General features: G+C 38.3%; 1 protein-coding gene, 1 non-coding gene and 1 pseudogene across 18 annotated transcripts; 2 read left to right on the forward strand and 1 right to left on the reverse strand.

The window, feature by feature from the left end:
• The first annotated feature begins 1606 nt into the window (after positions 1-1606).
• On the forward strand, positions 1607-212362 carry KLHL13 (kelch like family member 13). 17 transcript variants are annotated; one of them, XM_072818187.1, is made up of 11 exons: positions 1608-1898; positions 11138-11208; positions 12235-12348; positions 90082-90155; positions 131808-131873; positions 169155-169296; positions 189254-189386; positions 189932-190128; positions 201301-202096; positions 209395-209508; positions 210787-212362. In XM_072818187.1, the coding sequence occupies exons 4-11, from the start codon at positions 90106-90108 to the stop codon at positions 211272-211274; spliced, it is 1986 nt and encodes a 661-aa protein (XP_072674288.1). In that variant the 5' UTR covers positions 1608-1898; positions 11138-11208; positions 12235-12348; positions 90082-90105; the 3' UTR covers positions 211275-212362. The 17 variants fall into 17 exon arrangements, with proteins under 17 accessions (XP_072674303.1, XP_072674288.1, XP_072674298.1 ...); XM_072818186.1 differs by lacking the exon at positions 1608-1898 and adding an exon at positions 1964-1979; XM_072818197.1 differs by lacking the exon at positions 131808-131873 and having other exon boundaries at positions 1608-1979.
• LOC140628966 (U4 spliceosomal RNA) lies at positions 32071-32207 on the forward strand. The gene has a single exon (XR_012026873.1). It is a non-coding gene; the product is annotated as a U4 spliceosomal RNA (small nuclear RNA).
• On the reverse strand, positions 35024-35429 carry LOC140627923 (large ribosomal subunit protein eL27-like; annotated as a pseudogene).
• Positions 212363-229625: the final 17263 nt, after the last annotated feature.

A 229625-nucleotide genomic window follows, 5' to 3' on the forward strand; every position in this document is an offset into this window, starting at 1 on the left:
TGGCAGGGGTGACACAATGACTTGGATGTGTATCAACTCAGTTTTTATTTATTTTCAGCCTACGTGCCAGGTTTTTAATATATGCTGAAATCGATTGCTTTAAACATATCTCCTCAATGAGACCGTAAACTTTTGTAACAGGTGCTTTCTGCATAATAAGCATTTTGTGTGTTATGTAGGGATACAGTAATTAATGAATAAGCTTGGTGGAGAAGTCAATGAATGCATTGTGGTTTACAAAGATGAATTGCGTTGAAAATACTGACAGGTAAAAGATAATAATGCAAATTCCATGTGCATCTGGAGTTTCTTCTTTTTGCCAGTTTGATAAAGCGTAACATCCTGGTCATATCTTTAGTTCTAGAAAGTCTTTGAGTGGCTGATTATTTTCAAAGTCACCTAAAACCTGCTGCTAGAATTTCAGTGTATGGAATCTGAAATAGTAAGTCAGCAATGCTGACAGCTCAGATCCCTATTTACTGGCAGGCAAAGGGAGAAATATTAGGAAATATAACGAACTACAGTTCCCACACTCACCCAGTCACTTCCTTAAGGAAAACACAAAACAGAACAGTGAGCAAACTGGCTGTTAATAGCAAGCTCCCATTATTTTTCCTAGGAGGAGTCTGGAATTACCAGTAGACGAGTCTAAGGGAGAGGTATAGGAAGGTGGCCTCAGGCTGTAGCCTTCTAGAAGGCAAGGAATGGTAGAAGACCTGAAAGGGGAAAAACAGGGTTGACTTGGAGTTTTTGTTGGGGGCTAGGCTGACTGAACTGGGAGGAGAGTCAAGATTCTGACTTAGAGCAGCAGCAGCCCTACCGGTTTGGAAGCTTGGGCGCTGGGACCGCACTGCTTGGGATCCTGGGTCCTGCTCTATCCCTTACTAATTGTGTCACCTTCGCAACTTGCTTGACCTTTACGCCTCAGGGTTGTCACTTGCAAAATGGAGATGAGAATAATGTGGACCTCGTGGAGTAGCTGAGAGAGTTAAGCGAATTAACAGTTCAGCGCGTGGTTTGTAGTAAACGCTCAGTAAAATGTTAAACTGCTGTAGCTGTGGTTGTGCTTCCTCTTTCTTCATGCTCTGCACTCCCGTAGGGAGGGGGACACACGGGGCGCTCGGCGCACGGGAAGGCTTATTTGGAGGTGCGCGCCCCTCCGAGGAGAGAAGCGGCTCCGTTCCGGGGCGCACCCCGGCGCCCTGGGCGCGTATGAGGGGCCGAGAGCAAGGCCGGCCTCCTCCCTGGAGCCGCTGACCCGGGGCGCTGGCGCCCCGGATACTTGACAGTTTTCACCTCTCCTGCCTCCTGGGCACTAGAGGCCATGTGTGCTCAACCGCGAGCGTCCCGGCTCCGGAGGTGTGAGGGCCACTGGGCGACCCCCCCAACCCCCGCCGCCCCGGGCCACCCCGGCCCCGCGCTGCTTGTGGGGGAGGAGTTCTGCTCGGACCCCACGCACGGTCCTAGCCCCAGCTTTCCCCTCCGCCTCCCGCGCAGGCGCCGCCGGGGCCACCCCCGCCGCCATGTTGCCCCCGCCCGCGCGCTCCCTCCCCCGCCCCCCTCCCCTCCTTAACTGGGCTCCCGCCCCCTCCCTCTCCCCCCACCCCCCGGTGAGGTCAGGCGGAGGCTCTGCCGCTGCGGCCGCGGCAGCTGAGCTCCCATTCCGGGGAAGCCTGGAACGGGGACTTTCGAAAATAAGTGCAGCGGCTTTCGGGTTGGGGTCCGCGCTCTCCGCCTGCTTGAGGGCGAAGTGACCAGGGCGAGCGGGGGGTGCGGAGGTGCGGGGGCTGGTGTCTCGCAGCAGGAGGGAGCCCGGCTGCGCCGCGCGACTGGCTCTTTGGCCCTCGGAGCGCAGCGGCGGGCTGACGGGCGGCGGGACGCGGGACGCGGCGAACAAGGTGAGGCAGGGTCCTGAAGTCGCAGGGGCTTCAGCAGCCGCCTCCTCGCCTCCGGGACCCGGCGCGGCGAGGCGGTGCGCGGTAAGGAGTTGTGCTCTGCACCAGGGCAGAGGGACACGGAGCCAGATGGGCTCTTTGCACGCCCCCCCTCTTTCTCCCTCGCGGGCGGGTGTGCGCTCATCCCTGCACCTTCTCATCCCCACCTCCCAGAGCCCGAGGCTCCGCCTGACGCCTCGGTTCTTTCAGGACCCCCGAACCCAGTTTTCCTTTGCTTCTTTGTTATCCCTCCAAGATCTTCTTGGCCGGGCTTCGCTGTCGCTGCCCCGATGGTCTGGGGTCCCTCCGCCCGCCTCAGCCCCACTGTCTCTTGCCTTCTAACAGTTTCTGCTTTGTGTCTTCCAACTCATCCCTCCCTCACGATCTTCCAACTTGGGAGGCTTTTGCGCTTGCCTTCCCACTCAGAAACACACTCCTCTTCCTCGAAGCTTTTAACTCCTCTCTAAACGGCTTCATCTCTGACTGTCTTGGCTTCTTTGGTTTAATCACAGTTGACTAATGATTTTCTTGGAAGCTTACTGTCTAGCCTACGGCTTACTGAAATTGATGGGAATGATCTTCCAGTATATATTAGCTAAGAAACTCAGAAGTTTCTTTCCAGGTTTCAATAACTTACTCCGAGAACCACAACCACTTGAAATGTATGTTATGTATGTTTGTGTGTATGTTTGTATGCAATCCTAGCACATGGCCCGAAATCTGATTCTTCCTCCATTGCTGAGCAGGCCTGAGGGAGAGGAGGACTTAGGATGCCTGCTTCCATTTCTTCCATCTGAAAACTGGGATGTTCATCTTTTATTGTACTCAGAATTCTAGTAGTTTGGGATACTCACTCAAGTTAGTGTAGGCTGTTTACTAAGCACACTGCATGGGAACTGAGAAAATCCGGGGTTAATTTAAAACTGCCTCTGTTGGGATGGCACCTGCCTTGAATTTTTTTTTTTAAAGAAGCCAGAGTTTCTTGTGTACACCTCCTATTTGTATAAACCCTCAAGAAGCAGCATTTACAAATCACATACTTACAAAACACACTGCTTTGCTGTGGACAGGAGATTATTTTGCTTAAGTCAATTTCACACAGTACCACTTACTTTCTCAGGGATGTCACCTTCTCCACATGCAGTTGCTCCAGTCTCTCCCATACTGAGGCTCATATACTCACTTCCATGCTGAAATTAGTGAGTGAAGAAAATTGAATGGAGAGGCTGAAAGAGGAGGCAGGTACAGTGAATTACCACATGCTGATGTTTGTGGCTGTGTTTTTTTGGGAGATGGGCTGTATTTAATGCTCAGATTTGAAAGTAGAAAAGTAAAATGATCGACCAAGCAGTTATGACATCATTTTACACTTAAAGATTGTAGCTCCTTGAATGGCGACTTTGTATCAATATCCTTAAAATTATAGCATTGTCTGCTTGATATGGGATCAGGTGTTGCGATGGACACAATGTGCATTCACAGGCAGTAATCTCGGAAGAAACTGAGTTGGGAATGAAGGTAAGGGCCAAATTTCACTGTCCTTCTAGTACTTGCTTTGGCAGTGAGACAAGGAATGTAAGTTTCTGCTTCAACATCCAATAATGTATTTAGAAAATAGATGAATAAGAGCCTCAATTTCCCCTGGTTTTGAAATCTACACTTTCATAAGCACACTTTGAAAATCATGGTGTGACTATATGGAGTTTGAAGTCAAGGTTCTAAGGAAAGCAGTTTTTACGAGCAGTAAAGGCTATTGATTATCAGATTAGTTAGATAGATTGCAGATGATTTGTAGTTTCCCTCATTTGGTAAATTCCTGACTTGAGTTTTATTTCAAAAATGGAATAGAGTAGGGAAAGAGGGTTTATATTTATTGGGCCAACCTAAATCTCTGACTTTCTTGGCAACCCATCCTGGAAAGACATACTAACTTGCAAATTGTTTCAAGGAAAACAGTTTGTATCATTCTGTTAGTTTTTTTCCCCCTTTGTGATGATTACTGATACTAAATCTAAGCTAAGATTGCCACCAAATTGATCTATTTCAGTTTGCCAGAAAACAAAAGTTGGTTATGACTTCATCCTAAGCATTTTGCTCTGAATCTTTTCAACATGTCTCAATATGTATTTGATAAACCCACCTGGTATACCTAGAGGTTATCAGACCGGATGTTTCTGATGTCACTAAATATAACTGCAGTTTGCTAATGAATTGTCTTTTTAATTTTCTTTACATTTTATATTACTTTTCTTCATGTAACTTGACTTGCAGTAGTGAAATGAGACCAACCACTTTTCAAATTGATTTTGATGTTTAATAAACTACTACAACCTCCTGAAAGTATTTTTTTCTTAAATACAGTACTTGAAATGGATCTACTTTTACTGCTGTGAAACAATTTGCCAGGCATCATCAGATTTCAGAAAATGTAGAAAGATTATGGAAGAATGAACAGCCCTAGAGAAGGCATTTCAAAATTAGAGGAAAAAAAGTTTTTTTTCCAGTTACTGACATTCATATCAATCAGCTTTTAAATATATTGTTCATTCATTTATTAATTTACTTGACAAAATCTCTTGAGCAACTTCCATATGCGAAAGGCCTCTATTAGGCATGAGGCCCTGTGTCTTCTCACAGAGGCTATAGTCCACCAAAGGATAGAGACAACAAATAGACTAATGAAGAAGATTCTCACAGATTGTAGGAAAAACAGTGAAGGTAATAAATAACAAAATGTGATATGGAGACCTGGGAAGGGCTTATTTGGCAAAGGTGGTCAGGAAAGGCCTCTTAGCAGCAAAGATGACCTTTGAACAGAGACCTGAAAGAGAAGAAGGAATAAACCTACCTTGCGAAGATCAGAGAGCCAAGTAAGAGCCAAGGCCTTGGGGCAGGAAAACAGACACAGGGTGTTTGAGGAACAGAAAGCAAGCCAGGATGGTTAGCCCCAATGAGGTGGGTAGATGGGAATAAAGGTATTTCAGAGCCCAAAAGGGAGTTGGATAATAATAGAGGGCCTGGAAATTCTGAGAAAGAATTTGGATTTGATTCTCAGAACAAGAGGAAGCCATGGAAGAGTCTTTATTAACTACTTTCCTGTGGAAGGTCACCACTGGCTGGAAAAAAAAATTACTCGGTGGAAATAAATAAAAATGTGTTTTGCAGAGGTTGTCTAGCTGCTCAGTTGTTTACATTAAAACCTGAGGATGAAAAGCTTTGTTTGATATGTATGCTAAATAAGTAATTTGGTTCTTCCACTCTGTGTGGAAAAGGGGATAGGAGACTGGGAGCTCTGAGATGAATATGTCGAAAAGCAGTTTACTTTCCAGAGTTATCTTGTCACCTGTGCCCTGAGGTAAGTTGACATCAGCTTTATTAAAAAACAGACCATTGATCAGCCTAAGAATTTGTTTCTCAAAGAATGATGTTTTATTTTTTTCATAGAAATATGTTTCCTTTGGAAGGTTGGAGGTTTTATTTGAATATGAAAGAATACTTAGGTTTTAGAAATGGCATGTGAGATTTTAATGGGAGCTTGCCATTTTCTTTTACCTTTGCCTTCTCCAGAGGTTTTTTTTTTAAGATTTTAAAGAAGTTTTTATTTATTTAAGTAATCCTTACACCCAACATGGGGCTTGATCTCATGACCCCAAGATCAAGAGTCGCATGCTCTTGTGAGTGAGCCAGCCAGGCACCCCTCTCCAGAGTTTTCAAATTGCCATTCTTTGAGAGATTAGAGTTACTCTATTCCTTGAGGCATAAATGAATTTAGATTTGATATTTATTTTGTGTCCTGAGCTCCTGCTCAGAAGCAATCCAGCTTTGAGGTCTGATTGGCCCCAAAGTAGGAATTCAGATAGTCATCAACATTTCACAGGGGTAAAATTTTTAAAAGATTTTATTTATTTATTCATGAGAGACTAGAGAGAGGGGGAAGAGACATAGGGAGAGGGAGAAGCAGGCTACCTGTGGGGAGCCTGATGTGGGACTTGGTCCCAGGACCCTGAGATCATGACTTGAGCCAAAGGCAGACGTTCAACCACTGAGCCACCCAGATGGGGTAAATCGTAATATTTATTATGGGGCAATAACCTGCAAAATAATCTTCAGCAACTCTTGCAGAGTATACCTCCTACTCCTTAACTTAGCACTCAAGGAATCTTCATGGTTTGACCCAAGCCTACTGTCTTACATGTCTTTATTACTCTTTTACACAAATCCTCTGTTGGTTTAAACTGATTTTCTCCAGTTTGGAACTTTTCTGCTTAGCTTTATTCTTGGTATAGAGTAGATACACAATAACTGCTTGTTGAATGGATGCCATGCCATCATCTATTTGAGAAGCCCTCCCCTTTCTTTTCTGTCATTGCAAATCCCAATATTAGTCAAGGAACAGTTCAAATCCATTGTCCTATTTTACACCAAAGCCAATGACCCAATCTCTTCCTCTGATAATCACACACTTCCCTTGAGTAACATGATTACGTTTATTTGATACCTGGCTATCTCCCCACTGGTCTCTGACTTCATGAAGGCAACCTGGACCTTGTCTGGTTCGCTCCTCATTGTATCCTGAGCACCGGGCATTTGCTATGCCCTCTATAAATAGTTGAATAAGGAATAGATACTGTCTTGTGATGTTTCTCCTATTATTGTTTTAGATACTTAAATCGTTGAATGCTGTTTTACTTTTCACATATTTGTCAAGTGTTCTCAAGGTGTTTCTCAGAGGACCTGGAGTATAGTTGTTAAGAGCATAAGCTCTGTCTGAGGTTAGGCTGTGTTCCAGTTTTGGCTAGGAGGCTTACTAGCCGTGGGACACTGGGCAAATTGGTTAACCTCTCCATACCTCATATTTCTCATCTGTAAGTAAGATAAGGATGAGAGAATTTGCCTCTTAGGGTACTTATAAGGATTAAATGAGTCACCTAAGTCTACAACTTGTTGTTTGCAGTTGTTGAAATTCAAAAGCTCTGATAGCCGATAAAAATTTTTGTTTGGTAAGTGCCATACTCAGGTGGTGGCAAAATCTGACTTGAACTGATATGAGGATATTTATGGTCTTTATTCTATTTAATGTTAATTGTCATTTGGTTTTGCTGGCAAATTAGTATATTTATGGAGTAGTGCCTCAGACCCTACTGTGGTATTATGTAATATATAGTATATACAGGTTATTGCCTCTCCAAAAGCCTGGACATTTCTGAATTTGGAAACACATCTGGCACCAAGTTTTGCAGATAAGGGATTGTATACCTTACAGTAAAGTGCTTAAATCAGCACCTTGCACATAAGAAGTTGTTGCTTTTGGTGGTGGAGATTAGAAAGGTAAACATACAGCTGCCTCCTTCCCAGTACCTTTCTTATACTGGTTACCATGTAAACACGTGCTGATTTATTCATGCAACAACTCTGAATAGAGGGCTGGCTGTACGAGGCTCATTTTATCATAGGAAAACAGATATGGGTCATGTGATTGAAATGAGCCAAGGACTACGTCTTTCAATACTCTCTCATCTAGTACCATTAGGAATATTTATTTTTTGTTTTTCTTTTGTTATTTTAACCAAAGCATGCTTCTTTAGAGTGAGTCTTTTAGTGGGGAGAGAAGGGAGGATTGAGTTAAGAATTTATTTAATATGATTAAACACTTCTACTTTGCAGTTGCTAAATATTTATTGAACTCTTCATGTGTATGGAAATCAGTATTAAAAGCAGGAGAAAGGTAAAAACAAATGAGGCATAGTTCCTGGCTTTTAGTAGTTCCAGAACCATGCATGGTTACATGGGAACATGGTTGTCCATTATAATTCTTTGTTTTTCTCCATAAGTTTGAGATCATTAATATTAAAAATGTACAAAGGAAAACACAACAGACAATTGAAAACTCGTCTTTGTGTGCAATATATGGAATTGGTTTTTTAATAACTTTACCACTCCCTGCCCTCCCTCCCCAGTAATAGGAAATAATATCCCTATATGACATCCTGGCAATCTTTCATTTCTAACTAAATTAAGTAAAATATGATTTTTATTGTTCTTCCTTATCAATATTTGTAAATCATAATTGATACATTCTCTTTGTCCTTTTGCCTTTGTGGGTTTGGGAGTAATTATATGTCTCAAATGAGTTTTCAGGAATGTTCTCTACAGTGGAAAACTAGTTCTTGAAACCATTCTGCCAATTCATTCAACAGATATGTATTAAGTACCTATTATATTCTAGGCATTGCACTAGTTTAAGCAAATAGAATCTCTGTTCAGTGCTCATTTTCTCAAACTGGAGTACACTGGGTATACTGGATGAGCAGGATGGTGATGTGATAATGTGCCCCCAGGAGCTACAAAATAAAACAGCTTGTGTATTCTTTTTTTTTTATGATAGTCACACAGAGAGAAAGAGAGAGGCAGAGACATAGGCAGAGGGAGAAGCAGGCTCCATGCACTGGGAGCCTGACGTGGGATTCGATCCCGGGTCTCCAGGATCGCACCCTGGGCCAAAGGCAGGCGCTAAACCGCTGCGCCACCCAGGGATCCCCAGCTTGTGTATTCTTGAGGAATCTGTTTTACACAAAGATTTAGGAGAACATTCACTGGTAGCTTATTAAAAATGTTTAATAATATTTAAATAGATTCATATACATTGTGCTTTAAAATGCAATATTCATATGAAAATTTGAGGTAAAACCTGGTACTTCAAAGAAAGTCTTGCACAAGGTCAGCTGTGGGAACCCTGGGGTGACCCTTTGAAAAGCACTAAGTAGGCCATAATATGCTGAGTCGTCTGTTCCTTTAGTCAAATGCCCAGACATTTTCATAGCCTTAAATTTTCATGGTGACCCTCAGGAATGGTAATAGACATTAGATTTTTCCGCCATGTTGTCTAATTTCTTTTAGTTCAAGAGAACACTCTGGTTGTTTGATAATGATCTAAATCTTAAAATGTGTTGAGTCCTAACAGAGTTTCTAATATTGGTGAGAAATAGCATAGATTGATAGTAAAGGGCCTGCCAAGGGACTGATCTTCAGAAGACAGGCTGTTAGAACACAATGACCATGAACTTAAAGCAGCACAATTGATGGGGTCAAAGCTTTGTCTCATCATATGAGTGCTTGCCTATGTCACTGATTGAAGTTAACTTCTGCTAACTTTAAAGCTGCTTTCATTTATAACACATACAGTATAGAGATTGCTTTGTTAATTGCTGGCTACTGAAATGTTTAATGTCAAGGTTCATGTGCTTTGAGGGTAACAAAAGGTTTCTAGAGTTTTAGATGGTTTTGAAAAGGGGTGAGCAGTCCATTGGAGGAATGCCTGTTACCAAGCAAATGATTTGATTTGCTCTAAACAGGAAAGATGAAGAAGAGAAAGGCAAGTGAAGAAAAGCAGTGAAAGTACGGGAGTAAGTCAAACACTAAATCTTTCAACTGATTTTGATTATTGCTGTCCCACTTTCATTGTTGTCGCCCCACTCCACAGTTCACAGGGCCTGCCATTGTTGTATTGTTGTGTTACTGCCCAGAGCTCATCAGGACATGGGTATAGAGGGGTGATTAAGGGATGGTCATTGTAGTCTTTGTGTCAAGTGCTTTTACATTTTACAGTTTTTCAGTAAAAGGGGATAATAGAGTTGTAGAGTTTTGCTTCCTGGTTCTATTTTATAAAAATGACCATAATTTTCTAAAGAACTTCGTGTCAACAATGTTCTCTGTTCTACTGCTGAATATTTCTCAGTGGGAAGGCAGTAGAAATCAGTGGCTAAAATCTTGAGCCCTGGAATCATAGGCCTGGGTTCCAATCCCGACTCTGCCTCTTGTTGCCAATGTGATTTTGGGCAACTCCCTTCACCTCTCCGAGCTTTGTTTGCCTCCTCTGTAAATAGTCTCATTTGGTGGTTTTAAGGAATTAAGTGAACTAATGCATATCGAGTCCTAAGCATAATTCAGGCTTCCTAGTAGATGTTCATATTATTGACTCTTTGTAGATTTAATGGCTTCGCTAGTTAAAACTTGTGGCATACTATAGGAGCTTTGCCACTTATATATGAACCAGAAATGTAAGGGAAAATTGTTTCTTTCCTTTATATTGCCTTAATCCCATGGGAATGTTATTTTTTGAACATGTGTCTGTTACACAGTGAACTGACTGCTTAGAAGTAACACTAGTTTTCTGGCAGATAAGAAAGTTTATGGTAACTGCTTGGTTTATTACTTATTCAAAGATGGTATCACATTGAATGCAAGGAAAATGTCAATTTTTTAATATGATTGGCTATATATGTAATTTAAATATATATAATTTAAATATAGTATTTAGCTTAATAGGATGTAAAAGTTTAACCTTCATTTTGAAGGGAAAGGGAGGTGCAGAAAAATGTGTGCAATAAACAATGTTGTCTTTTAAACCTGGAGATTTTTGGTGTTGTGATACTCAGAGAGGTCATATATTTTCTTGATTTATCTTTATTCCAGATTTCAGGTCCTCATAGAAGAAAATAGTGAGATATTTATGACAGTTAAACTACTGGGAGGAGGGGTAATTCTGTTTGAATAATGTCTTCTATAGATTTTGAGTTGTTATGATTCCCTTCAGTTTTTATTATAGTTACTCTAGCAACAAATCAAGTCATACTTTAGAGATGATAAAAGTTCAGTAGCAGTTTTGATAAGCGAATGGGTAAGTCTAAGTAGGTTATTGAGAGTGGTTTCCAGTGTTGGAGGGCTAGTATAACCTTTTGGGTTGGAAGTGCACGAAAGTAGTGTTCCTGCATTCCCCTGTTCTGGTGTTCTTTATTTCTGATGTCAGACAAATGATGAGACAGTTGATCCTTGGGTAGCTGACCTGGTTATGGAATGCCATAGGCATGTAGAAGGGAATGAACCAAGAGACGCATTGCTCAAGTAACTGTATATTCACTGTATATTTTGTCATGATTATTACAATAATGTACATTCAAGTACTTCAAAAGCCAGCTCCCCATACTAATGAGATACATCATGTATTAAGCAGTGTTACATGCATTTATAGTCACCATGATCATCATCATATTTGAACATGAAAATACAATGTTCAAAAGTATTTTTAGAAAATTAGACTTATTGTGTCCTCAGGTAATAAGCTCAAATGTTAAGGATAATGCCATTTATTTATAGAGCAACTTTCTTTTGAAGCATGGTTAATTATTCTTATTTTATTATTTCAGTGGAGTATGCACAATGAGGTTGAATGACTTGCAGAAGGTCACATCGCCTGAGATGGAGCTAGGAGCCGAATGTAGGTCCCTTGGTTTTTAACAAAGTGCTTTTTCAATAATAATAATGTAGAAGACTTGTTTCCCAAAGGATTCTCCTCCCTCCCTCTTCCTTCCTTCCTTCCTTCCTTCCTTCCTTTCTTTTTTCTTTTCTTTTCTCTTTCTCTTTCTTTTCTTTTCTTTTCTTTTCTTTTCTTTTCTTTTCTTTTCTTTTCTTTTCTTTTCTTTTCTTTTCTTTTCTTTCTTGATTTACTTATTTATTTTGAGAGAGAGAGTGTGCGTGAGCGCAGGCCCGGAGGGGCAGAGGCAGTCTCACAAGCCGAGTCTCCCTGCACTGAGCGGGGAGCCTGACGTGGGGCTCCATCTCAGGTCCCTAAGATCAAGACCTGAGCTGAAACCAAGAGTCAGAGGCCCAACCACCTGTGCCACCCAGGCACCCTGGATTCTTTCATGTTTCTCATCTCTAATTTGAAGGGGTGAAACCAGAATTTCAGTAGTGGAGAGTCCAACCATAATTTGGTACTTGTATAACCTCTTTTACAATTGTGGCATTTAGCAAAGTGAGTTTTGGGTTTATTAAAAAATTTTGTAAGCACTTTTGGCATCATATAGATGTTTTATTTAAACATTCATGGGCAAGCATTTGTTAAGTAATTATATGTAAAGCATTCTACTAGAAGGAAGAACACAAATCTGCCGTGAAATATCCTACAATCTAGCAGGGGCAAGAGAGAACATGGAGCAACTTGATAGCAGCCAATACTAATATCAATCTGTAGTTACTAAATTATAATAGCACCCACTATGAGTATGGCACCTTGTAAGTGCTTTATATGCATGAACGCATGGAAACCACGTAACAATGCTATGAGGTAGTGACTGTTATTATCCCCATTTTACAGATGAGAAAACTGAGGCAAGAGAAGTTAGGTAACTTCCCAAGGTTGCACACCTAATAAGTACAAGAGTTAGCATTCAAATCTATGCAACAGGTTTTAGAATCTGTGTTTTTTAACTGCAAGTTTTCCTTTTTATTCTATCTCTGACAGGGGACATTGTATAAGAGCATGGTAGCTAAACAAGGTATGCTAGAAAATTTTCCGGATGAATACAGAGGAAGGATCAGAGTAGGCTGTTAAAGTTGACAAGGTATTTTGAATAAGGTACGTTTAAAGCAGATCTTACCGAAAAGCAAATATATCTTCTGAACCTTTTAATGCCCAAAGCTATGTACATGTATGTTGCATCTGTATGCACAGGTGTGTGTGTGTGTGTGTGTGTGTGTGTGTGTGTGTGTGTTCATTTTGAACTGGAAAACAATTGCAAGGATAAATTGAGAAGACTTTATATGTTTTTAAAAATAAATATGTAACAACTTTATAGAGCCATAATTCAACTACCCTACAACTGACCCATTTAATGTGTACAATTCAGCGGTTTTTAGTATCTTCACAGAGTTGGGTAACCATCACCACGATCAATTTTAGAACACTTTCATCACCCCAAAAAGAGAAATAGGTGTTTTGAAATAAATGTAGCCACGAAGGGAATGGAAGTACTGTGCCTGTTGGTTCTACTGTTTTTCTGGCAAAATGTTCAGAGATCCCTGCTCTGTGTAGCTCAGATCTTATGCTGTTTTTTGCAGTGTAGCTCTAACTTGCTGCAGAAAGCCTTCATTTAATTTCATTTTAGTCATTGACTAGTCTTTTAAAGGATTATGTATTTATCTGATTTTGAATTCTAAATCCATATTGATTGTATAGATTTGCTCATTATGTACTTATCACAAGCATACCACTATTAGTACTGCATTACTAAGCCAGACTTGTATTTAAAAACAAAAGTGCTAAAAAAAATAAAAAGTAAAACAAAACTGCTAAACTCACGGTATGCATGGCTCTCTCCTTGTCTACACCTGTTTCTATAGTGTGCCAGAACCAGAGATACCTGAGGAATTTTATGTGTACATATTGGCATTTTAAAATATATTTTTTTTAAACTTTTATTTTATTTTATTTATGATAGTCATACAGAGAGAGAGAGAGAGAGAGGCAGAGACACAGGCAGAGGGAGAAGCAGGCTCCATGCACCGGGAGCCTGACATGGGATTCGATCCTGGGTCTCCAGGATCGCGCCCTGGGCCAAAGGCAGGCGCCAAACCGCTGCGCCACCCAGGGATCCCGGCATTTTAAAATATTTTTAAAGATTATGCCTGACATAGGTTAGTAATGGTTAGATGGTGGAGGTAAAAATAATACTTCTTTTTTGGCCACGATGTAGTATTGGGATGGTGTGTTTTGGAAAATGTTCCATAAAATCTATTCCATGATGTTGTTACAGGTATTGTGAAGTAATTGGAACTTTAAAAAATTTTTCAGCTACTCACACCTCACTAAAATATAGTCTGTTGTTATAGTAAAGGACATTTCTGTCTAGTGGGAGTTACCAAACCAGATATCTGTGTGGTGCAGGAGGGGCAGGCTATTCCCAGTTCTCCATTAGAGTGATAAGTTATAGTCAGTGTTATCTTTCCAACTAAAAAGAGGCTATTTATTGTTTATTATTAAAAATAATCTTTGGGGGACACCTGGGTGGTACAGTCATTTAAGCATCCAACTCTTGGTTTTGGCTCAGATCATGATCTCAGGGTTGTGAGATCAAGCCCTGTGTCGGCTCTGCACTGAGCATGGAGTTTGCTTGAGATACTGTCTCCCTCTTCCTCCTCCCCTCCTGCTCGTTCTGTCTCTCTCAAATAAATAAATCTTTACAAAATAAAAATACAATTAATTTTTAGACATAATTAGATGTCTTGAAGAATGTAGATATCTTTTTTAAATGAGTTAACCTTGGATTGGTCTCTTCCTACTTCTGATTTCACCTGCTTTTCCTTTCAGAATGATTTTGTAATGTTATTTTATGCTTCTTCAGTATTTTTAAAAAATGCTTATTATATACTTGAGTTTCTTTTCAGGAGCCTAAGTAGTTTCATTTGAAATTAAAGTGACTTGATTCACTCAAAATGATTTGCTATGTTAAGTATGTGTGTGTGTGTGTGTGTGTGTGTGTGTGTATGTGTATATAAGTAAGTCAGTCGGAGAAGGACAAACATTATATGTTCTCATTCATTTGGGGAATATAAATAATAGTGAAAGGGAATATAAGGGAAGGGAGAAGAAATGGGTGGGAAATATCAGAAAGGGAGACAGAACGTAAAGACTGCTAACTCTGGGAAACGAACTAGGGGTGGTAGAAGGGGAGGAGGGCGGGGGGTGGGAGTGACTGGGTGACGGGCACTGGGGGTTATTCTGTATGTTGGTAAATTGAACACCAATAAAAAAAATACAACTGAAAAAAAAATATATTTTAAACTGAACTATAGTTGGCATACAATATAATATTAGTTTCAGATATACAGCGTATTATATAATGATTATATACAATAATAAATGCTCCAAGATAAGTGTAGGTATCATTTGTCACCATATAGAGTTATTACAATATCATTGATTATATCCCCTATGCTATACTTTTCCTCGCTGTGGTTTATTGATAAATGGAAGTTTGTACCTTTTAATTCCCTTCACCTATTTTGCCCACCGCTCCCCAAACCCTCTATTTTGGCAACAACCAGATCGTTCTCTGTTTGTTAGTCTGTTCTGTTCTGTTTGTTTGCTTTGTTTGTTTGTTTGTTTTTTTTTTAGATTCCACATATAAGTGAAGTCATATGGTATTTGTCTTTCTCTGACTTATTTCACTTAACACTCTCTAGGTCCATCCATGTTGTAACAAATGGCAAGATTATCATTCACTTTATGCCTGAGTAATATTCCAGCACGCACGCGCGCGTGCGCACACACACACACGTTCCACATCATCCTTACCCATTCATCTATCAGTGCATATTGAGGTTGCTTCCATATCTTGTTATTGTAAGCGATAGTACAATAAACATAGATATGCATATATCTTTTTGAATTAGTGTTTTATTTTTGGGGGGGTCAATACCCTCAGTTGGAATTACTGGATTGTATGGTATCTCTATTTTTAATTTTTGGGGAAGATCCCTGCTGTTTTCCAGAGTGACTGTACCAGTTTGCATTCCCACTCACAGTACACAAGTGTTCCCTTTTCTCCACATCCTCACCAACACTTCTTTCTTGTCTTTTTGATGCCAGTCTTTCTGACTGATGTGAGATACTATCTTACCTTGATTTGCATTTCCCGGATGATTAGTGATGTTGAGCATCTTTTCATGTGTCTGTTAGTTATCTGTATATCTTTGGAAAAAAGTCGATTCAAGTTCTCTGCCCATTTTTAATCAGATTACATATCTTTTCGATGTTGGGTTATATGAGTTCTTTATGTATTTTGGATATTAACCTCTTATTGGATATGCCACTTACAAATATCTTTACCCATTTGGCACATCTCCTATTTGTTTTGTTGATGGTTTCCTTCACTGTTCAAAAGCTTTTTAGTTTGATGTAGTTCCAGTAGCGTATTTACCTTTTGTTTTCCTTTCCTGAAGAGACTGATCGGGGAAAACAGTGCTAAAACGAACGTCTGTGAGTTTGCTACTGGGGGCACCTGAGTGGCTCAGTCAGTTAAGGATCTGTCTTCAGCTCAGGTCATGATCTCAGGGTCCAGGGATCAAGCCCAGTATCAGCTCTATGCTCAACAGGGTGTCTGCTTGTTTCTCTTTGCCCCTCCCCCCACCCATTCTCTTTTTCTCTCTCAAATAAATAAATCTTTTTTTTAAAAAAGTGTTTGCTACCTATTTTTCTTTTAGGAGATTTATGGTTTCAGGTCTTATATTTAGGTCTTTAGTCCATTTTGAATTTGTTGTACTATGGCATAGTCTCATTCTTTTGCATGTTCAATTTTCCCAGCACCATTTATTAAAGAGACTGTCTTTCTTTGATTATATATGCTTGCCTCCTTTGTCTTAATTGACCTTATAAGTATGGGTTATTTCTGGGCTCTTTATTCTGTTACATCAGTCCTGTGTCTTTCTTTGCTTGTGTACCAGTACCATTCTGTTTTAATTACTATAGCTTTGTAGAACTGTTTGAAATCTGGGATTGTGATTCCTCCAGCTTTGTTTGTTTGTTTTTTTTTAGTTTTAATTTAAATTCCAGTTAGTTAACATGCAGTGTAATATTAGTTTTAGGTGTGCAATGCAGTGATTCAACACTTCCATACAATACCTGGTGCTCATCACAAGTGCACTCCTTAATCATCATCATCTATTTCACCCATCCCTCCCCAACTCTCCCAGGTAACCCTCACTTTGTTCTCTATAGTTAAGAGTCTGTTTCTGTTTGCTACTCTCTTTTTTTCCCTTTGCTCATCTGTTTCATTTTGTAAATACCACATATGAGTGAGATCATATGGTATTTGTTTTTCTCTGACTTATTTGACTTAGCATAATACACTCTAGTTCCATCCACATTATTGCAAATGGAAAGATTTCATTCTTTTTATGGCTGTGTAATATTCCAGTGTGTGTGTGTGTGTGTGTGTGTGTGTGTGTGTATGTGCATGTATAGACACCACATCTTGATCCATTCATTAGTCAGTGGACACTTAGGCTATTTCCATAATTTGGCTTTTGTAGATATTGCTGCTATAAACATCAGGGTGCATGTATTGCTTTGAATTAGTACTCCTGTATTTGGGTAAATACCTAGTAGTGCAATTACTGCATTGTATGGTAGATCTATTTTTAACTTTTTGAGGAACCTCCATACTGGTATGAGGTGATAGCTCATTGTAGTTTTGATTTTCATTTCCTTGATAAGTGATGTTGAACATCTTTTAATGTGTCTATTGGCCATCTGTATATCTTCTTTGGAACAATGTCTATTCATATCTTCTGCCCATTATTAATTGGATTATTCAGTTTTTGGATGCTTAGTTTTATTTATATATTTTGGATACTCATCCTTTGTCAGATAGGTCATTTGCAAATACCTTCTCCCATTCTGTAGGTTGGCTTTTAGTTTTGTTGATTCTTTCCTTTGCAGATTTTTATTTTGATACCTCCAACTTTGTCCTTTTTTTCTTTTTATTTTGTTTTTAAAGATTTTATTCAGTTATTCATGAGAGACACAGAGAGGCAGAGACATAGGCAGAGAGAGAAGCAGGCTCCATACAGGGAGCCTGACGTGGGACTTCATCCCGGGCCTCTAGGGTCATGCCCTGGGCCGAAGGCGGCGCTAAACCACTGAGCCACCCAGGTTGCCCTGTTCTTTTTTTCTTAAAATTGCTTTGGCTATTCAAAATCTTTTGTGGTTCCATTCAAAGTTTAGGATTATTTGAGTTCTGTGAAAATTACTATTGGTCTTTTGATAGGGACTGCATTGAATCTGTAGATTGCTTTGCTTAGTATGAGTATTTTAAAAAATTTTTTTATTGGAGTTCAATTTGCCAACATTTAGCATAACACCCAGTGCTCATCCCGCCAAGTGCCCCCCTCAGTGCCCATCACCCAGTCACCGCAACCCCCCCACCCACTTCCCTTTCCACTACCCCTGGTTTGTTTCCCAGAGTTAGGTGTCTTTCATGTTTTGTCACCCTCACTGATATTTTCACTCATTTTCTCTCCTTTCCCTTTATTCCCTTTCACTAATTTTTATATTCCCCAAATGAATGAGACCATATAATGTTTGTCCTTTTCTGATTGACTTATTTCACTCAGCATAATACCGTCCAGTTCCATCCACGTTGAAGCAAATGGTGGGTATTTGTCATTTCTAATGGCTGAGTAATATTCCATTGTATACATATACCAAATATTCTTTATCCATAGTATGAATATTTTAACAGTATTCTTCCAATCCATGATCATGGTGTATCTTTCCATTCATTTGCGTAGTCTTCAGTTTCTTTCATCCTGGTCTTATAGTTTTTAGAGTATATGCCTGTCATTTCCTTGGTTACATTTATTCTTAGGCATTATTTTTTTGATACAATTGTAAATGAGATTGTTTTCTTAATTTTTCTTTCTACTAGTTCATTATTAGTATATGAAAATGCAGCAGATTTCTGTATATTAATTTTGTATCCCGCAACTTTACTGAGTTCATTTATTAGGTCTAATAGATTTTGGTCTGATCTTTATGGTTTTCTATATATAGTATCATGTCATCTGCAAATAGTAACAATTTTACTTCTTTCTTACCACTTTGGTTACTTTTTTTCTTGCCTGATTGCTGCAGCTAGGGCTTCCAGTACTATATATAATAAAAATGGCAAGAATGAAATTCCCTGTTTATTCCTGATCTCAGAAGAAGAGACTTGAGCTTTTTACTATTGAGTATGATCTTATCTCCTGGTTTGTCATATATGGCCTTTTTAATGTTGAGATATGTTCACTCTGAACACATGCTGTTGAGTTTTTATCTTGAACAAATGTTGAAATTTTCATATGCTTTTTCTGCATCCATTGAGATGATCATGTGATTTGTACCTTTCATTTTATTAATGTGGTATATCACATTGGTTGATTTGTAGATATTGAACAATCCTTGTATCTCTGAAACAAATTCCATTTGTTGTGGTGAACGATCCCTTTAATGTATTGTTTAATCTCATTGGTTAAAATTTGTTGAAGATTTTTAAATCTGTGTTCATCAGGGACATTATTCTATAATTTTATTTTTTTGTAGTTTCTTTGTCTAGTTTTGTTATCAGGGTAATGCTGGCCTCATAGAATGAATTTAGAAGCATTCCTTGCTCTTCTGTTTTCTGGAATTGTTTGAGAAGGATAGCTTTTAACTAGCTTTAAATGTTAGAGAGAATTCATGTATGAAGCTGTCTGGTCTTGGATTTTTATTTGTTGGGAGCTTTATTTTATTATTCTTTCGATTTATTAGTAATTGGTCCATTCAGATTTTCTGTTTCTTCCTGATTCAGTCTTGGACAATTGTGTGTTTCTAGGACTTTATCCATCTCTTCTAGTTTCTCCAGTTTGTTGGTGTATAATTTTTTTTTTTTTATGATAGGCACACAGTGAGAGAGAGAGAGAGGCAGAGACACAGGCAGAGGGAGAAGCAGGCTCCATGCACTGGGAGCCTGACGTGGGATTCGATCCTGGGTCTCCAGGATCGCGCCCTGGGCCAAAGGCAGGCACCAAACCGCTGCGCCACCCAGGGATCCCTGTTGGTGTATAATTTTTTGTAGCAGTCTCATAATCCTTGGTGTTTCTGTGGTTCCAGTTGTAACTTCTCTTTCATTTCTGATTTTATTTACTTGAGCCCTCTCCTATTTTTCTTGATGAGTCTGGCTATGGATTTATCGATTTTGCTTATCTTTTCAAGGTTCAAGCTCTTGGCTCTATTGATCTTTTATGTTGTGTTTTTAGTCCGTATTCATTTCTGTTCTTATCTTTGTTATTTACTTCTTTTTCCCTTTGGGCCTTGTTTCTTCTCCATTTTCTAGTTCCTTTAGGTATAACGTTAGACAGTTTATCTGAGATTTTGTTTCTTGAGACAGGCCTGTATCATAATAAACTTTCTCTGAACTTTTTTCCTTGTGTCTCAAAGATTTTGAACCGTTGTACTTCCATTTTCGTTTGTCTCCAGGTATTTTCTGATTTCCTCTTTGATTTTTTTGTTGACCATTGGTTGTTTAATAGCATGTAGCCTCCACATCTTTGTGTTTTTTTTTGAGGTTTTTTTTTTCTTATAATTTATATTTACTTTCATACCATTGTTTTCAGAAAGAATGCTGGATATGATTTTAATCTTTTAAAATTTATTAAGGCTTGTTTTGTTGGCTAACATGTTATCTATCTTGGAGAGTGTTCCATGTCCATTTGAAAATATTGTGTATTTTACTATCTTTAGATGGAATGTTCTGTATGTATCTGTCCATCTGGTCTAATGTGTCACTCACTGCCACTCTTCCCTTATTGATTTTCTGTCTGGATTATCATCCATGGATGTAAGTGGACTGTTAAGTCCCCTACTATTATAGTATTAGGTATAGTATTATGTATAGTATTCACTTCTTATGTCTGTTAATATGTGCTTTATATATATCAATGCTCTTATGTTGGGTGAATATATATTTACAGCTGTTATATCTTCTTGTTGGATTGACCCTTTTATCATTATGTAATTCCCTCCTTTGTGTCTTGTTACAGTCTATGTTTTAAAGTGTATTTTGTCTAAGTATTATTACCTCAGCTTGTTTTTTGTTCCATTTGCATGGAATATATTTCTTCATCCCTTTCACTTTCAGTCTGTATGTGTTTTTATGTCTCATCCAGGCAGTATATAGGTGGGTATTGTTTTTTTTTATCCATTCAGTCACCCTATGTCTTTTGATTATAGCATTTATCCGATTTACATTTAAAGTAATTATTGGGAGCCCCTGGCTGGCTCATTTGGTGTAGTGTGCAAATCTTGATCTCAGGGTTGTAAGTTCAAGACTCATGTTGGGTGTAGAGATTACATAAAAATAAAATCTTTTAAAAAATTAAAATAAAGTTATTATTATTATTCTTAGAGCACATGTGAGGGGGGAATGGGAGGGGCAGAGAGAGAGAGGGGGAGAGAGAAACCCAAGAAGCTACACACCCAGGGCAGAGCCTGATACGGGGCATGATCCCACAATCATGATCTGAGCAAAAGTCAAGAGTCATGCTTAACTGACTGAACCACCCACACACCCCATAAAGTGTTTATTAATATGTATGTACTAATTGCCATTTTGTTATTTGTTTTTTGGTTGTTTTTGTAGTTCTTCTCCATTGTTTTTTTCTCTTGCTGTCTTCCCTTGTGATTTGATGATTTTCTCTGGGTTACATTTGGGGTTTTTTTTTTGTGTGTGTATCTCTTATAGATTTTAGCTTTTACCATGAGGTTCCCATATAACATCCTGTGTATATAACAGTCAATATTAAGTTGACAGTTTCTTAACTGCAAACACATTCTAAAAATACTATATTTTTATCCCTCCCAACCACATTTTATGTGTATGACCTCATATTTTATATCTTTTCATTTTTGTATATCACTTTACTAATTTTTATAGGTATAATTTTACTATCTTTGACTACTCCTTATTTCTCCTGATGGTTGTGGGCTGCTGCTGTGGCTGCTATGGGCTTGCTGATGGGCAGAGCTGGTCCCCTCCTTTCTAGAAAAAGTGTTGCTTTGGAGGTGTGCTGGTTCGGGCCGGGACTAAGTGCGCTGGGTGTGGTGGAGCAGTTGTCACTTTGAGGGGGATTGGCAGTCTTAACTGGGTCTGCCTGACAGATGTGGTGGGTTAGGGAGTGCTCTGTACTTGTATCTTCCAGAATGAATGGGTTGAGTGGGTTGGGCCTGGGATGCATGCTGGGACCAGGTGAGTGGTGGTATTAAGGCAAATGGTGAGTGTCAGAACTGGCTCCTGCCAGCATCTGGCCAACTAGGCTGAAGGAGGCCAAGAAAAATAGCATCCAACAGCACTTCCATTCCTGGAGAAAACTACAGGTCCCTGTCCCCTCACCACATTCCCTAAAACCAGTCAATTATTAGGGAGTAACTCTGAGTTGGAATGATCTATTATAGTGACCCTTGGAGAAAGGAGTATCATTTCCAGATAGCCCCTGACTTCCTCAGAGTTAAACCCCACTAGTTTGCAAAGCTAGACATATTTTTGGGAATTGTTTTTCCTTTTTTTTTTTTTTTTTTTTTTTTTTTTTTTAAGTGTCATATTCTTTTTTTTTTTTTATTGGTGTTCAATTTACTAACATACAGAATAACACCTAGTGCCCGTCACCCATTCACTCCCACCCCCCGCCCTCCTCCCCTTCTACCACCCCTAGTTCGTTTCCCAGAGTTAGCAGTCTTTACGTTCTGTCTCCCTTTCTGATATTTCCCACACATTTCTTCTCCCTTCCCTTATTTTCCCTTTCACTATTATTTATATTCCCCAAATGAATGAGAACATATAATGTTTGTCCTTCTCCGACTGACTTACTTCACTCAGCATAATACCCTCCAGTTCCATCCACGTTGAAGCAAATGGTGGGTATTTGTCATTTCTAATAGCTGAGTAATATTCCAATGCAGGTCCTCAGGGTGGGGTGCCCAGTGTGGGGCCTGGTCCCTCTTTTCCTCAGGCAGGACCTGTAATCCTGTGGCATCCCTTCCACTTCTGGGTCAAAGTGCCAGGTGTTTGTTTACAGAGCACATCTCTGCCCTTCCTGCTCTTTTTTCCACAGCTGTTTACTCTAGCTGTGGAAGAGCTGTTCTTATAGTCCTTAGGTCATTTTCAGAGTATGTTGCATTTTATGTAGTTGAAGCCTCAGTGTGTCTGTGGGAAGAGGTGAGCTCAGGATCCTCCTACTCTTCCCTGAATATATTTTTTATTTCCTTAAATGGATTCTGTGTTCATCATGTGTGGTGATGTTGTCATGATCTTGCAGCTAGTGGGTAGGATAGAATTAGACAAGGTGCACTGCTGTCACCAGAAGAGGAAAACTATACCTTTATGATTAATTAGGTGGAAGTGCATCTTTATCATAGAGATTAATAGTTCACATCACCTAGAGTCACCTAGGATATGAGATACTGTGAAGTTAAAAAAAAAAGGATGCTTGATTTAGGAGTTTCGATGTCTATTTTGATGCTGCCTGTTTTCATTGCTAATTTTGTTTATTAGGCCATTATGATAGTGGGCTATATGGAAAGGGGTCAGAAATCTGCTGATTTAAGACAAGCCAAACTTGTCTGGCTTAAGAGGGCCATTGTGACAATGAGAAAGTATCACTCATTTAGAAGAGAAGATTGAGAGTGATGGAAATAACCAGTTTTCTATGACTTGAGATATCATTCACTGATATTAAAAAATGAACCCATTACATTATTCTCATAAACGTCACAGTAGTTTGATTTTCTGCTTAATTTAGTGCCCAAAATGATGTAGACTCCGTAAGAGTTGAGAATGGCTCTAAGTGACTGTGTGTGGGTTAGATCTGTTTACCTGTGTTAAGGATGAATCTGCTTTCCCTGCATATAAAGGACTTTCGCTGGCTTTAATTAGCCTTACTATACAGGGCAACACTCTCTGATGAGAGGAAATGAGTTATTTCATGTAAATTCATTCAAGAAAAATTAGCGAGCACCTTCTGACCCATGTCCTGAGGCTGTAGAGGTGAACAAGGCAAAAACCTACTCTTACTCCCAGAGACAGTCACAGGATCCCATTCATTTTCTTTGTTCTTCTCAAATTCTGCAGAAAGGCCTTAGAAGGTCTAGCACATCTTCCTTGGCTCTTGGTGTATGGAGTCATAACTATAAGGAGGAAAAGGAAAGCTGGTCTCTAGCTCCATCAAGCTGAAGTGCTGCCCTTAGTTAGAAACCCTTGTTTAATCCTTGTGTGCCCCCAAGTACCTTCTTGATTGTTATCTATATCCCTTTCCAGTAACTTAATGGAGACTGTAAGATCATGGTTGTGACCATCGTCATTTAATTTCCAACTGCAGAAATAGTGGAAATACAAGCTGCCAAAGGATTTGTATAAGAATAGGTAATTTCCATGACATAGTATGACGTGACAGGCACCTAATGGTCCTGCCTGTTTGAAAAATGTTACTTCCGGGATCCCTGGGTGGCGCAGCGGTTTGGCGCCTGCCTTTGGCCCAGGGCGTGATCCTGGAGACCTGGGATCGAATCCCATGTCGGGCTTCCGGTGCATGGAGCCTGCTTCTCCCTCTGCCTGTGTCTCTGCCTCTCTCTCTCTCTCTCTCTCTCTCTGTTACTATCATACGTAAATAAAAATTAAAAAAAAAAAGAAAAATGTTACTTCCATAGGTACTGAAGTCTTAACCATTTGTCTGACATTTCCATGATTTGGTTAGACCTGTGCCTCTGAAGATTTTTGTTGGTTAGTTTGGGTTTTGGGTTTTAGTTAACAGAATCACTTTAAAAAAAATTAGAGAGGGAGGGGGAAGAGGTAGAGGGAGAAGGAAAGAAAGAATCTTGAGCAGACTCTGTGCCCAGCAAGGAGCCTGATGTGGGGGCTCCATCTCACGACCCTGAGCTGAAATCAAGAGTTAGATTCTTAACTGAGGTGCCCCAGCAGAACCACTTTTTATTCCTTTTTACAGATTTTTTTTACTGATTTATTAGAGAGAGATAGAGAGAATGAGAGAGGAAGGGGCAGAGGGAGAAGAAGCACACTCCCCACTGAGCAGGGGGCCTGATGTGGGGCTCGATCCCAGGACCCCTGGCATCATGACCCAAGCCAAAGGCAGACACATAACCAACTGTGCCTCCCCCAACAGAACTACTTTTTTAAAACCATGAATTAACATGAGCCCATTGCTGTACTGTCCTGACCACATTATATAGGTCTGTAATTCATGCTGACAACCCATTTTTTGCCTTCTCTTCATGTTTACTCTACTTAGCATTGTTTTAACATAATGACATTCTGATAACCTGTACATGCTCACTAAAACTTGAAAGATGGGAATTCTAGAACTCCTTATCTGTCTATTCATTTATTTTTAGAACTACTTTTTTATTGTTTGGTGTTATTGGTAAGTATGAGCATTTCTGGAGTCCTTCAGATCCAGTTTTAAATTCCACTGCATAGTCATGTAGATAGAAGTTATCTGCTGTAACAAAGGCCCCCAAATGCAGTGCCTTAAACAAGCTTGTTCTTTCCCACATCAGGGTTGGATGGCAGCTCCTCAGTTATTAGGCTCTTTCTGTCTTGTCCTGCTATCCTCAAAGAGCATCTTCCATGTTGTGATTAGAGCTGGCTGCTTTAACTCAATATCACATTCTTATTCTAACCAAAGGGATGGCAGAAGGGGCAGGAGATAAGACACTCCTTCCACTTAAGGATATAGCTTAACAGTTTGTGTATATCCATTTCTCATATATCCCACTGGCCAGACCTTAGTCCTGTGGTGACACCTAGCTATAAGGGAGTCTGGAAAATGTGGTCCTTAACTATGTGGCCATGTGCCCAGTTAATATTATTTTATTAGAAGGAAAGAAAAGGTATTGGGGGGCAACTCACAGTCTCTGCTGTACACTCTCACATCAAATTTTGTGATTTCTCTGGGAATATTATTTTCATAAATATTGGGTACCCAGTTGCTTTAGAATTAGAATCCAAACTTGTCAGCATGACAGATTTTGGCTCCTGACTCTCCCTCTAGCTCCTCTCTCAGCCCTCCTAATGTTGCATTCTAAATTGCACTTCTGCCAACTATTGCCCTCATACTTTTGTAATTGCAACTTTTCCTGAAATGATGTCTACTTTTTGTTCTTCAGGAGTTTAGTTGTCACCCGTCCTGGGAACATTTCCTTGAGCCTCTTCTATTTCACAGCTGCTGCTCATTGTCTCTTTCATATATTTTTATAGTATCATATGTGTCTTTCTTTTGTGATCTTTATTACAAGGAGTGCTTTTACTTCCCTGTGTCTCCCACTGAGGGACAAGGGCCAGGTCAGTCACCTCTATGTTGTCTGCTATGATACCTGATCCTGATGTTTAACTACTGTTTGTTGAGTGAGAAAATGAGTGAATGGCTATTTAGCTTACTAATTGTGGCTGATTAAGCTGGGAGCTCTTTTGTCATTTGGAAATTGCCGTACTTAGAATATTACTCAGTAGCCAGGACTGGGTCAGTTTATAATAGGCATTGGTAAAATAAAATAGACAGCTTGAAATATTTATCAGATGACTAAAACATATATACATTATAGGAGATGCAAAAAATAGATGTGTAGAATTTCAGAGCAAGAGGGAGCCCTAGGTATCATCTATTCCAACCCTACTGCTTTTAGAAAGGTATATAATATATTGGAGAGGAAAAAGTTAAATCACTTGCTCAAGGGCCTCTGTGTTCAAGGAGCTTGCAGTGTCATTGGGTAGATGATATGTACAGACGTGAAAAATGTGATTGACAAAAAGTGCCCAAAGAGTAGAGAAGGCTGGACTGGTCAAGGTAGGTTCAACCATAGCCTTAGGTTTAGAGGTGAGTATTGATGGCTGGGAAGGATTTTGATATGAGAGGATATTTTAGATGTAGGCAATGTGTGAATAAAAGTACACATATAAGGGATGCCTGGGGTGGCTCAGTCAGTTAAGCCTCTGACTCTTGATTTTGGCTCAGGTTATGATCTCAGGGTCATGAGATCGAGTTCTGTGTAAGACTCCTTGCTGGGCATGGAGCCTGCTTAAGGTTCTCTCCTTCTGGGGCTCCTGGGTGGCTCAGTGTTTGAGCATCTGCCTTTGGCTCAGGTCGTAATCCTGGGGTCATAGGATTGAGTCCCATATCAGGCTCCCCATAGGGAGCCTGCTTCTCCCTTTGCCTATTATCTCTGCCTCTCTCTCTCTCTCTCTCTCTCTCTGTCTCATGAATAAATAAATAAAATCTTTAAAAAAAAAGGTTCTTTCATTCCCTCTCACTTTACCTCTCCCCCCTTAAAAAAGTGCACATATAAGAATTTATAGGTGACTGTTGGGATCTGTTCCATTGAATGGTATTTACTAACAAGAGAGAGGAGAAAAATAGAGTCAGAAAATGGAGGGACTTGAATACCATACTGCAGAAGGAAACCACTGGCACTTTTTGAGTTGGTGACTGATATAATGAAAATGATTTTTGCATGTTTTATTTGACTGGTAGGTGGACTGAGTTGAAGGCTAAATGGGTCGTGAAACTGGCACATTGTCTAACATGCTGACTAAAAAACATTAACTTAGTGGATTCCAAAGTTTTTGCTCGATGGCAAAAATATGAAACAGCAGGAGTTCCTGTGATAATTAACATGTCTGCTTTTTTCTTAATGGAAAAAGTAAGCCCAAGCAGCAAGTTTGTAATATTATAACGTGCATATATTAGTCATGACGTGACATACTGTAGATAATTGCATAAACTCTCACGTCACACTATTAAGCTGTACAAATTCCGGAAGTAACTGAGAATGTGGTAGCAGCTGCAGCACCAGGCCTTGCTCTTTTGCCAGTCCAGCCAATTAACATGAAGTGGCATGAACCTCTCAATGCATTTGGAAACTATTTTTGTTTAAAAATGTTTTCTTAGGAAACTAGAATGGAATATTGTACTTTGGTGCAAAACAGAAGCAAAGAGAGAACAATAGAGATATATACTAACTTTATCTAAAAATGGAAAATATTTATATGGTTAGGGATGAGTGTACTTCTTTAAGGGCAATATATGTGTGTCTGTGAAGGGATCTGTAGATGGGCTTAATGTAGGCTTTCAAAAAAGTCTAAGTTTATAGCTTCAGAAACATATATTGAATACTTAATCATTTTTTAAGGTCCTCTATGAGAAGAGTTTGATATTTATCTTTCTCCTAAGAATTACAGGGAAAAATCCAGTTAAATGAAGGTTCATTTAAGCTGTGTTTATTTGAGCCTAGCATATTTATGAAACATTTTAGGAAGCTTACCCAAAAAATGTTTGTTTCAGATGTTGTACAATTAAAAGTGTCAATACATATTCTATAGTAGTTTTGTACTTCAGCATGATTTAAAGTTAACTGTATGTTGGCTTTCGAAAATTAAAAGCATTTTCACAAATAAAAGAGTATATTTTTCCTCTGACCCCTCACCCCCTACTGTGTTAGAAAATTTGGTAAACTTTAGCCCATTATAAGCTTCTTATGCCTTTATAAAAACATGAAAATCCATTAACAGCTAGTTTCAGCATCATATACTATTATAAGACTTGTTATTGTAGGAAAGTCATGCTATTGAATATGCCTTTAAGACATAAAATCAGTTCTCATGATCTCCTAGCTATAATGTATTTTTAAAAATTCATTTGTTCTAGTTCCCAATGTGATTGAAATACTAATTGGAATACTTAAAATAATTTGCAGTATATTATTTAATAGGAATCTTTCAATAAACATCAGCACACAGGCTGCCTATGTATTACATAAAATCGTACTTAATCATTGTAGTCTTAAGAATTATAGTAGCAGTTAAGTGTATTAGCTCTAAGCCTGACTTAAAATTAGACTTCCACTTGCTACTTGCGTGTTAATAAGCAAGTTACTTAATTTCATTGGGTTATGGTTGCCTTGTCTCAAATGGAAAAAACAAAGAATTTTATAGGAATCAAATAAGGATGCCTGGGTGGCTAAGTGGGTTAGCCATCTGAGTCTTGATTTCGGCTCTGGTCATGTTCTTGGAGTCTTGAGGTAAGCCCTGCATCAGGTTCTCCACTCAGCAGGGTGTCTGCTGAAGATTGTCTCTCTCCCTCTTCTTGTGCCCCTTCCCCTGCCCCCTCTCTCTCAAAAATAAGCAAATAAATCTGTGAAAAGAATAAAATAATGCATGCAAGTGTTTAGCACAGTACCTACAAAATTTTAAGGTCCACTGAATGCTAGCTATTATTATTTTATATAAATAGTATAATTTGATTTTCAAAAGAATCTTGGCTGTTAGTTTAAATTTTTTCCAGCTATTTTATTTAAAGCAAACATCTATAGAAGAAAAAACATCAAAAGAATGAGGTAGGTGACAACATCAGCAACTTAATAGCTATCAAAGAATAGGGGACATTTTTGTCAGGTAAATTACTTGTTATTGTTGTCAAGTACTTGGACAAATAACTAAAGAAAATGACAAAAATTAACCACCAGGCTTTGAATGATTTTGCCTTACCTCTTATTGATAGGATTTGTTTTGAATTGCCTCAGTATTAATTAGGAAATACCTTGATTTTAATTAGACTTTTAAAAAACTTTATTTTGTTTTTTTTTTAAACTTTATTTTGAAATAATTAGTGATTCACAGGCACTTGAAAAGACAGAACAGAAAGAAATCATGTGTCCTTCTCCTTGTTTTCCCCAATGTAACTGTAGTACTTTATCAAAGCCTAAAAAATTGACATTGGTACAAAGTGTTTATAATTCTATACTGTTTTGTCTCATTGTATATGCATGTAACCACCTCCACATCAAGATATAGAACTATCCTATCTTCATAAACACAATTTAGACAACTCAATAAGGAAGGAAAGAAATCTATTGTATTTACCCATATTTTTCTTACCATGTTCTTTCTTTCTTCCTGATATTGCAAGATTTCTTGTTTTATCATTTCCTTTCAGTTTAGACATCCTCCTTTAGCCTTTCTTTTAGAGTTGGTCTGCTGGTAACAAATTCAGAGTTTTCCATATCTGGGAATACATTGATTTCTCCTTCATTTCTGAAGGATATTTTTGCTGGATATCGGATTCTGGGTTGCCAGTTCCTTTCTTTCCATACTCGAAAAATCTTGTGTGCCCCTTCCTTATGGCCTCCATGGCTTACTGATGAAAAATCTGTCATGTGAATTATTCTATCCTGTAGGTCAGGTGGCATTTCTCTGTCTCTGATTTCAAGATATTTTTATTTGTCAAAAGTATGACTGTGGTGTATATTAGATTAGATTTCTTCAGATTTACCCAATTTGGGGTTCACACAGCCTCTTGAATTTGTAGGCTTATTTCTTTTGCCAAATTTGGTAAGTTTCCAACCATTATTCCTTTGAGAACTCTTTCAGCTGAACCCTATTTTTCTCTCCCTCTCGGACTCTGATGGCATGAATGTTAAATCTTGCATTACAGTCCCCCAAATCCTGATGTTCTCTTTGTTTTTTCTCTCCCTTTTGTTTAGGTTGGCTAATTAGTATTATTCTGTCTTTGAGTTCACTGATTATTCTCTTCTCCTTTCATTCTTCTGTTGAATCTATCTGCTGAGTATTTTATTTCAGTTATTGTATTTTCTAGTTTTAAAAGTTCCATTACATGCATCTTTATATTTTCTATTTCTTTACTGTGACTTCTATTTCTGTTCACTGAGATCATTTTTTCGTTTGTTTCGGGCATGTTCATAATTGCTTGTTCAAGGATTTTTATGATGGCTGTTTGAAAATCTTTGTCACATAATGTTAACATCTCTGTCATCTTGATGTTGACATTTATTTATTTTGTCATTCGGCTTGAGATCCTTTTGATTATTGGTATGAGTGATTTTTTTTTGGATATAGACTTGGACATCTTAAGCATGTCACAAGATTTGGAATTGCATTTAAGCCTTCTGCTTTACCCAGCTTCTCCTGGCACCACTCTGTCAGGGTTGAGGACAATGGTGCCTCATTATTGCCAGGTGGGTCTAGACATTCACATTCCCCAGTTGACCTCTGTTGATGCTTGAGGGGTCAGTTCTTCATTACTGATGGGTGAAGGTGGGAGTACTGGTTCCTTATAAGGCCTCCAGTGATACATCCCTGACTGAAAAGGGTAGGAGTGCATTGTTACTGCTCTGTGCATGGTCTCCACTGGTGCAATGGCAGGAGATAGCCACATTACCACTGGACGATGTGCAAATTCTGACTCTCCAGCCGGCCTCCTCTCACACCACCCCATCAGGGGCTAATGTGCCTCATTACAGCCTTGTGAGGGTGGAAGTTTAGGCTCCCTGCCAAGCCTTTAGTGATGTGGGGATAGTTAGATTTTTTCTGTGGTGTTTGGCTGGAGTAGAACAGTTCTTGTCTAAAAGTGTTCTGTCCTGCTAAGCTGCCCCTTTCCTGATGATTTGGTTAGGTGAACATACCTTTCTTAGGGTTTTTCCCCCCCTTCATGCTCATTGTCATTTCTGGGTTTTCAGCTTCAGCTTCACACCGGGAATATATGAGGTTAGTAGAAAACTCACCACTATGTTGTTCCTTGCTCCTGAGTTCCCTAGCCAGTCTGCCTCTCCTCTCCACCTTTCAGAGCATTCTTGTATTTGTTTTGTATATAACACCCATGGCTTTTGGCTGGACTTTGTAGGAGGAATAGGAAGAAAGACATCTACTTCATCTTTTCAAAAGGAGAAGTTTGACTGACTTATTTTCGGTGTTTCTGAAATCTTACTAATTATTAAGGTTTAATTACATCTCAGAATTTGAACCTGGAGACTTATCCTGACTGAGACATTTTGGAGTAGCTTTGTATGCCATCATTTTACTTTAGTAGTAATCTTGTTTAAAGGTATCTTTATATAGGCAACATTTCTTTAGAAGGCAAAGTGCTAATTCAAGAGGCATCACACACACCCCCATTCAAGAGTCTGTTACACCTTTAAAATTTTGCATATATTAAACAGATACGCCTTGAGATAAGGGCAATAAAAGAGGACGGATGTATAGATGACAGATTTCACAGAGAATAAAATCTTAGAGTAAGAGTGCAAGACTAGTGTCATACTGAATTTAGTAATGTAATTATAATGCTTAAGTAATGATTAAACTTGCATGTTATTGCAGCATTAGTTAACTAGCAAACACATAATTCTTCTTAAAATCCTTTAGAGACATATTGTATTGGCACACATTATTGTTTTACATGTCCTGAAACAGTAAATATAGATTGGACTGATTGAAAGACTTGCTGCTTTAGCAATGAATTTCCTTGGTACCTTAGTATCTCACTGTGATTTTACTTTGTCTTTTCTGTTGTTTTCCTCTTAAAGGAGTTAGAGAACATGGCTTCAAAATAATTGCAGTGGCAAAGCCTTTCTTTTGCTCCTAGAGTTGAGGTATACTGCTAGAAGGGGCCATTGATGGCCCCAGAGATAAAATTTATCTTAGGATAATGAAATATTCAGAGCCGAATGTGAACATACATATCACTCCACTCAGTTGAGAGGTGAAGAATCTGAAGCCCAGAGATTGTTGTCAGACTTGGGTGAGTTAACTACTTAGAAAGAAGTGGCACTTGAATTCAGATTCCCTGATCTTGAGGCCATTGTGTTTTCCATTAGCTGGTACAGTGAGGGGAGACTGTGTCCTAGAGCCTGCTCCAAAATTATGGTGGGGGGATGGCAAGGACAAAAGTAACTATAGAATGTGGTAGAAAGTTACTGCTCAACTTTGCGCAGTGGCAGTATCGTAGCCAATGAGGTTTATCCGAGGCGCGATTATTGCTAATAGAAAGTTACTGCTCTAATAAAAGAGGGTCAGATAAAGTTCTGTGAAATGTAATTATTTAGTCATTTAAAAATATACTTCCATTCAAAAATGTACTTCAGTTCTGTCCTATGAATACATAGGGAAAAGGAAAGAAGTCAGAAAACTAACTTCCAAACCCTTTAAGTGAGTAAGATCCTTGAGTTTGTGGATTTTTAGTTTGAAAAGTCATGCTCCTAGTGTAAAAATGTAGACAGTAGTGCTTGGTTTAGACTTTTTCATAATTTATTTAACCCAAGGTAAATTTTTATATATAGGCACACCTCATTTTATTGTACTTTGCTTTTATTGCACTTCACAGATATTGTGTTTTTATAAATTGAAGGTTTGTGACAGCCCTGCATTGAGTCTGTCAGTGCCATTTTTACAAAGCATTTGTATGTCTCTGTTTCACATTTTGACAATTCTTGAACTATTTCAAACTTTTTCATGATTATTATATTTGTTATGGTGATCTGTGATCTTTGATGTTCCTATTCTGACTGTTTTAGAGCATCATGAAATGCATGCATATAAGATGGTGAACTTAATTTATAAATTTTGTGTGTGTTCTGACTGCTCCATTGACCACACGTTCTCCAGTCTCCTTCTTCTGGGGCCTCCCTATTTCCTAAGACACAACAATATTGAAATTATTTAAATTAACAACCCTACAATGGCCTGTAAGTGTTCAAATGAAAGGGGCCATGTGTCTCTCATTTGAAATCACTAGATAGAAATGGTGAAGCTTAGTGAAGAAGGCTTGTCATAAGCTGAGACAGGCTGAAAGCCAGGCATCTTGCACCAAACAGTTAGCCTCCTTGTGAATGCAAAGAGAAAGTTCTCGAAGGAAATTAAAAGTGCTACTCCAGTGACTACATGAATGATACATAAGCAAAACAGCCTACTGCTGATACAGAGAAAGTTTGAGTGGTCTGGACAGAAGATCAAACCAGCCGCAGCATTCCCTTAAGCCAAAACCTAATCCGGAGCAAGACCTTAACACTCTTCTATTCTATGAAGGCTGCAAGAGAGGAAGAAGCTGCAGGAGAAAAGTTCGAAGCCAGGAGAGGTTGGTTCATGAGGTTTAAGGGAAAAGCCATCTGTATAATGTGACAGTGCAAGGGGAAGCAGCAAGTGCTGATGTGGAAGTTGCAGCAAGCCATCCAGAAGGTCTAGCTAGGATGGGTAATGAAGAGGCTGCTACGACACACCAGGTTTTGATGTGTAGATGAGACAGCCTTCTATTAGAAGAAGATGCTATCCAGGACTTTTGTAGCAAGAGAGGAAGAGTCCACGCCTGGCTTCAAAGCTGCAAAGGACAGGCCGATGCATTAAGTTTTCAAGGCAACTATAGCCCGTGACTTTAAGTTGAAGCCAACATCATGGATGGTTCCGGAAATCCCAGGGCCTTAAGAATTGTGCTAAGTCTACTCTGCCTGTGCTAACAGGAATGACAAAGGCTGGATGACAGCACCTCTGTTTATAGCATGGTTTGCTGAATGTTTTATGCCCACTGTTGAGACCTAGTGCTCAGAAAAAAAAAGATTCCTTTCAAAATGTTACTGCTAGCTGACAACTCACCTGGTCACCCAAAAGCTCTGGTGGAGACGAGGGTACTACAAGATTCATGTTTTTGCTCCGGCTAGCACAACGTCCATTCTGTAGCCGTGGATCAGGGAGTCATTTTGAGTTTAAAGTCTTATTATGTAAGCAACACATTTCGTAAGGTTCTATCTGCCATGGATCGTGAGTCCTCTGATGGATCTGGGCAAAGTCAGTTGAAAACCTTCTGGAAAGGATCCCCCATTCTAGATGACATTAAGAACATTTGTGATTCGTGAGAAGAAGTCAAAATGTCAATGTAAAAGGAGTTTGGAAGAAGTTGATTCCAACTGTCATGGATGACTTTGAGGGAGGCAGTAAGTGCAGATGGGGATGGGGTAGAAATAGGCAGAGAACTAGAAGCAGAAGTAGAGCCTGAAGATGGGACTGAATTTCTGCACACTGAGGATCCAACTTGAACAGACGAGGAGTTGCTTCCTATGGATGAGCAAAGAAAGCAAAGAGAGTGGTTTCTTGAGATGAAATCTACTCCTGGCAAAGATGCTGCAGAGATGGTTGAAATGACAACAAAGGATTTAGAATATTCCCATATATTTAATTGGTAAAGTGAGTGCAGAGTTTGAGAGAATGGACTCCAATTTTGAAGGAAGTTCTAGTGTAGGTAAAATGCTATCAAACAGGATCTCTTGCGATGGAGAAATTGTGAAAGGAAGATTGTATCGATGTGGCAGACTTCATTGTTATCTTATTTTAAGAAATCGCAATGGCCACTGACCCTTCAGCAACCACCATCCTGATCAGTCAGCAGCCATGCAACTTTGAGGTGAGAGTCTCCACCAGCAAAAAGATTACAACTTGTTGAAAGTTTAGATACTGGTTAACATTTTTTTTAGCAATGAAACATTTAAAAATCAAGATGTGTAAATTTTTTAGACATAATGCTGTTGCACACTTACTAGACTCCAGTATAGTATAAGCAACTTTTTTTAAACAAAAATTTTATGTGCACTGGGAAATAAAAAAAATCATTTAGGTCACTTTATTGTGATACTCTATTGCAGTGGTCTGGAACTGCACCTGCTATATCTCTGAAATACGCCTCTAAATAGATGACAAATAAGTAAATGTACATATATATAAGATATATATATATATATATATAGGTATGTGTATATTTATATAAACATGATTAGATTCAATAAGAGGTTCAAAGAGCTGGACATCTCACTATAAGGGCAATTTTCTTTTAGTATCTTTGTTTTGTTTTTGTTTGTTTTGCTATTTTTTGATAACTGCAACAAAACTGATCTAAAATTGCAGCTTCTGGAAGGACCATTTGTTCTAGCTCATTTTGTACCTCCCCTTGAACTTGACCCTGGTGTCTCATGGGGCCTTGTGTTGAAGAGCAGGGTCTCTGAAGACATCCTTGTTGACCATAGTTTTTTGTCCTAGAGGATATCCACACAATACCTTGTGGATATGAGGTGATTGTAGTTATAAACCTTCACAAAATACTTGATCTTTGACAATTTGGCAATTTCTTCTTGCCCATGGGAGCTGTAACTTTGCAGGGAGAGCAGTCCATTCCAGCCACCAGAGCATGACTGTAGGGACAGTCTGATGTGCCATCATCAATGTTCTTCACGATGACCACTTTGTGTCCAGAATAGCATCCAGCCAGGACCAGCATCACCCTCCCAAGTTTCATGAACTTGCCTATCTCAACACCAGCCACTCAGGCTTCCAACAGAAAGAAGGGAGATTTTTTTCTCTCTTTTACAGATTTTATTTATTTATTCATGAGAGACACACAGAGAGAGGCAGATACATAGGCAGAGGGAGAAGCAGGCTCTATGCAGGGAGCTTGATGTGGGACTTGATCCTGGGACTCTGGGAATACGCCCTGAGCTGAAGGCAGGCGCTCAACCACTGAGCCACCCAGTTGTCCCAAGAAGGGAGATTTTTCTAATAAAGCTTTGAACAGTGGAATGAGTCATCTCAGGATACAGGGACTTCTGTCCCTGGAAGTGATGAAGGAAAGGCTCATTGACCTTTGACAGGAACAATAGTTTAGATGAGAATTAAGCATTGTATCGGTGGTGGGATCTAAATGATCTATGAAGCTCCCTTTGGACTCAAGATTTTTTTTGTTTTTGGACTCTTAAGATTTTATTATTTAAATTGTTTCAATTGCTGCCTAAACTTTGGGGACACAAGCATAATTTAAATATTTTAATTTCCTCACTTGACACAGGAGAAATCCTTTATTTCTTGATTTTTAGAGATTGAAAGTGTCATATCTAACATTTAAAAAATCTGTCATTGAGTAGCATTCTCATTATTGGAATTATATTTTATATTAGGCATCACCAAAACTGTGTTTCGTTAGAAGTGTATGTAGGACCAACATTTTAGTGCATCCCTCATGGGTGGAGGAATTGAAGCAAGATACCAGATTTAGCTTATGTGCTGGAGATTTCCCACTATAACAAAATATGAATGTGTTTTAATTTCTAGTAGTGGTCAGTACAATATTGTGCAATGTTTCTTTTTTAAAATTTTTTTTAAAATTTTTATTTATTTATGATAGTCACAGAGACAGAGAGAGAGAGGCAGAGACACAGGCAGAGGGAGAAGCAAGCTCCATGCACCGGGAGCCCAACGTGGGATTCGATCCCGGGTCTCCAGGATCGCGCCCTGGGCCAAAGGCAGGCGCCAAACCGCTGCGCCACCCAGGGAACCCTGTTTCTTATCAATATAGATATTTCAGGTCCTTTCTAGTCTTTATTATAGCATAATTCATATACGTAGCAAAACACTTAAAACACTCAAAAACTATCCATGAAAAATAAGTCTTCTCTCTCTAGGGGCAGACATTGTTAGTTTTTATTTTTGTCTTTATGTGTACAGATGTTTTCTCTGCAAATAAAAGTAGGTGCATATATCCTCTTTTAAATACAAATGAGAGGGCAGCCCTGGTGGCTCAGCGGTTTAGTGCCACCTTTGGTCCGGGGTGTGATCCTGGAGACCTGGGATCGAGTCCCATGTCAGGCTCCCTGCATGGAGCCTGCTTCTCCCTCTGCCTGTGTCTCTGTCTCTGTCTCTCTGTCTCTCTCTCTGTCTGTCATGAATAAATAAATAAAATATTAAAAAAATAAATAAATACAAATGAGAATGAATAATAGAAACTGCTCTTTGCGTGCTTAAAAAAAGATTTAATATATGTTATAGATCTTTCCATGTCAGGACAAAAATACCTACTTTATATAATTTTTAACAACTGATATATAATTCATATACAATAAAATTCACCCTTTTGAAGGGTAGAGTTCAGTCGGGCTTTTTTTTTTTTTTCAGTTCACAAAATTGTGCAACTGTTACCAGTAATTACAGAACATTTTCATCAAAAGAAACCCTGTATCCATTAGCAGACACTTCACATCTCCCCTCTTCCCCCTATTCTTGGCAATCACTAATTTGTTGCTCTGTGGATTTGCTTATTCTTAACATTTCATATAAGTAGAATCATACAACATATGGCATATTTTATCTAGCTTCTTTCACTTAGGACAATGATTTCAAGGTTCCTTTATGTTCTCTAACATGTATCAGTAGTTAATAAAATGTTATTCAGTCATAGAAGTTATTGTATAGCTATTCCAAAATTTTTTGTATATGCGTCCACTGATGGATATTTGGCTTGTTTCCACTTTTTGGCTATTATGAAGAATGCTGCTATGAACATGCATGTACACTTTTTTATGTGGCATGTTACCTTACTATTTTTAATAACTTCATAGTAACCCATTATGTGGATGTTCTATAGTTTATCTAAATCATCTCCTACTTAGGGCATTTGGATTAGGTGTAGACTCTGTAATTCAACTTATTTCAAGACTGTCTTGTCTTACACATCCATTTCTGTGTGGCTTTGTGAGACAATATTCTAAGCAGTGGAATTACTACATCAAATGATATGTGTAATTTTTTATTTTGATTAATATATTGTCTCATTGCCTCCCAGAGAAGTTTCATTGATTTATGCTTCTACATATCTGTTTCCCCACAATTTTTTCTGTTATCTTTTTAATCTCTCCAGCATTTGTAATGTTCACCCTTTTTCCTAATATTTCATGCTAACTCTCTTTTTGCCAGAAGTTTGTCACTGTTATTTGGCTAACTGCCCCGTCCCCTAACACCCCAACTCTTGGTTTTCTTGATTTATATTTTTGTTTTCTATTTCATTCATTTGTGCTCTTTATTATTAATATACTTGTACTTTTTGAAATTTTGTTACATTTTTTTTCTAGCTTATTACATTGGATGCCTAATCTATTTTTTTGGTCTTTCTTTTTTAATGTAAGCACTTTAGGTTTTAAGCTTTCCTCTAAGCTTTGCTTTAATTGCACCTCACAAGTTTTGCTGTGTTGTGTGTGTTATTTTTCTGTTTTAAGCATTTTCTGATTTCTTTTGTGGTTTCTTCTTTGATCCTATGTGTAATTTAGGAGGGTTTCTTGATATTCAAACTTGAATGATTTTAGTTATCACTTACTGATTTTTAGCATAATTTCATAGTGAGTATAGAATATATCTTTTAAAAAAAGGTTTACTTATTTGAGAGAGAGAGTGCACCAGTGGGAGGGGCAGAGGGAGAGAGAGAGTCTCAAGCAGACTCCACACTGAGTGCAGATTCTGTTGTGGGGCTCAAACCCATGACTCTGAGATCAGGGCGACGGAGATCAGGACATGAGCTGAAACCAAGAGCTGGACACTTAACCAGCTGCACCACCCAGGAGCCCCTAGACTATACTTTCATTTTCCATCATTTTGATATTTGTTGAGACTTTATAGCCTAGTATATGGTCCATTTAAAAAAAATCTGTGCTTGTGAAAACAAGATAATTTTTCCACTTGATGAAAGAATGTTGTATGTATACTCAATAGATGAAACTGGATAATTGAGTTCAAAGTATATGTAACATTACTTTTGTCTGCTTGTTCTATCAGTTACTGAGAAAACGTGGTTTAAAATATTCTATTACCCAGGGCAATTTACACGTTTAATGCAATCCCTATCAAAATCCCATGGACTTTCTTCAGAGAGTTAGAACAAATTATTTTAAGATTTGTGTGGAATCAGAAAAGACCCCGAATAGCCAGGGGAATTTTTAAAAAGAAAACCATATCTGGGGGCATCACAATGCCGGATTTCAGGTTGTACTACAAAGCTGTGGTCATCAAGACAGTGTGGTACTGGCACAAAAACAGACACATAGATCAATGGAACAGAATAGAGAACCCAGAAGTGGACCCTGAACTTTATGGCCAACTAATATTCAATAAAGGAGGAAAGACTATCCATTGGAAGAAAGACAGTCTCTTCAATAAATGGTGCTGGGAAAATTGGACATCCACATGCAGAAGAATGAAACTAGACCACTCTCTTTCACCATACACAAAGATAAACTCAAAATGGATGAAAGATCTAAATGTGAGACAAGATTCCATCAAAATCCTAGAGGAGAACACAGGCAACACCCTTTTTGAACTCGGCCACAGTAACTTCTGGCAAGATACATCCACGAAGGCAAAAGAAACAAAAGCAAAAATGAACTATTGGGACTTCATCAAGATAAGAAGCTTTTGCACAGCAAAGGATACAGTCAACAAAACTAAAAGACAACCTACAGAATGGGAGAAGATATTTGCAAATGACATATCAGATAAAGGGCTAGTTTCCAAGATCTATAAAGAACTTCTTAAACTCAACACCAAAGAAGCAAACAATCCAATCATGAAATGGGCAAAAGACATGAACAGAAATCTCACAGAGGAAGACATAGACATGGCCAACATGCACATGAGAAAATGCTCTGCATCACTTGCCATCAGGGAAATACAAATCCAAACCACAATGAGATACCACCTCACACCAGTGAGAATGGGGAAAATTAACAAGGCAGGAAACAACAAATGTTGGAGAGGATGTGGAGAAAAGGGAACCTTCTTACACTGTCGGTGGGAATGTGAACAGGTGCAGCCACTCTGGAAAACTGTGTGGAGGTTCCTCAAAGAGTTAAAAATAGACCTGCCCTACGACCCAGCAATTGCACTGTTGGGGATTTACCCCAAAGATACAGATGCAATGAAACGCCGGGACACCTGCACCCCGATGTTTCTAGCAGCAGTGTCCAAAATAGCCCAACTGTGGAAGGAGCCTCGGTGTCCATCAAAAGATGAATGGATAAAGAAGATGTGGTCTATGTATACAATGGAATATTACTCAGCCATTAGAAACGACAAATACCCACCATCTGCTTCAACGTGGATGGAACTGGAGGGTATTATGCTGAGTGAAGCAAGTCAATCGGAGAAGGACAAACAGTGTATGTCCTCATTCATTTGGGGAATATAAGTAATAGTGAAAGGGAATATAAGGGAAGGGAGAAGAAATGTGTGGGAAATATCAGAAAGGGAAACAGAACATAAGGACTCCTAACTCTGGGAAACGAACTAGGGGTGGTGGAAGGGGAGGAGGGTGGGTGGTGGGGGTGAATGGGTGACGGGCACTGAGGGGGACACTTGACGGGATGAGCACTGGGTGTTATTCTGTATGTTGGTAAATTGAACACCAATAAAAAATTAATTTATTAAAAAATATTCTATTCTAATCTGTGGGTTTTTCAGTTTCTTTTTTTAAAGATTTTTATTTATTGAGAGAGAGAGAGAGAGACAGAGCATGAGCAAGGGCAGAGGGAGAGGGAGAAGCAAGCTCCTCGCTGAGCAAAGAGCCCGATGAGGGGCCTTAGAAAATTTTTTTAGCTGTCTTTTCTCACCTCTAGTACGCTTTATAGATGAGGAAGCTTGGCTCCTTATAGGTGAGTTAACTTTTTCAGAGTTACCTTTTAGCAGAGTGGAGATTAAAAACAAAGTCCCCTTTCTGATTCCCTTATTTTCCTGTTTTTTGTTGTTGTTGTTGTTGTTGTTGTTGTTTTTTCACTTGAAATTCTCCTTATAGTCACAGACCTAGCAACCTGCTGAATTACTAGAGTGTTCTACCTATATAAAGTGCTACAAACTATCTCTTCTTTGGACTCTTTTTGGTGCAGAGGACATCATGACCTTGGCTGACATGTGGATTCTACCTAAGGGTTTGTTTGTTGCAGTAAAACTCTTAAAGGTAAATCTGCCAACTCTTTTGAGTTTAGCCACTCTTGGGGATTGAGAACAAACTGGTTTTCGGAGAGTCCAGAACCTCTTCAAATGCATATTTATGAGTCTGACCTGGCAGCACACATTCATATGTATTTCCCCTAGCACAGTAAGTTTGTTGGCTTCATCCTGCTGCAGCAATTCTACTGTCTTGTTTTTAATAGTCAGCTTTTTCTTCATTTGTGCAACTGCCAGGATGTCTTTTTTTAAGATTTTATTTATTTATTCATGAGACAGAGAGAGAGAGAAAGAGAGAGAGAGGCAGAGACACAGGCAGAGGGAGAAGCAGGCTCCATGCAGGGAGCCCGACGTGGGACTCGATCTAAGGTCTCCAGGATCACGCCCAGGGCTAAAGGTGGCGCTAAACCACTGAGCCACCCGGGCTGCCCCGCCAGGATGTCTTTTATGGATATTCCCACTCCTTTGGATTGTGCTGCTGGTTGGTATATGATCTTGTGGGGGCAGGTGGACTTACCATTATGGTAAAGTTCCATATGTTCTTCAAGCAGGTTACTGAATTTATGACCATGGCAAACAGTTTTCACTAGGGATTTTATAAGAATTCATCAAGTTGTAAACATTATAGGCTCTTTGCCCATAAGCATATATGTTTGAAGACTGGATTCTAGTAAATCCACTTTTTTATTTTACTGGCCCCACTCATAGCATGAAAGTTCAAGAAGGTATCTTTGGGTTTGTGTAGCTGATTCTCTTTCTTTGCTTTTTTTCTCCTGCCCCACCACGTATACTTTTAATTATTTCTGTCTAAGGTTCCCCCTATATTCTAGAAGGTCACTGCATGTGTTAAGAGTAACTGACAGAATGCACTACCCAGATGAACAGTATGACAGAAGATAGTACTTTGAGAACTACCGTCTATCCTCTTTGGATTGGAGCATTGTTTATATGGTCTATGTCAACCTTAGAAATAACACTGTCAGTTATTTTACCAACAAAAATGGGTTTATTCAGGAATAGCAGAGGATTACAATTTGGGACAAGCAAGCTGAAATGAAACCATAGGCAAGTCTGGAGAACAAAGAAGAATGCCCTTTTGCAGAGGAAAGTGTGTGTGGGGGTGCTGTTATAAACAAAAAATCCATTGGAGTAAATAGTGAGTTCAAGGTATAGTGGCTTTGCATTGACTAAGTTGTAACAATCTCTCATTGGCTGGGCTGTCGCTGGGCCGGTGGTGGCAGGGGTGAGATGGGGAGGACTTTTTTTCTTCATTTTGGAGTAGTAAAGTTCTAGCTAAGTAGTATCAACTTTAAGGTAGGTCTCTTCCTTTGGGTCTGCAATTGACCACCAGTGGTAGGGCACAAGAGCTCCCCCTTCTGGCCTCCTGGCTCTATTCTAAATAAGGTTTCCTTTTATTAAGTTTCACATCTATGAGGCCTTTTTTTTCCGTATATCAGATCCTTGCTCCTCTCCCAAGCTCAGTACACTATAGTTAATCTTCTTGTGTCCTTAGAGCTTTTCATTAGTGATGAGGATGGATTTCAGTCTTTATGGACAATGTGTAGGAATGAAGTAGGTATCCTGGGGGAGGGAGGGTCATCCCAAGGTGAGGAAGCCATGTAAGGGAGATAAAACAGGAACTAGAGCTAGGGACTCTGTGTGCTGGTGGTGGAGAGCAATGACAATTAGCAAGTGACCAGATCCTCACTAAAATGTTTTTTTTTTAAAGGTTTATATATAACCCCAAAGAGATGAGTTTTTATACTGATGACACTGTGGAGCCACTGAAATATTTATAAGCAGAAGGATGACTTCAGAGCGGCCTTTTAGCAATATTAGTCAGGCTGTAGCTTGTAGAAAGCATTGAAGGAGGGCAAGTCCCAAGATTAATCACGAGATTAGTTAGAAGGCTGATAGAGTAATTCAAGCTAAAATAACGTGTCTGAACTAAGGTCTAATAGAAAGTAGAGAGAGGAGGAAGGATGGAGTCGAAAGCCAGTTGAAGGCTTCACAGCTTGAATGGATGAAGGATTGAGAATGTGGGAAGGAATAAAGGATGAAGCCCAGGTTTCTGGCTTGTGCTGACTTGGAAGACCTGATATTCCCAGTGCCACAGAATACAACAGGAGTGGGGCAGGGAAAAATCAAATCATGTAGATAGGATGACAAGTTAAATTCAGGACACATTAAAATCAAGGCACTCAAGTGCCATCTCTGTTATCTAGTAGGCTCTGTTGTTCTGGATCTTAGAAGAGGTCTTGCCTTCAAATAATTTTATATTACATGTTTTTGACCACAATGAAAGATAATTTTAAAATAACATTAATGTTTTGAAATCTTTATTTTAGAAATTGTCAGCAAATTAGTAGTAGTTGAAGACAAGGGGATGCATGTGATTGTTTGCTCAAGGGAGGTATATAAAGTGAGAAGGGCAGAAATAAGTGAACCACCACCATTATAGATAGAGCTGTACAGAGAAGGAGAAATCTAAAATTGTGCTGTGAGGAAAACCAGGAGCCCAAGATCGAGTGGATTTAGGAAGTGGTGGAAGAGATGTTTAATCTAGAGAGTAGTCTTCAGTGTCATGCCCCAGCGATGCAGGTCAGGATGGAGTGAACGAACATGCTCAGTGACTTGGATTTAGCTACTAGAGCCTCTTAGTGAGTGAGAGCCTCTTTTATGGGTGAGAGCAATTTCGTGTAATGCATTCTTTTGCAATTATGCTTTTACCCAATCTTCTCCACTGGAGACCTCTTTATATTGTCCACAGTACCTAACACATAGTAAACACTCAATAAATGTTTGTTGAATTAATAAATTTGAATGTGATCATCCTTACCATCAGGAGAAATCCTTATTGAAGTCTGGATCTGCTCTGCTAAAAATTCAGTATTCGGTGGATAGAGTGATAGTCTACTAGATTCTGCTTCTGTGTCACAAGATATTTGTGGATGAAATCTTGAAAACTCTTAGTTAAAATAGTTAAGATAGTTTCTCACTTTGTTTTATTTGAGCTTTGGGGGATTTTAGCATTCAAGATTATTAATACTTTTATTTTGCAACAGTTTTTCTCTTTTCTGTTTCTTCCTTCCTCGGTATGTTGAAACCTTACTTTCTGTTGAGATCACTTGTACCTCATTTAGAAAGAGCAGCATAGGAAGAAAATGTTGGGTTGTGTTCTAGGAATAAGGTTATTTTGAAATGAACTGTCCTGTGACTTTTTAAAATGTACTGCAATGTAATGAAATTAACATCAATTGAAAAAAAGAAATTAACATCAATTGCAATATAAATTATACACAATTTAGGTTTATCTGCAAGTTTAAAAGAGCCTTTGAACATTTTATACGTATAATTGGATAATTTGTTTTACATGGCCTTAGTTATTTGGGCTTCTGGAACATTATCATTTAGTTGGAACCTAGCAGGAGTTTGTATATCTTCCCTTAAATAAAACTGTTTCTTTTTTTTTTTTTAAGTGGCTCCCTCTGTAGTAGTAACACTGGGGAGCAGGACTAGGAGGAGAGAGGTGTGGAGTAGTATATAGAATGAAAGGGGGTGTTAGGATTAATTTTCTATGCCAATTTGGCTCTTTGGCTAAACATTCTAGGTGTTTCTTTGGAGGTATTTTTAGATGAGATTAACATTTAAATTAGTATGTTGGGTAAAGCAGGTTACCCTTCATAGAGTGAGTGGGTCTTATCTAATTATTTGAAGGCCTTAATAGAAAACGACTGATCCCCCATCCCAAAAAATAATTCTGCTAGCCATCTGACTCAAGCTTCACCATCAACTCTTTCCCGAGTCTTCAGCCTGCCAGCCTCCAAAACTGTGTGAGCCAGTTCCCTAAAATCTCTCTCCTTCTCTCTCTCTCTCTTTCTGTGTGTGTATGTGTGTGTTTTTATATTTAAATATATAGGGGCACCTGGCTGGCTCAGTTAGTAGGCCATGCAATTCTTGGTCTTGGGGTCATGAACTCAAGCCCCACATTGGGCATAGAGCTTACTTAAAAAATCATATACATATAAAATATGTTTTTATATCTAATGTTTTATATTTATATGTTTATATGGTTTCTCTCTATATAACATCTCTTATTGCTTCTTTTTCTCTGGAGAACCTTTACTAATGCAGGGGGAAATACAGTTTTGCTTCATTATTTTGAATATTTTTGCTTTCCTTGTCTACCTCTGTTTCCTCTTGGTTTGGTGCATTCTGGAAATGTGCGACACACTTGATTACAGATGCAGGTCAGCAAACATGCTGGGATCTTCCTGTGCATAGATTAAGGTATACTGCTCGCTATTTGGTGGCTCCCAACTGAACAAGGCTAGGTCTCTGCTCTTGAGGAGTTTAAGACTGGAAGTGAGCAAACATCTGTGAGATAAGGCAGTTTTTGATTGGTTCTGTAAGAGAAAGCTAAGCAGCATGCAGTAGAAATCAGAAGGGAGTGATGACTTCTGCTTGGCTAGTTGGGCAAGTTTGGGGCTGATCCTTAAGGATGGCGGGGTTTAAATTACTGCCTTGTAGTGGAGGAAGTAGGGCCATAAAAGCACATCCCAGAAAGAGGTAACATGAGGAACAAAGGCCCAGGACTCAGGAAGTAGGGGGGTGCACTGAGAATAAGAAAAAAATGTGGCTGTTATTTTACAGGAATACTCTCTAGTGAGATATTTTCAGAATCAAATGGACCCTAGAAAAGAGACAGCCTGCTGTTTCCTCTCAGCAGCTGTGGGTAGGAATGAATGCAAATGTGTGCAAATGCTTGTATACACGTGTTCTTTGCTGTCTTCCACCAGGGTTGCTTCTGTTTAGAGACCCCATAGCCTTATCTGCTAAATCTGGTCTATTCTACTATCTGGGACTGACTGAATTTTCCCTCTGGGCTCAGCATCACTCAGAGAATGGAAGGAAAATGGAGCTTGGGGTTTGACAGTCCCTACTTCACAACTGTGCTCTAAGCTTCTCTCACGTTGGCCATTGGGCCTTGCTGCTTCCTGGGAATGTGTCTGGGGGAGTCCTGTGAGGTATTCTTTGCTTTCAGGTATTTTGTAATGACTCAAATGAGGTGGCGTATATAAAAGTGCTTTGTAACCTGCAAAGTACTGAACAGGTGCAGGCATTATTTTTTTTTTTTCTACAGACAGTGGATACTATGTTAGTGTCATATTTAAGTTTTTGAGCAGAGGCCTTACCCTAACCTTCTGTAATCAAGTATTGGTATAACAGCTTTTTTTTTTTTAAAAAAGAATTATTTATTTTAGAGCAAGAAGTGAGAGAGTGCACACCTGAGCAGGAGATGGGGCAGAGGGAGAGGGAGAGAGAGAATCCTCAAGCAGACTCCATGTGGAGCAGAGAGCCTGGTGGGGGGCTCAATCCCTGGACCCTGATATCATGACCAGAGCTGAAATCAAGAGTCCATGCTCAATTGACTGAGCCACCTAGGCACCCCACAGAATTTTTTTAAGTTACTTTTATTTTCCTAAAGGGCCATTTTGGAGCCTCATTCAAAGGATTTAATTAGTAGAGTTGCAAAAAGAACTTTGTTTCACCGTCAGCACATTCTTATTTTGTAATCCCTAAATATGGATCCAATTGGAATCCAAGTCACATGGATTGAACTTTTAAACACTTTTGGTTAGGTTTATTGAGGTGTAATTTACATATAGAAAAATCTCCCCCCTTTTAGTGTACAGTTGTGAATTTTGACAAACCTATGAGTCATGTCACTACCACCACAATGAAGATATAGGGCAGGCAGTTCTATGACCACCCAGATTCACTTGCCTAGTTGTCAGCATGTTATCTCATCTCCAGCAAGCACTGATTTGTTCTTTGTCCCTATGTTTTTACCTTTTCTAGTTTGTCATAAATGGAATCATATAGTATTTAGTTTTGTGAATCTGGCTCCTTTTACTTATTTAGCATAACATCTTTGAGACTCATTCAAATTGTTGCATGGATCAGTAGTCTGTTTCTTTTTTATTGCTGAGTGATATCTTTTGGTATGAATGTACTACTGTTTATCCATTCACTACTTGAAAACATTTGGACTGTTTTCAGATTGGGATGATTATAAATAAAGCTGCCCTAAACATTTGTTTATAGATTTTTGTGTGAACATAAGTTTTCATTTCTTAGGGTAAATATCTTTGGATAGCACTGATGGATGGATCATGTGGTAAAAGTATGTTTAACTTTATATAAAAATGTCAAACTATTTTTACCAGCAGTGTATGAGAATTTCAGTTGCTCAGCATCCTTCCCAGCACCTTGGTATTTAAAAAATTTTTTTAGCCGTTCTGTAGGTAGTAAGATAACTAATTATATTTTTAATGAATGAATTTTATATGTAAATTATACCCCAATAGTTGATCATTTTTTAAAAAGCACCAGCAACAAAGTAGGAAAAAGAAATAGTAACATACAAAAAAACCCTAAGGGTGAATATCTAAAGTAGAAAAGGAACTCATAAAATTAAAAAGAAAAGCACAAATGGGATGTAACTGAAATGGTAAATTCACAGGAAAAGATATGTGAATAAGCCAGTAAGTATAAGACAGGCTCACTAGCTAGATATCAGGAAATTCAATGGGGCTTTTTTTTTTTAAAGGAAATTCAGTGAGGCTTTAAAAAAATGTATGTTAAGTCCCCAGGGGTGGGCAGGTAATTAAGCTCACTTATTCTTCTTGGGAGTGTCAATTAGTATGGGTTTTGGAACAATTTGACAGTATGTATAAAAACAATACATATACCTTTCATTTCAGCTAGCCGCTTTGAAGACTGAATTGCATAAAGTGTTTCACATCTGTGCAAAGATGTAGGAACAATGTTAACCTTAAAAAATAAAACTGCCAGTTATTTTACCAGTAAAAACTGGTTTATTTGGGAATAATAGCAGAGAATTAAGCATTCAGGACATGCAAACTTGTCAAAACCATAGGCAATTCCAGAGAACAAAGGAGAGGAGCACTCTTACAGAGGAAAGGAAGTAGTTGGGAGGTGCTATTATTAACAAAATATTTATTGGAGCAAACTGCGAAGTTGAAGTATAGTGGCTTCTCACTGGCTGAGTCATGACAATCTCTCATTGGCTGGGCTCTTGCTGGGGGAGGATAAAACCTTTATTCATCCTGTTGGAACAGTAAAGTTCTAATGATTGGGACTTAGAAGGTATATCTCTGGGGATCCCTGGGTGGCTCAGCGGTTTGGCGCCTGCCTTTGGCCCAGGCGCGATCCTAGAGTCACGGGATCGAGTCCCACGTGGGGCGCCCGGCATGGAGCCTGCTTCTCCCTCCTCCTGTGTCTCTGCCTCTTTCTCTCTCTCTCTCTCCCTCCCTCCCTCCCTCTCCCCCCCCTCTATCATAAATAAATAAATAAATCTTTAAACAAACAAAATTTTTTTAAAAAAAAGAAGGTACATCTCTTCTGGTTGGGATCTAGAGTTGATGAGGAGTGGTAGCAAATGAGACTTTCCACCTTTTGGCCTTCCAACTTCAGTTTAATTGAGGTTTCCCTTTCCCAATTTTCATAATAAGAATGTTTATATAATATTACTTGTGGAGGAACTGTTGGAAGCTCCTAAGTATGTACCAATGGGGAGAATGGATAAAAAATCACCTTATATTTTTTGGCGAAGTATCAATTAGGAACCTTTGGTTCTTGAAAAAAATTTAATTGTCTATATTGTTGAATTGTAATTATTCTTTCTTATTTTTTTACTTTTGGCAATTCATCTCCTTCCTCCCTTATAATTTTTCTTGAAAGATCATGGAGGCACATCCTTTATCAGTTATGTGGTTTGCAAATAACTTTTTCCTAGTTTGTGGCTTAGGTTTTCATTCTGTCGATAGCATCTTTCTCAGAACAAGAGATTTTAATTTTGATAAAGACCACTTTATCAGGGATTTTTAAAAAGATTTAATTTCACAGAGAGAGAGAGAGAGCATGCACGGGCGTGAAAGGCAGGGGAGGGGCAATAGGAAAGAAACCTTAAGCAGACTCCCCTTCCTATGGAGCCATAGGAAGCTGGGCTGGATTTCAGGACCCATGAGTTCATGATCTCAGCCCAAATCAAGAGTCAGGCACTTAACCCACTGAGCCACTAAGGTGCCCGAATCAGGGTTTTTTGTTTTTTTTTTTTAAACATTTTTTGTGCTTTTCATGGCAAGCTATAAGATATTTGCCTAACCTAAGATCCTGTAGATTTTCTTCTGTCTTTTCTTCTAGAAGTTTTATAGTTTTGCATTTTATATTAGTTCTGTGATCCATTTTGACTTACAGTTTTATTTCCTAGGAATAATTTCATTTGTTTTAACTCAAGAGACTAAATATGGTATGGAAGTATACTTGTAGGACCGGTTGTCTCTGGTTGGTATTTTGGAAGTTTGGCTTTTGTCGATGACTTTTAAGCTTCTTGACCAGCAATAAGAAATAGGGTTGACTTTATGATTTAGTTACTCAAAAGTGTGTACCTGAAACAAAGTTTCATGAAAGAATACTTACCCTAATACCAGTATTTATTCTTACTATGTTTTTCCTGCAGATCTGTGTCATTAAAAACAAATGCATTTGCTGACCTATTAAAGAGATTTCATATCCCACTAATGGGTCCAGAGCAGTGAAAAACTCTGGCTTAACTATTTGAGTACTTATAACCATCACTACTTTTGCTCATAAACATAACTTGTTTTTACTCTTTTCTTTCTGCTAAGTAATAATCCGATTCAGTTTTCTCTAAAAACAATTTAATTTTTGTTACAACTGAAAATAGTAGAAAGAATTTACTGTAAAAGTGGAGATTTTTTTCTACCAGTTATTTTTGTTGTAATAAAATCTTAGTATCTGTTAAAATGTGATGCTCAGCCCTGGGGAGCTGTAACACCTTTGGCGTTTGTGTTTCACTATCTATCCCTGTCTTAGTCAAGTGTTTTTTTTTTTTTTTCCTGAGTAACTGAAATGTAGCTACCATTGCTTTAGGGAATGGTTTTATGGGGAGGAGTCAAGGGCAGTGAACCAGCGAGGCTCAGGAACCTTGCAGCTATTGTAGCATTTGTGTTTTGGGCTACATCGGCTTCATCTTTTTTTTTTTTAAGATTTTATTTATTTGAGAAAGAACACACATATGCATGAACAGGGTGAGGGGCAGAAGAACAACAGACTCCCCGCTGAGCAGGAAGCCTGACAGGGGCTTAGGACTTGATCCCAGGACCCTGAGATAATGACCTGAGCCAAAGTCAGATGCTTAACCAACTGAGACACCAAGGCGCCCCTACATTGTCTTCATTTTACTCCTTTCTGTGATTCCTTCATCCCTTTCTCTCTGAAGACTGCCTTTCTCTGATTCTCTTTGTACATGTCTGCCCCAAAACCCTGAGTTTACTTCAAACCAGTCTAGAATTACTCTTCTCCAATGCCTAGGAGAGACTGTATAATTAGTTTGGGGCAAGTTTCACTCCTGGTTCAATCAGCTTTGCCCAAGATGGGGGATATCAGAAAGTATAGCCCCTGTCTCTTGCTGTGCCTAGAAGATATGCAGTTCTCAGAGACTGAGGAGTCTTGAGTCTCTCACAAGTTTAGTAAGTATTGATTGGCATACATTTATCTTTTAATATGTATTTAAATTAAATTGGTTTTCAGGATGCATAAGTTTAGAAAAAGTTTTTAGGGATTAAAAAACAAAACTAAAGTAAGTTAGGGATTATAAAACTAGAAAATTCTTACTGTCATCCAAGAGGGACTTTTTATTTCCCTCATTTTTTTATGTAATTGAACTTATATATAATACATAGAAATCTAGTTGAATGTATTGAGTAGAGAGTGCTCTTTATTTATTTTTTATTTTTTATTTTTTTTTAGAGAGAGTATGAGCGAGGGAGGGGAAGAGGAGGAAAGAGAGAGCATCCTAAGTAGGCTCCAAAACCAGCTTGGAACTCACAGCCCTGGGATCATGACCTGATTCATAAACCAAGAGTTAGATGTTCAACCAGCTAAGCCACCCAGACACCCCTGGAGTGCTCTTCATTTTTAAAGATGGCAGTCTTTAACATACAAAATATCTTTGGATTCAACAATTGAGTGACTTGGAGGTTAAAATAGAAATTTAAAATATCAAACATGTATTACAGATTGAAATTGCAGTAAGTTTTTCCACATGGTTTTCATGAAAGCACTTTATTTGAAGAGTTTTCATTTTGGTATATTAAAATTCAAAGTCTTCTCTAAGCTGGGAGAAGATAGGAAACTAACATTTATTACAATTCTGCTTAGTTAGGCGCTTAACATTACATTATTCTAGTCAGTCCTTATGACCACCCTTTGAGAAGTAGGCGTTATCATCCCATGGCCAATGGAGAAATTAAATCCCAGGAGAAAGAGGTAGGAAATTCGTGAGTAGGCTGGGATTTAAGCTTAACTTTGTGTGACTTGAAAGTCTCTTTTCTTTCCACTTTACCATTTGGGAGTAAGAAAAAGTTATTTGTAGAACCTTTCCAGAGGAGGCTATGAGTAGGAGTATACAGAAGCTACCTAGCTCATTTTCTTGTCTGTATACTTAAGACTCAGTCTCAGAGTTAAATGTGTGGCTACCATTTCTCCAATATCTGGAGCAAAAAGAGAGTCTCATTAGTATCAAATTAATGTTAGTCAGGTAAGCACCTGGATTTTTCAGAGGTGAAAAGGTAAACCAATATTTGAAAAATAGCGGTAGCTTCTTCAGTATGGAAAAAATGTGTTTTAACCTTATATTCTAAAGATTAATGCATGCTAAACTGGATATTGGAGGGGAAAAGGGAAAGCTGACCTTTCTTTTTTCATCTGAATAAACAGGAAGGGGAAAGAAAATACTGGCTAAATACTATAAAGTAGTATTTTCAGTTTTCCTTTCTTAATGTGAGAAATCAGAAGAAATATGTGCTTCAGAAATGTTTGTTGAAAAGTATTTATAACATAAATGCTTTATGGTTCAGTTAGGTAAACAAATTTAAATTGTTTGCTTTTGATCATGTTAACTTGACAGAGGCAAAGCTATCCTTCAAATATTCATGATTTTTACCTGTGAGTTAATGAGAGTTTACCTTTTAATTTATCAACCTAAATGACTTTGGCAAATAAAATTAAAATGAATCATTTGGTTTCTTGTCATTTCAGACTTGGTCTGAAAAAATTTCAAACCATGGCAAGGGCATAATTCCTAAAATAACTAATTTTTGTCTTTTTGACGGTGAACAATATTCATTAAAGTTCTAGTGAAAGATAAAAATGTGCTCTTTTTTGTAGGTAATCTAATCAAATGTGGTCTCCCTGGTTTTTCACATAAGATTAAATTGATGTCAATTAAATCTAGCTTAATACTTTATTTATTAAGAATTCACAGTGACCTTTTTAAAAAAGAGGGACGGAGGATGTGGATGAGCTCAATGTTCCAGAACTGATATTGCTTCTGTCCTTAAGGACAAGAAAAGTAGGAATGAAAATTGTTGAGTTTTTTTATTTGTTTGGCCATTCTGTAGAAACTATCTTTTCTAGTTAAGGGACAAATTAATATAGCATGACATGCTTTTAACACCAAATGTCAGAGTCTGGACCAAAGTGTTTTCAGCATTTCTGTTCTAAAACTACCTAATTAAAAGTAACCCTGAGTTACTGGCTCAGATGTTGGCCCAGACTTAGGGAAAATGAAGCTTGCTTAGAGGTAATGAGTTGAACCAAATGTCCTCTTTATTGCCCCTAATGTTCTTCTTATTGGTGTGCCTAGAGCAGGCAATGGCAACTTATGAATGACAGAATTTTATTCTTCTGAAGCTAAACCCTCTTGGCCTCTTCATTTTACATTCTTTCTGACTTCTTGACCCCCTTTTTGTTATTCCTCCGAAGTTCAGCACATATGCAGGTCAGTTGAAGTACAACTGAGCTTCTGTCCAGCGGTGAGCATGTTATGTAGGTCATAGACTATTTAAAGGACTAACCTATTGATCAAAGTGAGCTTCTTCCATTTCAGGGGTGAAATCCCTATTCTTTCACATCTTCCATCTTAGATTCCCAATCCACCCTGATGCTCTGGCTGCTGGTAGGTTAGATCGGAGAACATTAATTACCAGGAGTCTGTTTTGCATAATCACACTTAATTGTTAGTTTTCTTATAAACTACTTCTCTGCTCTTTCTTTAACTTGTTTGCCTCCAATTTCTGTTTCTTAGTTCTATTGGCTAAGCTCTTAAGGTATCAGTAATGAAGAACATTTTCCTTTTCTTCTTGACCAGATTCAGGACCAGTTTCTGAGTTTTCCTGGTTCAGATCTCTGCAAGGCTCTTATTCCATATTGGACCCCTACATCCCTCCCCCTTTTCATTTTAGAGAAGTGGGGGAAGAGTTGAGGGCGAGAGAGAATCTCAAGCAGGCTCCATGCCCAGTGTGGAGCCCAAAGTGGGGCTCAGTTCCACAACCCTGAGATCATGACCTGAGCTGGAATCAAGAGTTGGACACTTAACCAGCCACCCAGGTGCCCCACATCCTGTTTTTATTTTTTATTTATATTTGTTTATTTAAAGATTTTATTTATTTATTTATTTATTCCTGAGAGACACAGAAGCAGAGAAATAGGCAGAGGGAGAAGCAGGGTCCTTGCAGGGAGCCCAATGTGGGACTCCATCCCAGGACTCCAGGATCATGCTCAGAACCTGAAGGCAGACACTCAATCACTGAGCCACCTAGGCATCCCCTCACATTCTGCTTTTAAATAAAAATTTTGTAATACTTTCTTAACCAGAAACAATGTTCAAATAATGTTCATAACCTACCTATACATATAATGCCATGATTATAATATAAAGGATAAGTGAATGTAATGTAAAATAACATAGTATGTATTCCAGGATATAACGAAGGCATAGTTGTACTAGAAGGTGGAATGAAGTCATGGATGTTTGTACCTACTGCTAAAGAGCAAGTTTGGGTTTGTGAGAAAATAATTCTGTATAAGAAGCCAGGAAAATAAAAAATCAGTGATGCACCTGAGCCATAAAATAAAAATGTTAGGATAAGTAACAAACTACCAGACTTGTTTGTATATGATAAGAGAAAGAAGGAATTAGTTGAAGTAGAGAAAGCATTCCAGGACAAATTATAGACTGTCAAAATGGGGAAAATGGGGAAGTATGATAATTTTCACACATGACCTGGGTCATATTTATAAGTCTAGTGACAAAAAATAACTCCTTATGTTGTGATACGGGACAGAGTACTGATAGGGTATAACAGAAAGTGTGTTTTATGTTTTCAGATACTACCACCTGTTGAGGCATGTTGTAGGTTCTTAGCACTTCAAAAAATCTTGAAGACCATATCCTTCTTTAGGTGGTAAGGAATGGAGGATGGTTTAAAAAGAGAAACAATAAAACGAGAAGCTATACAGAAGTTGGGCAAGAAATGTCTCTGCACAGAGAAGATGGAAAAACACCAGGCATCTCCTAAACAAATACTTCCAGTATGGTCTTTTAGAACTGAGGCTTTTTAGTGTTATAAAAATTTTAATATATATATATATATTATATATATATATGGTGCCTGGGTGGCTCAGCTGGCTAAGCATTCAACTCTTAATCTCAGTTCAGGTCTTGATCTCAGGGTCGTGAGTTCAGACCCTGTGTTGGGCTCCACTCTGGGCATGGGAGCCTACTTAAAAAAAGAGGCATATATATGTATGTGTATATGGCATGACAATAATCTGAAATATTAAAAATAACTTTTAAGAGCCATGTGGTTTATATGTCTACTAATTTAATGACATTTTGTTTGAAATTTATTAGAAAAAACCCATAACCTCTGATATTATGCAAAGGTTTTGTTGTTTTTGCAGTAATGCCACTATTGCACTAAATCCCTTTTCAATAATAGGTAGTTGAAAAATGCTTTAATATATAGAGTGTGGAGTGAGTGCATCATTTAATTTGGAGACAGTGTCTTTGATTCAAACTTATATCTCCATAATGACTTTGCCCTAAATTATTAGGCTTTTCTTTTATTATTTTTTTAAAGATTTATTTATTTATTTGAGAGAGTGTGTGTGTGTGTGAGCAGGGGAAAGGGCAGAGGCAGAGGGAGAGGGAGATGGTCTCAAGCAGACTCTCCACTGAGTGTGGAGCTTGATGCCAGGCTTCATCCCAGGACCCTGAGATCACGAGCTGAGCCAAAATCAAGGGTCAGTTGCTTAAGCAACTGAGCCACCCAGGCACCCCCTCTTAGCTTCTTATAATAATTTTTTAAAAATTTTATTTATTTATGATAGTCACACACACAGAGAGAGAGAGAGAGAGAGAGAGAGAGAGGCAGAGACACAGGCAGAGGGAGAAGCAGGCTCCATGCAGGGAGACTGATGTGGGATTCGATCCCGGTTCTCCAGGATCGCGCCCTGGGCCAAAGGCAGGCGCCAAACCGCTGCGCCACCCAGGGATCCCCCCTCTTAGCTTCTTATAAAAGCTACCTAGTATTAGTATACACAAGAATGCTCCTGATATCATGTGTGTTGAATTTATTCTGGTAGAATATTCCTCTCTTTTGGGATATGGGACAATTCTTTGTTTTGTGGGACTACTCCAATCATTCAGTCACTCTGGTCTCTGCTCACTAAATGTTAGTAGTTTCCCTGAATAATTAAGAGTTGTAAAAGCACCTCACACAGTTCCAAAATGCTCCCTAGGGAGGGGGTAATCACTGATTGGCTCCACCTTGCTATGAGTACATGCCTGCATTTCTGTAAATAACCTTCACAAATTTCATTTATGACTTAAAAACAGGGATACCTGGCTGGCACTATCAGAGTAGCATGTGATGCTTGATCTTGGGGTCATGAGTTTGAGCCCCATGTTGGGTGTAGAGATTATTTAAATAAATAAAACTTAAAAACCATTTACAGGGCTTCCCCATGTTCTTACAATGAGGATCTTTTTTACCATGTGACTGTCATGGGCTGAATTGTGTCCCCTGCCAAATTCAGATATTGAAGTCCTAACCCTCAGTATCTCAGAATTCAGCTGTGTTTGGAGATGGGTATTTTAGCGTGGGCCCTAATCCTGTATGACTGATGTCCTTATAGAAGGAGGAGGTTAGGACCCAGAGGAAGAGCAGATGAAGACATAGTGAGGAGACAGCCATTTGCAAGTCAAAAAGTGGGGCCTGAGAAGAAAGGGATCTTGCCAACATCTGTACGGAAGAGTTCCAGCCTCTAGACTAGTGAGATAGTACATTTCTGTTAAGTCCCCCTGTCTTTGCTACTTGGTTACAGCGGCTTCAACCAACTAATACAGTGACTGACCAGTACCTCTTGATATGGGTTACCTCTATCCTGGAACACAAGGGTGACAGTGTAATTGAGTAGTTCTAGCTCACATTTTTGGGTTTAGAATCCTGACTTGGACACTCTAACCTTCTGAAGGATCCATTTTTTTTTAATCTGTGAAATGAGGCTCATAATACCTTCCTCATGGGTTGTCATGAGGATTAGGTGAAATAACTCATGTAAAGAGCCTGGCATATAGGAGACTTCTATAAATATTGGTCCCCTTTTCATCTGCCTCCACTTTTAGATAGGTTTTGCATTTTCTAAAAGGATATGATGGCATGTTTGGGAGCAGAGCCTTTCTTGTGAGAATTTCAGGCTGCCTGACTGCTGGATGGGGGGATGGTGGTTTGGGAGTAGTTGGGCTTTTCAATGCCCTTGGTTCTCAATAATTTGCATATAATGCTTTGTAGTTTACAAACACATAACACTTCACTTGTGGTCATACCTGATGTACAAGGATTAACCCTAATTGTGCCTCAGGAGGTATTATTGTAGCCCTTGTTTTGCTTGTCTAACTTCATTTAAAACACAAGAGACCTGTCTTCTGGAAATGTGTTGGATTAAGTCTTCCTTGTATGTGTTCCATAGCACCATAGCATACATACCTTCATTCATAACATGTATATACTCAATTTTAATCTGTTTTCCCCATGAGATTGAGTTCTTTGAAAGTGATGGCTCTTTCTTATTCATCTTTGTATGCTTATTGCCCTATGCAGTGCCTGGTTCTTTGTAGGTGTGCTATAAATTATGTATTGCTAACAATTTTTGAGTGATGTTAAGTCCTAGGTACTTTTAATGTCCATTTGACGGCTGAGAATTATGTGTTCAGAGTTACATAGTTCATTGGTAGAGCTGGCATTTGAGCTCAGGTTGTCTATCTGAGGAGTCCATCCTCTTAACCAGTATATTATAACGCCTCTTCCCTGAGAATGGAAGGGTCATCATTTGGGATGCTGTAGAAGAGTGTTATCCAGAGAGAAATTGGAGCATTTCATGGGGAGCATCAAGAGTCTGAAGTATATCTTACTTGGAGTCAGTGTGCGTATGCCGGTGTGTATGTTTCCTGAGGCTTAGAAAGGAAGTTGTATTTTTGTATTACTTTTTTTCTTATTATATCAACTATTAGTAATGAAGGGGCAGACAATGAATTGTATCTCTGAAATATATTTTGGTCATTATCAATATATTTTATATAGTGATGAAGAATGAATTTTTCTTGCCATAAGCCCCTTAAATCTCTCAGTATGCATGTTATAATTACCCCCTACTCCGTTATACATTATGAAATTTACTTTGATAGCAGAATTAAGGCAGTTGATATACCTTTAGGGAATTTGCTGTATTTTCAGTAAAAGTAAGATAAAGAAAGGTGAAGAGTATATACTGCTCAGATTTCTCGATTCTTTGGGAAATAGACCATTGTAGAATTTTTCTTTTTAAATAACAGTTTACCCCCTTATCACTAATATATTTTTCATTCTAAATACTTCGGTTAAATATTTTCTTGCTGACTCATGGTTATCTTTACAGCTATTACTATAGACTGTTTTAGAGATGCCATTAGGATTTGTTGAGACTTGCAGAAATATTTGCTTCTGTAGTATATAATCTCAGGTGATTATGCCCTTCTTATCTTCCTTGAACTGGAATTTATGATTTTCCTCTTTCTATTGCTATCAGATGTCATGTGGTTGCATTGTCAGTGTGCCTTCCTGTAGCTGCTTCCCTCCCCCTTCTGATTTGTTACAGGCACAAAACCAGTTTGCTAAACTTCTTAAAAATTGTACTCAGGGGATCCCTGGGTGGCGCAGCGGTTTGGCACCTGCCTTTGGCCCAGGGTGCAATCCTGGAGGCCCGGGATCGAATCCCACGTCGGGCTCCCGGTGCATGGAGCCTGCTTCTCCCTCTGCCTATGTCTCTGCCTCTCTTTCTCTCTCTGTATGACTATCATAAATTTAAAAAAAAATTGTACTCAAAGGACCAAGGAGCATGTCAGTTATATCATTTGTGCTTGAGCTTCGTTACCTCTGTTTTGTCTCTAAGGCCTCTTATTTACTTCTTTGCTGCAGTTTGAATAGATGAAGTTCTCACAAAATGGGTTCACTCTAGGCATTATATTGTAAAATATTGTACATTTTCATTTTTTGGGTTAAAAAATTGTTTGGCTTAATATTCAAATAACTTTCCAGCAGATTGTTTTGGTGACATTTTGTACTTGGATACGTTGGAAAGTAAAATCCTTTCTGCTTTACTGAAAGAAATGGTGCTGTAATTTATTCTGTTGGAAAGGGGGAGAAAAGTCAACAAATATTTTATTCTTTAAAAAATTTTTATTTATTCATGAAAGACAGAGAGACAGAGACACAGAGACACAGACAGAGGAGGAGCAGGCTCCATACAGGGAGCCTGATGTGGGACTCAATCCCGGGACTCCAGGATTAAGCCCTGGGCTGAAGGAAGGCGCCAAACCCCTGAGCCACCCAGGGATCCCCAACAAATATTTTCAATGGTGATTCTGTGACCTGCATTTATTTAGGTACTTTGCAGGTGAATAACGTCTTTATTTGAGAGTGAGAGAGAGAGAGCATGAGCAGCAGGGAGAAGGACAAGCAGACTCTGTGCTGAGCATGGAGCTAGACATGGGGCTTGGTCTCACAATCACAACCTGAGCTAAAATCAAGAGTTGGATGCTCAACAGACTGAGCCACCCAGGTGCCCCCTGAGTTATAATTCTTGATCCAGAAGACATTCCTGATTTCACCATTTCTGGCTCATTTGACATTGGACAAGTTATTCAAGCTCTCTGGACCTCAAGGTCCTTATTTGTAAATTTCAGATAATTATGTATGCCTTTAAGGAGAGTGAGAAGTACTGAAAATGTACCCACTGGTTGCTTAGGAGAGTACTTGGCAAGTAGTTAATTTTTTAATCAAATACCTACTAATGTGTGGTTAATCCTGCTCCATGATGTACATCTAGCAACTGTTGAAAAGTAATTATAAATTGAAGAAATAATATCTTCTAGAATCCTTTAAACCATACACACTTTTTTTGCACCTTCCTTTTAATCTCTTACTTTACAGTATTCAAAGCAGCTTTAAGTTACCTTATTGCTGCTGCTAACACTAACACTGCTTTCCATGTGTTTATTAGGTGAATGAATAGGCAGCATTGGAAATAAGTAGGGTAAATCCTGTCACCTGTTTTAGACATTAATGAGGCTTAGAAAGGTAACTGGCCCTAAGTCCCTTGGCTAGAAACTAGTTGAACAAGGACTGGAACCCAAGGTTTTGGTTTTATCCTGGAAGCAGTAAGTGTAGAATCATCTGAAGTGTCTTCCATAGAAATGAACCTAGCAAAGTCGACATTTAAAAAATATTTGTGTACAGTGGAAGTGGCTGTCATGGGTCCTATGGAACAAGTAAAGATTGAAAGGGAGTAAAAGACAAAGGGTAATACCAGCCCTTACTTTTCCTTATTCCCTAATTGGCCATTGTGCATTTTTTTTCTAAGGATAGTTTTGAACTTTGTTGGAATTTGATGGGAGTCTTGCTTTTTCAGTCAGTCATTAATTTGGTTAATGGCACCACCACCCATCAATCACCCAAGATACAAAAACATTAGTGATATTTTTAACTCCTTCCATCCATCCAGTTAGTTCCATTTGCTCATTCCTCTCCATCCTCATTGTCATTATTGTGTTTCCAGATCTACCTGCCACTCTTTTAGACTGTTAGGACGATTGCAAATTGTTCTTGCCATCACTATCTGCACTTCCCCATTGGTCTCCCACACTATGGTTGGTGCTCCCCAGTTCTTCTAGCTTGATTTTGGCACACTTCTCACTGTTGCCCAAATCTGTACCCTTACCTCTATTATGGTACATTTATCCTGAGGTAGAAATCATATGGAAAAGGCACGATTGAGTACTTGATACTTTTCCTTTATTTACTAGTTTCCAAAACAATGAGCTGGCATTATAGCAGCTTCCAAAGATTATTAGTGATCATTTCTAGCATAATTATGAACTCCTGCATTTAAACATATATGATGTGCTTTAATTCTTGTAGTTATTACCCTTAGTGATGCTAAAATGATCCCATATTTGGCCAATGGAGGCTTATTTTTTTTTTTTGGAGGCTTATTTTTATTGGTTTCAGAGTCCTCCTGATATAGCCCTAATAGTCTTTGATGACTTCCTTGCTTTTCAATGTAAGCTTATCCCGTCTCCTCTCCTACATTTTATGTTCTAGACCCCATAATCAGCCATTTAAAAAATGGAGTTCTTATTCTTCTTTTTTTGTGGGGTAGAGGGTAATGTTATTTAGATATTACTATATAGTTGGTAGGAGCATTATTACTACTAGGTTGGTCATGTTTTGAAGCCTTTTTCTGGCACACAGCTACAATTTTCTTTTTTTTTCTTTTTTTCTTTTTTTTACAATTTTCTTTTAAGATAAAGTATATCATGTGTTCTTTCTGATGCTGCCAATCCAAATTTAAGGCTAAATGATATTTACTTAATCTCATTGATACTACATCTTTATCACCTTTCAACAAATCCAAGAATTCAGAGACCCCTACATAATTGTTTTATTTATCCCACTATACATAATTGTTTTATTTAGCCTCAGAATAATAATATCAGCAATATCACCATCAACATGATTATTGGAAGCAGTTCACAATTTATGCATGTGTGTGTGCACATGGACACATGTGCATACTTACATGCTTGTATTTATGGGTAGGTATTTTTGTCCTTAAGGTATATCTCACCAGAAATATATAGTTGTGTTTTAAAATCACTCAAAATATAGTTCTTTTTTGTGCAGTCTTACAACCAAAAAGATTCACAGTTTGGGCCATTTAGTTAATTTTACTTTTGATTTTTAATGTTGGTTTTTAAATGTAATTTTGTTTTTGTATTAAGTATAGTATTTACACGGTTCAAAAGTCAAATCTACAAAGGAAGACATTGAAAGAAGTCCAACTACTATCTTTTTCTCCTCCTAGAGGTACTATCATTCTCCCCTTCTTAAATTAACAGTAGCACAATATATACACTAAGAGCTTCTTTTTCCCTTAAGAATATATTCTGGTGGTAAGCCTACAGTAGTATATGGAAATATTCCTCATTCTGTTTTATAGCAGCTTAATACTCTGTTGTGTACATATTATTTTAGTTTGTTCAATGAGTCCCCCTCCTCTTTTTAAAGATTTTATTCATTTAGAGAAAGAGAGCGTACATGCATGCGAGTGCAGGAAGGAGCAGAGGGAGAGAGAGAATCTCAAGCAGACTTCATGCTGAATTTGGAGCCCAATGCAGATCTTGATCTCACAATCCTGAGGTCATGACCTGAGCCGAAATCAAGGGTCAGATGCTTAACCGTCTGAGCCACTCAGACACTACTCAACCAGTCCCCTTTTGATGGCTATTAGGACTGTTGCTGCTTTTGCAAATAATTCTGCAATAAATAGCCTTGTGTATATGATTTTTAGTATATTAACATATATGTACAAACTGTTAGCACAATCCATTTTGATATGTTTTTATCACCAGAAGATCTTACCTTAGATCTCTAAGAACATTTCTACCTTAAACATTTCTACTTTCAGACATTCTATGTAGTCTGATAATGGAAATGTGGAATACCAGGTAGGGAGTTAATGCCTGTATGATTGGTCTTTTCATGGTGATGTAGGTATATTATGTTAGCAGTTGATGTGTTCAAGGTTTGTATTTGGTTCCCTCATATATTATTGGCCATAGCTTGCACCTCTCTGATTCAGTGAGATCCCATGGAGATTAAGAAATCTACGGCTAATGTGAACTTATTAAAGACAACATATGGGATCCCTGGGTGGCGCAGTGGTTTAGCGCCTGCCTTTGGCCCAGGGCGCGATCCTGGAGACCCGGGATCGAATCCCACGTAGGGCTCCCGGTGCATGGAGCCTGCTTCTCCCTCTGCCTGTGTCTCTGCCTCTCTCTCTCTCTCACTGTGTGCCTATCATAAATAAATTAAATTAAAAAAAATTTAAAGACAACATATTTACATGGTCTTTCTGTATTTCCCCCTTCTCATACATATTGTGTGAAGAAAATATTTAAAAATACCCTTTTCTCCTCTTTTAGCCTTTTTTTCTCTCATGATTTCTAACCACTTTGGTAAAAGCTTTTTTAAGCAAAATGTTTTTTGTTCCTGATAAAGCAGATAGAGGATTAAATGCAAGTGCCTCTGAACTCTTGCCCAGCCTGGTGATGGGAAGTTGAGCCTCTGTGTAGGGACCACAGGCTTCTCAGCTGGACTGCTGGCCATCTTCCTGTAGTCTAGAGAAAAGGAGACTTTCAAATATGAGTCCTGAACTTTGTAGGGAGAAGGAAGTCCCAAATGTAAGCCTTGGTGTTCTAGATGCTTGCAATTGAACTTTTTGTTTCGCTTTTAAATACTAACCCAAACCAAAGCCTTAAGCCTGCCTTTTACTGTTAATAATATAAATTTCATGAAAAAAGGGAGGAATATTTTAATTGAAAATATTAGAAAAAAGTTGTTATGCTTATGTGTGTTTTTCTAAGTAAATATGTAAATAATCATACAAATTTTGTAGTCTATGGGGGTCAATGGAATAGTGTTTGGAAATACTAAGTAATAAAAATGTTTAGCAAAATGAATCATGATCTTCCTTTCTTCACTCTTATTTAGGAATTCACGAAGCTGCATTTTATAGGGTAGATTCCTGAATTCTCAGCCACTTGCTGGCCATTTTTAGGGCCCATGGTTTGTTCTACTAGCAATTTCCTTAAAGCAGGGTTGCCAGATTTAGCAAATAGAAATATAGGATACCCGTTTGACTTGAATTTTATGTAAACAACAACAAATTTTTTTAGTGTAAGGATGTTCTGGGCAATATTTTAGGGATCATCATACTAAAAGTGTAGTTACTGTTTATCTGACGTTTTGAATGTAAGTAGATGTCCTCCATTTCACCAGGCAACCCTACTCTAAGCAAAGTACACAAGAAGCCCCATTTAACAAGTCAGTAGCCTTTAAGTCATATTAGTGGAAGCCATGACACACTGAATTCTCTTGACTAGGAACTGCTTCTCTAGTTGTCCTTCTAGTTTCACTTGTACTGCCTGCCGATGACGTCATGAGTCAGTGGTTTGACACCAAACCTCTTTATGCCATTTGTACTTGTTACTGTGTTTGCATTATTCAAATATTCCATTCACCCATCAAATGTGAGTATGAACAGAGAGTTGTTCCTAAGAAAACAAAATTGGATGTGTTAGAATGACTACTGAAAATTCAAGCGTCTTTTTAAATGCTGAAAATTTAGGGAGCTGCCGCTGGATATGTGTGAGACAGCTGCTGTACCTGCTGAGCCATAAAGGAGCCTGAGGCAATAGGACAGATCAGTAACACTGATGCTGTCTTTATTGAAAATATTGATGTTTTGGTCGTCATGGGTTTTCTACATTAACTTAGATGTTTTAGAAAGTAGGTTTATTGAGATTTCATTCCCATACCATGGGATTCATCCATTTAAATTGTGCAGCTCTATGATTTTTAGTATATTCACAGATATGTGCAAACTGTTAGCACAGTCCATTTTGGTATGTTTTTATCACCAGAAAAATACCACCCCCTGCCCTTTAGATATCACCCTCCACCCCTAGTTCCTCCAGCACTAAGCAGCTACTAATCTACTTCCTGTTGGTAGATTTCCCTATTGTGGACATTTTATAAGAATGGAGTCATGTAGTAGGTTCGTTTTTTGATTGGCCTCTTTTTTTTAGATTTATTTATTTATTTATTTATTTAGAGAGTGGTGAGGAGGGAGGAGCGGAGGGAGAGAGAGAGAGAATTTCCAGGAGACTCCCTGCTGAACCAGATGTGGGGCTCAATCCCAGGATCCTGAGATCACGACCTGAATTGATACCAGGAGTTGTGGAGTTTGACCGAATGCACCACCCCGGTGCCCCTGATTGGCTTCTTTTAGTTAATGTAATGTTTGCAGTGGTCATCCCTGTTATAGCATGAATCAGCACTTTGTTCCTTTTTATGGCTAGCTGATGTCCCATCATATAGATACGTTTTCTTTATTCATTCACCCACTGATGAACATTGGGGTTGTTTCCAGTTTTGGACTGTTGTGAATAGTGCTGCTATGAACATGCATGTGTAAGTTTTTGTTTGATTCCATTTTCAGTCTTTTGGGTATATTTCTAGGAGTTGATGTACAAGTCATATGGTAATTCTATGCTCAATGTATTGAGGAATTGTCAAACGCTTTCATGGTAGCTGCAACATATTCTCTTCCCACCAGTAATGCACAGGGTTCTAATTTCTCCATGTCCTTGCCAACATTTGTTACTATCTGTTTCATTTGGTTTTTCATACTAGCCATCCTAATGGGTGTGAAATAGTATCTCAATGTGGATTTGATTTGCATTTTGCTAATGATTAGTGATTTGAGAATCTTTTTATATGTTTGTTGGTCATTTGTTTATTGTCTTTGGACAATATATATTGAGATTCTCTGTTCATTTTTTAATTGGGGTTTTTGTTGTAAAATTGGAGTTATGGATAATCCTTATCAGATATGTGATTGGGAAATATTTTCTCCCATTCTAGAGGTTGTCTTTTCAGTTTTCTTTTTCCTTTCTCTTTCCTCATTTTGAAAACATTTATTCATTTATTTTATTTCTGAAATGGTGCTGAATGTGGTGCTCAGGCTTCCCAGGCTTGAGGTTTGGTGCAGGAGGCTGACCAGCAGCTGGGGCCCCCTCCCTCTTACTTCCAGGCTCAGAGCTTTGTCCATGCCTGCGCTTTGGAGAGGCGCCCAGGATGCGTCTTTTAACCACCCCATCTCCAGGTTTTCTCCTTTCTCTGGGCAGCAAGCCTGAGGCTTCAAAGCATTTAATTTCCACAGCCCTCCTTTTATGTGACTGTTCAGAGGAGAAAAGAACATCTCTTCACCAGAGTTGCCTCCTTTTGGCTGCCTCTTCTTAATTTTCTTTTTATTTATTTTTTTAAAAGATCTTATTTATTTTTTTTAAGTAATCCCTACACCCAATACGGGGCTCAAACCTACAACCCTGAACATTGGGAGTTTTATGCTCTACCAACTGAGCAAGCCAGGTGCCCCTACTTTTCTTGATGATCTCCTTTGGTACACAAAAGTTTTTAATTTTTTTCTATTGGTTTTATTTTAAATTTTTCTTTATTTTTAAAAATTTAATTGAAGTATAGTTGACATACAATACTATATTAATTTCAGGTGTACAATATGGTGATTTGATAATTATATACATTAACACATGCTCACCACAATGAGTGTAGTTACTATCTGTAGTCACCATACAAAGTTACTACAGTATTATCATCATTTTAAAGATTTTATTTATTTATTCATGAGAGACACAGAGAGAGAGGCAGAGACATAGATAGAGGGAAAAGCAGGCTCTCGGTGGGGAGCCTGATGCGGGACTGGATCCCAGGACCCCAGGATCACGACCTGAGCCAAAGGCAGATGCTCAACCCCTGAGCCACCACCTGAATGCCCCCTACTAAAATATTATTGATGATATTCTCTATCCTGTACTTCTCATTCCCATAACTTCTTTATTCTATAACTGGAAGTTTCTACCTCCTTATCCACCTAATTCACCCATCTGCCCACACTCCTCCCCTCTGGCATCTACCAGTTCTCTGTATTTATAAGTTTGTTACTGTTTTATTTTGTTTATTAGATTTTGTGTGCAAGTGAAATTATATGGTATTTGTCTTTCTCTGTCTCACTTATTTTACATAGCATGATATGCTCTAGGTCTATCTCTGTTGTGAATAGCAAAATTTCATTCTTTTTAATGGTTAATATTCCATTGTGTGTATATACCACATCTTTTTTATCCATTCATCTATTGAAGAACACTTAGGTTGCTTCCATGTCTTGACTATTGTAAATAATGCTGCAATAAGCAAAATAGTGCATATATCTCTTTGCATTAGTGTTTTTGTTTTCTTTGGGTAAATACCCAATAGTAGAATCAATGGATCATATGGAATTTCTGTTTTCAATTTTTTGGTAAACCTCCATACTGTGTTCTACAGTGGTTGTAAAATTTAACATTCCCACCAAGAGTGCACAAGGGTTCCTCATCTTCTCCACATCCTTGCCAATACTTGTTACTTCTTGTCTTTTTTATTGACAATTTGTCAATTTTTCTATTTTATTTTATTTTATTTTATTTTTTTATTTTTTTAATAAAATAATTTTTATTGGTGTTCAATTTACCAACATACAGAATAACACCCAGTGCTCATCCAGTCAAGTGTCCCCCTCAGTGCCCGTCACCCACTCACCCCCACCCCCCGCCCTCCTCCCCTTCCACCACCACTAGTTCGTTTCCCAGAGTTAGGAGTCTTTATGTTCTGTCTTCCTTTCTGATATTTCCCACACATTTCTTCTCCCTTCCCTTATATTCCCTTTCACTATTATTTATATTCCCCAAATGAATGAGAACATACACTGTTTGTCCTTCTCCGATTGACTTACTTCACTCAGCATAATACCCTCCAGTTCCATCCACGTTGAAGCAGATGGTGGGTATTTGTCGTTTCTAATGGCTGAGTAATATTCCATTGTATACACAGACCACATCTTCTTTATCCATTCATCTTTCGATGGACACTGAGGCTCCTTCCACAGTTTGGCTATTGTGGACATTGCTGCTATAAACATCGGGGTGCAGGTGTCCCGGCGTTTCATTGCATCTGAATATTTGGGGTAAATCCCCAACAGTGCAATTGCTGGGTCGTAGGGCAGGTCTATTTTTAACTCTTTGAGGAACCTCCACACAGTTTTCCAGAGTGGCTGCACCAGTTCACATTCCCACCAACAGCGTAAGAGGGTTCCCTTTTCTCCGCATCCTCTCCAACATTTGTTGTTTCCTGCCTTGTTAATTTTCCCCATTCTCACTGGTGTGAGGTGGTATCTCATTGTGGTTTTGATTTGCAAATCCCTGATGGCAAGTGATGCAGAGCATTTTCTCATGTGCATGTTGGCCATGTCTGTGTCTTCCACTGTGAGATTTCTCTTCATGTCTTTTGCCCATTTCATGATTGGATTGTTTGTTTCTTTGCTGTTGAGTTTAATAAGTTCTTTATAGATCTTGGAAACTAGCCCTTTATCTGATACGTCTTTTGCAAATATCTTCTCCCATTCCGTAGGTTGTCTTTGAGTTTTGTTGACTGTATCCTTTGCTGTGCAAAAGCTTCTTATCTTGATGAAGTCCCAATAGTTCATTTTTGCTTTTGTTTCTTTTGCCTTTGTGGATGTATCTTGCAAGAAGTTACTGTGGCCAAGTTCAAAAAGGGTGTTGCCTGTGTTCTCCTCTAGGATTTTGATGGAATCTTGTCTCACATTTAGATCTTTCATCCATTTTGAGCTTATCTTTGTGTATGGTGAAAGAGAGTGGTCTAGTTTCATTCTTCTGCATGTGGATGTCCAATTTTCCCAGCACCATTTATTGAAGAGACTGTCTTTCTTCCAATGGATAGTCTTTCCTCCTTTATCGAATATTAGTTGACCATAAAGTTCAGCGTCCACTTCTGGGTTCTCTATTCTGTTCCATTGATCTATGTGTCTGTTTTTGTGCCAGTACCACACTGTCTTGATGACCACAGCTTTGTAGTACAACCTGAAATCTGGCATTGTGATGCCCCCAGAAATGGTTTTCTTTTTTAAAATTCCCCTGGCTATTCGGGGTCTTTTCTGATTCCACACAAATCTCAAAATAATTTGTTCTAACTCTCTGAAGAAAGTCCATGGTATTTTTTTTAAGTCCATGGTATTTTGATAGGGATTGCATTAAACGTGTAAATTGCCCTGGGTAACATAGACATTTCCACAATATTAATTCTGCCAATCCATGAGCATGGAATATTTTTCCATCTCTTTGTGTCTTCCTCAATTTCTTTCAGAAGTGTTCTGTAGTTTTTAGGGTATAGATCCTTTACCTCTTTGGTGAGGTTTATTCCTAGGTATCTTATGCTTTTGGGTGCCATTGTAAATGGGATTGACTCCTTCATTTCTCTTTCTTCAGTCTCATTGTTAGTGTATAGAAATGCCACTGATTTCTGGGCATTTATGTTGTATCCTGCCACGCTACCAAATTGTTGTATGAGTTCTAGGAATCTTGGGGTGGAGGCTTTTGGGTTTTCTATGTAGAGTACCATGTCATCCGCGAAGAGGGAGAATTTGACTTCTTCTTTGCCAATTTGAATGCCTTTAATGTCTTTTTGATGTCTGATTGCTGAGGCTAGGACTTCCAATACTATGTTGAATAGCAGTGGTGAGAGTGGACATCCCTGTCTTGTTCCTGATCTTAGGGGAAAGGCTCCCAGTGCTTCCCCATTGAGAATGATATTTGCTGTGGGCTTTTCGTAGATGGCTTTTAAGATGTCGAGGAAAGTTCCCTCTATCCCTACGCTCTGAAGAGTTTTGATCAGGAATGGATGCTGTATTTTGTCAAATGCTTTCTCTGCATCTAATGAGAGGATCATATGGTTCTTGGTTTGTCTCTGGCTGATATGATGAATCACATTGATTGTTTTACGGGTGTTGAACCAGCCTTGTGTCCCGGGGATAAATCCTACTTGGTCGTGGTGAATAATTTTCTTAATGTATTGTTGTATCCTATTGGCTAGTATCTTGTTGAGAATTTTTGCATCCATGTTCATCAGGGATATTGGTCTGTAATTCTCCTTTTTGTTGGGGTCTTTGTCTGGTTTTGGAATTAAGGTGAGGCTGGCCTCATAGAACAAATTTGGAAGTACTCCATCTCTTTCTATCTTTCCAAACAGCTTTAGTAGAATAGGTATGATTTCTTCTTTAAACGTTTGATAGAATTCCCCTGGGAAGCCATCTGGCCCTGGGCTTTTGTGTCTTGGGAGATTTTTGATGACTGCTTCAATTTCCTCCCTGGTTATTGGCCTGTTCAGGTTTTCTATTTCTTCCAGTTCCAGTTTTGGTAGTTTGTGGCTTTCCAGGAATGCGTCCATTTCTTCTAGATTGCCTAATTTATTGGCATATAGCTGTTCATAATATGTTTTTAAAATCGTTTGTATTTCCTTGGTGTTGGTAGTGATCTCTCCTTTCTCATTCATGATTTTATTAATTTGAGTCTCCTCTCTCTTCTTTTTAGTAAGGTTGGCTAAGGGTTTATCTATCTTATTAATTCTTTCAAAGAACCAACTCCTGGTTCTGTTGATCTGTTCCACAGTTCTTCTGGTCTCGATTTCGTTGAGTTCTGCTTGAATTTTAATTAACTCTCTTTCTGCTGGGCTTGAGGTCAATCTGCTGTTTTTTTTTTCTAGCTCCTTTATGTGTAAGGTTAGCTTTTGTATTTGAGTTCTTTCCAGTTTTTGAATGGATGCTTGTATTGTGATGTATTTCCCCCTTAGGAAGCTTTTGCTGCATCCCAAAGATTTTGAACGGTTGTATCTTCATTATCATTAGTTTCCATGAATCTTTTTAATTCTTCCTTAATTTCCTGGTTGACCCTTTCATCTTTTAGCAGGATGGTCCTTAACCTCCACGTGTTTGAGGTCCTTCCAAACTTTTTGTTGTGATTTAGTTCTAATTTCAAGGCATTATGGTCTGAGAATATGCAGGGGACGATCCCAATCTTTTGGTATTGGTTCAGACCCGATTTTTGACCCAGTATGTGGTCTATTCTGGAGAAAGTTCCATGTGCACTTGAGAAGAATGTGTATTCAGTTGAGTTTGGATGTAAAGTTCTGTAGATATCTGTGAAATCCATCTGGTCCAGTGTATCATTTAAAGCTCTCGTTTCTTTAGAGATGTTGTGCTTAGAAGACCTATCAAGGGTAGAAAGAGCTAGATTGAAGTCACCAAGTATAAGTGTATTATTATCTAAGTATTTCTTCACTTTGGTTATTAATTGGTTTAAATATTTGGCAGCTCCCACATTCGGGGCATATATATTGAGGATTGTTAAGTCCTCTTGTTGGATAGATCCTTTAAGTATGATATAGTGTCCCTCTTCATCTCTCAGTACAGTCTTCGGGGTAAATTTTAGTTTATCTGATATAAGGATGGCTACCCCTGCTTTCTGAGGACCATTTGAATGGTAAATGGTCCTCCAACCTTTTATTTTCAGGCTGTAGGTGTCCTTCTGTCTAAAATGAGTCTCTTGTAGACAGCAAATAGATGGGTCCTGCTTTTTTATCCAGTCTGAAACCCTGTGCCTTTTGATGGGGTCATTAAGCCTGTTCACGTTCAGAGTTACTATTGACAGATATGAGTTTAGTGTCATCATGATATCTATTCAGTCCTTGTTTTTGTGGATTGTTCCATTGAACTTCTTCTTAAAGGGGAATTTTAAGAGTCCCCCTTAAAATTTCTTGCAGAGCTGGTTTGGAGGTCACATATTCTTTTAGTTGCTGCCTGTCTTGAAGCTCTGTATCTCTCCTTCCATTTTGAATGAGAGCCTTGCTGGATAAAGTATTCTTGGTTCCATGTTCTTTTCATTTAGGACCCTGAATATATCCTGCCAGCCCTTTCTGGCCTGTCAGGTCTCTGTGGAGAGGTTTGCTGTTACCCTAATACTCCTCCCCATAAAAGTCAGGGCTTTTTTGTCTCTTGCTGCTTTAAGGATCTTCTCTTTATCTTTGGAATTTGCAAGCTTCACTATTAAATGTGGAGGTGTTGAACGGTTTTTATTGATTTTATGGGGGGGGGATCTCTCTATTTCCTGGATCTGAATGCCTGTTTCCCTTCCCAGATTAGGAAAGTTTTCAGCTAGGATTTGTTCAAATACATATTCTGGCCCTCTGTCCCTTTCGGCGCCCTCGGGAACCCCAATTAAACGTAGGTTTTTCTTCCTCAGGCCGTCGATTATTTCCCTTAATCTGTCTTCATGGTCTTTAATTGTCTGTCTCTTTTTCCCTCAGTTTCCCTCTTTGCTGTCAACTTGTCTTCTATGTCACTCACTCATTCTTCCACCTCGTTAACCCTCGTCGTTAGGACTTCTAGTTTGGATTGCATCTCATTCAATTGATTTTTAATTTCTGCCTGATTAGCTCTAAATTCTGCAGTCATGAGGTCTCTTGAGTCGTTTATGCTTTTTTCTAGAGCCACCAGTAGCTGTATAATAGTGCTTCTGAATTGGCCTACATTGAATTGTAATCCAGATTTTGTAACTCTGTGGGAGAGAGGACTGTTTCTGATTCTTTCTTTTGACATGAGGTTTTCCTTCTAGTCATTTTGCTCAGTGCAGAGTGGTCAAAAACAAGTTGCATTGGGAAAAGGAGAAAGAGAGAGAGAAGGAAAGAAAAGAGAAAAAGAAAAAAAAGGAGGAAAAAAGGAAAAAGAAGAAAAAGAGAAAGAAAAAGAAAAAGGTGAAAAAAAGGGTGGGGGAAGCAATCAGAAATAAAAAAAAAACATGGAGGACTATCTTCTGATTCTGTATAGTTTAAGTCCCTTGACTTCCCCTGGAACTTGTCCGTCTAGCTGGTGTTCTGGGGGAGGGGCCTGTTGTGCTGATTTTCAGGTGTTAGCACTTGGGGGAGCTGCTGTGCCCCCTGCCCGGTGCAGGGCTCAGTGGGGGTTGTTTACCCCGTGAGGCCCCAGGAGGAACAACCCCAGTGGCGGCGGCCAGTCTGGAGCCCTGGATTCAGCTCCCGCAGTAACTACGGAGCTCTCTGTCTGCAGGGCCTGGAGGCTCCGGGGCGGGGCCGCTGATCTGCTCAGCTGGGGCAGGAGCTTCCTCGCTGTCCTGGGCCCTCCCGGCCTCTGCCTGTTCCGGGGGGAGGCCGGATCCTGGGCTGTGTCCCGGCGCCCAGTGCTCCGGGGCCTGCGCTGTTGGATTCGCGCTCCCGGCCCCTCCCCCCTCCGCGGAGCCGCCGCCCGAGCCCCTCCGAGCTGCTCCGGGTCCCGCCGTGCGCTGCAGCCCTTAGGGAGCTCGGCGCACTCTCCCGGGGCGCAGGCGTCTGTTAGTGTCCCCGGGAGCCTGAGGGCATCCCCGCCCTCCTGGGTCCTGCTCCAACTCCCTGGGAGCCCCTTTCCGCCCGGGAAGGTCGGTGCAGCTCCTGCTTCTCCGGGACGGGGCTCTCCTGTCCTGGGGACACTCGCCCCGGCCTCAGCCCGGCTCCTCACGGGGCCCCTCCCCCTTGGAGGCCTTTTGTTTCTTTATTTCTTTTTCCCCCCGTCTTCCTTCCTCTTCTCACTGTAGCGTTCCAGCTGTTCTCTCTTTAAATCTCAGGCCGAATTCGTAGATTTTCAGGATGATTTGAAGGATATCTAGGTAATTTGGTGGGGACAGGTGATTTCGGGACCCTACTCTTCCGCCATCTTGCCCCGCCTCCTCCTCTATTTTATTTTAATGTGGGGATACATTATTGTGGTTTTGATTTGCATTTCCCTTATGGTTAGTGATGTTGAACATCTTTTCACGTGTCTGTTGGCCATCTGTATGTCTTCTTTGGAAAAATGTCTCTTCAAGTCGTCTCATTTTTTAAAAAGATTTTATTTATTTATTCATGAGAGACACACAGAGAGAGAGAGAGACATAAGCAGAGGGAAAAGCAGGCTCCCCACCCGGAGCCAGATGTGGGATTCGATCCCAGAAGCCTGGTATCATGCCTTGAACTGAAGGCAGACATTCAACCACTGAGCCACTCAGGGGTCCCAATATGCTAATTTTTAATTGAATTTTTTTGTTTGTTTATTTGTTTTGGTGTTGAATTGTTAGGGTTTTTAAAATATGTTTTGGATATTAACCCTTTATTTAGCTATGTCATTTGCAAATATGCTTCCAATCGGTAGGTTGCCTTTTCATTTTTTTGATAGTTTCCTTTGCTGGACAAAAGCTTTTTAGTTTGATGTAGTCCCAATTAGTTATTTTTGCTCTTGTTTCCCTTGTCTAGAGTCAAATCCGGAAAAATATTGCTAAGACATGCCCAAAACTTTACTATCTGTATTTTCTTTTAAGAGTTTTATGGTTTCAGGTTTTGCATTTTTGTCCTTAATCCATTTTGAGTGTATTATTGTATATGGTATAAGAAAGTGGTCCATTGCCATTCTTTTGCATATAGCTATCCAGTTTTTCCAACACCATTTATTGAAAATACCGCCTATTTCCCATGCTATATGCTTGCCTTCTTTCTCATTGATTAATTGATCATGTAAGAATGGATTTGTTTCTGGGCTCTGGCTTAGCTTTCATTGATCTATGTGTCCATTTTTTTTTTGGCCAGTACCATACAGTTTTGCTTACTGTAGCTTTGTAATCTAAATTAAAATTTGGGATTGTGATACTTCCAGCTTTATTCTTTCTCAAAATTATTTGTCTATTTGGGGTCTTTTATGGTTCCATATGAATTTTAGGTTTATTTCTTCTACTTCTGTAAAAAATACTATGGGTATTTTGATAGGTATTGCATTAAATCTGTAGATTGTTCTGTGTAGTATAGACATTTAAAAATATTAATTCTTCTAATCCATGAACAATTTATATCTTTCCATTTCTTTGTGCCATATCTAGTTTCTTTTATCATTGTCTTCTAGTTTTTAGGATACAGGTCTTTCACCTCCTTGGTTAAATTTATTCTTATGTATTTTATTTTTTTATGCAATTGTAGATGGGATTATTTCCTTAATTTTTCTTCATGTGAGTTCATTATTATAAAAATGCAACAGATTTGTGTATATTAATTTTGTATTCTACAATGTTACTGAATTCATTTATTAGTTCTAATAGTTTTTTGGAGGAGTCTTTATGGTTTTCTGTGTATATCATCATGTCATCTTTACATAGTGATAGTTTTACCTCTTTACCAATTTGGATGCCTTTTGTTTATTTTTCTTGTCTGATTGCTGCAGCTAGGACGTCTAATACTATGTAGATAAAAGTGGTGATAATGTACATCCTTATCTTGTTCTTGACCTTAGAGGAAAAGTTTTCACCTTTCCACCATTGAGTATGATTTTAGCTCTGGGTTTGTCATAAATGGCCTTTACTATGTTGAGATATGTTCACTCTAAACCTCTTTGTTGAGATTTTATCCTGAATGGATGTGAGTATTATCAAGTGCTTTTTCTGCATCTTTTGAGATGATCATATGATTTTTATCTTTCATTTTTTTTCTTTCATTTTGTTTATATGGGTATCACATTTATTGATTTGTAGATATTGAACCATCCTTGCATCCCTTAGATAAATCCCACTTGATCACGATGAATAATCTTTTTAGTGTATTGTTAAATTCAGTTTGCTAATATTTTGCTGAGGATTTTTACATTTGTGTTCACCACAAATATAGGTCTATAATTTTTCTTTTACAGTCATTGTCTGGTTTTGGTATCAGAGTAATGGTGGTCTCATGAACTGAACTTGGAAACATTTCTTCCTCTATCTTTTAGAATAGTTTGAGAGTAGGTATTAACTCTTTTTTTAAGTAGGCACCATACCAGCATGAAGTCCAATGCAGTGCTTGAACTCACAACCCTGAGATCAAGACCAGAACTGAAATCAAGAGTTGAACACTTAACTGACTGAGCCACCCAGGCACCTCTATTTTAACTCTTTTTTAAATATTTGGTAGAATTTATTTTTGAAGGCATCTGCTCTTGGTTTTTGGTTTCTTGGGAAGATTTTGATTACTAATTCAATTTTGTTACTAGTAATTGTTCTATTCAGGTTTTCTGTTTCCTCTTGTTTTAGCGTTGGAAGATGTATGTTTGTAGGACTTTATCCATTTCTTTTAAGTTGCCCAATTTTTGATGTATAATTTTTCTTGGTAGTTTCTTTTAGTCTTTGTATTTTTGTGATGTTGGTTGTCACTTCTACTCTTCCATTTCTGAGTTTATTTATTTGAGTCCCCCCCCCCTTTTTTTGATGAGTCTGGCTAAACGTTTATAAATTTTGCTTGTCTTTTTAAAGAAACAGCTCATAGTTTCATTGTTTGTTTTTTCATTTGTATTTCATCTATTTCCACCCTGATCTTTATTATTTTCCTCCTTCTCACTTTGGGCTTTTCTCTCCCTTCTTTTTCTAGTTTCTTTAGGTGTAAGTTTAGATTGTTTATTTGAAATTTGTTTTTTTGTGGTAAGTCTATATCACTATAAACTTTCCTCTTAGAACTGCTTTTGCTATATATATATCCCAAAGGTTTTGAACTGTTGTATTTTCATTTAATTTTGTTTTTTGATTTCCTCTTTGATTTCTTTTCTGACTCATCTGTTGTTTATTAGCATGTTGTTTAACTCTACATGTTCATGCTGCTGTGGTCGAAAAAGGTGCTTGATATCATTTCAATCTTCAAAAAAAGATGCTTGATATGATTTTAATCTTCTTAAATTTATTGAGACTTGTTTTGTGGCTAACATGTGCTCTGTCTTGGAGAATGTTCCATGTGTACTTGAAAAGAATGTGTATTATGCAGTTCTGAGATTGAATATTCTGTATGTACCTGTTGAGTCCATCTGGTCTAATGTGTCATTCAAAGCTACTTTCTCCAGGAACACCTGTGTGGCTCAGCCAGTTAAGCATCTGACTGTTGATTTCAGCTCAGGTCATGATCTTAGTTTGTGAGATCAAGCCCTGTGCTAGTCTTCACACTGAGTATGAAGCCTGCTTAAGTCTTTCTCTCTCCCTCTCTCTGTGCACCTCCTCCCCCAATCCCACTCTCTGTCTCTTAAGAAAGAAAAGCTACTCCTTCCCTATTGATTTTCTGTCTGGATTATTTATCCATTGATGTAAATGGAGTGTTAAAGTTCTCTACTGTTATAGTATTACTGTAAATTTCTTTCTTTATGTCTGTTAATATTTTCCTCATATATTTAGGTGCTCCTATGTTAGGTGTATAGATACTTGCAATTTTTATATTATCTGTTGGATTGATCCCTTTATAATTATGTAATGGCCTTCTTTGTCTCTTATTATAGTCTTTGTTTTAACATCTATTTTTGTCTGAAATAAGTATGGGTACTCTAGTTTTTCTTTTCTCACTTCCATTTGCATGAGCTATCTTTTATTATACATTCACTTTCAGTCTGTATGTGTTTTTAGGTTTGAAGTGAGTCCACTTGTAGGCAGCATATAGATGGGTCCTGTGTTTTTATCCATTCATTTACCCTGTGTCTTTTGATTATAGTATTTACTCCATTTACATTTAAAGTAATTATTGATAGATATATACTTATTGCCATTTTGTTGAGTTTTTTGGTATTTTTTGTCATTCTCTCTTTCCTCTTATCTTACTGTCTTAACTTGTGATTTGATGACTTTATTTAATGTTGTGCTTGGATTTCTTTCTCTTTATTTTTTTGTATATCTATTGTAGGTTTTTGTTTTGTGGTTACCATGAGGTTCATATATAACATCCTATGTATATAGCAGTCTATATTAAGTTGATGGTCACTTAAATTTGAACACATTCTAAAAGCACTACATTTGTATTCCTCCTTCACATTTTATGTATGTGATGTCATGTTTTACGTCTTTTCATTTTGTATATCCTTTAGCTAATTTTTTAGATATAATTGATTTTACTAGCTTTGTTTTTTGACCTTTATACTAGTTTATAAGTGATTTACCTACTAACTTTACTATATGTTTGCTTTCACCAATGAAATTTTTTCCTTTCATAATTTTCTTAGTTCTAATTATGGCCTTGACTTATTGCTTTAGAAGTGCCTTCAACATTTCTCATAATGTTAGTTTAGTTGTGATAAACTCTTTTAACTTTTATTTGTCTGGGAAACTTGTTATCTCTCCTTCAATTCTGAATAATAACTGTGCTAAGTAGTCTTGGTCATCTCTTTCTGTGCTTTGAATATATCACGCTACTCCTTTTGGGCCTGTGAACCTTCTGCTGAAAAATTGGCTGATAATCTTATGGGGTTTCCTCTAAGTAACTGTTTTATCTTGCTGCTTTTAAGATTATCTCTTTATCTTTAATTTTTGGTATTTTATTTTTTATTTTTTTAAATTTTATGTATTTATTTGAGAAAGAGAAGTGAGAGAGAGAGAGAGAGAGAGAGAGAGAGAGTGTGGGGTGGGGAGCAGAAGTAGAAACAGGCTCCCTGCTCAGCAGGACTTGATTCCAGAGATGCTTAACTGACTGAACCACCCAGGTGCTCCCTTGACATTTTATTTTATTTTATTTTATTTTATTTTATTTTATTTTATTTTATTTTATTATTTTATTTTTTATTATTTTAAAGATTTCATTTATTTATTTGGGAGAACAAGCAGGGGGGAGCAGCAGTCAGAGGGAGAGGAGCAAGCAGGCTCCCCTTTGAGCGAGAAGCCCAATACGGGGCTTGAGTCCGTGACCCCAGGATCATGACCTGAGCCAAAGGCAGATGCTTAACTGACTGAGCCACCCAGGCATCCCAATTTTCTGACATTTTAATTATTATGTATCTGTGTATAGACCTTCTTGAGTTCATCTTGTTTGATGTTCTCTGTACTTGCTGGGCCTGGATATTTGTTTCTTTCTCCAGGTTAGCAAAGTTTTCAGGTATTATTTCTTTAAAATATTTTTCTCCTCCTTTCTATCTTTTCCATCTGGGATCCTTATAATGTGAATGTTAGCACTCTTGATGTTATTTTCCTTTTAAAATTCTTTTTTCCTTTTAGTGTTTTGTGGGAGAAAACTTTTTGTTTTTGTGGGAGAAAAGTGGAAACACTTTTTCCAGTAGGGAAAAGAAACAATAAGAACATGGACATGCATAAAGGGCAACAGCTTTATGCATGTAGCAAAAGCTACTTATTCCTGCCATTGGTCTATACTGAAAACAATACATACTGAAAACAGCAATGATGGTGGATAAATAGTCAGGCCTGTTGAGGTCAGTTCTCCCATCCCCCACAGCCCCCTAGTTAATGCTTCTCTGAGACCTGTGCAGATAGTCACGTACACAGTTCGCTGCTGCCCCTCACATGATTGGTTTCTTGAGTTGTTTTTCCTTCCTTGTTTCCACATACTTTACATTCTATGATAATAAACCTGAGAGCCAGTTCAGACTAGGGCTTTACCTTGGCATCTGCACTTCTTGGCGGTACCTGATGGTATAGCCCCTTTGGGCCTCTCTTTGTTCCAAAATATTGGATTCTGAGTAACGGTTTCATCTCTCATCGGAATATTCCACACAACAGTGTTGAGCTTGGGTGATTTCCAAACCCTGTCTTCTAGATTGTTGATCCATTCTTCTCCTTCCTGTAATCTGCTATTGATTTCTTCTAGTATAGTTTTCATTTCAGTTATTGTATTCTTTAGCTCTGATGGTTCCTTTTTGTATTTTCTCTTTGTTGAAGTTCTCTCTGACTTGATCCAAAGTATTTTATTCTTTCTCATGCTATTATTATTGGAATTGTTTTCTTAATTCCATTTTGATTTTGTTTATTGCAAATGAATACAAGTACAATTGATTTTGGTATATTGATGTTGTATCCTATAACCTTGCTAAACTCATTTATTAATTCTAATAGTATTTTATTTGATTGCTGAAGATTTTCTTTATGCAAGCTCAAGATATCTGCTAAAAAACCAAAAGATATCTGCTAATAGAGATGGTCTTATTACTTCCTTTCTAATGTAGATGCCAACTATTTCTTTTCCTTGACTAATTAATTGCCTTGGCTATTACTTCTGGCACATTGTTGAATAGAAGTGGTAAGAGCACAAGGATATCTACCCTTGTTTTGTTCCTCATATTAGAGAGCAAGCATTTGATCTTTCATTATTAGGTATAATGGTGGTTGTAGGTTGCTTTATAAAAATTGCATTAAATTAGCATTTATGTTAATAGTTTGGGGCACCATCTGAAAATTTTGAGCCTGGGGTGTAACTGCATTCAGTTCAGTCTTGCACCTGCCATTCTAAAAGATTTGGGGGAGGGGTGCACCTGGCTGGCTTAGTTGATAGAGCATGCAACTCTTGATCTTGGGGTCATGAGTCTGATCCCCATGTGTCATGTGGCATTTACTTTAAAAGTTTGAAGAAAAAAAAGATTTGGGAAAAATTGTAAAACGTATTAAGGATTCTGAATTCATATCACTGTGAAACTGGCTTTATATTCTCTTTTTTAAAGAAAACAAATCTATAAATCACAGTTCATGCATTTATTGTGATGGTGAGCTTAATTTATGAAAGAAGATTCCAAGATTCAATTAGTAGGCCAGTGCACAAAGAAAAAGTTTTGGCTGTAGATCAAATGGTAAGGCAAATCACAAATGATTCCTACTTCAACTTTTTTTGATTCATCAATATACTATGGGCCTAATTAAATCCTATAATACAACTTCCACTGTGAATATGTAAGATCATCTGAATGATAGAGCTACCTGGACTTTCCTTCCTGCATTCTTTCATTTTGTTAAATTTGCTAATCTTACCTGTTATGGACTCAGGAAAACTATTCTCTTTATCCAGACCTGCATCCTATAATAGCTTGAATCCCTTGGACAGTAAAAAGTTGAGTAGCCTAATTAGTAAAGTGGAGACTTTTGTTAGAAAACTCTTAGTATGAATGAAAACATATAATGTTTGTCCTTCACCGACTGATAAATAATAGTGAAAGGGAATATAAGGGAAGGGAGAAGAAATATGTGGGAAATATCAGAAAGGGAGACAGAACGTAAAGACTGCTAACTCTGGGAAACGAACTAGGGGTGGTGGAAGGGGAGAAGGGCGGGGGGTGGGAGTGAATGGGTGACGGGCACTGGGGGTTATTCTGTATGTTAGTAAATTGAACACCAATAAAAAATAAATAAAAAAAAAGAAAACTGATAAAAAATCAGTGGGGGCAATAATTATGGTGCTGCATTAAGATCACTGTATGGAGATAATATAAAATATCAATACTAAATTCCCAATATATTAAAACCTAAATGATAATGCAATTGTGAATGATATACCAAAAAGTTAATGGAAAAATGTGGTCTAGGATTTGAAAAATACTTCTTGTAATGATACTCCCTAAAGAACAGCAGTAAGGAAAAAATAAAGGTCTTGTCTTCTGTGAAGAACAACATAAACAAAATTAACTGATGAATTATCAGTCCTGATAAGTTGTTGGCAATGTCTAGAGAACACAAAGCAATAATTGTGAATAAATTTGCAATAAATGGCTGAAAGAAGAAAAAAAAAAGAAAACTCTTAGTATGAAACATTGGCTTTCTAGTAAATGGACTACATTAATTGTGATGAGACCAGGTTTTTGTTGTTTTTAACTTAGTAGACTCATGTTGATTATGACTGAATGGTATGTTAAATAGTATTGTATCTTTTTGAAAGAAAATTCTTTGTATTTTTAATTTAATTTTGAAGAATGGGATAAATCTCTAAGAAGCCAGATTACTACTATTAATAATCAATTTTTTTCTGAGATTGTGATCTGTAAATTACAGTAGATCTTAATTAAAGAGGGTTCTTAATTCAGTATAAATAGCTGATCAATTATGTGGGTAGAACTCAATATATTCTTAGAATAACAAGTATTATATATAATACTTTATATAATATATATATATAAATGTATATTATATTTAAATAAGCAGACTAACAAATCTCATCTGTGTGAGTTTTTCAAAAATGTCTCATAAAATTTTGTTCAAAATATAGTCAGAGGATTCTACCCATATTAACCTAAGTTATTTGAGGAATGATTAATACTTTTTAAAGAAATGCCATACTGGATTTATCACTGTGAAAGAAATACTTTCATTTCTTTTTGCTACGGTTTAGATGTTGCTTAGCATTTAAAGCATGGACTTTAGATTTCATATATAGATTGATTTGAAAACTGGAATCCGTCAGCCTAACAATCTCTTGTGCAAAAACAATAAAATGATTCAATCTTTACTTTTTATAATACTAGAAAAATATAATGTAATAAAAACACTGCATTGCATCTAAAGTTTTTCAGCAGTTACTTGGCACTTGATTATTCCATTATATTGGAGATACAAGCATTTCTGTTTTAAGATCGCTTGTGAATCTCATTTTGCTTGGATAAACAGCTTTATGGTAAGATGATTACTTTAATATAAAACCACTTAAGAATTTTACCCTTTGGAACATTGAAGACAAATTGAATTATGGCCTGCTTGTGTGGAGATGGGGGAAAACAACTATCTTCACCTGCTTACTTAAATGCACCCCAATCTAGAAGCTTTAATAGATGCCCGCTTACCTTCCCTAGTAAAATGCACAATAATTTTTACCTTTCCTGAATTTTGGTAGATTTCATTTTTAAGTTTCTTGTAAGCCACCTTCTTTCTCTTTCCCTTGTTTGTAAGTTTTAGTGGAAGTATAAGATTTTCCATGGTAAATAGGACCCAAGAGGTGTCTTAGTATCTTTCGAAGGTGAAAATGTGGGAAAGAGAAGGATGCTGTGCAACTAATGTGTCTTTAATATGGCTGTGGGTTTTCTCTCAGTTTTACACACACACACACACACACACACACACACGCATGCAATTGAGTTCAAACATATTTCCTTAAACTTATTTTTCTGTTGTTATTCTTTTTCTCTGCCAAGCCTCTTCAGATATTTGCCTACTGTATCATACACCTTTGTTACTGATTTTTTTTGGGGGGGAGAATAATTTATGTGTTATGAACATTAAACCTCCACCTGTTAACATGTTACAGCCTTCCTCCTCAACTCGCTACTGGCTACTGTATTTTTTCAATATGTTTATAGTGTGTTGTACCCTATAGAATTATAACCTTGTTTCTCATTAACAAAACCATTTTCATATTCTTTGTGGCTTCTGCATTTTGTGTTGGCTCTTAGAAAGATTTTTTTCACTTTTTTTCTTATATTTGTGTAACAATGCTTAATGAATTATATAGAATGGAGTTTGATATTTTTGCCTCATTGAAAAAATATATATTCTTTTTATCTTATTACAGTTATAATTTAATTTTTTCATGTTTAGTTATTCTATCTGTGGGAGATACATATACATATATATATGTGTGTGTATATATATAGATAGATAAGATTTCAGTTTTTCTTCTAACATAGTCAGTTTCCCTAAACCTCTTTATTGAGAAATTCATCTTTTTTTTTAGTTACCAATCCTAAATACCACATGTACCATGTAGTTAATAACCATATGCAATTGGATCTGTTTTGGGACTGGATTCTATTGATCCCTCTGTCCCCATATTGGTACCACACTGTTATAGTAGCTGTATCTTTATAGTACATTTTATTTTTTTGAGAGAGAGGGAGGAGGAGAGAGAGAGGCAGGGAGTGAGAGAGAGGGAGACAGGAGGGGCAGGGGAGAGAGAATATTAAGCAGGATCCACAGACAGTGCAGAGCCCAGTGTGGGGCTTGATCTCACAACCCTGAGATCATGACCTGAGCTGAAATCAAGAGTCAGATGCTTAACCTACTGAGCCACTCAGGTGCCCCCCCATTATAGTACATTTTAATGTCACCTGGGAAAAGTTGCCTCTTCCCTTATTATTATTTTAAAAATTTTGAGCAATTTTCATGTGTTCTCTTCTTCTGATGAACTATAGGATTCAAAATGGAAAATAACCATCCCCTTCCACCAAAAATAATTCTAACCCTTTGCTAATTTGATTGGAATTGTGTTGAATTTCTATATGAATTTTGAGGGAAATTTGCATCTTTGTGATTTTGATTTTTTTATTCCATATTTGTGCATGTGTATTTGTATCCATGTATCCATTTATTCATGTCCTTTATGATTTTATAAACTCCAGTAACATTTTATTTTTTATGACTTTCAGATTTCTTTTAAAACTCCTTCCTAGGTATTTTACAGATTTTGTTGGAAGATAAGACATCTTTGTCTTTATAGAGCTGTTATTCCTGTAGTGGGCATTTTACTGTATTCGTTTTCCAGTTGATTCTTCTGAACTTTGTATAAAAACTATGTTATCTGTAAATCATTAGTTCTTAAAGTGTCATCTGTGATCTACCAGCAGCAACATCCTTTGTGAACCTCTTAGAAAAGCAAATTATCTAGACCCATCCCACATCAACTGAATGAGAAACTCTGGGGGCTGAGGCCCAGCAATCTGTTGATCTCACCCTCTAGAGGATTCTGATACATAGTCAAGTTTGCAGACCACTGATGTAAATAATGATTTTTATTTTTAACCTGCCAGTACTTTCTTTTCTCAGTTCTTTTTTTCTTGTAAGATGTTTGTGTAACAGTGCTTAATGAGTTATGTAGAATAGATTTTGACTGAAGAGGCTGAGATAAATTGCTAACTTCCAAAAGTAAGACTATAGATGAGGATGATGAGAAATGCAATATTCCTTAACCAGGGGAATGGGGAAATCTTAACCCTAGAGAGAAGGAGATTGAATGAGAGAGATTGAGGGAATAATTTAGGGTAAGGATTTTGATGGGTAGCACAGAGGTGTAATTAAAAATGAAACATACTACAGTGTCACTCCTGTAGATAAGAGTATAATGTGATCCTGAAAGAAATGAAGACAGCTAAGCTTGGCAGTTGACACTTAAACATTTGTTAGACCAAGTTTAGCCCCTGTTACAAGAGGGCAGCCACTATTAGAAAGATCAGATAGAATTGTATTAATACAAAGATAACAACTTGAACATTGGTAAAAAGGCCAATTGCAATCAATGATAAGATGAATGAGGCCATTAGCCAGCAGCATATCCCAAAAGAATCCCTAAAGCTCGAGCAACAAAATGAAAAGGGACTACCACGGGATCATATTGAGAAGGAAAGAGTGGTGTTATTGCAAGCAGCAGTGGAACTGCATGGTGTGTGGTGTACGCCTGTAGCAATAAAAAGCAAGATGATGGTGATGATATAGTGGTACAGGGGGCATATTGCCTCAGTGACTATGGGAAGAAAACTGAAATTGTTGAGGACACTGTATCAGCCATCCTGGCATGTGGCCAGGGAAAAGGGAGAAACTTCTGGAACATGGAGAATCTAGTCTTTTTGGTAGGAGTGTAGATCAAGAAGTAGCTGTTAGAAACCATAGTCACAGCACAAAATGCTGATAAGAAGGAAAACAGATCGATCACTTGGATAAATGTTTTAAAATCAGGTACAGTTGCAAGCTTTAGGGTAGCACAACCTTCATCATTTTTAGTGTTGCAGATTTTCTCATGGGTGTGTATGGGAGCATACTACATAGTCCCAGTCCATTTTAGATTTACTCTAAGGGAAAAAAATCACCCCCGCCCCCAGCTCAAGTGTCTTAGGGTAGGCCCTCTTCAGTGCCACAAGTGGGAGGTAAGTGTGGTGTCTGTTATGGGTGAAGGCTAAAAGATTTGATAGTCTAACACTCTGTGACATTTTAAAAAATTAACTTTTGTGTAACAAACTATTTTCCCAAAGAATACAGTTCTGTTTCTTACACATCACTTTTTGCAGTCTCAAGATGATTTTGAATTTTTGGTGCTGCTGCTATATATAACTTGATTGAGAGAAGTGCAATTATGTATAATTTTTCTACATTGTGCAGTTTTTCAATTTTGTAGTGTTTAGCACTTTTCACTGATCTTTTCTGTCAGCTTTTCTTATCAGAGTGCTTAACAAAATTTTCTTTGAAGGCAGACGATCATGGCACTCTGAATCTTTTTATATAACATAAGGTTAGTTCATAAGTAGGGTTTACCGTACATGGTGTAAAATTGACTAGGCATTTCTCAAATCTCATTATTTTTGAAGCTGTTGGTTCTTGGGCAGAGTAGAAAAGAGTGAGACAGTGGGTTTTAATTAAATGCTAAGTCATAAACTGGAATCTCTGAAGTATTATCTATAGGATAGGTGCTTGTGAAATATTAGATTAGCGAATTACTTAAAATAAATGCTTAAGAGTAAAATTGTTTGAACTTACACAAGTTATCTCAGCGATCAAAAATGGTCTTGTCAGTTTTATTTCTGATGAGCTAGGTAGAATAGTTTAAGGGCAAAACCACAATTATGTCTTTGTCAGCTGTGCCCTATGAGTAATGATTAGCTTCCCTCTTTTTCTTGAGAGTATCATGGCCGTGGAGAAGTGTGTCTCTAATTATAATGCATATCTGCTTATGTTTTTGTCCTGCCTTTCTCCTTAATCTTTGGAAATATTCTATGCATCTATCTATATCTGTTGGCCCTTACGTGTCATGTCTTGTCTGCTCATCTACACGGTCTCTAGGGAAGAGAGCATGTATTATATACTTTTCTCTTTCATTTCATTAAAATAGTTCAAACATACAGAAAAGTATAGAGACCAGTATCACAAACCCTCATAGAACCACCACTTAGCTACGTGATACCTTAACATTTTGCCTTTTTTTTTTCCAGATGCCTATCAAAATCTTAAATACAGGCGAAGCTTCTAGTTTATCCCTCAATTGCATTTCTTGTCCCGAATTGGGGATTTATCATTCCCATAAATATTTTAATGCCTTTTCTGTATGTGTATATGTGTATATAATGTGTATGTGTGTACATATATATGTATACACACACGTATGGTCTTATGTGCTTTTCAAATTTATTATGTGTTATCATACTTCTTCAGTTTACATTTTTGTGTAATGACATGCTCTTCAGATTCACCTTCCATAGTATCATCCATTATCCAAACATCTCCTTCCACCCTGTATCCCCCCTCCAAATACCACCTATTTTTTTGGTCCTCATTAAAGTGCCACTCTTGGTAAGAGTTGTATGTACTGTTTCCTCTCTTTCCTTTTGTTCTCTCTTGAACCCTTGCTCACTGGCCATTTTCTCCACCATTCCATGTAAACCACTCTTACCAAGGTGTCCAGTGACCTCCATGTCACCACATCGAGTTGTCATTTCTCAGTTCTTCACTTCATCCCTCACTAGTATCTGACACACTTAATTACATCTTTCTTTATATAACACTTTATTCAGCCTTCTAGGTTTCCACACCTTCCTGATTTTCTCCTACCTCATGGCCGCTCCTTCTTATTTCTTTTGCTGGATCCTCTTTCTTTAAATTTTGAAATAAGTTGGACAGAAAATTCTAGAATGAAATGTGAACATTCCTCCTAAACTTATATTCCTTCTCACTAATAATGGATATGAACAGACTTGGGCATGTGTGTGTGAATCTCACAGGTGAACCAATGCCTCATTTTAAGTTGTATTCATTTGTTTTTTGATGATTTGTATTTTTTATGTGCACATACTTTTTGGATTGTTCTCTTTTACTATTATGTTTTACCGTTTCTATTGATTATTTTTTTTTTGTATGTGTAAGTTAAAATCATTAGCCCTTTGTTATCTGTTGTGTGTGTGGTGAACATTTTTTCCTCGCTCATCAAATGGCATTTAACTTTGTGATATTTTTAAAGTTCAGAGTTCTAATTATTTTTGTACAAGCAGATATAACAGTTTTTTTCTTTTATAGTTCTTCAATTTTGGGTCCTGCTTACCTTCTCTGCTGTGTGATTATAAATAATTTCACTTGGGTTTTCCTTAGTTTAAGGAATATTTCAAAGTTTCATTTTTTTCCCTTTAATTCTTTGATCTATCTGGAATTTATTTAGGATATCCTAATGGGAAGTGAAGTGGTATGAACTTATTTATTTTTCTAAATGGCTACCCCAATCACTTAATCATCTCTTTTCCCTTATTTGTTTGAAGGCCGCCATTACCATAGACTAATTCCCTGATGAATTTGAGTTACTTTCAAGTTCTTGAAAGAATTTGTTTATGTTGGTTTTTTTTAGGCTTATTTATTTTAGTAATCTCTACATCCAATGTGGGGTTCAAACTCATGACCCCGAGATCAAGGGTCACATGCTCTTCCGAATGAGCCAGCCAGGAGCCCCTATTTGTGTTTGTTTTATTTTTAAAACCACTGCAGTGTGGTTCTCCACACCTGTCTTCATAATACTCTTTAGAAAACGTAATCACTGACTTTATAGAGCTATCACATCAGTAAGCTGATCTCTTACTTGGTCTGGGCAGAACTTGAAACAATTGAATACCCTCCAACCACTCTTATGAACCCACCTCTTTCCTTAGCTTTGATCTCACATTTCTCTTAGTTTCCCTCCTACCTATTGGCTCTCTCTTTGCTAGCTCATCTTCCTCGGTTTCTTGCACAACAGTGTTTTTGGGATTCCACCTTCTCATGGCAAATACACTTCTGAGGAATATTTCTCAGTCTCAATACTTTAACTCTTACTTAACTGGCTAAATACCCTTATATTTTCATTTCTAGTTCCAATTGAAATCTGCTGTATATATCCAGTTTTCTGTTAGATGCTATATGGTGTGCCCTAGAGGGCTTCAGTATGTCTGCACCAAACCATTGTTCTCTTTCCTTCCAGTATTTTTCCTTCTTTGCTCTACCCTGCCTCACCTGTTATTATTACCATTTCCCCCAATTACTTAAATAGATTTTGTCTTTGATGTCACATTATCCTATTAATATCTGTTAGTGATCTGCAGGCATAAGTCCTAGTTTTCCCTGGCTATCCCCATGTCCCTGATCTGTCCTTTTATTTCATGCCTTGCCTTGACTATGGAAGTAGTTTCTTAACTGGTCTCCATACTTCCAGTTTCTCTCTCTCTCTTTTTCTCTCTGATCTACCCCCACATTGCAAACACCCTTAATTTTCTAATACATAAATTTGATCATACAGATTCCCAGATTGAAAACATCTGGTTTTAGTTGAATCTTGTGTAAATTGACCATTGTTTACTTCCTCTCCCTTCCTAGCTTCCTTAAAATGAGACTAAAGAAATTGAAAAATTCAAAAAGACAAAAGGACCAGGAGGTGCAGCATTGACAATTGCTAAGGTTTAAACTAATTTTTTATTTGTTCAAAGTAAGTTAAAACTTAAGAATTTCCCCCCTACTTTTGAGAGAAACCAACTAATTCTTCCCATACAACTCCTAATATTTCAAGACTTGGGGGCATCTGGTTTGTGGAAGTCAGAAATAAGTCTTGAGATTGAAAATGTGGGCTGTTCTTGGAGTCTTTATAATAAGTGGTTGGAGTCCTGTGTCCTGTCATCCACTCCCTGCTCCTCAGGAGACCAGAGGCTTATTATCTGTAGAATTTGAGTGGGAGAGCCCAGACGCAGATACAGCAGGTAGATTGGTTGAAACCATAGGATTGAGTGAGAGTTTGAATATCTAATTTAGAGATTTGTATGTTCTACTCTAGAGTTGGTGAAAAGGGGCATGAATTATTTATTTGCTAATTCCTAGATTCCTAATAATAATCTAGATTTGGTTGTTTTTCTCTTAACACATCTTCTAAAAAATTGTGTAGCCTAAAAATAATTAAAATTTCTCAACATCTTAAAATTTTCTCACCACTTCACCATTTTTAGAAAAGATAAGCCCAAAGGTCAGTTGATTTTGAAATGCTTAAAAAATTTATGTGGGCTACTCAATTTCTTATAATAACAGAAAATATGATTGTGCAAATAAATAAAATGCTATATTGTCATTTGATTTGTTTTTTTTTTTTAGAATTATGAAGACCCAAGAAATACTTTTTCTCCTTCTACATCTTTTGCTCTGACCCTAAATTAAGGGAGAGGAAGAAAGCAGGGAACAATGAAGAGAACCTTTTTCTCTGGCTTGATTATTTTAGGTCTTTACCTAGCTTTGCAACAATCATAATTATATGGGAGTACCTGGGTGGCTCAGTTAAATGTCTGCCTTTGTCACAGGTCATGAACATGGGGTAGTGGATTTTAGCCCTGAGTCGGGCTCCATGCTCAGCAGAGTCTGCTTCTCCCTCTGTTCATGCTCTTTCTCACTCTCCTCAAATAAATAAATGAAATCTTCAAAAAAGGACACATTTTTAAAAAACATAATTATATGAAAAAACTAAATTACATACTCCATATTTTTATCTCTGCAGTGAAATAAATTGATTTTATTAACAATAAACTATTTTATTTAAAACATTTTATTTATTTATTTGTGAGAGATACAGAGAAAGAGGCAGAGGCATAGGCAGAGGGAGAAGCAGGCTCCCTGTGGGGAGCCCGATTTGGGACTGGATCCCAGGATCCCGGGGTCATGCCCTGAGCCAAAGGCAGATGCTCAACCACTGAGCCACCCAGGCATCCCTAACAAGAAACATTTAAGTAAAATCTATATTTCTGCTTCCCAATATATTTGAAATTAATAGAGCCTTTGAAATACACATTTCCAATGCAAAGCGAATGCTAGAAACAATATATTAGATTTAGTGTGCTACGACCTGATCGGCTCTTTTTCCGTAAAATAACCATCAACAAAACAAAATTGTAGTCCAGATCAAGAAAACAACCCCCACTACTTATTTTATGTCTTTAAAATGTCAAAATCTTATACCTTTCTAGCCTTAATTTTGACCAATTCTAAAACTGTGGGTCCTGCTTTTGGGGTTTTGAGGCCTCATGTGCTCCTGGTAACTCAGGATTTAGTACTATCTGTGTCTCTACTTGGCCAATGTTTGCCTCCGTTCTTCATCTCTAACTTCTCTTGTGTCTTCTAACTTCACCCAGATTCCTCAGGTCTCCTCATAGTTAATCTAACTTCCCATATACTTGGTTGTTATTCTAATGATTTCAGAAATGTAGTCAGTGGTATTTAATGAGCCACTATGGAATTTTGTAGATAATTTGCTGGTTCAGTTCCTTCAGTGTTCTTAATTTTCTTAATTTTCATAAACTAGAATATGGACATCAGGAACATGGGCACACATTTTTGTCTTTCTGTCATAAAATATATAAAGTATTACATAGATAGCATAATTTAAAAATTCTAGCTTTGATTTTTATAGTAAATATTGACTTCTTTTCCTCCTGAACAGGTCATTATCCAAGTGTTAGAGGTGATGGATCATCTTCATAGAGGGGAATCAGTTGCTGCAATACTCCGTAACCGGTATATTTATGGAAGCAATTTACCTTATAAGTTATATAATGTCTCTCCTGCCTATTTATATACCTAACATAGTTGGTACTTAATGAATATTTGTTGAATGACTGGAATAATATATTTGTTCTATGAGTGAAATAAAAGAATGACTGGATGATGAAGAGATGGAAGGAAGAGCCTTTTAGTGACCATGTGTTCAGAGCTAATGAAAAAATAGAGAATATAATTAGAAATCATAATTGGTGTAAATTGTGACCACCTGACATTCAGTGAATGGAGGTGTTGACTTGAATTCTTAGTTTTAAAGCTTATCAATGAATAAATACAGGCATCCATTGCTTAAGAATAGATGTCTCAACCATGTATTTTAAAAATAGTATTGCCCTGTGATTGTACATTTCTGTCATTTACGAACCCAGGTAAAACTTCTGCAGAGTGTTATGAGAAATTCAGAACTTTCTCTGACAACTTATGATTTTAAGTTCATGGTTTAAAGAAACATAGCCTTTGCTTTGTAGATACAAAAGAATATCTCTTATTCCCAATAGTTGAATTGTATGGTTTAAGTGAATCATTTGAAGTAATATGCTGAAGTTGTCTCTATCATGGCCCTGACAGTTACTAGTTGTTTAGTCTTGGGCAAATTTCTTAATTGCTCAGTGCCCTAACTTCCTCATCTGAATTGGGGATAATATTACCTACATCTCAGGGTTGTTATGAGGATTAAGTAAGTGTCTATAGGGTATGGAGAGAAAAAGAGCTTGGCAAATAATGCATGGTATATTGATGCTATTACTGAAACGTAAATTTGAGATTTTAACTATTTTGAAATACAGTATTGTGTTTCTGAAGCCTGATAATGCTTTAAATAGGTGTGTCTTAAAAGAATATAAAAAGGGGAGAATTTGAAGTAGGAAGGGGATAGACATAAAGTCATTGTTATTTGACAGATACTAGGGATTTTACATAATAATCCTATTAGGAAATATTATATGATGGATGCCTGTTTGTTGGAATGTGTACTATCATGTGGGCAAGGGGCTGTAAGGTAAACTTGTTCAGAGACACAGAAAGCAAGGAAATCATAGCAGGAATAATGTGTGGTCATATTGAGTGAAAAGAGAGAAGAAAAGAATAATATGGGAGAGTGGTTAGTTTCTAATGGTGAGTTGAGTCTGCAAAGTCCAGGCACTGCTGTATAGGAGGGTCTATATCACACATTTGGAAGAGGAAATGGTAGGAGGGCAGGATTTCCAAAGGTCAAGTCCATAACTGAGGTAGTCATAGCATGCTTGAATTTGTTTCTATTATTTTTATAGAGATAAAATTAAGTGCAGTAAAATACACAAGCACTAAATTATACATTGTGATAGTTTTTTTACACATGCACACATCCAGGTAGCCATAACTCAGATCAAGATATAAAATAATTCCATCCTTCCAGAGAATTACCTCATTCCTCTTTCCAGTCCATATCCCTTCTACTTCTACTGAAGAGAATGAGTATGCTGACTAGCATATTAGTGTTGCTTGTTCTTGAACTTCATGTAAATGGAGTCAGACACTGTGTATGGCTTCTGTAGTTCAAAATAATGTTTTTGAAATCTGTCAACCTGCCAGTATCAATAGTTATATTTTATTGCTATGTAGTATTCCTTTAAAAAAAAAACTATGCCACAATTTGTTTATCCATTTTCTTGTTCATAGTTATTTAAGTTACATCCATTATTTGGCTATTATTAATAATGTTCTTGACATTTTTGTATAAATCTTTTTGTGGCTATATATACTAATTTCCTTTGGATATGTACCTAAAATATGAACATATAAAAATTATTTATAAAATTTATTTTATTAAATTTATTATATGTAACATATACTAAATATATATAATTTATTTAGCATTAATAGACTGCTAAAGACTTTTTTTTAAAAGATTTTGTTTATTTGAGAGAGCCAGAGGAGGAACAGAGGGAGAGGGGCAAACAGACTCTGTGGTGAGGGCAAAGCCTGATGTAGGGCTCCATCCAGGACCATGAGATCATGACCTGAGCCAAAATCAAGAGTCAGATACTTAACCAATTGAGCCACCCAGGCACCCCTGCCAAAGACTTTTCGAAAGTGGTTGTATCATTTTCTCCTCTGACCAGTGACAAATGAGAATCCTCACTAATTTTTGGGATTGTTAGCATTTTTATTTTATTTTTATTTAATTATTTTTGGTAGGGTCCATGCCCAAGGGGTTTGAACTCACAACCCTGAGATCAAGGATCACATGCTACTGACTGAGCTAGCCAGGCCCCCCCTTGTTAGCCTTTTTAATTTTAGCCATTCTAAAATTAAATGTGTAGTGGTTTCTCATAATGGATTTCACTTTGCATTTTCCTCATGTGTAATGATGAGTGTATTTTCATATGTTTATTAGCTACTTGTCTTTTAGAAGTATCTGTTCAGGTCCTTTGCCCATTTAAAAAATTTGTTGTTTTCTTTTTGCGTTTGAGGAGTTTATAAGCTTATTCTTATATTGAATTATAAATACTTTGTTTCAGTTTGTGCCTTGCCATCTCATTTTTTCTTATTTGTCTTTTGATGAAAAGAATGTTTTAAATTTTGATGAAGTTCAATTTATCTTTTTTTTTCTTTTATACTCATGCTTTTTTGCATCCTACCCAAGAAGTCTGCTTTCCCAAATTTTAGGCTTTCTTCCTGAAGTTTTATGATTTTAACCCTCACATTATATATAAGTGCATTCTAGACCAGAAACTAAAGAAATGAACTTATGTCCTAGATTTCCCATAGAATCATAATAACTAATATGAATACTTTATAAAAAAGAAGTCTCTATAATTTTAATTTTAAATTAATACCTTTGTACATGATAAGGTAACTGAATTATAACCTGAGCCATACCTGACAAGGCATAAGGAACTAGTTGTATGACCCTTAGTTTCTAACTCAGGGATTTGTGATTCCCTAATGTTAAAAATTTTTATTATAAATAAGACTCCTTTGAAAGAAACAGAGAATTCTGATAATAAATTGAGAGCATATAAAATGATGGAAAGCTGCCCCATTCATTTTATGATGCTACATAATTCAGGTATCAAAATCTGAAAAAAATGTTGCTTGTTTGTGTATACAAATTATAGATCAATTTTGGATTCTAAATAAAATGTAAACCAAACACATTTAGGAATATATGCCAAGAATTGACCCTTTATGACTAAGAATATTTTATCCCATAGTGTTAATTGTTTAATACTATGAAAGTTATATGATGCATCCTGTCAATAGATCTCATTAAAAAAAATAAAACAGGGCAGGCCCAGTGGCTCAGCGGTTTAGTGCCACCTTCAGCCAGGGGCGTGATCCTGGAGACCCAGGATCGAGTCCCGTGTTGGGCTCCCTGCATGGAGCCTGCTTCTCCCTCTGCCTGTGTATCTGTCTCTCTTTCTCTGTCTCATGAATAAATAAATAAAATTAAAAAAATAAAGACAAATAAAACAAATGCTGAAGGGCTCAGTCAGTAGAGCATTTGAGTCTTGATCTCAGGATCTTGATTTTGAGCCCTACATTGGACAAAGAGATTACTTAAAAATCTTAAAAGAAATAAACTCCATGCTCATTTTAAGAATAAAAATGTGAGGGGTGCCTGGCTGGCTTATGATAGAGCGTGTGACTCTTGATCCAGGGTTGTGAGTTCAAACCCCATGTTGGGTGTAGAGATTACTTTATTTTTTTTTAAGTTTTTTTATTTATTTATGATAGTCACAGAGAGAGAGAGAGAGAGAGAGAGAGAGAGAGAGAGAGAGAAAGAGAGGCAGAGACATAGGCAGAGGGAGAAGCAGGCTCCATGCACCGGGAGCCCGATGTGGGATTCGATCCCAGGTCTCCAGGATCGCGCTCTGGGCCAAAGGCAGGCGCTAAACCGCTGTGCCACCCAGGGATCCCTAGAGATTACTTTAAAAAGATAAATTTAGGGGTGCCCAGGTGTCTCGGTTAAGCATCTGCCTTTGGCTCAGGTCATGATCCCAGTATCCTGGGATCAAACCCTGTGTTGGGCTGTGTGCTCCGTGGGGAGTCTGCTTTCTCCCTCTCCCTTTGCCCCTTCCCCTGCTTGTGCTTTCTTTCTCAAATAAATAAATAAAATCTTAAAAATATAAATTTAAAAAGATGTCATAGAAACTTGTTCTCTTAAGAAGAAAATTAATCATTTCTCTAAAACCAATAATCCAGCATCATGCTTTTTTAAAAAAGATTTTATTTATTTTATTCATGAGAGACACGGGGGGGTCGGGGGGGCAGAGACACAGGCAGAAGGAGATGCAGGCTCCATGCAGGGAGCCTGACGTGGGACTCCATCCTGGGTCTCCAGGATCACGCCCTGGGCTGAAGGCAGCGCTAAACTGCTGAGCCACCCGGGCTGCCCTCCAGCATCATACTTAATGTTAAATGTAGGAGTAGTTCCATAAGGAGCAACAAAACAAAGATGCCTATAGTCATCATTATTTAATTTATATTTGCAAATTCTGGCCAGTATCAATAAAGTAGCACAACTAATGGAAAGGAGAAGACAAAAAAATGATCCAGTTTTAGAAGATAGGCTTATGTACCTACAAAAGCCAAGACTTAAAAAACACTTCTTAATTGATAGAATTCTAATGAGTGCTAAAAAGTAGTGGGATCTAAGGTAAGAATTAACCAGTACCTTTTATTTATACTGGAAGGACCCATTTAAAGGTTATAATATAAAAATCCATTTATAAAAACCATGAAACAAATTTCAGTAATAACCGAATTAAAAATGTCTTAGACCTACATGAAGAAAATTTTAAAATTTAAGAGAGCAGATATACCATGGTCCTGGATTAAAAAACTAACTCTTCCGAAATTATTATATAGATCTAACATGAATTTAAAGTGATTATTCAAATAAGATAATGAGTGTATTGTGAAGAATGGTATCCCCATTACTTAACAAAATGTCTGGCATGTAGTAATTGCTAATCAAAAAAAAAAATTAACAAACTCTTCTATGTGTAATTCAACAAACATTTACTCTGTAATTGCCAAGTGCTGAACACTTTCATGTGCTAAATTATGATGAATCTTTGTTCTCATTGAGCTTATATTTTGATGGATGTGTAGGGGTAGGGTCAGATAAAAAATATATATTAGAGAAAATTGCTATGAAAAATTAATAAAGCATGTAGAAAGGTAAAGAATTAAGGGTTGAATTAAGATTTCAGGCCGCTGTGCAAAGGAGCATTAACCTTCTATTAGTCTTAAATGTTTTTAGTCTTGCCATCTATCATTTATTATACGTTTTACTCTAAAGTTTTATTCCAGTGATTCATGAAATTCTGAGAAAAGTCAGACATATGTGCCTTACTTTGCTGCGAATTAGCATCTCTATCTGAACACTGTCCTCACTCACACATTACAGTAATGTCTGGGAGGGCACATGGTGCTAAGAGTCATCCATTTGGTATTGTGTTGATGGTGAGTTTTGATGAGGTTCCTAACTCTAATAAGGATTTCTGCAGTGATGTATAAAATTCTGACAGTGATCCAGTTTTCTAAAGGTACTATGATAAATAAAACACAGTATAAAATATCATCTGGTACTTGCCATACAAGCAAAAAGAGTGCTGACCACTGCATAATAAGGTTTCCATGCCTTTAACAAATATCGTGTACTACTTACTGTGCAAGGTGTTAGGGATATAGCAATGAATGATAACACATGGTTCTCTGCCAGCTAGGTGGCTATTGTAGTCAGAATAAGAAATGAGGAGCTTCTGAACAAAGGCGAGGTCAGTAGAGAAGAAGGGGGATGGGGATGGAGTTGTGAAATATTTAGGGGTAAATTTGACGATATTTGATGTTCAACTAGATTCTTCACACTCTAGTCAAAGTGATTTTTAAAAATTGCTAATTTGATAATGTCACCAGGATTGCCTTTTCCTGTCTCTATTGAATTTCCACCTGTTCTTCAGGACCCAAATCACATTCCATGCCCTACCTGAAGTCTTCCTTGATTGATCCAAGCAGATGATCAGTAGGGTCTCGTTTGCCTCTGAACTGTTTTACCCCTGCAATGAATTTTATCACATGTGGTTCTGCACTAACGTAATTTCAGCATGTTTTTGCTTATACCACCATTAGGGATGTTCTTTGAGAGAGTAACTGTATGTAATGTGCATTTATGTTATGTATAATGCAGGATAATAGGCATTCATTAAATATTTGAGAATGCACAACATTAATCAATAATTATTTGCTGCTGATAGTTTTATTTGGTTAAATTGTTTGGGTAGTTTTATTTCCCACAGTCAAGTCTTACTTATAGTTAAGTAATTGAATATTAAATGATAATCATTAAAATTGTAAAATAGGCTAATGAAATTCAGTACGTATTCTAGGAAAAAGCTCAGGCTTTTTTTTGTTGTTGTTTACTGATGTAATCAATAATTACTTCTTAATAGTGTATGATGTCAAAAGGGAACACAGGGCTTTGATTTAGTTCATTAGATATTTCAAAATATTGAGCCTTTATTCTTTCTCAAGCACAGTCCATATTTGTAAAATTTAAGAATTAGAAGATCCCACCCTATAAATAAATAAATAAATAAATAAATAAATAAATAATCGATCCCACCCTTCCTTTTAGTTTAGTTTTAAAAGTCCGGAATTATATCATTAAGCCTAAGCACATAGTAGGTGATAAATAACACATCTTTGATTAAGTTCCAGGATGACCAGTCATTGAAGATAAGCCTTTTTATTACTGTTTTCATAATTTGGTTTTATAAAGTGCCGCAAAGATATGTTTTTTTGTGCTTTTTAAGGATCGAAAACTTACAAGGATCTAGTTTTTCCTTTGTTAAAGTTAGTGAGGCAAGGATGATAACAAACTCAAATCTTAGGCTAGGAGATATCTCTAAGGATTATAATATAAGAGGGTAATGCATGAATTTCTGAGACCAGTTACATTTTATAGAATGGACTTTTTCTTTTGGCCCAGATATTTTGTAGATTTGGGTTATGCATTATCATTGTCATAGCATATTGCCATAGGTGCTTGTGTAGTTTGTCAGCATACTTGTTCCTCTCACTGAAGAGTTGTGTGCCTTTATACAAGGACACGAACTTATTAGTAATGTTGCATGTTTGATCTATCTAGAGGAATTTTCCAGGCCATAGACAATATTCTGTTCCTGGGGAGAGGAATTACTAAACTTATTCTTCTTCCTCTACCTGTGTCTTGAATGTTGCAGTTCATAATTCTGTGCATATTCTACACAGATCTTTCTGGGCAAGCTCATCCACAGCCATTACCTCAATCTCAAACTATTGGCTGAAGATCTTAACATTTCTATCTCAAGTCCAAATTTTTTTCATGAATCCCAGACTAAAAAGTTCTTTATTCCTCTTCTCCATCATTTTGTTTTGACTATACAAGTAATATGTATTTATTATAGAACACTGAAAAATAGAAAATTATATATACACAGTGGAAATAATCACCTAAGGTAATTTATATTAACCTCTTGGTGCCTTTCTGCTCTAGTCTTATAGTGCTTTTTAAAATGTAACTGAGTTTATGATTTTGAACATGATCTGGTTTCAGTGTTGTGGTTAAGAGCAGAGGCTTTGAAGTCTGCCAAATATAGGTTCAAATCAAACCCCACTACTTTTAGTAGCTGTGTGAACTTTGGAAAGTTTCTTAACCTCTCTCAATCTCCTTCCTCATCTATAAAATAAAATGGTGTCACTCTATGGGATTGCTCTGAGGATAAAATGTTTTTAAGATAGTCAAATTCTTGGCATATGGTAAATGCTCAACAAATGGAAATATTCACTTTTATATACTATATATCATGTCTATATCCTGCTAGTTTTCTTAGTTGTATCATTAGAGATGTAATAGCTACAAAGTATAAACACTTCCATGGGACAAATGACTTCTTAATATGAAATATTTAGGTTGAATCCACTTTTGGGGTATTATAGGCATCATACTATAGTATAGTGTCTTCCATATATATCATCTTTTCTCTCCTCATTTCATTTTTTGAAAGATTTTATTTATTTATTTGACAGAGAGAGAGGGAGCGTGCACAAGTAAGGGGAGTGGCAGGAAGAAGAAGGAGAAGCAGGCTCTCTGCTGACCAGGGAGCCCAATGTGGGGCTCAATCCCAGGACCTTGGGATCATGACCCAAGCCAAAGGCAGATGCTTAACTGACTGAGCCACGCAGGTGCCCCTATCGTCATTTTAATATTTATCTTTTTTTTCTCCTATTTCATGAATTTTTTAAAAATTTTTATTTATTTATGATCGTCACACACAGAGAGAGAGGCAGAGACATAGACAGAGGGAGAAGCAGGCTCCATGCACCGGGAGCCCGATGTGGGATTCGATCCCGGGTCTCCAGGATCGCGCCCTGGGCCAAAGGCAGGCGCCAAACCGCTGCGCCACCCAGGGATCCCCATGAATTTGTTTTTTATTGTGTCAAATCTTCCGTTTATTCTCTCCGGTGCACATTTTGGTTGTGACTCTTATTCAATTTCCTTGCACTTGACCAATATAATTTATACTTTCTTCATCTGATCTTGTTATTATATTTGACTTCCTTTTCCTGCTTTATTGAGGCCATGTTTTCTTATTCTGTTGAATGTACTAGAGGCTTTCAACATTGTTTTCTGGCTACTATATAAAAGCTTTGAAGAGTTCTTCTCTTTCCCTGAGTGTCTATGATGACAAATCTTTTCCTTGTTTTTCAATATATCTTCATTGGCCCCATACTAGCTATTTTTCTGTTTGTTTATTCTCAAAGGAAGAAGGATTCCCAGAATGGCTTTTGTACCAGCTGTTCCCTTTGTCTGAAACGTCCTTCCCTGCTGTCTTTGTGTTGCTGGCTCTTCTTTTCAGATCCCCACTTAAATGTCCTCTCCTTTGAGAGGTTTTCTTTGACTACCCAATCTGAAGTGGCTGCCTGTTTAGTGTCATATCACCTCAGTTTAAATCTCTGCATCTTCCTTCTTTGTTTATTATTTACCACCTTTCACTAAAATAGAAACTCTAGGATAGTGATTTTGTCTGTCTTGATTGCTTTAATGTGAGTACTCAGAACCACCAATATGTCTAGTACATACTTCTCAAAAAATAATTTCCTGAGTGACTTAATTAACTGTTGTCCCTCTCTCTTTGCTCTTGGGTACTGATCCAAGCCCTTTCTCAGACTTTTACCTACCAGTCAATACTGATAGAAATAAATGATTGAAAAACAAACCTGGGTGGCTCAGCCAGTTGAGCATGCTATTTTTGGTTTTCAGCTCAGGTCTTGAATCTCAAGGTCCTGAAATTGAGCCCTGTGTTGGAGTCTGCACTCATTCCAGAGACTGCTTCTCTCTCTCTCTCTCCTGCTCTGCCCCTCCCTCCACTTACACATACTCCTTCACTCTTAAATAAATAAACAAACAAATAAATAAACAAAATCTCTTTAAAAAAAGGAAAAGTAAATGAGGGAGAAGACACAAATCTTCCGTACAGAAGAATACCAAATTTTATATGTGTGTCTGTGTTTATAGGTATACATTTTCCCCATCTCTGAAGTGAACTTTATCTCTCTCCTCCCTTGAGTTTGGACTTCCTGCTTTATTTCCAAAAATAAGTGTGGAAAAGAAAAAAATAGTACCTTTAGGGCGAAGAAATATGGCAAATACTACCTGTAGTAGTCAGAATAATGGCCCATTGATGCCTACATTCTAATTGCCAGAACCTGTGACTGATACTCTACATGGCAGAAAGAACTTTGCAGCCACAATCGAGTTGAGATGGGAAGATTATCCTGGATTATCTTGAAGGGCCCCTTGTAATCACAAGGGATTTTCTAAGAGGGATGCAAGAGGAATCAGAGTCAGAAGAAGGTGATATGAGGTTGGAAATAGAAGTTGAGCTATACTCTTTGAAGATGGAAGAAGGTTCCACAAGCAACAAAGTGCAGTTGGCTTCTAGAATCTGGAAAAGGCAAGGAAACAAATTTTCCCCTGAAGCCCTGCCAACACCCTGATTTTAGACATCTGACCACTAGAACTGTAAGACTGTCAGTTTGTGTTATTTAAAGCCACTGAGTTTGTAGGAATTTGTCACAGGCAGTAATAAGAGCTGAATACTCCATGTTTGCCGAGTGTGGCACATAGGCTCCTAATAAATTCCACTTGTTGTTATTTGTGACTTGGTATGAACTTCGAAGAGGTACTAGGGCCATGGTGTTCAGAAGGGGCCTACAGTAGAAAGGAACAGCATCTTGCCTGGTCTGTTTCCCTACGGGTGCTGGTTTTCCTCACTCCCTTACCTGTATAGTATTTAGTGGGAAGTTAGAGGAGGCAGCCCATTCATGTATCTGTCTTAAAGTTTTCCTCACCCCATTGTATAATTTATGTTCACTGTGAGGTATTTGGAAAAGTATTTTCCCACTTTTCTGAAGCACTGTTAATATTGTGAACCTCATGGGGCTCCTGGGGGGCTCAGTCAGTTAAGTGTCTGCCTTCAGCCCAGGTCATGTGTGATCTTGGGGTCCTGAGATCAAGCCCTGCATCTTTCTCTCTCTCAAATAAATAAACCAAATCTTTAAAAAATATTTTGAAACTAATAAATGTTTATTCAGTGTGAAGATGCCACAGTATTGTAAGTATTGTTTGCACCATGGGTCCAAACCCGTATCATCTCCGTTCCCAGCACCTGCCTCCTGCTCTTTAGTCTTGGCTTTGTTTAACTACTCACTCAGTTGCTTGAGTCAGAAATTTAGGCATCATTCTAGGTCTTCTCTTCTCTTCTCTTCTCTTCTCTTCTCTTCTCTTCTCTTCTCTTCTCTTCTCTTCTCTTCTCTTCTCTCCTCTCCTCTCCTCTCCTCTCCTCTCCTCTCCTCTCCTCTCCTCTCCTCCCCTCCCCTCCCCTCCCCTCCCCTCCCCTCCTCTCCTCTCCTCTCCTTTCTCTTCTCTTCTCTTCTTTTCTTTTCTTTCTTTTTTTTTCTCCCCATGTTTAGCCAGTCACCAGGTCCTGTTTTTCCTTCCTAATTGTTTCTCCAGTCTACTCCTCCCCAACTTCCCCTCTCTGGTCCGTCCCTCCCATTGTAGCCATGATGATCTTTCTGAAATTTAAATGTATTTGTATCATTTCCTTGTTTAGATTTCTTCAGTCACTGCCAGTGTGGCAAGGCCTTTTGTGTGGCTCCTTCAACCTTACCAGCCTCATCTTCTGCCTAGAGCATGTGTTGCAACCTCCCCTAACATTGGAAGGTGACACATTCCCTCATATTTCCATCCCTTTTTCGAGTATGCCTTCTCTCTAATTCTTGGCCCAACCAATTCAGCACAAGTATTAACTCCTCTGTGAAACTTGTGTACTGCCTACCTCTTCCAAAAAGAATTTAGTGTCCTTTCTTATGGCTTCCTTAGCATCAGCTCTCATTTCTAAGGTGGTGGTAGTGGTGATCAACATTCCAATAAATAGTATTAATAGTTCCATTGACAATAGTCATTACAATAGCTAACACTTAAATAGCCATTTACTTTGTTCCAGGTTCAGATCCTGCATATTAACTGATCTTGTTTTCATAATAATCCCATGAAGTAGCTACTATCATTATTCTCATCCTACAGACAAGAAATTGAGGCACAGGGAGTTTAAGTAAGTTGTCCAAGTCATAGACTAATACACATGGATGCAGAGTTCAAATCCAGGAAGTTCAGCTCCTGAGTCTTGAGCATTTAATCTTCTGCCTCTCTGTCTCCTTCGGTGGGTTGTGCACTTCCCAGGGATGGAGGTTCTGACTGTCTTGTGTCACCTTGTCCTATGTTCCCTTCCCTAAATGCATTCCATTAACTGGTTCACTAGTCTCTGACAAATGAATACAGGGTAGGTAGGTAATGGTTAACCAATTCCATGATGATCTTTTAGAGAGGGCAGCAAGTGAATAAAAAGACATGGCTCTAAGTTTTGTGCAGGGCTTCTTATCTGCTACCCATGGCGTTGACCCTAAGGCCAGGCCAATTCTGCTGACTTCGGCTGTATGCATACATTCTGACTGATAGGTTCAGTGCTATAAATGAATTGGGAGCTTGAAAAGGGATAAAAGTACGTTTTTCTCTAAAATCTTTTCACTTCTCTCCTTTTCTTATCTTTCATTTCCCTTCCTTTTCATCTTCTCAGAAAATGCAGTTGCATGGAGAGTGTTAAAAGACGATGTCAGATTTCCAATGGTTCCTGAACCACAGCTGGGTCATGTTCTATTTTAAGTTACTTTCAGTTCTATTTTGGGTGACAGGGAATATGGACCCATGAAATAATTCAGAACCTTAATGAATGTGGATGCTTTAAAAAAAAATAGCCAGAAAACAAAGGTTTCCTTTGTCTTTGCTAGTTATCAGTGTTGTGTGATATTTCGACTCCCAATCCCCCAACACCTGGCTTTTTTAAAGATTTTATTTTTTGGTAATCTCTACACCCAACATGGGGCTTGAACCTGCAACCCCAAGATCAAGAGTCATGTGCCTTACCCACTGAGTCAGCTTTTTTTTTGAGCATTGCTTCATTTCATGTTGAAACGAATAGAAAAAGAATAATACCATCATATGGTTCTTGGTTTTTCTCTTGCTGATTTGATGAATCACATTGATTGTTTTACGGGTGTTGAACCAGCCTTGTGTCCCGGGGATAAATCCTACTTGGTCACAGTGAATAATTTTCTTAATGTACTGTTGGATCCTATTGGCTAGTATCTTGTTGAGAATTTTTGCATCCATGTTCATCAGGAATATTGGTCTGTAATTCTCCTTTTTGGTGGGGTCTTTGTCTGGTTTTGGAATTAAGGTGATGCTGGCCTCATAGAATGAATTTGGAAGTACTCCATCTCTTTCTATCTTTCCAAACAGCTTTAGTAGAATAGGTATGGTTTCTTCCTTAAATGTTTGATAGAATTCCCTTGAGAAGCCATCCGGCCCTGGACTCTTGTGTCTTGGGAGGTTTTTGATGACTGCTTCAATTTCCTCCCTGGTTATTGGCCTGTTCAGGTTTTCTATTTCTTCCTGTTCCAGTTTTGGTAGTTTGTGGCTTTCCAGGAATGCGTCCATTTCTTCTAGATTGCCTAATTTATTGGCGTATAGCTGTTCATAATATGTTTTTAAAATCGTTTGTATTTCCTTGGTGTTGGTAGTGATCTCTCCTTTCTCATTCATGATTTTATTAATTTGAGTCTTCTCTCTCTTCTTTTTAGTAAGGTTGGCTAAGGGTTTATCTATCTTATTAATTCTTTCAAAGAACCAACTCCTGGTTCTGTTGATCTGTTCCACAGTTCTTCTGGTCTCGATTTTGTTGAGTTCTGCTCAAATCTTAATTAACTCTCCTCTTCTGGGTGTAGGATCTATTTGCTGTTTTTTCTCTAGCTCCTTTATGTGTAAGGTTAGCTTTTGTATTTGAGTTCTTTCCAGTTTTTGGATGGATGCTTGTATTGCGATGTATTTCCCCCTCAGGACTGCTTTTGCTGCATCCCAAAGATTTTGAATGGTTGTATCTTCATTCTCATTAGTTTCCATGAATCTTTTTAATTCTTCCTTAATTTCCTGGTTGACCCTTTCATCTTTTAGCAGGATGGTCCTTAACCTCCACGTGTTTGAAGTCCTTCCAAACTTCTTGTTGTGATTTAGTTCTAATTTCAAGGCATTATGGTCTGAGAATATGCAGGGGACGATCCCAATCTTTTGGTATTGGTTCAGACCCGATTTTTGACCCAGTATGTGGTCTATTCTGGAGAAAGTTCCATGTGCACTTGAGAAGAATGTGTATTCAGTTGAGTTTGGATATAAAGTTCTGTAGATATCTGTGAAATCCATCTGGTCCAGTGTATCTTTTAAAGCTCTCGTTTCGGGATCCCTGGGTGGTGCAGCGGTTTAGCGCCTGCCTTTGGCCCAGGGCGCGATCCTGGAGACCCGGGATCGAATCCCACGTCAGGCTCCCGGTGCATGGAGCCTGCTTCTCCCTCTGCCTGTGTCTCTGCCTCTCTCTCTCTCTCTCTGTGTGTGTGACTATCATAAATAAAAAAAAATTACAATAAAGCTCTCGTTTCTTTAGAGATGTTGTGCTTAGAAGACCTATCGAGGGTAGAAAGAGCTAGATTGAAGTCACCAAGTATAAGTGTATTATTATCTAAGTATTTCTTCACTTTGGTTATTAATTGGTTTAAATATTTGGCAGCTCCCACATTCGGGGCATATATATTGAGGATTGTTAAGTCCTCTTGTTGGATAGATTCTTTAAGTATGATATAATGTCCCTCTTCATCTCTCAGTGCAGTCTTCGGGGTAAATTTTAGTTTATCTGATATAAGGATGGCTACCCCTGCTTTCTTTTGAGGACCATTTGAATGGTAAATGGTTCTCCAACCTTTTATTTTCAGGTTGTAGGTGTCCTTCTAAAATGAGTCTCTTGTAGACAGCAAATAGATGGGTCCTGCTTTTTTATGCAGTCTGAAACCCTGCGCCTTTTGATGGGGTCATTAAGCCCGTTCACATTCAGAGTTACTATTGACAGATATGAGTTTAGTGTCATCATGATATCTATTCAGTCCTTGTTTTTGTGGATTGATGCACTGAACTTCTTCTTAAAGGGGAATTTTAAGAGTCCCCCTTAAAATTTCTTGCAGAGCTGGTTTGGAGGTCACATATTCTTTCAGTTCCTGCCTGTCTTGGAAGCTCTTTATCTCTCCTTCCATTTTGAATGAGAGCCTTGCTGGATAAAGTATTCTTGGTTGCATGTTCTTCTCATTTAGGACCCTGAGTATATCCTGCCAGTCCTTTCTCGCTTGTCAGGTCTCTGTGGAGAGGTCTGCTGTTACCCTAATACTCCTCCCCATAAAAGTCAGGGATTTCTTGTCTCTTGCTGCTTTAAGGATCTTCTCTTTATCTTTGGAATTTGGAAGCTTAACTATTAAATGTCGAGGTGTTGAACGGTTTTTATTGATTGGGGGGGGGGATCTCTCTATTTCCTGGATCTGAATGCCTGTTTCCCTTCCCAGATTAGGAAAGTTTTCAGCTATGATTTGTTCAAATACATATTCTGGCCCTTTGTCCCTTTCGGCGCCCTCGGGAACCCCAATTAAACGTAGGTTTTTCTTCCTCAGGCTGTCGTTTATTTCCCTTAATCTGTCTTCATGGTCTTTTAATTGTTCGTCTCTTTTTCCCTCAGTTTCCCTCTTTGCTGTCAACTTGTCTTCTATGTCACTCACTCGTTCTTCCACCTCGTTAACCCTCGTCGTTAGGACTTCTAGTTTGGATTGCATCTCATTCAATTGATTTTTAATTTCTGCCTGATTGGATCTAAATTCTGCAGTCATGAAGTCTCTTGAGTCGTTTATGCTTTTTTCTAGAGCTACCAGTAGCTGTATAATAGTGCTTCTGAATTGGCTTTCTGACATTGAATTGTAATCCAGATTTTGTAACTCTGTGGGAGAGAGGACTGTTTCTGATTCTTTCTTTTGAGGTGAGGTTTTCCTTCTAGTCATTTTGCTCAGTGCAGAGTGGTCAAAATCAGGTTGTATTGGGAAAAGGAGAAAAGGAGAGGAGAGAAAGAAGGAAAGAAAAGAGAAAAAGAAAAAAGGAAGAAAAAAGAAAAAAGAGAAGAAAAAGAAAAAGAAAGAAAGAGGAAAAAAGGGTGGGGGAAGCAATCAGAAATCAATCGGAAAAAAACAAACAAAAACACGGGGGAGCATCTTCTGATTCTGTATAGTTTAAGTCCCTTGACTTCCCCTGGAACTTGTCCGTCTAGCTGGTCTTCTGGGGGAGGGGCCTGTTGTGCTGATTTTCAGGTGTTAGCACTTGGGGGAGCTGCTCTGCCCCCTGCCTGGTGCAGGGCTCAGTGGGGGTTGTTTACCCTGTGAGGCCCCTGGAGGAACAACCCCAGTGGCGGGGCCAGCTCTGGAGCCCTGGATTCAGCTCCCACAGTAACTAGGGAGCTCTCAACCTGCAGGGCCTGGAGGCTCCGGGGGCGGGGCCGCTGATCTCCTGAGCTCGGGGTAGGAGTGTCCTTGCTGTCCTGGGCCCTCCTGGCCTCTGCCTGTCCCGGGGGGAGGTCGGATCCTGGGCTGTGTCCCAGGCTCCCAGTGCTCCCGGACCTGCGCTGTTGGATTCGCGCTCCCGCGGTGCAGCCTCCTCCATGGAGCCTCCGCCTGAGCCCCTCCGAGCTGCTCCCCGGTCCATCCTTGCACGCTGTAGCCCTTCAGGGATCTCAGTGCACTCTACCCGGGGCACAGGTGTCTGTTAATGTCCCAGGGAGCCTGAGGGCACCCCCCGCCCTCCTGGGGTCCTGCTCTAACTCCCTGTGGGCGCCTTTCCACCTCGGAAGGTTGGTGCAGCTCCTGTTTCTCCAGGACTGAGCTCTCCTGTCCTGGCGGCACTCGCCCTGGCCTTAGCCAGGCTCCTCGCGGGGCCCCTTCCCTTGGATGCCTTTTGTTTCTTTATTTCTTTTTCCCCCCGTCTTTCTACCTTGATAGAAGCATGAACTCTTCTCACTTATCACTTCTTCTCTTGTCACTGTAGCGTTCCAGCTGTCTCTCCTTAAATCTCAGGCGGAGGGATCCCTGGGTGGCACAGCGGTTTGGCGCCTGTCTTTGGCCCAGGGCGCGATCCTGGAGACCCTGGGATCCAGTCCCACATCGGGCTCCCGGTGCATGGAGCCTGCTTCTCTCTCTGCCTGTGTCTCTGCCTCTCTCTCTCTGTGACTATCATAAATAAATTAAAAAAAACTTAAAAAAAAATCTCAGGCCGAATTCGTAGATTTTCAGGAGGATTTGAAGGTTATCTAGGTAATTTGGTGGGGACAGGTGACTTGGGGACCCTACTCTTCTGCCATCTTGCCCCTCCCTGATACCTTTACTTTTTCTTGGAAGCTCTCCTCTTTGGATTAGAGTTTCTGTACTTGCCTTTGGGGTTGAGCTATGGCAATTAAAAGCTTTGTTTCCCTTAAATAGCCCTACTATAGGTCTTTTCTGAGAGCCCAAGGCCTAACCTGGCATTGAAGGAAAAGAAATGTGCCCTCCTCCCTTCCTAAGGATCTCCTTATTCACGGAATGTTATGAAACACATTCTCCTAGAGGTGTAGACTTTCCTGTATTAGTACAGCATGGCAGAGCTGACATAGATACAGGGTATAGATAGCTGGAAAGAAATCCTCTGGTAAAAAAAAAAGAAATCCTCTGGTAATATTAGCAATCTGTTTTCTGGGAAACAAAACAACAGAGATAGCAGAGTGAATTCAAATTAAAGTTGATGTTGTTTCTGACAGGAGCTGTGCCTGGATATACAGTGTCATTTTCCCTTGGCACATTATTGATAATACTCTTATGTAACTTTGAACTTGTCTGAGATCAGCCATTGTCCAGAGTTGACAGGTCTGTCAGGCTTAGCTAAGCTTAGTTTTTGCCTTCTCAAGCTTCGATGGCTGTTCTTGTCAGTGGGAGGCCACCTAGACCACACTTTTTTAAAATATATTTTTTAAAGATTTTATTTATTATTCATGAGAGACACAGAGAGAAAGAGGCAGAGAGATAGGCAGAGGGAGAAGCAGGCTCCTCATAGGGAGCCTGATGTGGGCCTCAATCCTGGGACCCTGGAATCACACCCTGAGCCAAAGGCAGATGCTCAACTGCTGAGCCACCCAGGTGTCCCTAGACCACTCTTTTCTCTCTGGGTTCCCTGAGGCAGTGCTAAATTGGATAAAGCCTCTAGGGACACAATAGCTACTTGGTCTGCAGACCCTGCAGTCTGCACCTCCATGTTATTTACATTTATCATTTGACCAAGTCACATGAAGGGAAATTATGTAAATAGTAGCTTTTGCTCCTGTATTCCTACCCATTCCTATTAAAGGTAGTTCATTTACCTGACTGACCCTTCTATGAAAAACGTGGAGTGTGATACCGAGTTAGGAATTTGAGAAACCCTGTTTTTTGGCCCTGGCCCTGCCACCGTATCAGTGGCAATTTATTTCATCCACTGCCAGTTTCCTTCTCCTTTTTTTCTGAACAGAAATAATTTCTCCTTTCCTCAAAAATTAATGAGGTGCTATGCTTGGATTACTTTGTTCTCCCTGGAAGATAGACCCTCAGATCAATTCAACTTGATTTTTGAAAGGAGTTGAAAACACAGTTACGGTTATTTGTTTTGCTAATTATAATTTTGGCTCCCCAAATAACAGCCTACATTTCTTGAGAGATGAAGAAGATTGTAGAGATAGTGTTCATCCATCTTAAATGTAAAAAGACAGGGAATTTGATATGCAAAGGTGAGAGAGCTTCTGGAAGTTCACAAAGCAAGAGAAAGAGCCAAGGAATGAGTATCCAGATTCTCTGATATACATTAAATATCACTTTTACATCAGAAACTTGGATTTCACCTATTTAAAGTACAAAACAAGCTTCCTTAATAAAATCTGTTTTTTTTAAATATTTTATTTATTTATGCATGAGAGACACAGAGAAAGAGGCAGAGACATAAGCAGAGGGAGAAGCAGGCTCCCCATAGGGAGCCCGATGCAGGATTCGATCCCAGGACCCCGGGATCATGCCCTGAGCCAAAGACAGATGCTCAACCACTGAGCCACCCAGGTGCCCCCATAATAAAATCTATTTTTGTCAGATTTTGAGTATTGTACTGTGCATGTGATAGATTTACTATTTATAGTTAAATTGTTATAGCCTTTATCATTAGCTTTATGTGTAAAATACTTTTTCTCTTGGCTATGTAGTTCAAGTAGTTTCTTTTCTGTGGGTTGGATAGGGAATAAGTATTAATCTAATCATCAGTAGGGATCAGGGACATGGATAGAAATAGAAAGGAAACTCAGCAACTCAGACTGTCCTACCCTTTCCTATGAGTGTATTATTTGACCTAAAACATATACATAATGACACATTTACATCCAGATGAACTTCTTCCTGTTAACAACATTGTTAATTCAGTTCCAACTCACTCTCCTGCCTCAGTCATTTTGTTTTCCCTAAATCAAATTGCTAAAATCAGATTTTTCCTAGCCATCCATAACCACATGTATTAGTTTCCTCTTGGTACTGTAACAAATAACTACAAACTCAGGATTTAAAACAACACAGATTTATTATTTGACTGTTCTGGAGGTTATTGGGCTAACACCAAGCCTTCCTTTCTGGAGGTGCTAGGGGCGAATCCATTTCCTTGCCTTTCCCAGCTTCCAGAAGCCACCTGTGTTACTTTGCTGTAGTCTCCTTCCTCTGCCTTCAAAGCCAGCAACTGTAGGTTGAGTTCTTCTCACATCTCATCCCTTAGACCTCTTCTGCTTCCTTCTTCTAGTTTTAAGGACCTCTTTGATTGTATTTAGCCCAACTGGATAATCTAGGGTAATATCTCCATCTCATAAAACTTAATTACAGCTGCAAGATTTCTTTTGCCTTTTGAGGTAATGTATTCACAGGTCCCAGGGATTAAGAAGTAGATACCTTTGGGAGAGGGACATTATTTTGCCTATCACATCCAATATCCATGTCAGCTATTCCATGCTGTGTCTTTTTCTTATGAGGATATTAAGATAATGGCCCTTTTTCAAGTATAAATATTTTTTAAAACACTCATCATAAATGCTTATCCCAATAGCCCCATGTACTTATTTTTTTATTTTTAATTTTTTTAGCCCCATGTACTTATTATGAGAATTAGTCCCTTCACTTATTAAGAGAATTTCCACCTATTAAAGATGATATATGAAATTATACAAGTTTTAGAAAATGCAGAAAAAATAAATCACACATTATTCCACCATATCTAATATAAACCAGTTATTGTGTTGGTTGGTATACTTCCTTTCTACTGTTTTTCCATGCATATATTTTATGTAATTATCATGATTGTGTACAATTTGTCTTTTATTTTTTAAGTAAGCTCTAGGCCCATTGTAGGGCTGGAACTCACAACCCTGAGATCAAGAGTTGCATGCTCCACTGACTGAGCCAGCCAGGTGCTCCAGATTTGTTTTTCTTAACACATGGGATACCATGAACACTTAACATATTGTTAACAGTCTTCTTAACCACCTCATGAGAAAAATAACTTTTTTCTTATAGTGTTAGTCTAAATTCCTAGTCGAAAACTTAGAAAATGTAGGAAAGTATAAATAAGAAATAATTTCCAACCCCATTATTCAAATTTAACTGTTCAACATTTACATATATTTCATAGTCATTTTTTTCCTTCCTGTTTTTTTTAATGATTTATTTATTTATGATAGACCTAGGGAGAGAGAGAGAGAGAGAGAGAGAGAGAGAGAGAGAGAGAGAGAGGGGGGCAGAGACACAGGAGGAGGGAGAAGCAGGCTCCATGTCGAGAGCCTGACGTGGGACTTGATCCCGAGACTCCAGGATCTCACCCTAGGCCAAAGGCAGGCGCTAAACCGCCGAGCCACCCAGGGATCTCCCTTCCTTCCTGTTTTTAAAAATAAGGTAACATTTAGGCTCCTATCTTTTTTTAAAAAGTATTTTATTTATTTATTTGACAGCACAAGGAAGGGCAGAGGGAGAGGAAGAAGCAGGCTTCCCACTGAGCCGGGAGCCTAATGTGGGGCTCCATCCCAGAACCCTGGGATCATGACCTGAGCTAAAGACAGATGCTTAACTGACTAAGCCATCCAGGTGCCCCTAGACTCCTATCTTATGTGTAGCTCTGTGTCATGCTTTTCTTTAATAGTAATATAATATTAATATTTCCCCCATGTTTTTATTATATATTGTTTACAGTGGTAAATTTTAAAATACATTGTATTGCAAAATTAATATGGCCATTATTTTTATTTCTTTATTTTTTATTTTTTAAAGATTCTGTTTTTAAGTAATCTGTACTCCCAACATGGGGCTCAAACTCACAACCCTGAGATCATGAGTCACGTGCTCCTCTGGCTGAGCCAGCCAGGCACCCCTGATCATTATTTTCATTATTATTTTTTAACTTTTTAAATTATTTTTAAAACTTAGAAAGTACACATATAAAAAATAAGAAAATTTATATCATTTATAATTCAGTCAATATTTGTATACATATAAATGGTCTGTATACATATAAAATGTGTGTGTAGTTGATTTACAAAAATGAACTCATTATTATCCATACTGTTTTGTGTTTGCATTTTTCGCTTAGTATAACAAGGGTCTATTTTGTGCCCTCATTGCTTTTCACCATCATTCTATGTAGCATCACATGAGATATGCTTATAAAGTGCTTTAAACACTGTCTGAACATAATAAGCACTCAAATGTCATTTCTTGTAGTCACTGTAAGCCTCATCATAAGAATTATTTTATTGTATGTATATGCCAAAATTTATATTAGCGTTTTTCTCTTTGTGAATCTTTTTATTTTGAAACAATCTCAAATTAACAGAAAAACTGCAAGCTCAGGACACAGAACTTTTTTTTTCCTTGAATCATTTTAGAGTAACTCACTGACACAGTGCCCATCAGTCCCAAATTCTCTAGAGTATAATTCCTATAAATGAGAACATTCTCCCATATAACCTCAATTCAACCATCAAAATCAGGAAATTAACATTAATACATTACTACATTCTAATCAAGTCTATTCAAATTTTTCCAATTATCCACAAAGTGTTCTTGATAGCAAAAAGTTCCAGTTCAGAGTCACGCATTGCATTTAATTGTAATGTCTCTTCGATTTTCTTCCATCTGGAACACTTCCTCAGTCTTTCCTCGATTTTTATGACCTTAACACTTTTGAAGACTATATAGGCCAATTATTTTGTAGAATGTTTTCCAGTTTGGGTTGGTTTCAATGGTTCTTCATGATTATACTCAGATTTTGATTCTTTGGCAAGAATTGCATGGTAATGATGCTGTATTCGCATTGCATCCTATCAGGTAACACATGGTTTTGATTTGTCCCATGTTGATGATGTTGATTAAGGTGGTATCTGTTAGCTTCTCCTTTGTAAAACTATGTTTTTAGAAAGCTTGTTCTAATTAGTGATATTTTGGGGTGGGATATTGGGAGTATGTTGAGACTCTGTAAATATCTTGTTCCTCAGGAAACTTCTAGTATTTCATTTATTTTTATGTGTGTAGTCCTAGGTTACAAATTTAATCAGAATTATAATCTGTTATTTATTTTGATGCCAAATGGCCCCAGATTTGACCAGTAAGAGTCCATTCAAGTTGATGTCTGTATCCTTTTGACATGTTTCCATCATTCTTCCTTGCATTTTGAGTTATCTTTTACTTTCTGAGTACTTCTTTATGTTATGGTTCATCATGGACCTTCTCTGCCTTAACCCTGGAATTGGCCATCCTGGTTCATTTTCATGGACAGTGGTATCTGGAGCCAAAATATATGTGCTATGTGTGTTCATTGCTATTGGGGTATTGCTTTCCTCAGACCCTTTCAGTGGACAGAACTAGGAAATGTATGTATGTATACTTATATACACACATATATACATATACATCTATATTTCAGTATCTTTATATATTGAAAACCATGAGTTGGTCCAACACCATGGAATTCATTCTGAATTTCTCCCTTTACATGTTTTTACCCCTTCATCTCTAACGTTGAGAACCTAACCTGTGTTTGACCAGTGCCCCTGTATGTAGTCAATACCCTACCAATGCATCCTTGCCCTTTCCCTCCTCAAATGTTGGCCTGCGACAGTCAATGACTGGCTGTGGCTGCTGTCCCCCTGCATGGATAAAACCTCATTTGGTTTTGAATTCAACTCACCATGTTAGGCCTCCAGTAATATTGCAGGAGGGAAGCCCTTAAAGCCCCATAAGGGGCCTCTTCTGCCCCCTACTCCCTCACCCAGGCCTAGATGCCTTCTTTATCCTAACTAGTGGCTTTTGGATTAACCTCTTCAGGAAGGGGAAGGGAATGAACATTCTCTATATTTTGACTTTTACGTTATTGTCATGTTTTTCCTTACAAACATAAATTTTAATGATTACTACCCTTCTATTGGATGGTTAGTTACATCACACACTTCTTATTCTTCTAAATAGCACTTTCCTGCCATCAACATCCATCTTTTCTTCATTATATTTGATAGTAGTTTTGCTTCTCAACTTGAGTACTTTTCTTTAGATGAATATTAATTAGCTTACTGGTTTATTATTATTGCTGATTTGACTTTTACTTAATTATAGAATAAGCTGTCAGAAAAAGATGCAGTTGGGAATAGGATGAATTTTCAGATAATTATGGTATAATTGGTAGAATCACTAGTACTTTCTTGTAATAATCATTTTAAAGTGGAGATTGTTTAAAAACCTGTTGCGTAGTAACCTTTCCCTGGGTATTTAAGGTTGAGGTCCTGAGTTCAAGAAGTCTGATTTCCTTAGCATGGCATAGAGAGCCCTTCATACTGGGCTCCAAACCACCTTTCTAGCCCTACTTCCTGCCACTTCTCAATTTGGCACCCTGTGCTGTTGCTGCACCATGTCTTTTTGTCCTTCCCCAAATATACTACATTCTTTCATATTTCTGTGATAATTGTTGGATTATCCAACAGGTAGGTTAAGCACATGCTTAGAGCACCAACCAGGCATAGGTACCAAACAATGAGGGGAGAAAAGAGTATTGAGCATCAGATTTTATGTCATCAAAGAAATTAGATCTTGTTGGATTTATATTTTGAATTATATATGAGAAAGTTACAATGGCCCTTTCTGCAATTAAACCCTCTCCGGGTTTATTCAGAACTTCTTATGTGCCTGTGGTCTTTCTTGCTGGATCTGTGAACTCTACTCCCTGCTCTCAACAGAATTACCTGATATGCCGTCCCACAGCATTTGGTTGAACATCTATGTTACTTAGCACATGTATAATAATTACTTTAAAAGTCTCTCCTAACTGGACTATGATGTCCATGAGGAAAATGGCATGTTCCTATCATGCCATCCCTTTCCTGCATCTAACTCAGAGACTAATTCAAAGTGGAAATTCATTAAATATTGTCGAAATGAATAATTTATTGTCCTGTCTTTGGATGCACATGGTGGCCTTTGTAGGAGAGATTAAATGTTCTCTCTTAAACTACAGGACACCCGATTCAGTAACATCTATTAGGATAGAATTTGACATGTCCAAGAGATTCAGTTTTGTTAGTTTGTCAAACTGTTCAGGGAATAGGCAGTATGAGAAATAAGCAGTCTGAGAAACCCAGAAGATATTTATGCTATAAGCTGGTGTACCAGTGATTTTTCCCTCTAACTTGCCCAATGTTCTCACAATCAGGATACATCTTTAGATTTTCTAGATTTATTCTTGTATATACATGTTCATCCAATTGCATTGGTTCTTTAAAAATCAAAGAAACTTTTCAGTTAGATCTGGACCAGAGGTGCAAGCACCTTCTGATCTGTTCACTAGAGGTAGTTTAAGGTGGGAAAGTTTTAAAACTTCTTTTGTTGGATGGATTCCATATAACCACTAGCTTTCATGCTGCATATATATAATTTCTCTATGAGCTACAGCAGTCATCACATGGCTTTCCTTGTTGCTGTCCTAGAATTACAGTTCTGCCCCACACTACAGAAACAGTCCAAAGATCCTCTCTTGAGCTTAGAGCCATCCAAGTGGAATGTCTTCCAATAGCAGTGGTTCACAGATATCATTTAGTACATGGAAGCTGGCTTGTTGTGGTTATTGTTACATGTTTGATTTTTTTCCTTCTAGAAAGCTAAATCTATTGAGTATAATTCTGAGACTGTCCTTCTCTTTTTGATTGTTAGAAAGTCCTCTTGCCCTTTCTTTAATGAAATGATGGTAATAAAAGATTGTGTACCCTTGCTATCTGAAAACCTTAAGGCAAGATATGTTTCAGAATTTAGGTTCTTTTTGGATATTATTCAGGTAATAAAATGCATGTATCGTGTATTATATAACAGCCCCAGCCGGGACTGAATTGACACCCCATCAGCAGTTTCAGTAATATTTCTCCAGTGAAATGTAAGAATATTTATACTAAGTTAGACGGAAAAAGGCTGTGAATAGCCTCACATTTGTTCAGGTCAGGCTTTACTGCCAGATGAGTTGAGGTCAGTTCACGTTTTGCTGCCAAATGAATTACAGGCAAGAAAAAAAAAAGGCCATCTGATTTTCAGTTGTTTGGATTTTGAAGTTGTGGGTAAAGGTTCATGGATTTACAGTTGCCTTTTAAATTATTCTTTGCAAAATAAATTTGGCTACCCTCTGTAGGAACCCAAGATGTTCTTGAAATTTCACTAGTCCACAAAACCCAAAAGCATAGAAAGTCACTCCTTTGAAAGCTGTTGAAGTGAGGATAGCTGTACTTTCATACTCATCCCTATCCAGTGATAATACCGTCTTTGAATGCTGGAAGATTTTCTCAAATATATTTCTAATCAAAGTAAATTGATATTAAGATTATCTTGTAGCAATTTTAGGAGACTGGAACAGGAGAGAAGTTTGTAGCAGAAAGCCACCCATGATTCCCATTGATAAGAATTGTTTATAGCCTGAAAGATCCTATTGAATATTATCTGCTTGGCCAAATAGATAAATGAACTTTAGACCCTGGAGATAGGTCTGTGTTGGGGAAGGACAACAGCAAATAGCTATGTGAACTTAGGTTAACTGATGAATTTTGGGCATTTGTGGTTTATGTTCCTGTCCATCAGATGGGACTAACAATTTCCATCTTGCAAGTTTAAAATGAGTTAGCAGCCTCAAAAGCACTTTGACAGTAAAGACTACTTTAACATGTATAACTGGTATTTTGAGGAGTAAATTGGCAACTATGATATATTAACCTTTATACTACACGTTCATTGTATAGTCTTGTCCAACCTGGCTTCTGAATGGAGAGGTGATTTGACCTCTTTTTTCTAAATGATCTTTAAAGGTTCTCTTTTCTAGCATTCCAGTAGGATATATTATCTAGGTAAGAAGTCTAATAATAACAGAATCAAAGCAACACAGCTCTGTAATTCTTATCCTAGCAAATTTTTCCATTGTGTGGACTTGGTAAAACAAGTATTGTACCTAGCTGTGCTATAATTTGGCTCTTACATGCTTAAAAACTGTATTTCTCAGTTAACCAAGGTGCTAGTTATTGATTTATTACCCTTCATCTTCAAATTCATCCTTTTTGCCTGCTCTGAGAACATAGACCTGAGCCCTTTAAGTATTTGTTTTCTTTACATCTTGCATTGAAGTTTTTTAGTAGAGGGTGCTGGGGAGCCATATCAGGAGGAGAGGGTTTTGCTTTCTGCTTCCTGTGTGCTTGCTCAGCAGATGTCCTACAACTCTGGTGTCTTCTTTAGTATTCAACCTCTTCATCCAATGATCAGGAGCTTTTACCAATGCCCCCTTAGATAGTTTTGTAGCAGAGCATTTCTGGTAAGACAGTTTTCAGAGGATGCATTTTGGGCATGTTCCAAAGGATGAGTTTCAGAAAGTTCTACAGGATGGGTTTCCAGCCAATTCCAGAAGATGGTCACCACAGCATCTTCTCATTTTACCATGAGCCACAGCTCTGCCTTCTCCAAATAAGGTCTGGATTTCGGCCTGGGTACGGAGCACTCCTCTGGACACTTAGATTATATTTTAGCCCCAAGAGAAGGATCTCTTCCTTGGGTACTCTATCTCAGCTTTAGGGATAGTAGTTGTTCCTGATATCAACGATTCCTTTATTTTTTTTTTGAATTTTCTTATCACTAGGCAATTGCTCATGGCTCCAATTTTCTGTTATTTTAATACTATCATAGTTAATTATTCCTTATGTGAAACTCTCCCAGTTCAAATTACTGTTGGTCTCTCTCTCTTGGTTAGGCCTAGGCAGATACAACCAGTTAAAGGTCCCTGTGAGCCACCATGCATCACTTGCAAGGTGATTCTTAAGAAACGATACCATTGTTCCTGCAGTTGAGAAAATTAAGACCACTCATTTCAGTCTTCAGGAAAATATCTTAAAATACCATAAAGTTGAAATGTTCTTCCCGTGGAGTCTTTGTGTACCTGTGCATTTGTCTCTCTCTCCCTTCTCTCTCTTCATGTCCCTGACTTCACTCTCATTTGTTACTCTTCTCCTCCCCTTCTCTATTTGCCTGATTAAACAGTTTCTAATCTCAGCTTTGCCTTTTTAAAAAGATTTTTATTCACTTGACAGAGCATAAGCAGGGGGAGTAGCAGAGGAAGGAGAAGCAGGCTCTCCACAGAGTAGGGATTCTGATGTGGGGCTCCATCCCAGGACCCTGGGATCATGACCTGACCCAAAGGCAGATACTTAACTGACCTGAGCCACCCAGGCGCCCCTCAGCTTTGCCTTTAACAAGCTGTCATGTGAGGCAGAGATAATAAAAGATCATAAATTAATGAAATTAGGACATGAAAGTGCTTTGTAAGTTGTAGGGCACCATACAAAAGTAAGGTGTGATTACTTGCATTTATTAAATAGTTTTCTCTTCCAAGTGTTGAATTTTTAGGTTATATCTTATTTTACAAGCTGTAAGGAGCCTTCAAGAGTACTTACAACCTAAAAAAAAAAAGAGTACTTACAACCTAATAAAACAGATATATAAATACATATAATTATTAGATACAGCAGAATGTGTTGGGTGCTAAAATTGGGGAACAAATAGGATTATGGGAGCTCTGACAATTATGATTTAATTTTGGCCTGAGGACTGGTGTTTTAGTTCCAAAGAGAGCCACCTAATATTGAAGGATCTAAAGCTGCCATTTGATGAATTTTTGTGACACCAATGGGCCTTGTGCTTGGCACTTTACATATATTATCATATTTAGCCTTTAAAGTTATTCTTACAATCTTATATTATTATGTTCTGGGCTCATTTTTTAAATATTTGGCTTGAGGACAGATGTTTGATCATTTGTTTTGTTTTTTTTTTTAATTGAAAACCCCTTCCAGTTACGTGTGAGTAGTCAGTCAGTGGCAGTGCAAGTCTTAACAACAGAGAAAATTTTACTTTCTATGCAGCATTTCATGTATATTCTATTTTTATATATATATCCTTGAATACCTGCGTTTGAAAAATTGGTCAAATCTTTCACCTTAGAACAAGAATAGATAGATTCTCTATAATCTCTATATTGAAAAAGGGAAGTGATTTGTCTAAAAATCATTCTCTCTTGTCAGTAGTTAGTGTGTCAGTGGGCATAATACATTCTAGGGGATGCCATGGTTGACTACGGGGAGAAATGTAGCATACTATGTAAATCAGAGATGGGTGCTCTCTGAGTACCAAGTGTTCTGTCAAATCACAGGATGAGTGCATCTCCCAGTGGAAGATGTAGCAAAGTGCAAGTGACTCTGAGTCCTTCCAGAACCACTGGTCTTCACTGTTCAGCTTCTGTGAGATGACCACCAAAGTATTGTGTGTGTGCTACTGTGGGTATGCAGATTACTGGCAGTACGCAGACTTATATTTTCAATTTCAAGAGCTTTGTTATTTTTTGAAATGCTATTAGAGAAAAACAGCCTGGTGTGTCAAACCCATGATTTCCTGAATACTATTGCTGAATATTCCTGAGTATTCCTGAATACTATGCTGGGCACCTGAAGTCAAGACTCAAGCAGGTTGCAACACCTTATCCAGTGCTCAGGCATGCCCGAGAATGCATGGCTACAGTCTCTTTTGGGATAGAGCAAAACCTGACATCCAGAAAATGCTGATTTTTAAATTCCAAGTATTTATAGTATATGTAATTGTGAATTGGAATCAGGCCTGTGCTCTTTTTTTGTTGTGGTGGTGGTTTTTTTTTTTTTTTTCCTATTTTGTTGCTGAACATGGATCAGTGGATAAAATGGGATTTTAAAAATGTAAAGGTGCCAGACTGTAATGGAAATGCTAATACTCAGGCATGATTTTGATGAAATTGGTCGTATATCATCAGATATGACGATCTAATTTAATAATTGCCTGAACCATCTGCTACCGATGTGAAAGGACTGACTGCTAAGAAAACAACTATCGCACAAATGTGATGAAATTTGGAATTTGTAGTTTAGTAAGCACGATGAGAATGGACATTTTTCCTTACATGTCATGGGTTTGGAGACACACAGTCTGACACGAAACCTTCCAATCTCACATGTTTTTTAAGAAGATTTTATTTATTTATTCATGAGAGACAGAGAGAGAGGTAGACACATAGCAGAGGGAGACGCAGGCTCCCTGCAAGGAGCCTGATGTGGAACTATCCCAGGGCCCTGGGATCACACCCTGATCTGAAGGCAGACACTCTACCGCTGAGCCACCCAGGCGTCCCTCACATGTTGTTTTGAAACCCACAAAGTGCTGTAGACAACCTACCCCAGAGGTTCCTCATAAGGTTAAACATAGTTATTATATGTTCCAGAAATTCCTCTTCTACATATATACCCCAAAGAATTGAAAACAGACGGTCAAAGAAATACATGTATGTGCCTGTTCACAGCAGCACAAGAGCCAAAAGGTAGAAACAGGTTAAATTTCCATTAATGGATGAATAAATAAAGCATGGTATGTATACCTACAGTGGTATATTTAGCCACAAACAGAAAAGAAGTACTCGTGCATTATACATAGTAGATAAACTTCTAAGGCATTACACTCAGTGAAAGGAGCTTGGCACAAGGGAACACATAGTATATGATTCCATTTGTGTGAAATATCAAAATAGAGAAATCCATAGAGACAGAATGCCTATTGGTGGTTGCCAGTGGCTGTGGGGAGAGGAGAACCAGGAGCAACTGCTTAATGGGTATGGGTTTGGGAGTACTGAAAATACTTGGGGACAAGCTAGAAGTAGCCATTGTCCAACATTAGGAATGCACCAGATGTCACTGAATTCTTTAGTTTAAAATTGTTAATGTGAGGGCCACCTGGCCTGCTCAGTGAGTAGAGCATGTGGCTCTTGAATCTCAAGATTGCAAGTTCAAGCCCCATGTTGGGTGCAGGGCTTACTTTAAAAAAAAAATTGTTAGTTTTATGTGATGTGACTTTCACTCCAATTAAAAACAAAAACAAAAACCTGTCCCATAGTGTGGTAAGTGTGGCACTGTGTGGGGAATAGGATGATGTGTTAGGTTGTGTGCAAGCATTTCTCATTTTTGGAGTTATGCATCTATTTTTATAGCTGCCTTCTCATTATTGTAAATTATAGCAGTCTGCCATTTGTAGTCATAAGCTGAAAGTTTTTCTTTAAAGACAAATGTAAATTTAAAAGGACCGATATAAAGAAAAAATAAACACTAAAGGTGTTACTGAGATACACCTGGAAGTGACAAATAGACAAATGGAAGGTAATTCACAGCTGTCTGAATAATGGAAACTTTAAGAAATGTTATATTCTGGGGTACCTGGGTGGCTCAGTGGTTGAGCATCTGCCTTTGGCTTGGGTGATGGTCCCAGGTCCTGGGATCGAGTCCCACATCAGGCTCCCCACAAGGAGCCTGCTTCTTCCTCTGCCTATGTCTCTGCCTCTCTCTGTGTCTCTTGTGAATAGATACATAAAATCTTTTAAAAATCTTATATTCTGTGTTCAAGCTGGTTAATTTTTATTGAGTGTATACTGGGTCCTAGCTGCTGTTCATCGAAGGTGAATAAGACATGGTTTTTGCCTTGGATACGTTCAACCTAATAAAGGAGGTAAACCACATGGATAAATAATCTAGGAAGAGGCTGAATGTGCCAAGTACTAAAACTGAGCACAAACAGACTGAGATCAAGACCAGGTACTTTTTGGATTACCAGTCCCATTGAGGAAAATGCTAGAATAGATCTGGAGAACATGAAATGAGAAATTTGCTTTGCCATTAGAAACGAGGAACAGAAGCAATTAGTAGTGCACCTGACAGTGTATTCCATATTCAAGTTTCATCTGTTGTGGCCCTTAGCACCTCTGTCTTTCTCTCTCATTAACTTTGCAGTCATCTGGGCTCCCGTCTCCCCAACAGTCACACTTGTAGAGAGCAGAGCAGAGGGCTTACTTAGTGGATTTTGGAGCTAGACTGCCTGTGGACAAATTCCAGTCCAAGATTTACTGACTGTATAACTTTAGTTGTGTCATGGACTTTTCTGTGCCTTAGTTTCCTGTTCTGTAAAATAGAGATATTAATAGCACCCACAGTATATAGTTACAGTGAAGAGTAAGCCAAGTTAATCAATAGTTAGACCATTTAGAACATCACTTGTCCCAGGTTACATGGCCCACAAACATAAGCCACTGTCATCATCTCCTATGCATTCCATCTGCTGAAAATCTTTTTGAATCCTCCCCCCGGCCCCCACCACTATTGCTTCAGTTTAAGACTTTATGTTGTTATGATTGACCGTAGTTGTGTCTTAATCAGTTTGGCCTCCCTGCCCCTGTGTCCCACTTGTCAGCCTGACACCTTTTTGCTCAGGCTTAGCACTCAGCTCAGGTGTCCCTTCTGTGAAACTTTGCCTGATTCCCTGCCCGAGTCCGGTTAAGGCTCTCCATGTGCATTTGTGTGACCTCGAGCATGCCTCCACTACAGTGCATCTCACGCAGTGCTGTGACTGTACTTGATATTCCCTGGTCTGTGAGCCCTTGTGGGCTGGGGAACTGGGCTGATACTCAGGTTTGAACTTCCAGCCAAAGCACAACACTTGTTACAAAGTAGATGCTTATTAATTGTGTGGGTGGATAAATGAATGGCCTCTGCCTATAGAAAGTTAGCTTACAGTGTTCATTTTGCAAGCTGAGTTGAGCACACATAGGGCTAAATAAAAACAATGAGTCCTACGGGCTGCAAGAGTTCAGAGAAGGACATTTGGTGCCTGTTAGACAAATCAAATGAGGCTTCAAAAGGTAGAGAGCAGGCAGCCCGGGTGGCTCAGTGGTTTAGCGCCACCTTCAGCCCAGGGTGTGATCCTGGAGACCCGGGATTGAGTCCCACGTAGGGCTCCCTGCAGGGAGCCTGCTTCTCCTTCTGCCTGTGTCTCGGTCTCTCTCTCTGTGTGTCTCTCATGAGTAAATAAATAAAAAATCTTAAAAAAAGAGAAAAGGTAGAGAGCTTGAGATAGGAGCACCTGGGTGGCTCAGTTGGTTAAGCATCTGCCTCCAGCTCAGGTCATCCCTGGACACCCGGCTCTTGCTCTTTTGTGCCCTCTCTCTCAAATACATAAATACAACTTTTTTTTAAAGGTAGATCTTGATTTGGAACTGAAGAACAGGCAGAACTTGGGGCACCAGCTGGTTCAGTGGGTGGAGCATGACAGCTCTTGATCTTGGGGTTGTAGGTTCAAACTCCATGTTGGGTGTAGAGATTCCTTAATGGTCAAACCTTAAAAAGAAAGAAAAAGAAACAGGCAGAACTTGTGTGAACAGGGGAGTGGCCATAACTTAGGCAGGGGGAGTGTTTTATGAGTTGAATAGATGATAACAGAATAAAAAAACCGAGAACATGTAGCATTTCCAAAAGAGAGAAGAGACCAGCCTGATTAGGGTATGTGCACAGGGGTGAGGTGAGGGATGGTACAAGTAGTTCACAGGCTAACAATGGGGTGCGTTCTGAAGGCTTTTACAGATTGTTTGCACGATGGTGAGGTTTCTGGCCATGCCCCAAATATGATATTTAACCTACGTAAGTAGCTGATCCATCCCATGGACTGTACTAGCCTGAGATCCAGGGCCTGGGAGCAGGGGGTCTGGAAAGGCGGGACAGGTTCTGAGCTAGAAGACACTAAGTGGTAGAGGAAGTGGAGCTCTGTTATTCTTTTACAGCCCCTCTCTGCATTCTTATCTCTATCTTGGTTTCTCTTTCTCTATCTCTAAACATAGTTGCCCTAACTCACCAGCTCCCCCCACTCAGCTTCCTTCATATAGCACCCCACCCAAGTTCACAAGGACTCCAGAAAGCTCTTGACACCAGCCTTCCCCATTCCCGGAGGGCAACACCTCTTTGCTATTTGAAGAAACTTGACTGTACTCATTCACACCAATGTGAGAATAACTGACAGCCACCTTACCCTGACAGCTCTACTTATTATAATTTTAACAGGATTCTTTTTAGCTCAAATGAACATGTACTTGATGGAATTTCTGGCAGTAGTACACAACAAACAATGAGAGAGAGAGAGAGAGAGAAGTGAAGGTGTGAATGTTGGAGGGAGAGAAATTTTGTTGGAGAGAGAGTTGGCACTAAGGAGAAGATATTTTGAGACAGGAAAAGCCTTTGCTGATTTTCCTTTCTGCTCTAATCCCTCCTCTATACATTTTTGGTATATTCTTCTCTTGAATCCACAGCAACGTAAGCTGCATTAAAAAAATAATATAAATATACATATAAATATACATATAAATATACATATAAATATATCCCCCATGGCAGTTCTCGGCTAAAGGGATTTTGTGTTTTCCAGTTGTGTGCAAATCTGAGACAACCCGTAATGAGAAATAAGGTTAAGTAAGTAAGGAAGAGCTGGGGTGTAGGAGACCTTGAAAATGGGAGTTTACAAATACATCCAAACAAATAAGGAGTCATGGAAGGTTTTTGAATAGAGGATTGAGATGATCCAAGCAATATGGAGGGTATAATTAGTTCTTAGTTTTGGATTAGTAATGATGGGGCATAACGTTCACTCATGGCTCTTGTGTGAATGATCATTACAGAATCCTACTTTTTACTATCCTTTTTTCAGTATTCTGAGACTTCTTCCTTCAACTGTTAGTGTCTGAATACCTGAATCTGACTGTTCTGTGTGGGTTCTGAGCCGATCTTTCCTTTCAGATTCAGGATCCTAGAGGTTTTTATGACCCTTGTGTTTCCAGGGTAGCCCATAGGGACCTATACACTGTGTTTCTGTGTCCCAGTAGCACAATTCAAGTCCAATATTAGCAAAACATGGCTCCCTTTTGTAAGACCACATTTACTTTTATTTAAATAAAAACCTGCAGCCTCTGTACCCCAGAATACTCCCCAAGATAGTGGTTAATGATATGTATCAGTTAGCCTGTCACAGCTGCAAGAGCTTCCACACCCTCTACCCAACCCTAAGCAGATGCTAAAGTTTGTTGTGAATATGCTTTTCCCCATGGGGAACTCCATTGTCTCTCTCTCTCTTTTTTATTATTATTATTACTCATGGTGTTGAGATCCTCAGTATTTCTACCCTGCTGGTTTGCATAAATGGGAAGGCCAGGAAATGGCATGAGAAAAGGATCTGAGATATTTCCTTCTGCCTCAATTTTAATTCTCATATTGGAACAGAAGATTCATAGGTCTTTAATCAAATATATATATTTTTCTCTATTTTGAAAGTTACAGGGGCTTGTTAGCAATGGGCCCTCCTGTGCTTCGTTTGTGTATTCTCCTCTTGACTGCCTACTGTGCCATTTGAGTTACTAGGTATTGGTGATGTGCAGTGGCTTGCTTGGTTGAATTCACTATTTTATTTTTTTGTTCAATCTAGCGGAGCAGTTATTGTCAAAATTGGATTTTGTGGCTTACTTTTTTTATCATCACTGGTTACAATAATTTAAGAGGCTCTAATAGTCCAAAGAATATGTTTTTTATCCTTTTCAATTAGCAGTCTGTAGAAATGATTGGTTTTAGGCAATGCTGCTTCACATTTCAGTGTTCTGGTCTGGGTGTCAAACCAGTGAAATGTGTTTCTTCAGTTTGTAGTTTTACCAGCACTCTCTTGCTTAGACAAATGATGATTGGCATTTCCCTTCCTGATTGTAGCAAAGTGTCTGCTCCACTCATTTTGGTTCAGCGGTCACTCACTGAGCCATTCACCCCCTCCATCCGTCCATCCTAAAGTTGTTGTACACCTGCTGTTCTGGGCACTCTGCTAGGCACGCACAGGGGGCCATCACACAGACATCCAAAGGAGCCTCTTACGTATTTAGGTATACTGTTTGAAATTGTGGTCTTCCATTTATTTCTTTCCATTCTTATCTTAGTTCAGGGAGGAGAATGCCCTTTAATGATCTCTTGTTCCATTATCACCCCAAAACAGTTTAGTCTCGGAGGAAAGAAAACCTCCCCCTGCCAAACTTAATTTCACTAAAGTTCCCTCCTACAATTGGGCTACTGTGTGACAGGCACTGAGATGGGTAGAATAAAAACATAAGGAGGACCCAGAGGCAGCTCTCAGGAGTTTATAGTTGAGTTTATAAAAACAGTTACAATCCAAAGTGACAGGACCTCTAATGTTCAGAGTGTCATGGGGGTTTAGAAAACCTGGCAACGGAGTCAGCTAAGGGATCTCCTTGATAGACAAGGAGAACAGGGAATTCCACGTGGAGAGGGTGTCATAGGAGAAACTACTGAGGCATGAGAGAGTATGGCACGTTAGAGGTCTGTGCCAAGAAATGCTAATTGAGGGATAAAAGAGAGCTCTGAGAAGTGCCACTGGGAAGGTATTTCTGGCAATGGTAGAGGTTGATGATTCTGCAACTTGAATCAGATATCATCCTATGCCTTCCATGATATATTCCTCTTTTCCTCCCACTTTTTACTTACTTCCTCTTCAAGTAACTACATGGTGGTATTTAGGATTCATGTTTGCAGGGGTTTTTTCCCCCTAAAATAAATATTAATACAGAGGTGACTAATGGACACCAAATTAGGTGTCAGGGGATGTGGATTCTTGTTTTCCAGTTCTCTCAGCAGCTAGGTCACTTGAGCCAAGCCAATTTAATAGCTCTGTTTCTTCACTTAAATGGGAATTTTAAAATGGGAATATTAACACCTGCATTGCCTACCTCAGAGTCCATTTGAAAAGGCAAATGAGACTCTTAAAAATGAAATGGTACGGTAGACATTTTTCTTTGGAATTCTGCTAGCTAGGGCTATCTATCATCTGACACTCAAGACAAAACACTTCATGGAGTATCTGGATAAGAAAATTAAGCTGAAAGGAAGTTGACAAATAGGAATATTCTTATTTCCTCATTAACTCCATATGTCAGCCCTTCTGTCTGTGGAAAGTCATTTAGTTTATTTCTGTGTTTCTTCACTAACATGATGAAATTTCCTTCTTCCCATTGGTCTGTCATGTATATCTTCACCCACTTTAGTTTTCATGGTAGCTATTAAATAGTAATAGATTTAAGACTTAGGCTACTGGGCTGCCTGGGTGGCTCATTCAGTTAAGTGTCTGACTCTTGATTTTGGCTCCGGTCATGATCTCAGTCATGAGATCGAGCCCTGCATCAGGCTCTATGCTCAGTGCAGAGTCTGCTTGTCCTTCTCCATCTGCTCCTCCTCCTCTCTCTCTCAAGTAAATAAATCATCTTTTAAAAGAAGATCTAGGATAGTAAAATATAAGCTGGTATATTTCATAGTCAATCTTGAATAATTTATATCTATCAGGTAGTTTGAATTACTCACGAATTACCCTCAATCATTTGTGTTACCATATAGTGGAGTGACCTGCACTTTGTTACATTTTAGGGATATATAAAAAGGTTATGATTCATTCAGTTAGGAATGGGAAGTTATAAAACTAGCTGTTTTTATTTTTTTGCAATTTTTCCCAATCCAGTGACAGTACAGGTAGAGTTATTAGTAACAGGAAAAGGCTTATCTTTCCTTTTGACCCCACCTTTCCTATTAGATTGAGTGGTAATACTCCTGGAATCTGGTCACTCACCTGAAATATGAACTTCCGGGCTGTAGGAATATGAGCAATTGCTCCCAGTATAAATACCCCTGACCAACCCTTCTTTAGATCAATGGTTTTCAAAATCTATCATCCAAGGACATTTCTGCATGGCAGAAAACTCTCTAAACCACTTAAGTCCTGCTCTGAGCCATCTTATATACACCAGAAGAAAGGAGAGTCCACTACAGCTATGGATGAGATAAACACAATGATGCTATTTTAAATGGAATTTAAGTGAATTATTTATACTAGATTAATATAGACCCTGTCATCAAAATCACTAATAATATAAGAGCCTTTACTGTGTACTACCAGGAGTAAGCCCCTCTTTCCTCCTCCTCTAGATGAACTCTAGTGCATGTGAAATGTGTACGTGAATTTGGATAAAATACCTATTCTAGTTCAAACTATAATATAAAATGATTATTACTTTTTTTCTGCCAGGCTTGAGGGAAATACTCTGGTAATTGTTCTGTTTTCTACAAAATCAAATGAGGAAATGGTCTGGTTTATTTTTTCTTTGTTTTAAAGTCTGTGGTACCATTGATACATAGTTTCAAAACATTCTTCTGAGGACCTAGTGGATTAAATCATTTTTATGTCCACTAAGTACTGCCCTTTTTTGAAGAATTCTTGAGAAAAGTGTGGCCCATATCCAAAATCGCATTCTTCTTTTTTTCTGTATTTGAATTTTTTCCTTATAAGTTAATGGAAAGGAAAGTGGTCAGTTTTTGCACTCAATAAACAAGAAAGAAGGTGTAGACAGCTTTTATCTGGGACATTTTTAAGTCATTGAAAGAATATTCAAGTATTAACTGCTTTTTGAAATTATTGGCAGAATTCTCTTAACCCACTTTAACATAAAATGGTTGAATAAGATGAAAAGATTTTTTATTGTCTACATAAAAGAAAGCACCATGGTTTTTGCATCATTGCATAAATCTAAGAGATTATGCATACATAAAAAGGATGAGACAAAGCTGAATGCTAAATGCCAACATCAACGAAAGCTTGTCTGAGTATTTGACACTGAGCATAATGGGGTGTGGTTCCACAGGGAGAGAACACTAAATATTTACACCCAGGACTTGTTTCTCTGTTAAAGCTTCTTGTCCTAGATTAATCTCCCAGCTAACACTATTACCCTCCTTTTTAAAACATATCCCCTTCTTACACATAGAGTTTTCTCCTTTAAACCTCATGAGGTGCTAAACCTTCCGGATCTAAAGCCCTGCTCTTACTCTCCCATCTCTTTCTGTGATCTTCATGAATTCTTTCTGTTTATTGTATGGATCTTCAGGTGAATTCTCTTGGTTTACTGCGAGTAATAAAAAATAAAGCACGCCCCCCCATAACCTCCCTTAGCTCTCCCCCTCCCAAGATCACAGCTCTATAATTAAGCTCTTCTGTTGGTTTCCCTTTCTCATCAATTCTCTGGAATTTTCCAACAGGAGCTGTGATGTATATAGGCAGCATTGTGACATGTTAATGCAGAGTCGTTGCCCAGTGCAGATGGAATTCACTTCACAGTTCATACCCTTTCCTTTCCAGGCCTGAGAGCAGTAAAAGAAGGTACTGAGATTGGTGTGTACTGTGAAGTCTGGGGAGGGGTGCTTCCTTCCGCCACTTACCCTCAGGCTCTGACTTGCCTTCGTGTCATCTCCTCACCATCTTGCTTGAGTGCAACAGGTATTTTGAATGGTGTGTGCTAAACTGGTAGGAGGAATGCATGGTCCATATAATGGAGGAACATTTGAAAATTGGAGACTCAGATTACCATGGGAGACATCGCAGACAAGAATTGGATTGGAGCTGGATCTAGAAGGATGAGTTGAGTTCAGAAAGTGGAGAGGGAAAGAGATTGCATGTCAGAAGGCTCTGGAGCCAAGGGAGACAAAAGAAGCTCAGGGGATGGGAAGTGGGTGGTAGGGGATACTATAGCAGTGAATTCCAAGAGTGGGTCCTCCAGCTTATAATGCGTTCTTAGGGCTAGGCATTGTTGCTTAAGTAATTCCTCGAGTGATCCACTCATTGAGCACATAGCTTCTCATAGCTCATAGGATAAAGGCCAAGCCTCTCAACTCACATGTGATCTCTGTATCCCTTAAAATCCACTCCCCTCAACACTATGTACCTGTGCTCCTTCCAGTGATATTGAAGGCCTCCTTGATCCTTCTGACCTGTGGTACTCCTTTAAATCTCGGTGTGCCTGCACAGACTTTGTCTTCTGGGTCTGCCTGGGGAATGTCTCATTCTTGGGCCTCAGTTGCAGCCTAACTTTTATTGCTCCTCTGATATTTATCGTTCCTCTGTAGAATCCTAGGCATATACTAGTAAAGCTTCTATGCTGTATTTTGTGCTGTCAGGGTGCATGTCTGCTTCCCTCACTTAACTCAGAGCTTCCTGAGAGCAAGGGATTGTGTCTTGTTGACTTTTCTATCCATATCACCTGGCAGAGTCCCTACCAAACATGTAGCAAATTCTTAACAAGTATTTGTTGAATGAAATATTTATTGAACATTTAATTTACATCATGTATAGTTGTATTTTAAGAGAATTCATCTAGAAGCAAGGTGATTGATAGCTTGAACATAGGAGGTGCAGAGGGACCAGTTGTATGTATTTTTGGAAGTAGCTCATTTGTTAAAAAAAAAACAGTAGGGATTAGACAGTAAAATTGATAAAGAATAAAGGATAGGACTTAATGACTGGCTACTTGAGGCACGAGGAAGATAAGAGTTATAGATAATGAAGATTTAGGTTAATATGACAAATAACAGGGCAGTGACCCTTGAAAAAATCAGGTTACTTTCAGGTAAACATGTTTTTTTTCTACGTCACATCTCCTGATGCTAGTATTTGTCTCATCCCACCTCTGCTCTGAAGATGAACACTTTGTTCCTGTTCAATTAACTGGAACTAAGCTCAAGATTCATGTGCTCCTGATCTCTGTATCTGATCAGCGCTTAAGATAAGAAATAGAAATAGTTCAGCCACGCCGGCTACAATTTCCTACCAAGGGAAGGTGTTCAGTGCATAGGTTTTTGAATATATCAAGGCTGTTTCTGCTTTTGGGAGCTACAACTGAAGTGTTATACCAGGCAGATGCACTGGGGTGCGCTACTATGTAGCAGAGCCTAGCTGTGCATCACCGCTCTCAACTTTAAAACTCCAGAGAATTTGATGAGAGAGGGATCCACAAGAACATGACAAATGATGAGAGTTCAAACCTTAAGAGAAAAATGGGCTTATTGGTAAGAGACCTTTCTTTTCCTTTATTTACTGCTGTTACTTATTCATTAAAATAGCAAGCCTGTTGTTTTCATATCTGCCTGTGAAGCGGTGTACAAAAATCAATTTTATATGTATTGTAGAATTCAGGAGACATATTGGTAACCATGCAAAAATCATAGGAAGCATGTATAAAGCTTGATTTTTTAAAAAAAAAAGTCACTAAGTAAATTCTGCTGTATTTCAGAGTGTGGTATAAATGTGTATCTATATCCATATATAGCTTAAATGTAATACAGGTTAAGAAATATATATATTTTTTAAAAGTTAAAATAAAGCATAGTGACTTGTGTAGAGATACATAATTTCACTCAGTTACCAGAAGGTGGCACACCAGATTCTTCTTAAATACACAAAGGAAAGGAATAATATTAATAGGAATATAAAATAAGCTGTATTTAAAGATACTTTCCTGTATTTTTAAGGGAAAAATAATATCGTTATTTGCATGGTGAGGCTTAATGCTAAGACTTAGCAGATATTAATTCAATCCATTGTAGCTTTTTAAGATACAAAAATAATAATTTTTGTGTGTATAGCATTTTAAAAGTAGACTTTGACATAGTGTTGTCATTAAAGAGATGCTGTTTCAAATTCATCATTCCAAAAAACAAATAAAAGATTTGCTACCTACTTTGGCATGAGAGGTCCTTAGACTGAGGATAATGTTATGGGTAAGGTCTCTGGTGAGGTCTTTCTAAAGATACTATTAGACTATGACTTTGATTGAGTTATGACTTTAATAATGCAATAGCACTTGGGGGATGACCCAGAAAAGAGCCCAAGCTGCTTATTTTGAAGAAAATGTTAGACCAGGGTAATGCCTAGTAATGGTGGCTTTCTGTAAGCTAATTGCAAGGTGAATATCATGAATGCAAACACATTAAATTAGGGGTTAGAGCTCCTCCAACACCTGGCAGCTTACTTTTAATTTTCTCAAAGTTGGCTGGTGCCAGCATCACTGCAGTGCTCCCATAGTAGTCTCTATTTTGAAAGCTGCCTTCCCCAGGCAGTATCAGAAGTCTGTTCATCGTTGTCTTTTAGATCAGCCCAAAGGGGTGAGATATATGGCAGAACTTTCGCCAAAACAGAATCTCCTGGCTAGGAGACGGTGTGTCTATTTGTATGTTTTTTATTAATTACAAGCAGTACGAAAATCAGAAAATTGGTAGTAAACGAACCTAGAAGAACATTAGCCATCTGTTCCCTGAAAGCTTGTAATGTGTGTCAGGTTTTTATGGTAAAACAGTCGATCAGCAAAGAATTGAACTTTAGTCTTCAAAAACTAGAAAATGACAAAGCATTCCAAGGCCGTGTATATATTTACTGGAAAAGTGTTTCCTTCTGTCCAAATTTGGCTAGTTTAGTCTTTCAGATAAGCTGCCAATAGATGTTGTACTTCATGTCAGTCTTTATTCCAGACTTTCTGAAACATTAAGAGAGCTTCTAAAAACAAATAGAATCTTATGGCTTTCTTGTTACCTTATTTTTTTTAACAGTTAATTTACATGTTTAAAAATTGTCCTATGTGGTATTAACTGTTCAGTATTTAGAAACATGGTTCATTAATTTACAGCTAAAATATCTGCAGAGCATGCTTTAAAAAATTTGAACAAAATACAATAAAGCCACAATTAACCAGATTTTTTTTTTTTTGCACTCCATTTTTAGGAGACGGAGACAGTTGTCTTTAAAACAAGCCGATTTCAAGGATATATTCAAAAAATCAACTCCAGGGTATGTCCAAGGGTCTGCATTTTCCTCTACCTTTTTGTCAGTGAGAATTTATTTTTGTAAAAAAAAAAAAGACCCTGAGATACTAGAAGACATTCAGTCATCAAAGAATCTTTCAGTAATGTCTGGGTTACTGTGTTAATTAAGCTGAAACAAATGATAAATTATTCCGTTAATAGAAATACCACACATCATTGTACTGTGTTTTGTATTTTCCAGTGGGCTTTCACAAGCACGAGTTCAGTTGGTTTGTAGAATATTGCTGTGAGTCAGGCAAAGAAAGGGACATCTTCCCTATTTTCCAGATAAGATAATATGGGAAGTCACAAAGCCAGTTAGTGGCAGAACTGCAGTCAGACCATAGGTGCCTACCTCTGTCCTCTTCCCTACTCTTCCTCATGGAAAAGGCTTGAAACAAGCTTTTTAACAGGTACATGGTGTTGAATAGTCTATACAGTGTATATGACCTTTGTTTCCTAATTGCTGGGATTTTACCATTTCCCACTTCATAGATGTCTATTGGTCTGCCTCTGTGCCTTTCTGTCAGCCAGCTGGATACCTTGCTTTCAGACTCTTCCAGACCTGGAAGGATCTAGAGTGTGGGAGGGCAAGGTAATGGCCCTGGACAGGGCAGACTGACAACAAGGGGTGAGCAGCCAGTGCTGAGATTGTTGAGAGAGAAAACAGTCTTGCATAGCTGTCTTGAGTGAGGGGTTAGCAACCTTGACTTTAGAGCAGTGTTTCTCCAAGTTTAAAAGACTAGGCATGAAAATCAACTGGTGGACTTGTTTAAAATGCAGGGTACTAGGCCTCACCTCCAGACTTCTGCATTTAAGATATTCACCCCAGACGATGCTCAGGCATACTAAAGTTTGAGAACATCTGCCTGCCAGGTATAGGACTTTTCTCTTGGCATATGTATCAGAGTGTAAAGAAAAGAGCCACTTTTCTCTCAGTAGCATTCGTGTTTCATGTCCAAGCATATATGGGGGCTGGAGTCAGACAAGGTGAGGAGTGACAGATAGGGCTGGCACACACACATTGCTGTATCTACATCTGAGGCATTATCACAATAGCTCTTGTGCATTATGGGGTCTGTGAAGTATTTTTAAAAGACTTGTGTCCATTTTAGACTTGAAGACAGTAAATGGCCAAAAGAGAAAAGTGAAAATAATTAGGTTTTGATATTTGAAGAGTTAGCCCGTTCCCATTGTTTTAAATTAAAATTAATTTTAAAAAGTTGGCTAATAGACTAAGCTTATACAGGGTTCTGGATTGTTAAGGCTTTACAGTAGCAGTGTATTTATGCTTACCCATTCATGTTCCATATGTGAATATGCAGTCTGCCTCATTAGATTGCCAGAGATTTGTGGCCAGGGAACATGTGTTCTTTTGTATACCTGTAACATCTAGCAAAGTCATAAGTTCTTAGTACTTATTGATGATTGAACCAATTCAGCATGCACTCTTCTTTATAGGCTTTGGGCTAGGCATAGTGAGTTGATTGATTTTGGTATTTGTGAAGTTCAAGGAGTCAATCTTGCACCGTTGGTAATGACTAATATAGAAAGAAGTCCTCAGTTGAAACAAACGTGTTTTAGTTGACAGATGTGAAAGCATGGTCCTAATTAATTTGCTAATGCTTGTTCCTCGTTCAGAGTATCAGTTTAAACTCAGTCTTGCTGCCTCTTCACCCTTTTTGGAATATAAGTTATGTTGTTCTCTCTACAGATTAGAATCTCAAAGATTGGTAATTCTGGAAATTCCCAAACATAAATATTTTCGTTTACTGACTGAACAACATCATAGGAATTTAAATAACATGTCCAGACCTGGTGGTTCTAGAAGACTCATGAAAATGCTCAACAGCGTCTGTGACTTAGATCAAGCTGAATAAGGAATGAATGAATAAATAAATGCTAGCTAATGGGAAGATAAAAATTCACTTAAATGCTATGTAGCTTCAGAATTCCATGAGAAGTAACTGATTATTTAAAACATATTCTGGGGCGCCTGGGTGGCTCAATCAGTTAAGCATCTGCCTTTGGCTTGCATCATGATCCTGGAGTCCTGGGATCGAGCCCCACCTCGGGCTGCCTACTCAGGGAGCCTGCTTCTCCCTCTCCCCCTCTGCTCATGCCCTCTCTGTCTCTCAAATAAATAAAAAAATGAATAAAATCTTTAAAAATGAAAATAAAACATGTATTTGATTTTGAAGACATGAAGTGATTCTGAACTTACTTGTTGAAGTAAGAAAGTTAGAAAGGCAGTCATAAAACCCAGATTTAAATTAACATCTAGCTTAAGTGGCACCTGACTGGCTCAGTATGAAGAAAATGCAACTCTTGACCTTGGGGCCCTGAGTTCAAGCCCCACGTTGGGTAGAGAGATTACTTACATAAATAAACATAATTAATTATAATTAATTAATATTAATTAATTAAGTCTAACGTAAATCTAGGGTCAACCTAAAAGATGAAGTGTGTTTTTTACTCCGTTGTATCAAAACTCCATTTACTTTCGTTAGTAATAAAACATGAGATAAGGGAAAAGAAATTATTTCCCCCACTGGACAACCATTACTTGGGGATGTGTAGGGAAATAATTTTTAAAGTCATGTCTACCTTTAAAACAGTTGGTTAAAAAAGATCAGTTTGTAATACACAAGCATTTTATATATCATGACTTAATGATGTCTGACATCATAGGATTTTCACTGAATTGCTAAATAGTTTCTGAGGCATAACTATTTTATTTTTATTTTTAGAGAAGAGGGTATGAGTAGAGTAGGGGGAGAGGCAGAGGGAGAGAGACAATACTAAGCAGGCTCCATGCTCAGTGAGGAGCCTGATGTGGGGCTCAATCTTACGACCCTGAGATCTTGACCTGAGCCAAAATCAAGAGTCGGATGCTTAACAGACTGGGCCACACAGGCACCCTGAGGCATAATGATTTTAAATTGCACTTCTCAGCTAGTTTCTATAATTTAGACTTACCAGTATGTATTTGTTATCTTTAAGTGTAATTGTTTCTATATCCCCTTTATTTCTCTAAGAATAAAATCTTTCTAACTTAAGATCACCCAAGAGAAGAATTATAAATTCAAAAATGAGAAGGATCGGGGATCCCTGGATGGCTCAGTGGTTTTGCGCCTACCTTTGGCCCAGGGCACGATCCTGGAGACCCGGGATCGAGTCCCGCATTGGGCTCCCGGCATGGAGCCTGCTTCTCCCTCTGCCTGTGTCTCTGCCTCTCTCTCTCTCTATGTCTATCATAAATAAATAAAAATAAATCTTTAAAAAAATGAGAAGGATCTCAAAATAGTTAAGAAAATAGAGGTATTAAGCTGGTTGCTAAATCTCTTGGATACCACCATAGCAGACAAGTCCTAAGACTATAAAACTACACACCCTTATGAAAACTGTTGATCACCATGTCATGGCAGCAGGTCACAGGGTTCAAGTTTGAGTTGAGTCTTTTTTGGAGTTTAAGATTTTCTCATTCATTTCTGGTTATAGCCTTTTAGTTTTAGTCAACAATAGTTTCTATAGAAATATGTATAAGAAATTTAAAATTGTGGGTTAGGCCTGGGAAATGTGAAAAATAAAATTAAACCAATTGAATATAGAGGGTCCTTTTTTGTGGAAATTTTAAGTAGTGTTGTATGATCTTAGTCATTAGAATTAACTTTCCATGGAAGTGTTTACTTCTAGATCTCATGTTAGCTATAACATTTATGGTACAGATGTGAATGTTATAATAACTCTTTGGATAAAGGGAAATAAATATCATTTTTTAAGTAGTAGCATTATTTCATTAATTTTAATTGGAATGTTGAGGAAAATGTCATATATTATTCTAAAGGTCTTTCAGTAACTCAGAGTTTTACAAAAGCATACTTATTTCTGAAACAATGTAGAATATAGCAAATGTTGCCTTTCCTTAATTGACATGCCCTTGAGATTGGGTATATGATGTGCTTGCTATTGAAAAGTATTTCAATCATCATAGATAAGCATTACTAGAAATTGTTTACTCTTATTAAAATAGTTTAGGATTTATAAAAATTAAGATTGTAATATTGCTTATTGCATTGTTTTCATGCAACTTTTATAGTTTTGCTTCTATATTTGATACCAAATCAGAAGAAAGTAAACTATGTAAAAAGCTTTATATGAATGTGTTTTTTTAACTAAAGAGCCATATTCTTTTTGTTTTCTAAAAGATTTTATTTATTATTTTTTAAGATTTTATTTATTTATTCATTAGAGACACACAGAGAGAGAGGCAGAGACATAGGCAGAGAGAGAAGCAGGCTCCATGCAGGGAGCCCAATGTGGGACTTGATCCTAGGACTCCAGGATCACGTCCTGAGCCAAAGGCAGACGCTTAACCGCTGAGCCACCCAGACATCCCAAAAAGATTTTATTTTTAAGTGATCTCTACACAGAGCATGGGGCCTAAAATCACGACTCTGAGATCAAGAGTAAGATGCAACAGTGACTGAGTCAGTCAGGCACCCCAACACTGTACATTTTTAATGGCTTCTTATTTTGATAAATTTGCCAGGTTTAATGTACAAACACATCAGAAAATCTAATGATGGTTTGGCTGTTTTATTTGTGGTAATTTAAGGACTTAGGAATTTGCTGAGAGACAACTGATACATTATCATTATTTGAGATGAAAGCAGAGATTTTTCATTAGAGCAATCCACCATCACTATTATTATTATTTCATTTTAAAAAGCTTATATTCTGGGTGATTTTCTTCAACATATACTTCTTTTTAACAAGACAGTGTGCATATTTGGTTTTCATTTTAAGGAATTCATAGCTTAAAATTATCCAGTTAACAGATGAATATTCTTCTTACCTATACTCTGCTTTCAGTTATAGCAGAATTAATAACAATTTAAAAATCCTTCTAGGATATATCCTGGCTTCAATACCCAGTACTTACTTAATCATCCCTCTGCTTGTTAGCTTCTCTTTTGGTTTACCCAACAAATATTTATTGAGTGTCTTCCAATCTGCCAGAAGCGGTGTTCAGTTAGGAAGATACAAAGATTCAGGGACTTTCTTGAAGTAAGAGCAGGAATTTGCCAAGGGAGTCTCAGGCAGATGAGGCTGCATGGCAGGAACACTGTGTGCTAGAGCATGGCCTCCTATTTAAGCACTAGATACATTATCTCTATTTGATGATAAACTGTCCCTCTAAATTGCTTTTTTCAAAGAGTTTGAAAATGGTAATATAGTTTCAGCTATGCAAATATTATATATTTAAAAATCATTATTTTCTACCACCACTACTCCTAGTACATACAACCACTTTGGTTTGAAGTTTAAGGAAGTTTTTTGTTTTTGTTTTTGTTTTTTGAAAGAGAGAGAATGCGCATGAACATGAGTGGAGGGGGTGAGGAGCAGAGGGAGAGGGAGAGAGAATCTTTGGCAGGCTCCACACCCAACATGGAGCCTGATGTGAGGCTCCATCTCACCACCCTGAGAAATCAAGAGTTGGGCACTTAACCAACTGAGCCACCCAGGCACCCCTAAGGCAGTTCTTGATAGATGGGAATACTTAAGGATTAGTTTAGTCTGTGCCTGTCAAAGTAGGCATGTGAATTTGGGAATCATGTATGAATGAGGCACCCAGGGGTAGCCAAGAAAAAAAAAAAAAGCTTACAGATTTTACTAGAATGTAGATACTACAGAAAACATAAGAAGGAAAGGCTAAAACTTCTAAAGTTCTCATTCATGCAATTCCTGTTTTCAGCTGTAATGAGAGAATAAGGGTAGTCAGAATCTGTGGGTCGTTGATTTCCCCAAAAGTTGGACCTTTGTTGTCACCTGCACCAGTCCTCCTGGATTTGCTCTCCTGACTTAGCTCCAGAACCTCATCCATCTGACCCCCAATTACAAAAGTTGCCACATACTGGAACCACTACCATTCTGGCTTTTCATTCTCCTTCCATCCTGTCATTCCCCTCCTTGCCCTTTCTGTTTTCTCCCTTTGTCCCTTTTCCTTTTGTTTCCTGACTTACCAGTCCCACTTGTTACTGTTCTATGCCTCCTCTCCCCCAAAGCTCAGTATCCTTCCTTTCTTTTGGAAATGTTAAAGATGGGAAGAGTTACTTCCCTTCACTTTGCTCCTGCCAGCATGAAAGAGTTCTGTATGCATATACACACACACATGTGCACGAGTATGTGCCTGAACAATTGTGTTTTTGTACTTGTTTATATTGTGAAGAAGGAGATAGGTACTATACTAATCCAAGACATAGTCATAGATGTAAATCTTTTGTGGGACTGTAAGGACCTGCACGGCTCCATTAAGGAAATTGACAGGTGAGAAGGGTACTTAGAGAAGGTTTGAAATTATGGCTTTCCAACATAGTCATCTTTGAGAAACATCTGGGATTTTCCATTTTGATTTTAGCAAGGCTACATAAATGAGTATCTAGGAAAAAATATTTTAACATAATTGATATTCATTTTTCCTGAAACAAAGGAGATGTGTGTGCGCGCGCGCACACACACACACACACACACAAACACGTGCATGCGTGTGTGTAGGTATCCATTCATGTGAACAGTTCTGCTTTCTGTAATAAGGTGCCCAACTATATTAAGGATTTTAGTCTGTTGTGGAGAAGTCAAGTTTTCATGTGCTTTAAAAGGTTTAACAGTTCTACTTGGTCACCATCCAAATACTCTTCCTGATTGGTAGAACATAACAGAGCACACAATTTGGCGGATCTTCAGAGCAACACAAATACTCATGGATATCCCAGATTAGTCCGAGGAGACGTTGTCAGGACCGAAGAGAAGATTACACAGCGCCGGCTCACACAAACTGTGGTCAGTGCTATTAGTCTCAGGTTGTACCAACCACAGGATTCACCAAAACTTGCAAGAAGAAGGTAAGTCAGTTCTTAGGGAATATCAGGGAAATATCTCCGTATTTCCTGAACTGTCCAAATATTTCGGACCTCCAGAGAGGTCAGATATGTGACATACTCATCAATTCCTTTCATGGAGTGATAGGACTAAAGAACAGTTTGTAACTGTCAGCCACTGAGTTAAATTTTTTTTGTAGAGTTCTTTAGAAACATTTATATTAAAAAAAAAAATCCCGCTCCTAGCTGCGTATTTCACTTCTCTTCCATACTATAACTGGCTTAATTTTTATATACCTTCTTCTCCCTCATCCTACTTAAATACCTAATGAAATGAAGATCTTGCAAATGGTCTTTGAGCACATTTGTGTATTTTTGATGTTTGTCTCTCATTTCTATCTTTGAGCGTACAATAATTGGAAGAATAAGGAGCTCTTGGTAATGCTTGTTTATTTAGAATACATGGAGATACGTACAGAATGTGGTTCACATCACAGAGAAACACATATCCAAAGGAAAAGTCTCATCAAGAAGGGACATCAGGAATTCTAGAGTGAGAGTCCTGGACTGGCAGATGGAAACCTGGTTTCCAGTTCCAGTCCTGCTGCTAGCTAGCAGTGTGACATTCGGCAAGTTAATGTCTTTGGGCTTTAGTTCTTTCATCTGTACAGTGAGGGTACTGAGCAATATAAATTGTAAGAATTCTAAGTTATAAAAATCTCCTCTGTCTACGTTGGGAACCAGGGAATTCTGCATTGTAAGATTTGGCCAAGAATGCCTCATTTTGTGGCCTTGGCCAAGTCCCAGCATTGTCCTTTGTTTATGACATCTCTGAAATACATACTTCACAGGTATTTTCAAGTGATTAGTTAATGTTCCTAAAATGCTTTGAAGAGCTCTTGTGTATGTTGTCTTTCTGTCCTCTTTTATTCAGTGGTCCATAATAGAAACCAAGTGTTCTATAAATGAAATCAGTGTTTCTTATGAAGTCAACAAGGGTTTTTGACATTTCCCAGTCTAAATATTAAAGTAGTGGGACACTGAGCCTGCATAAAATTATATTTAAAATACACATTTAATCATTTTCTCCCTATCACTCTGTAGGTGAAAACATTTTCAGTTCCAGAATGTAATGGTAATTACAGTTGATAGTTACTACTGGAGTCGCCGTCAGGGTAGTAAAATCTGATTAATTTGGACTCTGCTAATTTGTATTTGGGGTGATTTTACCTGGCTGAAGTTTATTTCTAAATGATGTATGAAGAACATTGTTGTTAAGCAAATTAATAGTATAAAGTAGATTTCATGGACTATATTTCTACTTAAATGAATTATTTTTAAAGCCTTTGGCATAGTTGTTTACTTGTGAGAGATAATTAAAAATGACTGCTAGCAATTTGTTGAAGCAGAAGAACTGAATAGAAATAAATGTTCATCATCAGATGTAAACTTTTAGGGTTTTGGGGTCTTTACGAGTGCTGAGGGTGGTGTGAAGGGAAAGCAGTCTTATTTTCTTTTTATGCTGAGCCAATATTACCATTGTTGGAGGGCCACAAAAGCAGGTTGTAAACATTAAGTGTAAGAGAAATCTACCCTGGCAATTGACATAGATGATTTGGTGGTACTGATTGATTTCTTTGGAGCCTGAGCTTAGACAAAGATTATGTTTTTTTTTTTAAGTTGATTGTTCACAGAAGAATAATAACTGGAGAACCTCTGCAATAAAATGATCTTCACCTATTTGTGGGGGGTTACCCCCTCAGAGATTTAAAAAAGTCTACATTTACCCTATATCCCACTCATAAATGTTGAGTTGACTTTCTACAGACTGAGTGAAATACTTTATTTTCCATGTTTTGATAGAGGTTTGGGGATCTTTGTTTTCAGAAGTTGTATTTGCAATTACTGCTTTGTAATATTCTCCTAAGCTGGAAAGTGGTTGAACTTCCTAAAACATCACCTTCTTGCTACATACAGCTAATTTGTAGCTGTTTTATATTTGTAAATGTTTGACAATGATTCACGTTTTTGGAATGGAACATTCCAAACTTGATATGTGTGTGTGTGTATTTTATTCTGGAGGTTTCCAGCAAGTTGGCACTGCTGATTGTTGTACCTGATTGTTTTTGCCCCATAACTGCTAAGAGTTATTACACAAAGCCTTCTAATGTAAAATATTGACTATGGTTTATTTGGTTTTTTTAATAAATTTATTTTTTATTGGTGTTCAATTTACCAACATACAGAATAACACCCAGTGCTCATCCCATCAAGTGCCCCCCCTCAGTGCCCGTCACCCATTCACCCCCACCCCCTGCCCTCCTCCCCTTCTACTACCCCTAGTTCGTTTCCCAGAGTTAGGAGTCTTTATGTTCTGTCTCCCTTTCTGATATTTCCCACACATTTCTTCTACCTTCCCTTATATTCCCTTTCACTATTATTTATATTACCCGAATGAATGAGAACGTGACTATGGTTTATTTGTATTAGTGGTACTTTTTTTAAAAAAAAAAACCTTTTAAATGTAGTTTGCTCATTAAGGTATTAATAAATACTCCTCTCTCTGCTTCCTTTGAGATTTTTATGAGACCGTTTTGTGTGTGGATACTAAAAAGACAAAATATAATTTAACTTTTTAAGTTGCTTGCCTGGGCTTTTTTGGGGTGCTTCTGTATGATCGACTGAATAAAAATTATTTGTGAGTTAGTGATGGCTGATATCTGCTTACTGTTTAATAAAGTTTATGCATTACTGGTCAGTCTTTCAAAATGAGCTTTCTCTCCATAGGTGCATGTATGTGTGTAGTGTGTGTGTATACTGCATATACATGTATGGTTGGGTTTCATAGGAAAATGCTTTTTGCCTGAATATTGACGCGTTTCTTAAAGGAAGGTATTTGTGATTTCCTTAGCTAATTTCACTCTGTACTTCTGGTATGTTAAATCCTATATTGTGGAATTTTTGAAAGTAGTTGCTTCCTATGGTAACATTCATCTGTGCTTTTTGAATGCAAATGAGAAAGCCTCTTAAGGGACTAAATCTCAATCTTTTAAAAACCAGGAATAATTTGGAAAGAGTATCCGAAAGCCAGCTACTAAAGTTAGAAGTGCGAGTTTATTGTTTGCATACAGACTTGAAAGTAAATATGAATTTTGTCACGGCAGTGATTTTTTTTTTAAAGGTAGTGGCTTCCGTGTGAAGGGTGGTCTGCTTTTACTGAGCTTGTACTGGTGAAGGCGGAATAATTCTGTTTTTAGGTAGATGTAGAAGGGTGCTATGAAGGGAGATGTTTAGTGATGGCTACTTGCCGGTGAAGGACAAACATTATATGTTCTCATTCATTTGGGGAATATAAATAATAGTGAAAGGGAATATAAGGGGAGGGAGAAGAAATGTGTGGGAAATATCAGAAAGGGAGACAGAACGTAAAGACTGCTAACTCTGGGAAACGAACTAGGGGTGGTGGAAGGGGAGAAGGGCGGGGGGTGGGAGTGAATGGGTGACGGGCACTGGGGGTTATTCTGTATGTTAGTAAATTGAACACCAATAAAAAATAAATTAAAAAAATAAAATAAAATTCTTCAGCCTGTAAATAAAGAGTTCAGTGTCATACCAGCCTCTCCTATTTTCACTTCTTAGAATTGTGTAGAAAATTTGTGAGTTTGGTGCTTTAAACAGAAACTTAAAACACCCAGTCATTTTTGGGGCACTTACAAGGCTGTTTTCTGGCGATATTTTAAAACGATATAGATGAACCATGTATTTGCCACTGCTTTCATGAAATACCTCAAGTTGCCTTTGACAGCAGCTTGAATTTTTCAATCTCCTTGTCAGTCGCTAACCCCTAGAGGTTACCGGACCTGCCGCTGAGCTTTGGAATGGTCCCTGCTGGACACCTGCTTGGCCAGCAGCATTGGTCTCTCCTCTAGGCAATTTGTGAGCTGCTTGAGGGTGGGGGGAGGAGGGAGGGGGCTGGAGGGGGTTACGGGGGAAGAGAAGAAGGGGAGGGCAGCATTGAATTAGATTGTTGATAGCGTCCCTCCGAGGACTGCTATTAAGAGCACGCTACTCTGTACTTCTCTGCTGCAGAAGACAGAGTGATATTCGTGTTACCACAGCATGTTGTAAATGTATGAGATTCTGCTCATCCCGGCTTGGCTTGGAAATAAGAATAGGGAAAGGAGAGCAACTTGAATCAGAAGCCACTAGAAGAACGTGCAGAGTTCTGCAGCAGTTTATATTTGTTCTTACATTTTGCCTTCTTCTAACTGGAAAGCAGAGAGAGACTGGCATTTTTTAAACGGGCTTTTCCCATAATGGCATTCTTGTATTGTGTGGCCAGAGCTTGCACAGGAGGAAAGCGGGCTGCCGAATTTAGTCACTGATCTCTATTAGCTGTGGCCTAAGGCTATGCTGAGGTTTATATCCCATTTGTATTGTTGCAGCTCCAAAGAAGAATGTTCAGAGGATGACAAGTGTATTCTGAGTAGGTATGTTGTTTCATTTTCATATGAAACCCATCTATTTTTTTTCCTGCTACTATTGGTCAGAAATCAGGTTAATAGGTGCAGAATATAGTACAGTGCTGCAGTATCCCCGTTAAGGTAGAACAATGGTAATGCAAGCTTAAAACAACAACAACAAAATAAAACCCCAGCTGCTTTTATTAAATAAAGCTGTATTGTGTGGTCTGCACAGTGCAGTCTTAAAAAAAAATATACTGCAGTCAACGCTTTCCTAACGAGGTGGCACTATTGTTGAGTTAGAACGATAGAATCATCATATTGCTTTAGGGGACAGGAGGATTTAAGGAGGTACCTTGCAGCCCTATTTTACAGATTGGAGGCATCGGTGTAAGGGCACTGGCAGGATCGCTTGCTTGTTCTTCGCGGCAGCCGCTGCTGTGTCAGTACAGTGTGGAATGGAAGTCCTAGTTGGTAGTCTGTTATGGAAACGCTGCTTACTGTTATTGTAGTACCGTGGTGACAACATGCCATTGAAATGGAAAACGAGCTCTCCTGCTATCTGGAAATTCCCAGTTCCTGTGCTTAAAACATCCAGGTCAACTCCACTTTCTCCAGCATACATGTAAGTGAGAGAAAAGAGGATATTGAAGTGGGGTTTCATTCATGAATCAACCTTGTGGCAGAAGGGGGTAAAAATCCCAAACAGCGACATCCCCAAACCCACAAGAGTATAAAAATCTCAAGCTGGTTTATCATTAAATATATTGGCATGCACACATTTTACCTTCGGTTGCTTGTCCTAGGAGCTTATTTTCATTTAATGTGCTTAATGATAATTGGATTACTAATGTAAAAGTCTAAAATGTATACCTAAGGAAATGCCTAAGGATAGGCTTTAATCTTTTTACACTGGTTGGATTTTGTTTTGAATTTTTGTCTATCTGAAATATTGAAGATGACTTCTTTTGTGTAGTGGCACAAAACATGCTGGTGATTGATGCTGGTGTGGTGTTAAATAGGGAAATGCTCTCTATTAATTTTTGGGTGAATTTGAAACATTTGGAGTTAACATGTTGATCAGAAAACGAGTCTTTTAACCAGGACTTTTATACTTAAGTTGTGAATGAATATTAGTAAGTTTAATGTTAATATCTTTCCCAGTTTTATAATTCAGGTTCTGAAGTGTAAGTTCAAATTTGTGCAAATTATAGTTCTATGAATAGTTGTATACATACATGGAGTTGAAAAGCGTGTTCTGCCCATGCCTGTTTTAGAAATTTATTTTAAGTAAATATATACTAAAATATATTGGGAAGTCTTACTAGAATTTTTGAAAATCTTAGTTTTTAAATTCGCAAACTGTTGCCTTAGAAACAAAACCCAGAAATATAATAAAATATCCTTTAAAAATATTGTCTGTGATCCTTTTTGTTTCTCTTGGTGAAGGAAGGCATAAGGGAGAGCTGGACCTTTTTTTATTTTTTAAATATTAGTACGAGAAAAGCTTTTAAGTAAAAGCATGTTTTAACTGTTTTTCCTTTACAATATTTTTCAGTAGGAAAGATGTGGAAAATTGTTCCTGCTTGAGGTTAATTGTGTGTTTAGAAAGCCTGGTGAGTTGCCATTTTATTAGTTTTTGTTTTATATGAGGTTCAGATGTACAGTGGTGTCTTATCTGGTTCTTTAAAAGGCTTTCAGCTGCTGAGGAAGTGTGCTGGTGCTCTCAATCCAAAGGAAGCGATTCCCTAGAAAGCGTTGAAAAATGAGGACATTTCAGAGTGAAATTCTGTCATCATGTCATTTTCAGATTATTATGTTCTTCCTTAGAGATGCTTCAGGTGATTTTTATCTGTTTGCTTATTTTACTTTTCCTATAAAGTTAAAATTGTAAGTTATGTTTGTAAAAATAAGAAAAAAGGATCAGCTATATTTGTTTCTCAAAAGCTGAATTTGTTAAAAGCACAAATTAATGGAGGTGACAAGTTAATGGAGGTGACAAGTTAATGGAGCTCCTTCAAATAATTTGAGAAAATGAGATGTGCCTGTTGACTTTATCTTAGCTGGTGAGAAACGAGCAAAGATTTATCAAAAGCAACTTTATTTAAAAACAAAAGAAAACATACACACCCCAAAACTTAGAGAATCGTAAGGTACAATTAATAATGGCTATTAATGAGTTAGTATTTCTACTGTATCTTACTATACAGAAGAGCCAAATTGTAGCTCCTACCGCAGCTGGTTTGTCAATTTTTAGAGATGGTTAAAAAAATTATATTGTATTAATTCATACTAGCCAAAGGCTCAGATACAGCTTAATACAGCATCTCTAATGAATCGCTTTCTTCCTTTTAAGTACTCCTCTCTTTGACCTGATGATATGAGTGAATTGACATAGAAGGTAGAAGCTAGAAAATACCACAGATCTTGCATGTTGATGTTGATTGTTGGTGGTACACAGAGGTGGAATGGGAAACTATATTTGAAGGGCTAGCATTAGGTTACACCAGTTTGGCATTGTGACAGCCTGTTATTAAATTGGCCTTAACTTATTTTTCTTTATAAATAAATTAATACAGGGTTTTAAATATTATGTAAATGCACACAGAGAAAATATGCTAAATATAGGAAAAGATGAGGTTGGCAAATTTAAATCAGGTTTCTAAATACATTGCTTAGTTTTTTACTGTTTTAGGTTGGAGTTCATTGTCTTACTTGGCCAGAAATAAAAAAATATCATGTGGAACATGTTATTCTCATCAGTACTTCTTTATATTCCACAACACTTCTACACACACAAAATGATACTTAAATTGAGCGTAATTTTTGCTCTCAGAAATTACAAAGACTAAATTAGAAAACTGGGTCAGTAACATTATATTTGCTCTCACAGTTGTTGGGCTGGCAAACGCAGGTTAAATGGTTTATTTGTGTGTTTGGGTCGAAAGTCTTTGCCTTGAAATGGAGTAGTTCTGATTTTTTGGTCAATCATGATTATTTTAGAGTTAATCCATAAAATTATGTCTAAACGTGTAAAATATTATCTGGAATATATAATTCTTGACAGTTAACAGAAACATCTTTTTGTACGTTTGCTTGAGTAGCGTCAGTATTGGTTTGTAGTGTTTTGTCATTATTTATGGTGATTTGTCAAATAACACACTCTGTGGTTTTCCTTGAAGATATGGGTCGTTTTTCAAAGACTGAGATTTCAATAACAATCTTTTTGGCTGTAGTAAAACTGTGCTGTAATAATCGAGCAAGTATGGAAAAAATCTAAAGACTCTTTATGGTCTCATTCCCAGCCCAGGGTAGGTACTGCTTAGCTGGAACTCCTCTGTCGATGCTGGAGATAGGGCAGTGCTTCTACTCCCGGGAAAGGTACAACAGACAACATTGTACTTCCTGCAAACATTGAACACAAAGGCTGTATTTCCCTTGTGGATTTTAACACCAAGTTTGCCTTCTTTCTGCTTGTTTAAAGCTTGAGTGAGAGGGGCAAACTCTCCATATATTCAAGAGTGATTGATGATAAGGACAATGTTTATGATGGTATTAAGGAAAATCATTTCTTATGTGGCATAAAGCGCTCTTCAAATTGTGTTATCATATGATTCAGGAATAGTGGGAGTACTTTAAAGGCAAAAGATTTAGGAAAACAATCCTTTGGCCTTCAGGTAGCTTGATTACCAAATACTTAATCTACCAAATGGGTAGATCTTGTGTTCCTTCTGCATCTGTTTTGAACCCTTGCATGGTGGTATGCGATCCCTGTGGAATTCTAAGGGACCGTCTCAATAGAAATCTGGGTGACGTGTTTGTGTTACACTCTGTTCAGGAATAGGTTGAAGTTCAGCTTTAGCCTGAGGGAGGATCTCCTGGTCAGTGTAAACTGAATTAGTAAAGACTCTGCTCCTGACAGGTGTGAACCATATAAATTAACCTGTCATTTTGCCTAAATTAATAAAGCTGAAAGGGCAGCCACATCTAAGTGGTTTTCTGGTATTTTGATATTCACTGTTTTAAAACAGCAAATGGTTCCTTCAGGCTAATGTTATAGGGTTAATGTATTGTTAGTTTCTAAGGGCATGCTGGAATAGAACAGGATTAGCATTAGCAATCCTTTTATCTTTTTTTTCACAAGCTGTAAATTTTGATAATAATGGTGTGGCAATAAAGAGGAAGACAATGGGTAGGAATTAAACAGTGCAATGTAACAGTGAATTTGCTAGCAAGACAGACGCGATGCAATGTTTTCCTTAGAATTTTACCTTTCTCAAGCTAAAAGACAATGAGCATAGAATGAGTATTAGTGGATTAGATTTGTGCCCCTTCAGCTAATGCACTTGCATTAGGTCAGCTTCCTGTTTACAGCTATTTTGTTTAATATGTAAAATAGTTGGTGGTAAATAATCAACAGCACAGTATTTTATAGCAGTTGTTTTCTGTCATTGTATCATTAAAGTTCAGTATCTAGATTTCCTGAGAAAAGGTTGTGCAGAAAAGATTGTGTATAAGTCTCTCTTGTTTATGGGTGATTCAAAAAAGAGAACAAATAAAAATAGGCATTTTCTAAATTTGACATGTTTTCTATACCCTAAGATTGTCTTTTTTTCTAATTTAGTGATTAAAACAAAACCTCGTGGTTTTAGAAATCATTTATTTGACAAAATACTTATTAAATTGATAATGTCAAATTAGAAAAGAATATATGTAGCTACTTACACAGTTACCACATACATAAACTTTTATGTCTGTCTGCTTAATTTGTTTTTACTAAATGCTCACTCTAACGAAATTACGTGGAGAAATAACATAAACGGCGCTAAAGAACAATTTAGTGTGAATCTGTAACTTCAGTTTCATGTTTGGGAATTTCTATTGTCTGAGCTTACAGAAGGGCTAGCTTAACACGCATTAATGGAAAACCATAGAGATGAGTGTGACCTTAGAGGTCATTTAGAGAATCCAAACCCCCTTTAAAGCAGGAATTCTTTCTGCAACACCTCTGAAAGATGGTAATACGCATTCTCCTTGATCCCTGTCAGTGACAGAGAGCTCACTACCTTACCATGGCTGCACCTCTCACTCGTGTACAACTCTTCCCTGCATTAAACAAAATCTTTTATCTCCAGATCTTTATGTAGCCTTTTGGAGCTATATAGAAAAATATCTATTTTCTGTATTACATGCAAGCCTGGAAATCTCTTCCTTTAACCATCACTTGTATGACATCTTTTCCAGACCCTTCACTCTGCTGGCTGTCCTCACCTGGCCCATTTTTTTTTCCATTTTAATCTTTATACAAGATACTATGTCTGAATGCAATGCTCCCTATGTGGTACGACTGGAAAACACTTTTCTCCTTTAATATAGATATTCTGCTTGTCTTAGAGCCCAGGATTATATAATTTTTAATCACAGGATTCACACTGTTCCATGGCAAATTCAAGTTTACAAACTTACTTTCTAGAGGTTGATGACTAGATGGCTTGCCCTTCCTAGTCAGCGTTTATTCTTTTAGCTACTTCAGAATTTTTAGTCTGGGAAACCCGGTGTGTGCAAGTGAAGTTAGAATTTGGCTTTAAAGCCAATTGTGTGTGTGTTTTAAAAGATCTCTTGAAACCATTTAATGTTACTGAAGAATACTGCAGAAAAGAAACTTGCAAGACAGAAAGCTAGTATTTCTGCTGCTTTCAGAAATTTTCAAGAATTTTACTTGTCAAGAATTTACCTAGATTCATTGTTTTTTCCTACTTTAATGTGACTTCCAAGTACCCCTCAAAACACTTGCCCCAGAGGGAAGAAGCAGAAATACAAATCTCATACCCTCATGGGAAGTCTGGAGGTGCTAAGAATTCTAAGGATTCCAGACATTCTGCTTGAAAGTTAGAATATTTAGATGAGAAGCTGAGTCGGGCTGAGTGAGGGGGAGGGGAAAGAAAGAAGAAATAGGCAAGATTTTGTGTTAATGACTTTAACTTGTGTTTAAGGAGTCAAGAATTATAAGCACTGTGCATGATGTATTTTAAATTGACATGGCAGCCACGTAGTCTTGTTTTATTTCCTCAAGACTGAGAAAGGCGGTGTCAATGTGAGATTCTTAGGGAATCGGTACATAAAGAAGTTGCTGAGTAATCCATTTTTGAAAGTGCTCCCTCTTTTTCACTCACCTTGAATATTGACTTTATAATATTCAGAATTACTTTCTGTTATGTACCAGGCATAACTCTGCTGGGCATTAGGGATATAGTTCTTGCAGTCATTCAAAATAACTATTTTTCCATCTGATCTTTATTCACGAACAATTAAATTGCTTAATTTATTTTACTGGCATGAAAAATTCTGATTTAAGATAATCAGGTTGTTTTGGTTAATGTACTTTCAGTATTGTTAGTGGATTTAATGGGGATGAAAACACTATAGAAGAGAAATGTGTCTGGGCTAAATATGAAGACATGAATTGAAAGTGCATATCAGATTTTATTTTTTAAATTTTCTTAAGAGATTTTATTTTTAAGTAATCTCACACCCAACCAACGTGGGGCTCGAACTCACAACGCCAAGATCAAGAGTCGCATGCTCCACCAACTGAGCCAGCCAGGGGTCCTAAAAATAGATACCAGATTTTAAGGTGCGTATTACACAGGATAGAAAGTGACCCAATTTATGTTTAAACTTGATAGTAACCTCTTTAAACAAGAGGAATGGAATACCACCCTGTAAGTTGGACAGGGCATAGGTGCTTTCTAATGCATAAGTGTACATATTTTACCTTTCAAGCAGCAATGATTTGATCCTGCTCTATAGGGTGTAATCTTAATGAAAAATCAAATTTCAATTATAGTAAAATATTTTCAGTGGTTTGACTTTCCATGATGAGGATATATGTTGTTTCTATCCAGTATTGCCTCATTTATGGTATGGTAAGATAAAAGCACCTCCAACTTGTTGGAGAGTACTTTGTTCAATAGAGAAAAGCAATAACTTATCTTTCCCTAAGAAAAAGGTAAATAAAAACAACTTTCAGAACTCCAGGAGCTAAAACTCTAATCTAGCCTGTAAAACCAATATTATAGACTTCATATAAGATGTATTTGTTTGCAATTTTTAAAAACTGTCTTGGTTTATCTGAGCTAAATAGAATACACTTTGTTGAGTGCTACTATAAGAATGCTAAGCACTGTGCAGGCTGCTCCCCAACACTCTATAAGAGTAAAGTCTTCTGTTTTACACCTGAGGGCACAGTGGTTCAGAGAGGTTAATTAACTTGCTCAATAGTACACTTCAGGGAAGAGGTGAAGTGAGAATTCAAACTCAGGTCTGCTTGATTTCAAAGCTCTTAACTTCTCTAATGCCATTTTGATTTTTGTCAACTTTTGCTACTTTCATGCCAGCTATGAATTAGATAATATCTCACTAGGATAAGGAGAACAGAAGTATGACAGATGAGGTAAGCTGTTTTGAACTGAGTGGTGGTATAAGAAGTCAGCTCTGCTTGGCCATACCATCAAGCAGTGAAGTTTTAGGAAAATACTGGGGCAATTATCTTTACTTGCTGATATGGTATCAGGATTCACTTCCCAGTTTCCCATTTGTCTTGAAGCACTGTTCTACCTTCGTTGGCTACCCACGTTTTTTCCCCATGGGAATTAGCCACCATGGACAGTACTCTAGCTCTTATGCTCTTTTCAGTACTTTCCTAGGGTATTACCCAGTCAGTATGTTCAGTATTTTCTTGCCCACATAATTGTCCCTCGCTTAATTGTATGCAAGCACTCAAAAAGAACTCTGTATTAGTGTTCTTGCTGCCATAACAGATTACTGGGTTAAAACATCACTAATTTATTATCTTACAGTCTTTTAGTTCAGAAGACTGGTATGGGTATCACTGGGCTAAAATCAAGGTGTTAGCTCAGCTATGTTTGCATCTGGGGCTCTAGGAAAGAATCCATGTCCTGCTCTCTTTGGGTCACTGGCAAACTCAGTTCTTCACAGTTGTGGGATCACCATGGTTCCCATCTCCTTGCTGGCTGTAAGCTGAGAGTTGATCTCAGCTTCTAGAGGCAGCCTGCATTTCTTGGTTTGCAGCTCCCTTTCTCCATCTGCAACACTGACAACGGCAAAAGTCCTTTTCACATGAATCTTTTTCTGACCCACTCTTCTGCCTTCCTCTTCCACTTCTGAGAACTCATGTGATTACAATGGACCCACCTGGATAATACAGGAGTGGTTGTACAAATTTTACATTTTTGTCACTAAGCCAAATTTATTAATCTCTGAACCAGTGGCTTTGCTCTTGAAAATTATAATAATTCAAACAAAACGAGGCAATTCTTAAACTCTGCTGCAATGGTGATTTCCTGGAAGTCTTACTAAGAAGTAGAATTCTTCAGGCATGGCATTATAATCTGCAGTTGTGATGAAAGTATCGTAAAAACAAGTTCTACTGTTAGAACTTGTATTATGCTCCAAGCCCTGTAAAATAAACACAAGTATATTGTGTACATCAATTTTGCAAGTATACACAAACACATAAAATGCAGATGTGGCTTAAAACTAAGATGCTAATCATTTGAAACTTTATTTTTGGGGTGCTTGGGTGGCTCAGTTGGTTAAGTGTCTGCCTTCTGCTCAGGTTATAACCTCTGGGTCCTGGGATTGAGCCCCACATCAGGTTCTCTGCTCAGCAGGGTGTCTGCTTCTTCCACTCCCATTCCCCCTGCTTGTGTGTGCACATGCTCTATCAAATAAATAAATCTTAAAAAAATTATTGATTTGACTTCTTAAAATGCAGGCTTTTTTGAGATGATTTGCATGATCCAAGTCTCCTTTTAAAAGCTAATAAGCATTAGTGCCAGTTTTTTTAAAAAAAAATTTATTTGAGAGAGAGAGAACATGCACAGGAGGAGGAGGAGCAGAGGGGGAGAAAGAAAATCTCAAGCAGACTCTGCTGCGCTGGGAGCCAGATGTGGCACTCATCACGACCTGAACCAAAACCAAGAGTCAGGCGCTTATCTGACTGAGCCACCCAGGTGCCACAGTGCCACCTTTTGAATAAAATCATGGAGTTCATTTCCTTAATCAAGTTTTATGTAACAAGCAGAAACAGTCAGAATTACTCCATTGATATTAAAGCTATCTAAAAATTTCTAAAATGAGGGCAGCCCAGGTGGCTCAGTGGTTTAGCACTGCCTTCAGCTCAGAGTGTGATCCTGGAGACCCTGGATCAAGTACCATGTCAGGCTCCCTGCGTGGATCCTGCTTCTCCCTCTGCCTGTGTCTGCCTCTCTCTGTCTTTCTCTGTGTCTCTCATGAGTATATAAATAAAATCTTTTAAAAAATTTCTAAAATGAGTGCATTATACAAGTTGGTTGATGCTGACTGTATTTTATTGTATTGATGAATTGAAGAAAACATTTCAAAGGACTCTGCACTCCTTCCCACTTTCTCAAAACATTTTCATTTTATTTGGAACATTATTCAGAATTAGATAAAACATGGAGGCTATAAGAAAGTAATATTTAACAACTACAAGGTCCTCACATGTCCCTGGAAAGTCATCCAGATAACATAAGTTATGGAGAATCTTTAAAAGATCTTCAAAAGGTATTTAAATTAGCTGGCATGGGGTGCCTGGAGGGCTCAGTTGGTTAAATATCCAACTTGATCTCAGCTCAGGTCTCAATCTTGGGGTCCAGAGTTCAAGCCCTGCATTCAAGCTGCATGCCCAGCGTGGAGCCTGCTTTTAAAAAAAATAACTGGTGATGGCATACAATTATGTGATTGTTGCCATGCTTATGCCATTCAGTACTTGCTATAGAGGAAAACAGTGAAACTTGCATGTTACTTCGTTAACATCTATTGCGTGAAATAGGAACAGTAAAACAACAAATGAGGACAATCAGTTTTTGAGCATTAAACTGGATTCTTCAGCATGTCAGTAGGGCTGGAAAAGTCCCCTTTCTGAACTTGGAGGTGAGTGTGGGAATGTTCTGGACTCAGCACCAGTTATTTAACTCTCTGAACACTGTCTGCTCTCTATTATGGAAGGTATAGGGGCTTGATTGAATTTTTTATTTAAAAGGCTTGGATAGACACCGAGGCTCCTTCCACAGTTTGGCTATTGTGGACATTGCTGCTATAAACATCGGGGTGCAGGTGTCCCGGCGTTTCATTGCATTTGTATCTTTGGGGTAAATCCCCAACAGTGCAATTGCTGGGTCGTAGGGCAGGTCTATTTTTAACTGTTTGAGGAACCTCCACACAGTTTTCCAGAGTGGCTGCACCAGTTCACATTCCCACCAACAGTGTAAGAGGGTTCCCTTTTCTCCACATCCTCTCCAACATTTGTTGTTTCCTGCCTTGTTAATTTTCCCCATTCTCACTGGTGTGAGGTGGTATCTCATTGTGGTTTTGATTTGTATTTCCCTGATGGCAAGTGATGCAGACCATTTTCTCATGTGCATGTTGGCCATGTCTATGTCTTCCTCTGTGAGATTTCTGTTCATGTCTTTTGCCCATTTCATGATTGGGTTGTTTGTTTCTTTGGTGTTGAGTTTAATAAATTCTTTATAGATCTTGGAAACTAGCCCTTTATCTGATATGTCATTTGCAAATATCTTCTCCCATTCTGTAGGTTGTCTTTGAGTTTTGTTGACTGTATCCTTTGCTGTGCAAAAGCTTCTTATCTTGATGAAGTCCCAATAGTTCATTTTTGCTTTTGGTGTCCATCAAAAGATGAATGGATAAAGAAGATGTGGTTTATGTATACAATGGAATATTACTCAGCCATTAGAAACGACAAATACCCACCATTTGCTTCAACGTGGATGGAACTGGAGGGTATTATGCTGAGTGAAATAAGTCAATCGGAGAAGGTCAAACATTATATGGTCTCATTCATTTGGGAAATATAAATAATAGTGAAAGGGAATAGAAGGGAAGGGAGAAGAAATGGGTAGGAAATATCAGAAAGGGAGACAGAACATGAAGACTCCTAACTCTGAGAAACGAACTAGGGGTGGTGGAAGGGGAGGAGGGTGGGGGGTAGGGGTGAATGGGTGATGGGCACTGAGGGGGACACTTGACGGGATGAGCACTGGGTGTTATTCTGTATGTTGGCAAATTGAACACCAATAAAAATAAATTTATTATTAAATAAAAAATAAATAAAAGGCTTGGATACTATATTTTACAGCACTAACATTTGGGGAAGGAAACATCATGAGAATGATAGGTTATAGGTCAAGCTCCATTGGGTATTCGTGGGCAGCTGAAATACATTAGTGCTTATCCCATCTCCTTGTCCCTCCTCTCTCCCCCTTTCCCTTCCCACATTAAAGTCTCTCCCTGCAAGTGTTTCAAGAAATTCTAAATTACCTTTTCTTTTCATTTACAACTTGCCCTATAACATCTTGTATGTTCACTTTGTTTCCTTGGTTTCAAAAACATAGTGCTTTTCACTGCTCAGTGGGATAAGACCATGCCATCTTAAAAAGAACATACTTATTGGGGTACCTGGCTGGCTCTGTCAGTAGAACATATGAGTCTTGATCTTGGGGTCCTGAGTTCAATTCCTACATTGTGTGCAGAGCTTACTTTAAAAAAAAAAAAAGCATAATTATATCGAGGGAGAATTCTTTGAGTCCAAGAGCTGGAAGGAACCTTACAAATTACTCTTAGTCATACCTTTATAACCTTGAAAGAGAATGTGATATTTATGTTGGATCACTTTTCCTTCATGCATGTTTGCATTTGATGAGTCAATCTATTCTTAATTTATATTTCCTTTTTATTATTTTATCCTAATCCATCAATTGTATTAAAAATTAATGTTTAAGACTAATACAAAAGCCTCAACTAGATTTGTCTTTATAGATAGGATTACATTGGAGCTTTTCTGTTGTCTGCAATTAACTCACTTAATTCCTTATTAACTCACTTAGTTTGACCTAGCTTTACTTTGAATGGACTCACAAAATATTTGAAACAATTTTGAAGAGTGTATGGATGATCTAGGTTGTGAATAGGCTATCCAGCCCCTTAGCATCACCAAACTGAAGCAATTTTCATTCATTATGAGCAGTTTCCTACAAAGGTTGTATGTGTATAATCATGTCTGAATGATTCACGGCTAAACAGAAACCCATGGAATTAGAACCAACATTTTGATCTTAAGTAGACTGGAGACGTGGATCACCAGAATATTCTTCATAGACATATTGCTGCACTATATAGACAGATGCAATTAAAAACTCCCTCTTTTTCAAATGACGTGGTGTGATCTGGGACCAACAATCTTTTAAAATGAAATAATAGTAAGGAAAGTTAATGTTATTTCTGTTGTTTATTTGGTCCTTATATGCTATAAACGAACGGATACACTTCTGTACTAGGGAGCAAAGTTTGCAATTAGGTTTGTTACCATGGTTTATATGAATTATGCAACATGGTATTCGTTAGTAGATAATGGTGAGAATTTATTATTTTTATATCATTTAATTATTTGGATAGTAATTATTTCTTTTACTGTGATTTCTTTACAAGCAAGTGTCCTGCTTACTATTTACCTATCTTCTAGTGCAGTGTCTGGCACATAGCAGATGCTCCATAAATGCTGAGTTAGATAAATGAATTTAGAGAGAGTAGTTTTTAGGTCTGTAGCCTTGTGCAGATCATTTCACTTAAGAGTGTTGAATTTCTTCATTTGATATACACAGTAATCTAACATATCACAGTCTCATTAGAGAGTAAGTTATGCCTATCTTTCCTATGAAAAAAACTAATCCAAAATTCTGATTCTATTTCTTGCTTGCTGATAAATACCATGATGCTAGCACAGACTGAAAGTAATTTTAGTAGAAGCAATTTACCAATGACCAGAATACTTTAGTCATGGTTCATCAAATAGTAATTTGATAAAGGAAATAAGATTATAATCTGTTCCAAGACTGCAGCTACTCTTAAACTTAAGAGTTATTTGACTATGTTCACATACCCTTTACCATAATGGGAAAAACTGTTTTAGACAAATTTATGTTTTAAAGCTAGTATGCTCACACTTAAATGATAACATGTTTTGTGTGTGTAATTTGAAAAAAGGAATGACAGGCTAGGAAAAAAAGGAACTCTGACTAGGGTTTAGGAGACATGAATTTAAGATTAGCATTCAAAGAATCATCCATTTTTATATTTAAAAGGGCTTCAGCCTAATTGTAAAGTTTTAGCAAATATTAGATTTAAATTAAGTAAATTTTCCTTTTATCAAAATTGTTTAAAATATTCTAGATGTGTAGAATAATAGTAGTCTATTTTTGCTTGTGTTTCCCTTGCCTCAGGAGACATATCTAGAATATTTTAAACAATTTTGATAAAAGGAAAATTTACTTAATTTAAATCTAATATTTGCTAAAACTTTACAATTAGGCTGAAGCCCTTTTAAATATAAAACAATTAAGAAGTAAATATGGATGATTCTTTGAATGCTAATCTTAAATTCATGTCTGGGACTTCGTGAAAATGAAAGGTTTTACACAGCAAAAGAAACAACCAATAATAAGGAAACAACCAATAAAACTAAAAGACGTTTGTAAATAGAGAAGATATTTGCAAATGTCGTATCTGATAAAGGGTTAGTATCCAAAATATATAAAGAACTTACACAACTCAACAACAAAAATACCCAAATAATCCAACTTAAAAATGAGCAGAAGTCATGAGTAGACATTTTATCTAAAGAAGGCATCCAGATGGCCAACAGATATATGAAGAGATGCTTAACATCACTTACTGGGGAAATGCAACTGAAGACCACAATAAGCTATCACCTCATGCCTGTCACAAGTTCTAAATCAAAAGCACAAGAAAAAACAAGTGTTGGTGAGGATGTGGAGAAAAAGGAACCATTGTGTGCTGTTGCTGGGAATGGAAAATGGTGCAGCCACTGTGGAAGACAATATGGAGATTCCTCCAAAAATTAAATAGAACTGCTATACCATCCAGTAATCACACTACTGGGTATTTACCCAAAGAATATGAAAGCACTAATTCGAAGGTATGCTTGCACCCCTATGTTTACTGCAGCATTACTTACAATACCCAAATTATGGAAGCAGCCTAAGGTCCATTGATAGATAAATGGATAAAAACAATGCGGTGTACATACACACACACACACACACAGGAATATTACTCATAAAAAGAATGATATCTTGCCATTTGGAACAACATGAGTGGATTTAGAGAGTATAATGCTAAGTGAAATAAATCAGTCAGAGAAAGACAAATACCATATGATTTCACTCATACGTGGAGTTTAAATAACAAGAACAAAGGAAAAAGAGAAAGAGAGAGGCAAACCAAGAAACAGACTCTTAAATATAGAGAACAAACTGATGGTTACCAGAGGGGAGGTGGGCAAGGGGGTGAGGGGAAATAGGTGAGGGGATTAAGAGTATACTTGATAAGTACTGGGTAATCTATGGAACTGTTGAATTGCTATATGGTACACCTGAAACTAATATAACAGTGTATATTAACTACACTGGAATGAAAACTTAAAAAGTAAACAAAGGGTCACCTGAGTGGGTGACCTTTCTCCTTCTGTACCTTCTCCCCACAATAGATAGATAGATGATAGATAGATAGATAGATAGATAGATAGATAGATAGATAGATGATAGATAGATAGAATCTTAAAAAAATAAAAATGTTTAAAATAAATGGTTCTATTGGTTAACAATAGAAATAAGGCATACCTGTTACTGTGCATGAAAACAACATACTCTAAAACAATTGATAGTTTGCGAATGGATTTGGGTTTTTATATTCTAATTATTAAATATATATTTATTTTGAATTATTTGCTGGAATGTATATTAGGTTAAGAAGGGTTAATCAAAGAAGCCTTGAGCCCAAGTGTGGGATTTGGCTTTTGTTCAGGAAGCAGTGAGGAGTCATTGAATACTTTTGAGCAAGGAAGTGACTTTCAGAGTTATAAATACAGTCACAGTATGTGAAGTAGCTATGCTGTGACAAATACATAATTTATATTAATAACCAAATCCAAGTAAGAAGCAATAGATGCCAGAAGTGTGGTGTAGGGGCAGTGACAGTGGAAAGAAGTGAAGGATAGGAGCATACTGGAGAGATATTCAGTAGTACTTTAGCAGTTGACTGGACATAGGAGATTGGGAAGAAGCAGGAGTCAAAGATGACTGAAATATTTTGATGATAACGATTTTCTTCTAGAATCCAAACTATCCTATCTATGGCACTCTTGAATGCATGACTCTTTGATTCCTGAACTTTCTTTGATTCCTGAACTTTCTGACCAAGCTTCCCAAAATTATCATTAAGAACGTAGTCTGGGGCGCCTGGTTGGCATAGTCTGTGGAGCGTGTGACTCAATCTTGGGGTTGTGAACTTGAACCCCATGTTAGGTAAAGAGATGGCTTAAAAATAAAACCTTTAATAAAAGAAAGTAAATAAAATCTTTAAGAACTATGTAGTCAAACTTGTTTCCAGTGAGAGTACATTTAAATAAACCAGTTCTTTCATTAAAGTGGGATCTATGAAAAGATTAAATTTTGGAGATTTAAAATGACTTACTGCTTCAAGAAAGAGCTGGTGTAGATGGAGTGAGTGAGGGAAATAGCATTTAGAGTAGCATTTTCCAACTAACTGGGCAGACTTTTAGCACTTTGACTCTTTGCTGTCCTTACCTACTTGGTGACTCTCCCTGTCTCCTTCTTACCTATACTCCTAGAGTCAGAAATTTTAAATTGGGATGCGAAACACTGAGTTAAAAGACTGTAGGAAGGAAGGAAAGGAAGCTTCTCTCTTCTTGCTTAATATCCCTCTTTCCTATTTATCTCAAACAAATCAAGGCAGTACTTTATTACTCCTTCACTATTCATAGCTAGCTTCTGCAAAACACACACACACACACACACACACACACACACACAGAGTCTGAAAATGCTCCAATTATCTTCTATTTAAAGCTCCCACTTAGTGGTACCTGGGTGGCTCGTCAGTTAAGCATCTGACTCTTGATTTCAGCTCAAGTCATGATCTCAGGGTCATGAGATTGAGCCCCACATCAGGCTCTGAACTCAGCATGGAATCTGCTTAAGAGTCTCGCTCTCCCTCTCCTTCTGACCCTCCCCATACTCATGCACATACAATCTCTCTCTCTCTCTCTCTCTCAAATAAATAAGTCTTTAAAGAATAATAAAATTCCCACTTAGCGGACTGGGAAATGTGAATGTTTGACATATACTGTGTCATGCTATTTATTTTTTTATTTTTTTTTAAAGATTTTATTTATTTATTCATGATAGTTACACAGAGAGAGACAGAGAGGCAGATACACAGGCAGAGGGAGAAGCAGGCTCCATGCAGGGAGCCCGACGTGGGATTCGATCCCAGGCCTCCAGGATCGCGCCCCGAGCCAAAGGCAGGCGCCAAACCGCTGCGCCACCCAGGGATCCCGTGTCATGCTATTTAAATATGATCTGCCTCTACCCCTTTGGAGTCCCACCCATGACACGTACTCTATTTAAACCCAAAGTCCTAATTTTCCTAAAAATAAACATCTTGGCCCCCAAAACTTCATTTCTACTCTTAAAATACTTGAATGTATAGATAGGTGGGTGGGCTATAAATGACAAAGATATTTTGCATCTCCTAACAACTTGAGAAATTAAGGTAGGCAATGGTTATGTCAGCATAGTATAAGAGGGATAACTTAAAGTCTTCTAACAACATTTTATGAAAATAAACCACCTTGTGGCACCTGGGTGGCTCAGTCAGTTGGGTGTCCAACTCTTGATTTTGGTTCAGGTCATGATCTTGAAGTTGTAAGATTAAACCCCAAGTTGGGCTTGCAAGCTGGACATTGATCCTGCTTAAGATTTTCTCTCTCCCTCTCTGTCCTCCCTCCCCACGCTCTCTTAAAAAAAAAAGAAAGAAAGAAATCTTAATGGTGACACAGATGCATACAAAATAGAAAATAATTTTAATGTGAAATATTATGTGAATTTGGCTCTTTGTTTCCATTGGCTCCATATCTGAGATGAGCTTGAAAGAACAATCCTAAGTGTGATTCCCAGATTCGTTGGGTTGAGAGTCTATCCTTTGATACTTTTTTTTGTATTAACTTGCTCTGAAAACTGCCTAAATGACACTAAAATTCCTTTGCCTAAATTTAGGCTGCCATATTAAAACATTGATTTGATTATATCACATTAAACATGCTATAGTAAAACATGATTGATACTGAAATTTTTACCGTATTCATTGAAATAATTAGAGATGCCTCTAGGTCCTTGCAAAATCAAGGTTGAGATTTGTTACATTTATTACAAGCTTTGAAGACATAGAGGCAGTGGGACTCAGAGCTGCCAATTATAATTCTTAAAACCCAAGTGCAATTGATTATTACTTTGTAAGTTTAAAAGTCTTACTCTTTGGGTTTTTTGTCATGTTTCCTTTTGAAAGAGAAATAAACATTCTCTTAAGATCTAGTCATGAATTATTGACTTTATGAAGTTGAATATAACTAGGAAATTCAGAGAAGACAGAAATGGATAGGATTTTTACCACTTGATTAATGATTCTTCTGTTCCCAAAGAGACTTGTCTCAGTGATTTCTAATTGGTTTTGAGTTTGTGGAATCTGCCTTTATAATAAACTCAAAAATTGGATAACTTGGATGTTTGAATACTTAATAAACTGACATTTTAGGCAAGTGTAAGCCCAATTCATTAATAACACGCTCTTCCATTGAAATGCACCATAGCTCAATAGTCAAATTCCAAAGTTGGTGGGCTACAGATAATAGAAATAAAATGGTTAACTTTGGTTAGCAAATCTACTGGGAGAAAAAGCAAAAAGCTCCTTTAAAGAAAATTGACCAGGGTATTAGAGCTCCCATTCTAGTTTCTTCTTCTGGGGAGTGAAGAAGAAGGCATGCTTTCTGCCTTAGGTACATACAGCTAGACTTCTCAATGGCAGAACTGGTACTGACTGTAGGGTGGATCATTTTTCTAGAGGGCTTACGTGGGGCCAGAGGATCATAACTATTATTTTCTCTATGTCCTGGGAAGGGGGTTATTGACAGTGATAGGAGCACATGCTGTTTTCCCCAACTCACATCTACATATTGCTATCTCCCTATACAACTATCTCTTGTGGACTCTCTTACCTTATATGACTTCTTAGGGCAAGGGAGCTTTGACTTAGTTATTTTATATATAGTAAGTATGGAATCAGCATTTAGGAATTCGTTCTTTTGCTTACTCTTTTCTCTCTAATTCAGGTGTATATGTCTGTATCCATCCATATCTTTTATCATAATATTAAGAAATGTGAAGAATGAGAAATAGTATATGAACCAAGCTTCTAAACAGGAGAGTTTCAGTATCAAGGAAACTTGATATAGTTTCATTGGCATATATAAATTTTAAAAGATGAAGAAAGACTAAACTATTGAAATATGGTAGATAGAGGGAACAAACATTAAATTTAAAGTTTTTCAGGGACAGGATTCAGAGATTTGGTGCAAATGCTTTATGCATTGGATAATTAACTTTCATCCTGTCATACTTATCTAATGGAGTATCATTTGTCATTCCATTTGTTTAGCCCAATTCCCTCATCTGTGCTGTAGAGCTATTTCTGTGATAGTGATGGGTGGCTTTGGAATTCAGAATCTGTTCCTTTAAATGTTGATATTGGTAATGTGAAGTTCTCCCTAAATTTGACCTAAGTTATATCCTAAGATAGGCTGCCTCTTTACCCTGTAAGCAAGCGTTGGGAGAATGGCATGAGAGACTTTTTAGCATTGGTATTGTTTTTATGGAAGTGGTAAAAGGGTAATTTTAGCCTAAATTAATCCAACCAAAAAATTACTTTCCTTTAACAGAACGTGTCTTTCTAAGATCTTCCTTGTATTTATAAATTAAGCATTGAAATGACAACTGCTTAGGGCCTATTTTTTGTGTTTTTTGTTTTGTTTTGTTTTCATTTTTGTTTTTGTTTTTTTTCCAGGCTTGGTGTCAGAGGGAGCATTGTGGGCTCTGGAATCAGACTCCAGTTCAAATCATAGTTGCCAGACTCATTGTGAAGCCTTAAACTCTCTGAGCTTCAGTTTTGTATCTTTAAAATGGGATTGCTATGAGGATTAAGTAGCTTAGAGAATATGTCTGGCACAGTGCCTCTTACACAGCAGGTGCTGGCTAAACTATCTTATTCCTATGTTAAAACTGACACCAGCTACTTATTAATGTGATTTTATTTTCAATATGACAGAAATGTGCATATAGAGAAGCTTTATTACTTTAGTAAATCATTTTGCAGTCTGACCCGATCACCTTGAACCTAGAATTTTTCTCGTTTGTGGATTCTGGTATTTTTGCAGCACAAAAGAAAGCCTTGGAAAGCTTAGCCTCTATTTTATATCCTATATGCTAGAGATTTCCATTAGCGAATTCATTGCAAGTTGATAATAAGGCATTTATATTTGAGTCATTAAAAAATACAAATAACTAACCAAAGCATTATCTTTCTTGATTTCTTTTGGGCAAGTACCTCAGTAAGAGCTATATTTTCTATTGTTTCTTAAACAGCAGTTAATTTATGCCATATTAAGAAAAGTCACTATTATATTTGTAATTTCTTTATGTAATGATTCTGTAAATGACATTTTAGTTGGGACAGGTCTTTAAAATATTTGAAGTTTTTATGTTTTTTTCTTTCTTTAAATGAAAATACCAGGCTTATTTTATACGTATTTCATTACTTTATAAGTTGGATTTTTCTTTCTGATTTTTAAAAAACAATTTCTTGTTTGTTTTTTTTTTTTGTAATGGAAGTTGAGTGAGAGAGAATGTGTGTGTGTGTGTGTGTGTGTTTTGTGTATCATTTAGTTTTTGTTTGGGGAGGGTGAAGGAGGATAGTTAAGATTCTAACTTTTGTGAGGTAGGAAGGTTATTAAGATCTTTAGAATTCAATGCAGTATGCATACTCTGAATCTATAGAAAAATCTATGGGGAATAACTCCTACCATCTTAAGTTTTTAATTTATTTCTCAAGGGTGGAAGGAAATACCTTGACAGATTTAGCACTCAAATTCAAATGAGTATGAGAACAGGTGGCTAAATTTCTCTTCCACCTGCCATGCAACTTTATCACAAGAAATGTTTCATTTAGCAAATGCCTCAGCTAGCAGACACTTCTCTGTTTCAGAGCAGAAAAACAAATGGAGGGGGAGTACTTCTTTGAAGAAAACCTTTTTCTTGATTTTCTTTTTAAATTGTGAGTGTGACAACTATGTATTTTATTTTTCTGGGGGATGGGTGGTGGAAAGCATGAGTCAATGCCTTGATTAACCAACCCGATTTGTTATCTTGTTATATATCATTCATGGCTTTCATTTTTGTTCTTTTGTCTTGTTGTTGCTGTCCTTGCATACTAACCCACAGGTGCTGACTTTCAGTTACAATAATATTATTACTCTAAGAAATTATATTTGTATAATGCTTCTAACACTAACTTAGAAACTCCTACTCTTTTGTCACAGTGGAATTATGTTATTAAAATTGTTAATACAACATTGTTGGGGCACCTGGCTGACTCTGCTGGTGGAGCATGTGACTCTTGGTCTTGGGATTGTGAGTTCAAGCCCCACATTGGGTACGGAGATTACTTAAAAAAATGAAATCTTAAAAAAATACACTGATAGGTTTAACCACTTTATAATATAATGGTAGCAAGCAAAAAGAAGTATACTATGACGCTAATTGAAAACTAAATAGAGAAAAGTTAAAGGTGTTATTCATATACTTGTACCTTTGTAGCTTTCTCGGATTCACCCCCCGCCCCAAAAGTAAAAAATATAGGAAAGTACAGAAAACAGTTTGATGACTAGTCTGAGACTCTTGGGCAGCACCTTTTCCCTGTAAGTCACACATTCCTCTAGTATCTTTCATACATAGCTCTCTTAAAGTGCTGTTCTTCATTTGATGGGAGCAGGAAGTGAATATGCCGGTGCATGGGTTGGTGCATAGAACATCTCCGCCAAAAGCAGTTGAGTGTTTCATGTGTTTTCATGCTAGCAATTTCAAAAAGCACTAAAATGTCCCCTTTTCCTCGATGATGGAATCTGACCTCATCTGGCTTTCTGTATAACATGATCTGGTGCTTGCAGTGATAGAAAGAGACTGAGATGGGCATTTCATCATTCATCAAGCTGAGACCTCATTTTTAAAACACAAAAGTACTCATTTCAGTGGATTGGGTGTTATTTTTTTTCTTTTTTTTCTTCTTTTCTTTCTTTCTTTCTTTCTTTCTCTTTCTTTCTTTCCTTTCTTTTCTTTTCTTTTCTTTTCTTTTCTTTTCTTTTCTTTTTTCTTTTCTTTCTTTCTTTCTTTCTTTCTTTCTTTCTTTCTTTCTTTCTTTTCTTTCTTTTTCTTTCTTCTTTCTTTGTTGGAAGACTGAGGCTTTGGAGCCAAATGATGTAATTGTGAGATATTCTTTCCTTTCTCCATTACATACCAACAAACCTAATTGCTATGGTGAATTCCGAGAGTATGGGTTCTTTATAGAACATGTACCAAACTATTAACCTCTACAGAACTATTCACTATAGAAAACATACTTCAACCAGGTTGACAGACCACTCTTGCTGCAGCCTGTCTACCAAGTCAAATGTGTAATACAGAATCCTTCATTGTCCTGGTTCACTATAAACAGAAAAAAAAATGTGTCTGTTCGATGATTTTTAAAACTTAAAAAGATCCATTTGGGTGAACAGTACCACGTAGACAGCAGGGGCTTAATATATGTTTGCACTAGCAATTTGTAAAGTATATCTCAACTCTTTAAGTTTACAGTTTAAAGATGGAAACTTTGCTTTAATTTGCATATTCTGGGATACTCATAAGGCTAAACATTTTTTCTCTGTTAGCCATTTCTGCTTATATCTTTATGAATAGTGTACTCATATCATGTACACATGTTTCCCTTGGTGATTTTAAATTATGGAAATTTTTTAGGCAAATTACAATGTTAGAATCACCCTGTTAGCATGACAAGTGCTTAGACTTTATTTCTTTTGTCTTCAAATAGCAATGCAAAGAAATACCATAGTTTGTATATGTTCAATTTGACCACCTTTGCAGTGCTTTTGGTAAAATGATCAGATAGTGCTTCAGTCCCTACCCTAATGCTCTTTGAAAAAGTAATTGTTCTCTTTGAGCAGGCACAGTTAAAATGATTCGCGTACACTTTGTGAAAGATTGCTTTTGTGCTCTGTGGTTGGTCATTGTTAAGAAAATAAGGTGTGTCCAGTGGCAGTGGGATGGGCTGGAGTGGCCCAATAGCAATATACAGACATCTTTTTCCTAAAAGATTTGATTTCTGAACAGAAAATTGATGAACATACTCTCTTTCATGAATAAATTTATGGCATTGATGACGTGAGACTATTTAGGCAGAGTTTGCTTGATTCATGTAAAAGTGAATCCAAATAAGTCATTGTTTTTGTAGAACTATGAAATTATTATTTGTACATGAATTTACAGAGAACAAAAGCTTTCCTGCACAATTGTCTTATAAACTTCAAAGCCATTATCTACTTATCTACTATAAACACTTGATTGTTCAAATTGTGGGGCTGGAGGAAACAGAGGTATGTTATTGTTAGGTCGTCTTGGAAAAATTAGTGGTAATTAATAACCCTACTGTGTTTCTTACAGCCAACATTAGCCTCATGTAGTCAACACTCAGACTGGGAAGTAATTTAGAACATGAAATTGCTTTAGAAAAATTCTCGTGACTAGGTTAATCCCTCTCTATCAAAGTTTCTCAATCTTGGCACTCTTGACATTTTTGCCTGAATACATCTTTGCCATGGAGAACTTTCCTGTGTGTCGGTGAGATGTTTAGCAGCATCCCACTAGATGAAGGTAGCATGTCCCCCCCTTGTGACAATGAAAAATGGCCCCAAACATTGCCAGACATGGGGAGGGGAGAAACAAAATCCCCTTGGTCCTCTAACCCCTTTCTGAGAACCACTGGTCTTTATATTGCTTTTAACCATATGATTGAAAAATAGTACAATTTTTAAAATGTTGTTTGTTCTTAGAATTACTCAGATAATCATTCCTTTAAGGATAGTTTGATATAATTGTGCTCTGGGCTTTGCTGCAGAGAGATTTTACCTCCTTGCAGTGTTAAAAAAAAAAAAAAAAACAGTGCTCTTCATATCCAGTCGGTAAACTTAATGAAAAGGAGATAGAAGAGAATATTGAATCTGCTGAGAAGATTGACATGGCATGTATTGTTACTGATGCAGAAATAATAGGGAATGTTCTGAATGTTAAAAAGTCAAGGTATGTTGATAAAAAGTCATGAAAAAGACGATTTTAGTGAAGACTTCTTCAGCATTTGGAGTAATTAATTAGAAATCCAACCATATTATCTTGCCAAGAAAGGGTTGCATTTTCACATTCTGCTTTTCAATTTTAGGAGCTAGAGACAAATGACAAGTAAACAAGTTGTTATCTGAGGTTTCTTCAAAAAAAATCAATTTCCAGGGTTTGTCATAGGCACAGTGTGGCTTCAGCTTTATTCCTGTCCCTTTTACATCTGTGGTTCTATAAAAATGATAACTGATGGTCATTGAAAGCACTGAGTGAGAAAGAGATGTCCACAAAAATGAGATTCTGTGTTCATTCAGATGACATATGTTAAAATTCTCATGTACTAGGTTCTGTGCAGGGAATACAGAAAATAATAATACATTCACTTGGATATTTCATTAAAATAATTCTGTGTGAATGGAAATTTTCTGGTTAGGAATACCAATCACGATTAGTCTATTTCCCACTTTTCCCATTGATTCTGTACTTTTAAATGTCTGTCTGCAAAAGCTGTTTAAAAGGGTGTGTGTGTGTATGCTATATGTCATGTATGTAATTCAATTCTTTTTAAGGCTATTTCTGAAATTAGTAGAAGGCTATATTCATTTTCTTCTATGCTTGTTAAAATCTTATTTAAATTATTCTCTTTATTAAATATCCATGAGACTTGAATAAAACATGGTCATATATTATTCATTTTTGGTTATACTATGGCTCTAATATCCTTAAGAAGAATTGATCTCACCCTTGAGGCCAGAACTTTTGCTAATTATTACAGGATTTAAAACCATTTCGTTGATGTCAGGATTCAAAAAGCAGGATCTTAAAGTATGGTATAGTCTTAAAACTTTTTTTCTTGTTCAAACTAATCAACTGAGGTTACAGGTATGGTAGGGAACAAGTGAAAATCTTCATTATATTCGATAGGCCAGAGTTAGAAAAACAATTTGGGATGCCTGGCTAGCTCTTGATCTTGGGATTGTGGGTTCCAGCCCCATGTTGGATATAGAGCTTACTTAAAAATAAAACCTTAAAAAAGAAAAAGAAAGGGGTGCCTGGGTGGGTCAATCAGTTAAGCATCTGCCTTTAGCTCAGGTCATGATCCTGGGGTCATGGGATCGAGCCCCACGTAGGGTTCCCTGCTCAGTGGGGAGTCTGCTTCTCCCTCTCCTTGCTGCCCCCCATCTCTCTCTTGCTCTCTCTCAAATAAATAATAAAAAATAAATGATAATTTTTTAGGAGCCATAAAAAGGACTGGGGAACCTGTAATCAACAGGTCAGTTTGTTTCACAGAAACTACACAAAGCATTTAATAAAATTGGGCCTCAAGTTACACTGAAAACTGACCACCACAGTACAACTTTTTATTATCCCTGAGACTAGGTAGGGAGAGAGACCGAGGGAGAGGGAGTAGCAGGCTCTCTGTTTGCTGAGCAGAGAGCCTGATGCAGGGCTTGATCCTCAGGATCATATCCTGAGCAGAAAGCAGATGCTTAACTGATTAAGCACCCAGGTGCCCCTAAAAAATCATTAACGTAATATATACATGGGCATAGCTTACATTTATTATTTTTACTTTTTATTTCTTGAAAAAGATGGAAATGCCACTAGACTGTAGTGATTTAACAAATAATCCCAAAATGATCAATGAGAGTTACTGCTAGAAAAAATTATTTCACGTGTAAAATTTTTTGTTCAGTTGGGGGTTGATTAGAACTAAAACTAATGGCAGAAGAGGAAGCAGTATATTACTATCGCAGTTAATCTTTGACTTTTATTAATAGGGTCTTTGGAGTTTGGAATCACACTAGACTTAAATTCAAATCCTGACCCAGCTATTTGAATAAATTTATGACCTTAGGTAACTTATTATTAATGTTTTTGTAACTCATTTACCCTACCGTTAATACAAAGGAAACAATAATAGTACCTATTGCGGTGGATTATTTTAAGGAGTATATGACGTCATGTGTGTAAATTTCTTGGCAAGCACCTGATACATAGTGACTGTTCAATAAATGATAGCTATTATTTTTCTTTCTAAAATTAGGTATTCCAAAGTAGTTTTAACTGTGAATAACACAATTTGATGTTATTGTTACTCAAACAGTACAATACCAAAAACAACTACTCTGACATTTAAAATACAAAAATCCTTTGTGAATATCATTTTGAATGAGCTTTTAGGTTGATTTCTCACTTCTAATTGATCTTTTCTGACCTTGAAAAGTTTTTTAACTTTTTAACACACACACACACACACACACACACACATAAAACTATATATATAGTTATATATACTCATATATATAGGTTTATGTATATATAGGTTTATCAGCCTAAAGTACAATGAAACAAAATTCAGGATATTCCATAGTCAAATGATTGGCACTAGTGACTGATTATTTCTGTAAATAATGTACATAATGTCCTTATTGTGGATTATATATCAACTTTTAATTTCCCTTTCCTTCTGGTTTATAAAAATTTTCAGATCTCTAGTGGAAGAGGAAGACCAACACATGAAATTGTCCCTTGGAAGCAGCGAAATGGGTCTCTCATCCCATCTGCAGTCTTCCAAGGCAGGAACCACACGCATCTTTACCAGCAATACCCACAGTTCTGTGGTGTTACAGGTAATCTCAGCTCTCCCTTTTGTAATATTTATTTATTTTTTTTAATTTATTTTTTATTGGTGTTCAATTTACTAACATACAGAATAACCCCCAGTGCCCGTCACCCATTCACTCCCACCCCCCGCCCTCCTCCCCTTCCACCACCCCTAGTTCGTTTCCCAGAGTTAGCAGTCTTTACGTTCTGTCTCCCTTTCTGATATTTCCCACACATTTCTTCCCCTTCCCTTATATTCCCTTTCACTATTATTTATATTCCCCAAATGAATGAGAACATATAATGTTTGTCCTCCGACTGGCTTATTTCACTCAGCATAATACCCTCCAGTTCCATCCACGTTGAAGCAAATGGTGGGTATTTGTCATTTCTAATAGCTGAGTAATATTCCATTGTATACATAAACCACATCTTCTTTATCCACTCATCTTTCGATGGACACAGAGGCTCCTTCCACAGTTTGGCTATTGTGGACATTGCTGCTAGAAACATCGGGGTGCAGGTGTCCCGGCGTTTCATTGCATTTGTATCTTTGGGGTAAATCCCCAACAGTGCAATTGCTGGGTCGTAGGGCAGGTCTATTTTTAACTGTTTGAGGAACCTCCACACAGTTTTCCAGAGTGGCTGCACCAGTTCACATTCCCACCAACAGTGTATGAGGGTTCCCTTTTCTCCACATCCTCTCCAACATTTGTTGTTTCCTGCCTTGTTAATTTTCCCCATTCTCACTGGTGTGAGGTGGTATCTCATTGTGGTTTTGATTTGTATTTCCCTGATGGCAAGTGATGCAGAGCATTTTCTCATGTGCATGTTGGCCATGTCTATGTCTTCCTCTGTGAGATTTCTGTTCATGTCTTTTGCCCATTTCATGATTGGATTGTTTGTTTCTTTGGTGTTGAGTTTTGTAATATTTAAATGGATTTTAAAACTACCTCTACAGTGTTTGTCATAGGGGATGTCAATATGGGGGTGGAGGCGCGAGGAGCATGCATGTATGTGGACAGGGTGCATATGGAAACCCTCTGTGCTTTTTGTTCCATTTTTCTATGAACCTGGAACTGCTCTAAAGAATTAAGCTTATTAATTTAAAAAAGACCAAGCAAACATCAGAGAAGAAACTTGAGGGGAAAACTACGTACATTTCTGATGTTTAAAAAAAAAAATCCCCAGAGTTCATTATTTATTTTGTTTGTATGAAGGAGGTCTTGCTTTGGCCACTTACTTGCAGAATGTTATGCTGGCAACATTGACTTTCCATTTTGTCTCAGCCAACATAAATATAACAAAGTCCCTAGGCTAAATTTTGTAGGTCCTAACTAATGACCTGTTTTACTGTCACCTTTATCATAGTTCTGAAGATCGTATTTATTTGGTGTCTCAACTCACATTGCCAGTTGTAGGTGTGGGAGGATGGATAAGGATGGCGGGATGCAAACACACTGATGGATGTAAGTGTGATAACTGACCTCAAAGGAGAGGACAGAAACACAGTAGAAAGCCCCCCAAAACCATCAAAAACTGCAACATGGAGCTAGTTAGCATAAGAATAAGCAGTCCAAGTACTCCTGGCAGTTGTGAATACTCCCTGACCTCTTTGGGCATTGCTAAATTAGAAACAATATACTACTAGATGATAATCAATGTCTTCTAGACAGTCAAATTATATCAGTGTCCTCTCTAGTAAGATAAAGAAAATAAATTTTTCTAAATGTGTTTTTCAGAGAAATCTCCCCAGGTGAATTTCATGCATATTCCCAGTTAATGACCATTATAGTAAAGCAGTATGTAGTATACAGTGTTTGGTGTGCAGTATAGTATAGCGGAGTAAGAGATGAGTCTTCTGCTTGCTGTGTGGCCTTTTTGTAGCATGTAATTTTTCTGGGCTTTGTTTGTCTTATCTCCAAAATGTGTCTTGACTAGGAGATCTCTAAATTCCATTCTAGTTCCCATCTGTAATTCTATGAGATCATATCTTTCATTATTTTGGTTTGTAATGGGAGCTGGGTTTTATGGTTTGTTGTCCTATGGGTCTCATCAGCAGAAATGCAGAGGGTCAGGAATAGGAGAAGCTTTCCATTCCCTGGCATCTCAATGCTATGTAAATGGTTTAATTGTTGGGTATTCAAGGCTATGGGAAAAGAGAATGAGCGGTCAAGCAGATAGGAAAAGTCTGAGAGGAAGGGGCTTTTTTGTTATATTAAAATAATCTCTCTAAGGAAAAGGAGACTCACTCCTCCATGATACATCTACCCTCTCCATGCACATAGTCATGTGTTAAAGCCAGTGTGTGTGTTCCTGCTAATTTTTAAAATGTGCTTTAAACTAAATAATGGAAGCCACTTTAATGCAGTGATCCAGATTTAGGACAGTGGTCCTCAAATTTTAGTGCAAATCAGAATCACAAGGAGAAAGGCTTGTTAAACAGTGAATGCTGGGCTCCATCCCAGAGTTTTTGAATAACAAACTCAGATACATTTTTAACAAGTTCCCAGGTAATGCTGCAGGACCAGGGAACATACCTTTAGAACGACTGTTCTAGAGACAGGGTCCTTCTTCCACCAAGAAAGATGATGGCCTCTCCCTTTCTCCCTACATATCATATGAAGGTGATACACTAATTGCTTTAATGGGGAAACAGCAGAAGTAGTTTATATATCCATCAACAGGGAAAAACTTACGTAAATTATGTTGTATAGCAGCCATGTAATAGTGTGCAGTCACCAAAGAGGGTGATGTAGATCTATGTGTAAGACTGAAAAGAATATAGTAAATGAAAAAAAGTAACAGGCCAAATATGGCATATGTACACAATGGAATATTATTCAGCTATATATAGGAAAGAAGTATGGCACATGCTACAACATGGGTGAACCTTAAAAACGTTATGCTAAGTGGAAGAAGCTAGTCACAGAAGGCTGTATTTTGTATGATTCCATTCATCCAGAATGGCCAGAATACGGAAAGCCATAGGTACAGAAAGTAGACTAGTTATTGCTTCAAGTTGGAGAGAATGTGAGCATACAAAGGTGCTAAAGGTTCCAGGGCTTCTTTTTGAGATGATGAAAATATCCTAAAATTGACTCTGGATATGGCTGTATGCATTATCTGCAAATGTGCTAAAACCCCACCAAACTCTATGCTATAAGGTGAATTGTATAGTATGTCAATTCTATCTCAATAAAACTGTTAAAGTTACAGGCCAGTATATATTGTATGATCCCATCTTTTGTTAGAAGAACTATACAATATGTGGGGCACCTGGGTGGCACAGTTGGTCAAGCGTCCAACTCTTGCTTTTGGCTCAGGTCATGATTTCAGGGTTGTGAGATTGAGCCCTGCATTGGGCTCTGTGCTCAGCATGGAGTCTGCTTGGGATTCTTTCTCCCTGTCTCTCTGCCCATCCTGCTCATGCTCGTATGTGCCCTCTCTCTTTGTCTCTCATATAAAGAAATAAATGTATCAAAAAAAGAAATAAATATTTTTTAAAAAAGGAACTATATAATATATATACATATATGAATAAATGCACAAGAAAAGGTCTGGAAACATTAGGGAGGCTGGTGAATGTTGCCTTATAACTTTCTGCTTTGTACAATCCTGCACTGCTTAATTTTTTTTTACAATGGAAGTATTTTTGTGTATAACCTGTGTAATTAAAAAAAATATTGTTCTCTTAACTATGGGAAACAAACTGAGGGTTGCCGGAGGGGTTGGGGGTGAGGGGATGGGGTAACTGGGTGATGGGATGAGCAGTGGGTGTGATATGCAACTGATTAATCACTAAATTCTAACTCTGAAACTAATACACTATATTTTAATTAAATTGAATTTAAATGTAAAAATCTTAAAAATCTATAGGTATAGGTATAATTGCTGACAAAACAAGTATGGCAGGGTATTTAGCTATATTGCATTTTTAGTATTGCAATATTTAGCTATATTGCATTTTAGTTCAACCTTTGTTGGTCCAGGCTGGTGGTGGAAGGAATAGTGATGTGAATGTAACTAGAGAGTTCGTATGGAGTAAAGGTGATCTTTCATCAGCTGACTTTTTGTTGTTAGTGTGCTATTTTCCATGGTGACATAGAGCTGCCACTTTATATTGCTATTGCAAAACTTTGCTCTCTTTAAAAGTCAATTGAAAATGATGTTCTCACAAACTGAGATTTCTAAATTGAAGCACTAACAGAGAACTTTTTTCTGGATCTAATCTTAGGTGTGAGGTTGTCAAGGGAACAAGTTGGGGAAGTGTTTAATGTGTAAATGTTATCATTGTTTTCAGATTAGCAATCACACAAACTCCAGCTTCAAAAGGCATTGAAAGTAGCTGCCAGGGGAACAGGCCAATGGGGAGAAACTTTTAAGAAGTCACACTCTCAACAGGATTACCAGCTTCATAACTCTAGTGGGAAGGACACGAGTTTAGACCAAACCTGGAATCCTAATTTTGCCACTAGTTGTGTGACTTTGGGAGCTTTCCATCCTATTAGGGCCAGTTTCCTTATCTATACTATGGGTAAGAGATGTGAGAATTAAATGTGACAATATACGGGAAAGTAAGGTGCATAATAAATAGCCATTTTATTTTACTTCCATGTGAGCCAAACATGGAAAGTATCAGAGGAAATGTTGCTGATCTGAAGTGATGGGTGTGCCACATAAGGCATCCATCTGGTTGGCTTGATCTACTTTTACAGATTAGTCATCTCCGTTAAACAGGCCTTACTTAGCAAACTAGGCTGTCAAGGAAAGTACCTAAAGAATTTTGATACCTAATAGGCTTGGATTCCTAGAACCTAGAACAAATCCCCAGAAAATCCATGATGGAGTTAGCAGTATAGATTGCTTTCACTCAACTAAGGAAGATTAACCAGGGTTTGCTTAAGTAGTAACTGATAGGGGCACCTGGGTGGCTCAGTCAATTAAGCCTCAGCCTTCAGCTCCAATCATGATCCTGGGGTCCTGGGATCCAGCCCCACATTGGACTCACTGCTCAGCAGGGAGCCTGCTTTTCTCTCTGCCCCTCACCCCTCCCCACCCCCACTCATGTGTGCTCTCTCTCTCAAAATAATAAATCTTTTTAAAAAGTAGTAACTGGTAAAATCAAGGATTATCTCATTTTCTTCACTTCTTTAGTGCTACTATAGCTATAATTATTTCTCATGGAAAGCTTCTATCCTTTGGCTTCACCTATTATCCCAGGTTGTCAACTGTTTTCTTTTATGGCCCCATTTTATGGTAATTCGTTGACTTATACTCTTCCTTGGCACCTTTGTGCCTAAAAAATAACAGCTTTATGGAGATATAATTCATATATCATATAATTCAACCCATATAAAGTACACAATTCAATGGTTTTTAGTATACTCACCGGGTTTTGCATATATCACCACAATCCATTGTAGAACATTCTTATCTGCTCAAAAAGAAACCTCCTATCCATTAGCAGTCACTCCACATCTGCTTCCAACTCTTTTGTCAAACCTAAGCCACCACTAATCTCCTCTCTGTCTCTATAGATTTGCCTATTCTGAACATTTCCTACAAATGGAATCATAATATATAGCCTTTTGTAACCAGTTTCTTTTACCTAGCATAATTTTTTCAGGATTCATCCATGTTGTAGTATGTATCAGTGCTTCTTTCCTTTTTACAATTGAATACTATTCCATTGTATTATGGATATACCACTTTTTAAAAAATTCATTCATCCATTGATAGACATTTGGTTTTTTTTTTCCTACTTTTTGGCTATTATCAACTATGCTACTATGAATCTTCATGGACAAGTGTCTGTGTGGACATGTTTTCATTTCTCTTTCATATAGACCTAGGAGTAGAATTGCTGGGTCATACAGCAACTCTGGGCTTAAACTTTTGAAGAACTGCCAGAGTATTTTTCCAAGTGGCTGCACCATTTTACATTCCCACACACAGTGTATGAGGATTCCAATTTTACCATTTTCTTGCCAACACTAATTATCTGTCTTTTCAATTGTAGCTGTACTAGGAGGTATGAAGTGTTATCTTGTGGTTTTGGGTTGTACTTCCCTGATTGCTAATGATGTTGAGCATCTTTTCATTTGTGCTTATGGCCTTTTGTATATCATCTTTGAGGAACTGTCTATTCAGATCCTTTTCCCAAGTTCTAGTTGGGGTATTTTTTCATTCAGTCATAAGAATTCTTTATATATTCTAGATACAAATCCCTTATGAGAACATGATTTGCAAGCATTTTTGTCCTAGCACCTTTGGTCTTACAGCCCCTTGCTGTTTTGTTGTAGCTACCTTGCCAATCCCATATCCTTTATCATTTCAGTCATATGCTCTTTGCTTCTGCTTAACCTTAGTAGAGTTAATAGGACAGGTGGTCAAGGGAAACACCTGGAAGACTTCTGACTTTACACTATTCTGTAAACACTTAAGTGTTTGTACCTGTTTCCTGTTCTTGAAATGCCCTTTTTTTACTTTTTGTTTCTAGTAAATCCCTGTTTATTCATAATTATCCATCTTAAATTATAAGTAATAGAACTGGGATTCTAGTTTTGCCCTAAAAGTCATGTGCTTTCCACTACAGTTATATAACGGGTAATCCTGCAGAGTGAGACTTCTTAAAACAGTCACTCCCCATTGGCCTGTTCCCCTGACAGCTACTTTAATTGCCTTTTGAAGCTAGAGTTTGTATGAACCAGGCAGAGTTAGTGGTTTCTTCTATTCCTTCCTCTTAGCACTTGTGTTTTTTTTTTCAAAAATTTTATTTATTTATTCATGAGAGATACAGAGAAAGAGGGAGGCAGAGACACAAGCAGAGGGAAAAGCAGGCTCCCTGTGGGGAACCTGATGTGGGAGTTGATCCCAGGACCTGGGATCCGGCCGCCATGACCTGAAGGCAGACACTCAACTGCTGAGCCACCCAGGCATCCCTTAGCCCTTGTTAATATGACTTAGTGTGATTCACAACATCTAACTTGTTGTTTCTCTGTGCCTGTGATCTAGTGCTCTGGGGTACGTGGCAAATGCTTGATAAGTGCCCATTATTAGTATTAGTATTGTAATATTTATCATTTTCATGGAAAGAAATAATACCTTTAAAGAGCATAGCCCGTTACCTGGCACAGAGGAAGTACTCAGTGCTTTTCACTACTATTATTAGTATTGTTGGCAGAATCAGTGAATTTGGATGACAGTTATAGTAACTTTCATATATACTTGCCTCATTGATACTTTAAAAATATGGTGAAGTAGAAAAGGCAAGAATTATCATTTCCATTTTATAAGTTAGGAAACTGAAGTTCAGGGAGGTTAGGAGGCTTGCCCAGATCACAAAGCCAGGAAGTGACAATAACTAGGACTTGAACACAGGTTTTCTGACTGTGGATTTGTTTTTATAATCTGTTTTTGTCATTTGTTTCTCCTAATCTTGCTCTAAATTGTATTAGCTATTTAAATATAATGTCTGTAAATATTAAGTTTTGACTGTAAGTGTAAAAACATGTATTAACAGAGGCTAACAGATCATTTGTTGTGAATAATAAAGATTTTATTCTTTTTTAAAAGATAATTATGTATTTATTTAAAGCGAGAGAGAGAGAGAGAGAGAGAGAGAGAGAGAGGAGGGGAGGGGCAGAGGGAGAGAGAGATCTTAAGCAGACTCTGTGCTAAGTGTGGAGCCTGATGCAGGGCTCGATCTCATGATCCTGAGATCATGACCTGAGCCGAAATCAAGAGTTGGATGCTTTAAACAACTAAGCCACCCAGGTGCCCCTGTTCTTTTTTTTAAAAAAAGGCTTTTTTTTTTTTCAAGTTATCTCTACATTCAACATGAGGCTCAAGCTCACAACCCCAAGGTAAATAGTGATCTAGAAGTCAAACACAGATGAACTATCCTCAAAGTATTAGTTCATAACTTGAGTCTACCACTTAATGCAACATTACAAGCTAATAAATGTCAGCAGTAAACTAGTTGAGATAACATTACTCAATGAACATTTACCCATGTTAACTAAAGAGAGAGAAAAGATGTATCACTTTATGTTTAATAGCTTTGAAATAAAAAGTCTACTAAAGTGAAAAAAGGGATCCCTGGGTGGCGCAGCGGTTTGGCGCCTGCCTTTGGCCCAGGGCGCGATCCTGGAGACCCAGGATCGAATCCCACATCGGGCTGCCAGTGCATGGAGCCTGCTTCTCCCTCTGCCTATGTCTCTGCCTCTCTCTCTCTTTCTGTGACTATCATAAAATAAAAATAAAATAAAGTGAAAAAAAAGTTATATACTCTTCCGACTGAGCCAGCCAGGCGCCCTATAAACATTTTATTCTTAATAGAAATAGAATTATGCAGAAAGTCTTCCTTCCTGCCTGCCCTACTTCCTTTCCCCTACCAAAATTGGAAAAAAACAAAAGCAAACAAGCAAACAGAGAAAAAATTTTAACTGCTAGTTGGACACATCCTTTTTAGGACAAGTAGGCCATAGCTATAGCACCATGTTTCAGCTGGTGGCAGTGTATATTAATTGTTGAATGTTACCCAGGTAGAAACAAATTATTTTTTGATTGTTGGCTATGCTTACTCATACCTAGAGAGTTTCAAAATGCCTCCTTGCTGTGGGTGTCTAGGCTCCTAATTGGCATTTTCTCATGTTAAGACTGGTGCCTAACAGATTGTTCTTCTGATATTTTCCTCCAGTTTTATCTATTTACTATTTTTCTAGCCAATTTTAGTTGTAAAGCCAATAAAAGGTCATTTTATGGTCTCAAATTACAATCTATATAATACCGTGTTAAAGAAATGAATTATCCCAAGAGTCTGTACAAATTAACTTGTCTTGCCTTCCAATGGGCTAACTTTATGAAATGCTTATGCTAAGGTAGACATTTGGGTTGCTTATTGTTATATTGATGAACTATATCCAATTTTAAAACTCTATGATCATAAATAAATAATTTTTAAAATTTATTCTTGGGGCACCTGGCTGGCTCAGTCAGTAGAGTATGCAACTCATGATCTCAGCGTTGTGAATTCAAGCCCCATATTGAGGGTAGAGTTTACTTTTAAATATTAAAAAATAAAGATGTATTAATATAAGAAAGGGAGGCATAATAGATAAATGGACAAAGAATATGTGGAAGCTATACATATATATTAATATATATGTATTATTTAATATATTACTTATATATTTCTGTATAATTCTATTTCTATTAAGAATAAAGTTCATTATATAGTATATATAATGAAATATTACCCAACCATAAAAAGGATGAGCTCTTGCCATTTGTGACAACATGGATGGACCTAGAGGATATTATGCTGAGTGAAATAAGTCCAACAGAGAAAGACAAATGCAATATGATTTCATTTAAATGTAAAATCTAAAAAACCCAACAATCCAAAAACCCATACAAACAAAATACAGAAACAGACTCATAAATAGAGAACAAACTGGTGGTTACCAGAGGGGAGATGGTTGGGAAATGAGCAAAATGGGTAGAAAGGGGTGGGACGTAAAGGCTCTCAGTTATGTAATGAATAAGTCAGGGCAATAAAAGGTACAGCATAGGAAATATAGTCAATAGTATTATAATAGTGTTCTCTGGTGACAGATGGTAGCTATGCTTGTGGTGGACGTAGCATTACATATAAACTTGTCAAATCACTATATTGTACACCTGAATCTAATGTAACATTGTGTCAATTATACTTCAATTAAAAAAAGAAGGAATAAAAAAAGGAATAACGATTTTAGAATAATTATGTTTTACAAAAGAAGAGCCCAAATAATCTAGATTGCTGAAGTTTTTATTCAAAATGAAAATTTGTATTTCTTTATTTCAGTTACCTAAATGGAGCTAGAATATAGAGAAATGAATATATAATTTGGGGGGAATAACTTTTATGGTACTCAGGATAGGGTACAATAAATTGTTATACTTTCCAATTGAGTGTGTATCTTTATGATACAAGTTGGAAGAGAGTCTACTACCTTTCCTTTCTGTCTCCTTTAGTAGACAGAATGAGGTTTTGTTGTTAATTAGCATGTGTTGAAATAATACAGAAGACTGGCACATACCAACTGATAGTTAAATATGCTAAATACAGAATTTCAATTTGATTATTTATTGCTAGTATAGAATAACACAGTTTGTTGATGATTATTGATCTTATATTTACAACCTTGATAAACCAACTTATTCTAGGTACCTTTTTGTAGAATCTGTAGGATTTTCTATATAGAAAATTTTGTCTATGAATAAAGGTACTTTTATTTCATTCTTTCCAATCTGATGCTTTTTATTTCATTTTCTTGCCTTATTGCACTGCACAGGAACTCCAGAGAATTGTTAAATAGAAGTGGTTAAATATACATTCTTACTTTTTTGCTTGTATCACTGGGGAAAGCATTCTTTCTTTTACCATTAAGTATGATGTTAGCTATAGGTTGGAGGAAGTTCCTTTCTGTTCCAATTTGCTGAGACTTTTGTTTTGTGTTTTTAATCAGAAACGGTTGTTGGATTTTATCAAATACTTTTTTGTACCTATCGAGATGATCTCATCATTTTTCTTCTTTAATCTGTTGATATTGCAAATTATATTGATTGATTTTTGAACGTTAAGGCAGCCATGCACTGCAGGAATGAGCCTCACTTGGTCATGATCCTTCTTATCTTTCTTACATATTATTAAATTTGATTTGCTAAAATTTTAGGAATTTTTGCACCTATGCTCATGAGGAATTTTGGTTTTAGTTTTCTTACCTTTGTTTGGTTTTGATATTAGGATAATGCTGGCCTTGTAGAATGAGTTAAGACATGTTCCCTCCTCTTAATTTTCTGGATATCTTTGTGTAGAATTGGTATTACCTCTTAATGTTTGGTACAATTCACCAGTAAATATTTAATTTTATAGTTAGACATATAGCTCTTCGGGTTATTGATATCTTCTAGAGTAATCTTTAGCAGCTTGTGTCTTTCAAGGAATTTATCCCTTTCAACGGAGTTGTTAAATTTATTGGTATATGGTTGTTCATATTTACTTATTATCCTTTTAAAAGCTAAACAATCTCTAGTACTATCACCTTTCTCAATCCTGGTATTAGTAATTTGCATTTTTTTCTCTTTATTTCCCTAATCTGTCTGGGTTTTATCAAATGAATGGATCTCCTCAAAGAACCAGGTTTTTTAGTTTTATTATTTTTTTTTCTCTTTCTGTGTTACATTTTATCAATCTCCTCTCTGATCTCTATTTTTTCCATTTTCCTGCTTTTGGCGATTAATTTGCTCTTCTTTATAAAAAAAAGATTTATTTACTTATTTTAGGGAAATAAAGAGAGCTTGCATTCACATGTTGTGGGGAAGAGCAGAGAGAGGGGGAGAGAAAATCTTGAGCAGACTCCACTCCTAGTATGGAGCCTGATGTAGGGCTCAGTCTCACAACCCTGAGATCATGACCTGAGCCGAAATCAAGAGTTGACACTTAACCACCCAGGCACCCTGGGATTAATCTACTCTTCTATTTCCAGCTTCTTAAGGAGGAAGCTGAGATCTTTCATCAGATTGATAAAAAATATTCTTAGCCCTGAAATCTACTTTGTCTGATATTATAGTCATGCCAGCTTTTTTTTTCTAAGTAAGCTTTATGCCCAACATGGGGCTTGAACTCATGACCCTGAGACCAAGAGTTGCGTGCTCTACTGATTGAGCAAGCCAGGTGCCCCCCCATGCCAGCTTTATTTTAACTAGTGTTAAATTGGCATATCTTTTGCCATCTTTCTACATCTTTATTTTTTAATTAACATACAGTAAGATGGATTTTTTTTATTGGGCTATACTTTTACGAGTTGTTTTTTTTTTTATTTTACATTTATGAGTTTTAATAAATACATTGTTTTTTGTAATTGCCACCACAGTTGATGCAGGACTGTCCTGTTGCCCCAACATACTTTTGTTACCCCTTAGCGGTCATACTTAACTCCACCTCTGAACCCTGGACACTACTCATCTGTTTTCTGTCACAGTATTTTTTGTCCTTTTGAGAATATTACATAAATGGCATCATACAGTCTGGAAGCTTTTGAGACTGGTTTCTTTTACTTTGTCTATTATCTCTGAGATCCATTCATTTTGTTGTATGTATCAGTAGTTTGTTTCTTTTTATTGTTGAGAAGTATTCCATGGTATGGAATTTTTGGGGATCTCTTTTTCTTGGTCCTTCATCTTGACCATCTCCCCAGTACTGTCCAGTTTTCTAGGCCTCTCTTGGTCCTCTGGCCTGAAAGCTGGGTTTTATTTATCCTGCTCTGCCATGCACTGACTGTGACTGAACCCATGTCCTGGTCCAAATACAGAGAGGTATTTATTGTAGAGAAATGATCACAGGTCCTCTGATCAAAGAGGAAGCTTCCTCTCCCTCAGGTTTAGGCACTTGCCACCCCCATTGTCAGTGTTGCCACTCCCACTGCCTTGGAATTGCCTAGAGATTGGTACTCAAAAGGGCATAGGGAAATAAAAGTAAAATGGATTTTCTCTACTCACTCTGAGCTTTAGGAGTTTTCTCTGTCTGCTCCCAGATGACTGCCTCCAGGTGATATGGCACCTTAACTCCAGGTTGGGATATATTAGGGGGAAAAGTAGAGGGTAGGGTGGAGGACTCATCATCAGTTTGGTCATACTTTGCATTCTGATTTCCTTCCTCAATTCTTTTGCTATTGTTAACCTATTTTTCATTAGCTTTTAAGCTTTGTGGGGTAGCACCAGAGCAGTATTTATTCTAGGGGAGACTTTTTCCCAACTGAGGCAAATACTTATGTGTACTCTACTTAAGGCTCTAGAATTATAAGGTTTCCATTCTGGTGGTTTGAATGAATTATGCTCAGTCATTGGTGAGCTTGGAATGTTTCTTGTGCTCCTTCTGGGTGGCTCTTTCTCCAGACAAACACATTTATCAGTACTCAACTGAATACTTGAGGGAGACTATTTTTATTTTATTTCATTTTATTTTACTTTATTTTATTTATTTATTTATTGTCTCCATAGCCCTCTCTCTATGCAGATCTCTTCTCCTATGTTCTGCCCTACAAACCTAGCTGCCTTTACTCCCTCAACATTCACCAGAAAAGAATGCTGAGCTTCACCTGTGTTCCCACTCCCTGTGCCTCTCTCTGTCTTGGAAAGTCCAGAACAATCACAGGTCTCATCTAATTTGCTTTTCATCTTTTATAGATTCTTCTCTTGCATCCAGTTTTAAACTATTTTTTTTCACATATTTTGCTTGGTTTTAAGATGTTTCAAGAGTTAAAGTAAATCCAGTCCCTGTTATTTGAGCTTTGCTGAAAACAGAAATCTGTAGGATGTAATTAAATGCTAATTTGTGAGACTCCAATTAAAGGTACCTGATTATTTTGGAAATTTGGTTAGAGAGAGCGCTACAACGGAGGTCAAATTTGAACTAGGCTTTAAAGGAGGGAGGATATTCTATGTGAAAAATAGTGGCATAAATAAAGATATTAGAAAAGAGGTAAGCCTGGTTTTTACCAATGAGCCAGTGTAAACAACAACCCTCTTAAGTGGGTCAGAGTACTTAGGGAATAATGACAAATAAGGTTGTGAACAGTTGAGCTGGGGCCAGATTAAAACAATCTTTAAATTCCAGGAGCACCTGGCTGGCTCAGTTGGTAGAGCCTGTGACCCTTGATCTCAGGGTTGTGGTTTTGAGCCCTACATTGGGTATAGAGATTACTTAAAATCTTAAAAAACAAAACAAAGCAAAAAAAATCTTTCAATTTCTGTAATGTGTTATAACACTGATAGAAAGCCATTAGAAGTTTCTAGACTCCAGGCAGTGTTATGTAGTTAGGGCAGTGTTTAATTCAAATTAATATAAACTTTTATATCCTGTCTATATATCTCTATTGCCTTAAACATGCATCTGTTCCTTCTCTGTCCTCTGAATTAAATGAACAGTATCATGAAAACATGGATATGGTATTGTTTTGATCAAATACATTACATTTACTTGAAGATTAGAACAAGCTCATTCCTTAAACTTTTCTTGAGTTCTTTTATCTTTGTTCATAAAACATATTTTCCATTAATAATCTTTATTGCTCTTCTCAAGATGCATTTCCTTTTCATCCCACATTGTTTTCAAAATTATACTGATCAAAACTGATATAATATGCGAGTAAGTTACTTCTTGTGCAGAATTTAATGGAAAGATTTGCTTATCAGATTGCCTTTTAATATACCCCAAATTACCAATCTAGCTTTTTTCAAAATGACATTACGTTGAATATAAAAGCTATTGACATCTAACCAACTTTTGATAGTAATTATTTGTAGCTCATATGGTTTCTATACTGTAGTTGTGTAATGTCAATGTGTATCCCCTTCTGTTTTAATGTGACCGTTTAACAATGTTTCAAACTCATTTAAACTGGCTCAGTCCTTCAGGGTATTACAGATGTACCTCCCTCTATTTACTAAGATTTGAAGTTTTGATACATTGGTTAAGTTTAATACAGGGAACAGTAAAACCTTTTTTTTTAATGCCTGGTGTTTTTTTCCCCAAAAGTATGTGACGAAGAAAAATAAAACAATGGACGTGGGGAGATTCATAGGAGGGGGAAAGGGAAACATTAGAGTAAAGAAACCAAGAACAGATCATAATCTCTGCATCAGTGGAACCCAAGGCCCAGAAGAAATAGAAAAATAGAGAACTAAGATATGGATTGGGGCAGAAAGAAGTTTAGATTAAAGCAATGGGAACCATTTTACAGAAACTCTAAAAGATTCAGTGGAAACTTCGCACAATTGTGCGAAGAGCTGTATCAGTGTTTGGTCAACTAGCATATGGAAATAGACAACAGACTATAGAATTCTGACAAGGGGAATGAGTACAAATCTGGTGGAAGAAAATGATTTTGTAATAAAAGGACACATTTTAAGTGTACAGGGTATCTTTTTTTTTAAGTTTTTAAAGATTTATTTAAGTAATCTCTACACCCAACTTGGAGCTCAAATTCACAACCCTGACATCAAGAGTCTGACAACTGGGATCCCTGGGTGGCGCAGCGGTTTGGCGCCTGCCTTTGGCCCAGGGCGCGATCCTGGAGACCTGGGATCGAATCCCACGTCGGGCTCCCGGTGCATGGAGCCTGCTTCTCCCTCTGCCTGTGTCTCTGCCTCTCTCTCTCTCTCTGTGACTATCATGAATAAATAAATAAAATATTTAAAAAAAAAAAAGAGTCTGACAACTGAGCCAGCCAGGTACCCCATCAGGGCATCTTTGGGAGTCTTTCTAGTGTTAAATAGGAGAAGAATTTATTATAAGACTGAAAGCAAAAGGTAAATAATACCGATGGCAGGTGAGAATTGTGAAGGAGAATAACCTCCCCTTTTCTTTGAATGTATTCATTCTTCACAAGATTAGATTCTAAAAGTTGTTTAGAGAAATGACTGTATTCTCTACAACAGAATACGTTGTAGAAAGAACTTTAGTTTTTTTCTCTTTATTTTTTTAAAGATTTTATTTATTTTTTTCATGAGAATACACAGAGAGGAGAGAGAGAAGCAGAGACACAGGCAGAGGGAGAAGCAGACCCCATGCAGGGAGCCTGATGTGGGACTCGATCCCGGGTCTCCAGGATCACACCCTGGGCTGCAGACAGCGCTAAACCACTGAGCCACCAGGGCTGCCCTAGTTTTTTTCTCTTTAGAGCTGGGATATACAGATAACAGCATGCAAACAAGATATTTAGAATCTGTATGAAAACAATCTGAATTGACAGATCTTATTTGGATAAAGATAGCAATAATCAGGAATAAAATTGGCAAATGTGGAATTGGATGGTGGGATTGTTCATTTCTGCATTTGAAAATAAAGGTTGTGAAATATACAGAAAGGGAAACTACTTCATATGCAGTGAAAATAAATGCAAAACCTCACAGAAGCAGACACTTTGCCAAAGGTAGATAAATTAAGCTTAGAATAAAAGATACTCAGACTGCATTGAAAGTGGTCTAGGGGCAAAAAAAAAAAAAAAAGAAAAAAAAGAAAAAGAAAAAGAAAGAAAGAAAGTGGTCTAGGGGCTTCAGCTTCCTTTCTTTGGGGATGCCAGATTATACCGAGGAAGGGTAGGGGATTTTTTAAGGATAGTGCAAAGGGAAGCAAAATGATCAGATTTGTGAAGAGGGTAAAAGCTCCTGGTATCTTAGCTGAGCTGTCCAGATTTAAAGGATTGAGTATAAACCTAAACAAGCAGTTTTAATAGAATATGGACAAAATGAGAAAGGACACAGATAATGATAAAGGAAGCATTAGCTATTCCTTTATTCAAAAAGAAAAAGAAGGAATAATAATAAGGAGTAGGAATGGAGCCTACTAACATTACTCAGTTCCCCGTGTAAAGTACTTATAGGAGTATTTTATTTTATTTTACTTATAGGACTATTTTAAAGACAGAAGAGCTAGCAAATATTTGTCTCTTGGGCTTTTGTTGTTTTTAGTGGAAGAGAATAACTGACTGGATACAATCACTGTTTTGACAGAATAAGCCATGATTGCCTTGCACAGATAATTGTCTATATATACCTTAGAGAAGATTCAGAAATATTTTTCATGAATAAAAATAAAGCAAGGTGGCATACAGTACCTAATCTCACTTCACTGGTATTTTAACATTTTTTTTGCCAGTACCCAAGGTATAATCAATTTCCCAAGATGAACCATGTGCTTTAACTTGACAGTAGCTATTAAAACTTTAAAAATATGTGTTCTTGAAACCAACAATTCCACTTTTATGAATACTTCCCACAGATCTACTCACAAAAATAGGTATATGTACAAGGAGGTCTGTTACATCATTGCTCATAATGGCAGAAGTTGAGAGACAACCTAAGTATCCAACCAGAGAGGAATGGATGGATAATGAATGATACGCTGCCACGATGGAATATTATGCATCCACTAAAAAGAAAATGAAGTAGATTTGTTTATACTGAGTGGTGTCTATTTTATGTGCTAAAGTGATTTTTAAAAATGCACAATATGTATAGTATTCCGCTTTAAAAATCCTATATATGTACAAGCAAATGATAGATTATGCATATGTATAGAAAGAGACCTGGAAGTATATATAATAAAGTGTTAACAGTAAGTTATTTCCTGCATGTAGAAGTGGTGGAGTTTTAGTTTTTAATTTATATCTTGTATTTTTATAACAAGCATATGTTTAATTTTTTAAAAACCTGCAATTTACCTGAGGGAGAAAAAAGCCAAGCCCTCATGAGTCAACCTTTTCTCCCTAAACCCTGGTTCAATTCCTCTTCTCTCATCATAGCCTTTACAGTTTAGTACAAAGAAGCACTATAGGCACCATTGGTTTTATTATTGGAAGAAGTTTCCCAAATCAAGTTCCTGGTTTCTAGTTAGCTTGTCCCAAAATTAAAGTTCTGCTCAACATGACCATGTGGTTTTAAAATACCAAGTGGTAGCTTCTTGGTAAAATCAGAGTTGTTTGTTCACTCACTAGTTGAACATAAATTGAACATAGATTAAGTGCAAACATGATAGTCCGTCAACTCTTCTATCTGATGGCTCCCTCCATCTGAATCAATTTCTTAACCATCCCATCCCTTTCCCAGTGGTCATTTTCAATGCTACCCAATGCTTGTCTCCCTTTGAAAGGCAATCCCTTTATTGCAATTCAGACTCCATATATGAATTCTCCAAAAGCTACTTTTTGCCTTCTGCATGAGAATATTCCCCTAAAATGGACATATCCTTTTACCTTTACTTTTCTAAATAACAGAGGCTGGAGATCATTTAGCAATGGAAAATGGAAACTGTCAAGGGTGGGGGTATATAATGTTTGTGTTTATAGAAGAAAAGAGGCATTTGTGAAAGATTTGATATTTGTGAACAAAAACATATGTCAGTCACTGTTAGAGAAAGAAAAATATGATACATAATCCTGTTTAAAGTATATGTATAATGTATAAATATTTTTGGAATAAAAATATTTATATCTCTTTCCACAGAGAAAGTGGCTGGATCACATTATCTCTTTGAAGTTCCAGTTCTGTAGATTCAAGCATTTTCTTTAAAAAGCAATTTAAAAATTATGATGAGAAGATGTTTAGACTGAGATTTATATTATTCATATGTGAAAGATCAATATTTCTAAAACTACATTCTTCAATATGTCATGCCTTTTGCTTCTTAAATCCGTGAAACACAACTTTAAATAAAAGTTTTATTTGGGGGATCCCTGGGTGGCGCAGCGGTTTAGCGCCTGTCTTTGGCCCAGGGCGCGATCCTGGAGACCCGGGATCGAATCCCACGTCGGGCTCCCGGTGCATGGAGCCTGCTTCTCCCTCTGCCTGTGTCTCTGCCTCTCTCTCTCTCTCTGTGACTATCATAAATAAAAAAAAAATTAAAAAAAAAAAAGTTTTATTTGGGGTCATTAAAATATGAAAGGGGTGGAATGCTTGCTATTTTGTTGTGTTACATTATTACATTACAATATATATTAGAAGGTGATTTGTATGAGTATCTTCATGGTTTTTAATAATAATATAATTACCATTTAGAAACTAGAGAGTAAATCTTGCTACAGTCTTCAGTCTTGAGCCTCAGTTTGTCTCCTTTTTGTGCATTTTACCAGACTATTATCATCTTAAGATGGTTCATTCTCCCAAGAATAGACCAAAGGAACAACTGCCTATTTGTCATCGGTTGGGATCATCATAGGAGGGTGGAAGAGCTAACCAATAGGCCCTCTTCTCACAAGAGCTCTGTCCATCCTCTGAATTGTGGGTGCCATCCTTTTAATTCTTCACTGCACTTTAGGCATTTTTTAGGCATTTGGGGACAATTATGTGCCATGTTGGAGCTACCTGGGCTCTTTTTTGCCAAAGATAATTAAATTCCAGACTTGAAACCTGAAAGATAATTGGCCAGGCAGCAGCAATGTACCAAGTATAAGGATATCTAAAACAATCCCTAATTCTCAAAGATATGGAACAATCTAGTTAGTAGAAAAGAACTCCTATCTTGCAATTAGCACAGATTCTCTATACCTTTCTTTCTCAAAAAGAAAAACAAAACAAACCCCAAAAAACAAACAAAACCAAACTAAGGGCCCCTGGGTGGTCTGACTCTTGGTTTCCACTCAGGTCATGATCTCAGGGCTGTGAGATGGAGCCCTGCATTTGCTATGCCCTGTGAGTGGAACCTGCTTAAGATTCTCCCTCTCCCTCTGCCCCTCCCCACCCCCATGTACATGTGTGTGCTAAGTAGATAAATCCTTTTTTTTTTTTCAAAAGCAGAAAACAAACCTCAAAACTAAAACAAAAAAACAAGGTGTGTCAGTAGTGCACTATAAAAGAACTATTAATATATTATTACAGAAAGCAATGGTATCTATCACCCTAATTCTGCACTTGGGAAAATGAAAGCATACAGGTAATTTCTTTTCAAAATAAGATAAAGTCAGTGGTTGTGTAAATAAGTAAACGTATATACTATTTCCATATTTGTTCTTAATCAAAATTAGTCTTTTTTAAAAGATTTTATTTATTTATTCATGAGACACACACACACACACACACAGAGAGAGGGAGGCAGAGACATAGGCAGAGGGAGAAGCAGCCTCCATGCAGGGAACCCGACGTGGGACTCGATCCCAAGTCTCCAGTATCAGGCCCTGGGCTGAAGGCAGTGCTAAACCGCTGAGCCACCTGGGATGCCCTAAATTAGTCTTAATTTTACCTTTTCCTACTCTTCCTACTGTGAATTAGCTATACATTGTCATGCATCAAGTAAGTTTAGTTTTCTGCATAATTATTCTGTTGGTTTTATGTTCTAAATATGTCTCACACATTAATATATAAACAGAATTTTAGCATGTAGAAATGTGTCTACCCATTTAACCTTGGTTAGTGGCTTAATTCATCTTCTTGTTGTAGGGCTTTGACCAGCTTCGACTTGAAGGATTGCTTTGTGACGTGACTCTGATGCCAGGTGACACAGATGATGCCTTTCCTGTGCATAGAGTCATGATGGCCTCTGCTAGTGATTACTTCAAGGCTATGTTCACAGGTAGGTTGGCTCGCTAAATTCTGCACCCACATTAAAACAATATGAAAAATACATGTTTATGTGTTTTTGTTTCTAAAGTGAAATGCAGTTCTTTTGATCTGTATCTTTATAAGAAGAAATGTTTCAAAAGGAATATATACCCAGCGTGTGTGGTTGTAGGCAGCGCTTTTTAAATTTGGGAAATGGATGTACCTTTTTCATACTTCTATCCACTTTTACTTCACAACTTCTCTTTTACAGGTACATATCCGAATGCTCTGCCAGAGGCTCTGGGTCCCATTAAGACAATCTTTAATCCATCAAAAGATATGAAGTGACAGGAGAACATTTTGGAGGCACTTGCATTATATACGACTTCCATTAGTATAGAGATACTCCTTTTTAAGTACTCTCTTTTAACTGTAAAATATGCAGAAGTCTAACTCTGACATAAATGCTTACATAGAATAAAACTTTTCCTTGATTTTATTGCATCTAACTAGCAGCAGAAGTGAGTTTGACCTTAATTATCCACCCTCATTTAATTGAATGTCTTTTTATTTAAGGTGGAATGAAAGAACAAGATTTAATGTGCATTAAGCTTCATGGTGTGAGCAAAGTCGGCTTAAGGAAAATTATTGATTTCATTTATACTGCAAAGCTTTCTCTCAACATGGACAACCTTCAAGACACACTGGAAGCTGCCAGTTTCCTACAGATTCTGCCGGTTTTGGACTTCTGCAAAGTATTTCTCATATCTGGGGTAAGACATTTTCAAATCTTCAGATATTTTCCTGCAGTATAGTCTGATGTAGCCTGTTTAAAGACTAATGAATTTGTTATGTAGGCATGTGAAACTTTGGCCATTAGAGAGAAGTGTTAGGTAGTATGTGTTCTGGAACTAAGTTGAGAGGAAAACAGTACAGGTGCATTTTCACAGAACAGAATCATTTCATAAAAGCCTTCTGTGTGATTGCATGATATCAGACAGTAATAGTGCTTGATAACGATATATATGTTAACTTTTTTACTGATGTTATATATTTTAATCTGAACTTCTCTAAGTCTTTTAAACCAGGCTAAGTTATTTTTTTTTCTGCCTTAAATATGGGAGATAGGTCCTGAGAAGAAGTAACACCTATGTGACAACTTGAAGGTGAAAGTCTTAATTCTATAGAAACACATCATCCACTAAATCAGTTTTAGCCTCTATTAATAGATAGGAAAGGGCACACATACTAATCAATGAACTGCTTAGCAGTCATGTGGTTCCTGAAGGCACTGCCCTATTTGAGATCCATAAATTTGACTTTTGGGAAATGAAATGCTTTGGTAGCAAAGAAATATTGCCAAGATGATTTCTAGAGCTTATGGAGCTTGCTTTTGTGACTGAAAATTATGGCAATAGTAAATTTTGACATATTTTCTAACTTATTAAATTAGTGGATAATACATTTCTCTACAATTGATTTAAATTCATGCCAGTTGTAATGTTGGTAAATAATTGCTATTGGGCTTTTTAAAAGTTGCATTTACTTAACTTGGAGCCCCGCGTTTAAAACCCTACATTTCAAGAGCACATGTCTTCAGTGATTTTATTAATAAGCTACTCCTTATCTTACAAAGTCAGCCAACTGCTAATTTAACTGGACTGTTGAAAATGTGTTTTGTTTGTGTGTTACAATTTTAAAGTACTCATCCTACTGTCTCACAATTATCATAAACTTTTAAGCTGTTATATTTCAGAGATCTTTAAGGCAGTGTAGTGTTAACAGTATTATTTTGTATTGTCCAATTCGCTATTGTATAAGTAACCCACACAAAGTTTGTTTATTTCCCATGATACTGCTTGTCCTCATTACTGAATGTGAGTACTAAATTTCATTTTAATTTGATCACACTAGGCCCTTCCCCTTAGGACTAAGCATCTTTTCTCTAGTTTTGTGCCACTGACATCATATAACAGCTTCATTTCAAGAAAAAGATGAACTTAATTAAATGTATTTTTAAAATGTATCAAGTCCAATAATCAATTTAGTAATGACACTTAATGCTTATAGTTACAGACTCTTAACATTGCTTTACACTGATCTCTGCAACATGTTTGTGCTGAGCCAAATTAGGTACAGTGTTGTGATTTCTTTGGAACTAGTCATTAATAATAGGCATTTATTGTCGACCTCTTCTCTAATACCAGAGTTTAGTACTTATAACTTTAGATATTGGCTGTCATCTGTTCCTTTCCCTGAAAGAAAAGGGCCAAATGGAATAAAGCATGATTTATGAAAAGTTATAAAAGCATACAATTGTCAAAGTAACAGTATTAGAAAACAGTTTTGTTCTAGAAAACTCTAAAACAAGTTTATTTAAAGGTGACATCACAGTAATTTTGCAATAGTGACGATTTTTCTATAACTAGGATGTTGGCTCTTTAACCTATTTGAAACATTTATTATACTGTGTGCTTTACCTGTTTGAAATGTCTTCATTTTTATGAACACTTAATATTGTCTTAAAGATTATATTCTTCATTTCTAGTATCCTCTACAGACATCCTAAAACCCATTTCTAATGGAGAAGAGGCTTGTCTCTGACAAAGCTTACCTGTGGTATAGTTTACTTCTGCCTCTCTTGGTTTAAAACATTCTGTGAGCTCTGAGGAAACATCTCTTTTCTTAGTACCATTCTATTTACCTTTCACCCTGTTTGCTGAGGATGTCTGTGTGATTTTATGGTGGAAATATTCCATCTCGGAATCCATAATTTTTGAGAACAATTGCAGATTATTGGTGTAAAGATTACATAAAATCCACCTTTTCCCATCTGCTTCTTTCATGTGTTCCATTTCTTAGTTAAATGTTCAGCCTTACTCTATTTCCTCTTTCCTTCTCATCAATTAAGTGGACCAGGCAGGGGAGTAACCCTTGGGTGTCTTTTCTACTTCTAAGAACTGGAAGTTTAAAGATAATATATTTTTCAAAGGTAGATTTGTTTTGAGTTCTCCCACAAACTAAGTTTTATAGATAATTTTTAAATAGAACAATCTCATGTTTTAAGTATTGTGTGCTTAAACCAAAGGTTTTGAGCAATTAGGTTTATGGGTTTTTTAAAAATTATTTTTAAAGATTTTATTTATTTGACAGAGAGAGCACAAGCAGGGGGAGCAGCAGGCAGAAGGAGGGGGAGAAGCAGGGAGCCCAATGTGGGGCTTGATTCCAGGACCCCGAGATCATGACCCGAGGCCAAAGGCAGACACTTAACTGACTGAGCCACCCAAGGCGCCCCTAGGTTTATGTTTTTAATGATGCAGTGTGATTATACTTCACATAACCAAAACACTCCTTGGGTTTGAGTTTTTAGAAAGAAAAGTTAGTTTCCAATACAACTATAGCCTATCCCATTCTTAATCATTTGTGTGGCTGAAGAGGAGCAGTGGGACATAAAATGTGACTCAGCAGACAACTCACAAAGTATTTTTATGTTAGTTTTAAATGACAACTTTAAAGATTCATTTATTTGAGATGGAGAGATTGGGAGAGAATGTGCAAATGAGGGGAGGGGCAGAGGGAGAGAATCTCCAGCAGACTCCCCACTGGGCTCATAGCCCCCCTCAGGGCTCAATCCCAGGATCCTGGGATTATGACCTGAGCCAAAATCAAGAGGTGGATGCTTAACTGACTGAGCCACCCAGACTCCCCTTGAATGATAACTAATTTTTTAAAAAGATTTTATTTATTTTTTCATGAGAGAGAGAGAGAGAGAGAGAGAGGCAGAGACACAGGCAGAGGGAGAAGCAGGCTCCATGAAGGGAGCCCGATGTGGGACTCGATCCTGGTCCCCAGGATCATGCCCTGAGTCAAAGGCAGACGCTCAACCGCTGAACCACCCAGATGTTTCAAATGATAACTTTTAAATCCAATAGTAAAGCCACCCTCACCTTAGGTGGTAGAAGCACCAGTGTTCTAGAATAGAGCATCAGGCTCCATAGAACAAGAACCATTCCCCTCCCAACTTTGCCATCTTTTGAAGTAATGCTTTTCTCTTAAGGTGTTAATTAGTATTATAGTTTATGGGATCTGGTGCTTTTGTTCTTGCTATGTTACTTTCATGCCAGTTGTGGAAAAGAGAACCATGAAATGGATGCAGAGGGATAACAGCAAAGGTTGTAAAGTAGAGTAGGTAAAATTTGCTATTAAACTAAAAACATTTTACTTTCATGTATCATGGAGATGATGGAAAACTACCTTCATTTAATTACGGGTCTAAGAATTACGTTTGTTTTTGTCTTTATGACATTGTATAACTACAGCATGCTAAATACTGTGCAGCCATTCCTTGATTTACAAACAGGTTGTGATTAAATTTTTTGCTTATCATTTGTCTGCTATTTGGAATTTGTAACATCTAGCATTTGCCCCATGGAATTACGATTATGGAGGATTACAGGCTATCCCACAAAAGCCAATTTTTAACATCAAATTGCTGAAGTAGGACATTTGTCATTGAACTGGAGATATTATAATTTAAATATACAATTACACAGAATAAACAAACCAGGATGAAGGTGAGCAAGAAACCATTTTCTTTTTATATAAAAGCATATTTAATCAGAGAATGAAGATGCCATTGTGCTTTAGACTTGGTGATACTCTCTTTAAATTCTGGGTTTTTTTAAGTGTCTCTCTTTTTTTTTCCTTGATGCATGTATATATAGCATTGGTTCCACTTGTACATTGATTATCACTGATTGGGGTGGGGAGCTCACAATGGAATGTAGATAATTTTATTGAGATGACTGGTGGTAATAAAGAATTGGCGACAGTGGAAGACAAAGGAGGAAAGGGGCGCCTGGGTGGCTCAGTTGGTTAAGTGTCCCACTTCTTGGTTTCAGCTCAGATTGTGATCTCAGGGTCTTTAGATCAATCCCCACATCAGGCTCCGAGCTCAGTGAGGAGTCTGCTTGAGATTCTCTCTCTCCTTCTCCCTCTGCCCCTCCCTACTCTCTCTCTGTCTCTCTCTCTCTCAAATAAAATAAATCTTTAAAAGAAGAAAGGAGGTGCATATGTAGGAGAGGCAAAAGGTAGAGAAAAGGAGTTCTCTCAAGGGGACAATGAAGGAAATAAGAAGTTACTGGAAAAGATAGTTTCTTTCACTATTCAATGATGATATCAGCAGCAAGCTTTGAGAATGTTCCTCTTGATGCCAGAATTTTTTGTATGGTGCTTATATTTCACATTCCTTGTTTGATCTAATTGGGTTTGCCCACAAAAATTAACAAACATGTCTTTTCAGATAGTTTTTTGCCTTTGGGGAAGTTTAATTAGAGGAAGACTGGTATAAATCATTTTACAGTGACTCAAAACTGCCCCTCCCCTCCCCCAACTAAACCATGCTTGACTGCCTTATTGTTGAAGCAGACATTCAGTGAGTAATACCCAGATACTTATTTATGGTTGAGCATCTATTCTCATTAGTTAGTACCCACACTGTGCTAGTTGTTAAATATCCTAAATATTATTCCTGCCTGTAACTTGAACCACTGCATTCTTGCCCATCTGCTATGTGGGACTCCCTAGGGCAAGAAGAGTCTGGGCTCAAACCAAGTCATCCTCCCATAGCCATTATAATACCCAAGATTGTATCCAAAAAGGGATATGCATTCAAAGTGCATAGCAATAAGAGAATTGGATCCCCCACACTGGAGATGTGGCAGTTAGAATTTGGAGACAAAGACTGAGACAAAGTTTTTGGTTTTTAATCATCTTTTTGTTCTTCTTACCAAAAGGTCCCTTCCCTGTGTCCTGTGATGCCCTCACCTGTGAAAGGAGGCCCGAGACAAGATGCCTCTTACATCCTCCACCCCCACAAAGTAGCTTTTAATTGATTTTTTTCCCAGTCCATGGACATGGATTTCTCTCTCTGCATTGCTTGTACTTAATGCCAGGCTGCCATTTTAATAAACTAGATAGCACCAAGGAGAATTTACTGCATTGATTATCTGAAGAGTACCCCCAAATTTGCCAGCTAACTTCTTAGTCTTTGCATTTTCCTTGAGGGCACAAAAGCAGAAATTCATTTTTGTTTTTGCTTTTTTCCTAAATGGAAGTTTATTCATATAACACACTGATCTTCACCAAAATAACATCACAGATTTCTGATGAAACCTGTCATTAAAATATCATGTTATGGTAATTAAATGTTTGGATGCATTGAGTGCCATTTGAACAATTTAATATGGCAGCAATGAGTGTGTTAATGAGAATACCACTTTTAAAATTATGATGCCTGGAACTGCCTTTAGGGTGACCTATGAAGGTTGTTTGATTACAATAGAATAATTTATAATATTTTATACTAAGGAAACCTAAATGAGCACTTGATTATTTTAAAGCAAATTTGTTAGTTCTCATAAGTAGTTGAGAAATTTTGTCCTGTTTTGCTTCTCTATCCTTTAAAACACTAATATGTATATGAATTCTAGTCTGTAATAACTCTTCTTTGGAATTTTGACCAGGCTATAGATTCTGATGAAATTAGAGTTCTTTCTACTAATGAACTATATTCTTTAAAATAAGCTTTAAACTTCATATTTTATTTTTCAAAATGTAATATATTCTAATATATACATGATTTTTGTTAAATGTTACATTACTACACATATCCACTATTTAATACTATTTAGGCTAAATGTTTGGGTATATGCTAACTGAAGCACTTTTAAGAATCATGACTGAGAGGTGGATGAAAATGAGCCATAATTGAGTATTTGTGTATTTTTCCAAAAATCGTTTACCATTACTCCATTATTTTGATCTGCTTATATTGTTAACTATTATTCTATACTTTGTATCTATAATCCCTATAATCTATGATTAATTGTTTTAGTTTTGATGACACTCATAACAACTAATTTTCTGCTACATAATTTTTATCTGAGTTTCATTTTAAAATTAAGGGTCTAGTAATATTTTATATTAATTCAAAATGCATTATATTTTTAGTTGTATCTGTCATCACATCTTTTTTATATTGATGATAATTTGAGTGTTTAACCTTTGTTATATACCCACAGTGTGATACCTGTTGTACATGGGGTAGAGAAAATGCCAGTCCTTCCATCAAGAAGATGACAGTTTGGGAGGTTATGAAATACCATTCTCTGGTGATTTTTAAAAGAAGAGTAGGCAGCTATCTGTATATATTAGGTGGTCTGTCAAGGACTGTTACAATTTTGTGTATCTGTCTCTGAGCATACTGATATATAGATTTTTTCCAAATGCCCTTAAATCAAAGGTAGGTTTTTTATGCTGTTATTTGAGTGACTGTTTCTTATTGGATGAAGTTAAACAGGGAAAAGGGGAAGGAACTAAATTCCTTAATCCTGTTTCCAAATTACACAGTTTGGTTTTTAATTTTTTATCCTATTTGTTTTATATGTTATTAATTTAGACTTACATTTGGTGACTAACAACTGATGGTATCATTTTGCCTATTTGAAGTGCCTGTCTTTGTTGTTTTTATCTGTAATCCTATCAGTAATGATGAGACTCTGCAAACTTGGGAATAATTTTTTTTGTGTTCTCGTCAACTTTTGCTTATCCATACTAGTTAATGTGTTCAAAAGTGCAAATTACCCTTGCTCTGGGGAAGACCTACTTCTTTCCTGCTTCAGAAAGTGGACTCATTACCCCTGACACTAACTTCTGCCACCCGAGGTGTTGTGGGCAACTGGGTATTAACTGTAACTTCATTTACACAATGAAAAATTTTATGAGACGCCAACCTGCCACTCCTAAAATTGGATTGAAAAGTACTTTTTATTAACCACATTGGAAACCCAAGGTACTGAAAAGTGTTAAGTGGTGTATTTCAAAAGGCCCATAATTTGTTAACGTATTTTTCCTAGTTCTTTTGTGTTGTAATTCTGTTTAGCTATTTTTAAGAAATATATAGCTATTAAGAATATAATAAACAATTAAAATTTTTTGGTGATTCCTGCAAAGCAAATCAGCTGCTTAAAATTGTTCAAATTCTTCCTGAATAATTTTATGAAAATAGCCTTGTGTACGTGTGTTAACCTTAGAGTTTTCAGTGATGATGTATCTCAAGTGGGCTGATATTGTATGCAGAGGAGTAATCATTTTAGTCTCATTTCAGCTTTTAAATGAAAGGATAAGAGAAGGATTAGCCAATTTTCTCTTAATCATCTGCCAATCTGTTAACAATGCAGTTGTGTCAGTGAAGTTCATATGACATATGTGAACACATACTTGACAAAATTAAAAGAAACCACTGAGTCTTTGCCTGTGACCTGCTTATGTGTTTGTATATACACACAGGTATTTGTATGGTAGGCTTATTTCAGTGATTTATTCCTTGCATAATATTTGCTGATGTGATTTTCCTGTTTTCATTTTTGACCAGTTATGATAGCATCAGAAAGAGCTCTTGCTGAAGATGAGCCTATCCATCACTTGTCTCCTTTTCCTATTTTTCCGTTTTTGCTACATTGTCACTTGTGCAGGGGAGACTTTTCTGGGCTCATTTTGACTCCAGGCAGAGCTAGAGTATGCCAGGAATAGGGGAATGGCCAAGAGAAACTGTTGCAAGCCATCACCATAGACACCAGAAATTAACTATGCCACGAGTAAATGTGATGGAGACACACCTGTTCCAATTCTCACTGAAGTGATTCCTTTCCTTGTATTTCCACATAAATAATGTGAAAATAATCTCATACTAGGAGTAATTGTCTTATTAAATTACCTTCATTAGAAACAATAACATTTGAAAGAATCAAAATGAATTACAGTAATGAACCATGACTGTTTATGTGAAAGAGAAATCTAGAGATCTCGTATTAGAGATTTTCTGTTTGTGGATCTGCTAGCAATGTGACTCTTTTTTTTTTTTTTAAACTTAAGCCAAGCTCTGCTTCCTACTAGTTCTGTGGTCTTTTTTTTTTTTCTTAAGATTTTATTTATTCATGAGAGACACGGAAAGAGAGGCAGGAACACAGGCAGAGGGAGAAGCAGGTTCCATTCAGGGAGCCTGATGTGGGACTTGATCTTGGGACTCCAGGATCACACCCTGAACCGAAGGCAGACACACTTAACCGCTGAGCCACCCATGTGTCCCTAGCAATGTAGTAACTTTTAAGAATCATGACTGAGAAGCAGATTAAGGTGAACCTTAATAGAATAACCCTTTATTTTTCCAAAATTTCCATCTTTCCAGAATTTTATCAGTATATTTCTGAGAGGGAACACACATTTCCAGAAGAAAAAAGGAATTATTTTGGCCATAGTCAAGTTATAACATTGTTTCTTAGAGTAACTTTATAATTTACTGATTTTGAGAATTTTCTTTATTTTTCAGTATTCAATAAATATTGGCCACTTTTAAAAATTTTAATTCCAATATAGTTGACATACAGTGCTGTATTAGTTTCAGGTGTACAATATAGTGATTCAGCATTTTTGTACATTACTCGGTGCTCATCAAGATAAGTATACTCTTAATCCCCTTCACCTGTTTCACCCATTTCTTCACCTACCTCCCCTCTGGTAACCATCTGTTTGTTCTCTGTAGTTGAGAGTCTGTTTTTTGTTTTGTTTTGTTCATTTGTTTCTTAAATTTCACATATGACTGAAATCATACAATATTTGTCTTTTTTTAACTGACTTATTTCTGTTACCGTTATACTCTTTAGATCCATCCATGTTGTTGAAAATGGCAAGACTTCGTTCTTTTTATGGCTGAATAATATTCCTGTGTGTATTGTGTGTGGGTACACCATATCTTCTTTATCCATTCATCTATGGATGGACACTTGGGCTGCTTCCATGATTTGGCTATTGTAAATAGTGCTCCAGTACACATATGGGTGCACATAGCCTTTCAAATTAGTGTTTTCATATTCCTTGGGTAAATACTCAGCGGTACAATTACTGGGTCATATGATAGCTCTATTTGTAATTTTTGGAGGAACCTCCATACTGTTTTCCACAGTAGCTGCACCAGTTTATATTCCCACCAACAGTATATCAGTACATGAGTGTTCCCTTTTCTCCACGTCCCTGCCAGCACTTGTTGTTTCTTGTGTTTTTGATTTTAGCCATTCTGACAGGTGTGAGGTCATAGCTCATTGTGGTTTTGATTTACATTTCCCTGATGGTGAGTGATGTTGAACATCTTTTCATTGTGTCTGCTAACCCATCTGCATGTCTTAATTGGAGAAAAGTCTGTTCATATCTTCTGCCCATATTTTAATCAGATTATTTGTGTTTTCCTGGTGTTGAGCTGTATAAATTCTTTATATATTTTGGATAGTAACCCTTTTTTGAATATGTTATTTGAAAATATGTTTTACCATTCAGTAGGTTGTCTTTTTGTTTTCTTGCCTGTTTCCTTTGCTGTGCAGAAGTTTTTATTTTGACACAGTTCCAGTAGTCTCTTTTGGCTTGTTTTTCCTTGCCTCAGGAGATATTTCTAGAAAAATGTTACAGCTGATGTCAGAGAAATTACTACCTGTGCTCTCTTCTAGGATTTGTATGGTCATAGGTCTCACTTTTAGGCCTTTAGTCCATTTTGAGTTTACTTTTGTGTATAGTATATGAAAGTGGTCCAGTTTCATTCTTTTGCATGCAGCTGCCCAATTTTCCCAAAACCATTTGTTGAAGAGGCTGTCATTTTCCCATTGCATGTTCTTGCCTCCTTTGTCAAAGACTAATGGACTATATAATCACAGGTTTATTTCTGGGCTTTCTGTTCTGTTCTATTGATCTATGTGTCTTTTTTTTTGTGCTGGTACCTTACTGTGTTGATGACTACAGCTTTGTAATATAACTTGAAGTCTGAAATTGTGATATCTCCAGCGTTGCTTTTCTTTTTCAAGATTGCTTTGGCTATTCAGGTCTTTTGTGGTCCCATACAAATTTTAGAATTGTTTGTTCTAGTTCTGTGAAAAATTCTGTTGGCATTTTGATAGGAATTGCATTAAATGTGTAGATTGCTCTGGGTAGTATGGATCTTTTAACAATATTAATTCCAAACCATGAGCATGGAATGTCTTTCCATTTATTCATGTCCTCTTCAATTTTTTTTATTAATGTTTTATCATTTTCAGAGTACAGGTCTTTTACCTCTTGCTTAAGTTTATTTCTAGCTATTTTATTATTTTTGGTATAATTCAAATTAGATTATTTTCTAAATTTCTCTTTTTGGTACTTTATTGTTAGTATATAGAAATGCAATGGGTTTCTGTATATTGATTTTGTATCCTGTGACCTTACTGAACTCATTTATCAGTTCTGGTAGTTTTTTGGTGGAGTATTTAGGGTTTTCTATATAAAATCTCATGTCCTCCTATCTGCAAATAGTGACAATTTTACTTCTTCCTGACCAGTTTGGATGCCTTTTATTTCTTTTTCTTGTCTGATTGCCATGGCTAAGACTTCTAGTACTGCATTGAATAAAAGTGGTGAAAGTAGACATCCTTGTCTTTTTCTTGATCTCGGGGGAGAAGCTCTCAGTTTTTCCCCATTTGAGTATGATGCTAGCTGTAGGGTTTTCATATATGGCCTTTATTATATTGAGGTATTTTCTCTCTAAACCTACTTTGTTGAGCGTTTTTACCATGAATGTATATTGTGCTTTGTCAGATGCTTTTTTTCTACATCTGTTGAAATGACAATAGAGTCTTTATCCTTTCTCTTGTTGATGTAATTTTCTTTTAGCCACTTTCTACTGGATTAGGTAAAGGTGGTTTGTGAATTTTCTTTAGATCATTAATGTATTTAGATAAGAATCTTTATTTTCATCTATATGGACAGTAAAAAGCTTAGTTTACTCTTATTCTAGAACAGGCTTATGTTTTCCAGATCTGAATGTCATGAAAATAGTAGCATTTTAATTTTTTTTATTGGTTTAATAGGTCACTTTAGACAATTGTGTCGAAGTTGGTCGGATTGCCAACACCTACAATCTTACAGAAGTGGATAAATACGTCAACAGTTTTGTTTTGAAGAATTTTCCTGCATTGCTGAGCACCGGGGAGTTCTTAAAACTCCCTTTTGAGCGTCTTGCCTTTGTGCTTTCCAGTAATAGCCTTAAGCACTGCACTGAACTTGAGCTCTTTAAGGCTACCTGTCGCTGGCTACGTCTAGAAGAGCCTCGGATGGACTTTGCTGCAAAACTAATGAAGAACATACGATTTCCACTGATGACACCACAGGAGCTCATTAATTATGTGCAAACCGTGGATTTCATGAGAACTGACAATACTTGTGTGAATCTCCTTTTGGAAGCCAGCAATTACCAAATGATGCCATATATGCAACCAGTGATGCAGTCAGACAGGACTGCCATTCGGTCTGACACCACTCATTTGGTCACACTAGGAGGAGTTCTGAGGCAGCAGCTAGTTGTCAGCAAGGAATTGCGCATGTATGATGAAAAGGCCCATGAATGGAAATCGTTAGCCCCCATGGATGCTCCAAGGTACCAGCATGGCATTGCTGTCATTGGAAATTTCCTCTATGTCGTTGGTGGACAGAGTAATTATGACACAAAAGGAAAAACAGCAGTTGATACAGTCTTCAGATTTGATCCTCGATACAATAAATGGATGCAAGTTGCATCTTTAAATGAAAAGCGCACCTTCTTCCACCTAAGTGCCCTCAAAGGATATCTGTATGCAGTTGGTGGGCGAAATGCAGCTGGTGAACTGCGTAAGTGTTTGCATTTATGTTAAGCATAGAGACTAATTTCTTTACCCAAAAATTCTCATTAAATCATAAAATAAGCAGTTCTGTAAAATTAAAGACAAAAAATGTAGCTAGGGTTTCATTTAAACTGTTTTTCTTAGGAAATATCAGAGACAATCTGTATGCCTAATCCGGATTTATATTGTTGGCCAGAGTACAAATTATATCTTAGGAATATATCAGTATGTTGCAGAGTATTTTATTTGGCAGTATATATGGTTTTCATCTTGACAGTGTAACTACAAAGTATATTCTGCTAATTTAAATTCTAATAGCGTCTCGGACAGAAGTTTGGCATGTTTTCTTATTTTCCATTTTTAAAAGCCCACATAATATTTTACTGTACAGGTTAAAATTCTTCTTTACAGAGGACTATTATTGTTTCTTCTTTTACATAATCTGTTACCCTTTCTTAGACCACATAGTAAGATAATTTTCTTTGTCAATTAAATATACAAAGTTCAATATTACCCAAACTTTATTTACTGTGAGTAATATGACCTATGACTGTTAGTTTTAAAAATCATTCTCTCTTGGGGTGCCTGGGTGGCTCAGTCAGTTAAATGTCCAACTCTTGACTTCAGCTTAGGTCATGATCTCAGGGTCATGAGATTGAGCCCTGCATCAGGCTCCATGCTCAGCATGGAGTCTGCTGTCCTGCTTCCTCTGGTCTTCCCCCCAGTCATGCACTCTTTCACTCTCTCTCATATAAATACATACATACATAAAATTTAAAAAAATCATTCTCTCTTAATAAAATACCAGTTTTCTTCACTATAAACTGATCTGGTAAGCTTTATTAGATATATTTTTTTTGTCCCCCTAATCTAAGTTTGGTCACAAGTACAGTTAACATAGAACAGTACTTTGGCTATGTAAGTTAACATTAATCTTGTTATTTAAGATGAAATTAGAATAAGATAACTGTCCAAAAAGAAATCTTAAAGACCATATTTTCTGTTATGCCTTACATATCTGTCATCACCATCATCGTTTGGCCTCTTTTTTTCACCCTCTTTTATTCTGTGATGAATAGAATCCCTGTAGTTGGCCAGTATTTCAGGCTCTGTAATGCTGGGGAAGTGGAAAATATTGGCATTGGCTCTGAACAAATTCAGAGTAATTATCAGAATCTTTTTCTTGGTAGCTTAATGGATTTAAGAACAAGCTATTTATTGGAGGCAAAAAGAACTGCTCTCAGCTCTTATACTTTCCAGCTTATCAAGCCCTTTCTCATTAGTGATGTCTTAATGTTACTGATCTTTCTAAAAAAAGATTATTTATTTGAGAGAGAGAGAGCACACAAGTGGGGGAGAAACAGAGGGAGAAGGAGAAGCAGACTCCTCACTGAGCAGGGATCCCGATGCAGGGCTCGATCCCAGGGCCATGGGATCATGACTTGAGCCAGTGGCAGCCACCTAATCGACTGAGCCCCCCAGGTGCCCCTAATAATCAGACTTGTAAAAGCATTGGAGACATCAGTACCCTTAGTGTAGAATTGTCATTTCAGGTCTCCTCAGGCAACCCACACATTATTTTCATGACGTTATACTATTTTAAATTGATGGTGTCTGGAAATGTTCAGAAGCTGCAACTAGTGACGCGATGCCTTTTTAGTAAAACTAGTCGTATAAGATAATCTTTAAAGTTTACAAATTATAGGTCATCAATCCTGGCAGTGGTCATTTCAGAACTTCTTTACTCAAGGGAGATAGCTCCAGGTTTTCAGTCAATGCTGGCTTATTGATGCTATCACCGCTGTTAATATACAGTTTTCAATATATCATTCCTACTATTAATTAGGCCCTATTCTTCTGAGAATTTAGAATCTTCAAGCCAAGGAGAGTCATTACATAAAATCAAGAAGCTAGAGGCTTCCTTTTTCTGGGCTCTTGCCATGTTATACTCATTTGGGACCAAGAAGTAGACTACCCCATTGGGCATGTGGCTGCCTTCCTTGCTCATGACCTTCAGAAATCACACCCTCCATCTCATATTAAAAATAGTCTTCTGTGTTTCAGTTTGAAAGTAAAACAAGAGAGGTATGCTTTTCATGAGCTCTTTCTAATTCATAATAACTGTTTGATTAAATTTCAGGTTTAAAAATCACAATGTCCCAGAGTTTAAATCTAAGGATAATGATTTAAATATTCTAAAAAAGGGACGCCTGGTGGCTCAGTGGTTGAGCCTCTGCCTTTGGCTGAGGACGTGATCCCACGGTCCGGAGATTGAGTCCCACATAGGGCTCCCCGCATGGAGCCTGCTTCTCCCTTTGCCTATGTCTCTGCTTCTCTCTGTGTCTCTCATGAATAAATAAATAAAATCTTTAAAATAAATTTCTAAAATAAATATTTTTTTCTCTGTCATGAATAAATAAATCTTTAAAATAAATTTCTAAAATAAATTTCTAAAAATTATTACGCCTCTAGATGGTAAATATTGGCCCATTTTTATCTAAATTTGTAAACTGCATGTTTCACAAATACATAGATGATTGTAATATAAACAGAAACCTTCGATACCAAGAAATAACTCTAATTCCATTTAAAGGACAACGACATTTCTTTCCCTTTGAAATGATCTTCTATAATATATAAGTAAGTACACTTTTATAGAAAATGATGTTTGCCTTAATATCACCGTAGCCAGCAAAGCCAGTCTGTAGTAAATGGTTTAAATTAAAATATATTGGAAGGTTTTTTGTTGTTGTTTTGTTTTTGTTTTTGTTTTTAATAAAATCAGTTGATTGGCTTAAGTGCACTGAAATCTTAGATCTTAATTGCAAGAGAACCTTTAGGCCACCCCACCTCCTTTAAGTTTCTCTTATTTTAGACCTACTTGGGAGCAAGAAGTAGACTGTTTTATCTTGTCACATACTGTATTGTTGACTTCTTCTGAATTCTTTATTAAGAGTATTTCTCTTTGTATATGTGTTACTTACCCTTTCCAGTTCTCTCCGACCCATGGTTTTTGCAGAATGGCAGATTTGGGTCCTAAAGAGACTCTTGCTTATATTTCTGAATGTTTCAGCCAGAGGCTGGGCTTTTAACATTTCTCCTGCTCCGTAAGCGTTTTTTTCACGGGAACGTTCTCTATACACACACAAGAACATCTGTTATAGTAATTTAACATTCCCATCTTAACTGATTACATTGCCATGTTAATATGCCTGTGTAAATAGAGAAGGGGGTAGGAGTGGGTGGCAAGCAAACGAGTATCGATGGGAGAGTTGTTTAACAATTTAATATATTTGAGGCACCTGGCTGGCTCAGTTGGGAGAGGCTATGACTCTGGATCTTCGGGTTGTAAGTTCAAGCCCCATGTGTAGAGATGGGTGTAGAGATGACTTAAAAGTAAAATCTTGTTCTTTTTAAAAAAATTCAGTAGGGTCATAAGTACCAGTATATTATTTATTCTTTATATACACGATGACCATTTCCTATATGTAATTTTGAAAAGGAAACAGTGTCAGCATTTGCAAGACATTTTAGATCGTTTTAATGCATTGGGCCTTTTAAAATCCCTTCATGGAGTGTGTATGGATGGTCCTAAGACCATAGCGCATCAAAGAGATAATACTAATGTGTGTGTGAGCCTGGTATATTGCTGAAATAGAATTCCTTAGAAATGCTTCTCTCCTTTGACACCAGGTACAATTGGAAGGTATGCGAAGCTTAGAGGAACTGTCACTTAAGTGAAAGGAAGAGTCAGTTATTTCTGGCATTTTTCAAACTTCTGTCATTTAAGACATCGATCTTCCATTGAGGTTTTCTATATTGAAGAGAAATATGACAGCTCAGATAGCTTTTATTTCTGTTAAATATTAATAAGTCCAGCTTTCAAATAATGAAATAATTTATAGAAAATATATTAGATTTTTTCAAATAAATGCAATAAAATTACCAAAATTTATCAAATGCCTTCATATCCCTTAATGGACTTGCAGTTTTCTTCATTAAACAACACATCACCAGTAGACACTTTAAGATTCTAGAGATCATAGTCCCTCTGTGGGAGCCATCATCATTCCAGTGATGATTCAGGGTTCATCTCGTTCATAATCTCAGAAAGAACAAGTAAGTTCCATATCATCTCTTGGGACCAATTCTGGACTCCAGTATAATCACCTGAGAAAATAGGAATCTTTAGTGATTTATATCAACTAAGCAACCTATATGTAATTCTTAAATTGGAGAGGGTCTCTAAATTGCCTGCAACCAGATTACTGAAGAGGATTCTCTAGAATAAGGGTCAGTGAAATTCTGTTAAGGGCCAGAAAGTCAATATTTTCAGCTTTGTAGGCCATAGGATCTTATCACAGCTAATTACCTCTGCTGTTATATTGCAAAAGCAACCATAGACAGTTTATGAATGGGTGAGGCTGTATCCCAATAAAGCTTCCTATATGAACACTAGCATTTGAATTCCATGATTTTCACATGTCACAAAACGTATTTCCTTTGATTTTTTCCCCAACTCCTTAAAAAGGTAAAAGCTATTCATATTTTTATCTGTGGGGCATACAAAAGCAGGAAACATGCTGGATTTGCCTTACAGGCCATAACTGGCCTGACTCTATTCTAGACTTTCCTAGTTAGTTCATTACCATGCCCAACCCGTCATAGACCATTATGGAACCACTGCTTTGTCCCCTGCATCATCCCTTGCCTCCCCCTTCTCTGCCCCTGCATCAAGGTTGTTGGCACAACCCTATATCCCACTGCCTTGTGAACATCGAAAATAAGAGCATGTATGTGTGTATATACTTTTAATCAGATGTATTCTATTTTAAAACTAAATACTATTGATTTTGCTGAGAACAACAGCAATTCTTCATGGCGACAGTCTAGAGGTTGACAGTAAATATTAAATGATAGGAAAAGCTAAAGGAAATGGATTATTTAGCTGGAAGAAGAAAAGTTGAAGGATGATGAATTATTACATAGTTATTATATTATTGGTGGTTAATAGCAATCTTAAACTTAGGTTACTCCTGTATGAGAAAATATAGATGGATACTTAAAACCCCTATTAGGGGAAAAATGCAATTAATTCACTGACAGGAGAACAGCATTATCTCTCTACATGGGAAAATTTTAATAATCATAAAGAATGAATAGCTATTCAAGTGCTAGCTCCAGTCTGAAAAGAATAAGAAGAAACTAATGGAAACTCCATCAGAATAGATTGAATTAGACATAAGGAAAGACTGTTACCCTCTAGAAATTTCAAAGTTCAAGGCAGAATTTTTCATTAAGGAAAGCATAGAACTATAGTAAAACCTGTCTTTGCCATCAAATAGGTGGAAAAGATGATCTCTGGAAGTCTTTTTAAACCCTTTCACTGATAGGATGTGTGATTAGACTACTTTTCTTTAACGGCTAAAACCCTACCATTAATTACTTTGCTGATGCCAAGTACTAATCAATATACTAGATCCTCTGTAAGTGGAGAAAGAGAGAGAATAATGTACATTCAGTAGGATTTTGCTTGTCAATTAAGTGAAAGTCATGCTAAAGGCAAATGGAAATGAACATTAGAGAAGATGTCCAGTGGCTACAAATAGCCAAAACCAGTATTGTAGTAATCAGTTTTAGCTTGTCATGAATTGTGGCAATAACTCTTGTTTGGGGGGAAAGATTTTGCAGGATCTGGCTACTTAATGGAAGGATTTAGAAGAAATAGCGTTGGGGAAAAAAAGAAGAAGAAGAAATAGAGTTGGTAAGGGTCCAGGCTTAAAGCAATGAACAAAACTAACAAGAGAGTAGATTGAAATGAGAACATAAAAAGCCTTAGAAATAAGCCTGAAAATGTAAAGCTCACATCAGTGCAAAATGCAATCAGCAAAGGGATATGAGAAGTGGTTTAATGTAGGGGTTGTTAGGAGGGAAATAAGTACCGCACATAGTCAATTTGATGAAGAAATGAAATTATTGACTAGAGTAAAAAGAATAATTTTTTCTCCCTAGTTTTGCCTGTTCCCACATTATTTTTTTTAATAAGAAATCTTGTTCAAAGGATGATTCATCAGTTAGGTATTCCAATGGCTTGATCAAATGGCCCCCACTCAGTAGATTTCTGCTTCCATTCCATTGCCTTGAACTGTATCATATGGTCAACTCCAACTTCAAGGGAACCTGCTCATTTTAATTTTCAGTTTATCACAGTGCTTCCATGAGCAGTGTTATGGTTCTGTTCATAAGACAAAAGCAGGGTCAGGACAAGAAAATAGGTTACCAACTGACAGCCTCTGTAGTAAACAGTATGAACTTTTCAAGTCTACCCAGACTTTGTGTGAGGTTTCTTTTTTAAAGTTTTATTTAAGTAATCTCTATAGTCGACACGTGGCTTGAACTTGTGACCCCAAGATCAAGACTCACGTGCTCTTCTGACTGAGCCAGCCCTAGACTTTATGTTTTTGACCAGAATAGTTGTAACAGCCCTTTTTCTTTCTGCCTTTTATGAAGGGTTACATTTTCTGTCTGTTGGAACTGTCACTGTTCTATTCTTGAGGTTATAGCAGATTGATATTTAAATAAATTGAGGTCACTTCTCCAGAACACTTTGTGTTAAATATGATAAATTTATTACTGAAAGGAAGTACCCCTAATAAAAATCTTAACTTCATATTATGCTGCCAATCATCTTCTGGTAGGAGCATTGCTGGCTATAATATATTGGATATGTACACACTATTGGCTTTAATGTAGAAATGTAGAAAAATTGTCAATGTTGTGTAGTCTGGATATGAAATAAAGCAGGAGGCGGCCAGAACATATGCCAGGCAGTGTGCATATATGTTCATTCTCAACTTCAGATTTTGCTTCCTATCTATTAACCTTTGTTTCCTAGATGGTAGATTAGCATGGGGGCCTTGAACTGACTTTTCTTCTTTCTTAGGATTTTTTTCATCTTCCCACAAATTTAGAACAAGGAAATGGGAGAAATGTCAAATGATAAAAATGTAACAAGATCCTTGAAGAAAAGTCCTAGCAATTTCTGCAGTGACAGAAATATGTTAGATTATTACATAAGTATCTAGTCTAATGTAAAATTAATGGTTCATTTTAGTAATATAATCTCAGTAAGTAAAAAAAATAAAGAGACCCCTAAAGTAAAAAAATAAAGAGATCTCATACCTGTATTAGATATGATTCAGTTGTTTGAATATTATTATTCTACCTAAAAGGAAAAATAACTCATTGCTAAATTTGAAATTATAAATAATTTTCTTGTCTGTTTTTTTCCCCCTTAAACAACAGCCACAGTAGAGTGTTACAATCCAAGAACAAACGAGTGGACCTACGTTGCCAAAATGAGTGAACCCCACTATGGCCATGCTGGGACTGTGTATGGAGGAGTAATGTATATTTCAGGTAAACAATCATAATGCAGATAAAATTAATATAATACATAGACTTTTAACTATGTCACCATCTTTCCATACAGCGTTAGAAAAATAATCCTGAAGAAAGGATAATCAAAATAAAATTTGTGGTGATTTTAGAACAGATATCATATGTGTGCATTTGCATATGGATGCCTTTGTGTATTCTATAAGTTCATAAGACGAGCAGCAAACCAGTCGTGCTGTGAATACAAAGCTTGGAAGAAACTGGAAAGCATTCAGCTTCTCCAGTTTGCCTTTCATTTCCCATACTCTGTGCTCTAATAAACCCTGTACTCTAACAGGCCCCGTTCATAGTCTCTGTCACGACACTTAATTCATTTTGATTTTACATTTAGCTAAACTCTATGAGGAAATATATCACAATATAACATATAGACGCTACTGTGCATAAACTTGCTTCTGATATACATATAATGCATAATAATGTTCATGCTCTCATTTAGTGCAACCAATAATATGTGTTTCCCTTTTCCTCAGCATTATCAGGGGATTCTACTGTGTGTCCTTGCAAGAATAATTCTGTGCTGATTACTTATATGTGGCTACATGCACGTATATTTTTCTGATAACAGATTCTAAAATGGCTACAGTTTGTCCTAATAGCAACTTTCATTCTCAAACTGTTGGTGTTGAAAGCATCCTTATGTCCCATTTAGAAAGCAGTCTCATTCTAATGTGGTACCTCTGGTATTGACATTTTGCTTTGTCAGGCAGCTTCTTCTCATTTGGCCCTGACATCATCTACTTTTGACACTTTTCCCCCCCTTCTGAGAGCCTGCCAGTGCCAGGCCAGCCGTTACATTATTAGAGAATAGAGAGGCATTAAGGTGACACTTGTGGTCTGAGTCTCCGAATGCTGCTGCCTTATGAAATCTGTAATCAAGACGGATCAGTGAAAGGCCTGGAGTGTGTGATTGACAGGTTTGGGGTGTTAAATTTATGAGCAACTACAGGATGTCTTATATTGAAAGAGCCACCCAGGAAATCATATGCTCTACTAATCAATGATTTACACCCTCTACCTATTTTATGTGTGTAGATGCCATGCCATTATAATGAAAGCTCCAAATCCTCTGGAAAAAAAATGACATGAAATTGTTCTAGAGGCGCTTTGGCATAGCTAACATATATTTCATAAATGACCTCCCCAATCAAGAATAGGATAGGACCACAGCTGAAAGTAAATAATACTTTTGCATTTTTATTATAGTCTGTTTCCCTCATGCCTATTGTCATTCTTTAGGAGGAATCACTCATGACACTTTCCAAAAGGAGCTGATGTGCTTTGACCCTGATACTGACAAATGGATCCAGAAGGCACCGATGACCACCGTCAGAGGTCTGCACTGCATGTGTACGGTGGGAGAGAGGCTCTATGTCATTGGTGGTAATCACTTCCGAGGAACAAGTGATTATGATGATGTCCTGAGCTGTGAATACTACTCACCTATTCTTGACCAGTGGACCCCAATTGCTGCCATGTTAAGGGGGCAGAGTGATGTTGGGGTTGCCGTCTTTGAAAACAAAATCTATGTGGTTGGGGGATACTCCTGGAATAATCGCTGTATGGTGGAGATAGTGCAGAAATATGACCCAGATAAAGATGAGTGGCATAAGGTTTTCGATCTGCCTGAGTCCCTTGGTGGCATCCGAGCTTGTACGCTCACGGTTTTTCCACCCGAAGAAACCACACCATCACCTTCTAGAGAATCCCCTCTTTCTGCACCTTAAGATCATCCCTCCAACTAAGATGCTGTAGTCCTATCTTTGCAGTGTGTCATGAATTCTCTTCTTTTGCCCCCCCTTTAGTAGTGTATGTTAGGATTAGCCTCCAGTAATTGATTCAGATATTGGGGAAAAAAAGACAACATTGATGTTATTGTGCTGTTTGTTTGGCTTAGAGTGTTTATAAAGTGGTAACAAAACCATTCTGGAAATGTATCCCATTGAAGCTGATGTTTAACATCAAGATAGTGTCTATAAAATGTTTCTTCAGTACTTTTTTGATGCTGTGTATTGGGTGTATGGTATTTGTCATCTTACATTAGAAAGCCCAATAAACCAATGCAAAGGTGGATTATAGTAAATGTACGACTGTGCTAACTAGGCTTCAAAGTAAAAAGTTTTCCTTTCATCTTTGACTGTGAGATGTCAAAGGGAGGCAGCTTGCTCCAACAGGAAACAATAGACAAAAGGTTGCCAACTCGCATGAGCTACCTCCCTCTTTTCATAAAGTATTTTTGACATATCTGTCAACCCACCTGTCTGTGTGGGTGCATTGAAAACATAGGAAGTTTCTTAGACACACAGGAGAAATAACTGAAATTCACCAATATTAGTTAAAAAAACAGCATGACCCCTCTACTTATACACAACGGTTTGGGGTTTCTAAAGAGTGTATAAATAAACACACATACATATATCAAATACAAAATTTTAAAAATTGAATGGCACATCAGATAAAAGTGAAAAATCTTTTTAAATTTCTACCAAAAAAGCAGCTTCTGTTAGAATGGGAATTCAGTATGCACATACTAAATGCGCACGTGGAGAATCATACTGAATTTAGGTGGATAAGGGCTAGAAATTTTGAGCAACTAAATTTGTCATTTGACCAAATTTTTCCTTCCAAAACTGTAATCTACACCTTCTCCTTTGCTGTTGAGGTAACTTACATATTATATGTGTTCTGTATACTCTCAATTCATAAGGTTATCTAGCACAAAGTATAGCAGCTTCACCTGGTGAGCTGCTTTTGCTCAGTGATTTCAACTTCCATGTTTTATCTCTTTTTGTTCAATAAAAAACATTTAATGTCATTTTGGTCTGAGGCATCCCATTATTGTCTGATTTGACTTTCATCTATTTTTTTTTTATTTGGTTGGGGAAGGGATGGCAAGATTCAAGTGATGGGAACTGAGAGCACTGAACAGTTTGGATTAATATTACTGACTTTTATTCAAGGAAAAAAATAAGTTGGCTCCAACCTCATTGGTCAAAACTCAGTGGTTATATTTGCAGAATTAATTCATCAAAGATGCTGATCGGCCCTTCTTCATCCCCACAGAACAGCCAGACATGTCTAAACTGTAAGAGCAGTTAGGTTTTCTTTTAAAGATTTTATTTATTTGACAGAGCAAGACAGAGTGAGAGAGAAGGAGCCAAGGGGTGGTGGGGGATGGGTGAGCAGAGGGAGAGAGAGAGAGAAGTAGACTCCTTGCTGAGCGGGGAGCCTGAGTGGGGTTTGATCTAGGCCCCTGGGATCATGACCCGAGCTGAAGGCAAATGCTTAACCCACTGAACCACCCAGGTGCCCCAGAGTAGTTAAACTTCTGAAGTCAGGGGTGACTGGGTGGCTTAGTCAGTTGGGTGTGTGCCTTCAGCTCAGGTCATGATCTCCGGGTCCTGGGATCCAGCCCCGTGTCAGCCTCCCTGCTCAGTGGGGAGACTGCTTCTCCCTCTCCCTCTGTCCCTCCCCCTGCTTTTGTTCTTTCTCTGTCTCTAATAAATAATATCTTTAAAAAAATAAATAAATTTCTGAGGTCAGTTTCCCTAATCTTCAAGACTCATCAGCGTCTGAGCCAAGGCAGATGCTCAATCACTGAGCCACCCAGGCGTCTCACAAGGGCTTTCTCCGGTTCTTGATCTCCTTGCAAAAGGAGTTCTAAAATGCTATTAAACCTCATAAGGTTCATAATTTTCCTTCTTGGTCGACACTGGTAGGGTGGGAAAGATTATGAGAAGATATTGTGTAAAATGACCAAAGAGATTGGTTCTTGACCTAGGATTATAAAGGAATAATGTTTGGGGGAAAAGATTGAGGGTTTTATTAGGGTTGTATGCATGATCCTTCTTACTTTATCTGCAAATGACCAGATTAAAGTCTGAACCAAAAATTCTGAGTTATTCCCAAGCAACTAGAGCGTCACCAGATTTCTTCACCAGTGAGGAATTAGCAGTGCAGATGTCACCACCTCTGTCTCGAGTTAAACATAACGAAGAAAGCAATTCTTCCACCAGTGGTAATTTGAGTGTTGGGTGAAGCCTGGTACAAATTTGAAGGACCCCCTTCATCAAGATCAGCCTTACCTCCAAGCCGCGCTGGTCAAGTGACTTTAGGTCTGTGCTCCTGGGCAGAGCCCATTCAGCCATTTGCACGTGGTTAACACGTGCCTAACAACGGGGACGTGTACAGGACAGGTTCACGGGGCCCAGAGCGGGCGTTCCTGGTCAGCTGGCTCGCCTCGAAACAGCAGTGGTTCTTTGCGTCTTGTCGCCTCTAATGCCTCTCCTGTTGGTCAGAAGCAGAATGGAGCCTGGAGCCTGGCAGGTGTGGGGGCGGTAGGGGTCAGGCGTGAAAGAGGCGTAGGTCACTTCTACCCGCACTAGCCTGGCCGGAAGTCGGCCCCGTGATCACCTACAAACACAAAGAGGTCAAGGAAGGGCAGAGGGTCAGGGACCTATTGGCAGTTCGGCGCTGGGAACAATGCAAAGCGCACACAGTTCTGTCTGACAGCTTACCTTTTCTGCATCCATGCCATATGTTACTTGGAGTAGCAATTAATGTCACATGCTGATAGTATTAAACAGTTCCAACAGCTGGTAAATGATTACACATTTTCCTTCACAATGAATTAACTATTTGTCTTTATGAAAAACATCTGCCAGTCATTGCTTGGCTTTATAAACATTTCTCACCCTTGCCTTTCTCAGGTTCTTTTTCTTAAAAGATTTTATTTATTTAATTCATGAGAGACACACAGAGGCAGAGGCAGGCTCCCCATGGGGAGCCCAATGCGAGACTCGATCCCAGGATCCCTAGATCACGACCTGAGCCAAGGCAGACGCTCAATCACTGAGCCACCCAGGCGTCTCACAAGGGCTTTCTCCGGTTCTTGATCTCCTTGCAAAAGGAGTTCTAAAATGCTATTAAACCTCATAAGGTTCATAATTTTCCTTCTTGGTCGACACTGGTAGGGTGGGAAAGATGAATTAAAAAATCGACTTTGCCTGTTTCTAGAATTAAAAAAAAATTCATCTGATAATCAGGTTTTGCTCTGAAAAGTAAAATTATGACCTGAAACTATTTCCTGCCTAATATTACTGTAGGGACTTGGGAAAATATATAGGTATGTAATGTTTCTTCACAGGTTGCTAAAATAATTCCTTCACCCTGAGAGGGTGCTCCACAGGGCAGTTAAGTGGTGTTTTATTTAATTACTTCGCCCATGTGACCTTTTCTCCCCACCCCCATTTCAAAGGCTTTTGTGTTCCCCACACCCCACCCCCCCAAAACATGAGCAGACTTTCCTGGGTGGAAAGTTGGCACTGCCTCTAATTTCATTCGTGGCTCTTGTGCCTTTCTTTTGTTTTTCATTTTCAGACTGCCAAACCTCAGGTTTAGCTCCTTCCACATCAGATATCTCTTTGGCTAGGCAAGGAGGAAAATAAATGCGAAGCAAGTTCACGAGGATTAAGGGAATTTTAAATTGGTCAAATAATGCCCTATTTAAAAAGTCTTTTGGTAATTATAACATGCAAAATATAGACAAATTGGAAAATACAGGAAGGAAGAGAAATACCTATTTATCTCCCCCATGTCAGGATAACTACAGCTAAATATGAGGATATTGTTTTTTGCACAATTATCATTTAAAATCAGAGTAAATAGGGACACCCTACTGGCTCAGTCCCTAGAGCATGTGACTCGATCTTGGGATTGTGAGTTCAAGCTCCATGTTGGCTGTAGAGATTACCTAAAAGAATAAAATCTTTAAAAACCCAGCCCAAGATAAATCACTTATTTAAAAAATTTATGCACCATATGTTTTTTGATATAAACTAATACACATTTTGACACAAAATATGTTGATATAGCAATGCGTGAATTTCTGATACAAAATGTATCAATGCAATATTTAGAATAAGATTTTCTTAACCCCTCTATTTTTGTTTTTAAGATTTTATTTATTTGAGAGAGAGAGCGCACAAGCAGGGGGAGTGGCAGAGAGAGAAGGAGAAGCAGGTTCCCTACTGATCAGGGAGCCTGATGCAGGGCTCCATGGATCCCAGGACCGGGATCATGACCTGAGCCGAAGGCAGACACTTAACCAACTGAGCCACCCAGGTGCCTCACTAAACCCCTCTGTTAAGTGAAGTATAACTACTAGGCGATGTTTTGGGCTTTTGAAAGTTTAAAAATACTGAAACATCAATGTCAAATCAGGTGTTTGCATAATTAATAGTGATCTGGACATTGAAAATACTTAATCAGTGAGTCTAAGTAATTTGTATGATTCAGAACTCAAAGTGAATATTTCATTCTCTATTTAAATCTAGTGTTCTGGACAACCCGGTGCCTCAGCGGTTTAGTGCCGCCTTTGGCCCAGGGCATGATCCTGGAGTCCTGGGATCGAGTCCTACATCGGGCTCCCTGCATGGAGCCTGCTTCTCCCTCTGCCTGTGTCTCTGCCTCCCTCTCTCCGTTTTGCCGGTAGTGTTTCTGTTCACATCCAGGGCGAGAGGAAATCTCCCTCGACTGTGGAATTTAAATCCTTGAGTTGGAGGGAGCCAGCTCGAGACATATAACTGCCCCTGGACCAGTTGATATGCCATGCATGGATTGGCTTAGATTAATGATCTGATGTGAAATTGTTGTTGGGGAATTAACCATAATACCCTCCTCACTCCGGAAGAACAAGAGGGGAACACGGAGAGTGAAATGTAGCTAATTGGATTTACTTGGTTCAATTTGTCCATAATGAGCTTTTTCTAGATGCGGATTTTTCAAAGTCCGGGTCACACCCAATTAGTGCAGAAGTTCTCAAGGTGTGGTCTAGGCCTCTGGTGTCCCTGAAACCCTCTCAGAGAGCTCACAAGGTCAAAACTGTGGTCAACAGAATCCTGACACATCGTTCCCCCATTCCACTCTCGTTCTCTCCCGAGTGGACACTGAGTTTCCAGAGGGTCAAGGACAGGTGATGATGCCATTGCTAGGCCACAGGGGATGGGGGATGAGTTTGTGTGTTCTAGTGTTAAAAAAAAACCCTCATTCTTCATTTCTAATACAGTAAGTATCAATAGATAGAACGCACAGAAACAAAGCCTCTTTGGCGTCCTCAAAAAATCTTAACAGTGTACAAGGAGGAGTCCTGAGACAGAAACGTTTGAGAGCTGCCATATTAGTTCTAAAATCAATTTTAGCAACAGTTGTCACAGAAATGCAATAAAAAATGGAGTGAACCGTATGTCATAATTGCAAGGGTTTTGGGGCTATTTCTTTTGACTGATATGCATATCCGTATTTGACTACTGTGTGCACACACATGGTAATCAAAAGAAAAATTCGCAAAACAATACTCATGCATGTATGTGTGTGTGCATGTGGTTATGACATAAATGCAACGTAGCAATGTGGGACCCGATCAGGAGGGGTTGCAAGGGCTGCTCACTGGCCCGCCTGCGCTCCACGGGGAAGGCCCTCCTAGCACTATCGCGGAGGACTAAAGAACTCCCAACAAAACGGTAGTCGTGGTAGCCGTTCATAAATCGGGAATGGAACAGGGGCCTGAATGCAAGCCAAAGGAACCGAACTCTGGCCCGCTTGGCTTAGAAAGGACAAAGTCCTAGACCCATAGTGGGGCGCATCGGAGAAGCAGAGCCAGGGCAGGGCTGCCGCCGGATGAGGAGAGCAAGGGGAAGCCCTCCTGCTGGGCTGCTCCCCGCCTGTGATTCCGCGTCCCAGCTGCCCGTCGCCCCAGGATCGGCCTCACCACCTCCTTCTGCAGACGGCTTCTTTGACACGGCAGCTCCCACGGCGGGGCGGGGGAGGGGGGGAATACCTCCCTCCCCCCCGTGGTCAGTGTCAAAGGCCTCTGGAGGCGCAGTAACAGGCCAGGTTTAGATCCCACGCTTCCCGGGGCCTTACCACGCAAGGGCCTCCGAGCTGAGACGCAGGTCAGAACTCGGTCCCTACAAAGGGACATGGAAACTACTGTGAGCCAAGCCGGCCCCCAAATCCCGGTGGGCACAGACAGCAGGGCCAAGCCACACGGCGACCGGGCTGAGGTGCGAAGAACAACGCGTGTATTTGCCGATCGGGGGGTCAAGGGTTTCTAAAGAGCTCCCCGAGTTCGTCAGAAGAGCCGATCCCCGCTCGGGACCGAGGGGCCCTCCCGGCGGCCACCTCCCCGCACCAGTCCCCGTACTAGTCCCCGTGCCTGGTCCCCCCACCCCGCCCCCGCGCTCCGGAGGCCGTGGCCTGGGCCACGCGGCCGCGCACGTCACCTTGGCTGTCAGCACCCGAGCCCGGCAGCGATGCAAAGGCGAAGCGACGACCCCCGATTCCAGGCTGGCATTGCCGGGTGTTTGTTCTGGACCCCCCTTTTCTTTTAAACAAGGGAGCCCTCAAGCCCTTTATTAAACCCAGGAAATGTATGACGGAGTTGCCGGAGCAAGTCTTGGGAGCGAGGCTCCATCCAGCACACGTGGCAGTAGGGCACCCGGCCCTTTCGGACTGTCCCCGCCTCGGACACTTCCTGCTCCAAGGGTGGAAAGAAGCAGCAGGGGTATAGTGTGACCAAGGCCACCACTGGGGACATAATCCCTGGTCCCGGGGCTGAGTCCATTGGGCAAGTTAGCACAACGGGCGCAGCTCCCAGGGGCAAGAGCAGGTGCCCTATTGGCTGTGAGCGCTAATAAACACTGGCACGTCTGCGACCTTATCATACTTGGTGCCTCTCTCCTGTCCTCACGCTAGACGACCTTCCCTACGTTCCCCCTTGGTCTCTGACACCCTCATGTAAATGAGATCATCAGATACTATCCTGCTAGAGGAATAGAGAGCATTGCAAGGGACCCGTGGGTGCCTTTGGAAGGCTGCCAGATGTGGGCACAGAGAGGCTTCCACTGGTTTGAGATCCAGAATGAAATGTTTGGGACAAGTGATTGAGGACAGACAGGTTCCTGAGGCCATGGCCATGCCAGTGGTACGGTGATGGGTAAAACTGACCCTGTGCAGAGGGTAGGGGGAGTCACAGCCAGGGATTGATTGGGTCTGTGGGTATCTGAAGTAAATGAGGAGGCCAAAAAAAAAAAAAAAAAAAAAAAAAACCAACCCGGCAGCATGCACACACACCACCAGGGAGTACGCCCATAAGCTGCCTTCTTTCTCATGCTACATGTTCAGGACCACATGAGCCCTCATCCATTCCAGGTGGGACTGAATGAGCTTGGGAATGTTGTCAGAATCACCAGAGGGAGGCAGGAAAGGGAAACTTGAGATGGTGGGACTACCCCCCTATTTTGACAAACTGCTCCACCTTGTACACTAAGATGAGGCACAAAACCAAGATGACCAGAGACAGAAGCTAGGCCTTGTATTTTTTTTCAAACCCAGTTGTATAAGGAAATCTTCAACTTGAGAGCTGTTTACAGGAAATGAAGACTTTTCATCTTACATTTCACTTTTTTTAAGATTTTATTTTTTTATTTTCCTTTTTTAGAACACATTATTTACTTATTTGAGAGAGAGAGAAAAAACACAGGTGGAGAGGAGAGGCAGAGAGAGAAGCAGACTCCCCACTGAGCAGAGAGCCCAATGTGGGGCTGGATCCCAGAACCCCAGAATCATGACCTGAGCCAAAGGCAGATGCTTAACCCACTGAGCCACCCAGGTGCACCAGATTTCATTTTTTCAAAATAAGCAACACCCAATGTGGGGCTCAAACCCACCACCCTGAGATCAAGAGCCATGTGCTCCACCAACTGAGCCAGCCAGGCACTCCTACATTTCATTATTAATAGGAAAATCATCGGGATCCCTGGGTGGCGCAGTGGTTTAGCGCCTGCCTTTGGCCCAGGGCGTGATCCTGGAGACCCGGGATGGAGTCCCACATCGGGCTCCCGGTGCATGGAGCCTGCTTCTCCCTCTGCCTGTGTCTCTGCCTCTCTCTCTCTCTCTCTCTCTCTCTCTCTCACTCTCTGTGTGACTATCATAAATAAATAAAAATACAAAAACTAAATATTAAAAAAAAGAAAATCATCAAACAGACTGGCATGTAGAGAAAATAGTATAACGAGCACCTGCGTACCCATTACTTATGTGTAACAGTCATAAATATTTTGTCATATTTGCTTCATATAATTTTTCAAAAGGTAGAATATTTTAAAGTAAATATGGACATTTTGATGTTTCTCCCCTAAGTGCTTCAGAACATATATTTAAAGCTAAAGAAATGTCTCTTCTTTATATGAATACCATTATCCTGCCTGACAAAATTTATAATGCCTAAGTCAACATCCATTTAAATGTCCACTAGATATTTAAATGTGCCCAGTTGTTCCTCAACTATCACTCCTTTGATGACGCCAGGACTGAAGAGGGCTTTGTGGCCAAAGATCACAACTTCAAGGGCACCTGGGTGGCTCAGTCGATTAAGCATCTGCCTTTGGCTCAGGTCATGATCCTGGGGTCCTGGGATCGAGGCCCACCTTGGACTCCTGCTCAGCGGGGAGCCTGCTTCTCCCTTTGCCTCTTCCCCTGCTTGTGCATGCTCTCTCTCTCTCTCTCAAACAAATGAATAAAACCTTAAAAAAGGATCAGAACTTCAGAACATCTGCCAGTAAGACAATAAGGAAGGAGCTCCCTCTGTATGAAGTTCCAGCCCAGTTCCTGAGCCAGCCCGCCTATGGCAAAAGGAGGGGTTGCCCTTGCCGGAAAGGGCTAAATGATCCTGGGCAGTGAACATCTTTCCAACAACAGAACTTCTCACCAGGGATCCAGGAGGGTGACATTTCTTTCAACGCTCTCAAGAGCAGGGCCGGAGGCCTGAGAAGCATACCTGACGCATTTATGGTCAGGCACGAAATGGAACAAAAGTGAGCTCCTAAAAATAGTTCTTAATATGACGGCAAGGGCTTGAACAGAAGGAGCCTTACTTCCCAGCCCCCCAGCAGTCGAACCCGTGGTTCTGCGGGAGGGCAGGTCTCCCCCTCCTCGCGGGGCCACTCGGGGCCAGGCCTTCCGAACAGTGAGCTCACCGGGGAGCAAGTGGGAAGGTGCGGGCGGGTCTGCGGCCGACTTCGGGGGAGGCTCAGAGACAGCCTCAAAGGTGGGACTTGGAAAAAGGAACAATGAGAGCGAAGCGCCAGCAGATTCGGCCACAGTGAATGAGTCCCCCCTCTTTGATTTAAGAGCCGGCCTGTTTCCGAGGCGCGGGCAGAGTGTCGCCTAGGGTCTGTCAATCATAAAGGTCTGGGGGGCGTGAGACCTTGAAGTCAGAGAGGGGACAGGACTAGAATCCGAGGCTGGTAGCAGTGAGGGGACCCCACCTGCTACGGCTTCAGGCCCCGAGATCAGGGTAGCAGGTGCATGAAAAATCTCATGAATTTTACTCCTTCTACGCAATCATGGGTGACTTCCCGAAGTCCGGTGCCAGAATGTCAGGGACCTGTCGGCTCTGCCCATACAGCTTGAATCGTGAACTTCTTTGGTCAAGTGGAGAACCTAAAGTAAAATGCGGGGAGAAACTGAGTCATGGCCTCTGAGGCATGGTTTGCTTCCTTTTTTTTTTTTTTTTTTATAAGAGAAGAAACTCCCAACTCATAGCTATGCCCCAGGATTGCTGGAGGGGAATTTGTTACCGGTCATTTAAACAGGGCCTAGACCCAGTGGACCGGGGCTTCAAACAGGAGGGGTTTTTTTAGATTTATTTTTAATTTATTAATTAATTAATTTATTTTTCTTAAGTAGGCTCTGTGGTGCCCAATGCGAGGCTTGAACTCACAACTTTCTTGAGCTGAGATCAGGAGTTGGATGCCTAACCGACTGAGCCACCCAGGCGCCCATGGGACAGGAGGCTTTTGATCACTACTGCAGAGGCAACCCTCAGGACCCAAAATTGGCCCAGGGAACACAGGAAATTGTTCAAGAGCTGGGCCAGGTTGAACCACTTCTGTGAGACTCTTGGGGTTCTGGGACATAATCATATTTCCTGATTGCTTTGTGTCCCCCGCCCCACTTTCTGAGGTTCCTCATATTTCTTTTATTTATAGTTTTTCTTTAATTGAAGTATCGTTGACAATGTTACATTAGTTTCAGGCATACAACATAGTGATTTGACAAGTCTACCCGTTATGCACTGCTCACAAGCGCAGCTCCCATCTGTCACCATACAATGCTCTTATAATACCATTGGCTGTATTTTCTATCCTGTGCCTTTTATAACTTTCCCACATTTAAACTCAATCATTCATTTATACTCAGTGGTGTACAGGTAAGTATTTTAACAAGCTGGAGAGAGGAAAGGGCGTGCCCCAGTTCATAACATGTGCTAATTTTGAAGCTGCTAAGAATCCCACCATGGCTAATTCGAAGGTAGCATGTGACATCTCTAAAAGCGGAGTTGGAGAAAGCTGCACACAATAATTTCTCACGAGCCAGCATAAGCCAGCTCCAGCTCACAGCTGTCATGTTCACCGAGTGAACAGATCAGGGCCTTGCTTTGTGGAAGCTTGAAACTGAACTGAGATGGATGTGTAGAAGGGATGGATGTCATTGGAAATTGGAGAATTTGCAAGCATTGATCAAGGAGCTCCACCTCTTTTTATTTTTATTTTTTTGAATTTATTTACTTAGAGAGAGAGAGACAGCATGAGTGAGGGGGAAGGGCAGAGGGAGGAGAAGCAGGCTCCCCGCTCAGCAGGGAGCCTGACGTGGGGCTTGATCCCAGGACCCCGGGACCATGACCTGAGCCCAAGTCAGATGCTCACCTAATTGAACCACACGGGTGCCCCAAGGAGCTCCACCTCTTTGAAATAAGAAGCTTGGGTATTTTAAGAAGCTGGGACAATCTTCTAGAGCCATCAGTCAGGAAAAGAGTGTGGGGAGAACCTGGCTGACAGGACTGATGTTTCTGTGGGTACTGAGAAGGCAAGCCTCCCATGCTAAGGGAGGCCACACCATGTCAATTCACAGTACACTGGCCAGCCCCCCCAGCCCCCAGAAAACCTAGAGAACTATATAAACTGCCCTTCAGTGGGCGGAAGTCAAGAGGAGGACACGGCCACTGTGGCCTGGTCTGGTCATGTCAAGAACCTTCAGAGGACTTGGCCTCTGCCCTGGACAGTTCGAATGAGGTGCCCAGACCCTGAAGGAGACTCTGGGGCCAGCAAGGCCAGTGCTTCAAAGAAGACCCATGACTATCATCCAAAAGGAAATCTTCCTGAACGCAGCTCCATCTGGAGAGGGAAGGGAAGGAGTATTGTGTCACAGGCACACGGGACACGGCTGGAATACATGGCTGTGTGCATTTGTCACATCTGGTGGCTGCTCTTTTTGTTCTCTTCCCTTTGATAGATTTCCCACTTTAACCCCTCATCAGTCACTTACCCGTTCATGTGACCGAGCAGATCTTGTTCTTTTCCATCTGACACAAAGATCCAAGCAGGGATGCATGGAAAAGGTGGAAGTCTCTGGAAGGTGAGAGAGTTTACATTCATCCATCAGGGAGGCACTGCCAATTTTTCTTCCAAGGGAAAAAATTGTGTGTGGTCACAGGTCAAGAAGACCGAGTTTTCAACTGAGCTGCCAGGGCACATAAATGGATGGGGGAACGGATCCCTTTGTAGAGGGGGGGCTAGGAGGAGCCAACTCTCCCGTGGGAGCCCGACGGTGCCAAGGCAGCAGGGAGAAGTACCTCATAAACACACTGTGCAGGGCGCCCCCACATCTGCCACCTTCCTCTTCACTGAGCCATCCAGACAGCACACTCAAGGACACAGGCCGAGTCTTGAGCAAACCACTCGTGTTCTTGAATATTTGTGATCTTATCAGGGCCTCCATGCATGTGAGGTATCCTAGCCACACCACTCGTGCTGCCACGTGGACCTCTGGGGGCTGTCTTACAGTAGGTGACAGTCCAAGAAAGCACCAGAGATAATTAAAACATCCCAACGGATTATCAAGGAGTGTGGCTTATAGTGAAGTTACCCACAAAGCATTTCTCTCATTCTGCAGAGAGCCTTTGAGCTCTTATTTCCTGTCTATAGCAAGCAGATAGGCTTCCAAACACCCAAGAGCCCAGTAGGCCACACGTGTAATTTGCTCAGACAATAAATATACATGGGAAACTGATGGTTGTGTGGCCTGGGGTCCTGGAGGGTGGGGGTGGGCTAAGAATCAGAGTAAGAGCACAGCAGGTGGTAGAACAATGAGGCCGTTCCACCACCTGGATGTCCCTGGAAAATGACAGTGTTATAGGGGGCCCGGGTGGCTCAGTCGGTTAAGGGTCCGACTCTCAGTTTCTGCTCAAGTCCTGATCTCAGGGTGCTGAGATTGAGCCCCCTGTTGGTCTCCACGCTCAGCACAGAGTCCACTTGAGACTCTCTACTAGTGCCCCTCCAGTCCTCAAATAAATAAATAAATAAATCTTTAAAATCAATAATAACCACCACCACCAACTCTGTTACGTGTGGGAGAGCGGACCCAGGCCTATTGTGGGCTCTTGAGCATGGAAGGGGAAAGGCAAGTCAGCCCCAGGCTGGCAACACGAAGTACAACACCATCTCTTGACAATATTTGCATTGGACATCTGCCCTCTGGGTGACAGTGACCATCATCAGAGCTAGGGAGGCCTCCGTGAAAGTGGCCCTGCCTTCAAGGGACCCAGCACGGTAACAAGGACCTAATGAGAGGCTGGCCACTGGAGGGAATAGAAGAGCAGCTGTGACCCTGATAGTGTCGTGGCCAGAAGGTCTCTCACCCGCTTGCATCGCTCAAGGGACAGAGGCTCAGGTGGGCATGGTGACTAAACGAAAAGTGGGGTCCCCTCCACTCCTCAAGGGGCTGCAAAGAGACGGTGAAATACTGGCTGTGCTTACTACTGTCTGAGGTAAAATATAGGCGGTCCCAGGAGTCCGCATAGAGGTGAGAAAACCGTGAAATCCCATCTGTGTCTGCTGTGTGGCCCTCCGTGAGACCAAGGGAGAACGTGTGTGGTCTCTGATCAAAGACATAAGTTGGCGAGTGAGTTGCCTGAAGCCTGCCGAGGCAGCCACACAGAACAAGGGGGTCTGTCAACACCTCTGACCCTCAGTGTTTAAGAGGTTAAGGATGCAGCAGCTTTAGGCCATGGCAGGAATGAAGGAAAAGATGGGTCAGGAGGGAGCCAGGTGGCCTGGCCCTGGACTGTCTTGTGTGCTGGAGGCTAGTAATTCTTGGCAAAACTGAGTGGGGACTGCCGAAGCTGGGGAGGGGATCTTGGCCTTATAGTTTGGGAAGGCAGAAAGTGTCTACCAATCAGGAGGAGTTTGTGTCCAGTCCTCCCTGAGCCGCCGCCGGGCCTCCTGCCTCCTTGGCCTGAGGAACATACCACAGGCAGGCCGGGGCCTGGGATGCACACGCCTGTGCCCAAGAAGGAGGAGAAGTCAAGTCTGATGTGGCCCTTCGGGATTCTTCTGGATTTTCCACTTCATTAAATATGTAGAAGGTATACCCCCAAAACTTTCCTTCTGAGCCAGGGGGCTCTAGAGACAATGTTGACTCTTGGATTCCCTGAAAGCCAACAACTAGGTCTGAATGTTCTTATGCTGAAATCCCCATCTCCAAGGTAATGGTATTTGGAGGCTGGGCCTTTGAGAAGTGGTGAGAGCATGAGAGCTGAACCCTCATAACTGGGATTGGTGCCTTTATAAAAGAGACCGCAAAGAGTTAGCTTGTCCCTCGAGCCATGTGATTTCAAATAATGTAATGAGAATGTAAGAGATACCCCTTGTTTTCCAGTGCTTTTATAAAACTTTGAGAAGTATATTTTCTGATGTCTTGTTTGATGGCTTTTCTTTTATTTTTCCAAATGCTTTTGCTGTTTGGGTTTTCCTTTACAAGTAAAGCTGTCTTGCAGATAATCTGATTGTTCATGTATAAAATTTCAGGGAGTCTATGATACAGCCCCTAGAACTAATAAATGAATTTAGCAGTGTCGTAGGATGTAAGGTTAATCGAGAGAAATCTAATGTATTCTTTTTCTGGTGGGGACTCGGAGAGAGAGGCAGAGGGAGAGAGAGAGCAAATCTTAAGCAGGCTCCATGCCCACCACAGAGCTCGACTTGGGGCTCGATCTCAAGACCTTGAGATCATGACCTGAGCTGAAATCAAGAGTTGGACACTTGTCTGACTGAGCCACCCAGGCGACCCTAATGCATTCTTATATACTAGCAGAAAACAATTGGAAAGCAAAATTTTTAAAAATCACATTTATATTAGTGCTAATAAACATAAAATAACTAGTAAAACATTTAACAAAAGACAATCAAGACCACTCTCATGCAAACCAAGAGGCATTGCTGAGAGAAATTAAGTCATGAGACCAAAATCATTGGAAAGATATGCCATGTTCAGAGACTGGGAGACTCAAAATTGTTAACATAGCTATTTTCTCCAAATTGAATTGCAAATTCAAAACCACTCCAGTCAATATCCGTGCAAGTCCTAGTAAGTGGTGGGATGAGCCCAAGTAGCCAGGGCCATAGCTCCCGGGGGGGAGCAGCTGGAAAGAGGTGTGCCTGGGGTGTGGCTGCCCCAAGAAGATAGTAGAAGTGATGAGTTCCATCTGTGGTCCCTTGGATGCAGCTCTGCCCATGAGAAATATAATGTGAGCTGTAAATGCAAGCCATATGTGTAATTTTTAAGTTTCTAGCAATCACATTAAAAAGGTATGATTATTTTTAATAACATACTTTCAGTCAACATTTCTACACATGATCAGTATTTGAAATTGCTAATAAGGAGCACCTGGCTGGCTCAGTTGGTGGAACACATGGCTCTTGATCTTGAGGTTGTGTGTTCGAGCCTCACATTGGGTGTATGTGAGGCTTACTTAAAATTAAAGTGAGATTACTTAAAATTAAAATTACTTAAAAATAAAATCTGTAAAGATTTTATTTATTTATTTATTTGACAGAGAATGAGAGAGAGAGAGAGAGAGAGAGAGAGAGCGCACAAGCAGGCAGAGCAGCAGGCAGAGGGAGGGGAAGAAGCAGACTCCTGGCTGAGCAGAGAGCCTGACGCAGGGCTCAATCCCAGAACCCCGGGATCATGATCTGAGCCAAAGGCAGATGCTTAACCTACTGAGCCACCCAGGCACTCCAAAAATAAAGTCTTTAAATAAAAGAAAATAAAATTGCTAATAACAGAGTTTCACAGTATTTGAGATACCATATATATTCTGTACTTGTGACAAGGCTCAATTCAGAAAGGACACATTTTAGGTGTTCAAGAGCCACTGTCCCTAGCAACTGCTGTGTTGGAAAGCCCAGTTTTAAGCATTATCTTCTGTTGTTCCCCAGTTTCAGAGTAATTTTTACAGTCTACTTTTTGAGGTATGATGGACTTACAAAAGGGTGTGGACATATTTCATGTATTCGACTGGATGAAAGGAGATGAGTTTACTGTCACAAAACCACCACCATAATCTATACCATTACAACATATCTCTCACCTCTAAAAGTTTCCTCCCACCCTCCTTATTTGTTATTATTTTTAGTGTTATTACTGTGATTTTATTTGTTTGTTTCTTCGGTTTTGACAATAGCACTGGTCATGGGATCATCTCCTTGGTCATCAGTCAGGGTCATGCCTCGTGAGTCCTAAGAGGTCACATGCACCCTCTTCCATGTCTCTTGGTTCTGTCACCTTCTGAGTCAGGTCAGTCAGTGGACCCTCCTGAGTGGTGTTTGCATTCTTGAGGTGTTTAAGGAGGAAGATGGCAGAGACTTCCCCAAACCCTTTAACACGTGAGGTCTTCTGTTGTGTGCTCTGGATCCACCCTTAGGGAATAGGCTTTCCTGTGTTATCATCCTTCAAAGGGATTTTTAAAATAATCTCCTGGGTGGTTCAGTCAGTTAGGCGTCTGACTCTTGATTTCAGCTCAGGTCATAAACTGGGAGTTGTGGGATCAGGCCCCACATCAGGCTCCCTGCTCAGTGGGGAGTCTGGTTGAGATTCTCTCTCCTTCTCCCTCTGTCTCCCCACTCCATGTGCTCTCTGTCTCTCTAAAGTAAATAAATAAATATTTTTTTAAAAATCTCTCCTTTTGGTATTCAGGTTTTAGAGGTATTTTTGGTTTACTTCTTCCATTTCTTTTCTTTTTAAAAAAGATTTTATCTTTAAGTAATCTCTACACCCAATGTGGGATTTGAACTTACAACCATGAGATCAAGAGTCGCACACTCCCCCGACTGAGCCAGCCAGGCACTCCTATGTGTTCCATTTCCACAGTAGTTAAGGTGATGCTCCTGTGGGCCCCTCAAATGGAGAGATTCCCTCAACCATGTCTAGTAGTTTGGTAATGTTTAAGTGACTGTCCACAACTAGCCCCTGGGCCAGGCCAACTGATCTCCCTCTGGGCAGCCTTCGTACTAGTGGGCTACCTACTTGTGAAGACCTACCATAAGCTAATATAGAAATGAGTATTCCGCAAAGTCAATAAAAATGTCTTCATGTGGTGGTATAAAGGCTTGCCATGGTTGCCTCCCTGCCCATGTCCTGCACCCCTTTCCCCTCACTTCCTGTTTTGGTGAGCCCAAGGAATTTGTATCTTATGAGGGTGAGTAATCCTTTGGCTAGCACCTGGCAGGCATCACACAGTTCATTTAGTAAGGGCCCGTGGCTCTCCTGACCTTGGGTCCAGCCCGTGGGACTAATGTAGAGGGCTACACGGGGAGATGCCTTCCTGGGAGGCCTACTGCTGTCAGCCTGTCCTTTACTACAAGCCAGGGTCTTGGCTGACTTGTTCCTCAAACTCTGTCCACTCGTCCTTCTGGTTAAATGTGTGTCTAAGTTTTCTTCCCTGTGGATCCCCCAGACCTGTTTTGATCTCATCCTGTTAATCTGCTTTTCCTTCCTAGTGGTGGCCCTTAGAACCTAACGCCAGCCATGAAGCCCTAGGAAACAAAGCCAAGCAACTTTACGAATGACTGGGAGCTGCATGTGGTATGCCTCAAAGCATTTACCAATTGATCTGCTGGATTTATTTTTGTCGTAGACTTTTCCCCAGCACCACCTGACATTGTGTGGTCACCCAGGGTGGAGACTCCCTAACCAATGTCAACCCGCACTACAATCTTTTCATGCCAGCTCTCTGAAGCTCTTGGGTTCAGCACACTGACCCTCCTCTGGACAGCCCCCTCGGTGTTTGGAGTGAGGCCAGAGGAGCCAAATCCCAGGGGCGTGAGGGAGACTGGGAATATCTATACCACCAGGGCTGTCTCCAGGTGCCACACATTTGCTGGTGGTCAAGGCCAAGCCCTCAGCTGCCTCTGTGAACGGAGACAGAAACTGGAGTCTTTCTGAGTCTTTAACATCGCATGACTGCTTTTGTTTGCATTGTCAAATGTGCAGCAATTTCTCCCTGCGGACGAGCAGATCAGACCACTCCTGTGACCAGATCTGAGATGAAAGCCTACGCAGGAGGGAGGTATCCTTCAGAAGGCAGCAGGACTCGCGTATCTGTCTTAAAGAAGCCTCATCTCATTTGGAGAGCAACATAGAATGTGAGTGGCCTCTGATCACTAGGACACACGTTCCCAGGAGTGTGGCAGGGTCTGATACAGACCTAGATGTGTCAAGAGGACCAGTTCCCACAGGAAAGGCAGCCAAAGGCAGTGTGGCTGAGATGTGTTCCCCAGGGACCTGGGAGCCCCACCTCTTTGACTAAGGAAGCCCACCTGTCCTGTGGACCCAGCAGAGACAAGTGGGGGAATGAGAAGGGAATCAATCCCCAGCAGGTGTAGAGAAGGACGGTCCTCAGGGGAAGATGTACCTGGGCCACGAGAAGGGACAGAATAATCACACCTCATGTTAGGAGACCTCATCTGCTCCATGTCTGGTGTGGGAGACATGGCGATGCCAGATGGGAGGGAAAAGAAATGTGCTGAGGTGACAGGCTGCCTGGGACCAAGGTCTGCTCTCACTAGGCCAGCGAACTTCATCTATCTATTATCTATCTATCTATCTATCATCATCTATTTATAAATATTTTATTTATCTATCTGAGAGAAAGAGAGAGTGTGACAGTGCCTAAGTGG

This window comes from Canis lupus, chromosome X, assembly GCF_048164855.1.
Source record: "Canis lupus baileyi chromosome X, mCanLup2.hap1, whole genome shotgun sequence".
Lineage (NCBI taxonomy): Eukaryota > Metazoa > Chordata > Mammalia > Carnivora > Canidae > Canis > Canis lupus.

Excerpts from the sequence above, each read along its gene's own strand:
- KLHL13 (XM_072818190.1), top strand. The coding sequence starts at position 90,106 with ATGGATCATCTTCATAGAGGGGAATCAGTTGCTGCAATACTCCGTAAC. Across the intron at positions 90,156-131,807 it reads GCTGCAATACTCCGTAACCG|GAGACGGAGACAGTTGTCTT; the intron begins GTATATTTATGG and ends CTCCATTTTTAG. Across the intron at positions 131,874-169,154 it reads TTCAAAAAATCAACTCCAGG|ATCTCTAGTGGAAGAGGAAG; the intron begins GTATGTCCAAGG and ends AAAAATTTTCAG.